The sequence below is a fragment of the Pseudopodoces humilis genome, chromosome 10 (assembly GCF_049639895.1).
Source record: "Pseudopodoces humilis isolate 2021_Gansu_Grassland_sample_001 chromosome 10, ASM4963989v1, whole genome shotgun sequence".
NCBI classification, from domain to species: domain Eukaryota; kingdom Metazoa; phylum Chordata; class Aves; order Passeriformes; family Paridae; genus Pseudopodoces; species Pseudopodoces humilis.
The window spans coordinates 30,226,055-30,454,288 of NC_142209.1; the positions used below are offsets into that span (position 1 = coordinate 30,226,055).

The following is a 228,234-nucleotide window of genomic DNA, read 5'->3' on the forward strand; positions in this document are numbered from 1 at the left end:
GGGAAAACTCTGATTTCCAGGTGTGTCAAATCCCAGCTCCCAGTGCTGGCACTGACCTTGTCCCAGCAGGAATAAATGGGATGCTGGGGAAGATAGCACTGCTGATAATGGATGTGATTGGGGTTTGGCAGGAGCTGCATGAGAGCTCTTCATTTTTATTGCCTTGAGTTGTGCCATGGCCTTCCCTCCCCAGAATTATTTTACTGTGTTGACTGAGGAGCAAGATCATAAAAGGAGCAGTTACACCCTGGATCCTCCTTCCCTAGAATTGATAATACTTTATGGCCATTAATTTTCCACTTACTTCATTTTCCAAACATAGTTTTAATTTTCTGTAGGTTTTCTTTCATTCTCCCAACAACAAAAAATGTTCTTTTAAAGTGAAAATGAGCATTGCCTTTAGTTTGTGTTCATGAATGTTAAACTGACTCGATGCTTGGGGTGTTTGAGATTTGCCAAGTGTATGGATTTTCCTCTATCCAAGGAACCATGGAGAAGCATTTTTATGAGCAGAATATATTGATTGAAAATGCATTAAGATTTTTTTTTTTTAATTTATTTATGCTATTGCCTGGCTAAAAAGTGTGATTTGCAAGGCCTGGTACAATTTACCCATGAACATTTTATAAGGCCACTTAAGCCATGAAATATTATCTTTATCCTTGCCCTTGGCAAGGGCAGGGAAGGGAGGATGGATGGGAATTCGGGAGACATTCACATGCAGCAGGACTTGTGACTATAACTGGGCAAAGGGAGATCTCTCAAAGGCTTTATTCTGTCAAGTGACCCAGAAATGGGCAAGAGGACAGAAAGTGGATTTGTCAGGGATAAAACTATGGGAGCAAGCTGGCAGCAAATACGGAAAAGGAGAAAAAACTAGGATGCAGAAGTCCTGGATCTAAGAGAGTGCAGGTAATCCAAAAGGCTGTTGGTGAGTTCCAAGATTAATTTGCAGCGTTCCCAGCTCTTGGCTGCCCATTTCAGTTGTTTGTAAAAGAGATTCCCAGCTATGGCTGGGCTTTTCAAAGGAGCCTGCTCTGGGCTGTCAGCGATGTTTGGAATATTAATTCCTGCAGCAGTTAACTGGGGAACCATTGGATTGTTTTGCTGTACAAACCCCCCTTTGCCAGGGAGCCTAAGTGGGGAAAAGGAGCATCAGTGCCACGGAATATTTGATATTCCTGCCTGGCAGCCCTTGGGCTGATGAGAGGTGATGATTTTGTGCTTTGTGCTCCGAGCTGAGCACGGAAGGACCTTGGCCCAGAAGGGCCGGCATTCCCGGAGCCAAGGCTGCGGTGGAATTTGGACACTGCAGTCCAAGAGTGAAGTTCTCCAAGCCCTGCCTCGTTAGTGAGGTGCCAGACACAGCTGGGGTGAGTGCCAGCCCTTGCTCAGACTGCTGGTTCCTCCTCGGGAGAAGATCCCATGGGATCGCTGAAACCCCTTTGGGAGAGGAGGAGCGGGAATGTGATGGCAGAGGCAGAACGTGTCTTGGATCTGGAGGTTTTCTTCAGCTCAGAGTGGCCTCTTTCTAAATCCTGTGGAAAAAATGATCCCTGGGCTCGTTTCTGTCCCTGGGAAGGAGCAATCCTGGTTTGCTCTGGTTTGTTGGAGGTTTTTTGGAGCTGGCAAATCCACCAGGTCAAGTGGCTGGGATTGCCTCTCCTGGGAAAACAGCAGTGACAGCAGGGAAGGGAATCTGCTGGCCAAGGTCACAGGGCTGAAGGAATCCTTCCACCCCACCTTCATCTGCCTCTGGAACAACTCCATGGAGAAAGGGAACAGCCTCCAAAACTGCCAAGTCAGCACTTTCCACAGGCACTTGGCAGGAAAAAAAATGTGCAGGAAGGTGTTGGCAAGGTCCTGACAAAACTGGTGGTCTTTCCTAAAATCCAGGTGAACCATCAGCCCTCCAGGTTTGGCCAGACTTCAGTTAGGCCAACACTGCTGGATTTTTCCAATTTTAAAACTCTTCCATTGCACCGAGGTAATGAAATTGGGCAGACACCCTGAGATGGGCTGGCACCAGCAGCAGGAAACTGGGAATGCAGTCAGAGAGTTTAATATCCTCCTTTTCACTTCTCCAACATTCTGACACTTGCATGAAGTTGCTCCTAATATCCATTCTCTTGGCATAATTCATGCAAATCACATGCAGGGTTAAAGGCTGAGTAATTGACATGATCTAATTGCTGCAAAATAATAATAATAATAATAACAGCCTCCTTAATAGTTTATTTTTGTTACATCTGGACCTAGGAAATCTCCAGAAGGCAAAAAAAAAATCTCAGCCAGGGAACCTAGAAAACCAGGAAGGGGATGGAATTTTTTCACTCTGAACATGGAGAAATCAGGCACAGCACGTTGGGTGACAGTTCCTATGGAAACCTTTTGGAACTGCACAGCAGAACATTTGAAAGCCTCATCATTTTCTTGGGAATGTTTCTCTTGTGTTACCTCCTTTAGACCAGTTTTCCACCTTGAACAAGTTTTGTTTTCCCACTTGTAACAAGTTTTTAAGGACAAAATATTGTTTGGGGGGAAATTCCAGGCTCTGCTGGCAGGGAGAAATCATGGATGGGTTTATCTTCTCCAAACAAATTGCTGGTCCCATGCCTGCTCCCTCCTGCTCCATCCCAGCTCCTCAGTTAATTACAACGAATTTCCTCCAGGTTTTTAATTAGCCAGACCCAAGGAGCAGTAATAGAGATGTATGGATTTACCCTATGGAATGCATTGTGATTTCCCTATTTTTTGGTGGTAAATGATTTTGCAATTCCCTGTGAATTCTCAGTTTCCAGTTCCTAGAAAATTGGTGCTTTTAGGGAATCTGAGACTGAATTTTTTGGAATTCCCATGTGCAGCACATTCATGGGCTGGCCAATAAAAACACTCCTGGTAGGAATGTGGGGCTGGACCTGCTTTTGCCAGGAATCCAAGGAACATTTGGATGTTTTTTTAATACTAAAATTGCCAAAATGCACGTGGTGCCAATAACTAATAACTAAATTTGAAGCTGAATGAGGAAAAGTAAAGCCTGTGTGGGAAGAATGGTGATTTTAAGCAGGGAGGGCACCGATTCAGGACAAAGTGCTGCTCTGAATATCTGGGCCATTTATTGAGGAGAATTGTATTTGTTTGATCTCACTTTCCTTTGTTCTCAGTTATTATTCAAGAACTTGGCTTTGCTTTGTGGTGTTTATTTTAAGATTTATTCTTTTTTTATTTATTTTATTTTGTTTTTGCTGCCTTTAAACACAACCCCACAGCTCTGCCAACGATGCATGGAGCAACAAAGGTTTGAAATTCTGCAGAGAGAGACCACAGGTCTCAAAATAGCCCCTGACAGCAGAGCCCAGTCATGATTTCCTTGCTGGAGTTACTTTGTAAGTCACAGCTCTGGACTCTCCCTGAGTTAAAAGAGTGGAAGCAAGGAGAAGCTGCTCTGTACCAGGCTGATCCTGAGATAATCCATCATTCCCAAACTCGGGAGCAGCAAATTCACGGCCAGCAGGTTCCGCTTCAAATGTTTAGCAAAGAGTTTTTGTGCCAGGATGGAAGAGCAGGAGTAAAGAAACATCCCAAGTTTGGGCATGTCATGGAATGGCGCACTGAGAATGCCAAAAGTATTGGAATTTGTAGGGAAAAAAGGATGAAGGAACTCCTTTTGGCACCTCTGGTGTATTTTGGATGCAGTTTGTGTCGTGAGGTGATGTGGGTGATCATCACCAAACTAATTATTGGTGTTGAAAATGAGATTTGCATCTTTCAGATTGAAAATCTCAGTGTCTTAATGAAACAGGAGCAGCTGGAGCAGGGACAAAAGGGAATGGCATTGTTTGTGTTGTTGACCTGAAGTGGTGATGGGAATCCATTATTTTTATTTATTTTATTTATTTTTATGGAATAAGCAGCAGCTGATGGGTTCCACGCCCCCCTGCAGGAAATATTTAATTGTTTAATTTCTCATTAAGCCATCGCTTACCTAAAGAGCTCATGGATACATTCCCAGTACCTCAAATCCCTGGGAATATCAGGTGGGTCTTGTATCCAGCAGATGTTCTCAGTCTTGGCTTTCACAGATAAGAATTTGTTTGTACTTTTGGATGTAGAATCGCAGAAAATCCCAGAATCCTGGACTGTTTTGGGTTGGGAGGGACCTTAAATCCCATTTCATTCCACCCTGCCATGGGCAGGAACATCTCCTGCCAGCCCAGCCTGGACAATGATGCCAGACTGCACCTGTAGTTCCAAAAGAATGCTTGGAATTGCAATTCTAATTCACACTCATTCCATAAAAATTATAATATATAGATGACTGGTATGACTTCAAAGCAGCAGAAGCAGAGGGAAATTATCTTTTTAGGAGAGCTACAAATGCAACTGCTGGGGTTGGGTACATGACTCTTAATTAGCAAGGAATTTAATGAACTAAATTTAATCATTACAAAGTGGTTTATCAGTGTGACGGCATCAGGGCAGCAGCACAACTGAAGCTGTAGCCATGTAAATATTTCATGGAAAACTGTAATCAACAGGAGGAAATTCCTTAAGGAAATACTTGCATGCCTTGGCTCAGCATCCTCTTCCTCCTGGAACAGCTCTTTTTTTGGGAGGCTGATATCACCTGGACATGAGCACTGGGGGGAAAAGATAAATACTTTGACCTACAAAATACAATATTTTAAATATCTATCTCTAACCAAGAAAAAACAACTTATATTTCTCTGATATTTTATATATTCTTGGAATATATTCCTATTTTCTAGAGTTTCTCTGGTGCTATTAACTGCAGGAATTTTGTTTGTGCCATTAATATCAAACTATTCATTTCTGAGTTCTTTCAGCAATGGACTTTAAATTTGAATGACTCAGATCCAGGGATACCTGCAGCCCATCAAAAAAAGACCAGAAAAAGGCAATTTTTGAGGAGGTAATCACTGTAGGTAGAATTAATGAGCATTGGTTCCAGGTGAAGCAGTGTCCACCTTCAAACTGGAAAATTAATGGTAAAATTAATTACTCTGCTTGAATTCCTTCATTAGCATCACTAAATTTTATGATGTTTGAGCAGATCCATAATTTCTGCTGTAACAGCTTGATCTGGTGATAATTTTTGAGGAGATACTACATTTTTCAGTCTTCCTAGGAGAAAAGCATTCCTTTTTCATGATCCCAGAATTATTTACATCCCATAATTGATGAACCCTTCACACCTCTCATTTCCAATTATTTTATTTATTAAAAATAATGCAAATATTGAAAAAGGAGGAGCATTACCTGTCTGAGAAAAAAATAGGGAAAGGGAGCCCTTGAACAGAAACTTGTCAGCTGTCAGTTTTGAAATAATAAACCAAAACTCCCTTTGATTACTGGAGTTTTAAAATTCATTTTAGAAGTAATGAAAGGCCGAGATACTTTGCGTTCTTTACTTGTTTTGGTTTGGGCTAAAGCAATATCTAAAATAATTTATTTAGTGGAGTTTTTTAATCTGTAACTGATAATTAAAGTGGCACCTTGAACCTGGTCAAGAATTATCCATCAGAATTAGATTTTCTTGATAAGAATAGTTACATACACCAAATTTAACTCCAAGAGTTCTTCCAGTTTCCTTTTTGAGACTCTTTATGTTTCAGGTCTGGATTCTTTATTGTCTGTTATTTGTGGTTGGTCTCGTGTCTAAAAATGGCTACAAATATTTAAATTATTCTTCACTCATTTATAGCAATGCTGACAACATTAAGAGCTAAATTTACTGTGTTGTAAATGACATTGCAAGGAACTATGCTAGAGGAAAAATGGATTTTCCAAGAGAACAACCTATTTTATTTTTTTAAAGTATGTGCTGACTGAGTGAAATGTTTTCATGGACAGAGACTTCATGGAAGGGGAAATTTATTTTATAGAGATTCCGTGAAATATTGTCCTTCTGTTGTGATGTTGGACTCCTTTTTATGGCAGGTCATAGCCCTGTGCCTGTCCCCCGTGTCACCAGAACAGCATCCAGGTGCTGTTTTCCCCATTTTCATGGATTTTAATTAGTTTGCCACATTCCTGCTGAGGAATAAAAATGGGACAAGACCACTCTGGGCCATTTTACCTGCTGATCTCCAGAGGAGTTCTTGGCTTCACTTGGGATTATAGGATGATCTCAGAGGTCTTTTCCAGCCTAATGGATTCTGTGGGATCTGCTTTATTTTGTTGCTGTTTTGTATTTCAGTCTCTCCAGGTGGATCTGGATCCCAGGAAGGTGGCACTGATGGGGATCTGGGGAATGATTTCTGCTGGGTGAGGGACAGTGCCCTGGTCTTGGCTTCCATCAGCATGGATCCTGGGGCAATCCCCCTCACAAGAGAACCCAAACTCTTCTCCAGAGCACTCAAATCCTTCCCAAAAATCTGTCTGGAGATGCATTTCTGTGGGGATGAAGTGAGGAGAAGGGCCTGAGGATGCTGGTGGACAAAGAGCTGTCCCCAAGCCAGCAGAGTCCTGGGGGACAAGAGGCCAGTGGGATCTTCGGGCACAGCATTCCCAGCCGCTCAGGGAGGGATCCTGCCCCTGTGCCCAGCCCTGGAGGCACCTCTGGAGTGTGTGTCCAGCTCTGGATCCTCAGCACAGCAGGGACAGGAGCTCCTGAGCTGAGGAAGGGCCTGGAGCATCTCCGTGCCCAGGAGAGGCTGAGGGAGCTGGGGCTGCTCAGCCTGGAGAGGAGCCCCAGCTGAGAGGGGCCCTCAGCCCTGGCTGTCCCTCTGTCCCTGGGTGTCCCTGGCTGTCCCTGGGTGCAGGAGGAGCAGAGCAGGGCCCAGGCTCTGCTCCGGGGCCCAGCAATGACACCAGAGGAACGGGATTGATCTCAGCAATTCCCCCTGTACAGGAAGCAGAACTTCTTCACTGTACGGGTGATAGATTGTCCAGAAGGGCTCTGGAGTCTCCTCACTGGGGATATTCCAGACCCGTCTGGACACAATCCTGTGCCATGTGCTCTGGGATGTCCCTGCCTGAGCAGGGCGCTTGGACCCGTTCTGTGAAATTGCCGCTGCGTTCCCGTTCATCCCGCACACCCCCTGGAGCTCCGTTACGGGCAGCGCCGAGCCCGCCCCGAGCCTGCTCCGCTTCCCCGTGTCCCTGCGGGGCTCCGCGGGCCTGCTGCGGTGAGGGGCCGTGAGGGGCCGTGAGGGGCCGGGCCCCGGGCTCCCTCAGGCTCCCCCCGGGCGGGGCAGGGCGGGCGCGGCCCCAGCGCCGCGCTCCCCCCGCGCTTCCCGGCGCGCTGCAAGATGGCGGCGGGAGCCGAGCGCGGCGCGGCGGGGGCGGGGGGGCCGCCGCCGCTGAGCGCCGAGGAGGTGGCGAGGCGGCTGGCGAGCACCCGCCGCGAGCTGGGCAACCGCCGCAAGATCCTGCTGCGGAACCTGCCGGCCGAGAGCAGCAGCCAGGTACGGCCGCCAGCGCTGCCCGCAGCCGCCCGGCGGCGTGGCGCGCTCCCGCCCGCGCCTCAGGCGGGGGCCGGCAGCGGGGAGGGAGGCGCGGGGCAGCCCCGGGTCCCCCGGGGGGTTCGGCGGCCGCGGGGCGCTGCCTTCCCCCGGCGCTGCCCCGCTCGGTGCCGGCCTTGGGGGGCGGCTTTGTTACCTGCGGAGAGCGGTTCCGGCTCGCCCGTCTGCGCCCTCAGCGGCCGCCACGGCGGGATGGCCGGGCACCACTTCCCGGGGAACGCCGGGGTCGCGGCCCGGGGCGTGAGGGAGCGAGGCGGGTCTCGGTCTGGGGTGAGCGGGTAACGGGAGCACCGGCGGAGAGGCGGCACCTGTGTGCCTACAGGTAAGGCACTGCAGCACGGCCGCTTTCGGTGAGAAATGTGGGCGAAAAAGCTTCCAGACTGGCTTTTTTTTTTTTTTTTTTAATTTTTTTTTTTATTGTGAGGTGAGCCAGACGTTGAGAGGGAAAGCGGTTTTCCGCAGTCTGACGGTGGTTTAGGAAAATTCTGCTCGAATTGCTGCTGTTGGTAGGAGATGATCGCTGAACTCTTCAACCGAGTAGTGCTGTGAGTCAGATGCTGAGGTGATTTAGCTGCACAGTCACTTCACCAGCTCCAAACACACAACTTGATGCACGAGGATGAAAAAAACAAAACAGAAACTGCGGCTTTTGTTCTGCTCTGCTCCTCGTCTGCCTCCCCCTCTCTCAAGCACAGGTGGTTTCACTACCTGCGGGTAAGAGCAGCACGTGCAGACTCTCAATTTCTGCATAACTCCGGCAGAAAAAGGGGACTATTCATTTTGGAGAGGCTCTGTGAGCTCTCGCAGTAATCCGAGCCGCGGCACCCAGCTGGCTGCTGCACTTCTGGCTGTTTTGTTCTGGCGTCCGCCGTGCCTCTCGGTGTGTCTGGCCCTGCTCTAGCACGTTAAAAGTTTCGAGATGACAGCTTTGTTAGGCTGCTTTTTAGGCACCTCTGTTTATAGCAGCTGGTGAGCTGATCAATAGCAAACTCACAGCTTGGTGAGGGTTGCTAATCTTCATGAAGTGGCAGTGTTGACAGAGGGGGCTTTGCTGGTGTGTCACCAGATGCTCGCTGTGGATGGCCAGGACAGGAGCACTCTCTGACACTCCAGTTGTGTCCCACTGCAGGTCTTTTATCAGTTCCCATGTGGGAATTTACCTCCATGGAGACTTTCAAGTTTGGCGTTGCTTGCTCACCCAGAGTGTGCTACAGGGAGATGCCAACATTAAGGTCAAGTCTGGCAGCCACGGAGTTTTCTGGAAGTTTGGCTTTCTATTTTGATGGCTTAAAAACAGCACTTAGATGCCTTTTTCTCCTATATGTTGGGTTCTAATGTTGCCCTGAGCACCATGTACAGATCCTAAAATGCGCTTTACAGACTGTTATTTTAATTTTTAATATTGATGAGCTACTGGTGGTGGTAACAAAGGCAAAAGAATTGTGCTGCAGAGAGGAAGTTTCTGTCCTGGAGCAGTTTTGGACAGAAGTATGTTTGTGGCCAGGCATGTGGAGTTTACCTGTGTATTTGGCTGTCGTATACTTCCAAAATTACTATGAAATTTAACGTTTCTTCTTGCCAGTTAACAATACCCATGGTAAACACAGGTTTGTCTTCTGTTTTCTCCTTGAAGTAATTGGTGAGCCAAGTAAAATCAGATAAACTGTTTCTGACCTGGCCAGTCTTATTCACTGTCATGAGGGAGATGAACATCCCTGAAATGCAGCCAAGTCTCCCAGAATAGGTTTTCATAAATGTAACTATTCATCTCTGAGCGTTGGGGTGTTGGCTTTGCTGCCATTTGTTGTTAAGTGAAGAGTGAGGCCAAGATTTACCAAAATAGTTTTGAAGTGAAAAATTACTGTTCTGCTGATAGAGAGATTGGTGGAGATACTCAGCTTTGTCAGAAAAGTAGGAAAAAACTTCATTTTTTTAATATGAAGTTACATAACGAATATAATTCCTCTGCCAGTTGTAGCTACATATTAACTTTATTATTGTACTTGTAATCTTCAATTACCTCTGGAGCCCCACCTGTGTTAAACTAAATTAAAAACATAAATTACTCTTGAGGCCACAGAAGAAATGTCCCTTGGCCATGAGGTTTCTGAAGCAGAAGCAGGTTTGCAGTCTTAGAAACCAAACAGAGCTCAACCTACAAATAGATGCCTTCAGGATCAGTGTTTCTTCAGGCAGTTCTCTCACTGCAGCCATGGAGAAAGGATTTTTTTTTTGTGGCAGATCCACGGTAAACAGTTGACGTCTTCACTGTTTGTGACGACAGAGTCTCCATTTGCTGTTCAGTTGGCAAGTGGGTCGATGTTGAACTCTAGAGTTGCCAGGTGGTTCCCCAAATTCATCCTCATGGGATTCCTCTAGCACAATATCAAATGTGTGTTGTGATAATGACCTAGAAATGACTACAGGCTGTTGCTGACCTCTGTAAATCATCAGATCTTTGATTTCTGTAGCGGTGATGGTGCCTTAAAGGCAGAATTCAGTAGTGAGGCTGGAGCAGCATCACGAGAGGCTTCCCTGTTTCTCCCTGGAGCTTCACTGGGATGAGCTTGGAGCAGTGATCCACTCTGCTCCAATTCCAGTTCTGCTTGCCAGAGTGGGAAAGTGTCCTGGGCTAGAGCAGTCATTCTATGGCTTCCTGAGGGCAGGGCAGAGATGTGGGATGTTCTGCAGTAAGATGGTCCCCTTGGTGGGAGTCCTGTTGAAGAACAGCAGCTAGTGAGTCTGTTCTCGTTAGCAGTAATAGCCTTTGATGTGGTGGTGTGGTCACACTGATGTTTGCAGGAGGAGTCTTTGCCAAGAGACTTAAAAGTGAGCCTGCTTGTAGTGATTGATTCCTTTTATCATGATCAGTGCTTGGCAGTGGGTCAGGGATCTCTTGGATTGCCTTGTTGTGTGTGCATCTCCCTGAGCCACCATCCCTGATCCACCATCCCTGAGCCACCATCCCTGATCCAACATCCATTCCAGCAGCAAGGGACATGGTCCTGTGGGATGTTGTAAGAACAAAAATTGCAACCAGAAGGTCCTTGAAACAATCTCAAAACTGTTCCCAGTGGAGGAGGAACTGAGCAGAGGGAGGGAAGGAAATACCACCTTTCTCTCTCCTTTTCTGCTAAACAGATGCCAAGAACTTCAGGATGAGCAGAATGGAAGTGAAGTTGTACCTCACTAAACAGGAGGTTTTATTTTGAGTTTGCATTGGTTTTACCCCAGCCAGCAAATAAACACCACACAGCCATTTTTTCACTTCTTCACTGCTCTGGTGTTGAAGAGAATCCCAAGTAAAACTTGGGAGTTAAGAACAGTTTAATTATTGAAGCAAAACAAAGCATATCTAAAATTAATATAATACTAATATTAATTGTATTAAGAAGGAGTTAAAGCCAAGAGAAACAAGTGGTTCCCAGTAGAGTTGCTCAGCAGCCACTGACTGATAAACTGCTCCCAGTTTATGTAGTGGGCATGACATTCTGTGGTGTGGAGCATCCCTTAGGCTGTCCTGGCTCTGCTCCTCCTGGCATTCCATGCACCTGTGCATGGCAGCTGCAAAGTCCTTGGCTCAGAGGAGTCTCGGCAACAACTGAAACATCCCCGTGTTAGCAACATTATTCTCATCCTAAAGTCAAAACACAGCACTGAACCAGGAAGAACAAAATTTGTTCTGTCCCATGCCAAACCAGGAAAATGGTTTTTACCATTTACAGTTTTTCTCTAAGTACCCCATTGGATTAGAAGAATTGATTTTAGTTTTCCCCAATTTGTTTTGTTTTTTTCACTGTGAGTGGCTCCTTATTTATGGCTGAGGAACTTCCCTAGGGGCAGTGGCTCATCACCATCAGCAGACTGATATGGGATACCAGTTCCTGTCCCATGGATTTCCTGCTGGGAAGATTAGACCTGGGGTTATTTATCTTTTTTTGCTCATCATTACTGAGATTTGTAGCCAGATCTCCAGTGTTCTGTGCCAAGATCAGCTGCCCAGTAAGAGCTGTTGGCTCTTTGCAGATAGAAGATTCTGTGGAAGATACACTTTCTCCCAACCATTTTTGGATGGATTATCCCTGAATGCCACAATGTCACAGTTCTACAAAATAAACCTGGTGGAGGGGACGCTTTACTTTAATGTAGGACATGCATCAAAGTAGGGCTGGTTAATTATTTTAACACCCCGTGGTTCTCCTGGGGTGGGACAGAATCCAGACAATGAAACACTGAGCTGTTGATACAAACCTGGTACAGTCCACCTGGGATAAGGAATTATTTGGTATTTTGGAACCTGATGGACCCATTCAGTTTTTTTTCCTCTGCTGTCTGTTCCTGATCAAAAGCCAAATCACTCCTTAGCATGGTGCTGTTTCTGGTGGGGCTGTGGCATTTTTTTTTCCCTTTCTCCCTGGATTAGCCATAATTTTTCCTTGTTTGATGGAAAGCCTCTAATGAGGTGTGATGATTTGAGGAAGTGCTCTCTCCAAGCTGTTGGATGCCAGACCTTTAAGTAGAAGGGCCTTTGTGTTTTCATGACTCCTCTGTCACACTGCCTGAACATGAAAGGCACATTGTGGACAGGGAACAGCTCTCATGCCTTTAAGATGGACATTTTAAAATTTTCTTTATTACTTTTCTTTTGCTTTGAGCTCTTGCTCTCTCAAATTACCTCTTTCTATGTCTTCTCCCTCTTTAATTCAGCTCTCACACTACCCAGTATACCCAGGATGATGGAATTAATTTCCAGTCCCATAAAGGTCCTCTTACTAACACTCCCAAAAGTCTCTGGAAGATCAGAGGAAATTCATTCCACGGAGAAATTGTTGTTTTCCTGTCTTCACATTTTCTTACATTACTTCACTAAAGATCTTTGAGAGCTCTGATCTTACACAAGTGAGAATCAATTCCCAAACACAAAGGTTTGCCCTAAAAGGAGTTTTTGGCCTGAAGTGACAGGCTTGAATCCATTTCAGATTTCCTAGTTTGGGGCTGTGGAAATGAAGAGGGAATGAGCTGAGCAGGAGCTTTGGGAAACACCTCAGTGCTCGCTGTTCTGGGCAGGTCAACATCTGCCACATCTCACACCTGATCCTCCAGCTCTGCTCCTCTGAGAACTTTAACTTGGAAACTGGGAAGGAGGAGGTGTGGTGAGCCCAGTCTGCCCAAAATGTTACTTCTTTGGGACATTTATCCAGCAATTAATGAAATTTTGAGGCCCTCCTACATCTGATTAGAAGATGGTTAAAATTGCACTTGGCATCAGTCCTTTTGTATTTTTATTAACCCTCTTGTTGGTGCTGAGTGTTGCACTTGCTCTTCAACAGAGCTCTGGGTTTTCCCCTTAATAACATATTATTTAAACTGTGTCAATGTTCTCTTGTTTACTACTTATTGTTTGTTTAATATCTGCAGTGACATCCATGTGTCATGTCATGAACTCAAATAATTCAGCAGTCAAAAATCGGAATCAAATGAACACCCCATTATACAATTTTGTAAATGTAAAGCTTTTTTTTTTTTTCCTGAGACGTTCTCTTTTTCCTGTCCTGCCTGCACAAATGGAACAAAGCCTTTTTCAGCTGTGAGATGATTTAAAACTTCTTGGTTAGCCAAGTAACTACTTTAAACTTAATTGATTCACATTTCAAGAATATTCATGTGAAGTTCAGGCCTTCAGCTGCTCTATGAGAGCCGAGTTATAGACCAGGCTTGGAGAATGTTTATATTGGAGACTTCCCTAAAGCTCACTGCAGAAATCTGGCCAGGCACCCTTAGAATTGTTAAATATCTGCTGCCAGAATAGCACAATTATTACATTTAATATCAAATCTAGTTTTACATCTAGAGAGAGAGCAGTGCTTGGGTTTGGTGTGCTGTAGGTTTTATATACATTATTATATATATTTTATGTATTCCAGGTGAGTAATGAGAACTTCTTGGATGTTTTCTTCCTTGCACTGTGGGAGTCAGGGTAGGAAAAGCTGCTTTTATCAGAAATCAAACACTGAGCTTTACTAATTTGATAAATGTGCCTGTGAATGAGTTCCTTTCTCATTTGTGTTTAAAACAATGCAGGTACTAAACACAAAGATCCTCTCTAAAGAATTCTTTCTGTCTCAGAGGTACAAGTCTCAAATTGATAATAAATGCTGAAAACTCAGTTTGCCAGTTTTTCTACCCAAGAGAAGACAGAGCAAGAACTGAAGTATTTCAAGACCATATTTACAGTAGTAAATAATACACTTTTTTAAAGGTTAAAGAGTGATTTATCTTAAGCTCCCCCTATTATATTTGACTTTGCTTTTTCTACTAATTTTCATGTATGACCGATTATTTACTAGTTAAAATTTTAATTTGTACTGGTGCTGAGATAATCTGCTTTTAAAGCTTTAAAGGGCTGTAGGGTAGCTACACTTTATTGGTTGTATTTCTGTTCCAGGAGCACAAAATCCTGGAATAATTTGGGTTGGAAGGGACCAGACAGAACTACTTAATATTTTTATTGTCAAAATCCACTTTATCCAGTGCGTGACACTCGAGCCTTCAGCGTGTTGGTAAATATTGCTGTTGTTTATAGGATGTTTAATAGGATGTAGTGAAGATTACTATGGGAGTTTTCAGTCAGTTTTTGTAGATTAACAGATTAATTGATTTATTAAAGAGGAAAAAGCCCTTTAGGAGGAGCAGTTTTGTCACTGGCACGTTCAGGTTGTTGGAGCGTGGAGAAGGCAGTGGCACAGGGGCTGGCAGCCACTACTCAGGTGTGGTACCGCTCCGAGTTTACTCCTGCTTTACTACAGCTCGGAGTTGAGGGCAGTGCTCGGGGTTTGCTCCGGGCTGGGGGTGCAGGAGCTCCCCGGGGCGGGGCCGGCGCTGTTTGTTTCCGCTGTTCTCAGGGAAACATCCCTCTGCTTACATTCCTCACGAGTTAACAGCAGAGGATCTACCTGACTCGGCTGACCCCCTTCTCCTCCAGAGCAAGCATTCCCTCCTGGCCCTGTCCTGGAGAGCTGCTTGGAGCACGGGGAGCAGAGCTGAGTCCTTGCCCTGAGCTGTGGGGAGCAAAGCTGGGGACATCACGATGGGAGCACTGTTCCTTCTTTCCAAGGAGATCCGAGTGCTGGGAGATGTTGGAGGTGAAGTTTAGAGAAATGCCTGGCTTAGCAAATCTCAGTGTAACACACAGATATTTACAGCTGTTTGGTTGAAAGGAGTACACATTTTCCTAGAGTTGGCAGGGTGTGTTTTATCTTTGTAAATCCTCACCAGCGGTGCTATGTGAGAAATGGTTTCACAGAAACTCAGCACAACCCCAGTTCCACAGGTGAAGGTCTCAGCCCTGCCAAGAGCCCATGAGAGCACAAGAACCAGAACCTTCCTGGAAGAACCCTTTGCACAAACCTGGCAGTGTTTGCAGCCACCTGTGGAAATTGGTGTTCAAATCTTTACCAAATTTCTCTGCTTAAATCAGGCTTCGTTGTAAATCTCCCTTATAGTCTCATCATTTTTTATATGAGATCTCATAATTATCTCCCAAAGAGGTGTTCAGCAGGGGCTGTTTTTCCTCTCAAAGTTTCAGGCAGTTACTGGGAAATCATGTGGAATCATCTGATACACAGATGACTTTCAAAAGAGTGTTCAGAGCTGTTTGAAATCCTATTTCCTGCTACCTAATCATCATATAAAACTTTCAGTGTTGCTCTTGTAAAATAATACCGGGAATCAAAAGGGCAAACATGTCCCTCTTCTTCTGAGAGGGACAGAAACCACTTTTTGGAGTCTTCAGTGGCCCAGCACAACTGAGCTGCCAAAACTGTACAGAAAATGTCTTTTCAGTCTCTCATGTCTGAGAAAGAGCCACCTAATTCTTGTTTGAAAGATGCCCACACTTAAATCTCCTACCTGGCTTGAATTTTGGGGATATCTTGCATATCAGAAACCCCATCTTTATCACACCTTATTCGAGGATGGGTGATGGCTGGAGAAATGCTGCCATATTTTATTAATGCAGTATTTGACAGCTGTTAAATAGTGAAACTAGAGATTGGTGCTCTCTTGACTAAAAGGTGTGCACCTGATACCCCTCACAGAGAACCCAATTAACCTTTAGGCTTCATATATTGAATTTCCAAACTGGCAGCTACACTCAGCTTCTGCAAATCATCTGCAATTAAACTTTCAGAAGAAGCTGGTTGATTATTTTGCTTGCAGAAATCATCTTGCACTCTTGTATATGGGATTTATCCAGCTAAAATAATGTAAATATCCAGGTTATTTCTCCTGGTTTTCCCTTGGGGTGGTGAATGTTCATCTCTGCTTTCTCATCACTGAACTGACAATAATTTGTGGGGTTTTTGGAGCATGTGCACCTTGGTTTTTTGGGAATAGCTGTAGGAAACTCCTCTTAGACTTGCTCTTAACCACCCCTCGTCTCTTCCCATTAATTAGTGGGAGCAAACAGCACTCTTGGGATTGATTCTCTGTTGAGCAGCTGTACAGTAATTGATAGAGGATACTTTCCAGGGGGTACCTGGCCACAATTATCTGCTGGGTGAAAGAATATCCATTAGTAAGAGTGAAAATCTATTAAAGTGAACTTGAGCAGGAGACTAAAGCAACTGGTGGGTTTTGGGGCAGCATTGTGCCCTCGGTAAATTTGGTGATGTGATGCTGCCAGTGTTCCTTGTCTGTGTGGTATTTTAGCTATGCCAGTTGCACTTCAGAGAAATGGAGAGGGTTTTGCTATTTAATGAGCTGTGATGTTATTTGTTTTTATCAAAAGACAGTTACAGGACGCCCTTTTGTGTTTATGTGACCCCAGAGAATGAAAAGTAAATTAATCAAATTCAGCGAGCCAGTTTTATATGTGAGATAAAAACATTGCTGCAGCAGTGTAACCAACTCTTTAAAAACAAATATTTGATAGTGTTTCTATGGTGAAATTTTCTGTTTGTTGGGAAAGTTTTTGGGTTTTGTTTGAAATGAAGATGAATTTATCCACTTGCTTGGTTTGGTGACTTATTTATGTGATGTTGCTTGTACTTTTTCCCTTGCAGGAAATCCACGACTTGTTTAAAGATTATGAAATCAAGTATTGTTATGTGGACAGGAATAAAAGAACAGGTGAGAACTTAAAACTTTGACATATTTCAAATCTTTGAGGAACACTGTGCTGTGTATGAGGTCATGGACTGTCACAGCTTGTCTGGTGTCCCCCAGTGCCTTTTTTGTCACCTTCTTCTGAAGCCAGTGGAAACTGGAAACTTTCTGGTGTTGCTCAGAAGTTTTTTGGTGCCCTCTGGTCTCTCTCAGGATTGTTCCTCAGCGAGTGTCCCTCTGGGACAAAGCTGACCTCAGCTGGCTCAATTCCTTTGGAAAACTGGTCCTGAGGCCTCTCTTGGGATAAACCACACGTGCCTGAGAGGGAAACCTGCCCAGCTTTGGATGCATTCGTAGTTTGCTCACAAAAGGAAACACTTTTGCCCTATGAGGGTCACCCAGCACTGTTGGAGGTTGTGGAATCTCCATCCCTTCGGATCCTGGGAACCCATCTGGGTGACCCTGCTTGAGGAGCAGGTTGGACAAGAGGCCCTTAGGAGGTTCCTGCCACCCTCATCCTGTTTGGGATTGTGTGAAATGCTTTATGGACTGAAAACCCCCAAAAAAGATCTGTTAACCCCAAAGTGAGAACTTGTGGATGTTGTCATCAAAAAGATTCCGTAGAATCTGTGATGTGTTGACTTCAATGGAATATTTAATTTAGTAAATAATAGTCTGCTAACAGAATATTTAATTTTGTTCCCCAGATACAAAATCTGGTTGGGTTCCAAGCAGTGAAGCTGTGTGCATCACCACATAGTCACTTTTTGAGTTAATTGCTCATGATGTTCAATTGATAATCCCAGATTTTAGACACGATATATAATATACATAATAGATACATTTACCTACTGTGTCTCTGAGGCAAATCTGCAGCTCTCAGCTGTGGTTTCAGGGGGAGGGAGAGGTGTGGCTGCAGATCAGCTGGGGTAGGTGATGTCCCCACTCGTGCTCTTTTGCAGCATTTGTCACCCTGTTGAACGGGGAGCAGGCCCAGAGCGCCATCAGGAAATTCCACCAGCATTCCCTGCGTGGCAAGGAGATCTCCGTGCAGCTCCAGCCGACGGATGCTCTGCTGTGCATCACCAACCTGCCCCTTTCCCTCAGGATAGAGGAGTTTGAGGAGCTGGTGCGTGCCTATGGCAACGTGGAGAGGTGTTTCCTGGTCTACAGTGAGCTCACCGGCCATTCCAAGGGCTACGGATTCGTGGAATACATGAAGAAGGACTCTGCTGCCAAGGCCAGGCTGGAACTCCTGGGCAAGCAGCTGGAGGAGAGCACTCTGTTTGCACAGTGGATGGATGTGAACCAGCTGACCACAAACCTCATTCACTCCAAGTGCCTTTGTGTGGATAAATTACAAAAAGACTGCGCTGATTCGAAAGAGCTGATCCAGGCTTTCTCCCTCAAGTACAAACCTGTGTTCTGCCAGGTATGTTGGGTTTCTGTCTTAGGGAAAACCAAGGTTAGGACTGCAGTATTGCCTCACTTCGCTCTTGCTGTCTTCCGCTTCTATTTTTCCTATTTATTTTTACTTTCCTATCAGTTTTCCTATCAACTGTTGTGCATCTGCACAGTGATGGGAGTGGTGATGCTGAACTGCTCTGGGTGTGAAGTGCCTGATCTCTGTTGCCTGGGAATTCTGCAGGACACCACTCCAGTGAAACACCAGCAAAATGTCCGGAAGACATCCCCTTATGTCATTTACTGAAAATAATTTGGTTTTTGAGAGCTTTGAAAGTAAACATTGCTGAAGGTTTTATTGCTCAAAGAAAGCCAGGGTGTATGAATAACCACAAGTGCAATGGTTCAGATGATGCAAAATACATCATATAATTAATATATTAATATTTAACGTTTTTTTCTCTAACTGAGGAAGATGCAGGCTTGGCTCCTTGGGTATTGCCAGGGATAGAAGTGACACATCTTTTGGAAAGCTGGGAAGCAGAGAAGAGGTGGATCCTCGCCTTGGTAGTTCAAATGTTTCCTTCTCATCCTTGTGAGAGGAGGCCACAAACAGATGTGGCACAGATAGATCATCATAAACAGGCAGTAGAAGGAAATCTTTCCTCATAGTCACTCAGATTCCAGTTACAGGGTTGTTTTTTGTTGTTTTTTTTCCCCTTAAGTCTCTGTGGAGGCTGCTCAGGGATCAGCCCCGGGGATGAGCGCTCAGAGATTCCCAGCATGCGGAGCAGAAGGTCCAGCAGGATCTGCAGCCTGACCACCTGCAGACCCTCACACCCTCCCTGGGGCTCTTTGCCAGCCCCAGCAATTTGTAGGTGGCCAGAGTAAATCCTTAAACTTGCTTGATCCAAATACACCAGGAGATGAATTGATTGGAATGAACTCTTCCCAGAAGATGCCCCTTCCTGGCTGTTTTGATCTCCAGCCTGGGAATGTGTCTGGCTTCAGCCTTACCTCACTGATGCCTCAATTAAGGAGCTTTTGCTCCCCATTATTTTCTTCCTGTAAGTAGGTATTAAATGCTGTACTCAAGTCTCCTGCTCAATCTTTGTTTAATTAGCTCAACAGATTGATCCTTTTAAGTCTTTTCCTTCGGGGTTTTTTTTTTTCCAGCTGTCAAATAATCCGGGGGCTGTTATCCACTCCCCCAACAATTTTTCACCATCCTTGAAAAATTCTGAGCTTCAAAGAATAACAGACTTCTTGGGGAAAGGTGGGTTTCACTGACAGAGCTCTGCTGTGCAGTTAGAGGCACTCAGAAATTGACTTTTTACCTTTTAAAATGATGATAAATCTTGGGTCATACTTGGTGTGGGTGAGGAGAGTGTGTGCATTAGGTCATTAAATATTCCTGTTCCTATAAAATACAGGAGGGTGGAGGTAGGAAAACAAATAGTTCAGATTTGAAAAAGGGAAGAAAATGGGTGCTAATTAATTATGGGTTCGTGAGTGAGACTACCTGAAAATTGAGGACAAGGAAAGAAGGAGGAGGAAAACCCAAGAAAAGGCAGAAAAAGCAAAGAGGGGAGATGTGATGGGGTGGGTAGAGACAGAAAAACTGGGAGATGAGAGGGTAACAGAAAACTCAATGTGGGGGGAATTTCTATAGGGAATGATTGAGATAATTTTTTTTTTTCTGGAAAACTTGAATGTAGCTCTTGTGGTGCTGCCATGGCTTAGTTCTGCTGGGAGCTCATGCAGTATTTCATCAAGTAAACACAATCCTTTGCCCAAAATTCTTACCTGAGCTCATGAAATAAACTCTGGGTTATTTAATCTTATTCCAAAGTTACCATTTTTTTAAAAATAATTTTTATTTCTTCTCTGTAGACAACAGGAATGTTCTGTCAGGAGGAGCTGAAGCTAAACACTTACACATGGATATTAGGAAAAATGTGTTTTGTCCTTTGTTTCAACAAAATAGACCAGAAAACCTCATTCTTTTCTTCTATCAACTTCAAATTGTCACTAAAAGGTCTCCACCCTTATCTGGATAGGAATAAAGAGTTTTTTTCAGTACCTGTTTAGTTGGGAAGTTGAAAAATTCCTGAATCCTTTGCAAGAATATTTGGTGGCTGCACTTGGGACAAGTTAAGGCAATTTTTAACTGTGTTTCATTTTAGCTGAAACTAAAATACAGATGTTCCATAGCTTCAAACCCTTCTTTTCACAAATACCTCAGGTCTTTGCCAGTGCACCTAAACTGGTATCAAAATAAAATATAAATATAAAATATATTTGTATATGAAATATGTGCTCTCCAGAGCTCTGCCCAGAGGCCAGGCTGTAACAGTGCCATTAAAGATTTATCTGACAACCCTCTTTTTCTTCCAAATCTTTGACATTTATATTTCAGTTGTCAGGGGAAGGTTGTGGGGCTGAGGTTGTTTTTATCCAGTGCAATCTGGAGCAGGTTTTGTCTCTTCCACACCAGAGCTGGTATCAGTTTATCATTCCCATTCATTTAGGGACTGGAGATTTTTGCCTAAGCTTCATCGCTCCCTTCTCACCCTGTTCTTTTTTGTTTGATTTAAATCTGCTCATTCTCTCTCAAAGTCTGCACACAAAGGCCAGGGCAGCGTTTGTCACATAAGCCCTTTTCCAGTCTGCTTGATTGATCAGTCTGGCATCTTCTCTTGGCATTCCCCACAACCACAGCCTTCACATGCTCCCAAAAGGCACCAGATACTGGTGGAATTTGCATTGTTGCATGTTTCAGCAGCTGTCATGCACCCTGATGAACGACACTTTGATTATTGCAGGCTGGCAAAAAATGAAGAATAATGAGTTTATAATTATCCTGCAAAGTAAAACCGGTTGTAGCATCCAGCTGTATTTACAATTCCCTTCTCATTCCTCCTTTGTTGTTTAAATATGTGTTAAATGCACGATGTTCTCCATGAGGTGAGATGGAAGTGAAGGTGGGAATGGAAGGGATCATGGAAAGATGGAGCAGATAACCACGAGGAGATAATCATGAGTCTGTAATGGTGGATGCCAAATAGATGAAGATGTGACATTCAACTTAATTCCATTATAATAAAAACATAAGATTTTGAGAAAGAAACCTCCTGGTTTGGGGGGAAACGTTATCCTTGGGTGGTGTCAGCAAGAGACCTTGCAAGGGGCAGGTGACAATATTGCAGGGCAGCTGCTGGAATTCCCAGTTTTCCTTGGAGAGCTGGGAACCGTTGTTGTTGTTGCAGTTTGCCCAGGACGAGGACGGCGGCAGCGGGGACTTTGCCGTGGTGGAGTATGAGAGCGCGGAGCAAGCGGAGAGCGTGAGAGGGGCCATGGACGGGATGACCATCAACGGCAGGAGGGTCCAGGTGTCCTTCTGTGCCCCTGGAGCACCGGGCAGGAGCACCTTGGCAGCTCTGATAGCAGCACAGAGGATGGTGAGATCCCTGGAAACCTCTTTGGGATGAGCTCGTCGCGCCTCAGCCGGGGCTTTGCGCAGCGAGGAAAAGGAGCTGGGCTTGGGAAGCTTTGGGGTTTATCAAAGCCACGTTGGACAGGGCTTGGAGCAACCTGGGATAGTGGAACATTCCCTGCCCATGGTAAAGGGTGGAGCTGGATGGGCTTTAACCAACCCAAACCATTCTGGAATTCTGTAGAATCAGCCCAGTTCAGGCTCCTTGCTAGGCAAAGATGGCCAGGAAGAAGATAAAATATATCCATAAAATACCACAAAGTTACACCCACATAGCTCTGGGATTTCAGTAAATGTAATCTCCTGTAACAGAAATCATTTCAGCTCAAAACAAAAGTGACTGGGAATGAGTCATGGGACGAGCTAAAACTTGGTTTAAAACAGAGGCAAGAATTTGTCAGCTTTAAGATGAATTTCAAGGCAGGAGAAATAGGTTCATTTCATGCTCGAGGTAGAAGAAAGCTTTTTACACCCACATGTCTTATCAAATTATTTCCTAGAAAATTGGATGTGATCAGTGTTACGTGGAAAGGCAGAAGAGTTCCCTCTCTTCAGCCAGCTCAGACCACATCTCTATAAAAGAGATGAGAAGTCTGTTACAAGATCTAGTGCTCATGGCAACGTTTCTTATTCTCCTGTACTGATAACGCTGGGTTTAAAGGAAAAAAAGAAATGTGCTTGAAATTGTGTCGGAATCATTTGTTAGGTGTTTAATTTGAGGGGAAAAATGCAAAGATCAGGGAAGGAAATGATATTTTTTTTGTGTCAGATGAAATGTGTACATTGCCATTGAAGCTTGAGGGATTTAAAATGTATTCATTGTTTTCTCCTGTTTCTAACACTTTTTATCTCTTCACTGGAGATGAGGAACAACAGGAAGGGCTTGCTTCCAGAGCCAAATCCAGTGCAGATCATGAAAAGTTTTAACAATCCAGCAATGCTGCAGATGCTGCTGCAGCCCCAGCTGCGTGGCCACGCTGTTAAACCTGGTAAGCTGCTGTAAAATAATGCAAAATTAAACCCTGTTCTTAGTGCTGCAAAGCTTTTGCAAAGTAATTAAGTGGAAATAACGTGTAAAATCTGTGCAGACACTGTTTCAGTGTGTTTGTGCAGATAATTTCACATTTTATGGAAGCAAAAGGAGGAGGTGCTTTGCTACACTTGTGTGTTTGGGTAAAATTCAGTGTTCCTACAAATATCCTTGTGTTAACTCTGTGGGCTCTGAATATTCATATTAGAAATGGGTTTAGAAAAAAATGTCTTTTGCAAGACTTTGCTAAACTTAAATCTGATCCTAGATCTGAATTTTGCAACCTGAGTCTTTCTCCTCTTGCCAGTGTAAAACTTTATTCTTTTGGCTGCTGCCACAGCCATGCAGAATATTTATTAGAGCATCAGCCAGAAACATTTCTGTGTTCCAATTAGGATGTGAATAAACATAAACCCTAATTAATCACATTTCAAATGCCAGAAGTGCTCAGAAGGATGAGGAGATCAAGTGGGAGAGAGCTGAGAGTGTGGTGACAAAGAAACCCCGAAATGGGGTGTGAAGTGACCACTTCAGGGCAGAAACACTTGAGCTAAATCTGAATTTAAAACACTTCAGATAAAGCTGAGGGCTGGAATCACTTCAGGAGTGAAACCTTCAGGTGTGGAGGAACACCTGGAGGGGGCCTTTGAGCTCTCACATCCTGATAATTGCACATCAAAAGGTTTCGTAGCCTCTCCCAACCTCAGCGAGTCTGTCCTTCCTTTGTAGTGACCTTTGTACACTTGAAAATTTCCTGGAAAGCAAATTTTAAAATACAGGATAATTCTAAAGATTTTTTACTTGTCCAGTTTGTAAAATATACAATTTTTTTTTGTGTGTGTGTGTGTTTCTGAAACAGTTCTTGGAGCATCTGCAGGTTTACCTCACCTCATAAATTCAGCAGTTGGGCCACCTTTTTTGCAGTTGAATAAAGTTCATCAGGTAGGTGACCAAAAAAACTCATCAACAGAGGTGTTTGGGGAGATCTTAACATGAGAGATCCTAACATTTTAAGGAATTACAGCTAAAATCAACCCGTTAGAGCTCTCTAAGGAAAGTTACGAGATGGGGGAGTCCAAAATGGAGTTACTTCATCTAAATTTTTGACTTTAAACCTGCCAGTGTAGACAAAACTTGTCATTACTGGCAGAACAAAATGCTCTTTAAATGAGCTCTCGAGGAGCCTGGCACATCCCTTTCTCTTGGAGCAGCTCATCCACGCTCCTTTAGAGACTTCAGGGGTTTATCTGATTCAAACCAACAAGTTCAGCACCCTTAGCTTCATTTTCAAGCTTGCAGGGACCCAGATGTGCCATAAATTGTGATTTGCAGATGTTATTTCTTACTCATAAACCCCCTCAAGGTTCTCTTGTAATTCCAGATGGGCACCAGAATTCCTGAGAGATAATGGGAAGGATCTTTGGGATGAGTTTGTGCTAGAAAACCAGAATGAGAAAATGCACCCACAACCAGAATTTGAGCTGAGGTGCTCTCAGGGATTTCTCCAGCTTTGCCAGGAGCCAAAAATTGAATTTAATATTCGTGGTAGGGATTTACACAAATACCTACAAGGGACTGGAGTCAATCACTCAGCCTTATTATTTCTGATATTTCAGAAATTGCCATTTAAAAAACAAAATCCCCTTCAGCATCAATTATTTCTGCAATTCTTTTGGCAAACACAGGCTTAGAGATCTTAAAAAAGACCCAACTAAAATGCAGAAGTATTTGCAGAAAAAACAGGTTTTTTTCTTTAAAAACTGGTAGATGAATATATTAATTTTGAATAAATGCTGCTTAATTTTGCCCCATCCAGTGAGTTGCATTTGTCCATATAAAAAATTACATCATTCTTTGTGTTTTTTTTTAGAAAAAAGTTTAAATGATAATTTCATTTGGTTTGTTCCTGCTGCTCTCTCTTCAGCCTGTGCTTCCTTGGAAGGCAGTGTGAGTGGTGCTCACAGCTGGAGCCAGGGATGTTTTCCACAAGTAACAGTGGGATTGATGATGATCCAAAGGTTTTTCCAGTGGTTTTTGGCTTGGGAGAGCTGCAGCCAAACAACTTTGTGTTTTCTCTGTCCAGAGAATTAAAAGTCTCATTCTCTTCCTGGGAGCTTCCTGTCATTTAATGAGCTCCAAACCTGAATTTTAGAAGGATTTGATGATCCCAATATCTTCTATAAGGCAAATTTTGCCCTGTGATTTATTTTGGGGAATTCTCTAAAGCCAGAGAAGCAGGTCACTGTTTTATTTTTATTGTCTTGAAATTCAGTGTTGTCACTGAAACACCTCCCCAGTCACGCTGATTTAGCTCCCTGCATGTCTTGGGTTTCTGTTTTATATTCATGGCTTTGTAAAGTAACAGAATGAGAATAAATGTTTTCAAAGAATTATTTAAAAAGGATTCCACAGAGAATATTTGAAGGCTATTTACTCAGTAATTTTTCAACTCGAGGTAGCCTGATTTGCAACTTGTTTCTCTTAATTTCTCTTAGTTATAAATTATCCTGTGCCAAAATAATGCATTTTCAGCTTTCTCAGGGATGCTTCCTTCAGTCATCCAGCAATTTTATTAAATCTTGATTAATCCAGAGCCTTTCCTGTGAGGATTCTGACCAAACTGATTTTTCCACTCTTTTATTTCTGAAAGTTTTGCAATTGAACCACTTTGCTTTGTTGCTGGAGCCAAGTTCAGAAGGAGCAGCCCCTGGCACTGGTGACAATAACCAGCCCTGCATAATTTCTCCTGGAAGTCACTGAGACAATTAAAATAGATGCATAACTAATCTAGATATGGCACATCTTTGTTTGGAAAAGCTCATTTCTGAGTCCAGAAGATCGTATTTTAGTCAAAAAGGGTTTTTCCCTAGGGAATTTAACCCTGCCACCCAAAGACACAGCCTAGGCTTGGAAATATCTGGGAAGTGTTTTGCAGTCTTCATTCCCTGGGTTTGGTGATAAAATATAATAAAAAAGCGTGTACTTGGTGTGATCACAGTGTCCTGTATATTTATTTTTGTACAACAACCTATAGAACAATCTATATTTTACTGGCAGGTGATGCTGCCAGACACTTCCCAGGCCTGCAGCATAAATCATGATGCCTTTTAAAGTTTATTTTAAGCCTCAGTGCTGGCCAGAGCTCATAATATTGAATATACCAGTGGCAGAGTCTGAAGAGGGTGCCCCAAAGTTATTAATTCAGTGGCTCAGTTCTGGTGGCAAACTGATCCAGAATATTTTGAATGAACAATGTGAATATTTTATAGACTTGCCAGTCTGCAGGCACTGGGATTTGTCAGGTTTTAATGGCTCTGGAGTAGGATTTCATGTAGATTGTTGTGGGGGGGAAACATATCTGGATATTCCTCTGAAGCAAAATGAGTCTGTGGAGGAAATTATTATTTTCCTTTGCTGTCTTAAGTAAAAACGTGAAATTTCTTCAAGCAGCACTGTGTGTAAATGTTTATGTCCTGCTGTTCTCCCTGGCTGCCAACTAACCCTTGTTTTCATTTTAATCCTTTCTCAGAGCTCAATTCTGGGGAACACCTCCAGCCTGCTGCTGCAGAGCCCTGCCCACCTGCCCCTGCCCCAGCAGCAGCTCCTGAAGATGGAAAACATGCAGGCAAACAGTGTAAGGCTATCCCTGCACCTCTGCCTCTCTCTGAACACTCCTAGAATTCCTAAAAGAAACCATTTTTATCATCAGGTGCCCATGATCTTTATGTTCCCTTCCAACCCAACCCATTCGTGGTTCTGCCATCCTTGAACAGTTCAGTGGAGCTGAAAAGGTGGAGAATGTGGATGTCTTAAAAAGTAGCTGTGAGCAGATTATTTTAATGATTTACACAGTTTTCTCTTCTTCCTTTTAGAAACCAGGTTTGCTGGGAGAACCTCCAACAATGCTCCTGCAGACAGTGCTGGGCATAGGGGTGATGCCAGCAGTGAACTCAGGCCTGGCAACACGAGGAGAAGCTCTCAAGTGTAAATGACATTTTTATTTCATCCCAAATCAGTAGAAATGCCCAGCTTCACATTATGCACCTGGCTTTCCCTCTGGGTAACAAAAGCAGGTTGTTAAATCCTCTGCTAGCTCAGTTACTGCCTTTTTGTGTACACTTGGAGTATGTTTTTATTTAGAGGTGACATTTTCTGGGTTTTTCAAAGCAGGTAAATGTGAGTTGCTTAAGAGGAACCACAAATTTGCTCTTTGCCTTCATTTTATTAAGAAATTAGTTTTAACAGCCAGTCTCTGACAGATGTTAATTTGGAATGCAAATTTCTGTGCCATTGATCCCTCAATATTTATGAGAAAAGATCAGTTGGATACTGGGGGTGCTCACCTGGAGAGGAGAAGCTCCAGGGAGAGCTCAGAGCCCCTTGCAGGGCCTGAAGGGGCTCCAGGAGAGCTGGAGAGGGACTGGGGACAAGGGATGGAGGGACAGGACACAGGGAATGGCTTTAAGCTGGAAAAAGGGGGATTTAGATGGATATTGAGAAGGAATTCCTGGCTGTGAAGATGGGCAGGCCCTGGAATAGAATTCCCAGAGCAGCTGGGGCTGCCCCTGGATCCCTGGCAGTGCCCAAGGCCAGCTTGGAGCACCTTGGGATAGTGGGAGGTGTGTCTGCCATGGCAGGGGTGGGAATGGATGATCCTTAAGGTCCCTCCCAACCCAAACCATTCCAGGATTTTCTGATCTTGTTTCCTCCACTGCTCCCTGTGTTCTGCAATCCTGGCTGTGCTCTGAGTCATGGCAGTAACCAGGAGCAAGGAAAAGGTATCCAGGAGAAGGCAGAAAGCTGCTCTAAATGTCCAAATTTTCATTTTGGAGAACACTTTCCAGCTCTTCAGTTAAAAGAATTCTTCCTGATGCCAGTTGAGGTGGGGTTCCCCCCTGTGTTCCCATCCAGCATCCTCCAGGATGTTGTTCCCGGTGTTTTTTTAAAAAATGACAGGAAGCACCAAGCAAGTTATCACACGGAATGTTTAGAAAAGTCAGAGTTTTATTGAATCAGCTTGAAATTGAGTTGTTTGCTTGTGGGATGAGAAAAGAACAAAACCTAGGGAAGTAGATCTGGAACAGTTCTCCTACCTCATTAACCCCACAACCAAACCCTCTCTAATAAATCCCATCTAACAGCAAAATTTCTCCATTTATGGCTGGCTGCAGCATCTAACCCCGCTCCCATTGCAGCAGCGGCAGGGATGGGCATGCTGCCATTCTTCCCAAATCAGCACATTGTTGGACAAGCTCTTCCCGGGCCCAACGCCGCTCCAGACAAAGGCGAGGCGGTGCCGGGAGCGCAGCCCTTCCCTCCGGCACTGCCCAGCCTCCCCGCCGGGGCCCTGCGTGCTGCCCCCTCCAAGGCTCCCGGGCAGCTCAAGAACTGCGACTCCAGCCTGGGGGTAAGGAGCATGCAGGACAAACACTGCCTCTCCCTCCTCTTCTGTCTCCTCTCCCTTCTCTCCTCTCCTCTTCTCTCTCCTCCTCCTCTTCTCTCTCTCCTCTTCTCTCTCTCCTCTTCTCTCTCTCCTCCTCTCTCTCTCCTCTTCTCTCTCCTCTTCTCTCTCCTCTTCTCTCTCCTCTTCTCTCTCTCCTCTTCTCTCTCTCCTCTTCTCTCTCTCCTCTTCTCTCTCTCCTCTTCTCTCTCTCCTCTTCTCTCTCTCCTCTTCTCTCTCTCCTCTTCTCTCCTCTTCTCTCCTCTTCTCTCCTCTTCTCTCTCTCCTCTTCTCTCTCTCTCCTCTTCTCTCTCTCCTCTCTCTCCTCTTCTCTCTCTCCTCTTCTCTCTCTCCTCTTCTCTCTCTCCTCTTCTCTCTCTCTCCTCTCTCTCTCTTCTCTCTCCTCTCTCCTCTCTCCTCTTCTCTCTCTCCTCTTCTCTCTCTCCTCTTCTCTCTCTCCTCTTCTCTCTCCTCTCTCCTCTTCTCTCTCCTCTCTCCTCTCTCCTCTTCTCCCTCTCCCTCTTTCTCTTTCCTTCCTCTCTGTTTTACCCACGCCTGTTTCTCCACTCCAAGCTTTGCTTCATCGCAGGAGCACCCGTGAGACATCTCCAGGTCACTGTGGATACCAGGGAGAGAGCAGTGCTGCTGCTTGGTGGTCCAGCACAATGAACAAAGGAAGCTCCACGCTGCTGCAGGGCTTCTTCCCATCTGTTGGCCTCACAGTGCTTGATGATAGAATTTATCTCAGGGGCTGTATCTCTTTTAAAGGCCAAAAATTGAACTTGGGGTTGAATTTTGGGATGAATCAGGAGCAGTTCTGGCAGTGGGCCGTTGTGTTTCCAGGTGGTTGTGTGTATATAATTTTTTTAAAATATTTTAAAATATTATTTATTCTCTAAATAAAGGGAATAAATAATATTTATTATTTATAATAAATAAGTGATAATAGTGAAGGTGAGGTGTGAGAGGATGATGGGATGGGATTTAAGTGATCTCATTCTTTCAGAATTTTTTTTCTGCCCTTAACAAAATTTACCTTTTTTATAATATACATCAATACTTTGACCTTGTTGGGGAATCGTGCTTAATTAATGATATTCCTAACATTTGGCCTTTTGTTTCCTTGTGTCTCCAAGTGAAAAGAGTTGATTTTGTCTTGGCCACATACTTAATGTTCACTCCCTGCATCTGGAATTGTTTGAGTGATTATTATTCCTTCACTTGCATATAAAAGGTTTTCTTTTGTTTGTTTGTTTTGTAATATCCTTTAGGAACTTGCAGTCTGAAGAGAAACATTCTTGCAAAAACTATTTGGAAGAAAAGAGTGCATGCAATGTGTCCAGATTACTGAAATAAAATGGAACTTTTGAAGGATTGGACTTCAAAAGCTTCATTTTATTTCAAAAGTTGCATTTAAAAGTTTTTTTTTTTCATAGGACTAAGCTTTTTCCAAGACCCTGCTGGGCCACTTAACCTTGTTTCTGACCAGTTTTATATGAATTTAATGCAAACTGCCCTGTCCATTTTTCAGACTCCCTTGAAAAAACAGACTTCTCTGCTTGGGGAACCCCCAAAAGAAATACGACTGAGCACCAACCCCTACTTGAATTTGGCAAGTGTTTTGCCTGGCATCTGTCTGCCAGGTAAGCAAACATTTCATGGATTTCATTGCAAATTTCCACAGCCAGAGCGTGGCAAATATTTATCCTGTTTGCCTGGTAAATCCAGTGACCACAGCATTTATCCTCATGGAAATACTGTAGCATGTCTTAAAATTGCAGATTTATGCTGATGGTTAAACAGGGGTAAATTTTCAGAGGCTCACAAACTCCTTGAAGCCTTTCAGTTATTAAGCACTGATTAATTTACGGCACAGCCTAATGTGAAGAGGCAAATTTCAGTTTTAATCCTGGGATAGAACCCAATTTATGTGTTTTTTACTAGCCAGGTGTTTATTCAAACTCTGTTCTCTGTGTTCCCAGCAGCAATTGCCAGCAAAGCCTCCAGTCCTCCACAGCAGACCAGCCTTCCAAACAATGTCATGGATGCTGCTGTGTCTCAGGGAACTGCATCACAACATGCAATGGAAAATTATTTCAGTTATTCCCAGCAGCCTGGGGAATACCCACAGGTAAGAATTCCACAGCCTGGTGTCCCCTGGAATTCTCCCAGAGCTGCTCCTTGTTTTCTCTGGGTGTTCTTCCTGAGCCTCTCCAGTGACACTTTATCTCTTCCAGTGTTCAGATTTAGCACCAAGAACATTCCCAGCTCAAATCACAACCCTTGAAACAATTGCTTCTTGAGAGCCTGAACTCTGGGCACTCGCTAAAAAATGACTTCTCACCACCTCTGCCTTCAAAACCAGGGTTTTTTCTCTTTGCCTTCCCCAGAAGTTTTTAAGTCTTGAACTTTGGCTGGATGCCAGAGAAGAGAGCTGTGCCTCCCAGCTCCTGCAGAGCTTGGGGGATGTTTGCCAGCTGCTGTCAGTGCACAGGATGTGCTCCCCATCTGCCCCATGTGGTGATCAGAGTGTGGCCATGAGGTGCAGGCTCTGCAGAGTGCTGCAGTTCCACAGGACACTGGGAAAGAACATTCCCATATTTCCATTAACCATTCTGAGTCTGTATAAAACTGGAGCTGTCCAGATCAAATCTGAGAGCTGCCTCCTCCCCAGGCTGTCAGTGGGGAGACAGAGACTTTCCTGGGCTGCTGGCAGGGTCTGTGAGCCCCAAACTCCTGGGAGTCAGGTGGCTCCCGAGGATGGAGAGGGTTTGGATTGGGAGGCTCCCAGCCTGACCAGAGGAGTGAGGGTGAACAGAGTCACTGCACACAGCAGGGAGCTTTGCCAGACATCTCTTGGATCAGATCTGGTGCCTAAAGGGGCTCCAGGAGAGCTCCAGGGACAAAGCCTGGAGGGACAGGACACAGGGAATGGTTCCCACTGCCAGAGGGCAGGGCTGGATGGGATATTGGGCAGGAATTGTTCCCTGGCAGGGTGGAGGTGCCCAGAGGAGCTGTGGCTATCCCATCCTGGAAGTGTTCCCAGAACAGGAATTGTCCCTGCCTCACTGTCAGGCCAGAGGTACAGAGGTGCCTCCTGTACATTTTAAGCACTTACCATGATTTAAAATGTTTGATTTGAGCTTCACCAGTGGTGCTGAAGGTGTTTTGATGCTTCCTGGAGAGCTTTGGGTTGTAAGAATTGTAGGCAGACACAGGAGAGGATTTCTGCTCCTCTGTAGGAGGCTGTCCAGCAGTGGTACCAGCATTATGCTCAGGCACATCACTCTACCCAGGCCAGAGTGGATGGCTTGGAAAATGAAGCCTCTGAGGTGAGAAATCATTTTGTTTTCTTGCTGTCTCCACTGGCTGTTGCTGCCATCAGCTTTTGGACACCTGCTTTGTGTGTTGGCACAGGAATGAGGGGCTGGAGAGCGTGGGGTGAAGGCACTGCATGGGCACTGCTGCACCCCCTGGAGTCACACCCAAAATATCCCTCTCTAAAATCCCACCAGCCAAAATCACCTGGAACGCTCAGGAATGCATTAAAATATTCCCACCAGGAAGCAGCACACCACTAATGGCATTTCCCAGTGCTGAACTTCCCAGCATTGAAAGGCTGTTTCTGGCCCAAGCTGAGGTTTTTGTGAGCAAGGAGAAGGACACATTTTAAAGGAATTACGCAAATTAAACCATCATCCAAATCCCACATTTTGCTCCAGGAATTGCTGCACACCCGAGCTGCTGGGAATTGCACCTCTTGTTACTCAGGTATTTCCATACCTGCTGAGAGCTCATCACCATAGCAAAACAAAACAAAAAAAAGCATCATTAAACCTTTTATGCTTCTACTTCATGGATCCCGTTCTGGATTCAGGAATCTACAGGTGGATCTTTCCCAGACTACAGCACCTGCCTGCAGGTGGTGCCTCCCCTTCTGAGTGGAGCCCAGGGATCGCAGCAGGGCTTGCAGTCTCCTCCGGCAAATCCCTTAAAGCAGGTGAGAGGAGAGGAGCAGCTGCAGACGCTTCTTCCCTGTCTGGTGCTGCCCCCAGTGGAGCTTTCCCTCTGCATCCCTGCTCCACACAATTCCTAGGAATGGGAGGAGAGGTTGGACCAGCTCCAGAGCCCTCCAGGCCCTGGGGATCAGCTCCTCTCAATGCCCCAAGACCCACGGGCAGGGCAAGGCTGGGTTTTGGGAGCTCCTTGGAGAGGTGTGAGTGTGCAGAAATGCCTGGAAGGAGGCAAATAAAGTAGGAAGAGAGTAGGAGGAGGTTCACACTGGGTTTAAATGGATATTTGTGTGACTTGCAGATGGTTTGCACTGGGATAGAATCTCTAAAGTGGAGAGAGCGGCTCAAAATTTCCTGGGAAGCAAATTAAAAAAAAACACAGGATAAATCTAAAGATTTTTCCCTGCCTGATTTGTAAAATACACAATTTTTTTTTGTGTGTGTTTCTAAAACAATTCTCGGAGCATCTGCAGGTTTACCTGGTCTTGGGAACATCCAGGTTACCAACTCTGGGGCATAAAATGGTTTTTATTTGGAATTACAACAGGTGCCAGCTGCAGCCTTCTTCAGCCAGACCCACTGAGCAAAGCTTCCTTTGCTGGGGCTCCAGTGGGCACCGAGTTCTCACCAGTAAATGGAGTAGGAATGCTTTGGGAGGAGTGAGGGCCGGTTTATGGAGTCTGGTTAGGATTTAGAACTCCTGAGGAGTTCCCTGTTGCTGTGCTGTAGGTAAATCCCATGGCTCCTGTTTTTATGGGTGGGAGAGCTGAGGGGCCTGGCCCTTGCATCACAGCATTAAATCCTGGGGGTTCAGTTCTGGCATGAGGCTGGGCATGAGATCCCAATTTTTTTTTGGAGATTTTGAAGGCAGTGCATTCCTTTTAACTCCAGCAATTCCTGACTCGTGGGTAGAGCTGGCTGTGAGCTGGTTTGGGGTGAAAATGGCCAAAGCCTGGCCATGGGTTGGGACATGAAAAAATGGAATTTTCAGATTCCCAACAGCTTTCCAAGGCTGGAAATGATGGAATGGCAGCAGAAGGAGAGAGTGTGGGGTTTGAGCCAAGCAGCTCCTCTCAGTTTATCTCCAGAGAGGTTCCTGGGGTGGTGCAGAACAGCTCCCTGGGATGTTGGTATTAATGCCAGGAGCCATAAAAGGCAGGAGGAGCACAGTCAGTGCCTTGGCAGAGGCACAGCAGTGCAGTTTGCCTCCCAAGTGCTGGAATTGCAGATAAATCTCAGTGAAGAGGCTGCTCCAGGAGCCTCTGTCAGTTCAGGGACCCTGCAGCTCGTTCAGATCCTGCTTTTTGGGGCTTTTCTTAATGCTGCTGTTTCAGAGGCTCAGGAGGAGCAGGGTCAGGGGGTTTGTGTGAAGCATCAGTGAGCCAGAAGCTGGTGGAGGGACACAGGACGTGGGTGACATTCCTTGGCTTTCAGAACTGCAGGAGAGAGGACAGGCGGAAAACTGAAGTCTCTCCTGCATCAGTTTTGTGTTTGTGATGAAGGTGCCCCCAGGATGAAATCGGCCTGAGCAGTTTGAGCTGTGGCTGTGAACAGCACAGGGTGCTTGGAGAGCTGCTGGGAAAGGTTTTTCCAAAGGGAAGGTGAACCCAGGGAGCCCTTGGGGCAGCCTTGGAGCAGCTGTGCCCTCACAGAAACCCCACTCTGGGCCCCTCAGGGCTGTGTCAGCGAGGAGCTGAAATTTCCATTAAAGATCCATTGCTGCTCCATCCATCCCTCACTCCCGTGTGAAGGCAGGGCCTGAGATCCTGCACAGACCCGCTCTGGCACAGCTGGAGAATTCATCTTTCAGCCCCTGGCTTGGTGTGGGAGCTGGGCCAGGACTGTCCAACCCCTTCAGCTCCCCAGGAGGAGTGAAAGGTGCCTCATCCTAAAGGCTGGGGATGGCTGGATCAGCTGCAGGACAGCACCAAGGCCATTATCCCACTGGATTTTATCCAGGTGCTGTGGAATGAGGCCACTTGGCACCACAGCTGTGCTGGGGCACTGATCCCTTTATCACTGGGGCTTTTTTAGGGAAAGGGCACAAACCCTGAACTTCCAAGCCGATGGAGCCGGGTCTTTGGTGTCGCTTCCCTGGGAATGCCCAGCCTGGAGCGCTGTTATTTGGGAGTGGTGGTGGCTGGGGTGTCACCTGTCCCGTTTTGCCTGCAGGTGGCCCCGAAGCGCAGCTCCTCGTACCTCATGTCCTCCCCCGAGCCCGGCCCCGTGGAATTCCCGGCTCCCGGCGGAGCCGCGCGCTACTCGGAATCCTCCCTGAAGAAGAAGCGCGTGTATTGATCCATCATCCCCACGGCTTGATCGATTCCCAGCCCAACCCGGGGTAGGGAAGGCAGGTGGGAATCCCTCTGTATTTATTGCTGCCTTAACTTCAGACAATGAGTTCTTTCTGTGTGGGGTGAGCGTCCCAAGAGGAGCCAGCTCTGTCCCGGCACATCCAAGGACGCTGACGGGCGTGGCAGAGGTGGTGGCTGCTTTCACTTGGAGAGGAGGGGACAGTGTTGGCTTTGTCACCTGTGGGCTGAGGGACAACAGCACAGGGACTTGGGGAGCTGGGACAGCTCCAGCTGAAAGCAATAAAAACTCAGAGGAAAGCAAGCTGATCCTTTCTCCAGTCCTCAGCCTGAGGAAGTTAAAAGAGGAAGTCTTGATAGTAATTATTTTGTATTTTTTTAAGTCAGAATGTGGGGTTGTTTTTTTTTCCTTCCAACTTTCCTTTTTCCAGGATTAAGAGCTCTGCATTTACAGCCTTTCAATTTTTAATATTTCTTCTTAATCCTGGAATGGAGCGATACCAAATGGATTCCCAGAGCCTCAGTGACGTTCTCAATAAATGCCTGTTCAAAGGGAGATGCTATCCTGTGCTGCCTTGGAATGTTCCTTGGGATTTGGAGAGTTGATCATTGGACAGTGGAATAACTCTGTTTTTAGGCTGAGAATCCACAGTTTTTCCATGGAGAAAGTAATTCCCAGTGTGAGGCAGCATCCTCCTTCCACAGGTGTGGGACAGCTCTTCCTGGGCCACCCCACATTTGTTTCCCACTTTTGAGTGTATTTTCCTTCATTTTTTTTTAAAGACTTTTTGTATTTTTAGCTTATTATCAGCTTTGGCTCAAGTTGTTCTCTTCTGCCATCAGCCCTTGGAGCTGGAGATCAGCAGTCCTTCCTTTTGCCACAGGTAAATGAGGAGCCAGCCCTCATTCCAAGGCTTTTTCCCCTTGGAATCCTGCTGCAAATCCATTTGGATTGAGTTCACCAAGGCCAGGAGCCACCTCCTTCTCCCTTTTCTTTGCTAGAGAACACTGAAGCCATTTTTCAATACTGATTGTTTTTTTTTTAAATTAAAAGTCTTAAACTTTGCCTTTCAAGCTTTGGGATGTGACCAGGATCCACATTTTCAAAGCTTAAAAAAATCCCAATCAAAATCCCTCTTCCCTCAGCTGCTGGAACTGCTCCACAAACAGGAGCCAGGAGCTTTTCTGGGATTCTGCCTGTATGTATTGTTAAATTCACTTGTAATATTTTGTTTCGGCTGTTTGTATATGCAACTTTCTCAACTTGTTACACTTTTCAATGAAAATAAATTGTTGGTACTTATTTCAAGTGGATTTTTGTGGGAGGAAAACAGCCCAGGACTCCTTTAATCAGGTAAGGTAGGAAAATGTTTTGGAGGAAGATCATTCCTATGGAAATTCAATTTTAAAAACTGTTTATGATTAAACAGGGAGGCACATGGAGAAAAAAAAAATCTTTATTAGACTTGTTTGTATAAAGAGTAACAAAGTGCTTACAGATTAAATTCAGCTTCCTAAGTGACATACAGAAACAATAACACTGTAAAAATAAATCTGACTTCCTTGGAGCTCATAATTACAATTCTTTATATATATTTATATATATATATATAGACCTCTTTCTATTATTGCCAAAACTTGAGGATCTCTTCAGAGCATTTTCCAACTCCAGATGTGGTAGGAAAAACGATGGCAGCAGAAGGTTCCAGTTTAAACCATTCAAGGGCTGAGTGAAAATGTTCTTTAAAAAATTAGTTGGAGGGGTTCCCCTTGCCCAGGACACCCCTGGGTGCTCAGGCCTTTTTTTTCCTTTTGGATAATTCCCTCCAGATTCTGGGCATGGAGTGGGTTCTTCCCCATCTCCATCAATTCCTTCCCTGCACATCCCTCAGCACCAGGGATGCACATTCACCCCTTCCAGGGCTGCACCCAGTCTGGGAGCTCCAGGGGGAACAAAATGGGGCTGGAGTTAGGAAAAGCCAATTATTTACCCCAAAATTTGGGTTCTCACTGAAATGCACAACTGTGCCCACCCCTCCTTGCTTCTGGGGGTGGTGTTTTCAAACATTTGTTTTTAAATACCTGTAAGAGCTCAAGACTAGGGCCTGGTGGGTTAAAAAGAGCTGAAAATTTTTGTCTCCCCTATATTTTTATGCCAGAGTTGTTTTGTTTGGTACTAGGATTTAAGTGCATGTGAAGGATATTTTGTCAGCTGACTTTAGAATTATTAATTGAGCCCTGTTACATCCACTGGCTGAGGTCAGAGCTGAGAAACGCTCACATTTCCCAGCTCACATCATCCATCATGGCAATTCCAATTGTGGCACAGCCAGAATCAGAGCAGGATAAAACTGCCCTGCAAGAACAGCAGCAAAGGGAGCTGGAGCTCATTTTACCCAAACCTTTTAAATTCTTTTAATCCAACTCTTCAATCTGTTGGCAAAAGAATCCTTTAGAACCACATCAGCCCAGCCAGAGTACAAATTACAGGAATAAAAAAAAAAATTTAAAAAAAGGGAATAGCCTTGGGCACAGATAGTTTGCTGGGCATTTAAAGTCCTGACAGAATAATAAAAAAAAATTAATTACATTTTACTCATAATTGTTTCAAATCCTTGGATCAGGTTGTGGAAGGTGGTGCGTTCATCGTGTTTGTAAATCCAGCACTTCCTCATCAGCTGATCCACCTGGCAGGAGAAACAGGGATATTTTTAAAGGAATGAAACATTTCTATGGGTTCAAGTAAAGACAAGGGAGCAGAGTCTCCCTGAAGGAACAGAAACACCTCAGGTGTTGGGCAGGGGCAGCAGGGACCTGAGCAGGGGGGTTTGGTCAGTTCAGGTTTAAACCAACACAGCAGCTCCACCTGGGGAGCTGCACCCCAGGAATTGCCAACATCAGAGGTTTCCCAAGGAATTTTCATGGATCTGGGTACTACAGCAAGTCCTTGATCTGCTGAAGGGACATCACGGACTTGGGAATGTTAATAACAAAAAACATCTTAAAACAACACCTGAAAACATTGCAAATGTCTTTTTCTGAGGGTTTTCCTACCTGAGTGGTCAGGCCTGTGGAACCTGGGATGTGTGACCCCTCTAGGGCTGAATCAGTGTCCGACAGGGACTGATGGACCCATCCATCCATCCGTCATCCATCCATCCATCATCTGTCATCCATCATCCATCCATCATCCATCCATCATCCATCCATCCATCATCCATCCATCATCCATCATCCATCCATCATCCATCCATCATCCATCCATCCATCCATCCATCCATCCATCCATCCATCCATCATCCATCCATCCATCCATCCATCCATCATCCATCCATCCATCCATCCATCCATCCATCCATCATCCATCCATCCATCCATCCATCCATCCATCCATCATCCATCCATCATCCATCCATCCGTCATCCATCCATCATCCATCCATCATCCATCCATCCATCATCCATCCATCATCCATCATCCATCCATCCATCATCCATCCATCATCCATCCATCATCCATCATCCATCCATCCATCCATCCATCATCCATCCATCCGTCATCCATCCATCCATCATCCATCATCCATCCATCATCCATCATCCATCCATCATCCATCCATCCATCATCCATCCATCCATCCATCCATCATCCATCCATCCGTCATCCATCCATCCATCATCCATCATCCATCCATCATCCATCCATCATCCATCATCCATCCATCATCCATCCATCCATCATCCATCCCTCACCTCCTCGGGGTGAGGTTGTGGAAGGTGGTGCGTTCCATGCATCCATCCATCATCCATCCATCCATCCATCCATCATCCATCCATCCATCATCCATCCATCCATCCATCCATCATCCATCCATCATCCATCCATCCATCCATCATCCATCCATCCCTCACCTCCTCGGGGCAGGTGGGTGGCCGTGGCAGCCGTTTGTCGTCCTGCAGAACCCTCACGAGCCGTGCCACCGTCATCTGTCCCTGCGTGGGGCCGATCATCTTCAGGAATTCCTGTGGGGACAGTGGGATCAGCTGGGAATCCCTCACCCCACTGCAAGGACACCCACCAGGGTGTTCCCCATGGAAGGGGCGGAATGAGATGAGCGTTAAGTTCCCTCCGACCCCAAGATTCTCTGCTTCCTCTTTTTGTTGCCAAAAACAAGGATAATATTTTTAAAATGATGGGATTGAAGCAGCTCTGGCAGCCATTTCTGTCCCAGTCACTTACTGCCATGGGGCTGGACTCGGAGTCACAGTAGGTGAGGAGCTCGTAGAGCGTCACCCCGAAGGACCAGACGTCGGAGGCGATGTAGAACTTGCTCTGCAGCAAACACTCCGGGGCGTACCTGGGGACACGAGGGGCCAGCGTCACACCCAGAGCTCACACACAGCCAGAGCGACTCAAGAGCCACAGCTGTGCTTGTGGAGCCCTTACATAGAAATTAAAAAGAAATAAAGTGTGTTCCACAGTGAAACCAAGGAGACCAAACCCAAACTAGTGGGGAAATGGATCATTAAGTGCAGGAAGAAATAAACAACATGAGAGGTGAGTACAGTCCACCAGGTGCCTTTTCCTTGCTCTCATGGTGTATCTTAGGCCTCTTATAAAAACAGGAAAAATCTTGGGGAGAAGGGGAGCAGAGGGGTCCCTGTCCTGCAGCCTGGTCCCAGGGCCGTACCAGAAGACGGGGCTGTCGCGGTCGTCCTTGACGGTGTAATATTCCTTATCCGTCTCGATGGCCTTGGTGAGCCCAAAGTCCCCGATCTTCACCCTGTTCTCACTCTCCACGAGGACATTCCTCGCTGCCAGGTCACGGTGCACGTACTGACAGGAGCCTAGGTAGTCCATGCCCTAAGGGAGGAGAAGAGAAGCCTTTTCTTTCCTCTTACTCCTCCAATATTTAATCCCTTTTTCTCCAGTTACTGTTTCATATGGCCTGACCATGCTCTGCACTCTTATCTCCATCCCTTTACACTTCACCTTGCTCCTTTCCTCGAGCCAGCACATTCCAAGTGCTGCCCTCCCTCCTGATCCTCCAAATCCTCCCACAGGAACAACTTTTCACAGCAAACTTTGGAACTTGGACCCCTCCTCATTATTCCCCTGTTGATCTTTGTGCCAGTAGCACCCAAAGCATGGGAGAGATTGCTTTGGGGTTCTGATCCTTGGGGATAAAGAAGGAGAACGGGTTTGTTGCTGATATTTTCCATCCCCTCACGCTGCTGATGGAGCAGAGGAGCTGCAGGCTCAGGGCCCAGCTCACCTTGCAGATCTGAACTGCGTATCTGAGCAGCTGCTTGAGATTAATCTTGTTCTTGTTCCGTGGGAGATACTCCTTCAGGCTCCCAGAGGGAAGGAATTCCATGATGAGTTTAATCCCACTTCCTCCTAAAAAGCAGAGCATGTTTAGTTTGCAGACCCTTTTCACTTCGTGAACACCAACAGTTTTTGTACAAGCCCAGAGCACCAGCAGCATTTTAAACATCCCATGGCTCATTCCCATCATCCATCCCTGAGCCAATCCACAGGAAAACCTGCTCCAGGCAGGACATTGATCAGTTCTAAAGGAAAACCCATACACTTTTAATATTCTGCAAGGTTTACCATCTTCTGTGCAAATCCCCTTGTATTTGACAATGTTGTCGTGATAAAGATTCCTCAGGATTTCAATTTCCTTCTTGAGGTCAGCGATGTGATTCCCTCCACTCTCCGGCTTCAGGGATTTCACTGCCACCTGCTCCCCGGTGTTGTCACCTTCTGGGTCATACCTGCACAGCTCCACCTTGCCAAAGTGGCCCTGGGTGGGAGAGAAAGTAGCATCCTTGAGGACAAGGCTCAGGCAGTGACACGCAGGCACTGATCTGGGTGTTTGTGTGACACAGCACGGGCTGTGGGGACACCCAGACCCTGATCTGGGTGGCTGTGGGGACACCCAGGAGCACTGGCTGTGTTCTGGGGGTGACATTCCTCTTACCTCACCCAAATCCCGGATTCTTTTCAAGAACCTCTTCTCAAAGAGAGTGGGATCCACCTCGGTGACGGGTTTCTTCTCCGAGACAATATCGGGATCTAGGAGGTGAAATCATGCCAGGTCAGATTCCTGCATGCTGGGACACTCCAAGTCATCCTTGCTCTATTCCCACACCTTTCCTTCCCGAGATCCCACCTGCTTTCTGACGGAATTCTCCATCCACTCGTGCCAGCCTGGATCTGTTTCCACACCCAGATTTCTCTTGGTGAACTTCCCACCCCATAGCAGCTCCTCAGCTTCCACGAGGTTGGAACCAGGTGCTCTTCCATATCCCACCCCAGATTCCATGGTCCCCCCTCCAGGTGGCCCCAGGGCCTTACTCTGCTCCTCCAGTTTGTTGATGTCCCTCATGATGGCCCTGAAGAAGGGTCTCTGGTGGGGGTCGTAGTTCATGCACTGCTTCATCAGGTCTGCCAGCTCCTTGCAGGACGGCGTGGCCAGCACAAAGTGCCCCTCATAGAACCTCTCCTTCTGCAGGAACAAACGGAAATTCCAGGAATTTTAACTTCCATGGCTCCTAGTTCTGAGATGGGCTAATGGCTGGACTCAGGGATCCCTGAGCAATTCTACATCAGAGGATGTGAGCATTAAATCCTTAATTCAGTGTGAGCTTTGCCAAGGAAATTCCCCTTTTCAGCTGGAATTCAGGTCTTTACAGCAGAGAATTCCTCTTGTGCTGGATCTGGAGCAACCACTTAACACCCATGAAGTGTTTAAAAGGTGCTGGGTATTTCCACTTTCAGAAATCATTTCCTGCCAGGTTTTCCCTGTTATTTATGCAGCAGGAAATGTTTACCAAGGACACCCTGGGTGTTCCTCAAAGCCCTGGGAGATCCCAGCTCCAGGCCAGGTGGGACAAAGCTGGGATGGGCATTCCCAACCCTGCAGGGCTGTGGCCACAGGCAGGAAGGGCACAAGAGTGACTCCAATTCTTTAAATTGCAGTGAACAGCAGCAGTGCCCCCTGAGACCCTCTGGAATCAATCCAAAAGAAACAATGAGATGTTTCACTCAGCTTCTAACTGGACACAGGGGTTAGAAAAGACTGGGAGAACTGGGATTGTCCAGTTTGGGGAGGAGAAGCTCCAGGGAGAGCTCAGAGCCCCTTGCAGGGCCTGAAGGGGCTCCAGGAGAGCTGGAGAGGGACTGGGGACAAGGGATGGAGGGACAGGACAAGGGGGAAAACCAAAGGATGGATCCAAGTTTGTGTAACACAGTTTTACCTCTGCTAAGGTCTTGTCTTTGAGTGGAGTTTCTCCATTATAGCAGATTTCCCACAGGGTTGTACCAAAACTCCACTTATCTGCAGCAATGCTGAGGTTTTTGGAGTCTTCAACACACTCAGGTGCAATCCAGGGGATCCGCTCAACACGCTCTGGGATAGAACAGTGAATATCACAGCACAGAACAAACAGCTTTTAACTGAGTCATTCTTGTCTGAAATAAACTGGAACTGCAAAATTTGTCCAGCAATTTCTCAATTCTCAAATTTCCTGTTTCCAGAAGGGTGTTCCTGCCACCCACAAACTGAGATTCCTTCGTCACCTCACTGGACACAACAATTTGTACGAGAAAGGAATGCTCTGCACAGCCACTGTGTGTTTGCAGATCCATGAAAGCTGATGACTGCTATTCCAGAGCCAGTTCTGGCTGCCATCAGTGCCATTTCTCCCTTTCCCTGGGGATCCTGGACATACCTTGCCTGGACAGCACCGTGATGGGGATTCCTGGGTCACTCAGCTTTATGAAAGGCCCATATTCGCTATCAATGCCCTCCCTTGCCAGCAGGATGTTCTTGGTGCACACATTGCCATGCACCAAATCCTTGTCCTCCTGCAGAAAAACGGGGAAAGAACAGTGAGAGGGATGTGAGTGCTCCAGCATTTCCACACTGCAGGGGATCCCTAAAATATTCCAAGCTGAAATGCATAATTACACCTGGGAAGAAACTGGAGGGAAAGAAGGGAAGGAGGGAAACAGAGTTTTCCCACGTGGGGAATGCATTCCCAGCCAGCCCCAGTGCCTTTGCCAAGGTCTCTTACCAGGTAGCTCAGGGCACTTGCAAGTTGTTTGGCCACTTTGAATTTCCATGGGGTTGTGAGAAGTTCACTTTTCTTGTGCATGAACAGATCCAGAGGCCCACACTCAACAAACTCCTCCACCATGATATCTGCAAAGGCAGAAAGTCAGCGCTGCAAATCCGAGTCCTTTCGTTTCTGTTCCCACCTCCCGGCCCAAACGCTTGGGAAATGTTTTTATTTCACCTTGCCTGATGTTTCTTTCAGTGCTCAGATTAAAAAGTTGAGGGGATTCATGAACATGAAACCTGGGACCAGGCGTTCCAAAGGTGGAATTTTAATGCACATAACAGAAAAATAAACAAAAATAAACACTAAAGCATGGCCAGGTTTAACATCCACAAATAAATTCCTGTCCTGAGTCTGGAAGAGCTAAGGCTGGGGCACTGATCAATTTGGCTTTTTGTTTTCTAAATATTTTTAAATAAAAAAATAATAATAATAAAAAAATAATTTAAAAAATATTTTAAAATATATTCTAAATATTTATTTATTTATTTCTAAATATTTTAAATAAAAATAAAAAATAAATTTTCTAAATATTTTAAAATATTTTTTTATTTATTTATTTCTAAATATTTTTTATTTTCTAAATAAATAAATCTTTTCCTTCTGGCATCCACAGCACAACATTAGGACTGTCTTGGGTTAAAAAGTCATTTTAAGGTGTATTGTATATATTTACATTTTTTATGTGCATAGGTGTATTTTATATGTATAAACATAAAAATCTGTACATATAAATGTGTACATGCTTTATGTCCATAAATATTACAAACATACATTTATTTTATATAAAGGAATGTATATTTGTAATAAATGTAATTAATATTACATAAATATTACAAACATTTCTTTTATATAAATGAATGTATATTTTTAATAAATGTAATACATTTAATATTACATAAATATTACAAATATACATTTCTTTTATACAAATGAATATGTTTGTAATAAATAATAAATAATAAATTTAATATTACATCAATATTACAAGCACATTAATTTTATACAAAGGAATGTATACTTGTAATAAATGGAATAAATTTAATCCTGTAAATTTAATATTACATCAATATTACAAATATACACTTCTTTTATAAAAATGAATATATTTGTAATAAATTGAATAAATTTAATATTAAATAAATATTACAAACATACATTTATTTTATACAAATGAATGTATATTTGTAATAAATGGAATAAATTTCACCCCTGCCACAGGGCACTTTGTACCCACACGGCCCCATGAGCATTCCAGCCTTAGGGGGAACCACCCTGGAAGGCTCAAACACAGCATTGGAATGGGAAATTTCTTGGGATAAAAGCCTTTGGAGCTCAAAAACAGCGTTGGAACTGGAAATTTGTTGAGATAAAAGCCTTTGGAGCTCAAACACAGCAATGGAACGGGAAATTTCTTGAGATAAAAGCATTTAGAGCTCAAACACAGCGTTGGAATGGGAAATTTCTTGGGGTAAAAGCCTTTGGAGCTCAAACACAGCATTGGAACAGGAAATTTGTTGGCAGGAAGGCTTTGGAGGTGCTTTGCTGTCCCAAGGCAGCAGCTGGCAGCCCCTGTGGTGTCCCCAGGTCCCTCCCCAGACTCACTCTCCACGTCGCGGACGCAGACGCCGTGCAGGAGCACCATGTGCTTGTGGGACACCTGTCTCATCATGCTGGCTGTCTCAAAGAATGCCTGCCAAAGGGAGAGAAATCCACATTCCCTCAGCTCAGCACACAAACAGCAGCACAAAAAAAACCCCTGGGTTTAGGCACATAGAGGGTCAGCAGGGGAGGGATGAGCAAACCGTCAGCATTTCCCCATTCCCAACCCTTTTTTAAAAATTATCCATCTACAGGACACAAAAAGGAAAAGAAACTTGCCAAGGAGATGTCTCTGTGGCTGGGGTCCAGGACTTTGAGCAGGACTCGGATCTCTTTCTCATTCTGATAGCCTTCGTTCTCGTCATCCTTGAGGCTGAGCATCCCTGAGTAAATCTGGGTTCTGGTGCCTCTTCCCAGGTGTTCTCCCTGAGACACAGCAGCAGGGATTTGTCAGGCAGGAAGCAAACAAGATTTACACAATTATTTATTGGAATCTGTGCTTTTTACTGTCTCTGGCTGATCTGGATACAAATTCAAATTATTCCCAATGACAGGGAGCTTTTTCCTCAGTGAGCTCTGAGCATCCTCCCCACGTGAATTCCTCGGATGTGACACCTCCACATCATCCAGCAGGTTCCCTGGGATTGAACATTCCCAGACTAAACAAATGAATAAACAACAGCTGGGGCTCTTATTCACAAACTGCTACTGAGGTGATCTTTAATGTGTTTCCAAAAGTGAGAGGAAGTAATATTTCACTGGAAGGCTTTGTTTGGGGAAGCAATTTCCTCCAAAATAACATCCTGCCTTGGGATATTTTTGCAGGATGCTGCCTGTAAATACACCAATCCAAACCAAACCTCTGTGTGTGATGCAACTAAAAACCCCCAATACCTTTTGATTTCACAGAAGAAACCAAGTGTACAATTTAAGAGCTCTTTGAGCAATATTAAATCTGATTTAAGTGTATTCAAGCCCCTGTGTGGTTGTTGAGGTTTATTCAGGTGACCTGAATAAGTAACTATAAACATAGGGAAACTTGAAAATATGGGCAGTTTGAAACACTGAATTCTGACTGCTCAGAGCTTTTGAATAGTTCACCTTTTTTTACTTATAGAATATTGCCTTAAACCTCTGTTTCTCTGGTGAGTCAGGCTTTAAAAAATAACACCCACAACAAAGCAGCTCTTAAAACTCCCAAGAAATGACCTTAAAACCCCTTTTTTCCATGAGAGAACTTCAATACCAATTTGATTTCCAGCCCAAGGCATCTCTGCTAAGCTCTGAAAGCCACACGGACAGCGGGACTCTGCAAGCGGAGCCTTCCATCCGAAGGAAGTTCCAGCTGAGGTTTGCTGAGGTTTGCTGAGGTTTGCTGGCAGTGGCAGCAGGGCTGGCTGCTGTCCCCTGCAGCTCAGGGACAGCCACAGCCCGGGCTCCTGGGGCTGCCCAGCACCCACCTGCACGATCTCCTCCTTGCGGATGCGGTGGAAGCTCAGCTGTCCCATGGGATACACCGGCTGCCACTCCTGAGCCTTCTTGGTTGCCACCAGCAAGTTGGAGATTTCTGCAAGGCAGAGGGGAGAAAATAAAGTTTTACAAAGGAAAAACTTCCTTTCCTTCCAAGGATGGAAATGCATTCAAACCCCCTGAAAAAGGGAGGAAAAAAGAAACTTGGATTTGGTTTCTGCTCTTTGTTCAACAGAGAAATCATTAAAGCACAGTTTCATGTGCTTTCAGCGTGCTGAAGTGGGCAATCAACTCCCTGACCCTTTTGATTTTATTTTATCCCAAATCCAGCCATCAAAACAAAAACAAAATGTCAAATGTGCGATGTCCCCCTGCTCCAGAGCGTGAGCCACATGCTTTGTGCAGAGTGGGAGAAGCTCAGGGACTGTCCCAAAGCCTCAGAGCAGTAGGTGATTGATGTGGCTCAGTTATTCCCCAGCTTCTAACAGGAAACCATTATCAGCTCAGCACAATCACCCCACTGTGCTTCCTCTCTCACACCAAATTCAGCTGTGAGACAGAGTTCATAGCAAACAGCCCCAGAGAGCGCTGCCATCACCCAACAACCGCCCCATTGTCCCTCAGATGGGACCTCAGAGATGATTTCCTGCCTCCAGGCTCCTCAGGACATCCCTTGGGACCAGAACCCTTCCCTGCAGCCTCGTGCACATGAGTTACTCAGCAGCAGCTCACAGTGACAGCAACCACAGCGGGTTCCTCTTCTCCCCTCCTCAGCCCTGCCCACGACACTTGTTTTGTTTCTGACAGAAATCCTCCCCAGACAAGGAAAAAAACTTCAAACCTCTTGTTTTTTTAAAGAGCTTCACACCAGGACACAGCACTAAAAAATACACTAAAAAAGCCTCCTGGTGTCTGGAATTTGTTCCCTTGCAACAACAAAACCCTGCAAGGCCAAAGCTACCTCTGGGTCTGGGCTGGCAACACCTCTTGAGGGTGAAGCTGATGTTGTCTGTGCGGAGGGTTTGTCCCTTCAGGTGATCCATGAGGTCTTTCAAGGATGCAAAGGATTTGTTGGAGCCATGGAGGAAGTATCCCCCTTTCTTCACCTCGATCTGGAAGTTCTTGTAGGGGCCTGAGTTATTCATCACCTGGTGTTGGAGGGAGAGGGAGAAAAAGAAAGCAAAGTGGGTCACTGGAGTGAAAGAATTGTTTGTGAAGCCACCAAAGCTTCCCAAAATCTTGGCACTGCACGTGGGACCAGCACAGGCCCTGCTCCTAAGTCAAGGTCCTTTAATCAAACTGCAACAAAGCAGAAAAAACCCAAAAATTCCTGGAATTTTCACTCCCTGGAAAGCTCAAAGAGAAGAGCAGCAACATAAAGATCAATCACCCAACAAGCCCAAATTATGTTTGGTTGGTTTTTTTTGCAGAGTCTGAGAATAAGCAGCTTTGCCTCTTCTGGAGGAATTTTCTCTTTCTTTGGTCAAGAATTGCAGAATCTGGAGCAGGCTTTCAAAATCTCAACTTAAAAATAGCAAAGCTCCCTTCCCCACCCCAGAGTGTTCCACGAGATTTCAGGCTGGTGTTGAGATCTTCCTGCTCCACTCAGAGGTGCTGGGCAAGGGCTGAACTTCTGAACTTCCCCATCTCAAGAGCTCTCAGGGTCTCCCCTCTGCAGCTTTGGGTCACCTCTCCCTTCCCTCTTTTCCAAGACAAAATTCCTTTCTTGTTTCACTGTTAGAGAGGTGGTTTTTTTTAAAAAAAAAATATCTACAGGAGATAAACCCAGTATCAAATATCCCTTCCTGACTCACCACTGATTCCATGGCTGGTTTTTCCTAACAGGAGGATTTATGTTATCATTGTTTATTATTTCTTATTTATTATTTATTAGTGTGTGAACACTTTAAATATTCCTCCAAACCACCAAGTCAGCTGCAGGCTTCCAGCTGAGGCTGCTGGGGGAATAAAATCCATCAAGGGAATTAAATCCATTCCCTAAAAGGCTCCAGGGAAGCTGAACCGTGCTCAAGGCAAGGTGAAGTGACAAATTCTCTGTGTCCTGAGTTTAAAATGCTTCATGTTTCTCATGTCCCTGCACAGTTTGATTGGGAAGATTGGAGCTGTTCTGGATTTAATTAATCCTATTTGGAGCACAAAGGGCTGGAAAAAAAACCCAATTCCCTGCTCAGAGATCAGGCTGAGTGCCCTAAGGATAAAAACACATCCCCAGGGATTCCAGGGAGCAGATTCCTGCTGGGAATGCCCAGCTGGCTGTACCTCTGAGCCTTCCAAGCACGTCACAGTCATGAGGATGTGGTTGAAGTTGGTGCAGCTCCACCTCAGCACGTACATCCCCACCTCGTTCCCCTCCTGCCTCAGCTTGTTGATGGCATATTCCGTGCTGGAAGGGAACAGACAGTGAGCAAAACCAACAAGGGAACATCCAAAATTCTATTTTTTGGGATGGGACATGAGAGCAAACTTCTCTTTGGGGGTGTAACAGCAACTTAGAAATATTTATGTTATTATTAAAATAGGATTTAAGGGTGCCTTGCTGACATTGGACTGCACAGAGCAAGGGAGGAAGGATTTATTAAAGGGAATTCTGCATCCAATGCTGTGCAAGTGAACTCCTGGAATTTTACAGTTTGCAGCTTAAACATAAAGGGAAAAGCCACAATGGTGGGTGGAGGGGAGAGAATTCCTTGAGGTGTTTAAAAAGCCAAGGTTTTGTTCATCCATCCAAGGAGTCCTGGGGCGAGTGTAGAGACACTTCCACTCTCTACCTAAAATATTCCCATGTGTCTATGGAGGAAACTCTTGGGACACCCCTTGAGTGCAGAAACACTGAGTTTACAGATGAGTAAAGAGAGAAACACTGATTTTTTCCCCTTTAACAAAATGAACTTTTCGGGATAACCACCGCCCACCCAAACCCCGCGGATTCACGACGAAGAGGGAATCACCAAAAACCAAAAAACCCTCCAAAAAGCAGAATTTTCTGACCAGATGGGCCCGTGGCAGCCGTTCCTGATGTTGTGCTGGATGAGGGGAGGAGCCACATCCGTGCACAGGTAGTGGTGGGCGTCCGCCGTGAGCCTGAAGTAGCCATCGACCAGCGAGGTGAAGGACAGCGCCTCGGCGTGCGAGCTCAGCTTCAACTCCTGCCACCAAACACAGGCCAGACTCAGAACACCAGGAATGCTGCAAAATCCCTGGAATGTTGCTATTAATGAGCCAGGAAGAACTTGTGGCTGCAGGGTGTTGGGATTTAGCGGCCGCTCGGTTCTCTGCTGTCGCCAGCTCTGGAATTCCTCGTGGCATTTGGGAGGGGAAATTTTGTGCTGCCGTGGACAGAGCTGCACTCAGCCACTTTTAACACTTTTGCTCTGCCCAGTGCCAAGGAGAGCAAGTTTTGGGTGATTTACACACAAAATGGCCCTCAAGTTGTCACCTTTTCCCAGCTGTTGGAGTCTGAGACACAGAGTGAGTGCCCTTGTCTCTGATGCCTGGCTCTGAGATCCAGGAGAACACTGAATTTCATAGAACATGAAATTCATGGGTATATGTTTTCATGAAAACAACTGTTAGTTAGATAGAAAAGCTGAAAGTGTGAGTGTGTAAATTAGAGAGTTTCTTAAGTCATTGGGTGAAGAACTTAAAGTTTAAATTAGTTTAGAGAACAGAAGACAAGAGGGAGGATTTAGGGTGTTGTCTCTTTTCCTTCTTTCTTCATTTTCTTCTAGAGGTTTTTGGGTAGTCGTGGGTGATTGGGTAGAGAATGCCACAGTGCAGCACTCAGGTTGATAGTAAAAGATTTTAAAATCATAAAAAATTTGCAGAGTTAGAAAGAAAGTTAAGCTTGGTAAAGCCCTGGGAAAAGTGTTAAAAGTAGGCCCTGGGAAATGTTAGACCTTGTGCTTGGTAAGATCAGGTGAAGCTGCACCTGTGTAGTCAGTATATGATAAATAAGTGTTAGATGTGATTAGATATAATTATTGTTTAAAGAATCAGGAGAAACTATGTTAGGGGGTTGAGGGGGATCACAAGAAATCCATGCTTGGGTAAAATCAATGTATACAATAGAACAATGTAGGTTTAATAATTAATATGTAAGTTATATAATGATGGAGTATAAAAACATGTTCAGCTCGAAACCAAGGCAGGTCAGATTTGGGTACCAAAACCAAGTTGGGTCAGATTTGGGTCTGTGCACCCCTGACACCCAGAGCTCTTAATAAAACATCTTCATATAATCATTATCTGTTCCTGAATGCTAACAAGGTGATGGGTCATTGGGTCATTAAGAAAAATAATTTACATGTCTATTGTTAATTGGATAAAAATAGATATAAAGATGAAACAGCCACGTGTTTTGGGGCCATTTTGTGCCATCAGAGCCCAAGGGGCAGGATGAATTGAACTTGTGCAGAAAGTCTGGAGAGACCTGCCAGGATTTGTGCAAACATCCCAATAAACACAAGAAACAGAATCCTAACGAGCTCTGGAGTTTTCTTCTGACCCAGAGAACTGAGATAAACAGAACCACCCGTGAGGGAGGATCCTAAAGGAGCTCAGAGGGGACCAGGAAATCCAGGTGTGACAAGTGCAGCAGAACCAAAAAGAGAAAAAGTTTCACCCAACCCCACCCTGGCTCCCCCTGGAAGGGAAATGATCCATGCAGGGATTAATTTGGATTAATGATTAAATCAGCAGAAGCTGAAGCGTGTTTGGGGTAATTTGTATAAAATTCTCTGTGCCAGGGGTTCCAAACCCTTCATTCTCACCATCCTCTTGTTGTCCTGCTTGTTGATGCTGACTGTGGACTCCCTGATGACGATGTGGGTGATTTCAGGGAAATAGGAGAAATTGTTCCACAGCTCCCACAGTTTGTGCTTTTCCTCCTCCTTTTTGGTTTTGCCATCGGATTTTTTCTTCTTCTCTTTCTCTGTCTGTACAGGCTGGGGAATAAAAGTGTTTGGGAATAAAAGCTTTAGGTAAAACAAGTTTAACACAGTGTTTCTACTCTAAACCAAAGATGCATTCTAAAGTTTTGATAGAAATTAATTAATTAATGGAAATTTATTGCTATAACTTATTAATAAATTAGAATTAATAAATCAATATTTTAATGAATTTAATAAAATAAAAATAAAATAATTAATATAAATATATAACTTAGAATGATATAATAGAATTATTCTAATTATTCTAATTCTACATTATAAAATTAATATAAATTGTAGAATAACAATATAAAATATAATGTATTGTAATGTATTTACTCTACAGCAAAATTCATTCCAGAATAGTAATATAAATTAATTATTAATTAGTTAGAATGATATAATAGAATTATTCTATAAATTATAACATACATGTGAATTATAGAACAACAATATAATATAGAATATAATGTATTGTAATGCATTTACTCCATAGCAAACTTCATTCTAGAATATATAGAATATAATATAAATTAATTATTTATTAATTAGAATTATAGAATAGAATTATAATATAAACTATAACATTAACATAAATTATAGAATAATATAAAATATAGAATATAATGTATTGTAATACATTTACTCTATACAAAAATTCATTCTAGAATAGTAATATAAATTATTTATTAGTTAGAATTAGAGAATAGAATTATAATATAAATTCTAAAATTAATATAAATTGAAGAATAATAATATAAAATATACAATATAATGTATTGCAATACATTTACTCTATACCAAAAATTCCTTCTAGAATAATGATCTAAATTATTAATTAGACTAGAATTATAATATGAATTATAAAATTAATATAAATGATAGAATAATAATATTAAATTTAGAATATAATGTATTCTAATACATAGAATAAATCTATTTAATTCTGGAATGTTTTTCACAGAGTCACTAATTTTCCTGGACAAGGGCTCCAGTCCAAAAATTCCAAATTCTTGGAAGTTTTCAAGATAAAAGTCCTGAGCCTGATCTGGTCTCAAAACTGAGCCTAAAAAGGGGGTTGGGCTGGAACTTCCTGAGCTCCTTCCTGGATAATCCTGTAATCCCATAAAAGCCTCTCCAATAAAAACTGCTCTGCAGTGTCTGAAGTTCAAAACCATCTTTTAACAGCTGTTATATCCCAAAAAAATCCTTTAATTCCCATTGATGAAAGGTTACTCACACTGGGCTTGAGCCTCCACTGAATCCCGTTGTTTCCTGTCACCATCACTTCGTACTTCTCGTTATCTCCACAATTAAATTTATTGATCTCATTCTCGGCAGAAATCAGCAAAAACGACGTCTCAAAAATCTCTGCCCCGTAATATTTGGTCAGGATCTCCATGGTGGATAAATATTTCACCTTCAGATCCCGAGGGGAGACGCTGTTGTTGCAGATGGTTTTGTTGTTGAACTCCTTCAGGAAATGCTTGAAAACGTTATTGATCCGAATCCTGGTCAAGAAATTCCTCTGCCTGATGGTTTTGTTGAGAGTCTCGGGGATGTAATGCTTGTAACTGGAAGGGAAAAGGAGGGTTCAGCTCCAGCTGGGGGAGCACAGAGCCAGCAGGGATGGAGGATCTCAGCTCACCTGATGTCCTTGGGAAGCTCCGGCAGCTTCACGTTTTTCTTGATGGCGTCGTGGGAGATGGCCAGGACAGCCATTCCCAGACACTCGTTCTCGATCTCGTGCACCTCCTGCTCGTTCTTGGGGTCCCTGATGGGGGCCAGGCCCCTCACTAAGTCATACTGGCCCTTGACAGAACGAAAAACACCAAATTATCCATTTGGCCTTTCCCAGAGTTTGTCCCCAAGCCAGGAATTCATCCCACAATCGTTAAACAAGGACAAGTTGGAACCTCCTGCCCTTCTTTTATGCGTCAGCACACCAAAAATCCACTTTTTTAAAAATTAACTACAGAAATCACCACCCCTGGCCCCTTTTACTACCTTCAATCTTTATTTTCTGGTCCACAAAACCAACTTTGTGTCTCTGCTTTATCCCTGCCCTTCCCACCCAAAGTCTCCGTGACTCTCATGGATTCATCTCCAAGCCAAATCCTGCTCTGGGACAGCCTGGAAAGTGTTTGGTTATCAAAGAGCAAAGACGTTTCTGTGCCTCAATGGAATTCCTCCTGGAATTCCCTTTCCTTGTGGTTTCCCAACAAAACAAGGAATTGCTGGAGCAGCTCCAAGTTGTGTGTTTTTCTGAAGGGCAAACTCCTTTTTCCAAGTGTGAAAATCCTGCAGGAATTCTACTCTGAATCAAAAGTAAATTAAATTTACCCTGAGCATTCAATTTGCTCTTTCATCAACCTGAATTTTCCCTTTTTTTTTTTTTTTTTTTTGTGAAACCTGACACTTTCTGGTTTGGAAAATCCTTTGGAAGGCACAAGAGGAGAGCAGAAGTGCAGTGAGTTTATCAATCTTTATCATCATGAGGTAATCAGGAAATGTTTATCAATCTTTTATCACCACCCAATTAAAAAACCTCATTAAAAGGACCCAGCCCTTCCAGATTTCCCTCTGCTGCTGCACCTCTCCAGCCCCAGAATGTCCCAGTGGAAATCTCCCACAAAAGGTGACTGACAGCCTTTATAAACACAAATAATTCTCTTTAAAAGAAAATAAAATTTTAGGCTGGGAGACTTTTCTTTACTTCATGTAGCAAATCCTCTCCTCTCCACCAGGCAGCAGCAAAAGGAAAAACCCTTTCCAGCACTAACAGGACTAATGTGTATTTTAGGAGCTTGAAAAAAAGGAGAATCCCATTGTTTTTCATGGGAATAGAGCAGCAGAGACAATTCCAACCTGGGCAAAGATGTATTCCAGGGAATTGGCATCGAGGATGGGGGTTCCCTCTGGGGCCAGCTTCTTGTCATAGGCCTTGGCTTTCCTGGGGGAATGTCTCCACACCGAGGGCTCGCTCTCACTGGTCCCGTGCCAATTGGTGAAATAGTATCTAGAAAAAAAAAACAGTCAGGAACTTGAAAACTTTTTTTTGGGAAAAGTCTCTGTTTCCACAAGTGAATTTGGAGTTTGAAAAGCAAAGCTGTAAAAAGAAAAAATCAGTCAAATTTCTGCCTTGGTGATCTGGCATTCTGAGCACATTCCTGGCCTGAGGAACTGGGGGAAATGATAAAATTATCAGGTGTTATTAGATTTTTTATTTCCTTTTTTTTGTTAGATACATGGAGCTGCTCTCCTGTGAGGAAAGAAGGGATTGGGAATGTTCCCCTGGAGAGGAGAAGCTCCAGGGAGAGCTCAGAGCCCCTTGCAGGGCCTGAAGGGCCTCCAGGAGAGCTGGAGAGGGACTGGGGACAAGGGATGGAGGGACAGGACACAGGGAATGGATTTAAGCTGGAAATTGATAGATTTAGATGGATATTGGGAAGGAATTCCTGGCTGGGAAGATGGGGAGGCCCTGGGATAGAATTCCCAGAGCAGCTGGGGCTGTCCCTGGATCCCTGGCAGTGCCCAAGGCCAGGCTGGATGGGTTTGGAGCAGCCTGGGACAGTGGGAGGTGTCCCTGGGGTGGATGGGATGGGATTTCAGGTCCCTCCCAGTCCAAACCAGTCTGGGATTGACATTTATAAAACCCCAAATCTGCAGTGGTCAAGGCTGGGGTGTCTCGGCCTCAGGGCAGAGTCGGGAGGGACCTTCAGCAGAATAAAATTCATATTTTTAGTTCAGCTCTTCTTAGGCAGGAACTCCAACCCAAAGCTGTGCCAAAAACTCCTGACAAGAACCAGAAGATACTCAAGGACTCCTCGGGCTGAAGGCTGAAGAGCAGAGCAAAGCAAATCCTTCTGAAATCCAAAGGAAATGACTTTGCTTCCCCCCTCTCCTGCAGAAGAGCAGTCAGAATTAATAACTCCAATTCTTTTGTTATTTCCTGAAAATCATCATTATGTGAGGTACTGTGCATTGTTTGTGGTTGAGAGGAGAATTTGTTCCTTTTCCTAATTAACTGCTCTGATTAAGACAGCACTGAGGAGTTACAAAAACAATTGGAGCCTCATTGTTTGAGGGATGAGTAAACAAGGGAGAATCTTTTCCTTGGAAAGCTCCATGGATTCATGTGAGTGGTTTTTGGAATTTCACTTCCCCAACAGGAACAGGAGCACAAATTCCCCCATTCCCAATAAGCTGGGAAGGGAATTGTGTCCCTGAGCTCCAGGAGCAGGACCCAGCCCTCCTCCAGAGCATCCTCCAGGAGCTGGGAATTTGGGAATCTCTGGGAAGGAGGATTTTGATTTCAGCCTGGCCAGGGAGTGCTGGAAATGCTGGAGGGACCCTGCTGTGCTCACTCACCTCCAGCAGCTCCTTCTTCCCAGAGCCTCCAGGAAATTGTGTTATCCCAGGGAGGCTGGAAGGGATCTGGAGGATCATCATTCCAAAATCCCTCCAGAAGGGAGCTGCATCCCTTTTCCAGACCAAAAAACAAACCCAGCACAGGAAGAGTTAAATTCTCCTCATCCCTGAGCCAATGACTCCAGGATATTACAAAATCCTGGGGTTTAAAAAAAAAAAAAAATAAATAAAGAAATTGAGTGTGAAAAGCAGAGGGCATTCACAGAGTTTCTGTGAGTTTTGGTTTAAAAATCACCAGGATTTCAGTGGAAACAGGAACACTTCAAATGGAAATTCATCCCTAAAAACACAAAACCCAGAGCTTTGGAGCAAATTTTTCAATTAACTTTGACCTTTTTCACTCTCCAAAGTTGTTCCCAACAACTTCTCATGGCTTTTCAACTTTATTTTTTCAAGGTTAAATCCCAAAGATGCAAAGAAATCAGGAGATATTTGAAAGAAATTAGGAAAAATTTGAAAGAAATCAGGATATATTTGGAAGAAATCAGGAGATAAAAGAAATCAGGAGAAATTTGAAAGAAAACAGGAGATATTTGAAGGAAATCAGGAGGTATTTGAAAGAAATCAGGAGATTAAATCAGGAGATATTTGAAAGAAATTAGGAAAAATTTGAAAGTAATCAGGAGGTATTTCAAGGAAATTGGGAGATATTTGAAAGTAATCAGGAGAAATTTGAAAGAAATCAGGAGAAATTTGAAAGAAATCAGGAGGTATTTGAAAGAAACCAGGAGAAATTTGAAGCTCCCACCGCCCACCTCTCCTCTAAAGCTGTACAAACCAAGCTGCTGCTTTTGGTTTTGCTTTTTCTCCTTCTCCAGGGTGCTGAGGAAGAAATGAATCTCATTTTGCAGGTGTTTCCCCTTACCTCATGCGATAATGGAGCCTGAAGGATGATTTCTCCTCCACCTTGAAGACCTGGTTTGGTGCGTACCAGAGCTTTTTGTTCTCGTCGTACAGAGCGAAGAGGTTGTGGCACAGAGGGGACACAGCTGCCACAAAAACACACAAATGACTGAATCATCAGCTCCAGCCCACACCCACAGCCCAAAAAATGCAAAAAGCAAATATTGGATCACCAAAGGAAACAGATACCGGGATTAGCTCGGAGTAAATCTTGGGGAGGAAAGGTTGAGGTGGAGCCGTCACCTTGGTTGAACCCAGAGGCTTTGGGGTGGATTGAACAGATATTTCTGCTCTTAATTTCATTTTCTCAAATCCTGATTTTGCCCTTGAAGGTCTGAGCTTCCAGGAAATGAATAAAAACCTTCATTTTTTTGTCCAGGTCACAGAAATGGGAGTTTCAACAAACCCACAACTTTGTTCTCAGCTTTGTTTTGGGAATGAACTCAACCCCCAGGGCTGAAAGGAGGTTTCAGCAAAGAGCAGACTTTGACATCAGCCTTGGATATCAATCTTTGATATCAATCTTTGATATCAATCTTTGACATCAATCTTTGATACCTGCTTTGAGCCCACCCCACACCTGTGCTGTTGTCCTGGTTTAGGGCAAATTTGGGAGAGAATTCATAGATCTGTTCAAATTCCCTGTTGCAGTTTTGGGAGCAGCTGCAGCAGCTGTGGCTTCACAGCCCCAAAAGAGCAGCTCCTGCACACCAGCAGGAACAGGTACCCTCACTAAATATTAAATTTATTGATAAATTTATTTAAAAATTTATTTAAAAATTAAATCCCCTGACTCTGCTCAAATCTCTCCAAAAACAACACCAGCTCACATTTGGTGAGGATTGTCCTTGAGAGCTGCAGGGAAATTCCTGCCCAGTTCCCCTGTGCACACCCCACAGCAGCTGGGTAACATTTGCTGTTTCAAGAGGAAAGAACCTCAGAACTGTAAATATAAAAGCCCACTGGATTTCTAGATATAAAAATATTTTCAAAATGCATATATATATAATGTATATTATATATAAAATATATTATATTATAAATGATGTAATATATATGTAATATATAAAATATTTTTATATATAAAAATATAAAAACCCACTGGGCTTCTATATATAAAATATTAAATATATATACATATATAATAAGATATATGTATATATATTTATACATATTATATATATATAATATTATATATATATACATATTTATTATATACTAAATATATTGTTATATATTATATAATATATAATATAAAATATTTTTATATATAAAAATATATAAGCCACTGTGCTTCTATATATAAAAATATTTTTAAAAATATATAATATATATAATAAATATTACATAATATATAGAGTATAATATATATAATAATATATATTATATATTATATAAAATGTAATATATATATAATATATTATATAATATATATTATAAACAAAATATATTGCTATATGTTATATAATATAAAATATTTTATATATAAAAATATAAAAACACACTGGGTTTCTATATACAAAAATATTATATATATTATATATAAAATAGATAATAATATATAATAATTTATATTATATAATACATAGCCTATAAAATATATTGCAATATATTATATAATTTATATATAATATATAAAATATTTTTAGATATAAAAGAATATAAAAGCCCAGTGGGCTGTGAGATCAAACAGAGATGAAATCCACTTTTTCCTGGGGAATTCCAGGTGTTTTGCTGTGCCCCAGCCCAGAGGGAGGGGCTGACACGTGAGGTAAAGCAGATTTGAAGGGATTTATTGGGATAAGGTGGCTCTTCCCTGCCTGCCAGCCAGGGGATGCCTCACTTTGGGCTCTGCCAGGCCCCTGAGAGCTGAAATAAATCCAAATACTCACAACACCTCTGGGCAGCCTCGATGCACAGCTCCTCCGAGGTGAACTCGCCGCTGGAGTAACAAATGGGGGCTTTGTCCTGCAGGTAGAAGAGGATTTCCAGCCCCTGGTGTTGAGCTTCCAGGTTGAGTTCATTTTTCTTTGTGCTCCTCATTTTTGCACAGAAAGCCATGGCTTTGCAATCTTCTTTTACGTTGAGATACTGGGAGAGAAGGGAAAAGAGCAAAGGGGGAATTATCAGGAATTAACCATCAAAAAAAACCAGGAATTATCCATCGGGGCTGCCTGCCAGGGGCCAGGCATCACAACTCTCCAAAACCCTCAGCTGGGGATTTATTCCAAACCAACGAGGTGAAAAGGGGGGAAAAAAGAAATGTCAGTGGTTATTCTGGTTCTGGGATTCATTCCCTTCTCTTCTGCTGGCTCCACAACTATTCTGAAAAGTTTCTCTTCTCAAAGCACAAATAATTTTCACATCCTTCAGCACCTAATTGGCTGGAAAACAACACTTGAGCCTGAGCAATTTAAACAGCTCATTTTATGTTTCCCTCTTGAAGTAAAAAAAAAAAAGTCAGCTTCTATTTTTACAACCCCTTAGGAGCAAAATATTTCTCTTTGTTTTCTCCCCTCTCACCCTTTGTGTTTGAAACTCCTGATGCTTTATGAGTCATGATGTATTTGAAAAGATTTATTGGCATTTATTTTTTATTACTACTTCTCTGTCTCTGCAGGAGGAAAGGGTAGCACTGGGTAGGTTTTAATGCAAGAGCTTTTACACTGCCAGGGATGCACAACAGGGCAGCTCTGACTCAAAAGAAAATTGCATTTTATACCAAGTGCTTAAATAGAAAGAGCAGAAAGTTATTTGAGTTGTGTTCTTTTTCCATGTTTTCCTCAGCTTTAGCTTAGAAAGCCCAAACCAATTTTAGAGTTTATGAAATTAATCCTCCCACTAAAAAAACAAACAAAAAATGAACTCCCAAAGCCAACACACCTGCATTTATGTGCCTGTGGGATCCTCTACACGACTGAAATGGGTCTTCACTCTCCCCAGGAGAAACTTCACTGTGACTGAAGGAAAAAGGAAAAATTACCATTATCAGGAGCAGCTCGGTACAGTTTGAAATGAAATGAAATAAAATGGTCAGGCTGATCAAATTCCACTGCAGTGCCAGGAACCTTTATTGTAACACAAATGTCTCAGCCAGCCCCAGGAACCACCCAGAGTTTGGGCACTGATCCCTTCTGACACTTTGGGGGCACTGCCTGAGATGCAACAGAAAAAAAAAAACTGGGAAAACCTTGGTTATTCCCTGGGTTTTTCCCTATTTTCAGGTTGGAATTGCTCTCAATCCTCAGCTGTGATACCTCAGGAATTTTCCTCTGTGCTTTTTCTCCTCCGTGCATTCATTCCTTACATTTTTTGTCAGATATTAATTCCGATTTTTCCCTGCTCTCTGTTTTTTCTTCCCCTCCAAGATTATCATTTAAAAATGTGTCCAAACCAACCCTCACCCACTGCTCACCTGAGGATGGAAGATTCCTCCACTTCCAGCGCCCTTTTTCCCTCCTCCCCCATCTCTGCCAAAACGTGTTTAAACCAAGTGTATATTTATTATTTTTGCTTCACCAGGGTGAGACCTTAATCTGACATCCTTAATCAAACATTGCTTTAAAAGCCTGAGGCTTAGTCTGGGAAAAATCAGAGCCACACAACTTCCCTGGTGCTTGGGAAGAGAACAGCAAACGTGATCCTATCCCAGAAAAAAGATTACATGGAAGAGCCTGGCAAACATCCCCAATTAAATTGCATTTTCCTGCCATCCCTGCCACTGGAATGCTAAATTTGAGTTTCCAGACACGTTCCCTTGGCAATAATATGGGGAAGAAGTAATTGAGAGTGTGATTTTTGGGATATGCAGACAAACCAGGAATTATTTCTGCACAGCACCATAAAGTTGAAATGCAAAAGGTGAAATATATTAACTTGAATCTCATTAAAATCGCCTCCTTTTAAATTAAATAGAACTGAAGCTCGATATATTTTAATGTCTGTGTGGGCCTAATGTTAAAAAGATTGTCCAGATGTTTTTCAGTGTGAGGGGGAATGTAAAACCACTGCCTTTTACAGATTCATAAATCAAATTTCTTGTTTTTCAACAGAGCTGCTTTGCTTTGGTTAAAAGCTCCCACTCTTGCTTTTAGTCACAGCAATTCCCAGAATCCTCAAAACCTTTAAGTGCTGCCTCATTTACAAAACCTTCTGGGGATGAACCAAACCACCCCAACATCCAAACTCTGATTTATTATTTCCTAATGGCTTTCCCAGCCATTCTGATTGTCAGGGATTCACCTTTTCCAAAAAAACCTCCCTTGGAGCCGGACGAATTCCTGCTCTGAGCATCCTTCCCCACACCTGCACAGCCAAATCCCCACAGCTCTGAGATGGGAAGGGCATTTTTATCCTTTTATCCCTTTATTTTATTTTATCCTTTGCCTCACCAGTTGTTTTTTGTGGATTTTCCAGTCTCTGCTCCAAGGACAGCATCTGCTTTCCTCAGGCAGATTTTTAATTTCACTTCATTTCTGTTTCTCCCAGCTCTTGGTGATGCACCCTCCAAAGTATTTTTGGGAATTCAGGATGGCTTTTCTTGAGATTCCACTCCCCCAAGCAAAGCTTTTCCTGGTTATTTAAAATCCTGACCATGGCTGGTCAAGGGAAGCCAGGTGAGGCAGACAGAGCTCTCAAAAACTGGTATCAGAATTAATTATGAAATTATGAAATAGGGGGAGGGAAGTGTAAAGTTGGGTTGTTCAAAATCAGTTTGGCTATTAAACTATTAGGATATTTGGGAGAAAATAATATTTGGTCAAAACTATGATTTGTTACATTTGAAACCCAGCAGCTCCAGCATTTTTAAGAATAAAACCAAATGTACACGAATATTTATTAAACTGCCCTCTAAAACGCCTCAAAAACTAAGAAAAGGCAGATGCAGAAATTAAATCTTTTTGAAACTCTGTGCAAATCTTCCTTGAACCAGAAGGATGCTGCTCCACCAACACCACTCTTCACCATAAACCAGGACCCTGGAAGCCAAATGCAAAGATGGAAGATCCATTGCAAGAGCAAAAGTCCCTAAAACACGAACACAGGAAAATTCCAGATAAAATCAACCCAAAACTCACTTTGAAGCAACATTTGCAAGTTCTTCCTCTTTTTCACCCTCTCAGCCAATTTGGTTTCAGATTTCCTAATCTCACTGAAAATTTAGATATATGAGCACGTGCTATTTGTTTTCCACAGGGCTCTCTCACCAAATATACATTTTATTTGTTTTCATTTTTCATTGTTGTGTTTATTTTATGCTTTTATTCAGAGTGATCCATTCACACAAAATTAGTAATTCCCCTTTGGGTTTTCCTGTGGAATCCATGCTGTGATCTGACTGCTCCACGTTATAAAATTGTCTTTTTAAATAAGGCCAGGAGGGCACAGAATGGAAATTTTCACCCAAAGTGTTTGATGTGCAGCAAAGTTCTCAAGAACTGAAAACCAGCCAGCTCCATTAGCAGCATGTAAATATGAACAGATATTAAATATTTCCATTTTTAGCAGTCTGAGTGCTCTGCTGAACCCTGAGAACTGACCCTGCTCTTTCCCTGGGCCTTTCCAAGGCGCTTTCAGCATTTCTCTGAATTTCATGACGTGTCACCAAAGTGGTAAGAAGTTTCTCAGCCCTCTCAGAGAGTTGGGTGTGAATTGTTCTGTCTTTATTGTTCTGCCTGTAAGGGTTGGGGAAGATTCAGGAGCACACAAAGACAAAAATCCCTTTTTTTTCTGTATTGCCTGCTCTTTCCAGCCTGATTTTCCTTTGGACACAGACTGGGCTGCTCTAATGACCAATTTTTCATTGTCTGTTTTTTGTGACCTTTAAAGGTCACAACCCTTCTGCAATGAGCAGGGGCATCTTCAGCTAAATAAATGTGTGCTTAATTCTCTTTTCATCCCAAATTTCTAGAATAATAACTCAAAATTATACAATTCTCAGGGTTTACAACCAATTATTATATCCTTGTACAGTCAACCCCAAGCACTTCTCTGCTAAACCAGGATCAGTTTCCTTGGAGGGAGAGGTCTCAATCCTTAAGAAATCATCATGGAAACCTTCCAACCACAACCCCATTTTTCTGTAATTAGTTTTTTCTCACAACTACTTTAAAAAACAGCCTTATTGCTCAGACTGATGCTGATGGGGCTGAAGGGCCAGTCCAGTTTGAAAGGGATTTACACGGATAATTTGGTTTTATTCCGGCCTGGGACGCTTCATTAACGATCCTTTTCCTTCCTTGATGTTCTCCTCTCTCATCCCCTTGCCCGTGGTGGTTTGGGGATGGAAGATGGGATGGGAATTCTCTGGAAAAGAGCCACCCCACCTTCCCAGCAGCGGAGCAGAGCTCCAGGAAGCGCGGCCTCTTCCCGGTGACACCGCGCTGAGTCCAGGGCTTTCCTGAGGGGCATTTCAAACGTGGAAAAACTTCCAGGGAAATCACTCGTCCTGGCAAACACCTCGGCTTTCTGGCAGGAGAAAGAGTTCAGGGCTGTGCAGAGCCGGTTCCTGTGGGCACTGACCCTCGGCAGGGCTCCGGATAAAAGTTCAAGTTCCACGGGAGCGGACTGAACGGGAAGGAGGCGCAGGGAGCCAGGAGGGGTCACACACACCACGCACAGCAACAACTCCACGGCTTCAGTCCAGCACTGCACTCAGGGAGAGCCCAGGGAACGGCCCTGCCTTCTCCAAGAGAGGAGAACACGCTGCACTCATGGGTCCATCCGAGTGGGAAGGATGAAAATGAACGTGGAATGGAGGAAATCCCACACCAACACGTGCCATTGCTCATGGAGAGCAGAGCAGGCCAACATCACCACACAGCTGACCCTGCACACACGGCCAGGGCGCTGCTGGAGCAGCTTCCCCAAGCAGGAAAAGCCACCAGGGAGGAGGTGAAAGCGGTTTCATGGCTCACACCTTCCACGTGAAGGTCTGAAACTGGAGAATTCCTCTCCTCTTTAACCAGGCAGGAGCAAGAGAAGTCACTTCATCCTGTTCTCCTGAGCCTTAACATCTCAGAGATCCCACCATGCTGAAATGATGCACAAAGAAACCTCTGGGGGCTCATGATGCATCTACAGGCTCTCAGAGCTCCAAGTTCTCCTAAAAGCCAAGTTTTATAAGCCAGAGTCCATCCCACCTCACCTCATTCATTCAAGAGAATTTGTTTACTCCACAGGCTGTGCTGGTGGACAAGGGATGATCCCCAGGTCTCAGAAGGCACCCATTCCTTAGATAATTCCATTATATTAATTATATTATCCATTCTATTAATTTCACTATTATTAAATTGTATTATTAATTATTTGGTAATTTAATTAATTAATTTAATAATTGATATTAAATTATTAAAAAATAACTGGATAATTCCTTAGATTATAATTCCAAAGGAACTGTTTGTACCCCACTGCTGCAAAACAAGCCCAACAACCTCCTCCACGACCCCCTGGTGCTCCTCATCAAGGGAATCCCACCTTTCACCAGTTTTAAGGAAAAAGCAGGCACAGATTGATTTGCCAGCACCTGGAATTGTGACCTTACACCTTTGGTAGGAAGCAAACCAAAACAAGCGAGCAGCTGAGCTCTAGCAAAGCCAAGACTGGTGAGAAACATTCCCAACGTGTCCCTTCTGTAAATGAGAAATGAAATGAGCTGCTGACTTCATCAGGACGTCAGGGCCAGCTCTCCCACATCCCACCCTAAGGGAGCTGGGAGCAGCTCCTCCCAACCCCCTGAGCAGGTGAACTTCTCCAAGGTTTTGTTTTCTGAGTGTTTAAAACACGCAAAGGGGCCGGGGCTGGGTGGCCACGGAGCTGCTGTGAAGGTCCCTCCTGCTGGCTCGTGGCCACCACGCCAGGGCTCACCAAACCTCACTTCCCTCCTGCTTCCTGAGAGCAGCTCCAGATGTTCTTCCTGAGCTTTTTCATTTCCACTGGGTGCACAACTCCTCCCCTCCTGCAACATCCACTCCATAAAAACACGGATTTGGGTTTGGAAGGGACCTTCAAGATCATCTCAGTGCCACCATCAGCCACCACGCCCATGGAGCTCACCTGGCCTCACAGAGGGAACAAGCAGCAGGGGAGGGTTTGCACCTGCAAAATTCCTTTTTGAACAGAGGAATGAAATTCCTTTGGGGCAGAGGAGGAACAAAATTCCTTTAGTCCAGCACCATCCTGCTCTGGAGCTGAGCCAGAAGCTGTGAGGGCATCGCAGCTCCTCCCACGGAGCACAAATTCCTGAGGGCAAGGACCAGCCCCAACTTTCCCTCAGAAGAGCAAACTGAACTCAAGCTGCTTTCAAAATAAACATCACCCACCTGCTGCCACTCAGATCCCTTCCAAAGGCCCTAAAGAGCTTCTGACTGTGGTCAACATCTCCTGTGAGAAGGGCAGAGCACCTGAACCCCCCGGATCTGGCAGTCATGTGCTTCCTGTGGTGGTTTTGCACTTTGGTAAGACTTTTTTTTTGATGATCTGCCTTTTTTTTTTTTACTTTTTTCCTTTGTGGTGAGAAGATATTGTTTAAAGTTCACTCTGAAGGGCTCACAATTTAAAACGAGGCCCGAACAAAACTTCACCATTTTTGTTCATCTGTTAAAAGCAAAACAAAAATAACAAAAATATCCCCTAACCAAGAAACATTCCTGCTATTATGGAGCTGAAAACCATGAAATTCCACCATAAGCTTGGGATTTACTACTCACATCAAGAGAAATTTGATCTTCAAAACCCCTCTCTCTGCTCCCCTTTTATTAATTTCAAGTCCTGCTCTAGCCCCCATCTGTATTTAGTCACAAAGGTGCACAAGATCTCGCCAGGCTCCATGGAAAAGTGGACAGTATGACTTTTCCAACCCTAAAAATTCCCAAGAGGATTTATTAGGCTGCACTGGTTTGGTGTGCAAAGAAAACAATGTTTTCAGTTTAGAAAAGTGAGTGCAGACTGAGCAGCTCAAGCACTTCATGGTGAAAAATGGACAACCCAGGAAGAATCAAATGCCACTGAAACATAATTTTTAATACAAGTGGGAACTACAGTTATTTATTCCCCATCTGTTGGGAGAAACACAGCAATTTCTTTTTATTATAAACAGATCACCAGAGAACACCTGTACTCGTGGCTAGCTGTAAAGATATTTATCTCCTGTAGTCAGGGGAAGGAAGTGAGACAATTAATGGACCTGTCTGGAGCAAAATGAGGTTTGCAAGTCCTCTGAGAAGGGATCTTACCTCTGCATCTCAACTCATCCCTTTAAACTGCAGATTCAAATCTGGATGAGTGAATTCTCCCCCAGGATATGCTTTGTTTTGCTTGCAATTACTTTTGTATTTTCAGGCTTTAATGAATCCTCATAGTGCCTGCTCTGAATTCTTATATTGCCACCATCAAAAAGAGGAGCTGAGCCCTAAATGCCACCTGGAAAGAAGACAAAGAAATGATGTGGTTCAGATCTCCCCTTAAATTGTATTTCTCCGATCCCAACTGCAACAATGACTGGGAAAAAAAACCCTTTTAATTTCTCCCAGCTGAAGACTCTTTTCTTCCCAAAAAAAAAAAAATCAAACAAGGAAACTGGCAGAAAACACTTGAAACAGAAGAAGCCAATCAATGAGAGCCAAATGAAGCCTTCAGAAAGTTGTCTCAGTAAACAACTTGAGCTCTGCCAAAACCCAGGATCCTTGTGCCTCTCTTCGGTGGCCAAAAGCAGAACTCTGGCTCCTCTGGGATGCTAAGGACCCTTTTCCCAAGGTTTCCCAGGGATTCTCCTGCAGAATATGAGCAGCCAGCTGCAGTTAAAGTCTTATCTAACAGCTGCTTTCTGCCTCAACCAGAGGAACACCCTGTTATTTGTCTGGTATCAGTTTTATCTCCCGAGACAATTCTGTGTTTGAGCACAGCAGGCTCTGGAAGGAACCTGTAAATCCAGTCCTGCCCTCCAGCACCACCCCCTAACAAACTTCAGCGCTTCCAGACACCATTACAGAGTTGTTGGGGTTGTTTTTTTTTTCAGCCAAAGTTCTACCAATTGTTTTCAGCCATGAATTTTCACTGGCCAGTTTAACCGTGAGCGCTCTGCAGGAGCTGCTACAATTCAGTTTGCTGGTGTGAGTCTCCTGCCAGCCATGAGCCCAGGATCACCCTGGCAAGCAACCCAAATATTTACCTTCCATTCATTCAATCTCTTGGACAAATACACCCATTGTTTTTAACTAACTGGCTGAACAGGAGTAAATTTTACATGTTTGTATCTGAGAATTGTGTCAACAGTGGCTCAGCGGCGCTGGGACATGTCAGTGTCTTCGGAGTGATGAGCAGCATTTTTTGTTTTCCCTTCCTTAGGGAGTCCCTGCTGGGGTTATGGATTTGAAAATTTATCCTGCAGCTCACACAATTGTCCTGTCACTGAGATTTAGGTGCCAGAATGCCCAAAGCTGCCTTTACACCCATCCCACAGCCTCTGCTGCGCTTCACAGCTGGCACACATCCCACCCAACAGCGATTCCAGCCTGGCACCAACAACTTCCCTGCCCTAGAAAACCTCGCTCCTCTTCCAGCTTAACAATCCAAATAAACTCTTCTGTTCAGTTCTGCTAGGGCTGAATCATCTCGAGTTTATTTGTTTATTTACAATTTTAGAACTCGCTTTTTAGAAAACATTTGCTTGTGCCGTTTCTGCAGCGGCTGCCTGGTAACTCCAGGTGGTTTTTAACTCCAGAATCATCGTCCTGTGAGTCTTACACCATGCAGGAAAGCTGAAAAAAACCCCAGCTTTGAACATATAATCTATATTTCAGAATCCAAAGTCAAAAATCATGAGAGGAATGCGAACTTCTACCTTTTGAGTCTGTCTGCACTGCCAGCACTGTTTGTGTGTTATGAAAACTGACAGTAGCTCAATTTCTTGCTTTGGCCAAGAGTAGCTTCCTGAAAGTTTACAGCCAGTTCATTTTTCGGTGCAGTTCTGATTTGATTTCAGCTCTCCAGAAGCTCAAAGCAGCAATTTCCCAGCTGCAGCTCTGCCTCCCTCTCGCAGGAACAGCTTTGGATGCAGGACTATTTTCCTGCTGCTGGGGAGATCTTTGTTCTCTGCTCTCCTGGGATCCCCACAGGGCTGATTCCAGGAGTTCACTTTTGTCCTGCTGATTCCAGGAGTTCCCTCCTGTCCTGCTGATTCCAGGAGTTCACTCCTGTCCTGGTGATTCCAGGAGCTCTCTCAGCTCCACTTTATCCTCACCCAAACCCAACCTCTGCCCTGCAGAGCCATCACCCCACTCACCCTTCCCAGCTCCGCTGCCAACACCAAACTCAAGGAATTTGTTTGTGCGGCAGGGAACGTTGGAAAAGAAAAGGAAAACACAAAACTCCCGACTCGTGGCTACAAACCCTGCCAGCAAATCCACTCCTGCAGCTCTCTGCTGCCTTCCCTCAGCAGCAGTAAACAGGAAGCCATCGCTGAAGCCGGTGACACGAAGCCACCCCAAGCAACCTGCTGGGCTTCCTCCTGCTGCAGCCACAGCTGGCAGCAGCTGGAGAGAGGAGAACAGCTCAGAGGGGAGGACAGAGCCAGGGCTGCACCTTCCAGGCCTTCAGAGGAAGGGCAGCACCCTAAGGATGGTGGATATTGCAACAGCAAAGCTGGGACTTCTTTATTCCATCGTGGCTAAAACCTCGGGATGTTTTATTATTTATTAAATTTTGGAGGTAAAATTCCACCTGGTGAGGTGAAAAAACAGCTCTGGGTACTACCAGAGGTTTTAAAGTCCAATTTCTCCCTGGAGGCCCAGAGGCAATCCTGTGAGAACCACGCTGCAGCACAAGAATTACACCCAGAATTAAACAGCTCAGAAAAAGCAGCACTGAAGACAAATTAAAGGAGCTGCTGCCATGGAAAGTGGTTTTAAGAGCTTACTACGGCTCTGAACTACCTTTCCTGTAAAGAGCTTAGTACAGCAAATGTGAGTAAGCAAATATTAAAAATAGCCAAGCTGGGCCACTCTTGCTCAATGGCTTTTAGCACTGACTCAGACAGAGGTGACTCATCCCAAATCCCATCCCAAATCCCATCCCAAATCCCTCCTGCTCTGCTTTCCCAGTCTGGCTCCAACACCTCCTGCTCCACATCACCCTGAGGAGCTCCAGGACAGAGGGAAAATTCATCAGGATTTCCTATTCCTCCTTTCAGCCTTCCAGGATTGTTTGGAGAATATAATTTGTGAGTTTATGCTGCTGAAATTCAATATTAAAAATTGCTCTAAATGAAGGGTTGTTGAGCTAAAATCACTCTCCAAAAGTTTAATGGGAAACTCCCAAACATTTGGTGTCAGAAAATAATTCCTTACCCTCTCCCCCTTAAATGCAGCCATGCTGAGCTAATGAGTCACCCTGTAAAATACTGAATTTATGAGTTACCCTCTAAAACACTGAATTTCTGAGTTACCCTCTAAAACAATGAATTTCTGAGTTGTCCTCTAAAACACTGAATTTCTGAGTTGTTCTCTAAAACACTGAATTTCTGAGTTACCCTCTAAAACACTGAGTTGTTCTCTAAAACACTGAATTTCTGAGTTGTCCTCTAAAACACTGAATTTCTGAGTTGTCCTCTAAAACACTGAATTTCTGAGTTGTCCTCCAAGCCCAGCCCCAGAAATCCCAAAGTTTTGATCACAGACTTTCTGAATTCAGCATCTCTGCCCTTCATTCTCTGAACCCCACAAAAATCAGAAAAAAACCCTCTTTATTTACAGGAACTGGTGGTCACATACAGGGAATTTCCACAAAGTTCGTAATTTTTATATTTTGACTGTACATCTACCATGAAAACAGAGCAGAAAAGCTTTTAAAAAACTCTTCCTGCTAGAAGCTTCATTAAGATTAATTAAGCTAATGGGATATCAGGGATATATAGACACTAGAGGTGGTAATATGTGATCCTGGATATTTAGATTTAGTAGATATTTATGTGCTTAAAAATTATTTATTAAATATAATAACCCAAACTCTTTGTGAGAATTGCAGTGAGAGTGGCCCAATAATTAATGCTTTAAATAAGATTATAATAATGATTATAATTATAATTAATACCTTAAAAGAGATCACCAAGAAACGGCCAAGGGAAGAAAAGAGAGAGGTAGCAAAGCACACAGTTAATGTTCTAATTATGTAATTAATCCTCACATAAATAATTCAGAAGTGATGTCAGGTTTTTATTGCATCTTTTCCCTCTCACTGCCAAAATAAGTTTATTTTGGGGTTGAGAGACTTTTTTTTGGACATCAAGGGGAAAAAAAAACCCAACACAAGAGGAAAAATCCTGAAACCTTTAGGAAAAATCCTTCATATCTTATGGAAGTTGTTGAGTATTATATTTGCACTACTCTGGTAGGTACCTACAAATTAATTATTATTATTTTTTTCTCTCCATTGGGTTGTGTCAGCCACAAAAAAATACAATTTTTTGGGTTTTTTTTTTTGTTTTTTTTCAGAAAAAACACAACATCACCAATTTTCACCTTCACTCAGGAAAAAAGAGAGGGCAGAGAAACATTAAGCCCAGACTAATTCACATATAAACCATTAAAAACCCTGTGGACAAAACTAACAAAACCCAGCAGCAACAAAGTCCAGCTCAAACCGTCGAGTCACAAAAACAGGAACTGGGCTCTAGAGCTGGGGTTCTGTATTTCCCCTTTTGAACCTGATACCAGAACTAAGAACACATTTCGTGCCTCAGAGACCACGAGACACGAAATTTTCTCAATTCTAATTTTATTTTATTTTATTTTTTTAATTTTTTTTTTTGAGGGGGGAGGGTAAATTTAGAATTCATTGCTTGCTACAAAAGCTTGGTTTTAATTTTAACTGAGCTGTGAGTGTAGTTTCACACCCCACTCTGGATTTTTATTTATTTTTCTACAAATGAGAAATCATTCTACAAATCATTCTACAAATGAAGAGTGAACAAGGCTGGAAAAGAAGGGTTCCAAGGGAAATTTGTGAATCCCAGAGCCAGGAAATTTAGAAAGACAGAGGGAAAGAAATAAAAAAAGAGGGGAGAGAGACAAGTCTGAGAACTTTAAATCACAATTCACACACAATTCACCACATGAAATTGGCTGCTTTAGTCACAATTCCAAAGCCTGGATTTCCAACCCAAAATCTAGGGAAAAAAGAAGTTTTATGAAGCATCTGGACATTTCCTGCTCGGCTCCAAAGCTGCAGCAAATTTACAGATACAGTGCAGCTCTTCTGGTTAATAAATATTTAACTGCAGCAGGCAGCACTTCCTACAAATCCCACTTTGGGAAGCAAATCCTGCTGTAAATCACATGGAATCCTGGAGAAAATAATGAGAAATAAAAGCAGAAGGTGCCCTGTGCACGCACAAAAGTGAGGGCACCACAGCCCTGAGCCATCCGAGGGAGCTTTCAGCTCTAAATTCTCTTCTCCACAAAGAACATCCTTTTTTTTCTGGCCTTAAAAACAACTCAGAAATTGAATTGCAAGTTATCACAAAGGAATCTGAACAACAAAACCTCCAATTTCATCTTGTTGTTGGTTCATCCTTTACAAAAACCAGCGATCCCACATCAGGCATTTCCATAATTTACAGAAACCTCTGGATTTTTGGGAGGTTCAAAAACCACTGTCCTGTCACTGGAATTACCAGAGACTTGTTATCCCATGAAAACTGACTCAAATTCAAATTCATTTATTAAAAATTTATTTATTTATTAAAAACTGATTAAAATTCAAAGACCTGAGAGAATATTTTAGTACACATTAAATAAATATGAGGTGTATGAAGCAGATCTCTGTGTTAAAAGGTTAATCAGAGACTTCAGACAAAACTCACAGAAACCAGTTTTAGGGGGAAAAAAAAATATCTGTAATTCCTAAATTGGATTTATCAAGCATTTTTTCTTGAGAATTACCATAAGTACCTCACAGAGAGAAAATACTTGATTTACAAATCAAAATATTGCCCTGGAAATCTGGCCCCAAATAAGCTGCATTTCTGTCTTGGTATTTATCTCACAAAATCAAGTTGGTTCATTTCTCAAATGCACATAAATTATATTTAACAATAAGAAATGTTTTGGCAATAAAAAATCCAACATTTATTTTTATGTATGTGGCTTTTGTGCATACAAAGGTGGTTATCTTTATATAAAAGATTATTTGCAATTAAAAACTGCCTGTTGCATCTCTCCTAACAATTTCTATTTCTTTCTAAATAGAAAAAAGGAGTAATTTTCCTTGTTCTTACAGGGAAATAAACTCAACAAATCCATCAGTGCACAGTCTATTTTTTGTCCCCCTTCAGTGCTCACTGTACAATTCACCTCTGCTGAAAATCTGACATTTTAGTGGAACAAGACATGAAGAAAACATCCTCATGAGCAAATTCACCTGAATTTAAACAAAAAAAAAAATATAAATCATAATCCTGCTCTACAAAATCACCACGATGAGAATGATTCCCAAGAGAGAGAAATTTGCATGGCACCATGAAACCAAATTACACTTAGAACTCTTGCTCTGTACATTTTTATTTCATTGATATCAAAAGCTTTGATTTATTAAGTGTCAAACACCCCAGAAACACCATCCCACTTCTTATTTCTGTCTCAAGAAATCCAGAGTTAATGGATTGTGAGCAGAAGTCACTGAAATCAGGGCAAAGGATTTAATTTAGGCTGATTTAAAACTCTGTTTTCTGCCAGTTCTCATCACATGCTTGGCCTGGAATCATGGAATGGTTTGGATTGGGAAGGACCCATCTCATTCCATGGGCACTTTCCCCATGGAATCATGGAATGGTTTGGATTGGGAAGGACCCATCTCATTCCATGGGCACTTTCCCCATGGAATCATGGAATGGTTTGGATTGGGAAGGACCCAGCTCATTCCCCAAATGAAAAATGCCTTTGAAAAAAGCTCTGGAAAAGCCACCCTGCCATTTCAGCTGGGAATGATGAGAGTTTAATTGAGAATTACAGAAGCCAAAGCCATTATTTTAAAATCTTGTGAATTCTTTGCTGTTTACTGTAACACAAGAGCAAACAGATGAGGCAAGGAAAGAGAATTCCAGATATTCCAGGAACAGCCATTCCTTGCTACTTATCAATAGGACTGAAACACACACATTTAAAATGGCAATAACTCCAATTATAAGCTAAAAATGGATGTCTGAGGTGTTAACATGATTAAAAATTATTTATTACTAAAGTGCTACACGAAAGATGTTCCAGTCTCTTAATGAGAGTGGACAAAACATTTATTTTCTTAAGCATGAGATGGTATTTTGTCTTATTAAAAAGGATTAATTATTAAGGATGTGTCCTGATGAAATTATCATTTTTCTCTTCCTAAAGGCAAAGCCTTGGGCTCAGAACGAAACCACAGCTACCAAATGAAAGAGGAAAGAAGACAATTATTGCATAATTAATTGGTCTGACACCCCCCATTACTCATGCTCACCCCAGTTTGTATTTTTAGGTCCCACTCCAGGAAACAGTCGGGATCAAATGGAAATGGGAGCAGGAGGACAAACCTGAGCTGCAAACTGAGAACGTGACCTGAGGCTCAGCACCAAAACTCCAGCACAGCTCTGAGCCAGCCAGGTCCAATTCCCAAAAAAGGAATTTTGCCCTCCTATCCCCATTTCCTAACTCACCCCAGACTCTGGATGAGCTGAGATGGGGGAATGACCCCATTTTATCCCATTTTGTAATGGGATGCTCATGGAGCAGAGTCCTTGGCCTAAACCCTCTCCTTAAGAGTCTGATTCTAAACTAAATCCTAAAAAATCAAGCTCTATTAACACAGAGATATAATCTATTAATAGTTATATAAAGGCTTCTTAAAAAAATAAATATATATATATAATATATGAAAAGTTACATAAGGGCTTCTTAAAAAATAGAGATACGTAATATAAAAAAGGTTATATAAAGTCTTCTTAAAAAATAAATATAAATATATAATATATAAAGTTATATAAAGGCTTAAAAAATAGATATAGGTATATAATATATAAAAAGTTATACAAAGGCTTCTTAAAAAATAAATATATATAATATATAAAAAGTTACATAAAGACTTCTTTAAAAATAGATACAGATATATAAAAAGTTATATAAAGTCTTCTTAAAAAATAAATATATATATAATATAAAAAGTTATATAAAGTCTTCTTAAAAAATGGATATAGATATATAATAGATTATAAAAAGTCTTAAAAATAAATATATATATAATATATAAAAAGCTACACAAAGACTTCTTAAAAAAATAGATATATAAAAAGTTATATAAAGGCTTCTTAAAAATAAAAATAAATATATAATATATAAAAAGTTATATAAAGGCTTCTTAAGCCTTTGGTTAAGGCTTAACAAATTAAACATTTCTGTTCCAGGCTGTGCCCTCCCAATGAGTACAGACATGTAGAAAAGTTTTATAGGACCATAAATGTGTATTTGTTCAAGAGATAAAGATCATGATGTCAGTTTTCCCTGCTAATTAACCACTCCCAACCTGCCCTGTCTCTGGAACTGAGCAACACCAGGTTTGAATAAATAAATATATATCCTAAAACAGCCTGGGAAAGCTGCTCATCTCCATTGATTCTAGAAACTTCTAAACCATATTGAAGAGAGAAGAATTTTCTTTTAAAGGATAACTTGGTGATTAGAACATCCTAAAATTCTAAAAATTCTAAAATTCCAGAGCCTGGTGAAGGTGTCACTGCTTTATTGATGGTTATCAGCATTTATTGGGAAAAAAAGGGAATTATCCCACAGGGATGGGACATTGAGTGATCATGTGCTGGCCTGGCCTAAATCTGAATTACTGCAGATTAAAGAGCTCCCCAAATGTTGGCTGAAACAGGCAGTAAATCTTCTTTTCCTTGGTTTTGGCTGGGAAAAGCTGTGGTTTTAACAAAAACCTTTGCAATATCAGCAAAAACTATCAGGAAGAGCGGTTTGCATCTCAGCTGCATTTCAAAGGCTGAACTGGCCACAAAGCTTGGAGAAATCCAAGCTTTTATGTAATAATATTTCATATTAGATAATAATATTCATAATATTCTGGATATTTTATTCAGAATATTTACTATTTTATGTAATAATTTCAGTTTGTGTGCACAAAGCTGAGCTTTTACAGAGCTCAGGGACCAAAGGGGAGCCAGCAGAGCATGCACACAAACAAGCCCAGCAATTGAACTGCTAATTAAACTTCATCAAGCAGTTAAGTAACGAGGACACAGAGGATTGAACAAGTCCCAGGGAGTTTGTTCACCAGACAAAGCACGAAACAAAATCAACGAGGGGCGGTGTTGAGAGGTGAAGGTGAGGCAGGACGCAGATTTAGAGGTTCTGCTTTGGTCACATAAAATTAATCCCATAAAATGAATATTTCAAGTGCAGAGAGGGAAAGAGTGGTTCTGTAGGAACGGGAAATGATGCACAGACACAGCACCAGGTCACTGTGGTGAAAACAATTCCGGGAACAATTCTGCTCCTGATGGAGCTACACTGCTCCACCTCAACCCAACTTGCTGTTCCTCACACAGCATCTTCCCAAATTCCCCCAGAGCTGAGGAGAGACCTCCTGAAACCACTCAAGCTCTGCTGCCTCCACACCCACCACAAGCCAAGAACAAACTTGGTTTCTTCTTTGAATTCACCTCCAAAGCCCTAAAAACACGGCAAGATTAAAGCTGGAGGCTCTTTAAACGTGCAAAGGGTGAGGAGTTAATCACACAGCCTGGTAAATCTGATCAGCATCCTCAGCTTTTGGGTGTTTAATGCTGTGCTGGTGAGCAGCCAGGATTTAAAAGCCAAGCCTGTTTGCTGATGTTATATATCTGGAGCCTGTCAGTCACGTGTGCAGGAAGCTGAAAAGGCTGTAAAACCCACAGGATTATTATTTTTTTAAAAAAACAATTTGGCAGAAGATAGCTGTTCTTTGGTAAAAATGCAGCTCTGAGCCAGCCATCCCTGTATGGACTTTCACTTACATCAAAATCAAACCCATAACTACAAGGAAAGTTTTTCCAGGCCGTGAATTCCTCCTAAAATAATTGTTGGTGTAGAACAACACGAGCTGATCTTTTCCAAGTGGGGAGAATTCCAGTTGGGAAAGATCAATTTGCATCTCCATGGTCAAGAAACAACCTCGATGTTCCACTCAGGACAAGGAGCACCAGCAGGGGTTTCCTTGGCAATGAATTCTGATGATCCCACCAAAAATCAGGGATCACACAGAGGTTCCTTATCTCTGACCAGAGTCTGGATGAGCTCTTGACTTTGTCTTCAGGGCCTGGAGTTATTGAGAGACTTCTACAAATCAATACCTGAGTCAAATAAAAGACATTTAAGCCAAGCCCTGAGGTTTCTAATAGGAAAATTACAAGGCGAGAACTCCATTTCAGAGCCCAGACTTTTCCATCAGGAACACTGGAATGCAGCAAGTGCTAAATCTGGGAATTGCAGCTGTTACTTCATTACCAAAGTCAAGTGTATCTTCCTCTTCCTTCAGCTTGAGTATTAAGGACAAGAAAGAAGGGTAAAAAAAAAAAAAAAAAATTAATATAAATTTGCATTTGCAGATCCAAATCAAGAGCAAAAAGGCAAATAGTGAATTCATAATATTTTTTTTTCAAAGGGAGGGTAATTCCTGTAGCACAGAGTGACAGAGCTGTCCAGGGTGACAGCACAGGCTGCCACAAAGGTGTGATAAACACAGCTCAGGCTCCCTGACCTCTGCTCCTTTATGAACTTTTAAACTCTCAACCCCAGCAATTTCAAAATTATCAGCGCCTGCTTTGCTGTACTTTGAGGAAAAGTGAAATACAGAAGTGTCCAGGAAGTGAAAGGTTATTTCTTGTGCGTCCTCAGTAAACACGAAACGCTGAGTGCACAAGAAAACATTGCACAAAGTGACCTGCAAATGCCATTTTCCAGCTGGTTTGGATGCAAAACCTCAGCACTTGGGGTAGCCACCTCTTTTTTCCCTTCCACCAGCTTGAGATAAGAGGTTTGATATCCTGGGGACAAAAAAACCAACCCATGCAAAATAGATTTAAATACAAAAGACTGAACCTAATGCAGCACTTAAGGTGCTTTAATTTGTTTTTTATTTATTATTTTTTAATTTATTATTATTTTTTCCCTTTAAACATTTGATGCTCTGCAACTAATTTATCTTCATGAAAAGGAAAAAAAAACCAAAACAGAACAACCCACACAAATGAAAAAAAATACGCTTTGCATTTGTTACCATACTTTAGTAAAATCCAGTAAAAGCCACCAGCTTGAGATAAGAGGTGAGAGTTTGATATCCTGGGGACAAAAAACCAACCCAAGCAAAATAGATTTAAATACAAAAGACTGAACCTAATGCAGCACTTAAGGTGCTTTAATTTATTTTCATTTATTTTTTATTTAATTTATTATTTATTAATTTATTTTTTTCCCTTTAACATCTGATGCTCTACAACTAATTTATCTTCATTAAAAAAAAAAAAATCAAACAGAACAACCCACACAAATAAAAAAACCCCTGCTTTGCATTTGTTACCATACTTTAGTAAAATCCAGAGGAGAGCAGAGCCAGGTATTTATGGGTGGCAAACACCAGGAAGTTATTTAGACTGTCCAAGTGCCAAGGTTTTTGAGGCTTTATCTTTTGTTTAATGTATCTCTCCAGTGAATATAAAAGTCACCTCTGCCAAATTCAATTCCTGAAAATCTGAGTCCATGCACAAACAAATTAAAAACAAAAAACCCCTTAATTAATTTTTAAAAATTAAATTAAAATTAAATTTTTTAAAAAATTAAATTAATTAAATTAATTTTAAAAAAACAAAAAAAACCCTCCCTCCTGTCCCAGTCATCGATTGAGCACTGTCTGCTCCATTTTCTTTGTGTTTAAAAAAAAAAAACATGGAAGGTTTAGCTCTGTCCTTTTCCTGACAAACAAGGTGTTATGGGGTTTTCCCAGGTTTCCTGAGTTGAACAACAATTTTTTCCTGTTCCAAATGACATCAGCCAACATTAGCTCAGTGCCAGCTTCCAGCCAGGGAAAAGAAATGGTTTTAAAGATCCCAATAAACTCATTTTGATAGAATATGCACCATATTGAAGGGTTATTATTAAGAGGATCACTAATACAATTTAATATTGCAATATCCTGCTGAACTCCAGCTGGGCTCCCTGATGAACAAGACAGATTCCACTTGGTCTTGGAATAGCTGGAAGAGGCAGAAAACACTCAAGGAGCAGTCTAAACAGCACTTGGAGTCCAAAACTGCTAAAAATTTGAACTGTATTCATATTCTGGGGCTTTAACAAGCCAAAGCCCCTCTCAGATCCATTTATAAACAAGGCAGGAATGTGCAAATTCCCTTTAGGGGTTTTTTTCCTGGAAGGAGGAAGAGCAGTTGTCAGATTTTGTGTTCAAAGGGAATTATGCCTTTGGGAACTGGGGCCAAACTCTTGACTCTTGGTAAATCCCACATGCTTCAAAATTCAGAGAATACTGCATTAAACACTGGATTAATTCCCTTTATTAGCAGAGGCTCCCTTATGCAGCAGACCTGCTTGAAAGGAGCAGCAGTAAAATCTATCACAAAGCAACCAGAAAAATGGATTTATACGAGCTGAGTTTCCCAAAGTCCCCTTGCAAAGGCTCCTTCTTGGTATTTCCAGAAAACTGCAAGCAGGACCAACAGCAACACCAAACAATTTTAATTTAACAATTTTCCTTCTCTCTGCTTATTTCTACCTTACTCTGCAGGTTGGTTTCTCCTCATATAAAAACTCTTTTTTTTTCCCCCAGGCTTTCAGCACTACCTGTCTCCACAGTTTGGGATAATGAAAAAAATCCTCTGCTTTTCCCTCAATCTCCAGTTATTTTCCTTTATTTCCTAAATTACCTTTTACATCCAAGAGGGGGGGAAAAGGAAATCTAAAATAAGCGCAACAGAATAATTTTATGTGCCAGCAGTTTCAAGGCATAATCCCAAACACTTCAGACATGATATTATTAGTCATATTAATCATATTAGTATCTGTTATCAACCCTCCCACTCTGTGTAAAAGGCATTACTGATATGCAGAGTAACTGCTCCAGACTTTACTTTTCCATGTCAAAGCTGCTCTCCCAGTTTCCTGTAGCTCAATTTTTCTATCAGTTATGCAATTTATGTTTTATTTATATAACCAGTTCAAGAAAAAAAAAATAAACTAAAAAACAAAACTCAGTAATTACTCCAACCAGCAAAACTGTTCGCAGTTTTATAAATATAGTTTATAAGTTTTATTAAGCCCTTCAGCATGAAGAAAACAGTCAGGACATGTTCCTTAAAAATCCACCTGTCTGCAACAGGCCAGGACTTTAAAACCACTAAACTGTACTTCCTCCTCTCCACTTTCAGACAACAGAAACTGCAGCCATTTTGCCCAAGAAAACCATCAGAAAACCAAAAAAATCACCATTCTTCCTCCAGTAGTTTTCAACACTGTTGCAGTTTTTTGCAAGGATCTATGTAAAACAAACCCTGGAATGGAGCCCCAAAGTGCTGCTAAAGAAATCAAGTGAGAGAACAACCCCCCTCCTCTGTCCCTTCATGTCCTGCACAGAAACTACAGCAAAAGATGGAAGTGGCAATTTAGCTGCCAAAACCCCCAAAATGCTGATTTTTTTTTTTTTTTAAGGCTCCACTTTCCTTCTTGATGAGGTTCAAGCATTTCTGTCTCACCCTGCCAGCAGAACTGAGCTGTATCAACCCATGAAAATCTTTATTGCAGGCAAGCTCTCGGCATTAACTGCCTGAATTATGTGCTTGAACTGTAAAAGCCATTTTCTATCAATTTAGCAAGTGTTTGCCATCACCAATACCTGAAACCTAATTGCATTTTAAGTGCTTCAAAGATCTGGAGCAACTCTGAGTGTGTTTACAGGAATAATGCCTGAATTGCAAACTGTTAGCCAGGCTGAAAAAGAACAGGTTTTCACCCAGAAGAAAACATTTTATCATTTTTAATTGCTGTTGGACACCAGACAATGCAGGAACCGAGCCCCAGCTCGGTGTTGCCTCCACAATCTGGTTTCTTCAGCTCCTTTCTGGGTCAGAAATTCTCACAACAACCCTTTTCACACCTTGATGAAACTAGTCCTAAGGGTTTGCTTTAATGTGTGAAGGTTTTGGCCTTTCCAAGCTATGTGAGCACCTTCCTCTTTATGGAATCAGAGCAGCTCTTTCTGCTGCATTTCACAGCCAACACAAGGATTATCCATCTGGGTGCTGGATTTTGAAGCTCCTTACTCATTTTGAGCCTCTTCCTCATGCCAGATGAGGCATCAGAAGGTGCCAAGGAACCCGAGGTCTGTTCTGTAGAAGAAAAAGGTGTTTCACCTCCAAAATGCAGGGAGCAGGGGAAGGTACGTGGTGGGAAAAAGGTGAAGCTGTCAGGATGATACCTGTGAAAACAGATTTTTCCCTTCCACACAAAAAAGGGAAGCTGATTTCTCTGAATCCTGTCTTTATTTATAAGACTAAACCACTACAGAAATGTCTGTGTAAACCTCCTGAATTTATAGCACTCGTAAGAACCCTGCCTCACTTCCAGCCCCAAAGAGGGATGACAAAAGAATTAAACTAACTTGAAATTGCAGAGTCTGACCAAGGGAAAAATGTGTTTAAAAGGAATATTGATTTTACCCCCTGAGTGGCTGTTCAGGTGCACTTCAGCTTTTTGCTTTGCAGCTGATACAGGTTTTGCTTTTCAAAGTTTTTGCATTAAATATTCCTGATTTTTTTTTAACTAAAATTTAACAGCCAACTTGAACATACAGAAACAGTTCTACATTTACAGAAGCTACCTCTCAAAAAAAGGGCCACTTTGCAATTAATTCTGAACTAACTTTGCAGTCTACAGCCTTCCAGGAGTTCACAAACTGAAAAATGATTCCTGTTTTGTGTTTATATTCTTGTTCAAGTTTAAACCCACCCACCCTGGCTTTTTACAAGCTTTTCACATCACCCTCCCCAAAGGCCAGAGACCCAACTGAGCCACCGGGCTTTGGGAGGGCCTTGCAGATACTGTGACACTTGGATAAGCAACATATTTAACAACTGAATCACTAAAAATATACTGACAAAACGATTTGTAACATCTGCCTGCCATGACAAACTTTTAGCATCTCAAGCCTGACGGCTTTGTTGGCTCAGCCGGAGCAGCACGTCCTGAGCTGGCCCCGCATTTCAAAGCACCTGTCTTGGTATCACCTAACACAGACCCAGATCAAGGTGCAGCTTCCTGTGTGTTTTAAAAACAAGTGCCAGGAGGAAATGCCTCCCAGTCCCCTTATAAGGGCAAAACTGAACACCGAGCTCCAGCACCCCAATAAAGCAGTACCAAAGTACATCCACTCTGCTCGGAAATAAATCTGCAGAGAATCTTTCCCAAGCAAAGTTGGGTTCATTGGAGTTTAGTTTTGAATTATTTCCACCTGCCTCCCCCAATAAAAGAATCCCCAAAAAAGAAAGCCCAGAGTTTTCTTGCACTGCTGTTAGCATTCTAGACTTGCCTCAAAATATGACTTTTCATGGTTGATCCCTCAGAACATCTTCTGAGGATCCCTCTCCAACCTCCAGAGCACAGGGACAGCGCCTGTTTGAACAGAGCTGGATCCATCCTCTCCTGCCACACTGAGCCACTGCTGAGTTGTCTTTCTACCCTCAGTCTCCATTATTAGCAGCAGGCTCGATGTGCTTCAGACTCATCCTGGTTCTCCTCATATGTGGATTTTAACAATCCAAATTCAACGCCATTATAGAATCAGATTGGTGTGGTTTGGGGGAGACCTTAAAGATCGATTTAGTTGTGACTCCCTGCCATTATCCAACACAGCAATTATCTTCTCTCTCACACACAGAGAGCAGAATTATGTTTTAGGCGAGGTGTACAGCCGGCACACCTTGCCCGCTGCCAGGTTCCCTGCTCCGCATCCCTGCGTGTCCTTGGGGGTGATGGATACCCAGCCTCAGATGACCCACAGCTGTCCCTACCTCCCGTGGGGGAAGGAGCAAAGGGGATGAAAGATGTCCCAAAGTGACCCAATGCCGGGCTGCCAGACCGACAGCTGGACACCATCAGCTGTCCCAAGCCCGGCGCTTGGCCGGGAGTGGAAGGCAGCGGGATTTCCCCGGCACAGAGAGCGCACGGGCCTCTGCTCTCACCCACGGCCTCCGGGGGGTTTTAACTCCTCCAAACCCACCGGCGGCCAGAACCGGAGCTCTTTCATTGCTGTTCCTCCTGCCGCCGACCCGAAACGTGGCTCTGACAGCCCTGCCGTGCCCGCACCCCCGCCTTAGGGGCAGCAGAGCACCGGGGGCAGCTCTATCCGCACCTTCTCGGACCGAGGGGACCCCGCGGCTCCCCTCGGCTCAGGGGAACACGGCGGTTCCTCTCCCGGGCCCCGGCTCCTCTCAGCTCAGGGGAACACGGCGGTTCCTCTCCCGGGCCCTCAGGCATCGGCAGAGCCCCACGCCGGCCCCGCGGAGCCTCCCCTGGAGAGGCGCCCGCCGCCCGCGCCGCCCTCCCCGGCTCCCCCCGGCCGGCCCCACTCACCGCTGCCGTGGCGCCCGGAGGGGCAGCCCGGGACGCTCGGAGCGGGCCGGGCGGTGCTCGGTGCTCGCTGTGGGCTCGGTGTAGCCCGGACCGGGCGGTGCTTGGTTCTCGGTGCGGGGCAGCGCGGACCGGGCGGTGCTCGGTGCTCGCTGTGAGCTCGGGGCCGGGCGGTGCTCGGTGCTCGGTGCGGGCTCGGGGCCGGGCGGTGCTCGGTGCGGGCTCGGAGCAGCCCGGGCCGGGCGGTGCTCGCTGTGGGCTCGGGGCAGCCCGGGCCGGGAGCGGAGCAGCGCGGGCACGGCCCGCGGCGTTCGGAGGGCGGCGGTCCCGGCTCGGCGGAGGCCGCAGCGGAGCATGCGCGGGGCCGGGCCCGCCCCGGGGAGGTGCCTGGGCCCGGCCGGGCCCGGCTGAGGCACCGTAGGGGGTCGGCGGGGTGCGATGGAACCGATCCGTGTGTAGGAACGGCCCCTTCCAACACCGACCGTGCCAGGGTTCTGCGGTCACCTCTGTCGCCGCTCGACAGTGCCGGAGTTGCGGGCTGTCACCTCCACAGAGGTGACATGCTTGTCATGGTGCGGTTTGAGCTAGAGAATCCCGGAATCACAGAACCACTGAGCTTGGAAAAGCCCTCCGAGCCCATCGAGTCCAAGCAGTGCCCAGTGCCACCCAGTCAGCCAGCCCAGAGCACCGAGCACCACATCCAGGCCTTCCTTGGACAGCCGCAGGGATGGGCACTCCAAACCTCCTTGCACAGCTCCTTCCAAGGCCTGACTACCCTATCCATGGAAAAATTCCTCCTGATGTCAAATCTAAACCAGTCCCGGCACACATTAAGACCATGTCCTCTTGTCCTATTGCTGGTCACAGAAGAAGCCAACCCCCAGCTGGCTCCAGCCTCCTGCCAGGTGTGTTTGGATCATCATTTACAAACCCACATTCTCATTTCCATTCTCACACCGGTGTAAACAACTCGATGAAATGAGACGCTCACAATCCTCCCATCTGCACAGAAAAGAAACCAGTTTCTTCACTGCGGTTTCAAACTCTTGTCAAAGTCACAGGAAACGGCACAAGTGGAAGTAAAACGAGTGAAAAAATTATTCAGTTCAATGAAATCATTGGGCCCTGCTTCCCACACACCACACGTATCTGGCATTTTCCTCTGTCAGAAGAGTAAATCTGCTGCTGCTTTTTGGGCGAATTGTCCTAAAGGATGAGTAGGTCATTAAAAACCCCATTCTGATAAAAGTTTCCCTTCCATGTAATTCAGACTAAGCCCACTGACATCATTTTATCGTGGTTTTCTCACGTGCGGCAGCACAGGGTGTGAAAGGCCCCTCGCTGTTCTGAAGTGTTTCCACACCACTGCAGCTGTTCTGCCCCAGCTCATCTGCCTTGTGCCTCAGCAATCCCGAATTTTGACCCTTTTATTTCCTGGGAAATCAACCTGGGAGCAGCTGGGAGACAGGTGCTGATGGCCTGGGAATGCGCATGTCTAGGTGGTTGTAATTAATAAACCAAAGGAATAACCATTGATTCCATTTTTCTCCTCTCCCAAGAGGAGTCAAGGCAGTCTTCCCCACAGCTGTCAGGGAACCTGCAGGGTGTAATTTGGATTATTTTGCACCACGTTAACCTTTTCCCTCTGCTACATGCCCACTGGGTCTGGATTAACCACGCACTGTGGGAAAGCACTGGAGCCTCACCCTGTTTCCATCACTTTGGTAATCTCAAGATTAGAAAATAGCCTGAGGCTGGAAGAAGAGAGGTTAAACAGTGCAAATCATGGAAGGGTCTGGATTGGAAGGGACGTTAAAAATCATCTAATTTCACACCCTTCCACTTTCCACTATCCCAGGCTGCTCCAAGCCTGTCCAACCTGTCCTTGGACACTCCCAGGGATCCAGGGACTGCCACAGCTTCTCTGGGCACCAATGCCTCACTCACAGGGAAGGATTTTCCCCTAACATCTAAGTCTGGATGTCCCATGGTTCCCAGGCCTGACCTCTTCTTGTTCCCTTTTCCCCACATTCCACCTGCAGGAACTGCATCCAACAATTCTCTTCTCACCAGCCCTTTCCACGGCTTTGCCTTGATAAAGATAAAATCAGTTTTCTTGGTGGCTTTTCATGCTGAAACACCAGATCTGTGTTATTTATGCCTTACGGGAAGGACTCGTTTCTCAGCACAGCAACTGAGGCTGCACAGGTCCTTAAACCCTGGAGCTGCCCAGCCCAGCCCAGCCGAGGTTGTGACCAAGGATTGCATAAGGGGCTTAGCCTGGGGCTACTCGTGGAGCAGAGCGGCTTTACCTCTCCTCCCTCTAAATCCAGAGCCCAGGACCACGTCCAGGAATGACCCAGGCTCCCAAAGGCCACGTCCTTTAACCAGAATTAAATTCTCACTTTAAAAAAAAAAACCCAAGGGCTGAACTGCTCTGGCACTTGGATTTCACTGAAATTGTGTGTTCAGTCTCCCAGCCCTTCCTGCCACGTGAGCTTTTGCCTTCTCTTCCTTGATTCTGGCACTGCTGGTTTCTGCTGGTTGTTCTGTGACATGAAACTGGGATCAAATCAACTTCTAAAAATTCCCCCAAGAACTATGTTAATAACAGGGGGAGATTTCCAACCTATACCCAGAATTGTCTGTGTTTACCACAACATTCCAGCCTATGGGAAGGATGTAATTTTGTATTAAAACTCTTAAAGTGGTTTTCTCTGAGGAATTAATCCTCTGTATTTGTGGCTGACTTTGTTTTTTGCTTAGAAAGAGAACAGGCTTGCAAAGAGCTGCAGAAAAGTAAATAAATAAAAATAAATATTTTTTTCCCCCTCTAAGTACGTGACACATTATTTTGTATCTTGCATCCTTCCTTATTTTGCTCATTCCGGGGTGCACTGATATTCTCCACCAAAAATATAAGAGGCAAAATACAGAAGATGAGATCTGTCTGTCTTGGGATTTATGTTAAAAATCAAACTAAATTCCAACAAATTTCCTCTTGCAGCCTTTTTTAAAGAAGAGATAGGGATGGATGTACAGATGATTCCTTTCTTGTCCACTCTGCAGTTTGATTTCCACTCTACTTTAAACAGCTTAAATGTTTTAAAAGCTTTATTATTTTTTTTTTTCATCGTATTTCAAGGTACAATGAGGGGCATACGGTAAAGTGCTTTAAATCACTGATGGCATCAGCTTGGGATTGACAGGACTTTTATATAAAGGTGATTTAACACTCTCTAAGTGGTTCCAGTTTGTCATTGATTTGTTCCTGGCAGTAAGTCTGGGGTCTGGTTCTCCTCACTCATATCAGCAAAATTCAGGAGGGTGCAATGAAGTCAGAGGCGCTGGGAGATGAGTAAAAGGAGATGTAAAATTGCTGAACCCGTAGTAGGATTTGAAAACAATCTGAGAACAACTCTGCAGAGTGCTGTTGAAACTGGAAATAATTTTATGAATTATACTTTTGTTTCTGTCCGTGCTGGAGGATGGGGAGCAGCCAGGAGGAGCAGGAAGGAGGGGGTCACCCAACCAAAGCCTGGGTGCTCCAAGGCTCCAAGGATAAAATACCCAGCCAAGTGCACGAGTTCTTTACATCTGATCTGTCACTGAATTTATCTTCAGCTTCCTGTGCTCAGGGAACATGCGTGAAACCCCGCTGGTGACACCGATTTCAGAGGGCTCTGCTTGGAAAAGCAAGTGAGAGAGTTTATTTTGAGACACGGGGAAGGTGTGAATTGATTCTGAGTAATTAACTACTTCTAAAGATGGTGCTCAATCTTTTTATTTAAAGCTATTAATCTCAGTTTGGGGAAGGACAGCTACTTCATGTGGGTAGTCCAACAAAAAAAAAAAAGATTAGATTTTGTGCAGCCCTGGTTCCGAGGGTGCCAGAGCCGGGCTGCAGGGGGATTTCCTGGGCAGGGCTGGAGAGAGCTGCCAGGGCCGTGTGTGGGAGGCAGAACAGGAGCTCAATTCCCGACTTTCCTGGCCTGGGGGATGGAATTCACTCACTTTGCTCCAAGCTGGGGAGTGTGAAGATGCTGCTGCCGTGTCTCAGCCCTGCAGCAGGCGTGTTCATGTTGCTGCTTGCCTTCACCGCCTGCTTTTTCCCGTTGCCATCTTTCTGGTTTTTCATTGTTCTTACACCAAACCAAACCAACTTTTATTTTCATTTCCCCCCCCCCAGATTTCTCTGCTGAAAAATATCCCTTCTGTTGCTCTGCTGGGAAGCAGAAACTGGGTTTGTGTCGAGCTCTAGAGCGGTTGCAAAGGGGGAAGACGGTGATGGTGGCCAGCTCCAAACCTCACTTCTGGCTCCCCCTCCCCTTGATAGTAAAAGGTTCTAAAATCTTAGAAAATTCGGAGACTTAGAAAGAAAGTTAGGTTTGGAAAGCCCTGGGAAAAGTAGGCCCTGCAAAGTGTTAGGCCTTGTGCTTGCTAAAGATCAGGTGAAACTGCACCTGTGTAGTCAGTGTACGACAAATGATACAATTGTTAGATGTGATTAGATATAATTATAGTTTAAAGAACATGAGGAACAATGTTAGGGGGCTGGGGGGATCATGAGAAACCCATGCTTGGGTAAAAACAATGCTTACAATAGAACAATGTAAGTTTAATAATGAATATGTAAGTTGTATAACGATAGAGTATAAAACATGTTCAACTCAAAACCAAATTGGGTCAGATTTGGGTCTGTGTACCCCTGACACCCAGAGCTCTTCAATAAAGCACCTCCATATAATCATTTGTGATTATGTGTGTTCCTGAATGCTAACACCCTGAACTCCGACTCATTCCACTATGGATGCTAACTGTGAGCAAAAGCAGGGAGCACAGTGCCTGTGGAAAAGCAGGCTGCATAACTTTCTCAGTCTGGCCTGGGAAATCATAAGGAGGCATTAAAACAATCCTCAGAGACAGAAAACAGCCTTGCAGGTGCTGTTTGTCAGTTCTTGTTTTCTTGCAAGAGAAGGTTGAGGGGTGGTGTACCCCACTGACCAATGATGGTGATGTCTTAGTTCACTGACCAATAAAAGTTTTACCTTTTACATATTGTTCTATAAAAGAAGATCTGAGGTAATAAACCTCCCTCTCCTGTTCAACTCACAAGAGAGTCCGTGTCGTGCTTCTCGCCGTTCCCAATAGTGCGACACAACTTCTGGCTCCCCTGAACTGCGACTCATCCCACCAGCACGTTTTTATTGTGCTTCAAGCAGATGAATAAAACACATCCAGACAAATCAATACTGCCCAGAAGCTCAAAAGCATTTTCTTGAGCTCATGCACTTCCCAGCACAGCCCCTTGCAGAAGGATGAGCTCACAGGTACTCAGTCGCTGCCTGGCTGCCTGCCAACCACCAGCGGGGCCGGACAATGCTCCTGCTCACACTGGCTCCACATCCACGGGGATTTATGGATGTGCATGGATGGGGTTTTTCTGGGAGAGATGTATATACCCCAGAAAAAGCTCTGTGTGCAACTGCTGCGTTTTATAAGGGCGAGTTCAGCGCTTTCTGGAACTGGAGTGTGCTGGTGGGGAGCACAGAGCGGAGCAGGGACCTCAACCAGAGCAATAATTCAATATCTTTGAGAGAGATATATATCCCAGAATTTATAAAAAACAAATTAAAGATATTAAATTTTAATATTTAATAATATATTAATATATTAATATAAAATATATAATATATAATACATTATACATTATATATTATACATTATATATTATATATTATACATTATATATTATATATTATATATTATATATTATACATTATATATTATATATTATATATTATATATTATATATTATTCTATAGTCTATATTCTATAATATACATTCTATATTCTATATTATACATTCTATAGTCTATATTTCTATTTATATTATATATTATATAAAATTTACATTTATAAATTTTATTTTTAATTTATTAAATATATTAAATTATCCCAGAATATATATATTAAATATCTTTGAGATATATATCCCAGAATATATATTAAATATATTAAATGTTTATATTTTAATAATATATTAATATTTAAATATATAATATATTAGAGATTATATATAAAATTTATACTTATAAATTTTAATTTTAGTTTATTTAAAATACTAAATTGTCCCAGAATATATATATTAAGTATCTTTGAGATATATATATATCCCAGAAAAAGCTCTATGTGCTTTTTTTAAAAGCTGGGTTTTTTAAGGACGAGTTTAGCACTTACTGGAACTGGAGTGTGCTGGTGGGGAGCACAGAGCAGAGCAGGGACCTCAACCAGAGCAATAATTCAATATCTTTGGATGGGAAATGGCACATTTCTCACCAAAATGATACAATATTGATCATGCCCCTCTCTGTCCACACACCCCAGAGCTCGTGTACAGGCTGGGGCATTTCTCAGGTCATGCCCAGCACTGTCCCTGTCCCATTCAGGGGGACACATGTGACACAGAGCACGTAACACTTCTAAAATCTTTAATGCTTGGACAAACTCCAAAGCTCCCTCTGCTGCTGCTGCTATCCTCACGTGCGCTTTTGGAAATTGCAGTTCCTCACTCTGGATTATAAAGCAGCGTTTCCAGCTGGGGTTTGCCAAATTCCCCTTCCCTCTGTCATAGGGAGATAGGGAATTAAGGTTCTGTTTCCAGGAAGGTGTTGTTCATAATGGCACAGAGGGTTCAGAAATCCAGGCAGGATGGCAAACAGCCTCCAAATCCACTGCAAAGTGAAGGGGTTTTTCCCATTAAGGATGAGCCGAGTGCCTCAGTGCTGCTGTGCTGCTTAAATGGAATCAGCAGGACCACATGGGAAGGGAAAAATGGAAAGTGTCAGGGATCTTAGAGACAGAGAAATGAGATGTTCTGCCTCGTCTCTGTCACCCTGGGCTGCCTTTACACGGCACAGTCCACATTAAGAGAACTGTCACAGTTGAACATGGGTGTCAAACCTACTGAGAACATCCAGACTGCAAGACAAAATCAGCTGGAGACAGCTGATGTGACCATTCCAGCCCACGAAACCTGCGGAGGTGAGGAGCAGGGTAGGAATTTTCTCCCATCTCTCTGTTTCCTCTTACATTTCAGGCAGTTTTTTAAGAGGCTGTGACATTTCCTTTAACATAGCTGGGTTCAAGTGGTGAAGAAGTGAGAAGTCCACAGCCTAGGAAGGAGCTAAACAGACCCTGTTTCTCTAGTAATTTTCAGATAAAACCACCAAGAGTTTTCCTTTAATGGGGCTGTAAACACAACTGCAGAAGCTTGGCACATTTACATCCAAAATTAATTAGATTTCATTAGCAATAAACTTCTGGAAGTTTTCATTTCCAGTCCCCTGGATACCCTTCAAACCAGGATGCAGCAAGGCTTTGGGGGCTGGAGATGTGGACGTTCTGCACAGGGAGGAGATTCTGCTCCTCAAACAACCACGTGACATTTTTATCACTCTGGGAATGTGAGCACAGGGGTTTGAGGGAACTGCCTGAACGTGGGAGACACCAAATCAGGAAATCCTCGTGGAGCTTCTCATGTTCTTTGTGATTTGTGTCCATCTCATCCAGCACAGCCATGGGAGAGGGATTGACTCCTCTTCATCCACTTCCCTCTGGAGGAATCGCTTCTGCTCAAACGCTGTCACCTTTTAGTGTGTTCTCAGAAAGTCATGAAGTCTTTATTTTAAAAAAGCAGGAGGTGAGATTCCCAGCATGGAAAACAGCTCTCCCTGTACCAGTTAAAGCACTGATGCTCACTGACCTCCCCTGCTCCTGTACCAGCCCTTTCTCTTTGCCACCACCAGCCCAAACCTGCCTGTGCTGGCGCTTTGTGTGCAGCCCTCAACTCAAAGCCTTGAACTTTCCACCACCCTCAGCCCCAGGCTGGTCCCAGCAGCAGGGCTGAGAGCCATGGATGGGGTCCACAGCTCCACTGAGCATCCACCAGGAATCATTTGCTCTCTGCCGATTTTATTTTTAGGCAGGAGGAATCTGAGGGTTGTACAAGTGTTTAAACACGAGTCTCTCCTGAATTATTCAGTGTATTCTGCCTGCTCCTGGAGTTAATTCAAAGGGAGGGCAGTCCATAGAGCTCTGCCATTCACTGTGGACAGGAGGTGGCAGAGGGAGCACAAACAACCCCTTGTCCTCTCCAGCCCTCCTGCCCCACAGGCTCCAGTCTGGGCTCCCCTGGAATTGCTGTCCAACACCAAATCTGAGCAAATTTGCCTTAATTTAAGGTGACCCTGTGCAGCACAGACCTGGGGACCGCTGTGTCCTGAGCTGTGGGTGAGGCTGCAGTGCCTGACTTCAGAAGATCCAAGGAAAAACCTGACCAGCTTCATCTTTTTCTCCATTTTCTGCTCTGATTGAAAGAGGCTTTTTCCAGTGGCAGGTGCACATCCCTGTGCCTGACAAAACCCAAAGTGCAGCTCTCAGGCCTCTTGAACTCAAAGGGGAACTTGAGATTTGAATTCTAATTTTACCTAGGAACTGAAGCACAGCTGGGAGCCGAAGCCCTTTGGAGTAGAGGGGTCTTTCCTCTGGCTCCATCACTCCCAGAAAAATTAAAATGTTTGCCCAACATCAATTAAAGAGCTTGTCTAAGAGTATATTAATCCATACGTGAGTGTGTGCACCTCTCCTGCTCCTGTGAAATGTTATAAAGAGCAAATGATGTACCAAACTGTGCAATCTTGGCTTTCTCACCTGCCCAAATACAGAAATTACAGCATAACTTTGGTACTGCACCACACTGGAACACTCAGTTCCTGCTGAGTACTTCTGTCCCTGATCAGCCATCAAACAAAGTCACAGCTTCCCTTGGTGACTCAAGCTAATGACAAAATGCAGAGTTTACATATAATCCAACAACTCAGCAAGCAGCTCTTTCCCAAATGTGAGATACAGACAGAAATACCTTATGGAGAAAGGAGGAGGGATTGTGTCACCCTCTGCTCACCCACTGCTCCTGGGCACTGCTCTTCCCAGTTCCAGGGAAAAACAGGACAGTACAGCCTTCAGCAGGGCTCATTCCACATTGTCCAACATCTCCATTGCACTGAGGGATTGCATAATCAGACATAAACCCCAGTTGCTTTCTGGTACATCTAATATTTGCATGAGGACATTGCAAGTAGGCAGCTCGGTCTGTAAAGATGTTGAATCACGAAGGTCTGGGTTAAAGTTCAGGTTCAAGTGTCTGCACTAAGCTGGAGAAGATCTGAATGAGCAGCAATTAAAGCAGTCTGACTCATACAGGGCACTGCTGGACTTTGAAATGGCTGAGTGCTTGAAGCTCTGTTGGGAAGGATTCTTCTTGTTTTAGTCCAACAGTAACAGAAGGTACATTTAGGGGGGAGAAAAGGCTTTTTGGGGAAAGGCAACATCTTCACCTGGTTTCAAGGCCTGCAGACAATGGATGCCTTTAATCCTGCTGCTGTCAGAAGGGCCAGGCTGCTCCGAGCAGCAGCCCCCACCCTTAAAAGGCTGAGCTGAGGCTGGGAGCCAGGAGCAGAGAGAGCAGTTCCAGTCTGCAGCCTCACAGCCCCGAGGAGATGTGACAGGAGCAGAACCGCTCCTCTCCTCATGCGGAACGTGGGTGGGAAGGCGGCGGCGGCAGATCCAGATGGGAAAAGGGACTTTCCTGATGCAAGAGCCTGAGAACCGCTGGGTAAGAACAGACCTAAGAACAGACCCATCTGGAACAGCAGCTGAGAATGAGGAACTGCCTTGCCTTGGGATCCAGCCCAGAAATCACAGACAGCTTTATCAGAGAGAGGATGGATTTTGTTTCTGAGGCTGTAGCACTGGATGCAGGTTGTTCATGTCTTGCTTTAACACCTGGGTGGGAGGACGTGCTCCACTGGCAAAAGAGACTCTGAGGGTTGCATTGTTCATGTGCAGCAATATTTGGACAGCAAACCCACCAGTCTGTCCCATTCCCATATCAGTAGGAAGCTACAGGAAAAAGAGATGGACTCTCTGTCCACTGTGCTAGAGAGGGAGATAAATCCCAGGAAATCTGACTGGAGAGGTGTTGTTGTGAGGCACAGCCAGTGCTTCAGCTCCTGTCCCATGCCAGAGCTCGAGGCTGTGCTTGTAGTGACAGGAAACGAGAGGCACGAGTCACTGGGGCGGGCTCTGGGCCCTGTTCAGCAGCCCCAGACCAGCATCACACGCACGGCACATCCCTAAAAACGGCATGGCTTGGTCATTAACCTCTAACCCGAGCCATGGCTTGGCAGGTGAGCAGTTGTATTCCTCGGATCCGATCCATAACAAACCCCGGATCTGCCTCCCAGCACTCATCTTGCCTCCTGTGGGCAGGAAAAGCACTTCTAGAAGGAGCCAGGAGCGCCTGGGGCTGTCCCTGGGGCAGCAGCAGCAGCACCTGGCCGGATGCACCTGCCTTTCTCCCAGGAAAGGGGATGCACAGTCCCCGGGCACCTGCTCTGGTGCAAAATAGGATCCCAAAATAGGTGAAAAGAGAGCTCTGGGCAGCTTTCAAGTGCTCCCATGCCCAGGATCCCCCAGCTCCTCCTCTGTCCCGTCCATCCTGGGATGGGAGTGTGGCACGGGAAGGAGGAGCACAGCAGTGTGGGACAGGCAATGCAGAGATGAGCACTGCTCCTTTCTGGGATAAGCACATTCCTGCCTGATCAAGAGGTGTCTATAACCTTTGGAAAGAGGAAGCTGAGGGTTGACTGTGCTCAGATTTTAATCCAGAATTTAAGTTCTTGGTAGCAGGATGTCTGTTTTTATTGTTTGCAGTTTCTGGTGAGGCAGAGCCCTTCTCCAGAGCCAGCCTCGAGCCTCTGTCACAGCACCAGGAATAATTTCCCCCCTTTAAGTGTCTCAGGCTGGCCCCAAAAACTCCCAGTGAGCAGCAGGGAAATGAAAAACCATCTTCTTACCATCTCAGGGCTAATTCCCGTCCTCTCCCGCGAGCAGCAGGGAAGCACAGGGCAAAGCCCTGCTGGACTTGAATTATCCAGCCCAGAAAGAAGAATTTTAAACACCACTGGGTCAATGACCAGGCTGAACGTCGGGATGGAGAGTAAATAGTGACCTCTGGAAAGCGCCGCACCAGCCTCGGCATCCTGAATGCCACCAATTCCTCGGGGAAGGGCAGGAATCTGGGAAACAGGACATTTCTGCAAGGCTCCGGTTACTTTATGCAAAAATCTTGGCATTTCACAGTCCCATCACGAGCCGGCCCGCGGGGCCCCTCTGCTGTCGTGTCCCAGCACTGCAGAGTTAAATCACACGGCACAAAGATCAGCTCCCTGAAAACCACCTCATTTCCAGGGGTAAAAATGACCCAGGAAATTCAGTCTCCCACTCACAGAGCAGAGAAGCCCCGAGGAAACACTGCAAGGACTGCACCCGATCCACCGGGACCTCACTGCTTAAATATTCCACTTCCCACCACTTATTTCCACTTTGAGCCCTCTGAGTTACAGTAGCCAGCCAAGATTGTGGAATCCTTCTATTAAAAAGTATTTTAAAAGGGCTTCATTTTCTCTATTGCTACAGAATAATTTGTTCTGTTACCAAGTATCCCCCACCGAGGAACCTCTTTGTTATTGAACATCCAGCAGGCTGCACAGGACCCTGCTTTGGGAACCATTTCTGAACATTTCCAAAGCCCAGCGTTTCTGGAAGCCCTCCCAAGACGAAACAGCCAGTATCGAGGCAAAGTGTGCAATATTTTATTGAAATAAACGTGATTTTTCTGCCAAGGGCTCCAGGTGAAACAAGCAGGCTGTGGTGGAGCGGGGCTGGGTGGCTCTGGTGGCCCCAGGATGCCGTGAAGCTCAGATGGCTGCCATCCTTCAGTTATCACAGTACTGTACCTTTACAAGAGACAGCATCAGCACTGTGATAACTGAGCCAGGGCAGCCTGGCAGTCATTGGCCCCTCCGTGGCACTGCCGAGTCCTCGGTGTCCTCAGCGTCCCCAAAACCTCGCCTCACCCCGCAGGTGAAAGCCTCAGGAGCTTTAACACAAGTGGCTTTGCAGCTGAGGTTCACTCCAGGAAATTACCCACATAATTAGCGTTATCTTAATGACCACGGCGGCAGCTCTGAGTGGTTTGAAGCGGAGGAGGCTTCTTCTGGGCAATTCCACCCATGCTGGATTTAATGGAGAAAGAGTAACCAACCCTCCTACATGGAGCCAGCCCTTCCTCCCCCTTAAATCCAGCCAGCCCTTGGCTCATGCTGCTCGTATTGGGTGTCAGGGAGCAACGGGGACAGTGGCAGGCAGCCAGGAAAGCTGCTGGAGCCACTCTGGGACAGCGGCATCACCACGGGCACGACACCGTGCCCTGAGCCTGCCAGGCTCCTGCTGGCTTGATTTTCCAGGAGCTGGGATTTTCCAGCCCATCCCACACCTTCACTGGGCTCCTCTGGAGCTTGGCTCGTGTGTCTCCAGAGCCAGCACGGCTGATCCTCGCCGCGCCCTCCGAGGAGAGCAGCCCCCAGTGCCAGCTGTGCTCACAGGGACTGCAGCTGCAGGAAGCAAAGAGGGGCCTCCAGGTGTCTGAGGTGGCATTTTTAGGTCACCAAATCCACATAAAAACATTTGACACACACAATCCCATTAATTAGCTAAATTACAAGCTTCCATCAACCTGTATTTTCATCAGCCTCACTGTTTTTTTCTCTTCTTTAAAAACAGGCACTGCTGAAAAGATCACAGAACTACTTCTTCATCCCCCACTTTGTTGTGTATTTCTACAACTTTACCCCTTTCATGGTTTTTTCATTCCCTAAAACCAGGCATTCTTGAAAACATCACCAAATTATTCCTACAACCCCCAGGTTGCCTGAGGAAATCAGATACATCAAGTTCTGAAACGAGTTTAAAAAAAAAAAACACCACGGTTTTAGGCTGCCCGAGTTAATGTGTTACCAAGTTTCCAATAAAATCTATTTATGATGTTGATGGACTCCAGCAGCACAAGAAGCTTCCACGTTTCCACCAGGAGGAAGCAAAAACTCCAAAAATTGGGGTTTTTTTTTAACACTCTAAATAACTCACCTGGCAAAAAGAAGGTGCAGAGATGCTCCAGAGGGCTGTTTTTAAGACAGAAACACAAAACACTCGGCTGGATCCAGCCGTGAACACGCTGCCTTACAAGTTTGCAACTCCAGAGGGCAACGGAGAGGCAAACATGGAATATCGGAGGAGCAGCACGCAGGGGAAAAAAATAAAACCACATTTGTACATTTTAAAACAAACTCCAAACATACATTACATAAAAAGGGGACAGTCAACAGATTATGCAATGCTGACGTCAGGCAGCACGGATGACTTCAGCATGCATTCCCAAATTTGCAGATTTGCCACTGTTTGGGGATTAATCATTAAGGAATTGGCTGTTGCTAGGAAAGCACAACAAAAACTTGCTAAAAATATTAATGGATTCTGTCCGTGCAAGGGTGGGTTTTGAAAAGGAAAGGAGCTGCATGAGCAACGAGCCCTTGGCTCTCACTCTGAGGTGTTTTCACACCACCACTGGTATTCCAGGTGAGGAACTGGACTGATTTTGGGGTGGGATTGGGAATTCTACATTTCACAGACTGAGATGATGAGAGAAGAATCACTGCTTTGCAATTCAAGCATGCTTTGATCACTCCATCAGGATTTTACTGTGCTCCAGGAGTTACTGATCACGGTATTAAAGGGAGAGGGAGAATAATTCCTCCCCAGCACCCTCTGGCACAGCAACTGTTGGAGTCACACCCGTATTCCAGGTGCTGATGCCATTTTCTCTGGAGGATCCACCTCTTCCCCCAGTACAAATACAGTTTGTTATCTTGCATCTCACACACACTCTGATTTTTGCTTTGCCTCAGCCAGACTAAAGCTCAAGTAGCTTTACTCCATTTATCTGGAAAAAAACACCTTTTTTATAGCAAAACCCTCATTAGTTTTGGAGTCCAGCACACATTTTTGTTCTTGTTATTGCTAAGACCCTGCAAATTTCCATACGCTTTTTAAACAAACCTTTTACTTTGCAGTGTTTGCTGCCAGTTCTCACCTTTGAAACTCATTTAAGTTGGCCTGGTTGGCTTTTTAAACTCCAGTTCCACCTCCTGCCCCTTTGGGGCTGGTGACATTTTTGCAGTTGTTTCATAGGAACCAAAATTCCTTGGGACTGGAATTGGGGACGTTCCCTGCCCACAGCCCCAGGGCTCGTCCCTCCCCACCCCTACGCACGGCTCGAGGATCTTCCAGCGCTGCGAGCTGCTCACCCTGCCCGGCCTCGGGAGGTGCGAGGGGAACAAACCTCGTTTTAATTTCCATCTTCCCCAGCGCGGTTTGAACGCCAATCCCGGCGAGCCTGAGGAGGGAAGAAAACAAACAGCCGGTTACGGGGATAGGGCAGCGGCGGAGCGCCGGGCGGTGACACGGCCGCGGGCACGGAGGCGCTGAGGGGCGGCGGAGCCCGGCAGGGCCCGGCCGGCACCGCCGCTGCCTCCCAACTTCGCTCCGAGGGCGCTCCCCGAGGTTACCTGCAACGGGGGAAAGCCGCGGAGCAGCCGCGGGACGGGACGGGACGGGACGCGGCGGGACCGAGACCCCTCCCCCGATGCCCGCGGAGCGCCCCCCGCCCCGCTCGCCCCTCAGGAGCCGCCCGGGGCAGGGGGGGCGGCGGCCCCGCCCGCGCACCCCCCGAAAATGCGAGTGCGCCACGGGGCGGCGCCGCGCCCGGCGCCGCCGGCCCCGCGCCCCCCGCCGCCGGCCGCCCACCCCGGGGTGCCCGGGGCCGCGCCGGGCCGGACCCACCTGCGGGCGCGGCGGGGCCGGGGCGCGACATGACGCAGCACGGGCGGGCGGGCGGCGTGAGCGCCGCCATCTTGCCGTGTTTATGGCAGCGCCGCGCGCCCACGTGACCCGCGCCCGCCTCCGGGGGCGGCGCGGGGGCGCGCGCGGGCGGGGAACGGGGGGGAGAGACGGGAGCGCGCGCGGGCACGGCGGCACCAGCGGGAGCGCGCACGCGGCACCGGCACGGACACGGACACGGACACGGACACGGACACGGGCACGGGCACGGACACGGACACGGACACGGCACCGGCACCGGCACCGGCACGAACGCAGGGCTGCGCCCGCCGGGACAGCGCGGGGAGTGACACACAGTGACACACACACAGTGACACACACAGTGACACACACACAGTGACACACACAGTGACACACAGTGACACACACACAGTGACACACACTGACACACACTGACACACAGTGACACACACACAGTGACACACACACAGTGACACACACAGTGACACACACACAGTGACACACACACACACACAGTGACACACACACACAGGGAGTGACACACAGTGACAGTGACACACAGTGACAGTGACACACAGTGACACACACACAGTGACACACACACACACACAGGGAGTGACACACACCCCCCCGCCGTGTCACCGGAGCTGAGCAGCCCCTGGGCACAGTGGGCTGTGCGGTGCCGGGCTGTTCACCGGCTGCACACCATCTCAGGCTGTGTGTGCCTGTGCCGCCTGTACCTCCACAGGCTGTACCTCCCCGGGCTGCTGTTTTCCAGCTGTGCATCCACAGGTTGCCCGCCCACGGCCGCGTTTCCCGGCTGTTGGCAGGCGGGGCACACGCGGGTTGTACCCACCGGCCGCAGCCGCCGTGCCCGCCCCGGTGCTCGCGGTGCCCCGCGCGTCCCCCCCGGCTCCCGGCGGGCTCGGCCGTGCCGGGCGTGCGGGACGTGCCCCGGGAGCCGCTTCCGTGGGCAGCGCTGAACCGGGATGAGCCGAACCAGGATGCGCTGAACCGGGATGTGCGGAACCGGGATGCTCCCAACCGGGATGTGCGGAACCGGGATGCGCCGGGCCGGGATGTGCGGAACGGCGGGAGCCCCGTCGGGCCGGGGGATGAGCGGGCGGCTCCGGGACTACAAATCCCAGGGTGCCGCGGCCCGAGGGGGCGGGCGGGCGGCGCGGGGGGAGCGGCCGCAGGGTCCCCCCGCCCTGCTGATGTGTCCGGGCGGTGCGGGGGGAGCGCGGCCGGGGCGGCTGACGCGTGTCCTGCCCCGCAGCGCTCCGGCGCCGGCAGCCGGCCATGGCCTCCAAGCTGCTGCGGGCCGTGGTGCTCGGCCCCCCCGGCTCGGGCAAGGGCACGGTGTGCGAGAGGATCGCCCGCAGCTTCGGGCTGCAGCACCTCTCCAGCGGGCAGTTCCTGCGGGAGAGCCTCGGCGGAGGCGGCGGTGAGTGCCCGCGGGGCCGCCCCGTCGGGACCGGGAGCGGGGGGACCCTGCCCGAGCATCTCCGGAGGGGCAGCGCCGGGACGGGGTGGGGATGAGCGCGGGGTAGGGATGCGCATGGAGACGGGGCTGGGATGGAGACGGGGATGGACGGGGATCCGTCTCCACGGCGGGTGCACCACAGGTTGTTTTCTTCCCGTGGATTTGGCACGGCTCATTCATCGCCTGCTCCCTCCCGCCGGAGCTCACGGAGCCGCTCGGGAGAAGCGGGATCTGAAGCCGTGCGCTGCCGTGGATGCGCGATAGTTTTCTGGGCGCTGTGCTGGGTGATCAGGGCTCCGGAGAGGGCGGTGGGAAAGCCTCAGCTGGGCTCAAACCCGCCCGGGGCTCGGGGCTGTATCAATAACCGCATCCTGCCCCGGGTGCTGCCCGGCCAGGGATGGCAGATGGCCGGGATGCGCTCTGCGCCCACGGCAGCACGGATGGATTGGGAACGAGCGCTGGTCCAGAGGGAAAACCCGCCGGGAATATCGCTGCCGGTCACCCGCTGCTCTGACCGGCTCCCAGAAGCGGGGGGAGCTGCAGGAGATGGGGTCAGCGCCCATCTCGCACAGTCACAGCCCGGTTTTTAGGGCTGGCAGCCCCCAGGCAGGGCAGCGCTGCCTGTCCCGGGTCCGACATCCCAATCCAAACCCCTGGGAGCTGCGATGCGCTGTGCCCCTGGCCCTTGGCCGGCGAGGGGCTCCTGGTGCAGGCGAGGCTCTGCTGAGCCCCAGAGCGGCAGGACTGGGCAATCCCGGCGTATTTCTTTTCCCAACACTTCCTCCTCTCCTCTGCTAATTAATGTGTGAAAGAGCGAGCCGGGGGGGGGGGGGAAGCTGACTCACCGGGCAGGGGAACGGTGAAACGGCGTCGTTGCGAAAAAAGAGGATTTAGAAGTGATTTCTATTCTAGAAGGATGGCAAAAACAGGGAGGAAAATTAGGGAGGGTAAAGTTTTGGAGAAGTGCATGGTCTGACAAGGGCGTTACACACAGCTCTGCGCTGGTCACTCATGTAAAAATATCCAGATTTCCTTTTGTAAATAAAAGGGACAATAATATTTCCTTTAGAGGCAGGCTCAAAATTTGGAAAATGCCGATGAGGGCTTTGGCTGAAGGACAGAAAGCTGGGCTGAAAAGCGAGCAGAGGTGCAGAGTGTGGAGGGGGGCAGCACGCTGAGACTGCCCACCACTGACTGTCCCCAGCTCCACATTTCAGTTCGTGCTCTTGCCACAGAGCTCCTCTGGGGACACTGGAGAAGCAAGAAGAGCCAGCTGAAGGTGTCTTGGGTACACTCAGAAGGAAAAAACAGGGAGAAACACAGGGAAAATTACTCAGAAGGAAACCAGCCGTGGTTTGGTTCATCTGGCGTGACATTTGGGTCCCACCTTCGACTCAGCCTCCGTAACAGCTCTCAGTGAGCTCCAGTTATTTGGTTTAACTTTTTTTTATTTTTATTTTTGCTGTTTGCTTTGGACAAGCTGTTACATGACTGTGCTGCCGTGTGCCAGCTCCAGGGGAAACGAGGTGGAAGTAGCTCTCCTCTTCCCAAGTTTATCAGCTGCGTCACCGGCTTTGTGCTTCAGGGGAGCTGGGGCTCTGCAGAACCAACAGGGTCATTACAGACTCATCATCCCAAAACAACTCTGAATCCTGTGTTTTCACAGGCATCTTGGCCTCATGTGTCAATGCTCCAGGGATTTTCCTGCCAGGCGTGAAGGGTTCGGGGCCATGGGGTGCTCCTGCTGCTGGAGGAAGGCTGAGTTCCCAGCATGGAGAGCATTCCAGGCTGGAGCTGGTGGTGGCAGTCTCAGGGAACAAAGCTTCACTTTGAGGCAGCTGAAGCAGCTGAATGCACGGCTGCTGCTGAAGTTGTGCTCCAGCGAGCCCCAAGTACATCTGCTCCCACCCGTGTCTCCTAATTAGTGTCTCCCAGCAAGCGGCTGCTCTGCTGCAGGAAAAGGCCTTTGTAACACCTTGGAAAACTCACAGGCTGTGTTTTGGTGCCAGGCAGGGGTGCTGGAGGGTGGTGAGCCGTTTCCTTGGCCAGCACTTGCCCCGGAACCCAGGTGATGGTCTCTGGTGCTGGCAGCATCCCCAGGTCTTAGCAGGACTCTGCTGAAAACAACCGAATCGCTTGTCCTGCCTTTGGCCTCGTGTCTGTCCCACTGCTCCCTCCCAGGTGCTCTGCTGGAGCCAGAAGTGGCTCCTGTCCCCTCCTGGTGACAGAATTCCTTTGTGAGCATCCACCAAAGAAGAATTCCCTGTGGGATGTGGGCTGTGCACGGCCCAGCCCCACCGCCCTTCTCCACACCTTTCCCACGGATTGTGCTCTTTGCTGGCCACGCTGGCCTGGTTGGTGGCCAAAGCTGAGCCCGGGGATGCAGCCTGTCTGTCCTCTGCTTTTCCACAGGGTTCCTGCTGTGTCCCTGTGTGTGGGAGCTGTGTTGTGGCCTCGGCCATCACTCCCAGTCCTGGCTGTTGCTTTCCAGACAGACTCCACTGTCCATCCAGCTGCATTTGGGGCCACACCAGGCTCCTGCTCCCTAAAATGACATCCTGATGCTGAGGGCAGCAGCAGTGTCAGGAAAAAGGTCCCAAAACTGGGGTGACATCTGTTGTGGCTTAACTGTGGTGGTGTGTTGGTGTCCTGTTCACTCCCAGGGTTTCTCCTCTCCGTTAGCTCTGGATTGTGCTTCTGTAGCCTTAAGAATAGCAAAAAAAATCCTGGAAAGGGTTTTGGATAGGGAGAAAGCCTGGAGCTGTGCTGGAGGCTGCCCAGGGCTGTGTTTGGGACCAGCTTCTCCTCCAGCCTGTCCTGCCTGGCCCTGGGTGGCTGCTGGGTGGCCTCGGGGCTGGGACATGTCCCTCAGGGCAGGGACACATCCCTTGGGGCTGGATCTGTGCTGCTGTGATAAGGAGGGACAGATCAAGGTCGCGTGGGGGAAGCCACAGAGAGCTGGGAGTCCCGTGAGTTTCAGGGCAGATTAAACCCACGGTCATCAGATTAATGGGATTAAAGCAGGAGTTGAAAGGCTGGGTTTGAGCTCGGTGCACTAAAACCCCCTTTGCTACCTGGAGTAAGTGCAGAGTAAATCCTGCACCCCCTCTGTGAGCCAGGCACAGCACTGGGGGTTTGGTGCTATGGGGTGAGCCCCAGCTCCTCGTGTTGGGGACCAGGATCTCCCTCCCTGCTCCCCAAACCCTGCTCCCCTTTGGAATGAGGCCAGGCAGGGCTGCACCAGGGAGGTTTTACATGGGGCTGGGGGCTGGCAAGGGGACAGCACATGTTAAATTTGGAGTTCAGAGTTTAAAGTTTGGGCCTGGAAGGAGCCCCAAGGGCTGGGAGGTTGGGATGATGCTCTCCAGGGTTGGGGGTTTGGAGAGCTCTGCAGGTCCTTCCTGCAAATCCACGGCCATTCCTCCTTGGAGAGAGGAAGGAGAAGCTCCAGGAGCTCCCCACACAGAGGGGACAGAGGAGCAGCAGGAATTGTCCATGGCAGAGCTGTGGAGAGCTGTCCATCTGTCCTGGGGCCGTGGGAAAGCTGCAGCCTCGGGGCAGCAGGGCTGTGGGGCTCTGCCGTGTTCCCAGCCCCAGCTGTGGCTCAGGGTATTTCTGGCTTGCAGCTCCAGGCCTGGCTCCAGCAGCCTGCTGAGCCACAGCTGGTCCCTGGGATGGCCATGTGTCCTCAGGTGACAGCCAGACCTCGTGTGACCTCTCCAGCTCCTGGGATGTCCATCCCTCCTCAGTGACAGCCAGACCTTGTGTGGCCTCTCCAGCTCCTGGGATGTCCATCCCTCCTCAGTGACAGCCAGACCTTGTGTGGCCTCTCCAGCTCCTGGGATGTCCATCCCTCCTCAGTGACAGCCAGACCTTGTGTGGCCTCTCCAGCTCCTGGGATGTCCATCCCTCCTCAGTGACAGCCAGACCTTGCCCAGCCAGACCTCCCAACTCTTCCCTGGATCAGCCCAGCCCTTGCAGGGAGCTCATTCCCTGTGAGCCTGTGACTGTGTCAATAAATATAAAAAACCATAATAAAAACACAAAACTCCTGTTTTTATAATATCTCTGCCCTCAGGGCTCCGTGCTGTTTGCACAACCCGCAGGGTGTTTTTTCCATGCCCGTGTCCTTGGCTTTCCCAGGCGGGAACGCTGCCGGCGGTGACAGAGAAGCTGTCATTGAGGAAAGGTGTTTTCTGCTCGCTCCCAGCGGGGCCAGCTGGAATTCCTGCCTGGATGGGAGGCAGTGGGATGCGATCCCGGTGACTCAGCCCGTGAGTCAGCTCTGCCCCGCTCCCAGGCAGGTCGGATGCTGGATTCCGACGTTCTGCACTTCTGGCTCTGCTCCAAGGAAAAGAGGCTGGACCTGCTGTCAGGAGAAGGCAGCAGGGAAAAAAATCTTTGCTTTTTCCAAGCAGATTCTTTGGGTTCTGGATTAAACCTGGGAGCGTGGCTGGTGTGGGAGCCCCACCTGCCCCTTCCCCAGCCATCCCCATGCTCCCACAGGGGGATGTGTTCAGGCTGGTTCTTCCCTTAGATCAGACCAATTCTTCCCAAGAATTGTTTCTCTTGTAAAAATTCCTCCTGCAGCTGAGGAATCCATGCCCAGCCAGGTGCAGGAGCTGCCCACTTGGACATCTCTGTGCAGCCTGGAGAGCCGGAGCTGCCTCCTAATGTATGATCCTGGGGATTATTTTTGGAGAGGACTCACACTTGGAGAGGGCTGAAATGTGCTGTCCTCACCAGAGAGAGTGCAAAAAATAGAGCAGGGAATTGTTCATTTCTGGTGATAAATGCTATTTCAGCTGCCGTGGGAAGGCAGCAGGAGAGGTGTCCATGGGGTCCTGGGGCGGGAGCAGGACTTGTCACACACAGGGATTTTCCAAATGTTTTCTTTCTGTTTCTGAGGGGCTGAAAGAAAATCATGGCAAATATCAATCCTGGAATGGTTTGGGTTGGGAGGCACCTTAAAGCCCATCCAGTGCCACCACAGGGACACCTCCCACTGTCCCAGGCTGCTCCAAACCCATCCAGCCTGGCCTTGGGCACTGCCAGGGATCCAGGGACAGCCCCAGCTGCTCTGGGAATTCTATCCCAGGGCCTGCCCACCCTGACAGGGAACAATTCCTGCCCAAGATCCCATCCAGCCCTGCCCTCTGGCACTGGGAGCCGTTCCCTGTGTCCTGTCCCTCCATCCCTTGTCCCCAGTCCCTCTCCAGCTCTCCTGGAGCAGCTGAAGCTGAGGGATGTGGGAGAGGCAGGCAGGAGCCCGGGAATGTGCACTTACCTTGCAATTACCACAATTACCTTCTCAAGGTGTGATCTCGGGAATAATTTTCTTATCTGAGCTTATCTCGAGTGGAGACAGTGAAATCTTTCAGCCCTGGGGATGGGAAGCAGGCTCAGGTGTTTGGGACAGCCCTTCCCTGTGCCAGAGTCACATGGGACCGCATCAGGGCCATCTCCCATTGGAACACAAACCCTGTGAGGAGCTGGGGGTGTTCAGCCTGGAGAAAAGGAGACTCAGGGGTGACCTCATCGCTCTCCACAGCTCCTGAAAGGAGGTTTTGGGCAGCTGGGGTTGGGCTCCTTCTTTTCTCCAGGCACTGACAGAACGAGAGGACACAGCCTCGAGCTGCACCAAGGAAATACAGGTTGGATATCAGGGAAAAGATTTTCATGGATAGAATAATAAAGCACTGGAATGTTCTGCCTGGGGAGGTGGTGGAGTCACCATCCCTGGATGTGTTTATGGAAAGATCTGGATGTGGCACTGGGTGCCATGGTCTGGTTGTGGTGTCAGGGCTGGGTTGGACTTGATGATCTTGGAGGTCTCTTCCAAGCCTGGTGATTCTGGGAATTCTGGGAATCTCCTGAACCAAAGGAGCACATCCAGGGCTTCTCTCTCCATCAGCTGAGGGCTTGGCTGAGGCCCAGCATGTTCCTGCTCTCAGGCATCTCAGGAATTCCCATTCCTCCAGCCCCACAAGCACTGTGTGGCCTTTCCATCACGAGCAGAGCGACGCTGCCAAAAACCTCCCAGACAGAGGAGGCCGGGCAGAATTTGAGGGGGAGTGATATTTTTTTTAAGTGGAAATGTCATGATTTTTTAATTTTCCTCCCTTTCTAATCCATTGCTTTTGGGTTTTTCTCTCTTGTCTCGAGCAGAAGCTGGAGTCCTGGCACAGCAGTACCTCGAGAGGGGCCTCCTGGTGCCTGACCACGTCATCACGCGCGTGATGATGGCGGAGCTGGAGAAGCGGCGGGAGCAGCACTGGCTGCTCGATGGTGAGTCCAGATGGGCAAATCCCAGCCCCCTTTGGAACATCCCTTTGTTCCAGGAGAGACAAAAGGCAGGAGATGCCTTTGCTGGAGGTGGGAGGAGAGGCAGGAGCCGAGCTGCAGGCAGGGCCTTGGAGCGTGTCCAGCTGAGCCCTTGGCACAAGGGAAGGGCAGGGAGAGGAGCTGGGTGTTCCATAAAGCAGAGCAGGGCTGGAGATGGGTCAGGAGAAACTTCTCCCCTCCTTCCCCTGCGTGTGAAGCAGCTCCTCAATCCCAGCCCAAAAGCCACCCGAGGTGGAGGGATGGGAAATGCTGAGGGAAACGGGGTCCTGGCCATGGCTGGAATGAGAACTGGAGAATCCCAGAGTGGTTTGCATTGGATGAGACCTTAAAGCTCATCCAGGTCCACCAGGGGCACCTCCCACCTGGCCCAGGTTGCTCCCACCTGGCCTTGGGCACTTCCAGGGATCCAGGGGCAGCCACAGCTGCTCTGGGAATTCTATTCCCACCCTGCCAGGGAACAATTCCTGCCCAAGATCCCATCCAGCCCTGCCCTCTGGGAGCCATTCCCTGTGTCCTGTCCCTGCAGGCCTTATGGAAGATCCTTCTCCATCTTTCTTGTGGGCTCCCTTCAGGTCTTTAAAGTCCCTTCCAACCCAAACCACCCAGAATTCTGGAATTCTCTGGCTCTCCCGAGGAGGACAGGAGTGTTTTACTGCAGTATCCTTGATGCCCTCCACACCAACCAGCAGCTCTGTGCACAGCACTCTGCTCCCTTCACGTTTTCCCTCGTCATTCCAGCATTTATCCCCATCCTGCCCTTGTCCCCGAGCAGGGACAGCAGGCCCAGCCCGAGCTCTGGGTGTCACATTTTGGGAGCTGTTTTTCCTGGGAGCCGTATGCCGGTGTCTGCCTCTCCCACGGCTCGTGCTGCCGCGGGGCCGGGCTCCGGAGCCGCCTGACGGACGAGTTCTGCTCCATCCTCGCCGCTTCCCGGCCTCTCATTCCCAGCCCTCATTGCCCGCCCAGGTTTCCCTCGGACGCTGGGACAGGCCAAGGCTCTGGATGGGATCTGCGAGCTGGATCTGGTGATCAGCCTCAACATCCCCTTCGAGACGCTGAAGGATCGCCTGAGTGCGCGCTGGGTGCACCCCGCCAGCGGCAGGGTCTACAACATGGACTTCAACCCTCCCCACACCCAGGTATGAGCCCTGGAGCTGCCCAGCAGCCTCCCAAAGTGGGAAAACTCGGGAGAAGCTCTTTGAAGCCCTTTCTCTGCCGGAGCTGGGATCCTGAAGAAGCCCCGGGGGCGCCGTCCCGGTGAGGGCCGTGAGGGATTGTGCTGAGGGCTCATGAGGACGGCGGGATTTGTGCGGGCAGGACGAGGCTTTCGGCCTCAGGGGGGACCTGATGGGGTCGGTGATGTGGCTCTGTGTGGGTGATGTGGCTCCGTGTCACTGATGTGGCTCTGTGTGGGTGGTGTGGGTGATGTGGCTCTGTGTCACTGATGTGGCTCTGTGTGGGTGATGTGGCTCTGTGTCACTGATGTGGCTCTGTGTGGGTGATGTGGCTCTGTGTCACTGATGTGGCTCTGTGTGGGTGATGTGGCTCTGGGTCACTGATGTGGCTCTGTGTGGGTGGTGTGGCTCTGGGTCACTGATATCACTCTGTGTCACTGATGTGGCTCTGTGTCACTGACGTGGCTCTGTGTCACTGATGTCACTCTGTGTCACTGATGTCACTCTGTGTCCCCTCAGGGTGTGGATGACCTGACAGGAGAGCCCCTGGTGCAGCGTGAGGAAGACAGGCCCGAGGCCGTGGCGGCGCGGCTCAGGAAGTACAAGGACGCTGCCAAGCCCGTGATCGAGCTCTACAAGTGAGTTGGGCAGCAGCAGAAATCCCAGCAGGGCTCTCAGGACAGGCTCCAGCGCTGCTTTCCCATTCCCAAATCCCAAAGAGCCCCGGCAGATTTCTGGGGCCAAGCCCTGAGCCTGGCCGGGGCCTCCCTTGCAGGAAGGAGGGAGATCCAAAGAAATTCCCAGCTCCTGTTCATCCTGCCGGGCTCATCGTGGGAGGGGTACTTCAGCCTAGAGCCAGGGTGGGACATGCCAGGAAAAATCCATCCAGGAGGGGTTTGGGTGAGGCACAGAAAATCCATCCAGGAGGGGTTTGGGTGAGGCACGGGGGGTTGGCAAGAGGGAGGAGAAGGGAGAGAGCCCAGCACTGGCTCCGATGGATCTGCTGGGAGCACAGCGGGGCTCCAGGGCTTGCTCTGGGCAATTCCTTGTGGGATCTCCTTGTGGGGAAGTCGTTCTGTCGAACTGTGGGGTTGTTGTTCCCTGGAGCTGTGGGGCTGTTCCCTGGAGCTGTGGGGCTGTTCCCTGGAGCTGTGGGGCTGTTCCCTGGAGCTGTGGGGCTGTTGTTCCCTGGCCAGCTTGGGAATGATGGATTGCTGCAGGGTGGCAAATCCAGTGCTCAAAGGGAGGAGAAGCCCAGGAGTTTTTAAGAACATTGTGGGCCAAAATCCTGCCATTGCAGGAGAAAGGGGGGAATTACAGAATCCCAAAATGGTTTGGATTGGAAGAGACCTTAAAGCCCATCCCATTCCACCCCCTGCCATGGGCAGGGACACCTCCAGTATCCCAGGCTGCTCCAAGCCCTTGGGATGGGTTGGTCCTGACTTGTCCCACCTTTTTTCCAGGAGCAGAGGAATCCTTCACTCCTTCTCTGGCACAGAGACCAACAAGATCTGGCCCTACGTGTACACCCTGCTGTCCAGCAGGATCCCACCCATCCTCCCAGATGAGGAGCACTGAACAGCTCCTGCCAAGGACTGGGATCTCATTCCATCGTGGATTTGGTTCCCAGCACAGTGCCAGGGCTGTGCTGGGATTGAGAGATCATGAGCTGGGTGGAACTGGTGGACACCAGTTACAGCCAGGATCAGATCTTTGTTTAGAAGGTCGAGTCTGCTGGATAAAGGGTTTTTTTTTTTCCCCTCTTTTGGGGCTCTGGAGTTCTCCTGCCTGTGGTGCATCCCGGATTGGTGATGCTGACCAGGGCATTGGCCATTCCAGGTTTACACAGCTTTGCCATGGTGTCCTTGCCATCCCTTTCCAGCCCCTGAGCCCTGGCTGAGCCCACATGTGCCATCCTGTCGCTCCACAGGATCGTTTACTGCCGAGGACTCTCTAGGCTGAGGTGTTTGGGGGTGTTTTGTCCCTATAAATTATTTTCCAGTCAATGTATTTCTCAGAGAAATAAAGCTCCAGAAAGCACCACTTAGCCCAGTGGGAATTTTGGGAGCAAGGTGGGAAATTACAAAGCTGAGAGAGGTGAGGATCACATTTCCAGCATTGATACACACAAAAGAGGCAAAACATGGGAGGTGAAACATTCCCTTGTGCTCTTCCCACAGGGAGAGCTGAGCTCTGGGCTAGGAAAAGCTGCTGTACAGGTTTTTATGGAATGCTGGGAGGCTGAGCAGGAGCTGGGCTGGGAGCAGGACCTTTGTGCTTTCCTGGTTTATAGCTTTTAATACCACAAGATAGCGATGTGCTATGAGTTTCTCCCAAAGATTTATCTCCATGTGTGCTTCAGTTTTGGGGTGAAATCAGCTCATTCCATCTCCTGTGTTGCCTTTTGTCCCCGAGGTGCCCTGGCCAGGGGCTCCCTTTAGCTGCTCCTGCTGCGTTCCCCAGCAAAGTGATTCCCATCCTCAAATCCCAGAGACTTTTCCTTCCTTGGGATGCAGCCAGGGCCATGCCCAGGTGTTTTCCCACCATTTACAGCATCCTTGGATTGTCTTGGGGCCGGGTTTTTCCTCAACTGGAAGTGCTGTCACCCTCTTTTTGTAGGATGCAGTACCCGAGCAATGGGGACATTGTCTCCTCGAGTTGCCTTATTTTATAAACTCTGTATTTTAGGGGGAAAAAAAATTAAGAAAAGCAAAAAAAGAAAAGCAAGATCTGTATTTGTAAAGGTTAAAAAAAGCCAACAGAAAAAGCTCTGAATTTCAGCATCAGCTTTTGGGAATTGTGCATGGAGCTGCTGGATCCACAGGGAATGCTGCTTCAGGCAGGGGGGATCGCAGGAACCTGGCACTGCCTGGCACCTCTTGGATTAATCAGAGCAGCCTGGGAACCTTTCTGCTGCTGGATGTCCCTGGGTTTATTTTTCCTTGGAGAGTGGCCCACAGCAGCCAAAGGGGAATGACAGGATTTTTTTTTAGGGATTTTTTTTTTTTTTCCGTGTGTGAAACTTCAGCACCTGCCTGGGTTTATTTCTCCCAGCTGAGCATCCTCGTGCTGAGCAAGGATCCCCTAAAATCTGCTTCATCCTGGTGCTCTCCCCAGTGGAGCCAGAGCTGGATCACTGCCCACATCCCCCCCCTGCTCAGCCCTGCCTGGGGGAGAGGCCAAAGCTCTCCCACCCTGCCCCAGGTGGGGATTTCCCAGGTGGGAACCAAGGGATTGTCAGGTGTCACTGCTGTCCCAGGGGGCCTTTCCATGCTGGGAGTCTTCCAGCCGGCAATGCAATCCTATTTCAGAAAGATTTGGGATTTTCCCATGACCCTGGGATGAAGGTCTGGGCTGGTTTTAGACACAAATCCAGAAATAGCCAAAACCTGTGCACTGCTTTCTTTGGAACAGCTTTGGCCAGGAGGGGAGGAGATTTTTATGGGGGGTCTTTTAGGTTATAAAAGCAGCTGAGTGCCAGGCAGAGAGGCTGATCCCTGCTTTGCCTTGTCCTGTCCTTGTGTCCTGTCCTTCCCTCGTGCAAAATTCCTCCTGCAGAGAGAATTCCACGCAGCCCAGCACAGGACAGGCCTGCAGATGCCTTTCCCAGGCTTTGAGCCCTGTAACAGCTGTAGAAATCCCGTGGCTGTGCATGCCTCCAGCCCTCGGGATGGGTTTTTCTACCGGACCTGTTGCATTTCCCGAGACCAAATTCCAGCGGGGATGGGTTTCTGTCCCTCGCTGTGCCCCTGCCGCGCTCCCCTTCGGTATTTTACTGTGAATTCCGACCCTTTTGTAAAGCCACAGCAATTTTGTACTGACCCGAGATACTGTGTGGAGGGAGGAGCCTCTCCCCCCTGGAATGTCACGCCGAGTTTTTTCTTCCCGGAGTTTTCTTCCCGGAGTTTCCTGCCGGTGAATCGCTGCAGCTGTGTTTCTGCTCTCAAGATGTAAATAAAGATTTTCTCCTGCTGATCCCTGTGCCGGCAGAGTCTGTGTGGGTCGTGCCTTGCCAAGGCAGCAGGGCAGCGCTGACCTGGAGTTTCTTTGTAGGAGCTGAGGAGGAGGAGGAGGAGAGGGGAAGAAGAGGAGTCAGAGCATCCTTGCCCGAAGGTGGAAAAACCCCGCAGGTTTTGGGTTTGGACACGGCGCAGCTCTTTGGGTCCTTTAGCTGATAGAATCCAAAATATTGGGTAAAAACCCCGTTTGGATGCAGCCATTTGCTCCTGCCCTCAAATCCTTATCCCAGCATGTCGGGATCCCAGCATCCTGGGATCCCAGCATCCCAACATCCCAGGATCTGAACATCCCAAAATCCCAACATCCCAGCATCCCAGCATCCCAACATCCCAGCATCCCAACATCCCAGCATCCCAACATCCCAGCCTGGTTTGGGTTGGGAGTGTCCTTAGAGCCCATCTCAATCCACGTCCCCTGCACATAAAGGGGTTTTGATTTAATTTATCCCTGATAAAAATCCCGGGGAGCGTTAGGACAGGGAGGTTCTGGCCGTGTCCTGTGTCCCGGCTAATCCATCAGGAGTGCTTGGAATTGGGAATTCAACTCCCGGAGCTGCAGTTCCTCCTCCCAGTGCCACCAGTTCTCTGGCTTTGCTTTCATTCCCGAATTACAGCTCGGGGCACTCCCTGTTCGGGGTGAGCAGAGCCTCAGGAATGATCGGGAGAGGGGGAAAACAAGGGAATAAACCGGGAAGCGGCTGCCGGGGAGGTGGGAGAGAGCCCCAGCCGGAGGGGGGGATGTCGCGATTTAGGGTCGTGACAATCCGGAGGCGGAGCAGGGATGTGCGGGGGCAAAGAAATGCGAGGAGCAAAAATATCAGCGTAAGCTGGAATATGAGCTGAGTCTGAAAACAAAAGCTGGGAGGTGAAAAAGCAGAGGAGTACGAGCCAAAATCCAACTGGGATCAAAGCCTTGGCCTCCCCCGAGGGAGCTGGGAGGGCACAGGGGACACGTCCCCACCCTCCAGCCTGACCTCAGCCCAACATCCAAAAAAAGCCTCAAATTGCACCAGGCTCAGGTTGGATATTTAGGAAAATTCCTTCATGGAAAGGGTTATCCAGCCCTGGCACGGCTGGATGAGCCCCAGGCCCTGCAGGGATTTAAAATCCCTGTGGATGGGGCATGGTGGCCTTGCTGGGCTCGATGATCTCAGAGGATTTTTCCAGCCCAAATGATTCCATGATTCCAAATATTTGTTTACAGCATCATTTGAGTGTTTGTGTGCCTGGTACCCAGGGCAAAGCTCGGACACGTCACATCCCTGCTGAGTCCATCCAGCAGCATTGAGCATTCTCCAGGGGAAAAACCCCAAAAAACCCCAAAACCCCCAAAAACCAGAAAAACACAAAACAACCAACAAAAAGAACCCCAAAACACACACAAAAAACCCCCAATAAATAAATAAAAAATCCCCCAAACCCCAAAAAACAGAAAAACACAAAACAACAAACAAAAAAATCCCAAAACACACACGCACAAAACTCAATAAATAAATAAAAAAATCCCAAACCCCCCAAAAATATCCCAAAAATCAAAAAGCCAAGACCACAAAACAAGCAAAAAATCCCAAAACACACAAAAAACCCACAAGAAATAAATTTTAAAAATCCCCAGAACACCAAAAAACCCCAGAAAACCAAAAAGGCAAAACCACGAAACAAACAAAAAAACCCAAAACACACACAGAGAAAAACCTCCAAAATGAACAAAAAAAAAATCCTAAAAAAAAAAACCCTAAAAAAAACAAACAGCAAAAAAACAAACCAAGAAAACCAAGAAAAATAAAAAATAAACCTAAAAAAAAACAAACAGCAAAAAAACAAACCAAGAAAACCAAGAAAAATAAAAAATAAACCTAAAAAAAAAACAAACAGCAAAAAAAACAAACCAAGAAAACCAAGAAAAATAAAAAATAAAGAAAAAAATAAAGAAAAAAATAAAGAGAAAGAAAAAAAACACAAAAGACAAAAAAAACCCCAAAGAAACAAAAACAAACAACAAAAAAAACTAAACCAAGAAAACCAAGGAAAATAAAAAATAAGGAAAAAATAAAGGGAAAGAAAAAAAGACAAAAAAAAAAAAACCACAAACAAACAAACAGAAAAAAAACCAAACCAAGAAAACCAAGGAAAATAAAAAAATAAAGAAAAAAAATAAAGAGAAAGAAAAAAATACCACAAAAGACAAAAAAAAAGCCCCAAAGAAACAAAAACAAACAAAAAAAAACCAAACCAAGAAAACCAAGGAAAATAAAAAATAAGGAAAAAAATAAAGGGAAAAAAAATAAAGGGAAAGAAAAAAATAAAGGGAAAGAAAAAAAATAAAGGGAAAGAAAAAAATTAAGAAAAAAAGAAAACCACGAAAGAGAAAAAAAAAAAAACCCTGCTGAGTCCGCAGACTCCAGATCCCACTCCAGGCCACATTTTAGGCGGTGTGATGTGTCTGCTCCATCCCCATCCTTCCCTGAGTGTCTGGAATCCCAAAAATAACCCGGGAGCCGCACGCAGCAGCGCCCCAGCCGGGCCGGGAGCGGCGGGCGGGACCCGGGCGCGCTCCCGCAGCCCCGGCAGCCTCAGCATGCTCGGCCCAGAGCAGCAAGGTAAGGAAAAGCTTCCCGGAGCTGATGGAAAAAGAGGAGAGAAGCGAGAGAGAATTTTTGTGGGGTTGTTTACGACTCTGTTTGTGCTGAGTAATTGGGGGAGCGCACGCTGGTGTTGCCGGGATGAAGAGAATTCCATGATTTGCGGATTATGTAATAGGGATGAGGGAAGGGAATGCACCCAAAGGCGCTCGGTAGGGCAGGGGAGGAGAGGAGCCGGGATTTGGGAATGTGCACTTGGGAACGGAGCGCTGGATAAAGCCGGGCTGCGTCCCCGAGGGGAGCGCGGAGATCTCTGCTCGCACCCCAAAACTGCGGCTCGAGCTCTCAGGGCTGCCCGGGAGCTCCTGCGTGAAAAGAAAAGGGATTTTGGGGTTTTAAGGAATAAGCGTGGCTCGTCCCCGCTGCAGGAGGGGGATTGGTGGAGATGGAAGCGCACAGGCGCTGCCATCCAATGCTGATCCCAGCCTTTCCCTGCCAATCCAGCGGGAAGCTGACCTTCAACCCTCCCCTCTCTGCTATGCCGAGGCGATCGCAGGGCTGCATTCCCTTTAAAAATCCTATTTGGGGCCAAAGCCCGGCTCGAATCCGGAGGTAAATGCGGATATCGCCCTGCCCCGGGCGGCTGCTCCGGGAGGGGACGGCGCTGCCGGGGCTCCCCACGGCTCCAGGTAGGTGTTTATCCATCCCCACGGCTGGAAAACAGCCCGGAATTCCCGCCCGGCTGCTGAATTTGTGCCTGTCATTATCGTGGTTTTGTTTTGGATACTGCCAGGGAGAGGAGGAGGAGGAGGAGGAGGAGGAGGAAGGAGGAGAGGGAGAAAGAGGAGGAGGAGGAGGGTGAGGAATGTTTTGGGCAAACCCTCAGATCTGCAAACTCCCGACTTTATTCTCCCTCCGCAGCTGGACCAGGGCCTCCATCTTCTGCTATCCCTCCACCCGTGGATTTCTCTTAGTCATAGCCCCGAGGAAAGGGAAAAAAAAAAAAATCCAAATAAATCCCATGAAAGCAGCGCTGGGAGCGATTCCCGCGGCACAGGCGGCGTGACGGCAACACCGGTGCCTCTAAATTTAGCCAGCCGTGCCAAAGCCGCCTGGTTCGCATCCCGGGATCGCTCCCGGCCCAGGGATGCAGCATTTTGGAGAGGCTGCAGCCCTTAAGGAGGCACCGGGGGTGTCCTTGAGCCGGGTTCTTGCCGGCAGAGTGAGCGCCGATGTTGAATTGCTGAGCAAACTAATCCCAGCCGCAGCCTAATCCCGGGGCAGGTTTGGGGCAGGATTTGCTCCGATCCCTCCTGCTTTGCTGGGAAAAGATGAGTGGGAAAGGGAGTTGATGGATGGGAGAGGTTGGTGGGCAAGAGGGACCCGCAGGGGTTTGGGGTGGGAGTTGGGATGGTTGGGGTTGTGTTTTAGCGGTTGGAATTGCCCTTGGTGAGGGATTCAGGATTGTCAGCACAAGAGGGATGTGGCAAAGGATGCAACTCATCCATAGCAAACATCTGGCTTCAAAGCAGGAGCTGCTCCTCTCCCAGAATCCCAAAATCATCCAGGTGGGAAAAGCCCTCTGAGATCTTTGGGTCCAACCATTAACCCAGCTCTGCTGGAGCTCCAGGGATGTGGGGATGCTCCAGATGATGCTGGAAAGCACTAGAGCTGCCCACAAGATCCCAGATTTTTGGGAATGCGGCCTGGAAATTCCAGAATTCTGTGGATGGAGCAGGCAGAGATGCTGTAATTCCCATAAAAATTGGATTATAGATGTTCCTTCAGGGGTGCAGAAAGCAGCCGTGGGAAACTCTCCAATTAAAATGCCATAAATAAGAGTTCATTATTTATATGAAATTATTAATAATTAATGGTTCCCACTAATATTTCTACCATGTTAATTATTTACAAGAGGTTTAGTATTTTGTCACAATTTAAAATATTATTGTACTAACCTAGAAACAGTATTTTATGAGCTCTTACAGCCCCAAAAGTGGATGAGGCCCTGTTTGATGGACACAAACAACATATGGGTTTCTCTCTCTTGAATAACTCCTTGTCTTCAGCAGCCAGAAATAATGAGGTTGGGAATTGGTATCATTTGGATCCCTGAATTAAGGCTGGGAGAGGGAGAGATGGAGAATTTGGGGGTGCAGGGTAAAATCAGGCAGGGACACTGTGAACAGGGGCAGGATTTGCTCCAAATCCTCTGAAATGGGACTTTTGTCACGCAGGAAAATTTGAATTTATTCCCTTCCCCAGGTCATGATTTGAAGCAAAAAAGGAATTATCCTAAAACCCATTTGAATTCCTTTTCCCAAGTAAGAGTTTTCACGGAAAACTTTGCAGGAAGAGGCCAGCAGAGGTTTCTCTGTGAAGGGTGGGACGCACCAGGCTCTCCCTCCCATTCCCTCCTGGAATTCCTTTCCCACCCTGCCAGCTTTGGGAAGGTTTTTAATCCCCTCAGAGCACAGGTGAATGATTTCAGAGCTGAGGCAGCACCCTGGGGCTCCGTGTCCGCAGGGTTTTCCATGGATTGGTGTCCTGAGGGCTTCCCAGGAGCTGTTCCCAGCTGGGTGATGCTGAGGAAGCCACAGGACACGGAGCTGCAGGGGGGGTTTGGTTCTTGTCCTGGTGGAAATGACACCGGGAGAAGGTGAGGGACAATCCCAGCCTGATCCCTGCCCGGCTTCACGGGGGTGGGATGTCCCCAAGGATGTCCCCAAGGATGTCCCCAAAGATGTCCCCAAGGATGTCCCCAAAGATGTCCCCAGGGATGTCCCCAAGGATGTCCCCAAGCTGCTGGCTCCTGCACTGCCGGATTTTCATCCAAAGCCATGGAATTCTGGAATGGTTTGGGTTGGAAGGGCCTAAAGCCCATCCAGTGCCACCCCTGCCATGGGAAGTGACCCTTCCTCTATCCCAGGCTGCTCCAGCCCGGCCTTGGGCACCTCCAGGGATCCAGGGGCAGCCCCAGCTGCTCTGGGCACCCTGTGCCAGTCAAAATCCACTCCCACACCAACCTGGCTGTCTGTCCCTTGAGCAATATCCCAAAGCTCAGAGCAGCACATGGATTAAAACCGGGATCTGGGACAGAGTCTGTGGAATCTGTTGGAGGAACCCTCTGGAAACGGCGATCGTTTCTAAACCTGAACCCAAACTGTCTCAGGAAGGGCTGATGCAGGACCCATAAATCACCATAAGCTGAGGAAAACACAATTTTAAAATATTTTATATCAGCCAGAGTAACAAAGCTTTAATAATATTGTTTTTCCTGTAAATTTTAGGTAAAAACCTAAATTCTGGCAGAAGGTAGAACCACATTAACGGGTTTGTGTTGTTTCTGGCCAACTTTCCTGTGCTACCAGACCCTTCTGTATCTCCCTGCCCTAAAAATCCACCCAGGATATCCAGGGAAACATCATTCCCCCTCTCCCCATCCATCCTGGAGTGAGGGGATGGCAGTGGGTGGCACGATTTCCCTCTGTTTTCATGGAAAATCTGATTTTCCTGAGGGGTCCTTGGTCAGAGCTACCTGAGGGTCACAACCTGCCCATTTCCATGGATTTCTCTGCTGCTGGACCTGACCCTGAGCTCAGCAGCTGCAGCTGATGCAAGCCCACGATGACACTTGGTTGTATAATTTTTCCTCCCTGTTTTCCCCACCAGCCATTTTCCAGTGCAGACAACACCCAGTGCCCAGATTTTCCTCAGGATTTAACCACTTACAGTGAATGGGAAATGATGAATAAACAGCAGTCAGGCCACAAAATATCTGATTTTCACCAAAATACCTGATGGTGAATGGCTGTGCAGCCTCTGATTTTCCCAACATTTTGCAGGCTGGGGACTTCCTGAGCCAGCATTTCCTATTTAATGGCCTCTTATAGCTCCACTTCCCATCCCTTTCTCCTCTTTCTTTGTGAACCATGGACATTTTTAGCAGCTCCAGCAGCCCTTGGCAGGCGGCTCCGCAGCTCAGCCTTGCTGAGGAGCCAGGCAAACCCTTGAATACTCCAAAACCGAGTCCTGGGCTGGGATGAGTAAATCGTGGATCATCCCTGACAGCTTTTTAACAAGACTGAAAGGCAAGAAATAAAAGATGTGCTGAGCCAGCAGTGTAGTTAATGGGTGTGCTCTCACAGGGAGGAAAGGATGGGGGGAAAAAACCATATTGAGAGTCGAATATTTGTCACATCCTTCGTCATCCTAAGTGTCCATCTCAGAGGGAACACTCCAGCTGCCAGCCAGGCCCTGGGAGTTGGGCTGCCTTCCACTGCAGCAAGGGCTCAAGGATTCCTCAGCTGAAGGTTAAATTGAGTTTAACGTTTAAACCCAGCCCAAATCATCTCAGAACCCCCTTTGGTTTTTCTTTAGAGATGAAACAGACAGGCAGAGCCAGTTTGGAAGTTCCTGCACGTTGAGGGGGTTAAGAAGGGCTTGGATCATTTGATGCCCCTCTCTCCAGCAGGATCCCCACAAAAACCATCCCAGTTTTCCCCTGGAACATCACATCCCACACTGGGAATGTGCTTTGCTGCCTGAGGAGGCACCGCTCGCTCGGGGCAGCTCCTCGCTCCAGGCAGGGACACAGCATTCCCTCATCCAGAGGAAGGATCCACACATCCATCCCTGACTCCAAACCCCACTCCTTTATCCCAGCACGAGTCTGGGAGCTGCTCTGAGATGGAATTGCTGGCTCTGAACCCACATCCCAGGCTGGATTTGCTGCCACATTCCCAGAGCAGCTCCTGGAGCTGCCCAGGAATGAAGGGGAATGAGAGGGCAGGAAGGGGATCCCTGTCCTGCAGGTCACTGCTGGGAGCTGGCCCTGCCCTGGGAGATGATCTTAGAGGTCTCTCCAAGCCCAAACCATTCCAGGATTCTGGGATTTGGTGGCTCCACACCTGGGCTCGGCCACACCTCCCCCTTGTGCAGGGGGAGTTCAGCATTCCCAGGGGAGAAACTTGGGAACAAACGCTTGGTATGGGCAGTTTTAAAGGTATTGCTCCAGGTATTAAATTAATTTTCAAGCTCTATTAGTAATTCTAACAACAGTTCCCTTTCAATTGTGCTCCTGAGGAACTCGAGGTGCAATATTTCACCTGAGCTGTTGAGCTGATGGGAGGAGAGGCGCAGAAAATGGAATTGCACCTCACGCCAGTTGGGGTTGATTACAGCTACAAAGAGAGACTTTACCCAGGAGAGGCTGCAGCCCAGACAGAGAAAAACAGCCAGAGGTTGGCAAATCAATTTTTCCCAAGGTCAGGAATGGGGAGAGTTTGTATCTCTTGAGGCTTGAGCAACACAAAATCCTCCTTAGCATGTCCTTAACACCTCCCCAGCCCTGGTGGCCCCTGCCAGCCTCACCCCTCAACCAGGGCACCTCAGATCTGCCCCTGCTCAATAAAGAAATATTTCTGACGGGCTCATTCCCTCCCTCTTCCTTTTCACTTTTGAAAGTCATGTGCAATTCAAAGTTATTTGGTTTTGGTTGGTTTTTTTTTTGTTGTTGTTGTTACAGCATTTTTTCTGCTGTAGCTCTCCAAAAACCAGAGAAACCACGTGGCCCTGCTTTAGCCCAGCTTACAGGGAGGAGGGAGGGAGAAGAGAATGTTATTTTAAATGTTCTTTTCAGCCAAATTTCCCACTGGATGGGTGCAGCTTCACCTGAACCCCACAGGATTCCCTAATCCCATCTCCTGGTGTTTGTACAAGCAAGGCTGGCACTCTGGGGTTGTTTCCTGCTCCCCCTCTGCCCAAGGATCCCCTGGAGTGGCTGCTCTGTCCCTTTGTGCTTTACAGAACCCCCTTTTTCCAGGCTGGAGCTCCAGGCTGGAGTGGTGATTCCTCTGTGATCCCCCAAAAGCTCAGACAAGGAAAGGAATTAATTACAGATTCAACAAGGAGGAGCAATTGTATTTTTTTTTCCCCACAAAAAAAAGAAACAAGCTGAGGCAGACAGGCCTTGGCTGGCCAGCAGTGAGGGAGTGGCTGGTGGATTGAGGATTTGGGATTTGCTCCAAACTGAGCCTCTGGAGCTGATGGATGCAGGGTGGACACCACAGTGATGGGTTTTAGGTTCCTCAGCTCAGCCCCTCCAGAGCAGAAGGGTTTGAGCACTCCTGGAAATGTCACAGAGCCTCCTCCTCCTGTTCTGATGTGTTTGGGCTTTACCTGAGAAAGGAAAACAAACAAAAATTCACCTCCACCCCCACAAATTCCCCATTTTTATCCCAGAGCACAGGAATTGTTTTATCCTGGACTGCCTAGGAGAGGCTGATGGGTGTGATCCCTAGTAAAGACCATGGAATCCTGGAATGGCTTGGGTTGGAAAGCACCTTCAAAACCATCTTCTTCCAACTCTCTGCCATGGGCAGGGACACCTCCCACCAGCCCATGTAGCTCAGAATACACAAAATGGCTCAGAAAATGTGTTTATTTTTAATTTTATTAACTTGCTGCTTGTTGGTGGCAAGAGGGAGGGGCCCATCCCTGCTGGCCAATGTAGCAATCCATGAATTGCTCCACCAAAGTATGGAAGGGATAGAAAACACAACCCCAAGCTTGAGCTCAAGCTGTTCCTGCTGCTGACAGGGAGCTGCTCATGTCAGCTCAGTTCATTTTTGGTTTGCTGCCTGTAAATCTGACTTTTTTTTTCTTTTTTCCTGGGGAAATTCTGGGTCACAGATGTACCTTGCCTGCTCCGTGCCACGAAATCTCAGGGGTTACATAAACAATAGCACATGACAAGGTATGGCTGGAGCAGATGTCTGCTGCCCCGGAGTGCTCAGCAGGAAGTTTCAGCCAGGTGCCAGAGATATTTCAAGGCTTGGGTGTTGCTACACAAGTGGTTGGAATGAGAGGATCCCAGAATTATTTGGGTTGGGAGGGAACTCAGAGTTCATCCAGTCCCAGCCCTTGCCATGGCAGGGTCACCTTCCCCCATCCCAGGGCTCCCAGCCCTGCCCAGCCTGGCCTTGCTGCCATTGCTTTAGGAGCAAAGCTGAGCAATTTCTCGAGCAGAGAGCTTTCCTTTCTGCAAGAGATCAAAGGCATGCTCACGGCTGTTTGCTGGGCCTTCCTTTCCCCTTTAGTTTTCCTTAAATTACAAAGAAATCCACTTAGGAGACTTTAATAGCGCCCATTTCCTTTGGAGCATCCCTCGGTTCCTCTGCTGCGTGCAAAATGAAATTACCACGTGCAAACCCTGCCTGAAAACCGCATCTGAGCAAGGCACAGCTCATCACTTCCTCAGGGACAAGCTCTGGCTTGGTCCAGACTCTGTTTTCATGGGAACAGCTAAAAATAGATGGGTGACAACAACAGGAACGGCTTTAGCAGTCGGCGGCACAGGCCAGGGCTCGGGATGCTGGTGCTTCACCCCAGCAGGATCCAGCTGCCGGGATCCCCCCGGATCCACAGCCGGCGGCCCAGGGATGCTCCTCAGGATTTTGGGGAGCGCTGTGCCCCCCCTGCTCCCGCAGGCTGCGGAAGGCGCTGACCTTGGGAATGATCGCACCTTCCTCTGCAGCGGCACCGAGAGCTCGGTGTCACAAGGAGAGGGAAGGAAAACGGGGAAGGAAAGCGGCACTTTGGGCTGAGCCCAGCAGCTCCTGGCGGGAGCTTCCGGCGGTGCGGGGGGACGGCCCCGCTCCCGGCCCGCCCTTCCCCTCCCCGAGGGGCGGCCGGAGCGCTCGCCCTGCCCTCCCTCCATCCCTCCATCCCTCCCTCCCTCCCTCCCGCGGCGCCGGAGCCGCTCGCCAGCCCGGCTCGCCCATGAGCCTGCTCGGGAATTACCGCAAGAAGCCCGGCGGTGACGGCTATGAATCCTTGCAGCTCGTGGACAGCGGCGCTGAGCGCGGCGGGGCCGGCGCGGGGCCGGCGCGGAGCCCCGGGCGGCAGCAGCAGCAGCAGCCGCAGCCCCGCGGCCACGGCAGCACCATGGACAGCTCAGGTACGGCGGGGCGGGGGCTGGCGACTCACCGGGAGGGCTCGGTGGCCCCGGGGACAACAATAGCGGCCCTTTTGTCCGGGCGCGCCGGGATGGAGAGGGCTCAGTGCCGGCTCCTGCTCGCCCTCCGCGCCGAGAGATAAAGCGTGGAAAGCATGAGGTAAAATGGATGGAGCGCTCTGGGGTCTTTGCTTGAATTCCCACAATTGTCCTGAGTTTTTTTGGGTTTTTTTTTTTGGTTTTTTTTTTTTTTCCTCCTCCCGCTCCTCCCTTTCCTCTAAAAGGCACTCATCAAAGTGAGTTGGATTAATTCTGATGGATGATGCGCTGCGCGCACCATTTTTTTTTTTAATCAGGGAGTAAGGGACCAGATGGTCTTTATGGCTGGTAATGGGATAGAGAGCTCTTCACCTCGAAAGGTTGGAATTTGCCTGGATAACCAGGAATGGAGAGGGGCTGTGCTCTGAAGGGATCCCTCTGGTTCTAGTTCCTTACCTGTGCCCATCTCCGGGAGCATCCAGAGCCCTTGCAGGGAACTTCTGGAGCCCGGACTGGAGCAGAGAAACACCCCGGGGGTTTGGAGGGAGCAGGCTGGTCTTGCAGCATGGAATCACGGAATCATGGAGCGGTTTGGGTTGGAAAGGACCTTAAATCTCATCCCGTTCCAAACCTCTGCCATGGCAGGGACACCTCCCACTATCCCAGGCTGCTCCAGCCTGGCCTTGGGCGCTCCCGGGGATCCAGGGACAGCCCCAGCTGCTCTGGGCACCCTGTGCCAGGGCCTGCCCACCCTCCCAGAGAACAATTCCTTCTGTAAATCTGACCTAAATTTCCCCTCTTTCAGTCTGAACCCTTTTTTCCTTGTCCCATCACTGTAATTCCCAATGAAAACACCTGAGCTGTTCCATGAAAGGCAGGGCTGGACCAGAGGCACCACGAGCACTTCAGATACAGCATTTTGTTTAACCTGGTTAACCTCTTTCTGAGGGAAAAAACCCCAATGAGCCATGGCTGGCCTTGAGCAGGGAGAGCCTTATCCTTGATTTTTTTTTTTCTCCCCCATTTTCTATGATGTAACAAAAGTCTTAAAATCCTGGAATGGTTTGGGGTGGAGGGACCTTGAAACTCATCCAGTGCCACCCCCTGCCATGGGCAGGGACACCTCCCACCGTCCCAGGCTGCTCCCAGCCCTGTCCAGCCTCCCTGAACACTTTCAGTCATATTTTCCCCTTCCCCTTTGCCATCTGAATTTGTTTCTTTTAGGCTGCTGTTTGTTTTCCTACAACTTTTTTTTTATTTTTACTCCTGAACTTCAGAAACGTCTCTGAAATTTGCTGCTCCAACATCTCTGCTGCAATTGCTCATAATCACAGGCTGTGCCAGCAGCTCCTTACTCGCAGTGGGCTGCTGTGTTAGAGTGATTTGGGTTTTTACAGCTGCTGGGATGCTGCAGGCAGGTTAATATCTATCATCAAGGCCATTATCCGGATGGATTTCCTGCCAGGACAGGGACCAGAGGTGGAGTGGGAGGTGGTGGTGGCACCCAGGTGTGGGCAGGTGCTGGGGCTCCTCTCCAGCCTCACCCTGGGCTAGAATTTGAGTGCAGCTCAATTTGGTTTTCTGGTTTTGCTGAGCAAAAAAAAAAAACCCAAACAACTCTGCCCATGGACAGCCAGACAATGCCTTTATTTACAGGTTTTCTGCAATATTCAGCCATTTCCACTCTGCAGCTACTCTGATTCTAGCCCAGAGCATTAAATTGTATTAATGGCCTCTACCAGTTTCCAGGATGTTCTTCCCAATCACATGGGCTGGATCAAGGGCTGGCTCTGGGATTTGGGAGCTGATTTTTTAAGGGATCTGTCTCAGCCAGAGTTTTGTTTCAGCTCCCTCTCACTGCCTCGGTTTTACAGGTGCTCTGAACAACACACCTGGCACTTGAGCAGCAAAAAACCCCAGGTCTTAATGTGACCCTTGCATTCTATTTATAGGATATATATATATATATATATATTTAGTAACCTCTTTATTTAATAAGGGCTGTTTGGTGGTTGTTCCAAAACAAAATTGAAAAGATTTCTGTGTTGAGTGTGATGTTCCAAACCTGAACTCCACACTTATATCTCTCTTGTTCATCTGAGCACTTCAGGCTGATAAATTCCTAATTTCTCCCAGCTCACTGCAAAGCCATTTTTCTTTGCCAACTATGAAATTACAACAGCTTAAAGAACCAAATCCACCCCTCAGGTGTGCTTGTGATTCCGAGTGATTTGGTAATTGAAGTTGCTCCTGAATTGGGGGACATGATTTATCTTTCACGCAGGCTGCAGATGGATAATTGGGGACAAGGATTAGGGAGCAGTGTAAGACACAGGCAGGAAAATAAGGTGGTTGGGATTTTGGCTTAATAGGAGCAAGGAAAAAAACCACCACCACCTTTTCTCCATGTTTTGTTGGTTTTTTTGTTTGTTTTTTAATAGAAAAAAAATAAATATTTCAGGCTCCTCCTAATGATGCCAAAGTTGAAACTCCCAAGGTGGGCAGTGGCTGAGAATAATTCAGTTGGGAAAAAAGATCTGAATTCCTCAGGGAGGAGAAGGGTGGGGAAAAATCCATCTCAGGGAAAAGAGATGGGTTTTGGTGCTGCTGGGTTTTGGTGGGACAGGGTGATCTCTTCTCTGTGAAATTCAGTGTCAGACCCTGAAGGTGAAATCCGTGAGGTTCCCTGGCAATATCCAAGCTTCCTTCTTTTATTTCCCCCTGATTTTAAATGATGGTTTCCTGTGGGGCAGAGCAGCTGCTGTTTGCTGTGTGAACAGTCTGCATGGACAGCCCAGTGCCACCAGTGCTGGGGGACACTGGGACACTGGTTTGTCTGTCTGGTGGGGTAATTGCTGTGGGGAGATGGACAATCCTGGAATCATCCAGTCTGGAGAAGTTCTCTCAGGTCACCCAGTCCAACCATTCCCAGCACTGCCCTGTGTCCCCAAGTGCCACATCCACAGGGATTTTAAATCCCTCCAGGCATGGGGACTCCACCTCTGCCCTGAGCTGGAAAACCCTTTCTGGGAAGAAATTTTCCCCAAATATCCAATCTAAACATCCTCTGGTGTAACTTAGGGTCGTTCCTTTTCCTCCTGTCCCTGTTCCTGGGAGCAGATCCCAAATCCCCCCCGCTGTCCCCTCCTGCCAGGGACTTGTGCAGAGCCAGAAATTCCCCCTGAGCCTCCTTTGCTCCAGGCTGAGCTTTCCCAGCTCCCTCAGGGATTCTCCAGCCCCTTCCCAGCTCCCTCAGGGATTCTCCAGCCCCTTCCCAGCTCCCTCAGGGATTCTCCAGCCCCTTCACAGCTCCCTCAGCTGCTCCAGACCCTTCCCCAGCCCTTTTCCCTTCCCCTGACACGCTCCAGCCCCTCCATGTCCTTGTCATAGGGTCCCAAAAGTGCCCCCAGGGCTGGGGGACTGGGACAGGCGGGGCCCTGCTCCTGCTGCCACATCTCTGGGTGCAGGTAAAGACCATTTCCAATGAAGCTAAAAAGCTGAACAATTAAACCTTTCTCTTCTTTCCCCTCATACTGGATTTCTTCTGCACCTGGGTGTAGGAAAATGCCCATTGCTCTGTGGAATATTTGTGTGTGGGTTCCTGGTGAGCATTTCCACATTGGATGGGTGAGGATTTGTGCTGAAGGCAAAGCACTGGCAATTTTGGGGCAAATTGCTGCTGGTTTCACTAACGGGGCTGTGTTTGCTGTCACCAGCTCCCATGAGCTGAGGAATTGAGCTCCTGGTTGGTTTTTCTATTAATTTCCTTAAACTAATGCGAAATATTGGATCCTCAAGCATCCTCTCTTAATGCAGATTTACAGCCTCATAAACACCTTCCTGCAAGGAAAATAATCAGTGGTTGCAGCTTTGCTTGAACTCCCAAGTGCTTCTGATTATTGGCTTAATATTTTTTTGGGGGCTGGCGTTGCTTGGAGTGAAAAGAGAAAAGAAGCAAAAACCTGGAAGCAGAAGCACAGGGTTGTGCTGGAAGGTAGGAGGTCCTCATGGATGGCAGGGCAGCTGGCACAGAGGGGCTCCAAGGGGCTGTCTGAATCCTGAACAGAATCCTGGAATGGTTTGGGTTGGAAAGGACCTTAAAGCCCAGCCATTCCCAGCCCTGCCATGGCAGGGACAGCTCCCACTGTCCCAGGCTGCTCCAAACCCATCCAGCCTGGCCTTGGGCACTGCCAGGGATCCAGGGACAGCCCCAGCTGCTCTGGGAATTCTATCCCAGGGCCTCCCCATCTTCCTAGCCAGGAATTCCTTCTCAATATCCATCTAAATCTATCAATTTCCAGCTTAAAGCCATTCCCTGTGTCCTGTCCCTGCAGGCCTTGTCCCCAGTCCCTCTCCAGCTCTCCTGGAGCCCCTTCAGGCCCTGCAAGGGGCTCTGAGCTCTCCCTGGAGCTTCTCCTCTCCAGGTGAGCACCCCCAGCTCTCCCAGCCTGGCTCCAGAGGGGCTCCAGCCCTGGAGCAGCTCCGGGGCTCCTTTGGACCGTGCCAGGCACAGGGATGGGAGATCCCTGTCCCAGGAATTTCTGTGCAGGATCACAGCACACAGCTCCAGTCTCTGTGCTCCTGTTACCGGCCGGCTCCTCCCGCAAACGCCCTGGGCTGGGATGGAGGTTTGGAAATGGATGAAGGGAGGTTCAAAGAGAGACCTGAGCTGAACCTCCCAGGACACGAAACACCACGAGTTCAAAAACCAGATTCCAAGGGAGCATCTACTCAGAGCTGCTTCTGTCTCTTCCTTTTTAAGTTGCTGCAAGTGCTCACCAGATGAGAACCAGGCAGGGAAGAAGCCAATTGATTTGGGTTTTTGCTGTGGCATTCAATTCTGCTTTCTTAGCAGCTGGCTGAGCGTTGAAAGAAGAGGTTCTAGGAAATAAGATGCAAAAGTAACAGCAAGGATAGTTGTTATGAAAGGAAAAAAAAAAAACCCTTTCTGTGCTATTTTGTGGTGTTTATAATCTAGATAAGATAGAAAAGAGCTTTTCAACAGTTGGGGCATAGACTTGTGCTCTGTGCTTCCTCAGGCGGGGTAACCACAAAGGAAAAACATCCAAAAGAAACCACAAAACCGGTGAAATTGAGATTTCTTGAACTGTTTTACACTCACAAACACAACTTCTTGTGCTCTGGTGATTCCTTTTCACTGAGTCAGAAGAGAGACATCTCCATGTCACTGGCACGGGGACAAAGGCCTGGCCTGACAATGTTGTCCTGTGTTCCCCGCTCGCTGCGTTTTCAAACGGGGAGGTTCTGTTTAATGACTCCTTTGTTTGCTTGGTGTGTTTTGGACACTTGAATGATTTGGTGTTGGCAGGAGTCTTGTCTTTTTTTAGTTGTTTTGACAGGGAGGAGAAGCAGAGAGAATGTCAATCAAGTTCAAAGACAGATTTCGTGCTCCGTGCTGGTGGCTCGGGGTAGGGCCTCGCCTTCAGGATGAGTTTTGTGAGGGGAAAATTTTAACAAATTAAACAAATGAGGCGGGTTCTGGGTGCTAACTCCCTCCCTCCCTTCTCAATATTCCTATTCTGCTAAAAAAACGGAGTAAAACCCCCTCTTTGTGGAAATCCTCCATGTTTTTGGTGCAAGCTGCATTCCGTAGTTTCCATTTCTCAAGCAAAAGCAGAAATACCTTAATTCTTCAACTTCCCATGAAACTGACATTCATTCATTCAACTTTCCATGAGCAGCCTCAAACGAACCTTTGGATAAAAAGCCTTGGGCTCATGCAATGTTAGCTCTGGAATTTTATCCCAGCAAAGCACAAAAAGAGGTTCTTGAGCTTCTCTACTCTGAAGTTTGCTGCTAGAGGCTCTGAGTGCTTCCCACAGGAGGTCAGAATTATGGAATTGCTCATTTTATTTTATGATTTTTATTATATGAATTTTATTATATGAATTTTATGGAAAAGCCCTCTCAGGTCATCCAGTCCTTCATCTCCCCAAGTGTCTCATCCACATGGCTTTTAAATCCTTCCAGTGATGTCTTTGCCAGGCCTGGACAACACTTTTGGGAAAGAAATTTTCCCAATATCCAACCTAAAGCTCCCCTGTTTTGAGGCATTTTCCATCTTCTCCAGGCCTGGATGGGGCAGCAGCAGCTCCTTGCTGGAAAGCTGCAGTTAAAAAAAAAACCCAAATAAGAATCTCATAAGCAGCAACTCCCTGCTTGAATAAATTGTTGAAGAAACCTTGATGCTGGAGATGTTTCTGTGCCTCATGATTGTCTGCTGAGGAGTGAAATATTCTGGCTTTACCCTTTGGATGAGGGCCTGGAGTGACAGGAGAAGGGGGAATATCTAGAATATCCCAGAGGGCAGGGTTAGATGGGATACTGGGAAGGAATTCCTCCCTGCAAAGTGGGGAGACCCTGGAATAGAATTCCCAGATGAGCTGTGGCTGCCCCTGGACCTCTGGGATTGTCCCAGAATGGAGCTTGGAGCAGCCTGGGATGGTGGAAGTGTCAGGACGAGTGAAATTTGGGTTTGAGGGTCTCAGCACTGGTTTTATCAAATGATCAGAGCCCCTTCTGCTGCTGCTGTCCTGCAGCTCTGCTCTGCACATGCTTTGCTGCTTATTTTTATGGAATAACACTTCAAGATATCCGTGCTCAGCCTCGTAAGGAACCTGACTCTACCAGGAATCTGGGACAGTGGAGGAGGAGGAGGCGACAGATGGGACTGGTGGCAAAAATTAGGTAAAAAATAATCAGTGTTCAGGATCTGTGTGAGTCTGAGGAAGTTCCCAAGTACCTTCTGCAGGTTTTCCATGGGAAAATCACTGTTTTAGTTGCCTGTGCTGGTGGTGATTTCTCTCCCAAACCATCACCCAGTGACTGTTAAAACGTTGATGTCATTCTGACACTTGGGCTGTGTCTGATCTGGGACAGGGGGCCAGTGCCTGTAACAGCACCGATGCTTTAGTCTTGGTTTAAATGTGGTAAAGCTCAGCTCTGCAGATGTTTGGGTCTCAGGATGTGATTTTGTGCCCGGGTGATTTGGGGTGGGAGGGGTTTAAAGCCCATCTCAGTCCCATGGGCAGGGACATTCCACCAGCCCAAGCTGTTCCAAGCCCAGGCCCTCAGAGCTTTCCGCTCTTGATTCTCCCTGGGTGCAGAGATTTGCTTTGAGGAGCTCCTGGCCAGGCACGGTTCAATCCCTCCTTGCAATCCTCTGCAAGATGGAATGTGGGGAACAGCAGGAGCTGGGAATGCTGAGGGTACCCAGGGATGTGGATTCTCTGCTCTGCCTGGGTGGGTCCCAACACCCCTCCATCCACCATAAACCCTTTCAAGGATGCTCCAACCCTCTCGTTGGAGGAATTTTTGCCCCAGGGCTGCTCCTCCAGCCACTTCCAAGCCGAAGGAAAGCCCATCAGGATGACCTGGAGTTGTAGCAGCCTGGCTTTCCTCGCTGGAGGCTGGTGGGGAAGCACGTCCCACACGAGGCAGGCTTTGCTGGCAGTGGGGAACGTGAGCTGTCCTGCTCCTCCACTGGCTGCTGGGGGGGGAGAGGAACAAAAAACAGCTTTTTTTTTTTGCTGAGTGTTCTTTAAAAACAATCCAGGCTTTGTTGCTGGAGCCACAACAACAGCAGCTCGGCTCCTTTCAGTGTGGGGAACTTTAAAAGGGCGTTTCTGCCCAGCCACAGGGCAGCCTCCTCCTTTATTTTAGGGGGTAAAACAAGCAAAACCCCTTCTTTCCCCCCAAAAAATACTTTGTGGGGAGGAGGAAGGCTGCAAAAAGCAGATAAAACCACCTAGAAATGGGGAATTTGGGACACAAACACAGGAACAAACAAATTTTTTCCCATTGTAGTGCCAGGCTCTTGTGGTACCATTGGAAGAGAATTCAGAGGGGATTTGATTTTATTTTTTGGGAAGGTGGGAGATGAAGCTTTAATTCTTTTCTGTGTGGAATGGGGAGCTGGATTGAGATGCTCTTTCAGATCCCAAACCATTCTGTGATTCCATGACGAGGAACAGGGAATATTTTGATATTTCCTCACCACCCCTAACAAAAGCACAGGCAGCAGCTCCCTGAGCAAAAAAAAAAAAAACCCTCATTTGACACTAAAGATACTGTCACACAAAATCTGGGCAGACTGAGGGAAACTTGCTTCCTTTCCTATGGTTTAATGTCTGCTTTTTGTCTGCCCTTCCCAGGCAAAAAGGGTCTGTTCACTCCTGAGCAACCTGGGAAAGGCAGCACTTCTCTGCCGAGCCTCGATTTTCAGGCGTCTTCCTTCCACCTCTTCTCTCTCAGGCTCAGAGTTGCTTCATCAGCATAAATATTCTGACTGACAGGGTCTTAAATGTCTTTTAAATGCCAGCTGGTTTCCCCCTGGGCTCTCTGGAGAGCTGGAATTCAGGCCCTGTGGTTGGGAGGGTTTGTGGCTTGTCTGGGGGAGCTGCTCAGGGACTTTGCCAGGCAGATGAGGCCTCCAGCAGTGCAGATTTTTGCAGGAAAATCTTCCAAACCTGGAATTCCAGCAGCCAGCACCTCCCTCAGCTGGTGGCAGGGTGTGACCCTCTGTTGCTGGTCACTCTGGGAGACCTCTGGGGCCGAAATGTCGCCATCACTCAAGGTCACACCTGTTCCATCCACCCATTTCTGCCTCCAAACCCCCAGATTTAAAGCAGGATTGCTGTAAATGTCTTTGTTTTTGAGAATAAGCACAAACACTGCTCGTGGCACTGCAGGGGACAGCAGGAGGGGGTATTTCCCTTCTGGATTTGTGATTTCTTTCCCTGGGTAGGAATGGGTTTCCTGGCCTGCCTAATTCAGACATCGTTGGCTCTGCCACCCTCAACACATCCCTCTGAGCTCCCCCAGGTCACTGTTCTCTTCCAAAGCTCTCTCTGCCTTGGGAGGAGAAGTTCTCCTGCACATCCTTCTCCTGATCCTCTGTAAAATTAGCACTTCAGTGCTTTAATTAAGATTTCCACACTTCTCCAGCTCCCATCCTGTTCACCAGCAGGCTGGTGCTGCCAGCAGGGGCTCCTTCAGCTGAAATCTCACTGCTGAGGGTGGAGCACGGCAGGAACGCTCCTACCTGACATGTCTGGCTTTTGGAAGGAGGTGCAGCAGCTTGCTGCTGTATTTGGTTTTTCCTTTTCACTCTCTGCATCTCCCTGAAAGGAGGTTGTGGGCAGCTGGGGTCGGTGTCTTTTTTCCAGGCAGCAAGTGGCTGAACAAGAGGAGACAGCCTCAAGCTGCACCGAGGGAAATTTAGGTTGGATATTAGGAAAAAGAGTGATAAAGTACTGGAATTGTCTGCCCAGGGAGGTGGTGGGGTCACCATCCCTGGAAGTGTTTAAAAAAGGATTGGATGTGGCGCTCGGTGCCGTGGTTTAGTTGAGGGGTTGGACTCGATGGTCGTGGAGGTTTCTCCCAGTCTGGTGATGCTGTGGTTGGTGACTGCTGCAGGTTTATTCTGAACACAGAATGCTCCAACCTGGCCTTGGACACTTCCAGGGAGCCCCAGCTGCTCTGGGAATTCCATCCCAGGGCCTTCCCACCCTGCCAGGGAACAATTCCTGCCCAAGATCCCATCCAGCCCTGCCCTCTGGCACTGGAAGCCGTTTCTTCCTCTTCCATCCTTTCTGATTCTCTGCCTTAGGGGACACAGGAAACTTGGAATTGATTCCTGCTGCTTCTCTTAGAAATATAGTGAAAGTCTCGTTCTCTGTTTCTCCTCTCCACTTTTTAAATCTTCAGATTGATTTCTGAAGATTTTAAGTTTTCCATACTCTCAGAGCCCTTCTGTTGCTCTCCTACAGCATTTCCAGCTGTAAGATTTTGCCCAGTGCTGTTGAACCTCTGATCCTTTGTCCCTTTTTCCCTGTTCCAAGGTACCACTTTTCTGCCTCCCTTTCCTTTAAAAGCTGACCTGCAGAACCAAAAGTCCCTTTTGAACATCTCCTCCTTCCACCCCTGGCTCATCCAGCACAGAATAACATGAAAACAAAATTTTTAGGGGAGATCAAACACTGATTCCATGCTTGGAAGCCAACAAACTTCTTTGATTTTCTCCTTTCTCTTTTTTCTTTCATTTCTTTCTTTTTTTTTTTTTTTTTTAATTTTTCGTTTTAAAATCATACCCACAGAAAGTTTGGCAATAGAAATATTCCTGTGCCTCGAGGAGGTATCTTGTGTTCTGAAGCTGGCAGAGTGTAGAGGAGAGGTGGCCTCCAATTTTACCAGTCTAGGACCTGGATCAGGCGCTTGTGGATCAGAGGAGCATCACTTTCCCAAAGGAATCTCCAGATTTATGGATAGCTCAGCATGGGGGGTGCATTTGCAGTTAAATAATCATTTTATCATGGAATTGTAGAACAGTTTGGGTTGGACATCCCATGGCAGCTGGGAGGGTTTTCCTGAAGGGGAAATCCCTGTGAGGGATGTCCCAGGGGGAAGGGAGAGTCTTTTCCTCACTCCTGAGGAGTTGTGAGAAGGAAATCTGCTGGATGCTGAAGAGCTGATCTTGCCTTGAGCTGGGCTGAGAGGTGAGGGAGCTTAGAACCATGGAATGGCTTTGGTTGGAAGAGACTTTAAAGATCACAGAATCTCAGAAATAATTCAGCTGGAAAAGCCCTCCCAGACCATTGAGCTGTACCTGATCCTCACCTTGTCACTCAGGAAGGCCTGGACACCTCCAGAGATGGGGATCCAACCCTCCCTGGGCAGTGCCAGTGTCTGACACCCCTTTCCATGGGGAAATTCCTGCTGCTGCCCACCCTGAGCCTTCCCTGGCCCAGCCTGAGGCCGTTCCCTCTCCTCCTGTCCCTGTCCCTGGGAGCAGATCCCAAATCCCCCCGGCTGTCCCCTCCTGCCAGGGACTTGTGCAGAGCCAGAAATTCCCCCTGAGCCTCCTTTGCTCCAGGCTGAGCTTTCCCAGCTCCCTCAGGGATTCTCCAGCCCCTTCCCGGCTCCCTCAGGGATTCTCCAGCCCCTTCCCAGCTCCCTCAGGGATTCTCCAGCCCCTTCCCAGCTCCCTCAGGGATTCTCCAGCCTTTTCCCAGCTCCCTCAGGGATTCTCCAGCCTTTTCCCAGCTCCGTTCCCTTCCCTGGACACGCTCCAACCCCTCCGTGTCCTTCTTGTCCTGAGTGGCTCAGAACTGGCCACAGCCCTCGAGAGCCCAGCATGGGGAGAATCCCTTCCCTGCTCCTGCTGCCACCCAATTCCTGCCACAGCCCAGGTGCCACCGGCCTCTTGGCACACCTGGGCACACCTGGGCACACCTGGCTGATGTTCAGTTCCAACCCCCAGTTTAGATCTTTTCCCGTGTTGTCCTCGCTGTGCTGAGACTGAACATTCAACCTACACACAGTGCTGAGAGTTCTGAGCCCAGCTGGCAGGAATGAGCCATCCCTCATCCCTGGAAAATCATGGCTTTGAGGAGGAAAACCACTTTTCCTCATGCTCATGGCTGTTACTTGCAAGTAAAAACTTTATAAAAGAAAGGCCTTGTAAAATTAGGCCTTGCTACTCTAGCTAAGCTAGCTTGTTAAACTCCCAAAAGAAAAGAATTATAACAATCAGTTTGCATAATGATCTATTCTTACAAGAAAACAGTTTGCACCTACAAAATAAAGTCTACCCCATAAGAATCCGTAAAGAAAAAATGTAAACTATCTAAAAAGAGAAAAGTTTAATAGCCACACACACTAACTGTTGTCATTTAATCATTGCTTAATGAACTACATTTCACTGGACTGCTAGCCAATTCAATCCAAACCTTCCAAAACCATCTGAAAATGATGTGCAATAAAAATTCAATTATTCCACACAAAGAAACAACAGCAGCAGAATCACCAGGCTTGGAAGAGACCTCCAAGATCATCGAGTCCAACCCAGCCCTGACACCACAACCAGACCATGGCACCCAGTGCCACATCCAGATCTTTCCATAAACACATCCAGGGATGGTGACTCCACCACCTCCCCAGGCAGAACATTCCAGTGCTTTATTATTCTATCCATGAAAATCTTTTCCCTGATATCCAACCTGTATTTCCTTGGTGCAGCTCGAGGCTGTGTCCTCTCGTTCTGTCAGTGCCTGGAGAAGGAGCCCGACCCCAGCTGCCCAAAACCTCCTTTCAGGAGCTGTGGAGAGCGATGAGGTCACCCCTGAGTCTCCTTTTCTCCAGGCTGAACACCCCCAGCTCCCTCAGCCGTTCCTCACAGGTGTTCCAGACCCTTCACCAGCCTCGTTGCCTCCTCTGGACGCGCTCAAACATCTTGACATCCTTCCAAAGCGAGGGGCCAGACCTGGACAAGTCTCACCTCACTCCTGTCTCCAACGAGGGGATGTGTTTGGGGTGGACAGAGCAGAGGGGTGCTGGGGGTTTGTTCCAAACCGGTGATGTTGGCTTTGCTTTCGTTGCGTTGAAGGTGCCTCGTCACCAGACATGGAGTCCAGCTACGGGGGAGGCCTGCTGGACATGGTGAAAGGAGGAGCAGGGAGGCTCTTCAGCAACCTGAAAGACAACCTGAAGGACACCCTGAAGGACACCTCCTCCAAGGTCATGCAGTCTGTTGCCAGGTACAGCGCACCCGAAGCAGGAAAAGGCGGGAGAGTCCCGCTGAACCAGCACGGATTGAGGGAGGAGGGGAAAAGCCCAAATGATTTCTTTGGTTCTGTCTCATAATTGGGGTTTGGCCTCAACGAAGGGGGGAAAACCAAAGGAAAACGATGTAAACTTCCCAGTGAGCATCAGCACCCTGAAATCTGGGAAATCCCTGTGAAAAGCAGAGCACCTGCTCTCCAATTCCTGGAGGATTCCCTGGGGGATCCTTCTAGTGAACCTCCACCTGAATATTTGCTTTGTCGCTGGTGTTGATGCCTCTCTTTGCTGTGCTTGCTGGTGTCCCCATCCCTAAATCCACCTTGGAATGGAAGCTTTGGAATGAGGTGACTTTGCTCTGGGGACTCTCCTGGTGTTGTCCCCTGTGCCCAGCTCTAAGGAACAGGGGGCTACAAGAATTTAAGGAAATTTAATGCAAGACCCCAGAGGGTTTGAAGGATCTGCAAAGTTCAAACTGCTGGGGATTTCTCCTGGAAACTGGCACTGAAAATTAATGACAAAAGGGAAAAGGGACCTTTCTTGCAGGTTTTGCGTCCAGTTAATTGCATGTGGCGAGGGGGAGGCTGGGTCACTGTCTGCACCTTAAGAATTCATTTTAAGATGATTTTTCCTTGCTTGATAGGTAGATTTTTCTGGGCAAACAGTGCTAATGTGCTGCTAAAGTGCCTGAATTCTGTCTCCTGCTTTGTCTCTTAGTTACACCAAGGGAGAGCTGGATATTTCCTACATTACCTCAAGGATCATAGGTAAGCACTTCTCCGTGGAGAAATACAGCCTGTCACACCCCAAACCCCACAAATCCATGAAGCCCCACTCATCCTGGCCTCTCCTTGCTTTCCCAGTGATGTCTTTTCCTGCTGAAGGCGTGGAGCTGGGATTCAGGAACCACATCGAGGATGTCAGGACGTTCCTGGACTCCAGGCACCCCGACCACTACACCGTGTTCAACTTGTCACCCAAATATTATCGCAGTGCCAAGTTCCACAACAGGGTGAGTGCCTTCCATGGGGGGAAATTCCTTAGGGAAAGGGGCAGCAGCTCCTGCTGTATCCACAATTTAAGGTGCTTTAGGAGTTAGAGGTGTTTTTAAGCTGCTGGGGTGGGTTTACAGGGATGAAAGAGCTGGAAAGTTCAGGGATAATGTTGGTGTGAGGAGCCTGGGCTGCAGAGAAATAAAGAATAAAACAGAGTTTTATCTCCTACAGTGTTGGAGCTGCTGAAGGGAAAGAATAAAATGAAAAGCCTTTGGAAGAAATTACCAATAGAAGGAGGGAGATGATTTTCTTGCAGTTGGGTTTTAATCAAGCAGGAAAAGCACGGGATGGAAATGGGATGTGAGGGGCATTGGGGCTCTTGTGACTTTAAAAAGGCACCTGAACCTCCTGGCCCAGTTTCCCTCTCTAAAAGCAGAGCAGCATCAGGAGCACTGCAAGGCTCTGCTTCATGAATGGCTTTTAGAGGAAATCTCTATCAAATGCTGCTGCTGAAATGCAAGATTAGATTTAATCTTTCCAAAAACTTCCTGTTCTTTCCCTCTCCCACAAGGGAGTGCTGTGTTTTGGTGTTGTGGTTTTTTTTTTAAATTTCTAGCTTTTTGGTGCTTTCAACCCAAAAAGGCAGCAGCAGTTGCCAGACTTAACCCTCAGTCAGGGTAAATGAATCTAATCTAAGCCTAATTTAGTTTTAATTTGAGGTGTAGCTGAATTTATCTTCAGAAATTCTCATCACCAGAAACTACTCACTGACACCTGAAGCAAATTTCTCTGTGGCCATCAGCAACCAGACTTCAAAGAGGAGTAAATGAAGGGAAGACTAATTAAGAGATATTAAGAGCTCTGAATCCTCAGTCTTGATTGATTTTGGTGCGTCACTGATGCTGTTTGTGGGTGGAGAAAGATTTGTCTACTTGTGAAAGCCCAGCATTAAAGATCTATTGCTGTGTGAGCTGGCCATAATTCCTGAATCCTGGGAATTATCTCCCACCCTGCCCAACACCTCAACAAGTGACTTTAAATGTCACTCTCAAAGGACAGCTCAGTGCTTTGGAGCCATTGCCTTGACTCACACAGGAAGAAAATAAAAAAATATCTTTTAATAAAATATTGAGTTTAAAAAAAACATTAATTTAAGAAGAAATGTTTTTATAATATTTTTTAAAATATTTATTATTTTAATAAAATATTGTGTTTTCAGTTTATGGGCTGGGAATTCCTGATTCCAAGTATTTTTCATGAGAAAGAAGTGTAAACAACACAATACATTAAATAATTCCCAGGCTGAGCTTTATATATCTTACAGAAAATACTAAAGGGCTCTGAAGGAGGTGAAATCCCAGTGAGTTTTCTGCTGGGATGAGGATGTCAGAGGGGCTGCACTGCGATACACACTTGTTCTTTGGCAGGAAAAGCTTTGGAATTCCTGCTTTCTTTAAAACTTTCTGCTCCTCAGACCAAAGTAGGTCACTGTGCTGTGTGGTGCTGCAGGAGGGAGGTGAATCCATGTCCTGCTGGGCCATTTTCCTGCCTGGGTGTGGATGAGGGGCTCAGCAAGCCCCAGGTGCCCAGGAGAGGGGACTGCGAGGGTGCTGAGCCACTGGAAAAGCTTTTCCAGAGATGATGTGGCTGCCCCAAACCTGGAAGTGTGCAAGGATAGAGCTGGGATGGTGGGAGGTGGCAGAGTGGGAACAAAATTATCTTTAAAGTCCCTTCCACCCCAGGGAGAGGAGACTCGAGGAGAGGAGACTCGAGGAGACTCGAGGAGACTCGAGGAGAGGAGAGGAGAGGAGAGGAGAGGAGAGGAGAGGAGAGGAGAGGAGAGGAGAGGAGGGGAGAGGAGAGGAGAGGAGAGGAGAGGAGAGGAGAGGAGAGGAGAGGAGAGGAGAGGAGAGGAGAGGAGAGGAGAGGTCCTGTTGCCCTGAGAGCAGCTTCCAAACACAGAACTCAAATCTAGCACTAAACAAACCCAAACTTCAAAGCCCCTCACGGGTCACTTTCCTGGCAGTTGCTGCCCTGCTGCTAAAACCAAACAAGTGCTGAATTCCCAGAGCTGGAGAATTCCAGTTGCTTTTCCCCCAAGGTTGTCTGTGCTGAGTGCTGGTGAGGTTCTGTTTGATAGAAACACCAAGCACACATTTAATTTCCTAATTGCAAACCATCAGGCAGATGTGTAATTAGAGGCAACGTAAATATGTAATTATGGACTGGTGGGAAATGTATATTATTTACCAGAGAAGTGATAATAGCTTTTCCAGATGCGTGGCAGGGAGGTCTGCTCAGAAGATTGTCAGGGGAAGGGTCACTGTAGGAATTCTAACAGGGAAAATCAAGGATGTACAACAGAAGGAATGAAACAAACTCTGGAGACAGGAGAAGGTGGAGAGGGTAAATAGGGAATGGTCACTCCCTGCTCCCCGAACTCTGAGCACTGCTTGATTTGTTCAGTGGCTTCTACAACACAAAGCCACATTTGCTCACAGCAGGATATTCTGGAGACCAAAACTTTCACAGATCTAAAAAGCAATCAGACAAATATCTCATTTGCTGGAATTTGCCAGCTTGGCCTGGCCCTGCATCCCATGGGAGCCTTTGGGATCCCTGCTGGACACGGCACAGCCTGGCAGGGCTCTGGTTGGAATCCCAGTGCCTGTTTCTGCTCCAAGATGTTGTGCAGGTGTCAGACAGAACCTTGAGTGCAAGTTTTATAAAACCTGGAGCATTTCCTTCCTCTGAGAGATGAAACAGTTCTGGGGATCATGTGGCTGTTTAAGAACATCTGGGCAAATCATCTCCTTCCTCCCCCGTTCCCATTAAGCAGCAGCCAAATGTCAGCTGAGAGAGAGAGAGAGAGAGAGAGAGAGAGGGAACCAATTCTTCAGCTGAGGACAAGCCTCAGGACATTTCTCTTTTAAATTTCTTCTGGCCAGAAATGCCTTTTTTTTTTAAAAAACCATATTTCAATTAAAACCAGATGAAAGGGAGATGTCTGTTGAGGGCTATTTGATGTGCTGCTTGGGACTGCAAGGGCTGAGGAATAAGAACCAGACACACTTTAGGATTTGTGGGGTTTCAGCTCTAAGGAGCCATTCATTTTCCTGGCTCATACATTAATATTCTTACTCAGATTGGATTATTATTATTTTATTTATTTTTTAAACAGAACTTTCCCTTTCATCAGTTTAATATCTGTCACACAGGGCTTGGAAATCCTGTGGCCCAGAACGATTCAGAACAACAGATGCTCAGAGCCCTGTGCAAATCAGAGCGGTTTTTAGGGACACTTTGTACAAAGGCTTTAGAAATCAATGCGAGACCGGAGCGTTGTGAAAGAGCCCCCCCAGATAATCTGATATGAAATGTAAATTCTGAAAAATGTGCAGCCAGGAACAACACATCAGCCCGATGTTATTTCATTGAGAAAGCTTTCCTGTCTGCCTCCTCACAACCCACGGCGGGCACGGCGCGGAGTTACGCACGAGGAGGGGTGGAGTAGGCTTCCAACACGTAACTCCGGGTTGTAAAGGACAAGCAGATTTCTTGGCAGGGGGAATTTGTAGAGCAGAGCTTGTGCAAAGCTGTTTTTGTGGCTGGTGCCATCCCTGCAGGTGTCCGAGTGTAGCTGGCCCATCCGGCAGGCGCCCAGCCTGCACAACCTCTACGCTGTCTGCAAGAACATGCACAACTGGCTGCAGCAGAACCCCAAAAACGTCTGTGTCATCCACTGCATGGTGAGTGCACCCCACAGCCACCAGCCCGGGGCTGGGGAGTCTGGGTCACGCTGCCCATGGAGTGTCTGGAGTCTGTGTGTGAGGATGGGTGGGACTGACCCAGGGGAAGGGACATCATCACCCAAAGCTCAGCTGGAAGAGGATCACTGAATGAGAAGCAGGAATGCAAAGCAACAGAGGTCAAAAATCGTTCTCTAGGAGAGAGGTTTGAATTTCACCCAGCTTGCTGTGACTTGCACAGGGTGTCCAGAGCAGCTGTGGCTGTCCCTGGATCCCTGGCAGTGCCCAAGGCCAGGCTGGATGGGTTTGGAGCAGCCTGGGACAGTGGGAGCTGTCCCTGTGGTGGCTCTGGGTGGGCTCTGAGGTTCCTCCCAACACAAGCCATTCTGTGATTCTGTGATTTGCATTTTCATCTAAGGAATGAAAGGAAATGCAGCCTTTAGACTGGAGTGGGCTGGAAATGGGGCAGAAAACACAGAGCTGGGAATTCTGAGCTGTGAGATGGAGATTGTTGAAGGCTCCTGCCATCAGGAGTGGTCAGGCCTGGCTGAAGGACCCAGCTGCCTCTGCTCAGAGGGATATAATCCCCAGGGATTATTCAGCACTGGGCAGTGCTGCGCTGTGTGAGGGCGCTGCTATCCTGGATCACTCCTAATTTACTCCATCCAACCTTTCACATTGACAGCAATGCCCAAAAGCAGAGTTCTGCTTTGCTCCTGGAGCCTAAATTAAACCAGGAGGCTGTCAGCCCTGATCAGCAGAAACTGAGGGGGAATGGAGGAAATGACTGATCCCAAATTGCACAGAGCTCCCACGTGAGCCTGCCATTTCTGCCTTGCACAGCACAGCCAGCGGCTCCACCACGTAAATTCCCTTCAAACAGAGAGAAGGATGCGCTTGATGCCTCCAATCCTGGAAATCCAACTCAAAAATCCAATTCCTTTCCTGTCCTTTGAGCAATGGATATCAAGATAATGGGATAAAGGACAGGGAGTCCTTCCCAACGCTTTCCAAGAAGGCTGCAGAAACCCACTTAGTTGATATGAACCTGAGAGATCTTGTCAGAAACAACTGGCAGGGGCTAAACTTGGGAAAAGCAAACAGCCTGCTCCTGTCAGCAGGTTCCTGGGGCCTGGATCAGCTCCAGTACAGAAAACCCTACAGAAAATGGCTGGAATGCCTAAAAGGTGCCTGAAAAAAAACAATTGCAAGGAGCAAGAGTGGTGAGGCTTGAGGAGTTGTGGATTGCCCATCCCTGGAAGTGTTTGAAGGGGTTTGGAGCAATTTGGGATAGTGGAAGGTGTACATCAGGAACCCAGGGTGTTGGGAATACGCTGATTTTCTCCTGCTCTTCCTATTCTTGATCTATCAATGTGACTCAGCAAACCTTCCCCCATAATCACCTGAAAAAAACCCCATCAGGAGCAATCTGTAAGCTCAGAGCTGTGAGGTGTGTGTTGGGTGAGGGAGCCTGGATTTTTTGTTTGTTTATCCTTTTCCAGGATAAATTTCAATTAGAGGACTGACTGCAGCTGTAGGATGGGTGCACTCTGACCCCTGTGGTTACTTCCAGGCCTATGTTTGAAATAATTATAAAATTACAGCTGGGGAGCAGCCACAAAACACCAACATTTGCAGCCAAAATGTTCTTGTGGGCTTTCCAAACAAGTGTAAACCACCTTCAGCTTTGGCTGCTCCCTGGATTTTATCTTAGCTTTGATTGTTCAGTGAAGCCCTGGGTGTTGAACAAATGACACAGAACTCAAAATTCCTCCCCATCTTGTGTTCTCAATCCTAGCCTTTCTGGATAAATGGCATTTTGTGGAGTACATATTCATATATTCAGGAAGAGGTATATATTCTTCAGTTATATTCAGGAGGAGTGGACAGCTGGAATTTAAAGGATCTTTCTGATACAGTTTTTCCTCTCTGCCCCTTTCCTTGCCAGGACGGCCGTGCAGCCTCAGCAGTTCTGGTCAGTGCAATGTTCTGTTTCTGTCACCTCTTCTCTCATCCTGGCCCTGCCATGCAGCTGCTGAACACCAAGAGACCTGGAATTGTACTGTGGCCATCTCACAGGAGGTACAGTAGCCTGGCTCAGCACTCCTCGTGCTCAGCTCCGTTCCTCGTGCTCAAAGCTGCCCAAAGAGCCGGCAGATGTGCTGTGACCCCTGGGCTCAGATGCCAGAGTGTTCCTCGGAAATGACCGGGGATCAGGTGCTGGAAGAGCTTTCCCAGAGCAGCTGTGGGATTTCTTTCCTTGGAGATCCTCGCTGGGGCATCACTCCCATCACAAAATCAAGTTCTGAGACGGAGCTGTGAAGCTGCTCGTGCTCTGAGCAGAGAGCAGGCCACCTGCAGATCTCGCAACCCGAATTACTCCGCTATTTTATATTATTATATATATCTGCTCTTTGCAGAGGGTGGGATTAGATGGCTGCTGAAGGCCCTTCCAACCCAACCCAACCATCCCATGCTGAAGCTGTGGTTAACAGGGTGAATCCCTCTCCTGTGTCAGCTGCAGGGATGTTGGAGCACATGGAACACTCCCAGCCCTCTGAAATCCACTGGATTTCGAGGCAGATTTTGGGTAGGAAATGAAAGAAATGGAGATTTCAGGCCTGGTTTTCTCTGCCTGCAGGTACATAGGATATATTTGTGACCTAATAGCAGACAAACCTGTCATCCCCCACTGCAAACCGCTCACCATCAAGTCAGTGACCCTCAGCCCTGTCCCCTGCTTCAACAAGCAGCGCAACGGCTGCCGGCCCTTCTGCGACATCCTCAGCGGAGAGACCAGGATCCTCACCACTTCCCAGGAGTACGAGAGGATGAAGTGAGTTCCTGTGAGCCCCTGACCCCCTTGGCAGCTGCAAGCAGCTACTTCCACTTTGCTGTGGAATATCTGAGCTGCACTCATGGCCTGGCTGCTGGTAAATGGAGATGTTCTCTGAGAGTTAGTGCCTGGGGTTGAAATAAATGGCCAGAGGGAGTCTGAGGTTGGCAGGAATGGGATAACTGCACACACATCAGGATCTGAGGCTGGCAGGAATGGGATAACTGCACACACATCAGGATCTGAGGCTGGCAGGAATGGGATAACTGCACACACATCAGGATCTGAGGCTGGCAGGAATGGGATAACTGCACACACATCAGGATCTGAGGTTGGCAGGAATGGGATAACTGCACACACATCAGGATCTGAGATCAGTAGGAATGGGATAACTGCACACACATCAGGATCTGAGATCAGTAGGAATGGGATAACTGCACACACATCAGGATCTGAGGCTGGCAGGAATGGGATAACTGCACACACATCAGGATCTGAGGCTGGCAGGAATGGGATAACTGCACACACATCAGGATCTGAGATCAGTAGGAATGGGATAACTGCACACACATCAGGATCTGAGATCAGTAGGAATGGGATAACTGCACACACATCAGGATCTGAGATCAGTAGGAATGGGATAACTGCACACACATCAGGATCTGAGATCAGTAGGAATGGGATAACTGCACACACATCAGGATCTGAGATCAGTAGGAATGGGATAACTGCACACACATCAGGATCTGAGATCAGTAGGAATGGGATAACTGCACACACATCAGGATCTGAGGTTGGCAGGAATGGGATAACTGCACACACATCAGGATCTGAGGCTGGCAGGAATGGGATACCTTCCAGTGCTCTGCCGGTTCCTCCTGTGGAATATTTTTGTTTTAACCAAGCTGAACATTGTACGCTTCTCCTTGCTTGGCCTGGAGGAGGCGAGAGCTTTGATGTGGACACGTGGTAGAAGGGAGCTTAACCCTTCTACCTTTCCTCCTGTTCCCCTCCAAGAGAATACCGTGTGCAGGAAGGGAAGGTCCTGATCCCACTGGGAGCCACCGTCCATGGAGATGTTGTTGTCTCCGTCTACCACATGAGATCCACCATCGGGGGACGCCTCCAAGCCAAAGTAGGAGCTGGTTTCACTTCTCTTGTGGAGGCAGTGTGGGGAACTAAGAGCTGGCTAAACATGGAATCCCCATCATTTCTCTGAGGATTTATTTGAAACTTATATACTTGAATACTTTGAGTATTCAAGTTGCAGAGTGGGCAGTGAATATTTTTCTCCTCTCTGTTCATTACTGGTGCCCTTTGCTGTGTAAATGACATTTCCCTGAGGCCTCTACTCCAAGTGATATGGTTTTATGTTTTTTGGGACACAAACCTGCTGCTCCAATGTATTCAGTGGGAACAGCTTCATTTCATTGCAAAACTGATCCCAGAAATAAAGAGAAGCAGGGAAAGAAGGCCTGTTCCTCCTGAAGGAAGGTTTTCTGCTGTGCAGAGGCTGCAGCAACAGGGTTGAAGGCAGATGGAAATATTTGGAATAGTTGGGAATATTGAGAAGGAAATACTGCCTGTAGAAGATGCAGAATGAATTCAATTATGCAGCCGTTAAGATTAACTTTGTTCAGTCTGGTTCTCTATGCTTTTTCTTTTTTTCTTTTCAGATGACCAACACACAAATATTCCAAATTCAATTTCATACTGGATTCATAGCCCTGGGAACAACCACTCTCAAATTCACCAAGTGAGTGTTTGAAGCTGAACATTAATTAAACCTGTTGCATAAAAACCTGATGAAGGCTGAGGGAGAACAGTCACAGATGAAATATGAAAAGCCTGAATTTACTGAAAGCCTTTTTGTAGCTTTCCAGAAATATTCTTCCCTTTTAAACTGGACCACTCTTGTCCTCTTTAGGCCTGAGCTGGATGCCTGTGACTCTCCAGACAAATATCCTCAGCTCTTTCATGTTGTACTGGACATAGAAATACAGTCTGCAGACAGACAAACTGAATTAACTCCCCCATGGGAAAACTTCACCACAAAAGACATCAATCCCTCCATTCTCTTCTCCTCCCACCAGGAGCACCAGGACACTCTAGCTCTGGCAGGTAAGATATTTATTCCCTTTCCACGATTTCTTCATGCTGAGCTGGGTTTTGTTTAATTCCACTTCTCCGGTGCTCTGCTGTGCTGCAGGTAGAGGTGCCACGGATTCCCCCCAGGATAACATCAGGAACGTTGGGCAGAGCGCATTCTTCTCCTCTCTCAGCTGGCAAGGTAGGCAAGGCTTGCTCTTTAGAGTCAAATCTGCTCCAAAGAACACAAAAACTCCAGTTCCCCTGCCTGGAGCATGGAGTGAGCCTGAGGGGTCCCACTGCAGCACGGCTTTGCTGTTAGATCACAGAGCTGATCACACCCTGACCTTGCAATGGAGTGGGAATTCCTTTCCTGCAACGTCCTCTTCAAACTGAGCTCTGTGGGACCATTGTTGACACAGCTCTAGGGTGAACCTTCACCCGAGGCCTCCTTCGTGCTAAAACTTGAAATAAATAAGCCTTGATGAGAAAATTTAGGTTAATCTTGGCAAAGGAATCATGGGATCGTTTAGGTTGGAAAAGACCTTTAGGGTCATCAAGTCCAACCATTCCCCAGCACTGCCAAGGCCACCACTGACCACGTCCCCAGGTGCCACATCCTCCATGGATGGGGTCCCCAGCTGTGCCAGGGCTGCAAAACCCTTTTGGGGAAGAAATCTGCCAGCTTTTATTTTAAAAAGCAAAATTATTTTAGCCAAATGCTGCTGTGCTATTCTCAGCTTTCTGTTCTGCTTGTAAGCTGATTTTTACGGGACCTTTGTGATGACCGAACTAACAGCTGCCTAATTTTATTTTCAATCATCATTTAGATCAGAAATCTGACAAAAGTAGCTCTCACCCCACCTCAGAGGATCGAGCAGCGTTGGTGCATGAGGAAAGCGAACAGTCAGATGACGAACTCTTGTCCCTTTCCAGTCAGCACAGTAACGCCAGCGGTGACAAGCCCCACGGGACACCCAAACACAGCAAAAAGCAGCAAGAGCCTCCAGCAGCACCTCCCCCTGAGGACGTGGACCTGCTGGGCCTGGATGGCAGCCCCATGAGCAAGAGCTTTCCCTCACAGCCCAGCGCTGCCCCCTCTAACTCTGACCTGCTGAATGATTTGTTTGGGGTGGCTGGGCCGAGCTCCCAGAGCCCTGCTGGAGCTGCTGCTGAGGAGGTTTTCCACGTGGGGGGACCCGGATCTGTGCACTCGACCCCGCGGCGCTCGGCGGCTTCGGCGTCCCCGTCGCCGTCCCCGAGGGTAGGAGAAGGTAATGGTGGCTCTGCCGAGCAGGGGGACCTGGGCTTGGAGGATCCCAGGGGGGATCTGCTCTCGGCTACCCCCCTTTCATGGGGGGGTCCCAAAGGGCCTCCTCTGGTGCATCCTCACCAAACCCTCCTCTACTGGGGGTTTGGAGGCTCTTCACACCAACAGCCACTGGAGATCCTCACTTTTGCCCTCATTATGTGTCCAGTAGTGCACAAGAGTTAAAAAAAAATCCTCTGGGGGTTTGGGTAGACCTACAGCACTATGAGTTGGATTTCTCTTTTAACTTAGGGGGTTTGGAGCTGTGAGAGTGATCCTGGAGTAGGAAACAGAGAGTTTCTGTTTCTTCCAAGACAAGGCTGCAGGAGTGGTTGGATAGGTATTAGGGAGAGGGATCTTTTGAAGGATAAAGTGGAGCAAGTGCAAAGAGAGAGGAGAAGAATCCAAGTTTCAGTGGAAGGAATTGGTCACTTATACCTGGAGAAGGTTGCCCTGCTGTGGCTGTTGTAGGCTCAGTCTGAGAACTCTCACCCAAGAGGTGCAGCAACAGATCAGGAAAAGATTTAGGGATTTATGAGCTCTGCAGAGCCAGAATCACACAGCCCAATTGTCCCAAGGCAGGAGAACAAGGATAAGAGCTTGGGAAATGAAGAGTAGTGACTGAGTAACATAAGGAATGAGCAGCATCATTACCAGAGTGCAGAGCTTCCTTCTACAAAGGATTCTACCTTTCAGGATGCTTCTAACCTTAAATTTGTCCACAAGAATCTGAGTGAATTCACAGGAGTTTCTTTTGGCTGAATTTGTTGGGGTTTTACAAGAAAGAGAGAAGCCTAAACAAATTGATCAAAAATGGAATTTGAGAAGAACTGGATTTTTGTAGCAAGTGTAGGAAAGATATCCATTATTTTCTAAAGCTGTTTCTAAAAGTCCTTTTATCCCCAGCATGGATCACCTTTGCCAGGCTGAAATTATCCTGAGAGGAAGCAGGAATGGCAGGAATTGCAGCAGGGCAGTAAATCCAAGCTCCAGCCTGTCTTACCCCGCAGTTCAAACTCCATCTGAAGTGCCTGAGCACTTTAACACTCGCTTTGCCTGGCTCTAAATTCAACCTCTCTCAGGAAATGAGAGATGGGGTCAGTTTGTTGCCATGAACAAGTTATGGGGCTCTTCAGGTGCCCAGAATTTGGGATATTGATGCTCTCCCACAGTCTCAGGCTGTCTCTTATTTGCTACCTGCAGGTATCAGATTTCCTCTCCCCACAGCATTCCCTTTCCCTGGAGCACATTCCTGGTGCAAGTTAATTATTTCGTTTTCTCAAATATGTTTTCACAGCCACTGCCTTTGATCCATTTGGAAGCAGCCCCAAGCAAACCGGTCCAGACCTCCTGGGTTCCTTCCTTGGCTCCTCAGCTGTCCCTGGGGATCCTTTCCTTCAAGCCACAAGAAGCCCTTCACCAACGGTGCACAGCGATCCCTTTCACATGGGTAAGAAAGGGGAGGCTCTTCCAGGGTGTTTAAATAAATGTAAAATGTTGCTTTGAAATAGAAATGGAACCATTAAGTACAGACTGATGCTTCCCATAAAACGACTCTAAACCGCAGGAACCCCACGGAACAGGAAAGAGCTTTTTGTCTCTGGACTTAAAGTATATTCAGCATCTCAAGTGTGGTGGGATGAGCTGAGTTGTGCTCAGGCTTAATTAATAGGCTATTTATATAAGTACAAAAAGAGGCCATGAAGAAAGTCTGCCCACATATTCCTGTGGTTCTGAGGTCTCCTTTGAACCAAACTACCGTTAATTGCACTAAACGCAGCCGTATTTAGAGAAAACAAACATCTGTTGGTGGTTTTAGTTGCAGGCACCAATTTTCTTTAGCTCCAGTACTAACCCTAACCAAATTCACAGCTGAATTCGACTGAAGAGAAGGAATTTTCTTCCATTTGTTTAAAAGTTCCCTAATTTCCTCCTCCTCACCCCAAAAATTTAACGTGTAGCCCTGTCTGAAACACATTCAGTCATGGATTTGTTTGTGCCTGGTCGTCTAACATGGGAGTATCTCCTGGAAAGTTGGAAGGGATTTTAAGGATCATCCAGTGGATGATCCTGCCATGGGCACCTCCCACATGAGGCTTTTAGAGTTTGTAGGGTCCCAGTGGCTCCTGGTGGGCACTGGGCTGTGCTGGTGTTGCTGGGCTGCTTTGAGATGCTGATATCAATCATTCTCTTCAGCTTCCAGCACTCCAACGGTTTCCATCCAACCAGATGTTTCCAGTGGTTGGGACTGGCCCAATAAAGCAGGTATGTGGCATAAAATTCAGGGTGCTTAGCAAAAAAACCAACAAAACCCAAACCTTCAAGGAGCTCTGAGAGGGAAGAGACAGAGGGAAAATGTGACTGAAAAGAACAGGTTTCCTCTAAAGATTTCCATATTAATAAAAATCTGTGTTTGTTTCCTCAAGAGCTCAGAGCAGGACAGGTGAGGGTGTCCAGAGGTTGTTCCATTCCACACAGAGCCATGGGAAAAATTTGGGAAGTGCTGTGCATTCCCAGGATGCCACTAAATGTTTGCACGATTCCTTCTAATGTTGGAAGAGTGTGTATGGCCTCCCAAAGTTGCTTCCTGAAGGGTTCTAGTTCTTAAAATATATCCATGTGTCACAATTCCTCTGGCGGTGCAGACAGTCTGGGAACATTCCTGCTGCTATTCCTAATTGGGAGTGGGAGTGCAACAAGTCTGAGGCTGCTGAGGAACCTGACAATGGTACACTCAATTTTAATAGCAGTCTTCTAATATGTGGCTGAGTGCTGGGGAAGAGCTGCACTCATATCAAACAGGAGGAAAAATGTTCTTTTTTCTTTTATATATATGTATTTTTTTATTTTTTTTTCTCTTTTTAAGGTGGTCTAGGAATGGGAAGTAAGTCTGCTGCCACCAGTCCTACAGGATCCCTCCACAGCACTCCCACTCATCAGGCTAAACCCCAAACATTGGATCCATTTGCTGATCTGGGAAGTCTTGGAGCGAGTTTAGCAGGTTTGTACCCCTTATTAAAAAAAAGGAAAATAATAAATTACCAGCATTCTTTTAGAGAAATAGGCTGAGCAGCTTGGTATGTGTGGGGCCTCTCAATCCACCTGCGTGTCAGTGCTGCTGCCAGGCTTTCCCTTCTGCCTGATTCTCTGTAAACTCCCACAAATCCGTGCTTTTCCTGATCCCTGGACAAAAAATGTGCTGGCACCGTGCAGGGAGCTCAGCAGGCTCCACAGATTGTAAAGCACCGACCTCTGATAAGTCCAAACACGCTCTGCCTGAGGATGCTCTGTCTTCAAGTGCTGCTACAGGCTTGGGAGGAGAATTTGGCTCTGCAAAGCTGCTGGGCTTCTTGAGGAATTGCTTCCTTCTAGACTTGAGTCATTTTTCTGCTTTGTGGGAAAAGCTGTGGAATTGATTTGCCTCTAATTTGCAGTATTATCTAAAGGTGGGGTATTTGCACCCAGCTACAAAGCTTGACTGCTTAGAAAAGCCTTTTCCCTTTGTTTTATGTCATAAAACAATCAGCAAACCCTCAATTCCAATGCTGAAAAGGCACTTGTGAGAAATCATTGAAGCTTTCCTTAAAGCCCAGCATTGTCTGAGTGTGGTAAATAGATTTTTCTTGCCTTTGTTGCTGCCTTCAGCTCTTTGCGAGCCCTTGTGGTTTGGTGTGATGTTTGTTTTCCCCTTTGCGTCAGCCCCAGCATGGGTCTGGAATTAGGTTTCCCAGTTCCCTCTGCTGGATTTCAGGCTGCTCTGCAGGAGCAAAATAAAAAGTCTGCCAAGCCCCACGTCAGAGCCACCCAGGCCCTTTTAAAACACGCATTCTGTAGGAGAGCGGTGGGGTTTAAAAACAAACGGCTCGGCATCCCCAGGATATTTAAGCACATTTTTGCTGGTCGTGACTAAATCGAAAGCACTTCATCCAGTTTCCATGACACATTTCCAAGCTGGGGGTTGAGTGTGAAATAATAAAACATCGACCTGTGGGGTACCTCCCACAAACACCACCAGAGCTAGGGGAGCATCCCCTAAAGCAATGAGGTGCTGGGACACATCTCTGTACATGGTTTTAATCAGCACAGAGTGAGGAGATGCGATTTCAACACCACCAGCTTGCTGTTGGCACTGGCACAGGCTGCCAGGGAGCTTCCTCATCCCTGGAAGTGCTCAGGGCCAGGCTGGATGAGGCTTTGAGCACCCTGGACTAGCAGAAAGCGTAATGGAATTGGATGAGCTTTAAGGTCCCTCCCAAATTTATTCATTCTGTCATTCTGTGCTGCCACCATCAGCAGAAAGCTGTGGCTCCTTGTTAGCTACACCCAGCTTTCCCTGTTTCCCCGAGCCACCTCCAACTCCTCAAATCCTCACTCTCGCCCTGAAAACTAAAGCCTTCTGACAATGTTTTCATAGTTTTAGTTATTTTCCCATGGAAGTTCTATAAGCATAAGTTCTTTATCACATTCCTTCTAAGAAACGTCTTTTGATGGACATTTCGCATGACCAGTGTGATTGGGAAGGTGGTAACTTAATTATCCAATCCCTGGTCATTGTCAAGAATTTATAAATCCTGGAGCCAGAGGATGAAGGTTCTTCTTTCCTGTTCTAACACTGAGAGGCATTTGTGTGAACAAATTTGTGTCCTTTAGCGACAAACAACCTCGAGGCAAAAAACCACTCTGCAAAAGAATTGCGGCAGAGCCGAAAGCAGATCTTTGGTTGGATCAGTTCCCAAAATTGAATTCCCTGCTGTTGTTCTCCACAGGTGGGCCCTCGTTCGCCAGCAAGCCCACCACGCCGACGGGCATGGGCGGGGGGTTCCCGCCGTCGCCGCAGAAGCCGCCGCCGCAGCCCATGGGGGGCAGCGGGTGGCAGCAGGGCGCGGGCTACGGCTGGCAGGGGGCACAGCCCAAAGGGCAGCCCGGAGTGCCCCACGCCTCCCCACAGAACAAGCCCAACTACAACGTCAGCTTCTCGGGCACGGGGGCGCAGGGAGAGCGCGGCAAAGGACCCGCCAACGTCGGTAAGATGTCGGGATTGAGCATCCTTCGGATGTCGCTTTGGTTCGCGGGTTCAGGCTAAGCGAGTCGGTCACGGGGGTTATTTGGTGCTTTGTGCTGTCCTAGATGTTGAACTTTGCTGTTCAGGAAGTCCTGCATTCCAAATGAGCTTCCAAAATAACCCTGGAAGTGTCCAAGGCCAGGTTGGACACAACCTGGGATAGTGGAAGGTGTCCCTGCACATGGCAGGGGGTTGGAACTGGATAAACTTTAAGGTCCCTTCCAACAAAAAACATTCTGGGATTCAATACTACTACTACTACTACTACTACTACTACTACTACTACTACTACTAGTAATACCACCAATAATAACAATAATAATAACAATAAAAATAATAATAACACCTTAAAAATAACATTAAGTAACATCTTCCATGAGAACCTGCACGTTCATTAGCACTGGGAGATTGTTAATGTGATTAACCGAAGGATGTATCTTTTGTAGAAAGCCAGTTAGATGCACCCATGCTATGATAATAATTTCAAATCTTTTTGGTTTTCAAGATTCCAAGCCAAAAGTGTCTGCAGATTTTGAAGATTTATTATCTGGTCAAGGGTTTAATGCTCACAAGGATAAGAAGGGCCCCAAAACAATAGCTGAGATGAGAAAAGAAGAAATGGCAAAGGAGATGGACCCCGAAAAACTAAAAGTAAGCAAAATTCTTGGTGATGTTCTCCCAGTCATTCAATGTCCTCAACAGATTTGAAACTCCAAGGTCACACTTCTGTCCTCAACCAGACCACATCAACAATGGCTTGCTCAGTGTCACTGTCTGGGCTGCAGCTCTTCCACAGCACTCCAGCCCTGATTAGCAGGCACAGCTAATTGAACTAATCCTCTGCCTCATTAATCCTGCCTGCTTTGGAATTTTCTCATCTCTCCTCAATAAATTGCCCAACTGCAGATCTCTTATGAAAGGGAAGGGAATTCAGTCTGTCCTGCTCTGTATGTGATACATGAGACCACAAATTGGAATTACAGAAGGAGAGAGAGCTCAGAGGGAAAGCTGCAGCACAAGCCAAGCAAAGTTCTAGAAAACAGAATGATCCTCTCAAAAATTCCTGGTTTTAGCCTTGTGGGAAGGTTTTAACCTCTGGGAAGTGACAGCAGCCACGCTGAACACCACCATCAGCCACAACAGCTGGACAGAGGTCAGGCCATGGAGTGGGCAGCAGTTTTCCCAGCTCCCATTTTTATCTCCACAAAAGCTGTGGAGTCACCGAAGCTCCCAGCTGATTTGGCCTTCCCAATATAATTCTCTTTGCTCTGATGCGTTTTTATTTCATTGGGGAGGCTCAGTCTGGAACTGCAAAATCTATTTATGCTTTGGTTTTCACATTTACATTTTACCTTAGCTGAGCTTGGTTTAGGTGTGCAATTAACCTTGCTAAAGCACCAGACAGTTAAAAACTTAATTTGTCTTTTGACTATTCCATCAAGCATTACTCAGTGTTTTAGCAGGGATGTTGCTCAAAGTCTGTGTTAACTTTCAAGCAGTGATATAAAAATTAATGACAACTAGACAAAGGTTTTCTGAAGGTTTTCTAAAGCACGGAAAGAAATTGAAGATGCTCCTCAGGGACGCAGCTATTCAAATGAAGAAACTTTATCCTGGTGGAATATCTAATGAGAGGCATAAATAGAGACTTACCCTCCTTTCTGCAGGTCCTGGAGTGGATTGAAGGGAAGGAGAGGAATATCAGGGCGCTGCTGTCCACCATGCACACGGTGCTGTGGGCAGGGGAGACCAAGTGGAAGCCTGTGAGTATGGCAGACCTGGTGACTCCAGAGCAGGTGAAGAAGGTGTACAGGCGGGCTGTGCTCGTCGTTCACCCCGACAAGGTAAGGCCGGGCTGCCTCCACTTCAAGGGGAAACTGTCAGCGTGGATTACGAACTCTTGGATGGGATTGCTGGGTTTATTGGGCAAACAGCTCTGTAGAAAGTGGGAGCTCACGATTTCTGCTGGTTTCTGAGAAGTTGAGAACTCTGAACTCATCCCTGGAAGTGTTCAAGGCCAGGTTGGAGCAACCTGGGATAGTGGAGGGTGTCGCTGCCCATGGAATCACTTCAAGGTGCCTCCCAACCCAAACCAGTCAGGGGTTTTGTGAAACCACTGCCAGCCCCAAGACTGTACCTGGAACCTGCTGCTTCAAGCAGCGGAAATTCAGAGCTTTTGTTACCCTCACTGACTCTCAGCTCCGCTGTGCTGCTGGACCACAGTTCCTGCTAAAGGAGATCCAAACCCAACTCCTCCAATGGAACCATCAGGTTGTGTGATTGCCCAGCTCGTGGCTCGTGCTCTGGCTGCTGCCACTTGCTGACCTGGGAGCAACAGCTCCATCTGGGACACCCCATGGGGAGGAGGAAGCTTCCACGTGGCAGGGAATGGAGGCCCTGAGAGTCTCGAGGCTTGGGAGGATGTGGGCTGCCCGAGGTTTGCAGGAATTCTGATTTCACCCAGGAGCTGTGTCAGGTGGCAGCTCTTCCCCTTCTGTGCAGGTAAAATTCCTCTCCCAGTGCCAAGGTTATATATATTATTTAGGAGGTTACATTTATTATGCCCATGGGACAGGGTTTTATCCCACTCTGGGGGTTGTCAGCTCTGAGGAGCAGCCAAGCCAAGAGATTCTTAAGGAAAGCAGCACTCCAGAGTAGCTTATTTTTGTCAAGGAAAAAGTGAAAATTCATGGAACTGCTTGGGAATCTGCTCATGTCCCAGCTGTTGTGGTTGGCTTTGGGAGCTCTGACATCGCTCTTCTCTCTCTGTTTTCATTCCAGGCTACTGGGCAGCCATATGAACAATATGCAAAGATGATATTTATGGAGCTAAATGATGCCTGGTCAGAATTTGAAAACCAAGGACAAAAACCCTTGTATTAGGTACTTTCTCAGCCTCCACTCCAGATCCGTGCTAGTGCTTATTTAGTCTCTTGTCACAAATGTCACAGATCAACCAAACTCCGGCTGGAAATTCAGAAGTTTCAGAAAACTAAGAGCCTAATACTTATCATGAAGAACACGAGAAAGGTTTCCTAGTGCTTGTCTCCAGAATCCTGAGCTCAGAGGAACTCTGGCCATCTGGCTCACCCTACCAGAGCCACAGGGTTACAGTTTCTGGTAACTTTTCTATTTTAGTTTGGATTCCAGTGGGACAAGAGAGAACACATACTGGGAAAAGGTGGAATTGGTCTGTCTCCAACAAAGTGTAGCTGGTGAATTTCCTACTTTTATTTTGGTGTGGTGTGATATGGCAACGCTTCAGTTGAGTTCAACAACTGCTGGTGAGGCCCAAACTTCAATGTACATTTTATTTTTCCTGGGTTTGGATTGAATTATCCAGTTGAAGTGCTCAGCTGTGGTTTAGGCACACTCCTAACAGTCACCATCTGCTGTTTAATTGCTCATCTAGTGTAGTCTGGCTGAAAAGAGCCAAAGCTGGATCCCAGGCTGGGTCAGTGAGGCAGCTGCCCGCTGCTTTTGCATTAATGCTGTGCTTCCCCTCGCGGTCCCGCAGTGAAATGTGCAGGCAGAATTCCTCAGCAAGCGCTTCGGGAAGCAAGCAACGAGCCCTCGATTCCACAGCCCCTTGCTGGGTTTGTTTAGCAGCAGTTTTGGGGGAAAGGGTGAATCCACCTTATCCAAGTGAGGAATGAGCACGTGCTGCATTTCCCATGGTCCTCAGTAGCAGCTTGAAACCATCAAACTTAAAACATCAAACCAACAACTTAAAATTCTGCTGGGAAGGTTTAGAAACTTCCCACTTTCTAGGTAACACTTCCCTTCCTGAGGATTCAGAACTTTTTCCCAGCCCACTTGTATCACCTTTATGCCTTCATCAGCTCCAGAGCACTTGGCCAAGGCTCTTGGCAGGCTGAAACCTGTTGCAACTTCATTTTTCAGATCGTGGTGTACGAGCTGTCACACAGACATCCACAGACCAGGTCTGATTTCTGAGGTCACTCCAGTGCAAATTGATTATCTTAAAAGTTTCTATTGGACCAAAGCAATAACATCACAAAGAAATCTCTCTGTTGCTGAAGCTGAAGCAGCTTTCCTAGCTCAAAAGAAATTCAAACTTCACCCCAAATTCCGGTGTTTTTCTGTAGAGTAACTAAAGCTAGCAGTTTCTTTACCAACACCTATCTGTATTTGAGGGATACTCAGAAGATGGGCAGGAAATAATGTGTATTTACTGCCTCAGGAACAGGTTGCTATCGGATGTGAGTCTTTAAGGCTGGTGGTTTTCAAGACAATCCACTACTTGTTGCACTTACATTTTCAAGTGGCAAAGCTATTACTGCAAAGACAGTGTGTCAGAGTACATGGCTTTCTGTATAAAACTCATCCTTTTGTTGTACTGGTCCATTATTTACTGCCATTAACTGAAAATGTGAAACCAACACATAGGTCTCCTTTTATATAAAAGACCTTAAGATAATAGTAACAAACTGGATGTTATTTATTAATGTTTTGATCCAGTACGTGCTTGTCTTATTTAAAGAGATAACTGGAATGTGAATCATGTTCCTGTGATTTGTTGGTTTATTGTTTCTCATTGACATTTGTAGATATTGTGACCTATGCCAATATAATAAAAAGGATCTCATTACTATAACGTACTTTTTTTAATGATGAAAACCTCATTAGCTTTGTATCGAGTTTGTCACGGCACATAACTCTGGATACTCATCCATTCACAAAATACAAATCCATCATTAAACTTTACCAAAAAAAAAACCAACAAACCCACCCCTCTACCCCACTTTAAGCTTTGATTACTTCCATCCCTAATGTTTTTATGGATGCATGAAAGTATTAGGACGTATGTATATCCAAATAGTTAACTAAAAAAACCCCATTCTTGTCATATCTGGTAGTGACAGAGCTTATCAATGTTCAGGTTTACTGTTTGACTAAATTATTGTAATTTTTGTAAATACGGTATATACTCGATGAAATTGTGACTGGTCTAAAACATTTGTATATACATTAAAAAGCTCAAATTAACATATTCAGGTATCTTTTGTGCTTGTGACTACGAGGTTCAAGTCCTACATCTGCTCCTGTGTGTGAGGGGTGGTGAGCCCTGGCTGGGTCACTTTTATCATTATCCACAGGTTACCATTCCAGCTGCTTTTCCCAAATTATTTGGAAACAACTCGGCATTGCTGTTCTTAGGCTACTGCCTTCAGAGACCCACAGACAAACAAGTCAGCGAACCCACAGTTTTCAGTATTTTTTTTAAGCATTTAATGGATTAAGCCTGTTTTAATAAGCCTTCTGGCTCAAAATTATTTAAAATAATGAAAAATGGGGAAAAAAAAATATGGATCAGGGAAGAGCTGAGGAGGTATCTGAAGGTATCTGGGGAGGGTTACTGAAAAGGTTGTGCAAAATCTCCCTCTAAAACGCTTTTCTTGGGACAAAATTGCCGTTATTGCGTCAAAAAGGTTGTTTTTGAGGAAAAACGCGAAAGGTTCTCCTTGGGGCAAAAAGGCCATCGCTGTATTAAAAAGGCCATTGTGGAAACAAAAAGGCTTCTCTTGCGTCAAAAATGGGAGTTCCAAAGCGTCATCTCAAAAATCCAGGGCTTGAAAAACACGGCTCTAAAAAAAGCTGTGCCTTTCTTAGTGTGGATTAGCAGAAAAGTGGATGATGTAGGTCCTGAGGTGGCCCTGCTTGAGGCAAAAGGGGCCCGGCTCCATTTTTTGGGGTGAAAACAGCGCTTTTCAGGAGTACCCAATAACGGCAGCGCCTGAGGGCCGGGAGCTCTTTAAAGCCGTGTTTGTGGATTCAAATCGCGGCTGCGCACAGACGTTTCTTACGCACAGCTATGAATTTAACGCACACACATATACATCTATTACCCCTATAGAGGGGTTATATATCGAACCAGACCCGTTTATTTGCGAGGGTTACGTGCATTAAACCCCACCCTGGCGCCGTCCCCTCAGGACGCCCCGCCCCCTGTCGCTGTCCCCTCACGACGCCCCGCCCTCTGTCGCGAGCGCGGGCGTGGCGGGAAAAGGCACTCTCGCCCGCTGCCCGCCCTTTTAAAGACTCGGTCACGTGACGCGGGGAAAAGGGGCGGGGCCGGAAGGCGGAAGTCGCGCGGTGCCAACGGAGCCCGGACATGGCGGGCGTGAAAGGTACCGGGGGCTCGCCGTGAGGGAGCGCTCCCCGGGCAGCGCCTCAGCGCGGGGGAGAGCGGCCGGGATCGGCGGGGAGGGATGCCCGGCAGCGGGGGAGGTGGTACCCGGCCCTCGCTGAGGGATGCCCGGCCCCCGGTGAGGCGGTTGCCGGTGCCCCGGGAGGGATGCCCGGTGTGGCGGCCCCGCCTCACCGCCCGGCCTGTGCCGTTGCAGCTCTCGTGGCCCTGTCCTTCAGCGGAGCCATCGGGCTGACGTTCCTCATGCTGGGCTGCGCCCTGGAGTACTACGGGTGAGCGGGCCGGCGCCCTTCCCAAAGCTTGTCCTGTTTAAAATCCATTAACGAAGGCGTTGCTCTCATTTAATGGAGCTGTTGGGCTCCTCCTGCAGCCCCCACCGCGCTCAGGCTCTCGGCACGTGGCAGTTTGTTGTGATTAAACATCACTTCCTTGGGCGGTATTTGCATTTCCATTAAAATAAAAAGACTGCAGGCAGCTCTGTGCTGCCTCAGGAAAAGCGGTGCCACCTTGCTGAACTGCCTATTTTGATCTCACACAAGCATTTTCATTGATTTCCTGTTGGTTTGAACAATCCCACAAGTTTCCATTTGGGATGTCCCCACCCATGGCAGGGGCTGGAACTGGGTGAGCTCTGGGTTCCCTTCCAGCCCGAACTCTTCTGTAATTCCCTCATTTTGTGTCTGTAACGCTTTAAAAATTCAGAGGAGGCTCGTGAGGACTCTGACACAGGGATGAGGTGCAAGGGCATGCCTCCTTTATCCCTGGAATTTGGGAAAGCTGCTCCTGGCCTGCTCCAGCGCATTTCCTGCTCCCTCTGTGGTCAGAGTTGAATCAGCAAAATGATTCAAAAAAAGTAAAAGAAATTAACACTTGCTCGTGTGAGAGGGTGCATGCTGCTCTATCAGTGCAGGCACAACGAGGTGGAATTGCCCCATTTTGGGTGGATTAATCCACTTTTCAAGCCAAAAAGTAGGCTTAGGAGTATTGCACCAACTTTCTGACTGAAGTATCTGTTTTAACTGCTGATGCATTTCTTTTTTCCCCCCTCTCCCCAGTGTGTACTGGCCCCTGTTTGTGTTAATATTTTACTTCATCTGCCCCATTCCTCACTTCATTGCCAAGAGAGTGGGTGATGACAGTGATGCAGCCAGCAGTGCCTGCAGGGAGCTGGCCTATTTCTTCACCACAGGAATTGTTGTCTCTGCCTTTGGATTTCCTATCATCCTTGCACGGGTGGAAGCAGTAAGTCCTCGCTAGTTTTTATTCTCAGACACCACTCACTGGGTGTCATCTTCAATCCTGCTTTTGTTTCGTTATTGTGGAAATGATCTGATGAAATTTTCATTTTTGATCTGAAAAAAAAGAACACTCAATGTGACTGAAAAGTTTCTAGCTGGTTTTGTCCCCCCCTCCAGCCTTGTTTTGGTCCAACAAAAGATAATATCTCCTCCTCCACCTCATGCCTCTCTGTCTCATGACCCTTTTGCATCACTTCTTGCTCCAGCTTCCTTGTTTTTCTCTTGGAATGACTGCTTTCTCCATTTAGGATGCTGCAGACTTGGGGACTGGGGAATGTTAGGAGCTAAAAGATAAAAGGCCAAGCTTCCAGAGCTGCCCTTGTGGCTCTTAAAGCATTTCCCAAGCTTTGGCCCCTCAAAACCTGAGGAAACTCTGCCTGAGTTCTTCCCTCTTTGCTTTCTGAACTCTTCTCTGGTGGTGAGATTTTGGTCACATTTGTCTGAAAGGCAAAGAATTTCCCCTGTCCCATTTCCCAACCACCCAGTGATGTTTTACTGAGTCCTGCTGGATTTCCCCTTTGCTTTCAGTCCTTTAAATTTTGTGTACTTGCTCTGAATTTATTAGTAATGCCCAATTCCCCTGATATTTTTATTTTGGAGTTGTGGCCTGGCAGCAGCAGAACGACCACGAGAGGGAACTCTCAGTCATGTATTTAAAGAGTAAATGTTGCTTATTTAAGTAAATTACTTGTGCAGCTCATTAGGAAAAAAAAAACCTGTTCACTTTTAAATCCATGTTTTCCATGCCTATTACTTATTTGAAAGGAGAACTTTTGGTTTTGTTGCATGGCAATGAAAGGAGAGCATGAATTTCACCAGATTTCTCTCTGATTTAGGTGTGTTTTAATGATTTGTAAGGCAAGTCATCATTTTCTTCTAAATCCTAGCAGTAGCTTGGCTGAAGTGTTTATTAGTGATACGAGTGGCTGCTAATTGAATAATTAGTCACACAAATTGAATTATTTATTGTTTGCCTTTTCTGCTTTTAGCCACTTTCTGTAGTATTTTGATTTTTTATTTTTTTTAGTGTTTTAGCTGATCTAATGCCTAGAATTAACTGCCCTGAGCATCTCTTCCAAGAACTGCTTTGATTGTTCCATTTCTTGCATTTCAGATCAAATGGGGAGCCTGTGGCCTGGTGCTGGCTGGCAATGCAGTCATTTTCCTTACTATTTTAGGCTTTTTCCTTGTGTTTGGCAGAGGAGATGACTTTAGCTGGGAGCAGTGGTAGGAGCTCACTGTGGTGCTGGTAATTTGGAATATTTTACAGCTTTTTTTTTCCCCCTCCTGTTCTGTGTGTATGTACAGATATTATAACGTGTGTGGTATGTTACAAAATTCACGTGGCTTTACATTATCACGTAGTAATTTGCTTTTTGAAATGTACTTCAGCCAAAGGGACAGTGCTGACAGTTGGCTTTGAAGTAGTCACTAAAATCTGGGATTATTATGAATTTATCCTTGAAGAAGTTTACAAAACATAAGCGGATTTACCCATTAATTTTTGGTTTAATTGCAATGTCATTGAGCCATTGGTCACCATTCCTGTTGGGTTTTTAACCATATAATCAAAGAATAATATAAAAATTATCCTCATTGGGATTGCTCAACTTGATCAATCTTTCTGCTTTAATTGGGATGATTAGGTTATTATTTCATTTGCATCTCATTAATTGTAATTTGAGAAAAAATTGTAATTTTTCTTAATGATATAAAGCCAAACATAAGTGATGTCAACTTTTATTGCCTAATGAAAGCAAAAGAAAAGAACCCTGGTTAAAAACCCTTCCACTTATGTTTGTTTAAAGATCATTTTCTCCCCACAGAGATATTTTCTGTCCCTATTCAGTTTAAAAATTGTGCCTGTATTTGGGGAATAATATATTTTAATGCATCTTAAAGCTGACAGGACTTCTGTGGAGGTTCACAAAAGGAGAAACTACCCTCAGGACACTTAAAATCACAATTTAGTGCTCAGCTCTGTATTTTTATGGGTGTGAATTGCAAGGAATTGAGTGTTCTGCTGGGTAGGATTTCTTGTTTCCTCCTTGCTTTTAAAACTTCTTCAACTCCTATTTTTATTTTTTTTTAATCTGGAATAAGGTTGTTATTACATTAAAACACTATATTTTCAAATAGCATTATCCAAGTAAATGTTCACATAATCACACTTGAGAAAATACATTTTTATTACTTTAGTTTTGTAAGAACAGAGGGAAAGGTCAGTAATTAATGACATGAGCGCTCTGAAATGGGGACAGAAATAATTTTGTGGTCCCCAGTCGTGGGATAAGGCTCAAGCAGGAATGGAAAATGGAATTTCAGGAAGGTTAATTCCATGTTTTCAATGGAAATTTCAGCTGTGTGGGAAGGAACAGCTGAGTAGCTGTATTTTATATTGAAGGGTTTCCAGGCTGTCTTCTGCTAAAAGAGGAGTTAACATTAAAGGATGGGTTTTTTCTGGATGTTAATGCTCCATCCAGGACATAGCAGGACAAACTTAAAAAATCCTGGGAATAACAAATTATCTGAGTGTCTTCCTGCTTTTTGAAATCTGTTGGAACTAAGGAAATCCCTTGTTTTAATGATAAATCAGATTTTTTCAGATTAAACATCATCTCCATGTTTAAATCCTGCTTTGTTTTTAAAGAAGATGCCTTTTTTTTTCCTATACAGTGGCATTTTTCACTCAATAATGAGGTAAAACAGTGAAGTAAAACCCAGTCAGTGCCTGATGATAAATTCTTAATGCCATTGCTAACAATTCCATTTAACTCCTCTTGGATTGGGGTTGGATTCTGGAAAGCTTTTACACCATTTATGTACCAAAGGCTGTGAAAGATATCCACAAAACTACTCAATTACTGATGGAGTTTTGGGGAGGAAAACCAACTGAGATTGAATTTTGCCTTAAAATAAATCATTCTTTGTGGGCTCTGCTGTAGTGTGTGACAGGAACAGTGAACAAGGACAATCTCAAGTGGCCAGGAGGAGCAGAAAATGCTGTTTTAAATTGCTTTTTGCCAAATTTTCCCGTTGTACTGTATCCCCTTTGGGCTGTGGTTGGTGGGTACCTCATGGAGGTTGAGTGGAGAAGGTCAATGCTTTTTTTATTATTATTTTTATTATTTGGAGGTAGCTAAGTGCACTAATCCCTAATGTGAATTTCATGCTATTTTCACATGGACTTTAATGTTTAAAATTGTGTTGAAATCATGGAGATCTCCCTTAACCTCTGTCAAGTAAATTTACTTTGTTTTCAAATATGGTAAAATATAATACTTCAGTGGGGTTTTCTTCTCCAGAGCTTCACTCCTGCTAAGCTCTGATGTTCTGTACTGGGAATTCCGTCCCATCCCTCTGGAATGGTTTCTCTGGAATGGTTTTCCTGTGTGGAAGTGAATACTGTGTATCCAAAGTGCCTTAAATTTCCACACAACGCTGATTTTTGTGACTGCACCTACATGGCAAGATCAGTGTTCCATAATCAGCTGGAAATCTGTGTTTTCCAAAGCTTCTTTGTCAATTAATGCTGTTTGCTTTCAGTTGGGAATTCAGTGCAGCTTTTGTACCTTTTGTAACCAGTTTTTATCTCCTGTGATTGATTCCTTGAGATGATGAAGTATTCCAACACGGATATTCAAATATATTCTACTTTTCTTTCCGAGTTGCCTACTAAAACTGACTTTTGGAATTGTCTAATAAACATATCTGATGCTTCAAAATTTGTCTGCCTTAAATTTCAAGAGGTGACAACAGATGGGTGTGAGGTAAAACATGTCCAGTGCTGCTTTCCTGATGGTGGAATGGGAAATTCCAGGAGCCATGGAAGAGGATTTAATGTAGGATGTGTTGGAAAGGTAAAGGATCATCACTTATCTCCTGTGTACCTGGTGGATCTGGGGGGTTTTTAAAAGCATTCCATAAAAAAAGATGGGATGTGAGGTAGTGCTTGAGCTTTTCCACATCCCCTTCTTCCAAGGGGTCTGGAGTAAAATCCTCAGGGATGCGGAGGGCATCAGAGCTCTCCTTCTCTTCGAGGTCACTTCTCCTGGAATTAAGGTGATGAAAATACTGAAGTGGGGAATTCTGATCTCCCCAGAGCTTGGGAAAATGGAGTTATTGAATCCCCCACCATCAGGAGCAGTTTGGAAGAGGTGGAACTTGATTTTCACAGCAGTGCCTTGAGTACGAGGCTTTGGGGAAGGTGAGTGTGGATCAGAGAGCTGCTGTGCACAGGGAATGTTTGGGAACGCTGTTCACCTTTGGCAGAGTCACTTCAGCTCTAGGCTTGAAGCTCCCTTTTTTAACCTGCTGCTGGATTTGGGGGCGGTGTCTGTGTGGGATAACTTGGATTTCCTGTCCCTCCCACCCTCGTTCAGCTGATTTATTTTGGTTATTTTGTCACATCCACTGAGCTGGATAAAACAAACCAGCACTCCCTGTGCTGGTCACAGTCTGGTTTTGTGGGTTCTTCAATCCTCTCAGAACTGGTGACCTTCCTGAGCAGTTGTTACGACCTCGGGTAACTTCCCAAAACCTTTACACAGCCTTTAATCCCATGAAATGAGTGTAATGAGTGATACCCAGACAAAGTGATGTGTTTCAAATCGTGATGTTCAGCTGCAAACGATGGAGAGCTCTAAAATGAGCTTTATAACCCTGATCTCATTCTGAAGGCAGCAGGACTCTTCAGATCCTCCAGCCTTTGCTCTGCAGGGAACGTTCCTGGCCTCTGATGAAGGATGGATGGACTCTCATTAAGCTGGATGCTCACCAGGTGCTAATGAGCCGTTGATTTGTTAAAGTGGCCCCTGCAAACTCCTGGCCAGTTCCTACTGCAGGGCTTTCCAGGGAAAAGCTGATAAAATGGATAAGGGAGCATTGGCTGCTGAATTGGGATCAAATTTTAAAGATCAGCTGGAGACATTTCCTCCAAAGGCCCGTCCTGTATTTATCTTTTTTTATTGGTTTGCTTTTGCCCTTTATTTTGAGGTTGGGTTACATTAAAAATGGGTTACAGGTGTTTATTCCCCATGACCAGTACTTATTTTTTTTAATGGAATTATTACTTCCTACAGAACAGTTCTAGATTGAAATATTCTGGATATTCATCTTTCTAATGGACTGGTTAGTCCCTGCTTCCTGTGCCTCCCCTTGTCTGCCTGTGCAGGAGATTCCACACTTGTCTGGCCACCTCTGAGGGAGATCCTGCTGGGGAGACAGCAGGGATTATAAAATCATCCCTCTTTTCCCTCAGAAAATTCTTAGGGAACAGGTACAAGATTGTTTTCAGGTGAGACTCAACCCATGGCTGTATTTAGTAGAGTAACTTGGATGTAGTGACAAAGTGACACATGGTATTAATAATAAATCCACGTAATGTTGATAATAAATACACATTATACATAATAAGCCTTCCTTTTGCAGATTTTCATTCAGGGAAGACTTCTGTGCAATGATTGTAGGAGGAATTTCAAATCTGTAGTTACAGCAGCCCAGCTGTTGGCATCAAACCCCTAATATTTTTTTAACTCTTTGCCTGCCTGCAGCCAAACTGGTGGGAATTCTGGGGTGTTACATATTTTTAATTGCTTGTTTTCATGGGTAATGCTGAGAAAATGAGTTGCTCACTGTTGTGGAGTTAAAAGAACACAAAGCATAAATCATATTTGGGCTGGAGTTTTAAATTATTTGAAACCCTTAAAAGGAGAATAATTCTGAGGTACTAACAGCAACGTTGGGGTCTCTGGTGTGCCCAAGGGGTCATTTCAGATTATCAATACCTTTGAATTTTGATTTATCACTGCTTGGAACTTCATTTCCCAATACCCTGACTGTGCCACTTTCCTTTTCTTGGTCCAGGTGAACAAATGGCAGATGCTGCTTGGGTGATTTTGGCTTTTTGAGGATTTGGGGACAAGTTAAAGGGTGTTTAAAGTGCCTTTGAAAGCAATACTTGGAATAATAGGATTGAGGGTGACATTTGTATGTTTTGCTCACCCTCTGTTGGAGCAGTTTGATCTGGGGTTGTGATTTTGCTGCTCTGGTATTTCCCAGTATAACAGGAGCCTTTATTCCCAGTTTTCCATCTTTAAAGGGGGATGAAACCAAAACCCTTTACACCAGGCAGAAACAAAAGCTGCAACAGTTGTCACTTCTTGGCTGCTGATCAAATTCTCCCTTTGGAAGTCGGTGGGAATTTGGGATCAGGGAGGGATGAATCCCTGCTTTAAACACAGGGAGAGGATTCACCAGCTTGGCCTTGTTTTCCTAGGAGCACAACTCGGTGTCACCCTGCCTGGCCAGGTTTTTATCACCAAATAAATGATTACAGGGAGACATTCCAATGTTTTAAACAGCTCCAGGATGATAAAACCATTTCCCAAATAAAAAAAATCCCAAAAGAAAACTGTTTCATTTCAACAGATTAAGAAAAGCAGAATATTTCTCCTGCATACAGAAAGAAAATTTATCTTTTAAATCAGATTATACAAACTAATATAACTTAGCCAGTTCAGAGTATGCTGGCTTTTCTTTCCATTCCTTTAAAGATTGCATTCCTAATAAATATTTTGCTGCTTAATTAAAATTTACAGCAGAAAATAAATCAGTTTTCATGGATCTCTTAATAGCAGCCAGTCATTAGAAACAATTTCCAAATGTGCAGCCTTTGTCTGGGAGTCTCAGAAGTGAGAAATGTGGAAAGTTAATTAGGATTCAGCCAATATCCTCAATTAAGATTGGGATTATTTGCCTCCCTTTGGACACCTGAAGATCATCACAGGTTTCTCTGTTTCTCTGCTCTTTTACAGGGGTTGGTTTGTCATATTTGGAAGGTTTTTCATGTCAGAAGGATTTTTGTGAAATAGAAACCCCTCATTACTAATTTTTGAAAATAAATGTGCTTGTTTTACTGTGTGATGTTTTGAGATGGTTTCTCAAGCTTTGTGGGCTGTGAGGTATTTTTAAAATGTGGCCTTTGATTTGGTGTGAAAAATTGCCCAATTAACTTAATTTTAGTCTCATTTTCTTGTTGATGCAGTGACGCCTCTGACAAGTGATGGAAGTGACAGTGAGTGACAGCACTGCTCCCTTTTCCTTTAGTGTTGGGAAGAATTAAAACAGAAATAAAGTCAGTTTGGGAGGATCATTTCCAAATAGATCCCAAACTTTTGGATTCTTTGCAGAATTTTAAGTAAATCAAAGGGCAAAACCAATTTTCTGCCACCTGTTTGTCTGACATTGAAGTGTTTTTATTGCCCACAGCCCTTCAGTTTTGTGTGAGGTGCTCCAAGTTCCTGCAATAATTGTATTTTCTGCTCTGTAATGGGCAGGCAATGAGGTAAACTCATTTTGAGGGTCAGTCAATGCCTGATTTCCTGTAGCACTTTTAGTAATCTGATTAAATTGATAGTTGCTAACTTTTAAATGGCAGTAATAGGTCATTCCTTAGGGCTGTATTTTTATTTGGATACTGAGTGTGGCAGCAGGATTTGGGCTGGTTTGGTCCCATTTAAACCTCACAACTCCTGCCCTAATATGAAGCCTTTTGAAATTAATGTTATTATTCAAGTTTAATAGTCAATTTTATCTCTTATTAAGCCATGTAGAAAGAAGTGGGAGTGGTGATGTGGAGGGAAAGAGCTGATGTTGAACTGGGATGATTCAGGGGTGCTTGGATATCCAGATCCAGGATGGAATAACTCTACATTAAATAAATGTGACCTTTGTGAAGGGAAAACCTGTCTGCACTGAATAATCCAATCAGGTTTGTGTTTGACAGCCTTCAAGGGGAGACCTTTTGCCACAAATTCCTGATCAATAAGGGAGAGTTTGGAGATGCAGAGCGTCTCTAAAGGTCCAAAAATAACATTTTAAATGGCACAGGGCCTGGGATGTGAGTGAAGACTGGAGTGTGTTTGAAACTCTGCTCTTTCCTGGTGTGGAAGGGCTGGAATTCCCGTCTGATTTCCTTGGAATTCTGCTTTTTGGGGAGATCCTTGCCAAGTGTGGGAGAGCTGATCCCTGATCTGCTCATTCCCAGCTCCTGCAGCCCCAGCAGTGCCTCGGCCTCTCCCTCCTCCTGCAGGAGCACCTGGAAAAGGTTCCTGGGACTGTCGGAGGGAACATTCCCAGGTGGAATTCCTGGGGGAAAGGCATACAGAGCACCCCTCTCCATCTGCCAGGTGCTTCCAGCCTGCTCCAGAAGCACCAAAATCTGGGAATGGCTGTCCCAGGCAGTGCTGCTCCCATTTATCTGCCAAAAAACTGGGAATGGCTGTCCCAGGCAGTTCTGTTCCCATTTTTCTGCCACATAAAGAGGGAATAACTTCAGAATCCAGCATCCAATTGTTCCCACCATCCCATAAATCTGAGGGCACAGCATCCCTGCCAGTCCCTCGCACAGATTTTACCCCTTTTTGGTGGGACTCTGTGTCCTTGACCCTTTCCCTGCTGCCAGAATTCCAGGATCATCCCTTCACTCACACTTCCTCTGTGCCAGCACTATCTGGACACATCATTCCCACCCCAGAAGGATCCATCTGCTTCTTGTTCTTGACTCTTCCCATATCTTCCCTTCCTAGCCCAGTTTTTCCTGTTTTCCCACCACACACTCAAGATCGCTGTATTTTTTCCCCTCATGCAATTCCTTTTCAGCTGTTATTATCTAGAAAATAAACAGAAAATCAACATCATCCGGCCATTCCACACTCCAACTAAAGAAGGATTAAATGCTGCCAGATTTTGGACACTGAAACCCAAATTTTCCAAGGATTTACCCCAAAATTAGTGCCCAAACCTGTGCTTAGTAGAAGCTACAAACCAGACACTATTCCAGCACTTTCCCTTGCTGTTTAGGTGAAATAATCTGATTTTTAAGAATAATGCAGCTGAAAAGAGCCACAAAAGATGTGTGAGTTTGTCTCTTATTTAGGAATGTTTTTTTTCTCTTTTGGGATGAAAGATGTGTGAGGTTGTCTCTTATTTAGGAATGTTTTTTTTCTGTTTTGGGATGCTGGGACAAGGTGGGGGAGGATCCTTGTACCCATTTTCGAACTTCCTCTGCTCTAATGAAAATATGGTGGCATTTTAAAAAAACCTTTAAGGCTCCTTCCATCCCTTCCATGATTTTCATTTATTGTGGGTGTGAGTAGGTGGGGTTTCTATTTCATGTTGGATGGAACTCTTCACTGAGATATAAACATTTAAGTAAAATCTTCTCTCCATAGCCAAAACCACAAAAAGCGGCCTCAATTTGGATTAAACCACCCATTTGATTTTTTTTTCCTGAGTCTGTGACTATCACAAACTGAATTTTTGACAGATTGAGAAACATTTGAATTGATAAAAAGCCTAGAATTTAATTTTTTTTTTAAATGAATGCATTTATTCAAAATACCTTCTCATTTTCTGCAGCATTTCTCTCTCCGTGCTGTAAATTCCTGGCCTCTGTGTGAGATCCCACTTGAGAACCCAGATTGGTGCCAGCTTTTCTGAAGTGCTGCTGGAAATAGATTCCCACCACCACCCCCTGAGGGAAAAAGTCGTGGTGTTTGCTTTCTCCTTGCTGAGCTGGAGCTGAGTGTGTCATCCTGGCAGGGATTGTGGGGATAACAGACCAAACAGTGCTTTGGAATCTAAAGTAAATCCCTTTTTTTTCATGGTTATGGCATCAGCAAAGCTGCCTTTCCATGGGCAGCAGCGTTTGGATTGTCCCACACTCCCATCCATGCGCATTTTCACTAAAATCTGATTTCAAATGATGCACATTAGGAAGAAAAATAGAAGGAAAAATGAAGTCGAGCTGTTGGAGAGGTGTCTGAAGGCTCTAAGTTCCCTTCACCTTTCCCCTTCCCCTCTTTATTTTCCAGCTGCTAATTCCTGTTAAGGACATGCACAGCTAAAAAGTCTTTTTTAGGGAAATTGAGAGCCCTGGGTGGTTTCATTTCCTCATCCAAAGAGGGTCATGTGCTGTGTAAATATTCTGGTGCTGTTGAGTGAAAGCAGAGTTGGACCAGGAAAACCTCCTGGAGGAGCAGAAAAGCAAAATTTGTCTTCTTTGTTGGAATTGTAGAGTCCTGGAATGGTTTGGCTTGGAAAGGACCTTAAAGCTCATCTTATTCCCATGGCAGGGATATCTCCCACTATCCCAGGCTGCTCCAAGAGTCCAACCTGGCCTTGGATAATTGCAGGGATCCTGCATGGATTTCCCCACGCTGCAGTTTCCTTTTTATGCAATCCTTGTTCTCCCTGGCACCAGGAGTGTGTTCCCACACACAGGGCTTAGTCACTGCAAAGCCAACCACCTCAAATCCATCCTCATTTTCAAGCTGAGACAGAAAATACTCCGAAAAAAGGAAGTTATTTATTAGAAAACAGGTTTACCATGTAAAATATCGGCGTGAAGCACAAAGGTGAGCAGAGCAGATTGGTTTCCTGTACCTCAAAGGCAGCATGAGCACAACCTCTGATGTAAATGTTACTATAGTAACAGTGGTTTTATTTAAAAGCCCATTAAACAGACATATCAAACACATCCAGCCTGTCAAAATGAAAGTTAAACTGCACAGCCTGCTGCTTCAAGGACCACTTTTCTTTTTTGCCAAACTTGTATATTTTGCTGCAATTTCCCCCTTGTATGCACTCAGGATCTTTTTCTTGCCAAATGATGCTGTGGCACTTGGGAAATAAGCTGCACTAATGGTGACAGCACTAATTAACCTGGGACCTCTCGTGCAGCCACGTGAAAGCTTCAAAAGGGATGGAAATTCCTTCTGGGGAATTTGCTGTAGATCATTCCCTTTTGCCTCCCTTAAAAACTTATTCCTCACTTAGCTTAACTATTAAAAAATAAAGAATATATGATGAAATAATACCCATTCATCCTTCCACTGGTTCAGCTGACCTTCCCTTGGGAAGCCAATGGTGCCACTTGGTTTTCCACCCTTTTTTCCCTCTCCCCTGCCCATGAGCAGCTGCTGTGGCTCTGCCCCTCCTGGCCTGGTGTCAGTTCTGCCTCTCAAACCATGCTTTGATTCTAAAACAATCACAGATTTGCAGAAATGAGGAGTCCTATCTTGTGAATATCAAGGGTTTTATGGGTTTTGTGCTCATATTTTTCATTTTGGAAATGAAAAAATACCCTGTGTCTGCTGCAGTGTAAACTCCTGCTGTTCTTTACCTAAACACGAGTAGTTTGGGCAAGGGATGGAGGGACAGGAAGGAATGGCTTCACATGGAAAGAAAATAGGTTTGGATTGGATAATGTGAAGGAACTCCAGGCTGTGAGCATGGGGAGGCTGTGGAATAGAATTTCCAGGGAAGCTGTGGCTGCCTCTGGATCCCTGGAAGTGTCCAAGGCCAGGTTGGAGCACTGTGAGACAGTGGAAGGTGTCGCTGCCCATGGTGGTACTGGATGGGATTTAAGATCCCTTCTACCCCAAAGCCAGCCTGGCAGCTCTGATCCTCCTTGGATAATCTACATGGATGTAAAACCAGGCAGGAGATTATTGACTCACGAAAAAAGTGAGCAGGGGATTAGGAATTTTTATTTGTAAGAGATCAGGGAATTATTATCATCTGCCACACAGAGGCTCTGTGACTGTATCCAGCATAATTGGTGGAAGGAATTGCTTTGATGTCACATTTTTAAAATAAATAAACCCTAAAGGCTGAAGTTTTGCTCTGTTGGAGAAGTTCTGTGCTTCTTGCTCACACTTAGATTCAAAACATGTACATAGGTCACTGAAATCTTCTCATGTGCTTCGCAAAACCACCTGGGGCTTTGTATTTTGTGATATTTTGTTGTTTTTCAACACAAAACTTGTTGAAAGGCTTCTGGCCCCTTGTTATTTTTATAATGCTTTGAGGGAGAAAATCTGAGGTGAAACATGGAGGCTGAGAGGAAAAAAAAACCACATTTCCTTGTTTGTATTTCTAATAAAAGCCTCTCCAAAAGTTCTAATTCCACAAAAGTGGGAGGCCCTGAGCAGAGGGGATGCTGTGCTGAGGCTAGAGAACATGCTGGATCCTGCATTTCCATATCCTAGTGAATAAAGCACGGAGAAACATTAAAATCTTGGAGTCAAAATGGCAAAATAGAAACTGTGTGAGGTAATTCAGGCATGCAGAGAAACAACAGAACAGCAATGAAAATATTTGAGCAACAAGATGTCAATAAAGTAATAGAACCCTAGAATAATTTAAGCTGGAAAAGCCCTCCAAGGTCAGCGAGTCCTGATCCCCACCTTGTCCCCAGCCCAGAGCACCCAGTGCCACCTCCAGCAATTCCTTGTGCACCTGCAGGGATGGGCACTCCAAACATCCCTGGGCAGTTCCAGTGCCTGAGCTCCCTTTCCATGGAGAAATTCCTGCTGATGTCCAACCTGAGCCTCCTGTCTGGTCCTTTCCCTGTTCCCTGATTCCCACCTGGTTCTCCAATCCTGTCAGGGATCAGCCTTGGGAGGCCTCCAGGGAAGCTGATCTATAAAGAAAGAATAAACTGGAATTGAAGTTTACACAAAGGATGATCAGTATGAAACATGTAACACACGTCAAAGAACTCTGAAAGGAGGAATTACCTGTCTTCTGGCTTCCTCAAGAAGATTAAGCTCAAGGAAGTTTTAGCTGAGGTATTAGGTGGGGAGAAAAAAACCTTCAAAAATAAATAAATATGCATTAGTGGAGGCTTTGTAGGGGATTTCTTTTTCCTGGTTGGCTGAGCAGCAGTGGCACATGGGGAAGTGAAAGAAAACTCTTGTCAAATGTTTGTCTCAAGATATTCTAAATAAAGGGATTTTCTAGTGGCAGCTTTTGACAGCTTTTGCTTATGCTGTGAAAGTCTGGGATACGAAAGCTTCGGAGGCTTCCTAACCTCAGACACAAGCTGTATTTAGTCAGATTTCCCAAACTGCCATATTAGAATCAGGAAATGTGTTGAAAATAGAATTTATCAACTAAGAGAGGGTTATTTCAATAAAGAGTGAAATTGGCTGATGCTGCTTTGAGGAAATGGATTGTGAATTACAGAAAGTCAATAAATAAATTAAGGCAAATGAGTGGGTTTGCTCATGGGAGAAGTGTTTACATCACCCAAAAGATAGTTCCAGTCTGGTTACTCTTCCAGGAGAAGAGTTTGCAATAAGCAAACGAAAATATTTGTCTTCATACCTCATTGAAGCAGAGATAGTGGGTTTGCATTTCTTTTAAAATAGTATTGCTGAAAAGAAAAAACATTGTATAAAACCCTCAGTTTTAGGCCTGACTGGGACTTTCTAGTTCACTGGTTCAAAATTTTTGCTGCCTTTTACAAAAGGATGAGCGCAAGCAAAATTAAAGGGCTCAGTCCTTGCTTGAAATTCCTTGAAATAATTTTTGGGTGTTGTTTTTTTAATTGCAAGTTCCCATTAAATACGTGGTATTGCTTTACAACTGACAACTCCTCAAATGCTGAAGTGCAAAAGGGTCAAAAATGTGATTTCGTCCATTACTTGTGGAGTAAAAGGTAATTTTTATCAATTGCTCTTAAATTAGAGCCAGCAGATACTGGATATCTGCATTATAGCACAACCAGGTCATGAGATATTTGAATTAATTAACGTCATTAAGAGGCACCAGGCAGGTTGGATGAGCCTTGGACAACCTGATCCAGTGCAAAGTGTCAAGGGTGGAATGAGATGGGCTTTAACTCTTCCAAGGTTCTTCCTCCTGCTGTGTCTGTAGGAATTTTAGTTTCCTGTTTTCTTATTATCCTTCCTGCTCCTGGTCACCATCGGTGTTTTTATGCCAAAGAGGAGATCCCAAATCCCCCCGGCTGTCCCCTCCTGCCAGGGACTTGTGCAGAGCCAGAAATTCCCCCTGAGCCTCCTTTGCTCCAGGCTGAGCTTTCCCAGCTCCCTCAGGGATTCTCCAGCCCTTTCCCGGCTCCCTCAGGGATTCTCCAGCCCCTTCCCAGCTCCCTCAGGGATTCTCCAGCCCCTTCCCAGCTCCCTCAGGGATTCTCCAGCCCCTTCCCAGCTCCCTCAGGGATTCTCCGACCCCTTCCCAGCTCCCTCAGCCTCTCCTGGAGCTCCGAACCCTTCCCAGCTTGTTCCCCGCTATCCCGTGTGAGGGGCCGGGGCGGGCGGAGCGCTGGGCCGGGGCGGGGCGGTGGAAGGGTCGGAGCTGAGGGGAACCGGGGGAAGCTGAGGGGAACCGGGCTGGGGGCGGAGGGATCGGAGCTGAAGGGAGCCGGGGAAAGCTGAGGGGAGCCGGGCTGAGGGCTCGGAGCTGAGGGGAGCCGGGCTGAGGGCTCGGAGCTGAGGGGAGCCGGGCTGAAGGAAGCGCCCGTCCGGGGTTCGCCATCGGAGCAACACCGTGGCAGCGTCTCTTCAGCCGCCAGTCGGAGCCCCGAGAGGAAGGAGAAGCAGGTTGGTTAATTTACTTTTTATCCGCTTTTTTTCCCCCCTCTCTAATTTCCTGAACCATCTCCTTGAACTCAGCTCGCAGCCGGTCCCACATCCCGCTCACAGATCTGGGAGGTTTCACTATACTCGAACCAGCCCTTTGTCTCCTTTATATTCCCTGAGATTCAGTGTCAGAAGCAAAAAGAAAAATAAATGTCGGTGGCTGTGGGATGTGAGTCCCTGATGCTGCGGGATCTGTGATAGAAGAGAACTTCGGAAAGTTAATGAGTGGTGCAGGATTTATAAATGAGTTTCTAATGAGCGCACAGAGAGCCCTTAACTTCTAAGTGTGCTTATAACGTGGATACAAGCTTTAAGTGTCAAGGAATCCCAGGAGCTCAGCACGTAAGGAAGAACAGACCCACTGCATGAATGAGAAGTGGTTTCACTACAAACAAGAGAAATCCCACGATCTGGAGAAACTCTGTAGAGTTCGGGACCTTTTGCTGTCGAGTCTTGGGGGAGAGGCTCCACCAGCAGGTTTAGAGTTGGATTTGTAGCTGTGCTTCAGCCCAACTTGGGTTGACTTTATTAAACCTTTAATTTTGGCAAAATTATTCAGTGTGGGTCATAATAATTTCTATTTTGTGTGTACCACTTAGTTAGAACTCTTTATTAAGAATGATTTTCAATATATGGGAAAGGAAATTCTGTGCTCAGAGCAACAGGACTGGAAAGCCCTTGGCGCCCTTAAAGAACAGGTCAGAAGATGCTGTATAATAGGCATTATTACTAAAAGATTTTTATGCTTTCTAGAGATTTTTAATATTTAAAACCAGCTATAGTGCAGTGCTTGCAAAAGTCTGGGGTGGTTTATATGGTTTTCCATGCTCAGTGCAGGTGGTGGGTCCTGCTCATTTCAGGTTGTGCTCAACCTGTTTTCCATGCTGATAAGCCAGGGAATTCTGTGATTTCTCACCTGTCCTGTAAACAAAAATAATCTTATTTCTTCATTTAATTATTCTCCTCCTTGCCTGTCAAATCAGTTGTGTTTTGGTTTTAATCCCAACTCTTCTTGCTGAGCTATTCTGTGATTGTGTGGTTGATGTGGAGAGGAATATAGTATTTAGCTAAGAATACAGAAAATTTCTTGTACACAGCAGCAGCAAAATCAGTGGTTCCAGGGTAATTTGAGATACATTTGTTCAAAAGGACCCCAATTCCTTTCTTTTGTATGGACACTCCCCCAGCCACAAATAAACCAATTTGTCCTGGCTGTGTTAATTTATTCTCTCCCGAACAGAGCTTACAAGTTTTAATAGTTCTCTTTATTTAACTTCCTGTTCTCTGTAAATGTTCCTGTAAAACTTATGTTCTTTCTTACTATGGAGTAAGGAATCCTGGCAAGTTCACCGTTCTCGCTGGAAAAAATTTTGGAGAATCCCATCTGTTCCAGCTGTGCATTTATCCTGCCCTGGGATTTATCTGTAGATGGCTCTTTTTAGCCAATTCTGCCAAGTTTACACAAGGAAGGCTGAACTTTGAACAGAAAAGGGGCTGATTCTGTGGCCATGCAGCTTACAGGGCTTTTTGGTCATGTACAGCACGGGGTTTGGTCAGGAACGTTGTTGGAGCCGGGACTGGAAAAACACCTCTGTAAAACCAGCATAGGTTGATGTGACGGGAGGTTCCAAGCTGGGCTGAGAAGTGGTTTTGCCTTCTGCTCTAAATATCAAATTAGTGCTGACATCAGAATCTCTGATTGCTCTGTCTGGCCATTTCTTTGTCAGAATCACAAAATCATTAAGGTTGGAAAAGCCCTCCAAGACCATCAAGTCCAACCTTGTCCCCAGGCCAGAGCACTGAGTGCCAACTCCAGGAGTTCCTTGGACACTTCCAGGAATGGGAATTCCAAACTTCCCTTCCAATCCTGACCACCCTTTCCATGGAGAAATTCTCCCTTAATTATTTTTCACTTCCATCAGGAAGTTCAAAAGCCTTTATCTTCACTAAACTGTGTATAAATTATAATTTTTCTTCTGTATTCTGGAGCTCTGTGGTTGTTTTCTTCTCAGTGTAAATGGGTATTTCATGGGGGAAACTCTAACACCCAGGGCCCGTGGATAACCTTATAAATTCTGGACATGGATTTCCAGTTTTCTTGGAAGTGAGCTCCGATAGTTTCCTGCTGGGAAGTGGTTGAAGGATGGACAGGGAATTTTTATTTACTATATAATATAATATAATATAATATAATATAATATAATATAATATAATATAATATAATATAATATAATATAATATAATACAATACAATACAATACAATATAATATAATATAATATAATATAATATAATATAATATAATATAATATAATATATTTTATTTTATATTTTTATTTTATATTTTATGCACCTGTGAAAGAGGAACATGGACTGTTTCTCACTAAACCATTTAATAGTGTGAATAATGCACATTTATGTTAAATAAACTCTTTTAAAAGGTACTTTTTACTTCTGAAATTAGGGGGAAATCTAACTCATTTCAATTATTTGGAAATAATTCCTGCCTGTATCTTTGTGAAAATGACCTGATAGCTCCATAATTCCTCTGGCCCTCATGGCTCTTTAATAGGAATAAATGAATAAATTTAAATAAATTTAAATAAATAAATAAATAAATGTGATAAATAATGTTTGTAATAGAATATATAAATGAGAAAATATAAAATATAAAAATTCAAATTATATAATATAATAAAATATATAATAGAATAAATATAAATAAATATAATATAAAATAGATCGATCTAAATAAATATATAAATAAAATATATAATAAAAATATATAAAAAATAAACTTTAAAAAAAATAAATTAAACTAAATAAACTAATGGAAAAGGAACAGGTACCACCCACCAGCTGAGAGCCAAATTATCCCCTGAAACAGGGGCTGGGAAAATCTGAGATTCCCTCTGTAATTGCTGAAAATGGAGCTGAAAAGTAGCCAGTGGATGGGGAGAAAAGTGGATGGGATTGACTGATCCTGCAGAGCATGGTGCTGGAGAAATTCAGCTCCAGCTGAATGTGTGGGAGAGCAGGCAGGGAGACAAGGATCTGGGAATTGTCACTTCCCTGGGCAGCTGGCTGCTGCTTCAGGTGGATATGGAATATGTAAAGAAATGTATTTTCCAGGACATGCAGCCCCAAACTGCAAGGCCATTACATAACCTTGGCACTGCCTCTTTTGGCTCCTGGGATGTTCTCAAGGAAACTGTCCTCAGAAATATTTCAGGAATATTCAGAATATTTCAGAAACCCTTTGGAGGGATTCACTAAGTGGAATTTCTCACCCTGGCATTTGCTGCCTGACTTGAGCTGTGAGTTTTACTCAGCACTCAGTTCTTGACTACAACAGCAGCCAAACTCTCCTCTGTGGAGCTTTAAGCACAAAAATATATTTATGTTTTAGCAGAATTTATGTAACTATTGGATGAAAACAGAAAAGAACAAAGTATGTGAAATGAAGGAACAATAATGAAACATTGCCATAAAGTTTAGTGAAGTCTTCACTGTTGAAATGGGTGAGTACCTCTGTGTATGCAGCACTTGGAAAATTCTGATTTTTTTTCTGGCCTGTTCTTCCCTTCCTGGTGAGGAGAGAAGTGCTTCTCCCCATCCCAGAGTGTTGGACTGAGATGATTTTTAAGTTCCTTTCCAAACCATTCTGGTTTTCCATGATCCTGCTTACAAAGGTGTGAGCATCAAATGAACTGAAATGCACCAAAATGAAATAATAGACTGATAATTATAATTATCATTATATGATAATTATATGATTATAATCATCATTAATTTTCTGTGTGTTTTTCAGGTCAGTTCTACCAGATGTGCTGGCAAATCATCCCAACCATGTTTGTGCTGATGGGTAAGTCACTAAAAAATATCTCAAAAACCAGTTTGGGATAGGGCTAGGGTTAGGGAACTTTTCAGCTCAGGAAACATCAGTAAAAATAAATATATTGAGTCAGAACACATCCAAAGAAATGCCCTGGACAGATTTGATGAAATTAAAATGTGTGGGGAGTTTGTTTTGCTGCCCTAAAGTGGAAGGAAAATTCCTGTGCTCCTGGAGGATGCTGCCATTCCTGCTCCCTTTGGCACATGGCCAGAGGGTGCTCAGCTCTCTCCAAATGCTGCATTCATAAACTGGGAAATGCCTCTGACAATATTGGCATCTGCTCTGCAAGGACAGCTGGTATTTGCCTTTCTTTTTTACATTTTTTTTAATTAAAATAAGGACTGTTTAAAGGGTTTCGATGATGGCGCTTAGGGAGAAAGCAAACCCTGTAATCCAGTGGAGTTATTTGGAAAACTGGTGTTATCTTTACAAGATATGAATCAAAAAGATGAATAAATCATTAGATTTAGGTACCTCTTACATACATAAACACCTTTTTATCTTGCTTTATATGTACTTTTATCCACTTGCTAGCGAATATTGCATTGTTGAAATTATTTTGAAGCCTTTTGTGATCTGAACATATTGAGTGGCTTTAACTGGAAAACCTGGATGCTCCAGGGAGGCTTCCTGGGATTTCTGAGCAGTTTGTCACCATCTGAAGGCCCTGCTCACCCAGCCACGCTGCTGCTGTGGGGACAGAACTGTGAGTCAAGCCTTCCTCTGGGTCATTAAACATTTTTTCCATTCCTGAAGAAAGGAGCTGAGCACATTTTTTAACTTTATGAGATTTAATTAATCCCTCGAGATGATCTGTGAGACACGAGGTGGGTGTTCCTTGACAAAGAGATGAGCTGGGGACAGTGCTGGCTCTCTGTCCCGCTCTGTGCCACCTTTTTTGTCCCTTTTTTCATCGTGGCTTGTGGCCTGAGAGTTTGTTTGCTCCACTGCTCCTGCTGGAGGCCTGATGAAGCTGGGATTTACAGAGGCACAAACTCTGCTTAGTGGAAGAGCAGAACCATGCAGGAGTCTGGCACCACAAAATCTCTGTGGAGAGAAAGCAAAACCCTCTGCACCGTAACACTCTGCATCTTCTGTTTTCAACAGCTGTTTTTACAGCTCTCATTTCATACTTTGGTATTATTTAACTCATGCTCTGTGCTAGAGAATGATGAATTTCTACTAATCAAACAGCGCCAGAGATATTCTGGGATTTCTTAGTTTGGCTGTTGCAAGGCATGGAGCATCAATTAATTTCTATTTAATGAACTGCTTAAAATTTCTGCCCTTCCTGAGCAAAATGCAAAGTGCACCAATGCCCCTGTGCCTTGCTACAAGTAGAGTTTTAATCTTTAAATTCAGAATGTTTTACAGGAAGATGTTTCCTGCTCATCCTTCTCTAAACCGTTGTGAGCACGATTCAAGCTATGACATCAACAAACGTGCTCAGAGTGGTTTTATTTGGAGTCTGATGGGAATAAAAAAGATCATTTTCCCGCCTCTCACTTCCCAGATAATGCCCTGGGGTGGTGCAGTTGCACCCACAGTAATATTGGCCTTTTTTATTTAAGAGTTACAGTGGGACTGTGTTTTATATTTACAGCAGGATGATATTTTTATTGAAATGGAGCTGTTTTAAAAGAGCTGGAGGGGATCTGTTCCAGCATTGCATGGGAAGATGAGACTCACAGGCAGTTTAGAATTCACTTCTGTTTAGGATTCACTGTAGTTTTGGTTATTAAAAACAAATTTATCCCCAAGAGATGCTTCACCTACAATCTTGGCCTTGACTTTTTTCAAGAGTTTGAGAAAACAGAAGTTTATGTGCAGTGAGGTTGGGGTAAAGGGCTGGAATCTGTCACTTGTGACACCATTCAGAGAGGATGTTTTTAGTAATTTTTTACCTAGGGGGATGTTTTCATTAATTTTGTCTTTACCCCTGGAAACAACCTGATTTATACCTAAAGAATACACTTCTGTACCACATCAACCACTCCCTTTTAATTGTTTAAAAATATGAACTTTTCCTTTTATTTCCAGTACTTTTCCCTTTATATTTGCAGATTTCCTTCAGATGACAGCTGCCCATTGCATGGTCCATCCAGTTCCTCCCAGGAATTTCACACTGCCCTGTGTGCTGCTGAATGAGACCTTTTTGAACCCTTTCTCAGCTGGGAGCTGGTCTGGTTTGAGGAGACAACTTGGAGCATCCAAAATCAAGCCTTTAATGAATGAAGAAAATTTCCTGTGTTGCCTTTGGAGTGCCAGCAACATTGATTGTTCTTTGTACAAAGCAAGCATGCAGGCAAGGAAGTTTATTCCTTCAGAAATAAATCTCTCTGCTCCTCAGCAAATAGGTGGGTTTAGCACTCAAGGGAACAAGGAGTTAATTCTTGCAAAAATATTTGGGGTTTTTTTGTAGTTTGGGAGGAGAGGGGTGGGTTGGATTAATGGGGATTCACTTTTATCCTGGGCAGGCAACACAGTGTGGCAAAATCCTTCCTCAGAGAGGTAAAATCCTTCCTCAGAGAGTTAAAATCCATCCTCATGGTGGCAAAATCCTTCCTCAGGGTGGCAAAATCCTTCCTCAGAATGTAGAAGATGGAGGAATTGTACAGCACAGTTTTAAAAGGGAAAAAAGGTTGTCTGTCTTTCCAGGGGGATTGTGAATAAAATATGGAGCACTGCATAAGAGAACATAAACCCAGATCTTCAAAGGAGTTTAGACACTGTGAGGAATATTTTAAATATTTTTGGTGGATATGGGCTTTAAACTCCCATCAGCAGGCAGGGGAGATGGAGAGCAAATGGCATCATTTCTACATGAATTATGAGGCTTTAAATTATAAATATGCAGTAAATATCTGTACATGGGTTAGGATTTTTTTTCCCAAGGTTTTTTTCCTCCTCCTGTCTCTGAGGAACACGGAGCTGGCATCCTGCTGCCAGGAATCTCATTGACTCAGGAGGTGGAATTTGATTTCACAAATCCCCAGCTCAGGCTGTGCCACTTCCCAGGACACAGCAACCACCATCAGCTTCATTTTTCTTCACCCTGCAGCCTTGTCCCTAAACCCAGGTAAAAAATATTCCTTCTTTAATCATAACAGTGCAGAACCACATGGATTTGGAGCCTTGGAAGTGTTGAAGGTGCCCAACTCAGATTATTCATAAATATTTTCCCATTTGTGGTGCAGACTCTCTTTCAGGAATATCTGTTCCTCCTCTCTTTGTGAGTGAGTTCTGTCCAGATATTTTATTTTGTTTTAATGCAGTTCAGAAATGTGTGATCCCTTTCTTTTGTCCAGATTGGAGCTGGAACATGGAATGCTGGATTAGAGGCAAGCTGGACCTGTTGGTTTGTAACCTGCAACTTTTGAAGCTGGACCTGAGAGCTGACCTGAAGGTGAATCTTTTATACTCTGGGTAAGTACAGGCCCTGTTAAATTTGTCTGGGAAACTGAAAGCATTTCCTAAAACATCAACATTCCAGCTTCCAGCATGGTGGGAGCTTCAGCTTTGCAGATTTTACTTTGTCCTGTCTCAAAGTAATCCTGGATAATGTGGAAAGTTTATGGCTTTTTGAATGAAAAATGGCTGGAATGGAGAATCCCCCTTCTCTGTCCTTTCCATGTTTCTTAAAATACTCTAATGAAATCAGCATTGACTTCTTAAAGTATCTTTGTTGTTAGAATTTCTTAATTTTAAATCCTGGTCCTGCTTTTTATTTGTTTTTGACCATAATATTGTCTCTCTTGAGGTAGCTGTGGTGCTTAACGTGTGATACAATGGCAAAGGCTGCTCTCATCTCGTCACTGTGGTGAATATTCCCTGGAATGCTGAGAGATGGAATCATCCTGCCTGTGAGATGGGCAGATCTTGCATTCATTGGTTATAAAAAGATCTGTTTGATTCCATAAAACCACCCTGGGCTTTTTTCTGGATTATTGATAGAGTTGAAGGATTGGTATAAACAGCCAGATTTCATTTCCTTATGAAACAGGATCAGCTGAAATAGTTGAATGAGCTGAATTTATAGAGGAGGACTTCCTGAACAGCCAGACATCATTTGGCACAAATCATCCCTGTAATCAGAGTAGAAACCAAGTGTATTATTTAGGAATAAATATGGTCGTTTAGCTGACACAATATTGGAATCCCATTTTGGTGAGGTGGGTTCCCATTTCCAGTGTTCCTCATGACTCTGATTCCTGAAATACCATTCCATGGGTGTTTGTGGGGGAAGCAGCTCTGGCTTTGCTCTGCTCCATCCAGGCTCAGCTGCACAGGAAAAGCTTTGCCAGTGATCCCAGGGCAGAAATCTCAATATTGAAATTTTTGGGGATGCCACCAGATTGGGTGAAGAGGTTTCCTCATGTTAGGAAGAGAATTCAGTGAGTGCCATTCAATTCAGGAGAGCAGGCCCTGTGGACTCACCAGAGTCTCTATTTGATTCCTCTCTGCTGCAAAGATGAGAAACAAAGCAGAACCTTGGAGAAGTCATTTCCCTCCCCACATTCCATATTAATATTTCCCTTCTAGGGTCCCTGTGATCTGGGGGAGCAGCAAGCACAAGCATTTCAGCCTTTGGGAAGGTGACAGCTTTCTCTGTTGGCTCTCTGATACCTTAACATTTTATTCCTGAGCCAAAATACCTTGAAAACATTCCCAGTTTTAAAAATATGCATTCCTGGCATGTGTTTCTCCCTGGGAGTCTGGAGATCCAGCCAGGATTCTCACATCAGGGCAATGCACAAAAATAATGATACAGGAGAATCTACAACAGAAAAGCTTGGGTCTCTCACAGATTTTTTTATTTTTTTTCAGCATTAGAGAAGTCTCCTCTTATTTACCACATCCACAGTTTTCCTGCTTGGAAATATCAGGAATGGGAATGTTCTGCCCATGGCAGTGCTCAGTTTGAGAGGCTCAGGTGAGGGAGAGGATGCAGCTTTGAAAAGATTATTCCAAAAGAATAGAAGAGAAAAGGTTATTCCAAAGCTTCATTAGACAAGTTGGGTTAATTGTCTACCAAACATCTTTCCAGCTGTCTGATCCCAGGAATGCTGTAAAATCCATGGTGAATTCCATGAGCTGGAATCTTCAGCCTCAGGGATCCCCTTGGAGAGTGCTCCCAGTTCAATTTTGAGCACTGATTATCATTTTTTGAGTTATTTGAAGTACCTGGGAAGCTCTTCTCCAGTTCTGGGACTAAATTCCCAAGTTTTTAAAGGATAAATCATGCAATTTGCCTCAAGTGCATCAGTTGTGCATCGAGCCTCTCCAGCCAGAGCAAATCAACCTCTCATTAGAGGTTCATTAGAGGCAGATCTGCTGCAGTTTAATGGGGCAGCTTCTTCAAACAGGGATTTTTCTAGAGCTACCCTTGATCAAAAACATTGGAAAATATTTATGGAAAAATCCCAGACAGCTTTGCTCTATGCATTCCAAATAAAGGCAGTGCTTGGAAAGGATATATAATATATATATATATAAAGGATATATAATGTGGCAGCAGAGTTACAGGGGTGACCCTATTTCACAACCACCTGGTTGGGATTAACCTTTCCTGAAAATTCAGGTAATTCTTCCTAAAATAGATGTTACTTTTTTTTTTTTTTTCTTTTGAATTGCAAGAACAGGATTGAAATTCAGCCAGGACATTTTGCAGCATCTCATTGAAAGGCTCCAAGTTCCCCATGGGGCCACAGATGAATTTAGCAGGAGAAGCATCACCTTATGAAAGGGGTGGAATATAAATATAAAACATTTAGGACATCCTAAATGTTTTTTTTTTCCTGAGGTTTTCCAAGGTGTTGGGTAAAAGAACTCTCTGTGACAGGATTTGGGTGCAGGAGCCACTGACCTCTCCTCTGCCTGTGAGGGTTAATAAGTCAGGAGAGGAGGTCTTTAGCATTTTCCTCCTTTTACACTGCTTTTTTTCTTGGTGCAAACAAGTGCATTTGGATGGTTAAAAATTGAAATAATTATTAGGAATGATGAGGGGCTGGTGTGGTGGTAACCACTTTCCAGATGGATCAGATCAGACACGGTTTGGAGAAAAAACTGCATTTTCATGGCTTGATTGTGGCTTTTGGAGACCAGTAAAATCTGTGAGCTGCAGGAGAAGGCTTCAAAGAAAATTCTGAGAAGTCTTTGAAAGGAAATTCAGGAGGAAACAGTGGAGCCACATGTAGAAAAACAAAATTATTCCAAGTAATTTCAGAGCCCTATGTCTGCCAGATACCATCAGCATCATTCCTGTGCCCTAAAGTCTGCGAGTCCTGGTGAGAATTATTTTAAGAATGTCAGGATTGGCTGTCTGGAGGATGAATAAATGTAAACCATACCTGGATATGGAGCTGCTCGGGGCTGTTCCTGCAGAGCACAGGAGCTGGGAGGGCAGCGCTGCCAGAATTCCATGTTTTTGCAGGCTCAGAGTATCCCAAGATGCAGGAAGATCAGTGAGGGATGAGGGGAGTGGGGCTGGGATGATCCAGGAGTGGTTTCCCTGCAGTCCCAGCCTGAGCTCTTCCCCATCCTCCATAGTTCTCCTCAATTTTTTGACCTTTTCCTCTCTGAGCAGGGCAGGATATGGAAATGGAATTGGTGAATCATGCCCAGTTCCCTTTGCTGTTCTCTCAGATAAATGGAGCAGATAACAAATGGACTAAACCCAAAAAATAAAGCAGCAAAACTTGTCCTTCCCTCTCCTCCAATGCAGAGATCTCTGCCCTCCCTGAATCCAAGTGTTCCAGTGACTCATGCCAGCTATAAAACCATTGGGAAAATGTACAGAAAGGCTCTTATTCCATGAATTTCCATTTCTTTCTCTGAATTAGTAAAACAAAACCCTTACTGGAGACAGATACAATTCCAAAATCGCTTCAGAACAATTCCAAACAGGAGCTTTTTTGTTTTGTTTTGTTTTTGGGTAAGGATGAAAGGTGAAAGGCAGGAAAGGATCCGAGGTGATTGAACTGTCAGGGTTTGTCTTGGCTTTGCTGCTGGGAGAAATTTGGCCACAAATGATGTGCACTATTGAATTCCCAACCTTGAGAAGGCCTTAGTCACTGGATACCTGCAGAATTCCATAAATGTGGGTTTCTGGAAGAGCCTGAAGGGTGGAGATGAGGATGAAGAATCCTTTGGGAACTGCTGGTTCCAAAGATTTAGAAGGGATATTGGGAAGGGATTGTTCCTGGGGAGGGTGGGGAGGCCCTGGAATGGATTTCCCAGAAAAGCTGCCCCTGGAGCCCTGGAAATGTCCAGGGATGGAGCTTGGAGCAACCTGGGATAGTGGAAAATGTCCCTGTCCATGGCAGGGGATGGGATTGAAGGTCCCTCCCAGTCCAAGCCATTCCATGATTATGATTTTCCCTGCAGTGCTCCATTGTGGCAGGAGCTGGAGGGAACATTAAATTGTTTTGTATTATTTCATTACCTCATGAATGGGAATTAGAAATTCATCTCTTTTGGGATGGCAGGGAGCTGCCATGGCAAGGTAAAACAACACTATGTGCCTAGAAAAGATCTGGGAATGCTTTCATGGAATTGTGTTCATTACTTGCAAACCATTTAAAAAGAGAGAAGCAGCAAAGTTAAAGCAATTGGTTACGATTATTATTATTTTTCATTCATTCATTGAATTTTCTGATCAATAAACCATATCCAGATAGCCAAACCAAAAAAAAAAAAAAAAAAAAAAATTACAGAATTGTTTTGTTTCCTGGTTTGTTTTTCCCCCCTGCAGATCAGAGCTGTCCCTGGCAGCTGCATCCACCAGCTCTCTGCAGGGGACAGTGCGGGTGGCTCCGTGTGACTGCGGGGACCGGGCCACCTGTGAGTGCCTGGTGGCCTTCCCGAGCCTCAACCACACCTACCTGCTGTGGCTGGAGATGGTGGCAGGTGTCACAGCCCTGGGCTCCCCGCTGCTGGCCCTGCAGCCCACGGACATTGGTGAGAGCCCCGTGTCCCGGGATGGCTCTGCTGGGCAGGAAAAGCTCCCTAATCCCTGTCCTGGCTCCCCTGCAAACCACAGCCAGCAGAGCCCAACACTCAACATGTGATTTCTCATCTTGCTCCTTCCTAATCAGGACCTCTCTGTGCCCAACACTGTGCTAGAGCTTGTTGCTGAGGACTTAATTTAAATTTAAATTAATTTAAATTTTTAAATTAAAAAAGTTTCCCAAAGTTGCTTAGCAAAGAATCCCACCCATTTTCCCCAGCAGCTCTCTGATCCTGATGTTTTCTTCAGCAAGCCCAAGCTGGAAAACATTCCTGTGTGTTTGATCAAGCTCAAACTCTCCTGACATGGTGAATTTGATATGTGTTGCTATCCAGCTTGCCCAGTTATTACAGATTTGGGCAGATTTCATAAAGGCAGGAGCCGTCAGCTGGAGGGAAAAAAAAATTAAAGTTTTATGAAAATCTTATTAACTTAAAAACTTAGGAATTTTATAAACTTCCTCCTAACTGATATGCTCTGCAGACAGAACCAGTTAAAATCTCTGGGTGGGCTTATTTGGAAGATGAGAGCTGGCATTTTTCATCCTGCTGGTTTGAAATGATGCTGCAGGCAGAAATTAAAAATTCAGGCTGGAGTCTGCCAGTATTTAAAAACAACACAACCAGTTAGCTCTGCTTAGTGAAGCATGTTTTAAAAATGCACAATATTAATATATGTTCTGCCAAGATTTAGCTCAGTTAAAACTATTTTGAATGTAAAACTCTGAGTGCTTGTGTCACGTGGATTTTATTTGCTGATAGTGGAGCAGGTGGCATCACAACCCTCATTATCCTCGGGATCTGATTCAGGGAAATGTGATGGAAAAGCCACTGATTTTTTGTTTGCCTCCTCCCCAATCACTCCCTGCTGGCCTTCATGAAGTTAATTGCTTTGAAATGCTCTAGAAGTAGAAATTAAATAAAATCTGGTTTGGTATGGTGGATTTATGCTGAAAACAAGAAGAGATTTTTGCTATAAGTAATTAAATAAAATCTGATTTGGTGTGGTGGATTTCTGCTGGAAATAATTAGACCTATTTGATAGGACTGAGTGATATTCCAGTAACTTAAATGGGACACTTGGAGAGCTGGACACCGGTGCAGATGGAATTTGAAGGGAACATTTGCCCACTGCCCAGGAATTTTGGGAATGTTTTCCCTTCAGTTTCTTCACACCCTGCAGTGGTTTGGAGCAGGGTTTCACTCTTCCGTGGGAAAAACTTGGAATGAGGAATGAACAAGGTCAGTCTCAGTCCCAGGTAGAAACAGGGCCTTGATTCCTTGTCTTTGTCCAGGGAATGGAATCCCAAGGATTTCCCATCCATTCCCCACTCCAGAGTTCTCTTCATCCTCACAGGAATATCCAAACTCTCAATTTTCACTTATATTATTATTATTATTATTATTATTATTATTATTATTATTATTATTATTATTATTATTATTATTATTATATTATTTTCACATATATTAAAATAATCTCCTGAATATTTTAATCAGAATTTTAAAACTTCAGTTGTGGGAGGAGATAATCCAAGGGTCATTCCTGCACCTCCAGTTGTTCACAGGAATCAAAAAGTAGGAAACTTAGAAATACAACTGGATACCTCCTGGAGCCCTCCTTTCACAGCCATAATCCCTGTGGAAGGATGGGAATCAGTTTAAGCTCTGGAACGAGTTCATTTTGTGGCAATACAATAAAATTAGTTCTGGAATATTGAACACACCAGCTAATTATTCAAATTAATATCTGCATTTCCTTTGCATTTTGACTTTACTCCTAGAAATGATCACAGTAGCTCCATAAGGTGTTCATTGTGTGACAAAAATCGATTTTCTCAGCAGTCCCATCCCTCTCTTCCTCATTCCCTCTTTCCAGCAGGCCAGGGCTTGGCTACTGGGAAAACTCATGGTCAAAGGGAAGAAATTCCTGTGGATTTAAGGGAAATGGGAGGTCAAACAGCATTTCTTGATAACTGTGACAGCACCAGGGTGACTTTTCCAGGGATGTTACACAACCCCACTGCCATGCTGCTCTTGAGAACTGAGTTTAAGAGAACTGAGTTTAAGAGAACCTAGTTTAAAGCCTGGATTGTGATTCGGGCTGGGGTTAATTGTTGATTCATTTGTGTGCAGTGAGGCCTGAAGCCCCCGGGAAGCTGCACCTGGAGCTGGCTGAGAGGGGCCAGGTGAAGCTCTGCTGGTCCAGCCCTGCCCTGCTGCCCTTCCCTCTGCAGCACCAAGTGAGGATCTCTGCTCCTCCAGGACACGGTCACAGCCAGGTGAGGCAGCTCCGTGCCTTCCTGGGCTGGGGCATTCCCAAACCCCAGCATTCCCAAATCCCAGCATTCCCAAATCACAGCATTCCCACCGCTCTCCTTGGCCTTGGATTGGCAGAGTGGCTGTTCTGGTGGGGCTGGGCCTGGCACGCTGCTTTTTCCTGGGAAACCTGAGCTTGGCACACTGCATTTTCCTGGGAAAGCCAAGCTTGGCACGCTGCTTTTTCCCAGGAAAGCCAAGCTTAGCACACTGGTTTTTCCCGGGAAAGTTTGGCTTGGCATGCTGTTTTTTCCCGGGAAAGCTGGATTTCACATCTGCCCACACTTAGAGAAGCCCCATCTCCTGCTGGGTCCCACAAACAAACTCCAGTTCTTCTCCTTCTGTGAAGTCCAATCCCCTTTTCTTTCAGCATTCTGTATGTTCTACAGCTCATCTATGTTTAACATTTATAAATTTTAGTATAAATAGAATTTTTTTTTTCTGTTCCTACCACACAAGTGGCTCTGGAATAATAAACAGCTGTTAATTACCAACCCATAATGAAACAACTCATTTTCCACAGAGTTATACAACTTTCACCACTCTCAAATTGAAAGGAAATTTAATGAAGGAGGATTTTTTTTTTACCCATCTTGCTACCTAAAAACCTAGAAAATCCTTGTGTGGAATATGAGGACATTATCTCTTGTCTCTTAAGGAGCAAATTGATTTACTCAGCTCTCCCAAAAACTGAATATAAAGAGAAGGCCTGATAAGAGAATTCAGGGAATTTTGACTCCATACAATTTATTTACATTCCCTCTGTCTCTTCTCCTGTTTCATTTTACAACAATAATGGGTTTGGATAATCCAACAGATGCTTCAGGTTGCTCTGGAAAGCTCAGTGGCCATAGACAATGCCCTGCTGGACTCTCCATCCTCAGTGCAAGTGAGGAGCAGGAATCTCCGTGGTCCAGGCTTCTGGAGTGACTGGAGCTCGCCCTACAACCTCACCTTGGCAGGTAGGACACCTGCAGGATTTTGGAATAAAGCTGATTTTCTAGTTTTGGGATTGGAGAACTTGAGTTGGGATGAAAATTCCTGTGGAAGCTTTTCCTGCCTGGCTTTGCCTGAGGCTCAGCTCCTTCCCTGTGCTGGGCTGGCATTAGGAATTCTGGAGAATGCACTTCTGTGGCTGTCACTCCTGCAGCAGCACCTGCTCAGACCCACAAAAAGCTCTTTTTCTCAGAGCTTTTCCGTTTCCAACTCCAGTTGGCAGCTCTGAATCTTCCCTAATTTCAAGATTTTGCTCCTGATGCTTTTTCTCACTTCTGGTTTTGGTTTTGTAGCTGAACTAAAGCTAATGTTTTTCCCCAGAGCAAAATCAAATGTAATTTTTACACAGTCCATAAAGTATGGACTCCTTCTCTTTCTCCTTTTCCTCCTTCTCCTTTTCCTCCTCCTCCTTTTCCTCCTCCTCTTTCTCCTTCTCCTTCTCCTTTTCCTCCTTCTCCTCCTCTCCATGCAAAACTGACTTTCTGATTATTTTGTTATATTTTTCCATGCTCTGCTCAGAATTCCCAGGGAATATTTCGGTCTCTGAATTCTCTGAACTCTCTGCTTTTCCTGGGCCTGGAGCAAAGAAAGAACTAAACCTTGGAAAAAGTTTTTTTCCTAATGAAACCTTCAACAACAGATCCTGAATCTGCTTTACTGCCTGAGAAAGGGAAATTTGGAGGAAATCCGAAAAATCTCTGCCTGGTTCCTCAGTGGGGGAAGGAAATCTGAGCTTTAAAGGATTTGATGCTGGTTTTTGCACACAGCTCCATCCCAGCTCCACCTGTATCTTCCCTGAATCCCTGAGCAATGGGGGCTGTGTTTAAACTTCTTAAAATCCTTGGAAAATTAAGTGTCTTTGAGCCTGGATTGGAGCACTGCTACAATTTGGTGTTAATTGCAGTGTAAAATCAGTTTTGGGGACTTTAATCTCTATCTGACTTCAGGAGGAGGAGGAACAGCAACTCCTGGAAGGATGGATTAATTTTATTTTTTATTTTTATTCCCCTCGTGCTGCTGTGTGTTGTTTGCACTGCACCCTCCGGGGGTTTTCTGCTCGTTTCACTCAGATTTGCCTGGGGAGGTTAAAGATTATTTAAATCAGAATTTAGAAACTTTAGGTATGGAGGGAGACAGTCCAAGGCTCATTTCTGCTCTTGTTCATAGTGATTAAGAAATAGGAAGTGAAGATAATAATAAAGATGATGAATGAAGATAATAATAATAATAATATAAGTAATAATATTTTTTATTAACAAATGCTTTTACATTTTTGGTCAATATTAATATTATTTTCCATTGATAAGTGTTTTTATGGTTTTTTGGTTCCATTTTCAATTTCAATGGATTCACCCCTCCCTCTTTTTCCTTTTGTGTAGCCTGGGGATATTAAAGATTACTTTAATCAGAATTTAGAAACTTAAGGTATGTAGGAAGACAGTCCAAGGCTCATTTCTTAATCTGTACTACTACTAATAATAATATAAAAAGTTTATTGTTATTTTTATTTTTATTATTATTTTATTGACAAATGCTTTTATGTTTTTCTGGTTCAGATTCAAATCTCAATAGATTTTTTCCCCTTTTTCCCCCCTTTTCAATGCAGCTCAGGTCCTGTACTTCCCTCCCAAGACCCTGACCAGTGCTGGCTCCAACATTTCGCTTCTGTGCACCTATAAAAACAGAAGCCAGCCCGTGGAGGCCCGGGAGGTGGTTTGGTGGCTGAATTTAGCAGAAGAAATCCCAGCCAGCCAATATTCCCTAGTGAGCAATCGTGTCAGCAAAGTTACTCTTTTCAACTTGAAAGCAACCCAGCCTAGAGGAGGTTTCTTCTATAACGCCCTGTACTGCTGTCACCAAAGCAGGGAATGTCACCACAGATATGCTGAGGTCTATGTAGTAGGTAAGATTCCAGAGGATTTTCCATTCTCCTTCTGGGGCACTTTCCTGGTAAGGATGGAATATTCCCTTCCCCTTCCCCTTTCCCTTCCCCTTTCCCTTCCCCTTTCCCTTCCCCTTTCCCTTCCCCTTTCCCTTCCCCTTTCCCTTCCCCTTTCCCTTCCCCTTTCCCTTCCCCTTTCCCTTCCCCTTTCCCTTCCCCTTTCCCTTCCCCCTTCCCTCCCCCCTTCCCCTCCCCCTTCCCCTCCCCCCTCCCCTCCCCCCTCCCCTCCCCCTCCCTCCCTCCCCTTCCCCTTCCCCTTCCCCTTCCCCTTCCCCTTCCCCTTCCCCTTCCCCTTCCCCTTCCCCTTCCCCTTCCCCTTCCCCTTCCCCTTCCCCTTCCCCTTTCCCTTCCCCTTTCCCTTCCCCTTTCCCTTCCCCTTTCCCTTCCCCTTTCCCTTCCCCTTTCCCTTCCCCTTTCCCTTCCCCTTTCCCTTCCCCTTTCCCTTCCCCTTTCCCTTCCCTTTCCCTTCCCCTTTCCCTTCCCCTTTCCCTTCCCCTTTCCCTTCCCCTTTCCCTTCCCCTTTCCCTTCCCCTTTCCCTTCCCCTTTCCCTTCCCCTTTCCCTTCCCCTTTCCCTTCCCCTTTCCCTTCCCCTTTCCCTTCCCCTTTCCCTTCCCCTTTCCCTTCCCCTTTCCCTTCCCCTTTCCCTTCCCCTTTCCCTTCCCCTTTCCCTTCCCCTTTCCCTTCCCCTTTCCCTTCCCCTTTCCCTTCCCCTTTCCCTTCCCCTTTCCTTTCCCCTCTCCCCTCCCCTTTCCCTTCCCCTCTTCCCTTCCCCTTTCCCTTCCCTTCCCCTTTCCCTTCCCCTTTCCCTTCCCCTTTCCCTTCCCCTTTCCCTTCCCCTTTCCCTTCCCCTTTCCCTTCCCCTTTCCCTTCCCCTTTCCCTTCCCCTTTCCCTTCCCTTTCCCTTCCCCTTTCCCTTCCCCTTTCCCTTCCCCTTTCCCTTCCCCTTTCCCTTCCCCTTTCCCTTCCCCTTTCCCTTCCCCTTTCCCTTCCCCTTTCCCTTCCCCTTTCCCTTCCCCTTTCCTATGCACTTAACCTTCCCCTTTCCCTTCCCCTTTCCCTACCCCTTTCCCTTCCCCTTTCCCTTCCCCTTTCCCTTCCCCTTTCCCTTCCCCTTTCCCTTCCCCTTTCCCTTCCCCTTTCCCTTCCCCTTTCCCTTCCCCTTTCCCTTCCCCTTTCCCTTCCCCTTTCCCTTCCCCTTTCCCTTCCCCTTTCCCTTCCCCTTCCCCTTCCCCTTCCCCTTTCCCTTTCCCTTCCCCTTCCCCTCATTAATTAACCTTTTCACATCTTTTAATTAGACATGGATTTTAATATCTCCTGTGAGACTGATGGATACTTGACTAAAATGACTTGCAGGTGGTCTGCAAACCCAACCACCTCGCTCCTGGGGAGTCTGCAGTTAAGATATTACAGGTATGGATGGATTTTAGTTCTCTTTTTATGTTTGGAAAGTGTTGCTCAAGATTCCATTGTGTGAAAGAATTCTGGAGAAATGTAATTACAGAATGAACAGGTTCTTTATTCTGTGTGCAGGAAGGGAACCAGAGATACCTGAGTATGTAACTGATCTTATTAATAAAGTTTTTGCAGCATTTTTCAACCTGTTTGGGAGTCAGTTTTCTTCAAGAAGATTTCTTGGATCAGTAAAAAAATTACTCCAGTTGCTCCTGTCTACAAGCTGTAAGGAAATACGGGAAAAGCCCATTCCCAGTGGGAATGTCTGTCCTGGGGGAGCTGAAGAGTCCCTGTTCTTGGAGACTCTCAGATCCTGACAGCTCCATCTGATTTGGATTTCACTGCCCTGAGGCTGAGATGGGACTTGAGACCTCCTGAGCTCTTCACTCAGTCTTTGAATTTTCTGTAATTCTATTATTATAATTCTATAGAATTCTATAAATAGAATTCTATAAATAGAATATATAAATATATAATAAATTCTATGAATAGAATTCTATAATTCTGTATCTTTTCTTTTCTCTGTGAATACACAGGTAAAAATAGAGGATGAAACAAATCCAAGGTAGGAAAAAATCTCTCTTAGCTCATGAAGGGAATATTTGCTTTGTGAAGGCAGCAATTCCCAGAATCCCAGAATCCCAGGCTGGTTTGGGTTGGGAGGGACCTCAAAGCTCATCCCATTCCATCCCATGTGTTGAGCTTGATGGTTTCCTAGAACCACTAGACAGACAGACAGGCAGACAGACAGACAACTCTTCCTGGGGCAAAAAAATCCATCATTTTCCCACTCTGCTGGGCTGGAGATGCAGAAATTTTGGCGAGCAGCTTCCATCAGCTCTGAGGCCCTAATCCTTTGGAAAGGCAGCCCGTCTGCTCTGGTGGAGTTGTGGATGATCCTGGTGCCCAGGTGAATATTTCCCAGGTTTTTGTGGAATAACTGGAATGCTGGAAAGTTCAAATGGAGGCTTTTGGGGCAGGATTAATTCCTGGCTGAGTGCTGAGGTAGCTTTTGTTTAATCTGCCTTCACAAATGTGAATTTAAGAGTGCACTGCTGGGCAGGGAGCTGGGAATAAACCCCATGCTGCTCACCATGGCTTTTATTCCCATTTTCTCACTGCTCAGGTTTAGCTAAAAATGTAATTTTCTAGTAGGAGGTGATAATGTGGAGATTTGTTCTTGTTCCTGCTAGATCAAACAGTGACATTACCACTGCCTGCAAATCCTTCCCAGATGCTGCTGATCCTTCTTTTTGTTCGGATTTTTGTGGTTATTTGTTCAGAGTAAGACCTGAAAGACGAAAATGCAATAAAATTCCCGCTGCTGTTCCCATTGGCACTGCTGTGCTGATGTGCTGATGCTCTGGCGTGGGGTTTTTGTTTTGCTTGGGTTGTTTCTACATCTTCCTCTGCTGGCAGTGCTGAAACAGCTCCAAAGGGATCATCCTGTGGGAGCAGGGAATGTTCCAATCCCAGCCTCCAAAGCACCAGGCACTGCTTTAATCCTGGGCACAGGAGGAGGAAACTTCAGCCGAGTGTAGCTCTGGTGCTTCAGCTGAGTAACTCACACCCTCTCTGGCCCCCCTCCTCACAGGTCTCAGGAGAAAGCTGAAAAATTCCCACTCCGAGAGTTTATCCAGCTCCACTTCATCCACAATCCAGGGTTCCTCTCTTCTGCTGCCAGGTGTGGTAACTGGACATGGGATTTTTAACCCAGACTTGATGTTTTAATGGGATTTCCATCTCCTCACTGGGTCTCTGTGGCAGCTTCCCCCTGGTTGCCAGCTGGGATTTTGGAAGTCATTCCCAAGTGGAGTCAATTCTTGGCAGATTTGCCTTGCTGTGTTAATTGCCAATCCCTAAAATCCCACACCTGATGAAGATTTGGAGCTGCCTTCTCTTGCCATACCTGTTGCTTTTTGTCATTTGCGCTGCTTTTTCCAGAGCCAAAGCTTTGAGGAGTGACACTAAAATGTTTTTTATCCATTCAGTGCAGATTCAGGTTCAAGATCCAAACAATCCTCAAAATCCCAGGACATTTCCAGTGCCACCATTCCTTTTAATTCCCTCCAGATTTACACTTGCAATGTATCAACTGAACATGTTTTTTTTTGTTTTTAATCTCTTTTAAGGAGCCAGATTTATTGCTCTGACTTTCCAAGCCCATCTCCAAACTCAGAGGTGAAAGAATGCCATTTGCAGAGGAATCATTCCTATGAGTGCACATTCCAGCCCATTTTCCTTTTATCTGGATATACCCTGTGGATAGAGTTTAAACATTTCCTGGGAACGCTGGAATCCTCCCCGACCTGTGTCATTCCAGCAGATGTGGGTAGGTTGAGATCCATGAATCTCTCTTCCCTTGAGCCTCTGGATTTTAAATGGTGTAAGGAAAGAATTTTTCCACATGTTTTAAATAAAACCAGGAGAGTTTTGGTATTACCTTAAAAAAAAAAATAAAAATATTGGATTGAATGTTACTTCTGTACAGGAGCAGATTTTAAATGAAACATCCACTTCTGCCTGGTATTCCCTCGACAGAAAATTCAAGTGTTGTATTGCAAAATGAAGCTCTTTTTTAAGGTTTTGGTTATTTAATTGGTCAGACTGATTTGGCTTCAATTAATAAAGTTTATACTCGGGTACAGTGTATTATTTACACAGTTATAAATCCATTTAAAATCATGAGGATTGTCCCTGCTCTTCCATGCTGCTTTTGTGACACACAGAGCACTTAAATTTGGATAAAAACAAGAGCAGGAGCAGTGTTTGAGTGTTTTAAAAACTCCAAAATGTGCAAATCACCTCTTCTTATCTGCTGTGTGACAGAGAATTCACTGGGTGTGTTTTTGGACACAAATGTGAACATGGAAAGAAGGCAGCTGGACCTTGAAATAAAATACTACATGAAATAAATCCGAATCCTACATGAAATAAATTTGAGTTATATAATTATGAAATAAATCCAAGTTATATAATTATGAAATAACTTTGAGTTATATAATTTAAAAATACATTTATTATGTGGTGGCAATGGATGGAATGATTTATCCTGGATGCAGGGTTCTCTGCATTGTGGTAAAGCAAAACAAACCCATTCAGCACCATCCAAAATGAAAAAAATATTTATTTCTTGTTGTTTTTTCTCCTCATTCACGTTTGATTATCCAAAATAAATTTATTTCAATTTGGCTTGATTAACAAACAAGGATTTTTGGGAGATTCCTGTTCTGGAGAAGCTGGATTAATTTCCAATTAATACAATAAAAATGTTTCCATTAATCAGTGCACAGTGTCTGTCCCCAGCCCTTACAGGAGCTGCTGCTTTCCCACAAAAACAATGGAATCATGGAATTGCTGAGGTTGGAAAAGCCCCTGGAGATGATGGAGTCCAAGGTGCCCAGGCCACCCCAAGTGCCACATCCCCAGGGCTTTTAAACCCCTGCAGGAATGGGGACCCAGCACTGCCCTGGGCAGCTGTTCCAAGGCCTGACCACCCTTTCCATGGAGAAATTTTCCCAAATATCCGACCTAAACCTCAAATTTCTTGCCAGGCTCTGTTTTCTGCTCTTTATCCCAGTGCAGGTAGCAAGTGCCAGACCAAAAGAACCTGTTGTGCTTTAAATGGAAATAAAATACATGGAAACATTCCGGTGGGGTCTGTGTTTCCAGTCCTGCTTTCCTGGGAATAGCAGAGGCCGTGTGTGACCCACCACCCTCAGGACAAGGAAAAGCCATCCATGATTTGATTTAATGGGAAGGCTGTTTTAAATTCATGTTTTAAATTTTCCATTTCCCAGTGAAGCCTCTCCCCCCTTCCAACGTGGGAGCAGAACTCACCAGGAATGTGGGGCTGCTGAACGTCAGCTGGACCAAGCCTCTCTTTGCCAACAGGGATCTGACGTTCCAGATCCGCTGGAATTCAGGGAACAGGGAGGAGATTCCGTGGCAGGTACTGTCTGTTCCATCTGGGTTGGAGCAGGGATCATTGCCCTGTGGTGTGGGGCTGGTTTTTATGGGATTTATCCATGGAGGAAATCACAGTGTCCACAAAGGATATTTGCGGTGTCCACAGAGGAATATTCCTCACAATCCCACTTCCTCACTGGATTCATTTGCAGGAATTTTGTCTCTAAGAGCTGCCTAAACATCCCTTTGTTCTCACTCGGAGTTTTTCCCCTTCTCTCCCAGCTCTATGAAGTCCCAAACCCCGCAGGCAGCTGGGCTGTGATAAAAGTGGAGCAGCTTTGTGTGGAATACACGGTCCAGGTGCGGTGCAGGGAATTGGATGGATCTGGATTCTGGAGTGACTGGAGCAGAGCAGCCCAAACCCTGGTTCAGGACATCAGAGGTCTGTGCTTCCAGGGACATCCTGAGGGCTGGGATTTGCCAGACTCAGGTGTGACTGTCCTTCCCAAATTGTTGTTTTGCAGCTCCCTTGCAAGGCCCGGAATTTTGGAGGATCATTTCTGAGGATCCAGCAAGGAAGCAGAGGAATGTTACGCTCCTGTGGAAGGTGGGAGCAGCTGCATTTGGGCTTTCCCTTTGATCCTAAAACCAGGTGGGATTGCCAGAAGGGGAGGCTGACAGGCACATGAGACTTTTGAGAATTGGGATTTGCCTTTTTCTGTGCTCCTGACAATTGCATGGCTCATCCTAGAGGCAAGAGGTGAATCCTGGTAGGAATTCTGGGATGAAATGGGAGATGGTTTTGCCTTCTTTGCCTTAAAATGTTAATGCAGGACAGGAAAAAGTTCCTCAGTGCCCATTCCTGTTTGCTCATGGGCTGCTCTGAGGTTTGAACCCTGCAAAATGTGTAAAACAGGGAATTGCTGTGGGAATCTGAAAGTTTGGCTTTCCTTGTCCTTCACCTCCTTTTGCTGGGAAGAGAGGGAATAAGAGTCAGCTCTCAGAGAGGGAAATTAAGCCTTTGAAAGGACTCCAGTCCTTGGCTGAAAAGACAGAAGCCAGAATATCTTTAGTGGGTCCTGTTTCCTTAAAATTGGAGCTGCCCAAACAACCTTTGCTCTGGGAATTAGGGAGTGGGGAAGGAATTCAGGAATTAATGCCTGTTAATTAATTGCTGCAGCCCCTGATGGAGAATCACTCGTTGTGCAGCGTGAGCAGATACATCATCAAGCACCAGACCCCAGGGAACACCTGGGAGGAATTTGTGGATCATGGCACCAGCTGGACTTTTCCATGGATTGGGCCAACCCACACCATCACCATTTTAGCCATGAATTCAGTTGGAATTTCTGCAGTTAATTCTAATTTAACTCTATCCCAGCAGATGAGCACAGGTAAGAGCAGCAATGTGGGAAATGCCAGGAATCCTTGGGATGTTCATGGGGAAAGCTTGCTTTGGGATAAAATTCCCTTTATTAGAATAAGGAATAAGGAATTTTTATTAATTTATTAGAATTAATTTATTAGAATAAAGAGGTTTTATGGGGATACATTCAGCGTCAACAGATGAAAAACTGAGATTTCCATCATGAAAATCCTAATGATTCTGGGGTTGGGAAAAAAACTTCTCTGGCTGTCTTCTCTCTACTCATAAAATTAGTTTAAAAGTAATTAATTTAACAGTAATTAATCAAAATAAAATAAAATCCTGCTGGAGAACCAATCTTTCATCTCCTTTGATTTGGGAACACCCAACATTCCTGCTGGGGAATGTTTTGTTGTTTCCAGAATGAAATGGGGTCATGTTTTGGGCTGCCAGGGTACAGAGTCCTCAGACTTCCTGAGCAGAAATTCCTGGATTTGGTTGCACTCTGATTAATTAGTCTCAAGAATTCAGGAGTTTTTAATTGTTTGGTTAAGGAAAATTAAGGAATTGCAGGTGAGAATTAGGATATTTGATGTCTGTAAGAAACTTGATCTGTTTAGTGCTTGGGACTGGTTCAGTGTCACCCAAATTTTGGTGGATTGAAGAAAAAAAAAAATCTCTCTGCTGATGTGGCTTTATTCTACAAAAGATAATTAGAGTGATGAAGTGGTGAAACTTTAGCAGTTTATAGGATGTTTCCCTGTTTTCCCAGTGGATGCTGTGCAATCCCTGAGTGCTTACCTGGTGAACAGCACCTGTGTGGTTGTGGTTTGGAGCCTCTCCCCTCAAATCCCTGGGATAAAATCCTTTGTGATTGAGTGGAAGAACCTGAACAAAGGGGAGCAGCTGAAATGGCTGCGAGTGCCTCCACATCTCAGGAAGTATTTTATTTATGGTGAGTGTGTGCTTGAAAATATAATTCATGCTGTTAATTGGTGTGGAACAGAAAAATGTTGAAAAGCTCTGAGCCCTTTTTCCCCTTCCCTGTTTCTAATCACTTTTATTGACCAATAAACCAAATTTTGATGCTCATTACAGGATTGCCTGTTGCATTAATAATCAGTTTAAGCTCTGGAACGAGTTCATTTTGTGGCAATACAATAAAATTAGTTCTGGAATATTGAACACACCAGCTAATTATTCAAATTAATATCTGCATTTCCTTTGCATTTTGTCTTTACTCTTAGAAATGATCACAGTAGTTCCATAAGGTGTTCATTGTGTGACAGAATAATGCTGGATTAATAGTTGGAACCTTGGGGTTTTGAAGTAGGGATCTATAAAAGATGGATCCATCATTGCCCTCTCTGTGCTGACCTGAGCTCTGATCTGTGCCCAGAGCCTCTGAGGAGGGAATTGTTTAAAAAGTGGATAACAGTGGATCCCAAAGGCTGATTTCCCCTTTCCAGATCACTTTATCCTGATTGAGAAGTACCAGTTCAGCCTCTACCCTGTGTTTGCTGGAGGAGTTGGCAAAGCCAGAGCCACGGATCAGTTTGCCAAAGGTGACTGACAGGATCTTTTCCCTGTTTTTTATGAAGTAAAAGTGACCTTTAAGTGCAAAACCTGTCTTATCTGAAAAAGAAAAGTAGCAATAAAGCCTCTGTAATGTACTTACAAACAGTGAACAGACTTCAGCTTTAATTTGAAAACTCTCTGTGGGCTGAGCTGAGTGAGGGATTAAATTCCTATTTAAAATAATTCCTTTTTGTCTGTTTATTCCCAAGGGAAAGGTTTGTCCATGTGCAATAAAACCATTGCTTGAGGTTATTTCCCCATCTAAGGTGTTGTTTCTACCATTTGTTATTTCCCTGCTGCCAACTATTTGCTCCCAGACCAATAATTTTTCTGCATTAATAGGTGAACTCCTTTATTTCCAGGGGGATTTGAAGCTGGGAATAGTGGCAGCCTCCACGTGCTCCTGCCAATTGTTTTTTCCACCTCAGTTTTGCTGCTGGGAGCGTTGCTGCTTTCACACCAAAGGTACCTTGTTCCTTCTTATCCAAAAGTGGTGCAGCTGCACTGGTGTCACAGGATCCCAAACGGGTTTGGGTTGGGAGGGACCTTCAATCCCATCCAGGGTCACCTCCCACTGTCCCAGGCTGCTCCAAACCCATCCAGCCTGGCCTTGGGCATTTCCAGGGATCCAGGGACAGCCACAGCTGCTCTGGGAATTCTATTCCAGGGCTTCCCCACCCTCCCAGCCAGGAATTCCTTCCCAAGATCCCATCTAAATCCCCCCTTTTCCAGCTTAAAGCCATTCCCTGTGTCCTGTCCCTCCACGCCTTATCCCAAATCCCTCTCCAGCTCTCCTGGAGCCCCTTCAGGCCCTGTGGGTTGTGCTCATTCAGCACAGCCTGTATCCCAAACTGCCACTTGGAATGTCCCTTCTTTATGTTTTGGATTAAATTTGGGCCATTTATCATCTCTGCAGTGATTATTTCATGGCCATAGTGTTGTGGATAAATAAAATGGCAGAGATTCCTTCCCTGTCCCTGTGGGAAAAGCACCAACTCCAGCATTTCCCTGACATTTCAGGATGAAGAAGCTGCTCTGGGAGGACGTTCCCAACCCCAAGAACTGCTCGTGGGCACAGGGAATTAATTTCCAGCAGGTTTGTATTTCCCTGGGGCTGCTGCTTCCTGCACCCAGGGCTGTTACTCCAGCTCTGTCTCCAGTGGGAATCCAGCCCCATTCACCCCTCTGGCTCCATCCAGAGGTTCCCATTTCCCAGGCCTCTGGATTACGCATTGGATGTAAGAAATATCTGCCAGTTTTCCATAGGTGACAGATGGTGGCCTTTGCCAAAACACCCCTGGCCTTGGCTGGGAGGGGTTTAATCTGTGTTTGCTGTGGTGTCCGTGGAGAGGAGAAGGGATACAAACATCTCCATTAGGGATAAACCACATACATGAGGAGAAAAAAATGTTCTTTTCATTGTTTAAAAGCTCCCTGTTCATTTTGATGTGGGAAGGTGATGGGTTTGTGTGGGAAAAATCCCAAATTCGGGGCCCAGGTGTCACCAACAGCGAGTCTGGATTGAGTAGAGCCCGAGACTTTTACTCTTTGCTCTGATTTCCCACTACTCTGAGTATTTTGACACTTTCCTCGTTAGTTTGGCAGCTTCCCTGCTGTAAAACATGGTTTATTAATCCACAAAAAAACTGGGTTTATCTGTTCTGTCCTGAATTCATTAGGAAATACAAGGGAATTTTCCTTTGGAGCTCTCATGCTGCTGTCAGTTCATCCTGGTGGATAATTTACATGTTTTGTTATAATTTACACGTGCATTTATTAGGGAGCAGTAAATCCTACATTTACCCCAAATACAGTTCAAACATGCAGCTGCTACTCAGGTGGGAATGCTCCAAAAATTCCATGGAAAAGCTGAATTTGACCAGGATAATCCAATCCTAGCAGGGCAAGTTCCTTCAGCTTCTGTATCAATGATTAAATCTGTCGAGGAAATTTTGTCACAGAGGATTTTCAACAACAAATTCTTAAAAAACCACGTGTGAACTCCATGTGGCAAAATTCCAGGCTCCTGGGAATGACTTTTGGTGTGGGATGCCACGACCCATAAAACCTGGAGAGTGAAATAAAGCTGTTCCATAAGAAATGAGCATTAAAATCCCTCTTTCCTTCCAGCCTGAAACTCTGGAACATCTCTTTGCCAAGCACCCCGAGCCAGTGTCGTGTGAGCCGCTTCTCCTGGAGGCACAGGTGGTGCTGGAAGACATCAGCGTCACCAAAGCCTTGGAAAAAGAAGAGCCAGGGGATTTTTTGGGAGTTGATTCCACTTTCCCAACTTGCCAGGAGTCAGAATGTGACTCTGCATGCCACTTGCAGAGCAGCAGCTCCTCCAGGAGCTCCCAGGATGGAGAAAGCACGGCTCAGTGCGACCTCAAATACGCCACCCTCATCAGCAATTCCCGATCCAGTGGGCTTTGCCGACGGAAAACAAATCCAAGGAGCTGCTTGGATAGGTGCTCCCTAGGGGAAGATTCCATAGTTTTAGGTGCCTCCTCCAGTGGTGCTTGGGAAGTTGGGAATGGGGCATTCCTGGTGTTCCCTGGCTCCCAGCCCAGCAGGGCTCTGCCCCTGATTTCCTCGGAGGGATTCTCGGAGCCCTCGGATGAAGCTTTCCCAGCCGGCGCCGAGCGGAGCCTGTGTTACCTCAGGATAACATCCCTGGAAAAAGGACAGAGGGACATTTTCCAGACAGAAAGCTCTGGGGGGATGTGTCAGCTCCAAGGCACGGATCTGCTCACGGAGCAGGGGCTTTTCCAGCACATCCCAACAAATGTCAAGGAATTTCTCCAAAGCAGCCTCAGGCCTAAAGCCACCGTTCCCTACGTTCCACAGTTCCGGGTGGCCACAGCCAAAGGGCAGGAGGCCACGGAGAAAAAGTGACATAATCACCCCAAAATTGGATATTCCTGAAGTTTTTCCAGGTGTTGATGCATTCCCCCATTCCTCCTCTCTTGATTTGTCCAGCCACTTCTGGTTTTAGGCTTCACCTGGAGCCCTCAAGGGTGAGAGAGCTGATCCGTGGCCTGGAATGTTTCTGTGGGGGAAAAGCTGGAATGTGCCATTTCCCTGGGAATGATTTGTGACATCGAGTCAGCCTGGATGTGGTTGGAAGGAATGGATCAAGCAGTGAAAGGCTCAGGGTACTGCAGGAAGAGAATCCAAATTCCTGTGTCTCCATTAGCTGGATAAAACGATGGATTTAAAGTATCCACCTTTTATTGTGGAACACGAGATTCCAAACGGTGCAGTTTTACACTGACATCTCTTCCCAAAGATTCCATGGGAGAAAAGGCAGGAATTTGATCCAAGCACCCTGCATTTTTGATTTTGGGGGATCCAACCTGTCTGTATGGCCTTGGAGAAGTCACTTTGCCTCTACAGCCCTGCCAGGAATTGGGTCTGGATTTTCTGGGAGAAGCAGAAATACAAACCCACACCCATTTGCAAGCCAAAGCTATTTTTTTAATTATTTTTTTTTAAATTTCAGAGTTCATAAATATTTTTCTACACCTGCCTTTTCAGAGAACTGTTTTGAGGAGTGAAGGAGGATGAATTTATTGTGTATTCCAAAGAATAGATGTCTGTCAGACTTCAGAGAGACAAAACCAAAAGGGCAAAAGTGATGTTAAAAACCAAAGCAAGGGTGGATTTAAACCCAGCTTAACACAAAGCCCCACTGCTGGTTTGTGTTGAGCTGCTGCCCTGGCTCTTTGATGCTGGATGTGACACAGATCTGATGCCCTGGTGGCCAAAATTTTGTGTGGGTTGAGGAATTCAAACCTGTTTTGTGTTAGGAGACAAAACTCGTCCCTGTGATTGGAGATAAACCTGCGGGCTCCTGTAGCATTCCAGGCTAAAACTGTGATGGATGCTGGGTTTGGGATTCACTTCCTGCTGTGGGGAAGGGACAGGAGAGCCCAGTTCTCTGGAGAATGGAATGATCCTTTCATGGAAGTGTCCAGAAAAATGATTTGGTTGTGTTTGAAGCTCATCTTGCTCCAGAAATACAAAGCTGATGTTGAGTTTAGCCTGCCCAGTCCTTTCCCAGGAATTCCATATGGAACTTAACCATGGGCATGACCAGCTGAGGGACCAGGGAAGGTTTTCCTGGGAAGATGGGAGAATTCAGGAATCAGGAGATGTGCAGGAGGTCTCTCCTCAGTGGACACTGGCAGATTCCCAGATTTCACCTCCTTTGGGAGCCCAGCCTGTCCTCCCATGACATCCCATGGTTTTCCTAAAGGCCAGAGCAGGTGGTGCTCCTCAGGAAAACCAGTGGATCTCCTCTGCAAAAATCCTGCAGGAAATACAGCAAACCCCAGCTGCTTCAGCAAAAAGAGAAGATTTGGGGTGTGTAGAACCAAGGGACTGGATCCCTTCCTGGGCTCCTCCTGCCCACACCTGCAATCCCTGAGTGTTCCTGAGGCTGCTGCAAATCCAGGTCCTGACCCACAGCACAGGCCAGGCCCCAGCTCCATAAATAATTCCTGAAACTGGCATTTCCATCCTGAGGGAAGGGACATTCGATCCTGCTCCTCACCTCTCCGTGCTCCCACAGAAAGCCAAAATCTGCATATCCTGAATGCTCCATCTGCTGCCTCTGGCTCCGGTTGCGGCTCCGGCCGCTCACTGGGGCAGCAGCTGCCTCGGGGAGGGAAAATTGGGAGCTGGGGAAAACTGGGAGCTGGGGCCAGTTCTTTTCCATCATTATTTCACCCCTCAGCTTCAGGTCAGGTTGTTTCCCACAGCTGAGCCTTTCCCAGGCCGTGAGGGATCGCTGTGTTTGCAGCCACGGGAACAAAATCTCCGTGGTTTATTCCTGGCTGAGCTGGAGATGGGAATGTGCAGTGCCAGGGGGTTTGGGAAGGTAAGGACATTTTTGTCAGAGCCACAAGAAGCTTCAACTCATTCCAGAGCTGTCCCTGCAAGGTGTCACCCCAGGGAGGGGGCTTTGTTCCGGGAGCTGTCCTGGAGAATGTCTGGAACGGAATCTGTGCTCGCTGCTTCTCCCAGGCTCCGGTTCCTTGGCAGGAGAGCTGGGAGAGCCCTGCCAAGGAGCAGGGAGAAAGTAGGGAACAGGGTCATGCCAGGATCTGTGCTGGGGGAAAAACGGGTTTCGGGTGATGATTTTCACCTCCAGCTCTGCTCTGAGGGCTCTCCTCCACTCCTGCCTCAGTGCCTGGCAGATCCAAAGGGATTCACCTGCCCCTGGGCTGGGAAGGGGAGGAAAAACCTATGGAATTGCATTTGGGAGCATCCCAAGAGCAGCCACAGGAGTGACCCAGAAGAGTTCCTGTTTCCTTCCCAGGGAAAATGTTGCTGCTTCTCCAGAAATGTTCCTGTGCCACAAACAGTCCCGAGCCAATTCCCAGGGAAGATGGGAATTTTGCAGAGAAATGGGATTTTTTTGGCCCTGGCCTCACACTCCCCAGGAAAGGCCTTTTCAGTTGGAGCCACACAATTTTAGGAACCATGTGCAGCTTCTCAAGTACTAATTAAGATCCTGCAGATTCATTTTGAAAAGAATTCAGGAGTGCAGATCTTTTATGTAAGAAAATGAATCAAATGTGTTGTTTTCCCTTTTCCATGTCACTTGCAGCTACAGTTAAATTCCCTCCCCCTTTTTTTTTTTAAAAAAAAATTGATGTTTGAAGCAACAAAAACTTCCCGTGCCAGGGATTTGGAACTTGATCATCTTTAAGGTCCCTTCCAACCCAGGGAACTATTCCACAATTCCCTGATTTAAAAGCACAGGAGGGATCAATACATCCTTCAAACCCTTATCCAGACCATGATTTTGTCGTGGATATTCCAGATTTTGTGTTCCCTGTTGGAGAAAAGGCAATTAAAATGCAGGTTTCTGGTGGGAATTTCTGCAAGAGGAAGACTCCCATTCCTCCAGTCTTCCCTCTGCTGGGAAAGCAATTTATCTCAAGGTTTGAATTAAATCTATTTGGGGCGTGCATCCAAGTTTTTCTAAGTAAAACAGCGGGAATTCAGACCCTGCTGTTGACAAGGACACCGCAGCGCTGGCACACAGCCCCAGCAACACCAACAGGACCCAAAAAACCCTCCAATTCCTTTCAGGAAGAGCCAAACTGGGAAGCCACAGCATCCTCGTGGCTGGAAAAGCGGGCGGGTTTGGCAGGTGCCATTGCTTTCGCTAATGATCCCAAACAAAAAACCGGGAATTGTCTGTAGGGGCCTCTCATTAATTAATGACTCCTCGTCAGGAGCTGCTTGTGCCAGAGCTGTCAGCAGCAGAGCAGGGCCGGGCACTGAGAATTCTCCCCAGGAAGCTGCAAAACAGCCCTGATGGCTCCTGGAATAACGCAGGGTTCCTGCTGGGAGGGGATGAATGGAAAAACAAGGGATGGAGGAAGGGACAGCCCGAGAAGGGGAGGATGCTGATGAAAAGCCGTGGGCAGCGAGGTCCGTGGGGCTGTGAGAGATAAAGGTCACGGCAGTGCCACCTCTGCAGTTCAGAGCTAATTAAGGGCTCTCCTCTGGCCTTTTCATCACCTTTTTTACACACAGCCTCCCTTTCCCCCCTTTTCCCATCGTCCTGGATGGGCTCTTTCGGGATGCAAATGAAGCTCGTTCCCTATCCCTGAGAATTCCCTCGAAAGCAGCCATTTATTACCTTCAGATCCAAGAGGAGAGTTAGGGACGGGTGACAATCACAAACCCACCTGGCGCTGCTTTCCCAGCGAAGAAAACAATTTCCATGTGGATCCAGCGCTTGGCAAAGGAGAAGGAGCAACCTGGGGAGCCTTGTGTGGAACGAGAAGGGCTTTAATCTCCATCCAAATCCAAACCGTTGTGGGATTTTAGAATTCTGTGACTTCTGTGAGTGGGATTTTAGAATTCCGTGAACGGATGGGATGGGAAAGCCAAGGAACAGCCTCTGTTAGATCTCCCAAATCCATCCAGGACACACAGGTGGGCAGGAGAGCCAGCTCAGGCTGCAGAGGAGCACTCAGAGCCTCGTCTCGAGCTTCCAACCACGATTAAAGATCTGGCAGGGAAAGAATTATTCAGTCTTGTGCCTGCCTAATGTCAGGAGCTCGTAGGAGACCGGCTGCTGTTTGCAGGAACAGCTTGGAATCCCTCTGCTCCGGCTGGGTGGTCAGGAAAACTCCAGCTGGGTGGCTGGGAAAACTCCAGCTGGATTGTCAGGAAAACTCTGGCTGGATAGTCGGGAAAACTCTGGCTGGATTATCAGGAAAATTCCAGCTGGATTGTCAGGATAACTCCAGCTGCATCACCATCAGGATAACTCCAGCTGGATCATCAGGATAACTCCAGCTGGATCATCATCAGGATAACTCCAGCTGGAACATCATCAGGATAACTCCAGCTGGATCATCATCAGGATAACTCCAGCTGGAACATCATCAGGATAACTCCAGCTGGAACATCATCAGGGTAACTCCAGCTGCATCATCATCAGGATAACTCCAGCTGCATCATCATCAGGATAACTCCAGCTGCATCATCATCAGGATAACTCCAGCTGGATCATCATCAGGATAACTCCAGCTGGAACATCAGAACCCCAGCCAGGAGAGGAGCACCTCTCCCCTCAGCACAGGGAGCAGCAGGGACAGTGATGGGCTCGGCTCCCCCTGAGCCATCCCACACATCCTGGGAACAACTTCTGCCTGGAGCAGGGATGATTCTCCCAACAGCTCCAGCTGAAGTGAAGGATGTTTGGTTTCTTTTTGTTTTCAGTTGCCAGAACATGCTCTGAAAATAAAAAGATTGTTTCAGGTTGCTGCTTGTCTTGGAGCTGGGAAGATCTGGAGCAACAGGTGGAGGTGGAGAAGGGTCTGGAGCTCCAGGAGAGGCTGAGGGAGCTGTGAAGGGGCTGGAGAATCCCTGAGGGAGCCGGGAAGGGGCTGGAGAATCCCTGAGGGAGCTGGGAAGGGACTGGAGAATCCCTGAGGGAGCTGGGAAGGGGCTGGAGAATCCCTGAGGGAGCTGGGAAAGCTCAGCCTGGAGCAAAGGAGGCTCAGGGGGAATTTCTGGCTCTGCACAAGTCTCTGGCAGGAGGGGACAGCCAGGGGGATTTGGGATCTGCTCCCAGGAACAGGAGGAGGAAAGGGCTTCTGGTTATTCCAGGGAAGGTTCAGCTTGGATATTATGGAAAATTTGTTCATGGAAAGGGTTTTCCAGCCCAGCTGCCCAGGGCAGTGACAAGTCCCCATCCCTGGAGGAGTTTAAAATCCCTGGGGATGTGGCACTTGGGGACGTGGGGCAGTGCTGGCCTTGGCAGCGCTGGAAAACAATTGGGCTTGATGGTCTCAGAGGACTTTTCCAAGATGATTGATTCCAAGATTCGATGGTTTTATAACTGTGGGAGCCTTTTTCTCTTTTTCCCATCTGCTGGATGTGGAAATACATGTGGAAGCAGGAGCCCTGCCCTCATCCCTGAGAGGCCTCCAATCCAATTCCCTGCCTGGAGCTGGGAGAGATTGCTCTGAACCGCTCCGAGCTCTGTGGCCTGTCTGGCTGAAACAAGGAGGTTAAAACTGCACAGATGGAAATTCAGGAGATCTGAAGATTATTTCCCTGCAAGTCCTGCTTTGTGTCACCTGCCCAGACCCTTCCAGTGATGACAGCACCCAGAAACACAAGCCAGGCTTGCCAGGCTAAAACACAGAAAGGTTTCTTGTTGGTTTAAAAATCTGCTCTTTTTTTGTTTTGTTTTGTTTTTTCTTTGTAGGCAAAAAGACAGTGGAACCTTTCCTGCCAATTTGAGATAGTTTTCCAACTCCAGAAACACCAATCCCAGGATTAGAGTCTAAAATCTTTGTGGCCACTGCTTTGGTGTGGTTTTAGGGAAGTGATGTGAATTAACTGAGCTCTTTACAGCGAGGAAAATCCCTTCCCTGGGCACCTCCCAGACTCTCCCTGTGAGGGTGGGCAGGCCCTGGCACAGATTTCCTGTCCCTGGGAAGTGTCCAAGGCCAGGTTGGAGCAACCTGGAACAGTGGGAGGTGTCCCTGCCCATGGAGGGGGAACTGGATCATCCTTGAGGTCCCTCCCAACCCAAACCATCCCAGGATCCTATTCCATGAGGAATTCAAGCTTTAATGTCAGGACTTCTTCTATCTGTTCGTGTGTTACTTGTGTTTATTTAGACAAAATTTGAGCTGCTTCCTTCACCAAATCCAAGGGCCTTCCAGCCTTGGCTGCTTTGCAGGATGAATAATCTCAGTGGCTGTTTATTCCCAGGATTCATCAACTTCCAGACACAAATCCTCCTCCACTTGGATAAACTGGGCTGGGGACAAGCTGTGGGTTCAGGGCTGGCAGCAGAGAGGAGAATATTCCCCAGCAGCTCTCAGCCCTGACCCACAGCTCCTCCTGGACCCTCCCAGGGATTGGGATGCTCCCAAAGAACTCGGTGGGATGAGTCAGCTCCGTGTCTGCCAGGCTGGTGCTGAGGGGGAGGAAGAGCAGTGAGGAGCTTGTGCTGCTCCGGGGAAGCTGCAACACAGGAGAAAAGTGACAGAATCTTCTTCCTTTCTCAATTCCTTGCCTGGAAAATCCACCTTTTCCTGTCCTTCCTGCTAAAGCCAACACCTGATCCCTTGGTGGCACCTTTTGGGCTGCCAGGAAAGCCGAGGCAGTGGGAACATGCAGCTTTTCCACAGCAGGTACAACATAATCCAAATCCACCTTCCTGCTGATATCTTTTTCTGCTCTGTTCCATGTTTTTTTTCCAGAGCATCCAGCACTTCCCAGCTCTGTCAGGGATGATGCCCATGGTTAAGGATTCATGCCCATCCTCCCACCTAAAGCCCAGGCTACAGAGAAAATTTGGAATCTCAGCTCTCAGCCTCACATCCCAGGAAGTGCCGCAATGTTCTTTGCTGTCGTCTTTAACCAAAATATTTGGGTTTCCAGGTTTGTTTCAGAAGGGGGAACCATCCATGGAATTACCCTCGTTGTTTTGGGGCTATGACAAATCCTTCCCAATTCCCATCTCCTGCACCTGCCTGCTGCTTTATGGATGAGAAATTCCAGCAGTTCCATTCCAGCCCTGGCGTTGCTCCAGGGAAGTGTCTGCCTTTAAAAGCTGCCCAGCATTTTCAAAGGAATAAAAAGCTTCAGTGGTTCCTGCCCTTTTCCTGGGAAGGCTGGGTTGGTCTATTTTTGGGAAACCACGCTGTTTATCCATTCCCATGCAGGATTTGGGAATCTACAGCAGCCTCCTCAGCCACTCCTGAGGGTGAAAACCTCCTGCACGCCTCCCAGTGGGATTTTTGGAGAGGTGGGAAGCACATCCTTCACTGCACAGCTGCTGCTCCACGCACTTCTCCCAAATAAATCCCTAATAAAGCTGCAGGAAGCAAAGGAGGGATGGAATGCCCTGCACCCATTCCCTCCTTGCTCAGCTTCTCTGTCCCTTTTGATATCAAACCCAACAATTCTTCTACTCCTGGTATGAAATGGGGAGGGGAAATTCCACTGCCTGATTCCAGCATCTATTATATCCCATTTAATTCCTGTTTATTTGATATCCATGATCTTCTTCAGCTCCTTCAGCTGGAAGGACAGAGAAGGGAGCACAAGCACTCATTAATTCTGCCCAATTAATTCATTAATGCACGGATCTCTTACAGTATCCAGGGTATTTGTTTCCTTTCCCTGTTTCCATCCTGTCCCAGTAATCTCCCAAAAATCTGCAGCCTCCCTCAGTTTTCACCTGAATCCCTTTTCCTGGCACCAAGCTCTTTATGGAAGAGGGAAGATGACAAAGACGTTTGGGATTGATGAGCTGAGGGCACAGAGGGGAAAAAATCCTGTGGGGAGCTGCTGGCTTTGCTTGGTGTGGGCAGTGCCAAAAAATCTCCAAATCCACCTTTAAAAGAGGGGTTTTGGAGGAGGGGAAGAGGGCAGCAAGTCCAGAGTAAACCCAGAAAATGATGGAAAATGGTGTCAGTGGAGGTTCTGAGGCTGCCCTGGGGGTGCTGGAGGGCACAGGAACCAGGACCCTGTTCTGTTTATATCAGCCATTCTCATTCCAAACACATTTCCTGCTGCTCCCTTCCTGCTTTTATGGGAAATGTATCCTTTGACAGGACCTCACCGAATCCATTTATCCTGTTCTGTTCCAGCTCTCCTGCCACATTTATCACCCAAGGATCTGAGTGCATTCAACACAACCACAGACATCTGCCAGCTTATTCCTTTTTTTCCCCCCTCTCAGACTCCTCAGGAGAAAAACTGAAATGAGTGCAACAGTTTTCCTATTTTAGGAGGTTGGACTTTTCCCCCAGCCTCTCTCCCACAAACATTGCTGTCGTTTTTTTTTCTAGTAGAGAAAACAAATCCCCACAGGATCCACATCCTCAGGTCTGATCCTGAGACTGTTTTACTTTCCAGAAACAAAGCTGGACCATCCCTCCACTGCTCAGCTCTAGAGAAGGGCTCAGGAATATTGGGAATACTCTTTCTCTCACCAGCCAGATTTTTTTTTGGCTGGAGGATTGGGAATGTGGAAATCTTGCACCATAATGGGACAGGAATGGTCACAAATCACAGGGAAATGGGGGAAACATCACCCGTTGTGACAACTCCGTGTCAACAATGAATCCCAAAAATCCTCCTGAGTTACTGCCCAAAGTGATCCTGTGCATCATCTCTGTGGTGTTGGCACTTAAAAAAAAATCATGGAATGGTTTGGGTTGGGAGGGACCTTAACCCCACTTAATTCCAAACTCTGCCAGGGCAGGGGCACCTCCCACTGTCCCAGGCTGCTCCAAACCCATCCAGCCTGGCCTTGGGCACTGCCAGGGATCCAGGGACAGCCCCAGCTGCTCTGGGAATTCTATCCCGGGGCCTGCCCACCCTGCCAGGGAACAATTCCTGCCCAAGATCCCATCCAGCCCTGCCCTCTGGCAGCCATTCCCTGTGTCCTGACACTCCAGAGCTCTGGAACACGAAGCTTCACCTACAAATGTTCATCCCCTGCCTGGTTTTGGGACCTTGCCAGGAGAGGAACACGGAGAAGGGAATGTTCCCCTTCAGGGAGCAGCCTCAGCCTCGTTGTGCATTATCCTGGGAATTCCCGTGTGGAAGGCAGCGGGATCCCAGGTTAAAAGTTGGGAAGAGAGAGGAGGTGCCTCGCTCCCGCCTGCTGAGGGAGCTGTCCAGTCCCTGACTGCCCGCGGAATTCCTGCATCCCCTTTTGGCCCCAAATTGTGCTGACATAGATGCTCCTGCCTTCGGGCAGCTTCCCTGGGGAGTCTCCCAGGAATGGGGAGGTTTGGCCAGGAAGAGAAGCTGGATAACCAAAAATCTCCAGGATTTTTGAATCACAGTTTGGGTTTTGAATCAACAGTTTGGGTTGAAAAGGACCTTAAAGAAGACCTCAAACATGACCTCGGAGCTCCTGCGTGCGACTGCTGCGTGTTTGAGAGCTCAGAGCCGTGGGAAGGACAAAGGCAGGGAGTGAACAGGGCTGGGCAAAGTGACCTTTTCCCAAAAAGGATTTATGGATATCAAATCCTTTGGGATGGCCAGAGCTTCTCAATAGTGAAAAACCGGTGCCTGTGAGTGGCATTTGGTAACTGCAGCAGGGCAGGGAGTGCTGCAGCTCTCAGGATTCACTGTGGTGTGGATCAGGAGTGCTCAGGACCTCTGGAATATCTCAGTGCCAGGAATTACTCCTTGGAGCTGGCTTGGCAGACTCAGCAGAGGGAGAGAAGAGTAACGTGAGCCCATGAGCTCTGAGGAGTTCCTTCATTCCATCCTCCCGCTCTCAGCATTCCCTCCCAGCATCCAAACATTCCAGGAGAATGTCAGGGAAGAGAGGATGAACCCTGGGAGCTGCAAACAGCCCCGTCCTTCCCAGCAGGGCGAAGCACTGCTGCTGTTCCCAGCCTCTGGAATTGCATCCGTGGCTCTGAAATTCGCTGCCTGAATCAGGATTGCTGCTATCTCCTGTTGCCAGGGAGTTGAGAAGCTTGGATGTGCTGCCTGAAGGCTGGGAATGACCAAGAGCAGCGTTTGGATTTCCCTGCCCTTGTAGCCTGGAAGAGCAGAGTTTCTTTCAGGTGTTTGGGAATTCTGTATCCTGCCCTAATTTGTGTTCAGTGCTTACAGATAAGAGACAACTCCTAAATATTCCAAAGATTTGCTTGAGCCTAAACCACACGGTTTACACCTGGAATCCAGGGAAGGATTGCAGCGGTGACTTCTCTGTGGAGTTTCACAGAGTTTAACAAGTTTAACACCTTTGCACACCGAACTCTGGACCAGATTCCTGGTCCAAGGCAGCAGAGAAGGACAAAAATTCACCTTGGTTCTCCTCACTGCAGCCTAAATGTTGTCAAACGGTATTTGCATGTTGAAATTTCATAAATAATTACTTTTATATTTTAAAATAAAATAAACTGTATGTTATAGAAATCTCTCCATAAATTATTAACTCTTAATTTTACTGAGTTGGACAGACAATCTTTTCTCCTCTGTATGATGAGGTGGCACAGAACTTTCATTCAATATTGTTCTTTTGTCAAATAAAGAGTGTTTTATCGAGATCTGCTGCGGTCTGGTCTGTGGGTCTGTGGGATATTGAGCCACGGGACGGGACTTGAGCAAGAATCCCAACACTGCAGCCTTCTGTGCACTTTTCAGAGGCTGCAGTCATGAATCCCTGGAAGAAATCAAGGCGTTGTGTGTCATCCACAAATAACCAGTTTAACTCTTCATTTAGAAGGTTTTATAATGAATAGATTTTATTTTTCCCTGCTGGACTCTAAGGTTTTGGGGAATCGATGTGGGTTCTTTAAACCTTTCAAATGCTGCTCCTCAGCCCTGAAGACCAGAAAATTCCTCTTTTACCATGTGAGCCAAATCTTCATGTTTTCCTCCAGAAACTTGGCCTTTGATGGGGACATCAAACACCCAAAGATCTCATGTTTAGGATAAAACAGAAGTGACAAACCATATAAAGAGAATTACCCTTTATCTGCTGGGTGTTTGGGGTTGTGTGACATTTGACATTAAACCTTCGAGCTGAGCAGCTCCTGTGTTTGCCAGGGCCTCCCCAAAATCCCATCCCAGCCTGACCCAGCTGTGCCCCGTGGTTTGTACCTTCTGCTTCCCGCGGGTGTGGAGTGTCCTCTGCTCCAGCCAACATTCCCTGGGGAGACTTCTGCTTTTCCCTCTCCTTCTCTGCCCCTATGGATGCACCGATCCCGATCAATTTGTGTTTGACTCATTGGAGTCCCAGACCGGTTTGGGTTGGGAGGGACCTCGGCTCTCCCCTCATCCCACCCCTTCCATGGGCAAACGATGCCACGCACTAGCCCAGGTTGCTCCCAGCCCCATCCAGGCTGGAATTTGGCTGGATTTGCTGCAGAGCCGCTCCCGGAGCTCGCCTTGGCTCAAAGCCGGCCGGGGGGGACCCGGGGCCGGGGCTGCGGCGGGGGAGGGACGGACGGAGCGGGGCGGGACGGACGGAGCCGTGAGGGGAGAGCGGAGCCGTGAGGGGAGAGCGGAGCCGTGAGGGGAGAGCGGAGCCGTGAGGGGAGAGCGGAGCCCTGAGGGGAAGGAAGGAGCACATCGGAGAGGGAAGGGAAGGAGAGGAGCAGGCGGGGAAGGAGAGGGAAAGGAAGGGGCGGAAAGGCAAAGGAAGGGAAGGAAGGGCGAAGGAAGGGAAGGAGAGGAGCGGGGAGCGAAGGGAAGGCGGGCGAACAGTCGAGCCGAGCCGCCGGCGCCCCCCCCCGGGCCGGCCCCGCTCGCTCCGCAGCGCCGGGGAAGAGCGGCCGCCGCTCCGCCGCCAGCGCCGGGGCCATGGAGCGCTGAGGGGCTGCGGGAGCCTGAGGGGAGCCTGAGGAGAACCGGAGGAGAACCGGAGGAGAACCGGAGGAGAACCTGCGGGGAGCCCCCGGAGCCGCCGCCGAAGGTAAGCGCTGCCCGGCTGTGGGGCCGCGGCCGCCGCCCGGGGCCGGGGCTGAGGCGGCACCGGGCTGTGAGGGGACCCGGCCCTGCCCGGCCCTGAGGGGGTCCCGGTGGGTCCCGGTGGGTCCCGCTCCGTGCCCGGGGCCGATGGAGCCCAAGCACCTATTCACTTGTGGGGTGTTTGCGTGGCCCCAGTTAAGTTTTGTCGTGGGCAATCACATGGCCTTAAAAGAAAAAAAATAAAAAAATTTTAAAAATCCCGAACAAACAAGGGTTGTGGTTTGCCAGAGAGCGGATATACACTTTAATCGGTTTTTTAAAATGACTTGATTTCTGCGCTCTCTGCACCTTGCAGGTTTTCTGTGTATATGTTTATTTCACCTCTGTTTTTGCCTGTATTCTTTCTGCCTCGGGTTTCTGTTGGGATCGCTCATTTTCTCCTGGCCGTGCTGAGGCTGCCGTGTGGCAGCGCCGTGTTCCACACAACCGCATTCCCGGGATTTGCGCTTTCCCAGCGCCGTGGGATGGGGGCTGCCCTGCCGGATTCCCCTTCCCAGACAGCCCAGCCCCATCCCAAAAACCTCGGGAGCGATCTGCAGCCTGCATCCTCGGAACTCCGGGTGGGATGAGCCCTCCCGGTGCTCCTCTGCCGGAGACATTTCCTCTGCATCATTTCCCTGCCATGTGCTTTGAGTCAGTTTGTTTTTCCTGAGCCTCCTTTTCCCAGTTCGGAGCCTGGTGGGAGTTGCGAGTTCAGAGAGGATCTGGGAGCTGTTCCCTTGGTGTGGCTCCACAAAGAGGAGCTTTTTCCCCTCCTCAGGTGGAGGTTGATGAGTTAAAAATCAGTTCTGCTGAGGAACGAGGTGTTCGCTGTGATCTCTGGGGCTGGGATGGAGCCATGAGGGCACTGAGTTGTTTTGTGTGATGCTCAGCATCTGTTGCTACAGGAAACATCCCAAGACATCCTCCACTAAAGAGAGAATTCCCGGTAGATCTCTCCTGTGTGAGACTCTTTCCAGCAGAATCCATACAATGCCTTTTATTTTTTTCCTCTGGAATCCTGGTATCCATAAGAAGCAGCAGTGAATAAACTGAATAATTGCATTTGCAGGTCATAAATCCAGGGGAACGGGGAACTTTTTTAGGCCACCATGAGAGAGATGCTCGTTTGTAGTGTCCCTCATTATCAGCTCTGGAGAGGGAAATGATGGTTAAAGAGGTTATGAAGAAATCCGTGATCTATAAATCATCTGGAATAAAAGCTTGTTAGCACAACAAGTGCTTTTCCTGGCAGATTATTCATTGGAATTCTCTGTTTCTCTTGTCATCTCATCTATTTTAATGTCTCCTTGTGCCTGCTCAGGTGCTCCAGGAACAGCTGTATCCTACTTTATTCTCGGATTTGGACATTTTAGATTCCAGGAAATAAATTTTAGTGCAGTGCTTTAATGTGAAGCTGAAACAAAGGATGATATTAAACCTTTTTGGCTGTTTTTTCCAAAAACATATTCAGGTTTTTTCTCCACCACTTCTGTATTTACTTCCCAGCTCTTCCCACATCACATGGAAACCTCTCCTTATTCAGCATTCAAATCCTGATTTATCCATCAGGGAGCTTAACCCAGATTAGCTGAGTAATCGTGTCTGGGAACACAAGGCTGCTTTAAAAAGTCATTCCAATCAAATCCCTGGAATTTCCATATTTGAAATGGATAGCCACGGATAGAGCTGGAAAATCCTGCCTAAAATGGCAGTTTTTAATTGGAATGGTTTGTTTTACCCAAACATCCTTTCCTTGGAATGATCCACGTGGAGCTGTCCCTGGGGAAATGTGGGAAATTTTAAACATTTGGGAAAAAACAGTGACAAAGCAGTGCTTGGAAACACCTTTATTTCTTTAAATTAAGTGCCTGTCTTTCCAATTTTCAAGCTTTATATGGTTCCCTCTGCAAATAAAATTGGATAATTATGGGAGTGGGATAAATACAGACTTGGCAGATGGGAAAAAAAAAATGTGAAGGTGTAGGACAAATAATGAGGTGAAAAAACTCCCTTAAACTTGATGCCTGTGGCAAACAAATGAGTGGATATTTATATGAAATATTGCTTTGAAGGAGAAGGATTTTAACCTGATGTTATTACTCATGCTCTGGGGTTTTTTTTTTTCCCCTTTTCCCTCAGTTTTAAGAATGAAAATAATTTGTCAGCCTCACTTTGGTCTCCTTGCTGCAGCAGAGCTTTGGTTTCAGGTGATGCAGGGCGATGCTTGAGCTGGGCTAGGTGAATTTCAGTGGAATTTCTGTAATTCTGAAAAGAGCTCTCAGCTTCAAGCTGGTTTTTACCAAAAAAACACCCCAAATTGTTACCATCTTGTTGCTGCTAAAACATGCAGGGAAAGCCAGGCTGTGCTTCTCTGAGTGTTCCATTCATCTGTGAGCCCTTCCTATCCCAAATAATTCAAGGATATTGCCATTATTCAGGTTAAAATCTTAGAAAGAGCTTGATGAATGGTACAGAGAAAATAAATGAAGAACTTTTCTCTTGGTTATGCAGCAAAATTGAAAAATCCAAGCCTTTGAGTTTAATTTTTAACTTCATTTTTTATTAGATGTCTAATTAGACCGAGGACCCATTTGCCAGAGTGTTCTTGAAACACAAAACTTACCAAAATAATTCCTGTCAATCACAGGAGAAACTTTGCAAAGGGAAAAAAAGGCAGTTTTTAGAGAACAATGAAGAAAAGATAAAATGGTTTATCCTTTGTATTTTAGACCAGTCTGAGAGCTGAGGGAACTTCCTGGGAGAGCAGATTATTCCATGTTTGCCTCTCATGGAATTCCTGCACTTTCTGCTGCAGCATCTGGCACTGCTGGCAGTGATGAGAAAATAGATTAGAGGATGAGGCTGGATTAAATTCCTGCTTATTCAGGTACTTAAAAAATGTCATTTTGTACGCCCTGAGTTCAGCTTTTCCTCATGTTTGGCCACTTAAGGATACACTTTGTTTATAAATAACTGAGGGGAGGAAAAGTCAGAAAATTCCCCTTTTTTTTATACCTTTGTTTCTCCCTTTTCCCTCTGTCCATGTGGAGTTTTGTGTGTGGATTGTGGGATTTTTTTCCTTTCCTCCATCCATTTTCTCTCCTGAATTTCTCTCCTCTCTGGAAGCCAAGCAAAGAGGGTTGTGAATATTTTTACCAATGAGGATAAAGTGGAACCAAGGCAGATCCAGGGCCTGGGAGAAATTAAGGACAATCTTGGCAGTGCTGAAAATATAGGTTGGGAATTGGGACAGTGTGGAGCAAAGATATTGCATGGAGTGAGAGATTTTGTAGAGCAAAATTGGAGAAAAAAATTACTTATTTGGGGTAAAATGATAAAACTTGGTACTTTCAGGGTTGGACACCAGAAAAATGATGAATTTTGGTCTTTAAATTCCCAGGGGTTTTCTGTTCTGTGGGAGAGCTGAGCTCTGCTCCGATGGGTGGTTTTGGAGGAATATTTGGAATATTCCTTTGCACACAGCTGTTGAGAACGTTCCTCTGAGCTGTTCAAGAGTTAACTCAGCCTCGTTTGCTCTCTAATTAATTTGCTGGGGGATAATTCCCCACGTTTGACCTGATTTTGGCAGCAGATTTGGTGGGAGCAGCTGCTGATCCTGGCACGGGCTTTGCCTCCTGTGCAGGAGGTGTTGGGGAGCAGCTCAGGACCACGATGAAGGCACCAAACGCTCCTCCGGGTGCTGCTCCCTTCCTCATCCTCATTCCCGGCCTGCAGGAAGTAGGACAGGGAATGTTGGCAATAAAAGGATGGTTTTTTTCACTGTTTCAAAGCAGATCTTGTGGAACAACGGGCAGAGCTCGCTGTGCTACAAGAAAAGTGTAGGAAGAGAGAAGAGGGGAAAGGGAGGTCAGCTAAAATAAATCCAAGGAAACAACCCAGCCTTGGAGACTGCAGAGAGCCAGGGAAGCACAGCAGAGAGGAAACAGCGAATAAACTGATGCCAGGGGGGGATTGTAAACCAGAGAATTCACCTGAGCTCTCCTAAATCCAAAGGGAATCTCCTGCTGTAGGAACAACCATCCCTGCGTGTTTGTGGCACAGGGGAGCTGAGTGGAGCTGCCAGAGGATTTGCTCCTTGGGATTTTTGGGATGATGTGCTTTTATTTCAGTGGTTCTGAAGCTGGAAACAAGGAGTTGACCCTTTGCTGGAGTAAATAACCAGCGGATTTTCAGTTCTGTTTCTGCCTGGGCTCCTCTGTGAGCACATCCAAGGAATTGTGTTTCTTCTGGGAGCTGAGGCAAATAAAGGCACTGCCTGGAGCTTGGAAGGAACCGGAGACCCATTGGAGTTTTCTTCAATGTGCAGGAATCGGCTTTGGTGCTTAAAATCTGAAATGTAAAGAAAAAAAGGGATAAATTTCCCTTGATGGAAGAGAACCTTCCCTAACCTTGTTGCTAAACAAAGCTCAGCTTCTGAGTCACTCCCATGGATCTGGGTTGAATATTTGCAGCTTGCAGGGTGGGCACCGAGGGATAAAAATCCCTCCTAAGCTTTGGGGAAGGATTAGGACTGTGCTCCGATGGAAAAATAAATTCTTGCCATTGATTTTTGTCCCATTCATGCTTTTGTAATTCAGCAATTGCTGGAGGAAGCCACAGACAGGATCCCACTGGAATAAGCAGCACAGAAAATCTGGGATTGCCAGAGCTCTCGGGAAATGTGGGGGATAAATCTGGAGAGGAGCTCCTTACAACAGGGACACTTCCAAGGGTGCAGGAAGAAATATAAATAGTGGGGGCAGGAACCTGGGGAAGAGAGGAATCCAAAAGGATGAATCCTTGGGATCACCGTTCCTGAGAGCAGCAGCTGAAATGATCCAGCAGCGCTGGAGCTCTCGAGGAGGAGATCAGAGTGAGATATTTGGAAACCCTCAGGGTTTCTGTTTGATGGGATTGTGCCCAAGGAACAGCAGATTCTCGGGATGCACCGCGTGCTCGGGAATACTGATCAGGAATCCCCCAGGGCCGGTGGTACCGGGGTCAGCCCACTCCTCCCTGGAGGAAAAACCATCCCATTTAACACTGGAAAAGTGTCCCTGGAGCAGCACAGGATTCCCCGGGAATTCTATCTGGGAATGGCTGCTGGTGGTTGAGTTCCCAGGAACACCAGCTTGGGCAGGAGCAGAGCAGGATGTGGGATGTTCTTGGAGAGCCTGGAACCACAGCACTGCTCCTGCTTGAGGTGCTGCTCTTCCCGCTGGAAAACTCTGTGTGGATCTTTTGGGATCCTAGGAAGAGCAGGAAGTTTGTCCCACATTATCCTTGGAGAGAGGCCCCTCCAGGATCTCAGCAATGAGGGACAGCGCAGGAAAAGCAGAGCAGGATGTGGGATGTTCTTGGAGACTTGGATTCCCAGCTCCTTCCAGAGGTGCTGCTCTTCCCGTTGGAAAACTCTGTGTGGATATTTTGGGATCCTCAGAGGAAAGCAGGGAGCTTGTCCCAGATTATCCTTGGAGAGAGGAGTGGCTTCCAGGGCAGGAGGGGCAGAGCTGGGGTTCCATGGGAGGAGCTGCTGATCCCAATGATTCCATGGCAGGCTCTTGTCTGGACAATTCCAAAAGAGGCTTCTCATGGCAAACTCCAGGAAAAGTGTCTCCCCCTGCCATAATTATTCATCCAAAAGGATTGTTGGGATGCCCTTTCCCAGTGGTTCTTCCCAAGCTGGGAGAAAGGAATATTCCTGTTGTTTCTGTGGGCCTGTTTCTTTCCCTTCTTTCTTTCCTCTGCATTCAATTCTCAATTCTGCATTTCCTTTCTGCAATTCATCCCAAAATTCCTATTCCAATCCCCTTTCCCTGCACTTTCGTAAAGAATCCATGAAATCTCTTCCTGTTCCTGCATTGTTTGATGTGTTATTGGTGTGTGTCCAGTTCTGGGGGAGAACTGGGCCCTTGCTTTTCCATTTTCCTTATTCCTGCAGGAGCCACAGGAACATCGTGGGATTTTTGTGGGTCACTGATGAATCAGTTCCATTAAAAATGGAAGTTTTTCCATGCCTTTTTCCCAGAAAAGCAGGAACAAGGCAGCGTTCAAATCAAGTCAGGCAGAAGAACTATAAACACTTATTTCACCTCATTTTTCATTTCCTTCTGGAGCCATATTCCCAGAAATCCAGTTTGTTGTTTTTTTTTTTTTTAAAAAAAAAGGGAAAAATAATCCACAGGCACTGAAAGGAAATAGAAAAAGACTTTTTTTCATCTTTCCTTGTTTTTCTATCATCCACTCTCAGCATAAATACATTTAGTGCAAGACTCCTGTCATGTAAAATAATTGTAATTAATTCCTCGAGTCAGGACTGTGTAGGAAAATTCAGGAGGAATTTCCTAAGTGCAGGATAAGGGATTTATTTAGACTCATGGAAAACCAGAGAAGCTTTATGATTAAGAAATGATGATTTACCTTTGAGTAGACTCTTCCTGACTTTTAAGAAGCTTTGGTGAGTTTTCCTGGATGAAATATTGGATTTTTTCCATGATTTCAGGTGTGTTCCTGGTGTGGATTTTGCTGGAGAAATGGAGGCGGCATTTTTGGGGTTGTTTGTTTACAAAACAGGAACAAGCAGGAGAAATCTCCCCAAATCTTCTCATGGAATGGCAGCCAATCACCCAAAATTCCCTTTTCTCTTCCCATAATTCACTGGATGATCAAGCTGGAATATTCCTGGCTATTCCTTTTCCCATTTTACTCATCAGAGTTGTTGAATTATTCCATTTTTTTGGTCCATCCTGTGCTGTCTCATGGATCCAACACCAATTTGGTGCTGCCCATTTGCTTCCCACTACAGCAATTCCTACATTTTTTACTTGGATAAACCAGATTCTCTTTAACTTTCCAGGAAACCAAAGCTATTTTGGTTTTTATTCTTGATATTGTGCAAGTCTGGATTGATGCTGGGAATCCTGCAGCTGCTTGGGTTTGAATTTCAGATCCACGCTTCCATTAATTTTTTTTTTTTTTTGGAATTGTGCTTGCACTGATGGATTTTTAAAGGGTATTTGTAGGTGTGTAACAACTGCTCTTTAATCAGAGGGATGAAATTCATGGAAATTTGTCATCTGAGACAGGAAAAAATTGGAGGCAGCACAAAAATGTTCCTCCTGTGTTTATCTGTGACTTGGTGACTAAAGCAGCGAGGGTTTTCACACTGGAAATAGAATCAAATCGTCATTTCCATGATTTTTTAAAGTCTGAGATATCTGGAGAGGGCTTCTTTCCCAGCTGGAATTCTGTGGGCTCGGATCCTCTTCCCTTTTCCTGCAGAGGAGGGGGAAAGGAGTGTTCTCCATCTGGCTGGGGGTTAAAATGATCCTGCAGATGAGTTTGGTTCTGCATTCCAGGCCTAAAACTGGGGAATTCTATGGAGAAAAGAGCAGGAATGCTTCATTCCAGAGCCATCCCAGCTGCAGGAAGTCCAGGTTCTGCACTGCACCCAGTGGCTTCCATCTTTTGGGGCTGGAATTTGAAGTGGGACTTTATTTTCTTTCAGAGAGCAGGAGACACATTCCTAAAAATAAATGGATCAAGTGATATTGGAATTTTCATTTATAAATTCTCTGGGAATCTGCCAAAACTTCCATCAGAGACCTGCAGTCATTTGTGAGGAGGCACAGGCTGTTCCCAAGCCGAGGAAATTCAGGTGGGAGGGATTTGGTGAGGGGGAGAAATTCCTTACTGAGGGGAAAGTTGAGGCTTTCCAGAGGATCTTTGGCTGTCCCTGGATCCCTGGCAGTGGCCAAGGCCAGGCTGGATGGGTTTGGAGCAGCCTGGGACAGTGGGAGCTGTCCCTGCCATGGCTGGGGTGGGATGGGATTGAAGGTCCTTCCCAACCCAAAGCAGTCTGGAATTGTGTCATTCCATGGGGTCAGTGCTGTTCGGTCCCTGTGGGAATGGAGCAGGAAATGCCCTCTTCCCCTGTTCCCCTTCCCTGTTCCCCTTCCCTGCTCTCCAGGCTGAGGAAACGTTTCCATTTTCCCCATCCCATCCTATGGGGAAGGGAAGGGAAGGGAAGGGAAGGGAAGGGAAGGGAAGGGAAGGGAAGGGAAGGGAAGGGAAGGGAAGGGAAGGGAAGGGAAGGGAAGGGAAGGGAAGGGAAGGGAAGGGAAGGGAAGAGAAGGGAAGGGAAGGGAAGGGAAGGGAAGGGGAGGGACGGGAAGGGAAGGGAATGGAAGCGAAGGGAAGGGAAGGGAGGGGAAGGGAAGGGAAGGGAAGGGAAGGGAAGGGAAGGGAAGGGAAGGGAAGGGAAGGGAAGGGAAAAGGAATTAAATGAAAGAAAAGGGAATCCCTCTGTTCTCTGGGGTAGAGCTGTCCCTTCAGCTCTCCAGCTCCAAAGCTGATCCAGAGGAAAACAACAGGGACACACTGTGCTCACTGCAGCACCTCGGGACTGGCCTGGAGCCGCCCTTTGCTGCCTTTTCCAGCAGCAGAGGTTTCCCTCTCACACCCGAGGATGTGCAGCTCAGCCCCAATAAATCACATTCCAGCTGCTCCGGCTCTGCCTCCCAGCTCTGCTCCCAGAGGGCTCATTCCCTCCCTGCTGGGGTGGATTATATTCCAAGCTGTTCCCTGCTCCACATTTGCTGCGGGAAAACAGCTGAGGGCCCAGATTTTGCAGTTTTATTTCGGGCAGCTTGTTTGTTTTGAGGAAAAAACCCATTTCCTTCTATTCTGAGTTTTCAAAGGGAGGCATATCAGCATTTCCTTATCTCTGTGGCAGCAGATCCATGAGGGAAGCACCTGAATGTGGGAGCGAGCTGGGAATGAAAAACCTTTGGGAGAAGGGAGAAGAGAAGAGGGAGAAGGGAGAAGGGAGGAGAAGGGAGGAGAAGGGAGGAGAAGGGAGGAGAAAGGAGAAGGGAAAACAGGGAAGGGAGAAGGGAGAAGAGAAGGGAGGAGAAGGGAGGAGAAGGGAGGAGAAGGGAGGAGAAGGGAGAAGGGAAAACAGGGAAGGGAGAAGGGAGAAGAGAAGGGAGGAGAAGGGAGGAGAAGGGAGAAGGGAAGCTCTCCTGGGGTTCCTGATCCTGGAGCAGCCGATTAGGGCTGAGTGTAATTAATAAAGAGAAGAAATCCCTGAAGTTGTTATAGTAACTGGGAAGTGAGGTTGGAATTTATGATCTGAGTGACTCAGCTCTGGGGGGAAGGGATCTGGGAGCCCATGGAGGAAGAGCTGGAGCTTCCCTTTCCCTGCTCCCTGCTCTGCCCATCCCCAGAAAACTCTGCAACAGGCATGGACAAGGATCTTCCAAACCCTCAGCAGGAAAGCCAACTCGTGCCATCCCTCTTGTCTCTCTGCATGTCTTGTGATCCTGGAAAAGTTGGGAAAACTCTCCCCAAATAATCCATGTAGGAATTAAATCCTGCTGTTTGTTTTTTTCCCTAGGAATACAAGAATGTCCTTTAGTTTTCCAGCAAAGTAATGTCAAATAATGAGAGCTGTAAAACTCCTCTCCTGTCGCTCTTTTGGGAATTCAGGGAGCTGGGTGGGGATTTCAGGATCTGGGAGTTGTGCATCCTCTTAATCTGCATTTTCTTTGTCCAAGGAAAACGCACCCTAATGATAAAATGGGAAAACCTGTGGAGAAGTTGGGTCGTTCCTGTGACTCGGAGAATTTTTGTGTTATATTTTTATATTTGCAGCACTAAACAAAATATTTGGGTGTTGTTGGGACATTGTTCTTTCCAAGTATCCTCCAGTTTAGGTGGAAAAATATCCTGGACTAGTTTGAAATGGTCCTTTTATCCCTCAAGGCCTCAGCCTGGAAAATCCCAGAATTCCAAACTGGTTTGGGTTGGAAGGGAAATTAAAAATCCTCAAATCCCCACCATCCTAAACTGCTCCAACCTGGCCTTGGACACTTCCAGGGATCCAGGGGCAGCCACAGCTGCTCTGGGAATTCTATTCCAAGCTCTCCCCGCCCTCCCAGCCGGGAATTCCTCCCCTATATCCCACAGAATTCCATCCTCTGGCAGCTTTTTCCATTTTCAGTCCCTGTCATTCCCCAGAATTGGGATTTTCCTGGTGAGGCTGGACAGATCCAGGTTGGGATTCCTCATGGAACACCCTGGCATGCTCCTACATCCCAATATTTCAAAATTCCCACTTTTTCAATTCCCTCTGCAACCTCAGCATGGAATAATTGGACCAGAAGAGGCAGATTTTTTTATATGGTGTGGCACACAAGGACCCTGACCCAGAGCTGATCCCTGGGAAATGAGAATTCCTTGCGGGAAGCGCTGGGATTTTGGGAGCAGGGGTTACTGAACAAAGCTCTCCGGGTTAATTGCAGCCTTTGAAGTGATGGAATTGGATAAAAACTTCCAAAATGTTCAGCAAGAGGCAGCACAAGGATCACTCCACGTAATTAAAGGAATTTTTTGATAACTGGGAAAGAAATTACCAGGAGAAATTGGGAGAAAATGCTGGAATTGCCACTTTCACCTCACTTCAGAGCACTTTATTTGGGAAAAAATCACAGAATGAGCTAAATCGCTTTTTCATTAAAAACCAAAAATGCTGATTGTTCAGCCTGGCATTGAAAAAAAATACAAATATTTACCCAAGAAGCAAAATATCAGATCCAGAAGGAAAGAAAACAACCCCAGTCTAAGGAAACAGGAACATCTGCTTCAACTCCGAGGAAAAATCCTGGAGTAAGAGAGCTGAAACGTCCCTCTAAATCAGTTTTTTTCCCTTTAATCTCCCGTTATAAATTAGTGCTGTCCAAGATGCCACTTCAAATATCCAAAATAAAATATGGAAGCGTTTGCTGGAAAACACGGGAACATTTCCAGAATGCCAAATGCTTTTCCTTTAATCTTAATTTTCTTTTTTTTCCTTTTTTTTTTATTGGATGGGCAGACAAGAATTTCAGTCTGGAAATTGCTGACATGGAAAAAAAACAAACCCTGGGATAAATCAGATTTGGAGTTGACCACGGTGCTGTCATGTCTTGTTTAATATTCCTAAAGTCAGGTTTTGCAGTTTTGGATGAATATTGAGGAAAATGTAATTTCTCTGCTTCAGAATCCTTTTCCTGGGAAGGACATGAAGGGCAGGATTTAAATTTGTTGTGCCACAAATCCTCATTTTCCCTTTTTATTTGGATTTTGTGTGTGCCTGCGGTCAGAAAAGCTGGAAAAATCGGTCTGGAAGTGTTTGTTCTAATTAACCATGGAATGTGTTTTTCCTCAGGAACTGGAATTGTTGCGTTTGGGAATCTGGGATGTGGGAAAAGCAGGATTAACATGGAATAAAAAAACCAGGATGCTCCATCCTGGAGAGCCCTTTTCCCATTGTCAGCTCCCATTTTCTGGGTGTAAATCCTGGAATGATTCGAGTTGGAAGAGACCTTAAAACTCGTTTTTTCCCAACTTCCTCCAAACCCTTTCCTTACAGGTCTCAGCTTTCCCTTGGTTTTCCAAGGTTCTCCTAAAAACAAAGTGGATTTAAAAGCCTGAAAAAATGGGGTTTGGTGGCAATTTTTGGCTCTGCAAAGATGGAATTTTGGGTTTAAGGACTTTGAAGTTTCAGCCTGGAATTCCATGATGGAATTCTGATGTTCTTGTGGTGTTCCCAAGGGGGGTTGAGCTTGGGAAGCCCATAAAGAGGAGATTAAAAATCCCAAAAAAGTGGATTTTAGGGCAATATTTGTCTCTGTAGAGGTGGAATTTTGTGGTTGAGGGGTTTGGAGAGTCATCCTGGAATTCCATGATGGAATTCTGATGTTCTTGTGGAGTTCCCCAGGGACTTTGAGCTTGGAAAACCCCAAAAAAGTGGATTTAAAAGCCTAAAAATGAACTTGCAGCTCTAATTCTGGATTTCATCCTTCCCCACTATTCTTAGTGGCTTTTCCATCAGGAAAAACGGGTGAGGGTTGGAATATCTCTGTTTTCCAAGATTCTGGAGAACGACGGCGGGCTCTGTGGGCTCGGATCTGTCCTGAGGTTCTTGGGGTCATTGCGTGGCTTTGCTGCTTGGCTCTAAAATAATATTTCAAAGGAAAAAAAGGGAAAAATTCCTTCTTTTCAGGAAATTTGGCTCTTCCCAGAAAAATTCTAGGAGAAGGAGATCTGAGGATTTAAAAATCTCTTTTGGAGAAAATGTCCTACAACTCAACTTGTGGGAGAGTTTAGGGAGGGAAGAAATAAATCAGGGACAGGAACCTTTTATTTTTATGTTTTATGTTTTATTTCTCCAGTGTTTATCCCGTTGTAATCCCAATGGATTTTCTGGGAAGCCCAGCAAAGCTTAGGGATGATGCTTCTTTCCCAACAAAAACACAGAGGGAACATCAAGAAAAAAATCAGCCTAAAAATCTACATTATTATTATTATTATTATTGTTATTATTGTTATTGTTATTGTTATTATTGTTATTATCGTTATTATTGTTATTATTGTTATTATTGTTATTATTGTTATTGTTATTGTTATTATTTTGTTTTATTTTATTATTATCATTATTATCTATATTATCATTATAATTATCATTATAATTATTATCATTATTATCAATATAATATTTATATTTATATTTATATGTATATTTATATTTATATTTATAATGGTAATAATAAATTATAAGCAGTAATAATAAAAAAATTGAAAATAATAAATTAAAAATAAGATAAAATAAAGATTTAAATAAGAATATATTAAATTAATAAATATATTTATAATAGAAGTTTTATATATTATATATAATATAATAATAATAATAGTAATAATAATAATAATAATAATAATATTTCTGATCTCTGAGAGCTGCTCAGCTGCTCTAAAGAGTAGGAGGCTCTGCAAATAATTTGCTCAAGGAACAAGAAGGAGAGAAATTGCATCTTTTAATAGCCTGTCTCATTTTTCCCTGTAATTACCTTGGAAATCCTGATGTGGGGAACACTTGAACCGAATCCTTTGGAGCTGTCAGAGCTGATTTTTAATTTCACTTCATTTTTGCACAACAGGAGATGAGCTTTTCACAAAGAGATAAGATTAAAATTCCCTGCCATAATCAGGAAAATGGAGTTGTTTTTCTGCTCAAGCTGTGAATATTTGTCTGGAAGTTTCCTATAAAAACAGAGCCAGTGAAAATTCCAGGAAAAGAAATCCAAGAAAATTTGTGAAAATTTCCCTCCCAAAAATGGTGAAAATTTATAAATTGTGTTTTGTGGGAATTTGCAGAGCACGCCAGCCCTAAGGACAACAAAATATGGATTTTTTTTTAATTGGAACTGAAAGAAATGAAGAGAAATGACAACCAGATCATCTCCTCTGCTGGAAATCCAGGAATTCCTGGAATTTCTGGGACAGACTGACTGGGATATTCCCAGCTTTAATGCTTGGATTGACTCCAGAGAAAGAGGAATCCTTGCAATCCTCTTAATCTTGCTGATATCCCAGGAAAGTGCCTCCTAATTAAAGCTGAGGCCCAGTTTTAATCATGATTAATTATTTAAAGGTATTTTTTTTTGGCCATTCCCAACTTGGTTGGAATTTTCTCAAGCATCTACAAGGATTATCCCGCCTTTAACATTTTTTTACTGGTAGGAAAATTGGTTGGATTTATTCTTGGAGATGAATTTGTGGCTTTATCCCAGTGCCTGATGGCTTAAAGCAGCAAATTTGGGATTTAAACTCAGCCTGGCAATTAGGACAAAGCTCAGGGCAGCCTCGGGAGAGGCCAAACCACAGGAATTCCTTCTCCAGAACCTTGGGAGACACAAAAGTGGGAAATTCCTTCTCCAGTGCCCTGTGAGGGGCCAAAGTGGGAAAATCCCTTCTCCAGAACCTTTGGAGAGACGAAACTGGAGGAATTCCTTCTCCAGAGTCTTGGGAGACACAAAAGTGGGAAATCCCTTCTCCAGAACTTTTGGAGAGGGCAAACCACAGGAATTCCTTCTCCAGAACCTTGGGAGACACAAAAGTGGAAAAATCCCTTCTCCAGAGCCTTGGGAGAAGCCAAACTGGAGAAATTCCTTCTCCAGAGCCCTGGAAGAGGCCAAAGTGAGAAAATCCCTTCTTCAGAATGTTGGGAGAGGTCAAACCACAGGAATTCCTTCTCCAGAGCCTTGGGAAAGGCCACAGTGGCCAATCCCGTCTCCAGCTGGGTGATCTGTCTCAATTAGCAAAGCTGTTAAGATCAGAATGGCAGTGACAGGAAATAAAGGCTGTGACAGCTCTGAGGGAAAATCCAGCTCATGGAATGCAGCAGAGGAGAGATGTGGAGCTCTTGGGAGGAATCCAGAGGCTGGAAGTCCCAAACTTGCACGTGAAGATGTGTTTTAGGAATTTCTGTGAATGGTGGATTTCACACCGGATGAGCTGGGCAGCTGTTTGCTGACCACAGGGCAGGAAAATGAGGCTGGATCCCATTCATCCATGGGATTTTATCCTCCCTCTCCAGGATAATCTGAGGGATGGAGCAGCTCTGCTGGGAGGAAAGGCTGGGAGAGCTGGGAATGTTCACCTGGAGAGGAGAAGCTTTGGGATGATCTCAGTGTGGCCTTGCAGGACCTCAGGGAGCTGCAGGAAAGATGGAGACAGACTTTGGACAAGGGATGGGGGGAATAGGACACAGGGAATGGCTTCCAAAGGGTAGGGCTAGATGGGATATTCCAGGGAATTCCTCTCTGTGAGGGTGGCGAGGGGCTGGGATGGAATTCCCAGAGCAGCTGTGGCTGCCCCTGGATCTCTGGAAGTGTCCAAGGCCAGGCTTGGAGCAGCCTGGGAGGGAGGGAGGTGTCCCATGGCAGGAATTAGAACTGGATGAGCTTTAAGATTCCTCCCATCCCAAACCATTCCATGATTCCATGAAATCCCTCTTTCCTGAGTGGCTTTTCCCAAGTTCCAGCCACTGGTTCTAATAGATGCCCTTGCTTGTATTCTGCAGAGCTCTGTGAAATCTTCCCAGCTTTTGCTGGAAATGGGAACAGCTTGGGTTTTCTGAGGAGGAGGGAATTTCTCGGAGCTGCCAGAAGCTCTTCAGAGCACTTGAGCTGTTGCTGCTCACAAGAAATGGGAAAAGGTCACGGAAAAGAACAACATTTTCCTCAGCAAATAAGTAATAAAAAGAGGAAATTCTTAGGGATGTGTCCAAGGAGGGCTGGAGCAGCTGAGGGAGCTGGGAAGGGTTTGGAACCCCAGGAGAGGCTGAGAGAGCTGGGAAGGGGCTGGAGAATCCCTGAGGGAGCCGGGAAGGGGCTGGAGAATCCCTGAGGGAGCTGGGAAAGGGCTGGAGAATCCCTGAGGGAGCTGGGAAAGCTCAGCCTGGAGCAAAGGAGGCTCAGGGGGAATTTCTGGCTCTGCACAAGTCCCTGGCAGGAGGGGACAGCCAGGGGGATTTGGGATCTGCTCCCAGGAATGGGGAATGGAGGAGAGGGAACGGCCCCACAGGAGGTTCAGGTTGGATATTGGAAAACAGATTTTCCCTGGAAGGGTGGTGGGACATTGGAAAAAGTTGCCCAGGGGTGACTCTGTCTGGAGCCTTTCCCTTCTTTCTCATTGCCCAGAGAAGCTGTGGCTGCCCCTGGATCCCTGGAATTGTCCCAGGCCAGGCTGGAGCAGCCTGGGATAGTGGGAGGTGTCCCTGCCCATGGCAGGGGTGGAACAGGATGAGTTTAAATCTCTCTTCCAACCCCAAGCATTCCATGATTTGATGGGAAGCAGGAGCCCATCTGTTCCTCCTGGGAGAGCCAGACCTGAGATTGTCACTTTTTTTTGGTGGCTGTCACCTTGTCTGAGTCGCTGCCTCTCCCTGTGAAGTTCTCATGGATTTTAAGGAGAATCCAGTTTGAATCCCAGCTCACCAATGATGCAATTCCCTGTGGGATCAGATCATCTCCTCCATCCTTTTCCTTAGAAAAGCTTCTCCGGTAATTCACAATTCAGGTGCCTGGGGCTTATCTCTGAGCATTTTCAGGGTCAGGATTTTGTTGAGAGGAAAAATCCTGCTCCAGGAACGCTGTGGAAGTGAGGGAGAAGCAGGTGTGGGACTGTGGGATGTGCCACATTGGAATTTCACTGGGATTTCTTGCTGTTTTTCACTCTGTGTTTGTGTCCTGCCTCCGTGAAAAGTGGGAGGAACTGGATTTGGAGCCTGAGAGGAGCTGGATAAACAGCTCTGCTTCCCAAACCCGCTGTTCATCCTGGGAATGGAAAAACGGGATTCTGACCCAGCCTTGGGAGAGGGGAATCTTTAGGGGTGAGGGGATCAATCTGCTCCTCACATCCCCCCGGAGCTTTAATCCTGCCCACGGAGAAGCCCAAAGGGGTGGGAAAACACACGATGGAATGGGGGTGCATATCCCAAACCTTCCCCAGCCTGCAGGTGAGGATGTGCTTTAGGAATTTCTGTCAATATTTCACACGGGATGAGCTGGGCAGCTGTTTTTTAACCAGTTGGAAAATCAGGAAAAGCAGTGCATCCATGGGATTTAATTGATAAATATAATTCATACCTTTAATTCATACCCTGCCTGGATCCCTCTGGAATTGCTGGAGTGTTTTCCCACCAGTTTTGAAACACACGGACGTGGAACACAAAAACCTTCAGGTGGAAGCTTGGTGTGAAAAGAAAATTCCTGTTCCATGTGGGATATATTCCAGGAAAATGGATCAGACCCAACTGTGATTTTTTGTCACAATTTATTAACAAATGCAAAGCTTTGCTGCTGTTCAGCATTCCCTGATCCCAGACCCAAATGATCCTCTGGGATACAGAAATTTTTGGAGGATTTGGGTGCTGGAAATGTAATGGATGAGAAAATGTTTATCAGGAAAAAATTCCCAGGAAGCCACTTTGGAGTGTTCTGCTCTGGTTGATTCTCCCCTGAAATGTTCATCCCAGGTGTCAGATTTTTCTGGGAAGGCACGGGAAAGGATGAGTCAGATTTGAGTGGTAATTTAGTCATGGCTAAAGGAAAAATTGGAATTTCTTCAGGCTTTGGAACCTCAATTCCCACAGAACAAAAGCTGGATTTGATCGTTATCACTATTCTGCTACAAATGAATAAGTAGTTCTGAAATTCTGCTGTGAGAGGAATCAGATTTTCACAGAAAGGATCTGCTGGCCCAATCCTCCACATCCCATTTCCAACCTGGTCCTGGAGTTCCACAAAATTCAGGAATTATTCCTAAACTCTCCTTCCTTTCAATTTTTTCCCAAAGAATGTGTGGATTGAGGTTTAGTGGAGAATATGGAGGTGGTGCTGGTTAAAATTGGTGGTTTTAAAGGTCTTTTCCTGGCCTTTATGACCACCAATATTATTTATATAATAATACTCATTAGCATATAATTATTAATATAATTACTATAATACATAAATATATTAATACATTAATATCATTACAATATATAATATCAAATATATAATTTTATATAATAATATATAATTTA

General features: G+C 46.0%; 6 protein-coding genes across 15 annotated transcripts; 5 read left to right on the forward strand and 1 right to left on the reverse strand.

Moving 5' to 3' along the window:
* Window positions 1-7,274: 7,274 nt before the first annotated feature.
* Window positions 7,275-35,590, forward strand: RAVER2 (ribonucleoprotein, PTB binding 2). Of its 5 annotated transcripts, none has more exons than XM_014250594.2 (14): window positions 7,275-7,430; window positions 16,550-16,616; window positions 17,555-18,024; window positions 21,266-21,457; window positions 22,355-22,481; window positions 23,382-23,464; window positions 26,052-26,156; window positions 26,395-26,506; window positions 27,694-27,929; window positions 29,494-29,605; window positions 29,948-30,093; window positions 31,205-31,294; window positions 31,840-31,962; window positions 34,148-35,590. In XM_014250594.2, the coding sequence occupies exons 1-14, from the start codon at window positions 7,275-7,277 to the stop codon at window positions 34,271-34,273; spliced, it is 2,145 nt and encodes a 714-aa protein (XP_014106069.2). In that variant the 3' UTR covers window positions 34,274-35,590. The 5 variants fall into 5 exon arrangements, with proteins under 5 accessions (XP_014106069.2, XP_087916848.1, XP_087916849.1 ...); XM_088060722.1 differs by lacking the exon at window positions 7,275-7,430 and adding an exon at window positions 8,094-8,201 and having other exon boundaries at window positions 29,945-30,093; XM_088060723.1 differs by lacking the exon at window positions 7,275-7,430 and adding an exon at window positions 8,094-8,201 and having other exon boundaries at window positions 27,718-27,929; window positions 29,945-30,093.
* A 136-nt stretch (window positions 35,591-35,726) lies between these two features.
* On the reverse strand, window positions 35,727-81,725 carry JAK1 (Janus kinase 1). Of its 2 annotated transcripts, none has more exons than XM_005521229.3 (25): window positions 81,421-81,725; window positions 58,655-58,731; window positions 57,664-57,862; window positions 55,734-55,857; window positions 53,306-53,456; window positions 52,086-52,249; window positions 51,678-52,011; window positions 50,279-50,452; window positions 48,498-48,655; window positions 47,769-47,892; window positions 46,450-46,636; window positions 45,479-45,585; window positions 44,298-44,444; window positions 44,022-44,109; window positions 42,372-42,499; window positions 42,027-42,162; window positions 41,553-41,704; window positions 40,651-40,801; window positions 40,274-40,368; window positions 39,904-40,096; window positions 39,563-39,687; window positions 38,978-39,150; window positions 38,527-38,644; window positions 38,199-38,309; window positions 35,727-36,974 (listed from the first exon to the last, which is right to left on the reverse strand). In XM_005521229.3, exons 2-25 carry the CDS (start codon window positions 58,658-58,660, stop codon window positions 36,873-36,875), a joined length of 3,447 nt encoding a protein of 1,148 aa, XP_005521286.2. In that variant the 5' UTR covers window positions 58,661-58,731; window positions 81,421-81,725; the 3' UTR covers window positions 35,727-36,872. The 2 variants fall into 2 exon arrangements, with proteins under 2 accessions (XP_005521286.2, XP_014106254.1); XM_014250779.2 differs by lacking the exon at window positions 81,421-81,725 and adding an exon at window positions 65,005-65,142.
* Window positions 81,726-97,474: 15,749 nt separating this feature from the next.
* AK4 (adenylate kinase 4) lies at window positions 97,475-109,218 on the forward strand. The gene is made up of 5 exons (XM_005521230.3): window positions 97,475-97,684; window positions 103,892-104,011; window positions 105,035-105,207; window positions 105,763-105,881; window positions 106,707-109,218. The coding sequence occupies exons 1-5, from the start codon at window positions 97,540-97,542 to the stop codon at window positions 106,819-106,821; spliced, it is 672 nt and encodes a 223-aa protein (XP_005521287.2). The 5' UTR covers window positions 97,475-97,539; the 3' UTR covers window positions 106,822-109,218.
* A 2,541-nt stretch (window positions 109,219-111,759) lies between these two features.
* Window positions 111,760-153,472, forward strand: DNAJC6 (DnaJ heat shock protein family (Hsp40) member C6). Of its 5 annotated transcripts, XM_088060558.1 has the most exons (20): window positions 111,760-111,862; window positions 112,349-112,533; window positions 132,247-132,397; window positions 133,137-133,186; window positions 133,283-133,431; window positions 137,041-137,163; window positions 139,112-139,245; window positions 139,805-139,999; window positions 141,017-141,134; window positions 141,676-141,755; window positions 141,927-142,120; window positions 142,209-142,289; window positions 142,918-143,361; window positions 144,694-144,846; window positions 145,593-145,661; window positions 146,263-146,397; window positions 148,163-148,420; window positions 148,964-149,109; window positions 150,126-150,302; window positions 151,240-153,472. In XM_088060558.1, exons 2-20 carry the CDS (start codon window positions 112,461-112,463, stop codon window positions 151,339-151,341), a joined length of 2,832 nt encoding a protein of 943 aa, XP_087916684.1. In that variant the 5' UTR covers window positions 111,760-111,862; window positions 112,349-112,460; the 3' UTR covers window positions 151,342-153,472. The 5 variants fall into 5 exon arrangements, with proteins under 5 accessions (XP_087916684.1, XP_014106403.2, XP_014106402.2 ...); XM_014250928.2 differs by lacking the exon at window positions 112,349-112,533 and having other exon boundaries at window positions 111,766-111,862; XM_014250927.2 differs by lacking the exons at window positions 111,760-111,862; window positions 112,349-112,533 and adding an exon at window positions 119,627-119,804.
* A 1,068-nt stretch (window positions 153,473-154,540) lies between these two features.
* Window positions 154,541-159,653, forward strand: LEPROT (leptin receptor overlapping transcript). The gene is made up of 4 exons (XM_005521231.3): window positions 154,541-154,610; window positions 154,827-154,902; window positions 155,686-155,872; window positions 157,043-159,653. The coding sequence occupies exons 1-4, from the start codon at window positions 154,595-154,597 to the stop codon at window positions 157,157-157,159; spliced, it is 396 nt and encodes a 131-aa protein (XP_005521288.1). The 5' UTR covers window positions 154,541-154,594; the 3' UTR covers window positions 157,160-159,653.
* A 10,566-nt stretch (window positions 159,654-170,219) lies between these two features.
* On the forward strand, window positions 170,220-199,086 carry LEPR (leptin receptor). The gene is made up of 19 exons (XM_005521232.2): window positions 170,220-170,339; window positions 174,189-174,242; window positions 176,339-176,632; window positions 177,584-177,701; window positions 182,029-182,234; window positions 184,419-184,564; window positions 185,419-185,563; window positions 187,204-187,500; window positions 188,836-188,950; window positions 191,125-191,324; window positions 192,793-192,944; window positions 193,184-193,343; window positions 193,426-193,508; window positions 194,082-194,295; window positions 195,040-195,222; window positions 195,737-195,832; window positions 196,208-196,310; window positions 196,866-196,941; window positions 197,976-199,086. The coding sequence occupies exons 2-19, from the start codon at window positions 174,203-174,205 to the stop codon at window positions 198,738-198,740; spliced, it is 3,393 nt and encodes a 1,130-aa protein (XP_005521289.2). The 5' UTR covers window positions 170,220-170,339; window positions 174,189-174,202; the 3' UTR covers window positions 198,741-199,086.
* Window positions 199,087-228,234: the final 29,148 nt, after the last annotated feature.

Excerpts from the sequence above, each read along its gene's own strand:
- RAVER2 (XM_014250594.2), top strand. The coding sequence starts at position 7,275 with ATGGCGGCGGGAGCCGAGCGCGGCGCGGCGGGGGCGGGGGGGCCGCCG. Across the intron at positions 7,431-16,549 it reads CGGCCGAGAGCAGCAGCCAG|GAAATCCACGACTTGTTTAA; the intron begins GTACGGCCGCCA and ends TTTCCCTTGCAG. Across the intron at positions 22,482-23,381 it reads TGGCCACGCTGTTAAACCTG|TTCTTGGAGCATCTGCAGGT; the intron begins GTAAGCTGCTGT and ends TTTCTGAAACAG.
- JAK1 (XM_005521229.3), bottom strand. Across the intron at positions 50,453-51,677 it reads AGTGGAGGCTCAAGCCCAGT|CCTGTACAGACAGAGAAAGA; the intron begins GTGAGTAACCTT and ends TTTATTCCCCAG. Across the intron at positions 38,645-38,977 it reads CGCGACAGCCCCGTCTTCTG|GTACGCCCCGGAGTGTTTGC; the intron begins GTACGGCCCTGG and ends TCGTGTCCCCAG.
- AK4 (XM_005521230.3), top strand. The coding sequence starts at position 97,540 with ATGGCCTCCAAGCTGCTGCGGGCCGTGGTGCTCGGCCCCCCCGGCTCG. Across the intron at positions 104,012-105,034 it reads GCAGCACTGGCTGCTCGATG|GTTTCCCTCGGACGCTGGGA; the intron begins GTGAGTCCAGAT and ends TTGCCCGCCCAG. Across the intron at positions 105,208-105,762 it reads TCAACCCTCCCCACACCCAG|GGTGTGGATGACCTGACAGG; the intron begins GTATGAGCCCTG and ends GTGTCCCCTCAG.
- DNAJC6 (XM_014250927.2), top strand. The coding sequence starts at position 119,627 with ATGAGCCTGCTCGGGAATTACCGCAAGAAGCCCGGCGGTGACGGCTAT. Across the intron at positions 139,246-139,804 it reads CTGTGGCCATCTCACAGGAG|GTACATAGGATATATTTGTG; the intron begins GTACAGTAGCCT and ends CTCTGCCTGCAG. Across the intron at positions 145,662-146,262 it reads GGACTGGCCCAATAAAGCAG|GTGGTCTAGGAATGGGAAGT; the intron begins GTATGTGGCATA and ends TCTCTTTTTAAG.
- LEPROT (XM_005521231.3), top strand. Across the intron at positions 154,903-155,685 it reads TGCGCCCTGGAGTACTACGG|TGTGTACTGGCCCCTGTTTG; the intron begins GTGAGCGGGCCG and ends CCCTCTCCCCAG. Across the intron at positions 155,873-157,042 it reads TCCTTGCACGGGTGGAAGCA|ATCAAATGGGGAGCCTGTGG; the intron begins GTAAGTCCTCGC and ends CTTGCATTTCAG.
- LEPR (XM_005521232.2), top strand. The coding sequence starts at position 174,203 with ATGTGCTGGCAAATCATCCCAACCATGTTTGTGCTGATGG. Across the intron at positions 195,223-195,736 it reads CAGGAAGTATTTTATTTATG|ATCACTTTATCCTGATTGAG; the intron begins GTGAGTGTGTGC and ends TCCCCTTTCCAG. Across the intron at positions 196,311-196,865 it reads TTGCTGCTTTCACACCAAAG|GATGAAGAAGCTGCTCTGGG; the intron begins GTACCTTGTTCC and ends CTGACATTTCAG.